The sequence below is a fragment of the Trifolium pratense genome, linkage group LG6 (assembly GCF_020283565.1).
Source record: "Trifolium pratense cultivar HEN17-A07 linkage group LG6, ARS_RC_1.1, whole genome shotgun sequence".
Taxonomy (NCBI): domain Eukaryota; kingdom Viridiplantae; phylum Streptophyta; class Magnoliopsida; order Fabales; family Fabaceae; genus Trifolium; species Trifolium pratense.
Genome location: NC_060064.1, coordinates 20,072,152 through 20,360,078, shown reverse-complemented (window position 1 = coordinate 20,360,078; position 287,927 = coordinate 20,072,152). Strand labels below are relative to the sequence as shown.

At 32.2% G+C, this 287,927-nt stretch overlaps 29 protein-coding genes, 2 long non-coding RNA genes, 2 other non-coding genes and 1 pseudogene across 55 annotated transcripts; 19 read left to right on the top strand and 15 right to left on the bottom strand.

Annotated features, from left to right (window-relative positions):
* Window positions 1–10,453: 10,453 nt before the first annotated feature.
* Window positions 10,454–12,340, top strand: LOC123890228. Of its 2 annotated transcripts, none has more exons than XM_045939791.1 (2): window positions 10,454–11,159; window positions 12,118–12,340. In XM_045939791.1, exons 1-2 carry the CDS (start codon window positions 10,619–10,621, stop codon window positions 12,168–12,170), a joined length of 594 nt encoding a protein of 197 aa, XP_045795747.1. In that variant the 5' UTR covers window positions 10,454–10,618; the 3' UTR covers window positions 12,171–12,340. The 2 variants fall into 2 exon arrangements, with proteins under 2 accessions (XP_045795747.1, XP_045795746.1); XM_045939790.1 differs by having other exon boundaries at window positions 12,109–12,340.
* Window positions 12,341–16,240: 3,900 nt separating this feature from the next.
* On the top strand, window positions 16,241–19,469 carry LOC123889459 (40S ribosomal protein S4-3-like). The gene is made up of 5 exons (XM_045938798.1): window positions 16,241–16,425; window positions 18,073–18,150; window positions 18,249–18,429; window positions 18,638–18,735; window positions 18,822–19,469. The coding sequence occupies exons 1-5, from the start codon at window positions 16,423–16,425 to the stop codon at window positions 19,254–19,256; spliced, it is 795 nt and encodes a 264-aa protein (XP_045794754.1). The 5' UTR covers window positions 16,241–16,422; the 3' UTR covers window positions 19,257–19,469.
* Window positions 19,470–21,845: 2,376 nt separating this feature from the next.
* LOC123891315 lies at window positions 21,846–23,022 on the top strand. The gene is made up of 2 exons (XM_045941150.1): window positions 21,846–22,060; window positions 22,709–23,022. Exons 1-2 carry the CDS (start codon window positions 21,892–21,894, stop codon window positions 22,876–22,878), a joined length of 339 nt encoding a protein of 112 aa, XP_045797106.1. The 5' UTR covers window positions 21,846–21,891; the 3' UTR covers window positions 22,879–23,022.
* Window positions 23,023–43,357: 20,335 nt separating this feature from the next.
* On the bottom strand, window positions 43,358–46,713 carry LOC123889705 (ferritin-1, chloroplastic-like). 2 transcript variants are annotated; one of them, XM_045939165.1, is made up of 8 exons: window positions 46,393–46,713; window positions 45,539–45,622; window positions 45,367–45,427; window positions 44,947–45,034; window positions 44,752–44,813; window positions 44,576–44,641; window positions 44,355–44,418; window positions 43,358–43,883 (listed from the first exon to the last, which is right to left on the bottom strand). In XM_045939165.1, exons 1-8 carry the CDS (start codon window positions 46,689–46,691, stop codon window positions 43,834–43,836), a joined length of 774 nt encoding a protein of 257 aa, XP_045795121.1. In that variant the 5' UTR covers window positions 46,692–46,713; the 3' UTR covers window positions 43,358–43,833. The 2 variants fall into 2 exon arrangements, with proteins under 2 accessions (XP_045795121.1, XP_045795122.1); XM_045939166.1 differs by lacking the exon at window positions 45,539–45,622 and having other exon boundaries at window positions 43,520–43,883; window positions 46,393–46,704.
* Window positions 46,714–52,046: 5,333 nt separating this feature from the next.
* On the top strand, window positions 52,047–52,117 carry TRNAG-GCC. Its single transcript has one exon. It is a non-coding gene; the product is annotated as a tRNA-Gly (tRNA).
* A 176-nt stretch (window positions 52,118–52,293) lies between these two features.
* Window positions 52,294–55,793, bottom strand: LOC123892549 (uncharacterized protein At5g01610-like). Its single transcript, XM_045942361.1, has 3 exons — window positions 55,589–55,793; window positions 53,498–53,552; window positions 52,294–52,803 (listed from the first exon to the last, which is right to left on the bottom strand). Exons 1-3 carry the CDS (start codon window positions 55,673–55,675, stop codon window positions 52,433–52,435), a joined length of 513 nt encoding a protein of 170 aa, XP_045798317.1. The 5' UTR covers window positions 55,676–55,793; the 3' UTR covers window positions 52,294–52,432.
* A 13,275-nt stretch (window positions 55,794–69,068) lies between these two features.
* Window positions 69,069–70,097, top strand: LOC123889742 (abscisic acid receptor PYL4-like). Its single transcript, XM_045939226.1, has one exon. It carries the CDS (start codon window positions 69,253–69,255, stop codon window positions 69,814–69,816), a length of 564 nt encoding a protein of 187 aa, XP_045795182.1. The 5' UTR covers window positions 69,069–69,252; the 3' UTR covers window positions 69,817–70,097.
* Window positions 70,098–73,801: 3,704 nt separating this feature from the next.
* Window positions 73,802–76,147, top strand: LOC123891884 (putative uncharacterized transmembrane protein DDB_G0290641). The gene is made up of 4 exons (XM_045941755.1): window positions 73,802–73,857; window positions 75,066–75,126; window positions 75,246–75,800; window positions 75,890–76,147. Exons 1-4 carry the CDS (start codon window positions 73,802–73,804, stop codon window positions 76,145–76,147), a joined length of 930 nt encoding a protein of 309 aa, XP_045797711.1.
* Window positions 76,148–81,971: 5,824 nt separating this feature from the next.
* LOC123891187 (protein trichome birefringence-like 34) lies at window positions 81,972–87,700 on the top strand. The gene is made up of 5 exons (XM_045941031.1): window positions 81,972–82,417; window positions 82,934–83,111; window positions 84,697–84,893; window positions 85,904–86,062; window positions 87,243–87,700. The coding sequence occupies exons 1-5, from the start codon at window positions 82,059–82,061 to the stop codon at window positions 87,589–87,591; spliced, it is 1,242 nt and encodes a 413-aa protein (XP_045796987.1). The 5' UTR covers window positions 81,972–82,058; the 3' UTR covers window positions 87,592–87,700.
* Window positions 87,701–87,916: 216 nt separating this feature from the next.
* LOC123891188 (proteasome subunit alpha type-4-like) lies at window positions 87,917–90,461 on the bottom strand. Its single transcript, XM_045941032.1, has 2 exons — window positions 90,323–90,461; window positions 87,917–88,889 (listed from the first exon to the last, which is right to left on the bottom strand). Exon 2 carries the CDS (start codon window positions 88,881–88,883, stop codon window positions 88,131–88,133), a length of 753 nt encoding a protein of 250 aa, XP_045796988.1. The 5' UTR covers window positions 88,884–88,889; window positions 90,323–90,461; the 3' UTR covers window positions 87,917–88,130.
* A 4,089-nt stretch (window positions 90,462–94,550) lies between these two features.
* LOC123888087 (probable F-box protein At1g44080) lies at window positions 94,551–101,291 on the bottom strand. Its single transcript, XM_045937049.1, has 2 exons — window positions 98,830–101,291; window positions 94,551–95,859 (listed from the first exon to the last, which is right to left on the bottom strand). The coding sequence occupies exons 1-2, from the start codon at window positions 98,936–98,938 to the stop codon at window positions 94,778–94,780; spliced, it is 1,191 nt and encodes a 396-aa protein (XP_045793005.1). The 5' UTR covers window positions 98,939–101,291; the 3' UTR covers window positions 94,551–94,777.
* A 3,274-nt stretch (window positions 101,292–104,565) lies between these two features.
* Window positions 104,566–112,965, bottom strand: LOC123889411. 12 transcript variants are annotated; one of them, XM_045938747.1, is made up of 8 exons: window positions 111,914–112,963; window positions 111,372–111,529; window positions 110,989–111,049; window positions 110,774–110,846; window positions 110,612–110,670; window positions 109,463–109,573; window positions 108,977–109,075; window positions 104,566–105,854 (listed from the first exon to the last, which is right to left on the bottom strand). In XM_045938747.1, exons 6-8 carry the CDS (start codon window positions 109,569–109,571, stop codon window positions 104,788–104,790), a joined length of 1,275 nt encoding a protein of 424 aa, XP_045794703.1. In that variant the 5' UTR covers window positions 109,572–109,573; window positions 110,612–110,670; window positions 110,774–110,846; window positions 110,989–111,049; window positions 111,372–111,529; window positions 111,914–112,963; the 3' UTR covers window positions 104,566–104,787. The 12 variants fall into 12 exon arrangements, with proteins under 12 accessions (XP_045794703.1, XP_045794704.1, XP_045794706.1 ...); XM_045938748.1 differs by having other exon boundaries at window positions 111,460–111,529; XM_045938750.1 differs by having other exon boundaries at window positions 109,463–109,628; window positions 110,989–111,529.
* Window positions 112,966–117,914: 4,949 nt separating this feature from the next.
* LOC123891883 (defensin-like protein 183) lies at window positions 117,915–118,495 on the bottom strand. Its single transcript, XM_045941754.1, has 2 exons — window positions 118,435–118,495; window positions 117,915–118,243 (listed from the first exon to the last, which is right to left on the bottom strand). The coding sequence occupies exons 1-2, from the start codon at window positions 118,493–118,495 to the stop codon at window positions 117,915–117,917; spliced, it is 390 nt and encodes a 129-aa protein (XP_045797710.1).
* A 664-nt stretch (window positions 118,496–119,159) lies between these two features.
* Window positions 119,160–125,057, bottom strand: LOC123892511. 4 transcript variants are annotated; one of them, XM_045942316.1, is made up of 4 exons: window positions 124,757–125,057; window positions 124,426–124,489; window positions 123,266–124,331; window positions 119,160–120,488 (listed from the first exon to the last, which is right to left on the bottom strand). In XM_045942316.1, exons 3-4 carry the CDS (start codon window positions 123,372–123,374, stop codon window positions 119,422–119,424), a joined length of 1,176 nt encoding a protein of 391 aa, XP_045798272.1. In that variant the 5' UTR covers window positions 123,375–124,331; window positions 124,426–124,489; window positions 124,757–125,057; the 3' UTR covers window positions 119,160–119,421. The 4 variants fall into 4 exon arrangements, with proteins under 4 accessions (XP_045798272.1, XP_045798273.1, XP_045798275.1 ...); XM_045942317.1 differs by having other exon boundaries at window positions 119,160–120,485; XM_045942319.1 differs by having other exon boundaries at window positions 119,160–120,485; window positions 123,266–123,376.
* A 4,832-nt stretch (window positions 125,058–129,889) lies between these two features.
* LOC123890638 (receptor protein kinase-like protein ZAR1) lies at window positions 129,890–135,324 on the top strand. The gene is made up of 2 exons (XM_045940277.1): window positions 129,890–132,016; window positions 134,224–135,324. The coding sequence occupies exons 1-2, from the start codon at window positions 130,474–130,476 to the stop codon at window positions 134,850–134,852; spliced, it is 2,172 nt and encodes a 723-aa protein (XP_045796233.1). The 5' UTR covers window positions 129,890–130,473; the 3' UTR covers window positions 134,853–135,324.
* A 2,876-nt stretch (window positions 135,325–138,200) lies between these two features.
* LOC123889939 (protein DETOXIFICATION 44, chloroplastic-like) lies at window positions 138,201–144,934 on the top strand. Of its 4 annotated transcripts, none has more exons than XM_045939463.1 (13): window positions 138,201–138,615; window positions 138,772–138,896; window positions 139,450–139,608; window positions 139,743–139,876; window positions 140,780–140,915; window positions 141,417–141,513; window positions 141,619–141,719; window positions 142,294–142,457; window positions 142,976–143,047; window positions 143,156–143,272; window positions 143,631–143,726; window positions 143,861–143,982; window positions 144,358–144,934. In XM_045939463.1, exons 1-13 carry the CDS (start codon window positions 138,275–138,277, stop codon window positions 144,416–144,418), a joined length of 1,725 nt encoding a protein of 574 aa, XP_045795419.1. In that variant the 5' UTR covers window positions 138,201–138,274; the 3' UTR covers window positions 144,419–144,934. The 4 variants fall into 4 exon arrangements, with proteins under 4 accessions (XP_045795419.1, XP_045795421.1, XP_045795422.1 ...); XM_045939464.1 differs by having other exon boundaries at window positions 138,252–138,615; window positions 143,910–143,982; XM_045939465.1 differs by lacking the exon at window positions 140,780–140,915 and having other exon boundaries at window positions 138,251–138,615; window positions 139,743–139,865.
* A 4,216-nt stretch (window positions 144,935–149,150) lies between these two features.
* On the bottom strand, window positions 149,151–151,927 carry LOC123891882. Its single transcript, XM_045941753.1, has 3 exons — window positions 151,834–151,927; window positions 151,389–151,422; window positions 149,151–150,771 (listed from the first exon to the last, which is right to left on the bottom strand). Exons 1-3 carry the CDS (start codon window positions 151,925–151,927, stop codon window positions 149,268–149,270), a joined length of 1,632 nt encoding a protein of 543 aa, XP_045797709.1. The 3' UTR covers window positions 149,151–149,267.
* Window positions 151,928–157,811: 5,884 nt separating this feature from the next.
* On the top strand, window positions 157,812–168,313 carry LOC123889963 (nucleolar complex protein 3 homolog). The gene is made up of 13 exons (XM_045939496.1): window positions 157,812–158,088; window positions 159,023–159,192; window positions 159,300–159,493; window positions 161,281–161,489; window positions 161,620–161,722; window positions 161,978–162,141; window positions 163,299–163,437; window positions 163,683–163,859; window positions 163,941–164,077; window positions 165,052–165,387; window positions 166,123–166,262; window positions 166,396–166,493; window positions 167,644–168,313. The coding sequence occupies exons 1-13, from the start codon at window positions 157,925–157,927 to the stop codon at window positions 168,115–168,117; spliced, it is 2,505 nt and encodes an 834-aa protein (XP_045795452.1). The 5' UTR covers window positions 157,812–157,924; the 3' UTR covers window positions 168,118–168,313.
* Window positions 168,314–168,725: 412 nt separating this feature from the next.
* Window positions 168,726–171,996, bottom strand: LOC123893275 (macrophage migration inhibitory factor homolog). The gene is made up of 2 exons (XM_045943210.1): window positions 171,784–171,996; window positions 168,726–169,075 (listed from the first exon to the last, which is right to left on the bottom strand). Exons 1-2 carry the CDS (start codon window positions 171,892–171,894, stop codon window positions 168,848–168,850), a joined length of 339 nt encoding a protein of 112 aa, XP_045799166.1. The 5' UTR covers window positions 171,895–171,996; the 3' UTR covers window positions 168,726–168,847.
* A 12,233-nt stretch (window positions 171,997–184,229) lies between these two features.
* Window positions 184,230–193,217, top strand: LOC123891245 (protein SIEL-like). The gene is made up of 8 exons (XM_045941088.1): window positions 184,230–184,926; window positions 185,467–185,544; window positions 189,089–189,322; window positions 189,462–189,653; window positions 190,525–190,665; window positions 191,386–191,475; window positions 191,605–192,107; window positions 192,316–193,217. The coding sequence occupies exons 1-8, from the start codon at window positions 184,318–184,320 to the stop codon at window positions 193,208–193,210; spliced, it is 2,742 nt and encodes a 913-aa protein (XP_045797044.1). The 5' UTR covers window positions 184,230–184,317; the 3' UTR covers window positions 193,211–193,217.
* A 178-nt stretch (window positions 193,218–193,395) lies between these two features.
* LOC123891266 lies at window positions 193,396–195,818 on the bottom strand. Of its 4 annotated transcripts, none has more exons than XR_006803048.1 (3): window positions 195,738–195,818; window positions 195,066–195,182; window positions 193,396–193,674 (listed from the first exon to the last, which is right to left on the bottom strand). It is a non-coding gene; the product is annotated as an uncharacterized LOC123891266 (long non-coding RNA). The 4 variants fall into 4 exon arrangements; XR_006803047.1 differs by having other exon boundaries at window positions 193,396–193,663; XR_006803045.1 differs by having other exon boundaries at window positions 195,083–195,182.
* On the top strand, window positions 194,215–195,181 carry LOC123891268. Its single transcript, XR_006803049.1, has 3 exons — window positions 194,215–194,292; window positions 194,839–194,934; window positions 195,139–195,181. It is a non-coding gene; the product is annotated as an uncharacterized LOC123891268 (long non-coding RNA).
* Window positions 195,819–199,638: 3,820 nt separating the features above from the next.
* Window positions 199,639–201,738, top strand: LOC123891881 (septin and tuftelin-interacting protein 1 homolog 1-like). The gene has a single exon (XM_045941752.1). The coding sequence runs from the start codon at window positions 199,702–199,704 to the stop codon at window positions 201,736–201,738; it is 2,037 nt and encodes a 678-aa protein (XP_045797708.1). The 5' UTR covers window positions 199,639–199,701.
* A 3,268-nt stretch (window positions 201,739–205,006) lies between these two features.
* LOC123890195 (ring canal kelch homolog) lies at window positions 205,007–211,301 on the bottom strand. The gene is made up of 11 exons (XM_045939750.1): window positions 211,188–211,301; window positions 210,290–210,459; window positions 209,647–209,828; window positions 208,823–209,557; window positions 208,648–208,725; window positions 208,205–208,529; window positions 207,920–208,119; window positions 207,385–207,461; window positions 206,751–206,852; window positions 205,504–205,693; window positions 205,007–205,397 (listed from the first exon to the last, which is right to left on the bottom strand). The coding sequence occupies exons 2-11, from the start codon at window positions 210,453–210,455 to the stop codon at window positions 205,302–205,304; spliced, it is 2,151 nt and encodes a 716-aa protein (XP_045795706.1). The 5' UTR covers window positions 210,456–210,459; window positions 211,188–211,301; the 3' UTR covers window positions 205,007–205,301.
* Window positions 211,302–219,067: 7,766 nt separating this feature from the next.
* Window positions 219,068–219,983, top strand: LOC123889953 (dirigent protein 19-like). The gene has a single exon (XM_045939479.1). It carries the CDS (start codon window positions 219,134–219,136, stop codon window positions 219,755–219,757), a length of 624 nt encoding a protein of 207 aa, XP_045795435.1. The 5' UTR covers window positions 219,068–219,133; the 3' UTR covers window positions 219,758–219,983.
* A 1,137-nt stretch (window positions 219,984–221,120) lies between these two features.
* Window positions 221,121–225,857, top strand: LOC123888187 (pentatricopeptide repeat-containing protein At3g18020-like). Its single transcript, XM_045937149.1, has one exon. It carries the CDS (start codon window positions 222,128–222,130, stop codon window positions 224,195–224,197), a length of 2,070 nt encoding a protein of 689 aa, XP_045793105.1. The 5' UTR covers window positions 221,121–222,127; the 3' UTR covers window positions 224,198–225,857.
* A 1,233-nt stretch (window positions 225,858–227,090) lies between these two features.
* LOC123889379 (elongation factor 1-delta-like) lies at window positions 227,091–229,646 on the top strand. The gene is made up of 8 exons (XM_045938680.1): window positions 227,091–227,226; window positions 227,434–227,536; window positions 227,634–227,750; window positions 227,896–227,986; window positions 228,115–228,238; window positions 228,326–228,439; window positions 229,175–229,336; window positions 229,453–229,646. Coding segments are annotated over exons 2-8 (696 nt in total). The 5' UTR covers window positions 227,091–227,226; window positions 227,434–227,450; the 3' UTR covers window positions 229,455–229,646.
* Window positions 229,647–236,923: 7,277 nt separating this feature from the next.
* Window positions 236,924–239,823, top strand: LOC123892716 (patellin-6-like). Its single transcript, XM_045942571.1, has 4 exons — window positions 236,924–237,899; window positions 238,061–238,185; window positions 238,485–238,626; window positions 239,266–239,823. Exons 1-4 carry the CDS (start codon window positions 237,096–237,098, stop codon window positions 239,554–239,556), a joined length of 1,362 nt encoding a protein of 453 aa, XP_045798527.1. The 5' UTR covers window positions 236,924–237,095; the 3' UTR covers window positions 239,557–239,823.
* Window positions 239,824–243,498: 3,675 nt separating this feature from the next.
* On the top strand, window positions 243,499–246,820 carry LOC123892415 (aldose reductase-like). Its single transcript, XM_045942202.1, has 8 exons — window positions 243,499–243,657; window positions 243,759–243,809; window positions 244,633–244,706; window positions 244,937–245,024; window positions 245,133–245,339; window positions 245,471–245,542; window positions 245,943–246,185; window positions 246,562–246,820. The coding sequence occupies exons 1-8, from the start codon at window positions 243,514–243,516 to the stop codon at window positions 246,649–246,651; spliced, it is 969 nt and encodes a 322-aa protein (XP_045798158.1). The 5' UTR covers window positions 243,499–243,513; the 3' UTR covers window positions 246,652–246,820.
* A 1,316-nt stretch (window positions 246,821–248,136) lies between these two features.
* LOC123892414 (probable protein phosphatase 2C 65) lies at window positions 248,137–251,172 on the bottom strand. Its single transcript, XM_045942201.1, has 5 exons — window positions 250,514–251,172; window positions 249,715–250,062; window positions 249,377–249,491; window positions 249,055–249,278; window positions 248,137–248,866 (listed from the first exon to the last, which is right to left on the bottom strand). The coding sequence occupies exons 1-5, from the start codon at window positions 250,724–250,726 to the stop codon at window positions 248,438–248,440; spliced, it is 1,329 nt and encodes a 442-aa protein (XP_045798157.1). The 5' UTR covers window positions 250,727–251,172; the 3' UTR covers window positions 248,137–248,437.
* A 5,001-nt stretch (window positions 251,173–256,173) lies between these two features.
* On the bottom strand, window positions 256,174–256,273 carry LOC123893307. Its single transcript, XR_006803417.1, has one exon. It is a non-coding gene; the product is annotated as a U6 spliceosomal RNA (small nuclear RNA).
* Window positions 256,274–256,634: 361 nt separating this feature from the next.
* On the bottom strand, window positions 256,635–258,204 carry LOC123892871 (annotated as a pseudogene).
* Window positions 258,205–262,711: 4,507 nt separating this feature from the next.
* On the top strand, window positions 262,712–264,183 carry LOC123893194 (chlorophyllase-2-like). The gene is made up of 3 exons (XM_045943124.1): window positions 262,712–262,799; window positions 262,896–263,050; window positions 263,506–264,183. Exons 1-3 carry the CDS (start codon window positions 262,712–262,714, stop codon window positions 264,181–264,183), a joined length of 921 nt encoding a protein of 306 aa, XP_045799080.1.
* Window positions 264,184–269,132: 4,949 nt separating this feature from the next.
* On the bottom strand, window positions 269,133–271,492 carry LOC123891308. The gene has a single exon (XM_045941145.1). It carries the CDS (start codon window positions 271,040–271,042, stop codon window positions 269,468–269,470), a length of 1,575 nt encoding a protein of 524 aa, XP_045797101.1. The 5' UTR covers window positions 271,043–271,492; the 3' UTR covers window positions 269,133–269,467.
* Between the last annotated feature and the right edge of the window lie 16,435 nt (window positions 271,493–287,927).

Here is a 287,927-nt window from a genome sequence, read left to right as displayed (position 1 = left end):
TAGGAGAATTTTGCATTACCCCTGTAAAATAAAAAGTTGTGATTCCCCCCTCGTAATATTAAGATTCTTTGTTTTACCCCCTGAATTGACAACAAGGATTTGGAATCTTAATTTTGCTGACATTGACAACTGTTTTTATTTATTTAATTTTTATTTTGCCACATATTGAGCTATGTCATTTAAAAAAAATAAAAAATAAAAAACAAAAAAGGGGAAAAACAAACAGCAAGAAACATCAACAATCTTCACCACTCTCATGGGAAGAACAAACAACAACAACCCATTCTTTCATTCAATTAAAAAAAAAATCAAAACAACAACAACAAACTTCATCTTCAATCTTAAATTTCATCTCATCAATTCAATCTCAAACCCATAAATCCAAAACCATAAAAAACTCATAAGTTTCTCAAAACATAAAATATCACGGTTCATTCTCCACCACCAGCCACCACCACTGTTGTCGTCCATCTCTCTTTCCCACCAATTGCATCTCTCTTCCTTGCAGCATCACTCTCACTAATTTCCGCCGATTTTCAGATCTGAATTTTGTTGTTTGTTGATTTTCCAAAAAATTAAAATTAAATCAGAATTAATGATGTTTGGAGAACATGTGTTGTTGTTATTTTTCTTGAACTTGTAATTGCTAACCCAACCCATATCCTTCACTAAGATCAAAGGAATGAACACGTGAGAGGTAGAGACCGGGAAGGAGAGGGATGAAGGAGTTGATTATGTTAGGGTTGTTGTTGGTGGTGGTGGTTATGGAGGAGGTGGAGGAAGAGTTTGAATTGGAGGAACTGTGGAGATGATTTTATTTATTTTTTCGATTTAGGGATTTGAGATGAAAGTTGCTTCCTGAGATTTAATATGAAAGTTGTTTTTTGGAAAAAAAAAATTGTGGGATTTGAGATGAAGATTTTTTTAATTTTTATATTATTTTAAATAACAATGATTTGGAATAATTATAATAATAAAAAAAAATAAAAATTCTAAGAAAATCCACATATGCATGCCACATCATAAAAAAAAAGATTCCGTGTCTAGTTGGCGAATTAGGGGGGTAATTGAATGAATCTTTATATTACAGGGGGTAATCACAAAAAAAAATTTTGCAGGGGGTAATGCAAAATTCGCCCATTTTGCAGGGGGTAAAACCCTATTTACGCTTAAATCAATGAATGTTCTTTACAATTAGTTTACATGTATATGATTTGTAATGCATCCTATTGTACCCGCATTACATATCTCGACTTCAGAGATTGAGAGACGTAACTATAAAAAACGAAAAAAGAATTACATACTTTGACACTTCAAAACCTAACAATCATGTGCAGAAGTATAAATGATGAGTATAATTAGGCGAAAGTATAAAACTCTGAACACACACTAAAATAATAAGTAACCAATATGCAAAAAACGAAGAAAACAGAAACTAGAAAATAAATGTAAAAAAATCATATTTAGTTTTTTTCTTTGTTTTTCACGACCAGTTTAATCTGGTTCGGGGGTTAGTTATTCATTGAATAACTAAAGTATATCGTCTATAATATAGACTAGATACATCGGTTATTCAATGAATCTAAAAAGTGAATATTTACTTTTAACCCCTTTATTTGAATTGAATTTGGATTTTAACACCCTATTTTATAAATAAAAAAATACCATAAAATTATATTTAAAAATTTTGAGATCCTATAATATTACTTGAGGAGGGTTATATTGACTCCAAGAGTAATTCTAGAGAGTTACTCCAAATCAAAGCCGTCCAATTTATTTTATCTGACTGCCTTAATTAACCATTAATTTTTTTAGCGTGTGCGTATCATGCCTGATACTTCCCTATCGCATCCATTGTAATTGGCGCAGAACAAAAACACTATACTGGTCTTCTTCCTTCACATATATCTCTGTTTTGTTTGACAAAAGAACATATATCCCTTTTAATTCACGGTAAAGATAAACGAAATGCATATATTTCTTTTGTTAGAACACAAATCACAATAGGCTTTTGTGAAATCCCTAAAAAAATATATCTTTTTTTTTTTTGTTGATTAACCCACAAAATTTTGATTCTATAAAATTCCAATGATGATCCTCTTTTCGGTGCAATTGATTTTTCATTCTTAATTATTTTAGATATCTATGTTCGTTTTCTACTCTTTGGATGAAATTCTTAGGTTTTATTCATTAACCCCAAAAAAAGGCCATTGAAGAGGTGAGGTGATTGGTAACAGAGGAAGCAGATAATGCAATTTATAATTTGCAGAGAAACCAAGTGATATACATTTGAAAACAAAGATCTTTAAAAAATCACTTTTCAATAAAAATTGAAATAACGTAAGAATTGAATCAGTTTGTGGAGGATTGATGCAGATATTCCTTATTCTTCTCATTGAGGAATATGACGATAGAAAGTGAGACAGGAAAGTATCAAGTAAAACACCCGCATGCAAGAAAAATTAATGATCAATTACGACGGTCGGATTAAATAAAATGGATGGCTTTGATTTGGAGTAATTCTAGAGAGTTACTCTTGGAGTCAATATAACCCTCCTCATATTACTTATATGGCTTAAATGCAGTTTTGCCCCCTATTTTGATTAAATCGGAATTTTACCCCCCTTGTTTTAAAACGCGGACTTTTACCCCCCTGTTTTATAATTTGTTGGATTTTGCCCCCCCTAAAATTCTGCTTTTGAGTCACAACTTTAAAGCTTCGCACACAACTCAATTTTGATCAATAATTTACCAAAAGGATACCGAAATGACCGTAATCGAGTTATCTTTCCACATAATCAAACCCCACTGAATTTGGAGTTACAAAGACAGAATAATTACCGTTTTAGTGAAGGTATGTCCTCCAAAATTCTGCAAAAAATCTGCTTTCGAGTCACAACTTCAAAGCTTCGCATACAACTCAATTTGGATCCATAATTCACCAAACGGCTACCGAAATGACCGTAATCGAGTTATCTTTCCACATAATCAAACCCCACTGAATTTGGAGTTACAAAGAGAGATTAATTACCGTTTTAGTGAAGGTATGTCCCCAAAATTCTGCAAAAAATCTGCTTTCGAGTCACAACTTCAAAGCTTCGCATACAACTCAATTTGGATCCATAATTCACAAATGGCTACCGAAATGACCGTAATCAAGTTAGCTTTCCACAGAATCAAACCCCACTAAATTTGGAGTTACAGAGAGAGATTAATTACCGTTTTAGTGAAGGTCTGTCCAATTACTAATTCTGCAGAAATCTACTTGTGATCTTCAAATTCAACATCGTCTACCGAACACATCGTAACTCCAAATTCGACGAAATTGAAATGCCAACAAGGGTAATTTCGTTAGATTTCCATACATGTAAATAGTATTAAAAAATGAGCTACAGGGTGAGAGGAATGACGAGAATACCAGTAGTAGTTTCATACGATAATTAATTTGAACAGACCTTCACTAAAACAGTAATTAATCTCTCTCTGTAACTCCAAATTTAGTGGAGTTTGATTCTGTAGAAAACTAACTCGATTGCGGTCGTTTCGGTACCAGTTTGGTGAATTATTGATCCAAATTGAGTTCTGTGCGTAGCTTTGAACTTGAGGCTCAGAAGCAGATTTTGTGCAAAATTTTGGTGGGGGGGCAAAATCCAACAAATTATAAAATAGGGGGGGTAAAATTCCACATTTTAAAATAGGGGGGGTAAAATTCCGCATTTTTCAAAATAGGGGGGGTAAAACTGCATTTAAGCCTACTTATATATTATTTATACCTATAAAATATCAAATGTATATTAATAGATTAATTTTTGGGCCCTAAAATAATAGTTATATATTGTTAATGTTCATAAAATATCATATGTATCAATAGATTAATTATCTATAATTGTAAATATAGTTCTAATCCATTTTAATCTTTGCATACAATTTGATCTTAGATTAGGATGTTCTTTTTTGACGTTATATACAAAGATAATTATTTTGTATTTCTTGTTCCATTTAATTTAATACAATTGATTTAATATTGGTAATTTATATGTTTATAAGATTGATTTTTTTTTTTATATTATATGCAATTTAAATCAACAATTTTTTTTTTTTATTAAGGGGCCATTTTTATATTTTGCACACTCGGAAACGCCCCTGATAAGAAGATATGTGTAACTTACACTTTTTATTTATTTTGCGGGCTAAAGTAAAAAAAAACGTGGCCTTAATTAGAGAATAGGTGATAGCCACCTATAAGGCTACATCACATTTCATAAACGATGGCCAAACCGTTGCAAAACTTTAAGCCACACTCTTTGGATTTTTGCCATAAACAGCAGCAACTCAATCGTCTAATCCTCGTTTAGTGACGTGGGATAGACCAATGGAAGGAATGATATGCCATAATGTGGACGGGAGCTTGTTGGGTTCTTTAAACTCTGCGGGCTATGGTGGTCTCCTGCGAAATCTTAAGGGTGAATTCATATCAGAATTTCATGCTACAGTGTCAATTAAAAGCATTATTTTCACTAAAATAATGGTTGTGGTGCATGCTTTAACAATTTGTTGGAGAATGGTTACACGAAGATTAATTGTTTATTACATTCACTTCAGGTAGTTAATCTAATCCGCAGTGGGTTCTCTCGTCATCACCGTTTTGCTAATGAGAATTTGAGCAATCGACAGCTTATTACTCGTGATTGGGAGGTGGTTCTCTCTCATATCCTTTGGGAAGAAAATTCGTGTGTGGATGTGCTAGCTAAAATAGGGGTGTAGCGAATATTACATTGGTTATGACTTCAACGCCTCCAAGAACTTTAGCTATAAGCCACTTTTTGAAGATGTTAATGGTGTAATTTACACCCAGGAGTAGTCTCTACTGGTGTTTGTTTTTTCTTTTTCCTTTTCTCTTCATGTAATTAACCAAAAATATATATATTTAAATTTATTTAGGAGAAAGATAAATATTTTTTAGAAGGAGATATTAAGAGTGGTCGAGGAAAAGCGAAAGGAGAAAGATGTATAGTAACCCGTCTTCTTCCTTTGGTTGAACGATCGTTTCGTCGCTAGTCGCTACGGCGGTCTGCCTCTTCCACCCCAACGCGTCTCCTCCTCCCTGTTTCACTCTTGATTTTCAGCTCAGGTGCTCAAATGCGGTCTTTTCAAGGGCGATGAACAGTGAACCGATAAAGGTTTGATTGTTGTATGTAGAACTCTGTTTTGATTGTTGTTGTTTGTTTGTTTGTTTTCATCCGTTTTCAAGCTTCAAGCTTCTGTTTTGATTGTTTGTGTGGGTTGCTGCTTGGTGGTCTTTTTGGGTTCTACTCTAATGGCTTCCACCACCTCACAGTCAACTGTTACCAAAACATTTACTCAACCATTGTCCAATTCGTGCAATATTCATGCATCGCAGTTACCTAAACTTTGTTTGAAAGGTAAGCAAGTCTCAATCAAAATAATTGAAGATGAATATTTGGCAAGTGTCTTAGTCTCAATCCTAAAGGGTCTATCTCTGGTTTCCATGCTAGACTTAAAGGCACAAATTTTAAAGTTTTGGGAAACCAATGCTCCATGGTGTATGGTTTCACTAGGGAATGGTTACTTTGAATTTATTTTTTCATCCATCAATGATCTAAGTGCAATTAGATCCATTGGCTCTTGGAATCTTTCACCAGGTTTCCTTCGGACCTTTGCTTGGACAGCTGACTTCAACCCTCACATTGTGCTGCACACCATCGCTCAAACTTGGATACGCGTTCATGGTCTTGCTCATAAATATTGGCGACCCGCAACATTAATTGTTTGAAATTGCAGGGGCTCTAGGAATTCCTTTAGCGCTTGATGAGGCATAAATGAAGAGAACTTTCGGTCATTTTGACAGAGTTTTAATCGAGGTTGATCTTAATTCTGATCTTCACAAAAGAATTCTTGTTGAAAGGAATGCTTTTGATTTCTGTGTGGATATTAAGAACGAGAAACTTCCCCTTTTCTATAACTCATGTTAGATTATTGTCATTCTGAGCTCATTAGTAATACTTCTTGCATCCTTATTGTGGTGGAAAATTTTAGCTATTTGTTATTATATTGGTTTGTACCTACTGCTATTTGTACTCTTTTTGGGCTGTAATGTAATCCTTGTACGTTTTAGTGTCTATTAATAAAGTTTTGCAGTTGAAAAAAAAAACTCCTAAAGCCGGTAGCGGAACTAGAAAAAATTACATGGGTGGGCTGCAAAAAAAATGAGAAAAAAATTATAATATAGAAATTAGGCTTAAATATCACATTGGTCCCTGTATGTTTCCGTTTTTTTGGTTTTAGTCTCTATATTGTTTTTTTGTTTAAGCAATCTGGATAGCTCGAAACAATGCTAGATTTTTCAGGTGCAGACCAAATTGGATGTCTTCATTATCTTGGATATCTGCTAACATCACTCTTACTGGTAACCAAACAAATCTTACTTCTTCAACTTCTATCAGAGATTTTTCAATTCTCAAAGCTTTCTTGGTTATCATCCACCCACCTAAGCCATCTTTCTTGAAAGAGATTATATGGCAACCTCCTCCATCTCAGTGGATCAAATGCAATATAGATGGTGCTTCTACTCCTCTTGGATCAGCATGTGGTGGGATTTTTAGAAACAACTCTGCAAAATTTATTTGTTGTTTTGCAGTTAATCTTGCTTTGTCCTCGGCGTTTTATGCTGAACTTTGTGGCCTCATGTCAGCTATTGAAATTGCAGACTCTAGAGGATGGAATAACTTATGGATTGAGACAGATTCCATGCTTGTGGTAATGTCCTACAAGTCTCCTAATATGGTGCCTTGGCCTTTAAGAAGTCGTTGGTACAATTGCATGGTGGCTTCTAGGCGCATGAATATCATTGTTTCTCATATTTTTAGTGAGGGGAATCAGTGTGCTGATGGTTTAGCAAATTTGGGTTTATCTTTAAACAGGCTTACTGTATGGTGTGAGCTTCCTCATCAAATTAAGGAAAGTTTTAATTGTGATAGACTTGGTAAACCCTTTTTTAGGGTTATACATGGTTAGGGAGGTTTTTGGCCGAGTCCCCCTCCTTCTTTTTGTATCTCTTTCCTCATCTTATTATATATATATATATTGAGGTAGTAGCCCTTTGCTACTCCTCTTTTTTTTGAAAAAAAAAATGTGATATTTAAGCCTAGAAATTAAATACAAAAATTATAGTCTCAATTGCATATTTGGTCCCTTATGTTTATTTTAGAATTCAATTTGGTCCCTTATGTTTAAAAAGTTTCAAGTTGATCATTTTCGTCAAATTTTTGTTTTAATTGTCAACTTGTCTAATGAATTTGCGTACGTGGATCACTTAGGAAAGTACTATGTGAAAGTTTTAGAATAAATTAACTCAAAATTTAACAAAAAGTTAGAAAAAAGTAATTCAAAATTTAACGAAAAGGATCAACATATGTTGAGATCAATAACATAAGGTACCAACTTGAAACTTTTTAAACATAAGGGACCAAATTGAAATCGAAAATAAACATAAGGGACTAAATATGTAATTAAGCCAAAATTATATTGAAGAAAACCTGTAGCTAATAGCTTATAAGGTCATATTGAAGAAAAAAAATCTATTTGATCACATTTTTGTATGAACGTATAGCTTATTTATACTAGCTCAATTGCTAATTTTACCTAATATTATAAATTCAATCAGCTATTCATTATTTTTTTGTCAAATAAAATCAAATTAAAATTAAATTGTATCTTAAAATAATACTCAACATATACCGATTGACTTGAAATAATTATTAATAGATTATAAACTAATATTTGTACTAATACTTAAACTACTAATATTTGTACTAATACTTAAACTACTGGCCGACTCAATTTCTTAAAAGTAACAATAGCTATAAAGTTCGTGTAATTAAATATTCTTATTGTCTTTTGCTTAAAAAAATTAAACTTTATTTTGTTGAAACAAAATTATTTATTAAATTATGATAATAATCTTTGTAAAGAAATTGTTGATAAGATAAAAAAAATTACTTACCAAAAAATATAAAATAAAATTTTATTAATTCTAATTTCAATACTATAGATTTATTACTATTTTCTTTAATATTTGAAAAATTATACGTTGTTGCTAATTTTTCTAATTTATTTATTATCAAAGATTTTTATGTTTTCCTTTGAAATATCTTTTTTACTATGAACTTATAATTTATGTTTTCAGTCACTACTTTTATAGTGAGTTTTAATTTTCGTCCCTATAAAATAAAATCATTTGTGTTCATCCCTACAAAAAAATTTCTTTTGTTTTTAGTCTTTAATGGGCAAATTTTGACATTTTTTTACATAATATGGACTTATATAGGTTTAAAATGATATATAGACGTAATATAGATCATTTTGAATATAAAACTATCATAATATTGACATTAACATGTCAAAATTTTGTTGATTAAAGACTAAAATATATATATATATATATATATATATATATATATATATATATATATATATATATATATATATTTTGTAGGGATAAAACAAGTGATTTTATTTTACAGGAACAAAAATCAAAATTCGCTATAAAAGTAGGAACTTAAAACATATTTTATCTTATAATTTATAAAGATTTTTTTTTTCTTGAAATAATTTTTTTCTTTAATGACAATTTGAAATTTTTTCTTTTGAAAGCTTAAATTGTTATTTAGGTCCCCGCTTAAAATTAAAAGGCTTAACTACACATTTGGTCTCTTATGTTTATTTTAGGTTTTAATTTGGTCCCTTACGTTTAAAAAGTATCAATTTGGTCCCTTACGTTTTTTTTAGGTTTCAAGTTAGTCCTTTCCGTTAGTTTTGTCACTAACACCGTTTGAACAGTACACGTGTCAGCATGTCCAAGTGCCACGTGTCAGTCCACATATGCAAATTGACTGCCACATGTGACAAAATTGACGGAAATAACTAACTTGAAACCTAAAATAAACGTAAGGGACCAAATTAATACTTTTTAAACATAAGAGACCAAATTAAAAATCTAAAATAAACGTAAGGGACCAAATGTATAGTACCAATGAGTAGGGTGGCTACAATGCCCAAGAGGCCAAGACGTTCTTTCTTTATCCCACCGACTAGCTTCGTGTCACTGTCAAGTGTCCCCCATAGCGGTGCATCCCCCTCTCTCAACTTTATTGGCTTAAAATTTGTTCAAAAGTAACAAAAGCTTTAAAGTTCGTGTAATTAAATATCCTTCTTGTCTTTTTTTACATAGACAATTAGTTATTCCTTCCTATCCTCAATAAGTAGTTTAATTTCACTATGATTACTATTCACATTTTTTTTAATATTATTTTTTAAAATCAAAACTCGAGATGACTGAAATCCATTTAAGTGATTGACATCTCCCAACAAATATTTCTCCATACACATGCTAGAGATCAAACATTTTAATAATACTTTTTATAAGTAAATAAAAATAAAAATTAGTGAGTATATAAGATATTATACTTGTTTACCAACAATGAATTAGTCTGAATGATAAGAGTCTGGGTACCCTTAAGCATGTAATCATGAGTTCGATTTCTGACTCACGCATATGAAAAAAAATTGGTTGAAAGGGAAGAACACACCTTGTGTGCCCCACAGGTTCCGCGGCGGAGATTAGTTATCGCTAACAACGGTGAAAACTTCGTATCAATATCATACTAACAAATTAGACTTATTTCAATGAAAATTTTCAACGAAGAAAGTTTATAACTCTTAGCTCGAATATAAAAATGATGAAATTGTTGGACCGGACATTGTAATCGGGAATCAAACATCAACTTCTATCCAAAATAAATGACCGATAACGGTATGTAAAGTTTTTTTTTATATCAAAGAGGGCCTAAGCCCAACGGTATGTGAAGTTTGGTTTTCACTAATTTATCAATAATACTTCATTTTATTTAAGGCAAATGGTAACAAGTGCCCCTGACATTTTTTAAGATATTAAAAAAAATTATATAATTTTTGTGGAAACATGTAAATTCAACGTATTGAAAATTATACTCTCTCCGGTCTATATATTTGCCTCTTTTATAAGCAAATATACTAATTTGCACACTTATTAAAAAGTTACTATTTTGTTTTGATTTTATGGAAAAAAATTCTATTAAAATTCCTAAAATGACCTTACAATTGTATTTGAACTCTACAATCATGTGAAAAAGTTGAATAATTAATGGGGGTAAGTTGGGAAGAATAGCATTAAATAAAGTTGATTTTGGCACTTTTACTTATATTTGAGACCAATTTTTTATTGATTTTTGCTTATAAATAAGACCGGAGAAAGTAATATTTAATTTTTTGAATAAAATATTTCTTTAAATGAAATGTTTTAAGAGTGTTCCGCGAGACACCCGTTAACAAGACCAAATATAAAATAATTTTTACATTTTATATTCATTGAATCATATATCATATCTCACAACAATCTAAAACTCATATATCATATCTATATCTATAAATTGGACTAAGACAAAAATTATAATAGAAACAGGACGGCATTAAACTATTATTAATAGTTTTCTATATATGGTGATTATCTCTTTAGTTAGAGAGAAACAAGATTCACAAAGCAAGCCACATAAAAAGAACTATGGAAGACGGTGTTACAGAAGTTCGTAGTTTGTTTCCTCCACCAAATCATAATCCAGAAGAGGGATCCAAAAGAAAATATAATGAAGAAAATGAAGAAGGGTTTGTCTCAACAGAAAAGGCTGAAAAAGTGAAACAGAAAGGTCTTGATATAGAAGAAGCAAAAGACAGTTCAAGTGGAGGTGGAGGTGTAATTAGCAACTTTATCTCGAATTTTATGACTCCTTTGAGTCCAAGAACAGGGAAAGTTACTACTGAAGATGAAAGTGGAAATGAGGTGTTTGAGAAAGAGGAAGAGATTGGTAACAATGGTGGAGAAAAAGGGGTCATAAGTAATCTTGTTTCTAACTTCTTTCATAGAAATGAATCTGAAGAAGGTGTGGTGAAAACTGAGAACAAAGAGAAGGAAGATGATGAGGAAATCAAAGGTGGTGAAAAGATTAAGAGATTGAAGACAGATCAGACTGAAGCTAATGGTGGCAGCAGTGGCGGTGGAGGCCTTATTCATGACATTGTATCTCATTTACCTACTTCTATCCCAGGTAAAATCAACAAAAACTAAAAAATTAAGGGTCACTTTGCAAAGTCTTATACTAGATTAATTACTATAGTAGCATTTTAGTTTCGTTTACTTTGCGAAAATATTTTCTATTTTTATTTTTTAAGATATTTATTAATTAACTCGTGTAAGTATAGTTCAGTTGATATTTGGTAGGATCTTGATAGTTCCACCTAAAAAAAATTTGTTCGTTTTATGTGTTAAGGTATTGAATGCACAACTTCCGAGAAAAAGTTTTCATATTAGGCACTATTTAGCATTTTAATTTCCTTATTTTAAATTTGAATCTTCTAATATTAATTGTTAATTGAGCTATTGAAAACTGATTTGGACCAAAGCTAAACCATTTTTCACTAACTGATTTGGACCAAAGCTTACTACTCCCTCCGGTCCTTTTTATAAGGAACAATTTGAAAAAATCACACAGACCAAGGAATCACATTTAACATAATTATTTTCATTTAATACTCTTATAAATTTAAATTTATTCCATATATACCCTTATTTAATTACTCTTTATTCAACTAATTTACTTATTTTTAAATTCTCTTTCATAATAAATAAGGACATAAGTGAAATTGAACATTTAAAACATTTGAAAATTGGTCAAAGTTTCTTATAAAAAGGACCAAATTTTTTGCCCTAAGTGTTCCTTATAAAAAGGACCGGAGGGAGTAATTAACTATATTTTTTGGATTTTTTTTGTTATCAAGAAGTGCAGTGGCTAGAAAATTCATCTTAATGATGAATAAGTGTTTGGACTCTTTATATTATGTCTACCAAATTTTTTGACTGAAATTGAATAACGTTCCACATTTTTTAATCTTTAGCTCAAATCAGTTAAACTATGACCGCATTTTTTATCGAGGACTTTGATGAGAGTTAATTTATTTTATTTATTTGATTGACGTACACTGCATTTTTTGGGCCAGATGATGCAGCTCCTACAGCAGATGAGGCGACTATTTTGATTAACTCTCTTGTTCGTGACTAAGCAGACACATCAAAATGGGATTCTTTTGCAATGTATCATGTATTTTATTTTTTCAGTCCTTTTCTACAGATGTTATTTTTGGGGTGAACTTTTGTATTATGCCTCAGTTTGTACTCTTTATGTTATGTCTGCCATAATCAAAATTAGTAATCTTTGGACTTTGGTCTAAATCAGTTATTGGTTTTTGAAAAGTGTAACATTAGTGACTCAACCAGTTAAACTAGTTGAAGTAAGGATTAAAGGAATTGGAGGTCAAAAATTTAAATTTGTGTAAAAAAAATTACCATAACAATAACAATTAAGTCATTAAAAAAAATTTATTACTTTTGAAAACTGAACTATTTTCCGGCCAGTCAAGTACCTGATAAAGTTTTTTCATCTTCATTTTGTTGGTAGATACTTTTTAATTTAGCATCTATATTTTCAAAGTTATGTTATTTGTACATACAATTTTCTAAATTGTATCTCAACATCTTTTACCATTGAATGTAGGCAGTAGTCTCCAGGTGAGAGAGCAAACATCTAAGAGAGAGAAAATAAATTAAAACTCAAAACCGTGTTCGCTCACTTGGATAAATATGATATTCATATCCGTGTGAATATCCACTAAGCGGATAGTCCGCGAATTTTAAGGTATCCGCGAATATTTAAAGATATCTATGGATAAAATAAAATTTTAAAAAATATATTTTTTCTAATCACCTAAAAAATTTCTTCAACTTCTTTTAATGAAGTAAAAAAATATTAACTCATAATAATATTCATAATTTTACTTTCAATTTAACAACAAAAGTCACAACGTTCATTTACCTCCTTTTTTCCTAAACTTATTGTTTAGGATATAATCTTTTTACCATAATATCATATATTTCTCTTCAAATAAATAATATACATACATTTCTAACCAAAAAAAGTTCATCACAAAGTTTACCGAATGTAAAAGACTCTTTTATTGTAAAAAAAAAACCTCTTTTATATTGAATAAATAAGAATATTTAAGTAATTTTCTTAATTTATTAACGGATACGAATATCCACGGACGCGGGTACCATTAAATTCGCACTTGTATCCATTAAGTAACGGGTAGTTGAAATATCAATTTATTTTATCCGTGGATATCCATTAAGCTATCCACTTCGTGCCCGTGGCGGATTTTATTCGTGGATACCCGCAGATACAGATAATTTTGTCATCCTTATTCAGGAGTACTACTTGTTACACTAACCAACGGTTAGTGAATTTGTCTGTTCACGTATTCCTAATAACAATTTTTGATAAATCAACATGTTGTAGATCCTATAATTATATACAAAATTGAGCTTATGATCTGAACGGTCCTATTTGAAGTCGATGGATGAGATTCAATACACCATAAAACTGCATGCAATCTCTGCAGTAGGAAATCCTGGTCTGCCAAGTGTGGCCCCTTTCTCAACCTTATGTTAAATGCAACGACGGAGCCAGAATTAAGTTTAGGGGAGACCGAATTTAAAAATATAATCTAATAAAAAAAATTAAATTTTAAAAGCATAACATATGAAAGAAATTGTAAGATAAATTCAAAGTTAATAATGCAAATCTTTGTTTTATGGATTTTTTTTTTTAAGTTGAACTTTTTCCCCCCTCCATTTTTACATTTAGTGTAATTTTTTATCTCAACTCGTGTGTTTTGCCATAAAAAATGCAATTTTTTGTGTAAAAAATGTGAATTTTAGTCTCAAAAGAGATATTTTGTAATTAAATTTAATATTCGGGGGTAATAAATCAAATTTTTTTAGTAAAAAAAAACATTTTTAAGAGAGAAAACATCTGTTGAGATCAAGTTAACAAATGTATAAATAGAGCCTAAACGGTGGACTATTTTCATAAGTTTAATAAAATAAGAGGACTAAAAATGAAATTAAACCAATAATATAATAACATATTAATATAAAAAAAAATTGAAAAAGTTTAGGGGGGACCGTGGCCTCTGCTGGTCCCCCTTCTAGCTCCGTCCCCGGTTAAATGGAGTAAATCAGTAGTTAGAAATCTGTAAGAGTTTGTTATTCTATTAGGCAGAAGTAGTTGTGTTATATAAATAAATAGATAGATAGATATTAAGGAGTTTTCCCTCGTATTAAATTCTAAAAACCTTATGAATTAAATCTTCACCTTTGATCCCTGTGTAGTTTCTAACAACACACAAGAAATATATTAAATGACCAATCGTTAGTTGGTTCGTGGTGATTGGCGCTGAACTTGGTAGGAAGGACCACAGTTCGATCCCCGCAACTACGATCGGGAGGAGCTGGAACCACTTAATGGTAGAACTGACTTCCGAACCAGATTAAACTGGTGGTAAAAGTAAAAAAAAATTGTTAAATCCTTCATATGATTTTCTATAATTTTCTCTATATGCAAAAATTGCAGATAAATCTCTGACCACCCTACTTAAGGAGTGGAAAACTATTCCCAATTAGACCAATTTATTGTTGGTTTTAAAAATGAAGTTTAATTCCTCTTAAATGATGTGACTTATTTATCCAATGGTATTTTCTCTGCCGCTAAACCCTTCTTCTTTCTTCCGCCACTAAAACTTGTTCCTCTTTCTTTAAAATCCTTTGCGATTAGACTAGGGTAGTGATGGCGTGATGAGGTCATCCTCCGTGTCATCGTTTCACCCCATTGGGAAAATTAAGCACTTATTGACTTATTTTGAAAAGAAATCCATGAAAAATTATCCCTTTGGTTGTAAATATTGTTTTTGCTAGAATATGTCAAGTACATTCAAATCCCAATCATTTTGATAGGTTTTGCTGAACAAGAATAAGAAAATTAAGGTTTTGAAGTCTTCGCTCAGCGAGCAGCAGCGAGCTGCAGCGAATCAAGTCAGTGCATAAAGGCTCCATGGCGAGCAGTAGCGAGCAAAATCAAGTAATGGTCGCTCAACGAGCTTCAGCGAGCTGTAGCGAGCAAAGTCAGTAAATTCTGGTATGGTAGAGAGCTTCAGCGAGCAAGTGCTGAGTAAGGCAATTAAAAGGCACGTGTCAGCAAACCCTTCTGTGAAGTAACTCGGTCGCTCAGCGACTACTTTGTTCGCTCAGCGAACATGTAATTGCAGAAAGTCTATAAATAGCCGTCAGATTGTGTTTTAAAGACATCAACCACTTTTTACAAAGCTTACACGAGATATTACACTAGTTCTAGGGTTTCATAGAGGTTTTGAAGGTGGATCCATCACAACTTGAGAAATCAAGTGCTATGTTCTTTCCTCTTTCATTTCTCCACTCTTGTTAGTTGATCATGGCTATGCATAGCTAAATCTTTCTTTGTTGGGATTAGATGTAATTAATTTAAGATCATGTACTCATCTTAACTTTGCTATATATGTTTTATTCATCAATCAATGTTAGTAATATCCTTGTTTACTTGTTTATTTCAAAGATTTGGATGATATAGACATATGTTATTTGAATCAAAGATCTAGGATAATCACTTATTAAACTTCAAAGTTTAGACATAGATTTTGAGTTTAATATTTACTTTTTTTTTTTGACTAAAAAGATAGTTTAATATTTACTTAAAGTATTAAAGCTTAATGCTATTATATCGATTAACGATTCGAGATATCGAAAGTTAATAGGTACGATAGATTTCACGGCCTATTCCGGACACGAATACGTTCGATGAGTGATACGTTATAATATTGATTGGTAAATGAAACATATATATCATTAGTTGAGTGATATATGTGAATGAGTTAATAAAGTTTAATCCCAACAATTTCTTTTCTCTGAATTTCTAACAAATTTTATATCACACTTTTTATGTTCCGAAATCAAAATCATTCAAAAACCCTTACTTAAAATCATGGTTATTGTGGATCGACAGTTAATATCGCACTAATCCCTGTGAATACGATATATTAAAAATACTTACTTTTGAGTTGATCTACACTTTATACCGTTCATTGTGCAAAATAATTTGTTTGTTAGTATTATTTTTATTTTAGTAAAAGAAAAACGCGTGAAAGTTTATTAGTAAATATAAGGTGCAAATAACAACTCCTTCGAGGCCCGGCCCAGAAATCCTCAAACTTGCTACGTCGACAGTGAAATGGAGAAGAATTTCGTATTCGTATTCGTATCGTATATATATTCACTTCAACTAGGGTTTTAAGTTCTCTCTTTCACCATATCACAGAACTCGCACACACGCACGCAGGGAGAAACAGGCGCAGCATCCTTGTCATCACATCTGACAAAACACCAAAATGGTTAGTGTTCAACCTAATTTATTTTATTTCTTACTGCATTTCATTTTGTTATTTCTGGTGCCTAATATTTGAATTTTTATTGTATTTTTTCTAATCGCATTATGTGATTTCATTTCATATGCTTAGGTTATTTGTTCTGCTTGATTTTAATTATCTAATGATCAATATATATGTAATTGTGCGTAATGTTGTATGTGTTAATGCAATTGTAAATTATGCAATAAGATTGATTACTGCTTCACACAATTCCTGCTGAGAATCTCATTCCATTTTCTGACTATAGAGATTAATTGTAGACATTTTGGATTAGAAATTGATTTAATGTTTTTAATTTTGATTCATATTTGCCTTTCATAAACATATTGATTGATTGGATCATGTTTAGTCTGGGCTTAAGGTTTCATGTTAGGATTATTATGCTGTGAATTTTGGTTTGGTTTTTGAATTTTGGATTGGATTAACACCAATCCTGCCGTCCACTTGCGGGGGTGCCCATATAAAGTTAGAGCTTTGGAGGAGCATGAAGTGGCACCAGGAGGATTTGAACCTGAGACCTCGAGAGGAGCAAACTCAAAGGTCTCAAGCCTTCATCTAGGGATGTCAACGGCGCAGGGAATGTGCGGGGAAGCTTCCCCGTTCCCCGCCCCAAAGTGCATGCGGGGGAGATTTTGCCTCCATCCCCGTCCCCACGGGGGAATATTTGTCTCCATCCCCATAGATCCCCACGGTTCCCGCGGAGATCCACGGATATCAAATATTAACAAAAAATTTATATTTTTCGATCAAATTATGAGAGTAGTATGACGTTATTTTTGCCTCCATCCCCATCCCCACAGGGATAAAATCTTTGTTTTCGTAGCTCCGAACGGGGCAATCCCCGCGGGGATCCGCTCCACCGGATGCAAATTGACAACCCTACCTTCACCACTAAGGCAAGTAGGCAACCCATGTGGATTTTGTTTGGTAGTCTTTATGATTCATGTCTAATAGACTCTTTCTTATTCATTTGGAAATGAATTCAGTGTTTCAATGTTCTACACTTCTACTTCTAAGTAAAGCTTGAATCAGTTATTTTTGTTTTTGTCCCGACCATCGATAATGTTTGAAATTTTAATATTCATTTGGAACTGAGTTCAGTTTTTCAATGTTCTTCTAAGTAAAACTTGAATCATCAGTTATTTTTGTTTTTCTCTTGGCCATTGATAATCTTTGAAAAATTAATACCGCGTTTACTAGTTTTAATCCTAAAAATTCGATATCTGCTAACCGGCTCACCCAAGTTTTATTTTAATTTTGTATAATAAAAATGTACAGAGATTCATAATGTAGGATTATTTCCTTTGTAACCTTTGGAATTTTTTTTAGATGTACTAGGTAATTTATATAGTCGTTCTTTGGTTCATTACAATCCCTCAAATCAGTTGTTTAGTTTTCTTGGTTAAAGAGTGTTATGTCTATCACAGACTTGACCTGCCTTTCTGGCTCATACCGGTTTGGTGAATTTGGAGTTGGATTCTTATGTGGCATGCTTTCATTGGCCTGATTTTGGATATCTTCTATTTTGTTTATTTGGCATTTTATATAGGATGTAGAATATCTTGAATTTTTTCATCATAAACTAATTATAGATTTTCTCGTGTATTTCAGGCAAGAGGGTTGAAGAAACATTTGAAGAGGCTCAATGCTCCGAAACATTGGATGCTTGATAAGCTTGGTGGCGCCTTTGTACGAACATCGTTCCTAGGCTTTGTGTTGCTAATAATAATTTATTTTTCATCTTAATTTTCCATTTGAACTCATGCATTAAATTTTTTGTTGTACAGGCACCAAAGCCATCATCTGGACCTCACAAATCAAGGGAGTGCCTGCCTTTGATCCTTATCCTCCGAAACAGACTAAAATATGCTCTGACATATAGAGAAGTAATTGCCATCTTAATGCAACGTCATGTTCTTGTTGATGGCAAAGTTAGGACTGATAAGACATATCCTGCTGGTTTTATGGGTATGATCATTAGACTTAAATGACACATGAAATTTATAATTTTTTATCGTCAACTTTTACTTTGACTAATTGAACAATGAATGCAATTTTCCAGTGTTTTTTCAGTTTGACAATGTTAGTATTTAGACAATATAAGTAACTAGGTATGTGATTCTAAATTATCGTTAGAGATTATCTTGTTCTAATCTAATTCTGTTACCACTTCTAGATGTTGTGTCTATTCCCAAGACAAATGAAAATTTCCGTCTCCTGTATGACACAAAGGGTCGATTCCGTCTTCACTCTGTAAGGGATGATGAGGCAAAGGTCAGTCTAATCCTTCACAATATCTCTAATTTGTACTCAAAGATAAATTGTTTCATAATGTTTTTTTTTTTTTTTTTTTTTTGCAGTTTAAGCTCTGCAAAGTGCGATCTGTTCAGTTTGGACAGAAAGGGATACCTTATTTGAACACCTATGATGGGCGCACCATCCGATATCCTGACCCCCTAATTAAGGCTAATGACACAATCAAACTTGACTTGGAACTTAACAAGATAACTGATTTCATCAAATTTGATGTGGGGAATGTTGTTATGGTGACTGGAGGGAGGAATAGAGGTCGTGTTGGTGTCATCAAGAACAGGGAAAAACACAAAGGAACCTTTGAGACCATTCACGTCCAGGATTCCGCTGGTAATGAGTTTGCAACCCGGTTGAGTAATGTCTTCACCATTGGCAAAGGTACAAAACCATGGGTGTCTCTACCCAAAGGCAAGGGTATTAAATTGACTGTCATTGAGGAGGCTAGGAAGCGGATTGCTTCTCAACAAGTGGCAGCTGCTTAAATTTTAATACTTTATATTGTTTGGTAATTTAGCCATTTAGATTGTTTATGAGACTGTTTCGCGGCTAGATTGTTTGAATCACAATTTTGAACATGACTTGATGTGAGTTCAATTTGTTTGAAAATCTATGTTGGATGACATTTTTTGTTCTCAATTTTGTCTTCCAGTTGTATTAGAATTGAATTACAGTATAAATTTATGATTTGACTATCATATAAGAGAAAGCTTAGTCTCTTCAATTTGTGTTGGTGGGTGTTCTGGTCGCTGTCTTCATACAACTTGAAGGATACTGTGTGTCTTATGAATAGCCTTGAATGTGAAGGGATTGAATCAAATATGTGAACCAGATCAAAAGTAATTCTGAATCAAAATTTTAACTATTGAAGTTTCTGTCCTGGTTGCAAACTGTAACGCCCCAAAGTCCATGCTGATACATTCAATGTCTTAACCGTAAAGGCACAGCACACCGCCTTTGTATGCACTCTCGGAATGGTCAATCATCTGTGTCAGCAAGCTTTTGTGCTTCTCTTGCTAAAATGTTTTGCTTAATCTTTATCAAATAACCACTAATCGAACAGACATTCAACCAATTAGGGTTCATAATAAAATGAATGTCACTTATAGCACTTAAGCACTTGTAAAGGCATACGCGTGAAGACCAATCGTTGGTTCAGTGGTGATTGACATTGAACTTGGTAGGGAGGATCGCGGTTCGATTCCCCACAACTACGATTGGGAGGAGGCTAGAACCACTTGATGCTAGAACTGACCCTCAAACAAGATTCAACTGGTGGTGAAAGTAAAAAAAAAAAAAAAAAAAAAAAGGCATACGCGTGAAGAGAGAAACATTTGGTCAACACTTCTTTCCAACTTTCCATTCTATCTGCATTTCAATCATTCGTCCAAGTTTTTTCCGGCTTCAAAATTATTTATTTTAATTAGTATTTATTTTATATGATTCGCCTAGATACATGAAAACTTATAAAAAATATGGACTCCATATTATGGAGCACTCCTCAACCTCTCTTTAAGGTTTGTTTAGTTTATAAAATAAAAAAAATATTGGTTTCTTAAGATTAGAAAAATATGTTTTCTTTCGTAAAATAATTTTGAAGCTAATTTGTGTTTGTTTATAATATCAAACATCAACTTTTATTCCTCTATTATTTACCACACTTGTTAAAATTATATAATTTCAACTTCTTTTTACAAGAAAGTCATATTATTGCTAAGAAGCTACTAAAGTAGATTTTCATTATAATAAAATTACAAAAATATGAACCGTGATTATTCACCAAAATGTCCCAGTCTAGTCTAGTCTAGCTTTTAAAATGCACTCACATAAACGACATTTTAACCTCAGAAAGTGATTGAAACAGAATCCAAAGCCTTCGTCAAATCAAAACACATTGGCTTTCAATATTAAAAGACTCGATAATAAATTTCTTACATGCCATAATAAATCTTTATTTTAGTGCATTAAACTATACTAGAGAAGTGCTAATACAAACACAAATGCACTGAAAGATAAACCAACCAACCGCTATACAAGGGGTCCACACCACAATACTAACATTATAAATGAATGAATCGTATTGAGAATATTCGTGTGAAGAATATGTAGGAAAAGAAAAATCCAAATAATATTTAACAAAAAAAGAAAAATCCAAATAAATATCCCCTCTTACTCATTATTCCTAAATTGGACTAATACTATGTCATAAATTTAATTTGTATGACGGTATCAAATATAAAAATAAAATTAACATATGAAATTTAAGGATTGAATATATTTTTACTCCTGTTCGGGGAGTTCGGGGGTCAATGCTCCAGGACTATAAGAGAGGGAGACACCACATCTCCACCTAAAACTTTAAGGCATTACCCCACCAAGCAGAACCACGACTCTAATACCACTTGTTGGGAAGTCTAGGGGAGCTCGGAAGAAACAATGGGCCCAATGCTCCAGGACCACAAGAAATAGAGACGCCGCATCTCGACCCAATAAGGCATTAGGTTAATGAGTCACCTATCTTATAAATCCAATATTCTTCCATACATAGTCGATGTGAGACTTAACCACTCAGACTTGAAACCCAACGATTGCTTATATAAATCATTTCAAATTTTTACACTAGCTCCTACCAAAATATCATTCAACTTTTGTTTGAATAAAATAAAAAATTCAAGCAAATATCTTGAATATATCATTTTTTGCAAAATGGGAGCATATAAAAAAGAGAGATGCTCCAGGATCACAAGAAAGAGAGATGTCACATCGCCACTCAAAACCTTAACGCATTAGGTTAATGGGTCACCTCTCTTGTAAATCCAACATTCTTCCATACATAGTCGATGTGAGATTTAACCACTCACACTTGAAACCCAGCACCTCCTTATATAAATCATTTCAAATTTTTACACTAGCTACCTCCTACAATAATATCATTCAACTTTTGTTTGAATAAAATAAAATATTAAAGTAAATATCTTGAATATATATTTTTTTGCAAAATGGGAGGATATAAAAAAAGTACACAAATGGCATTGTCTTCTTCTTTATTGCTTTGTGCAGTGGCAGTATTCATTTTGTTGTTTTGCTATAAGTCATATATTAAATATTTTTTTGAAGGGTATGATTCATTGTTCCTTATATAAAAAGGAGCCACCAAGGAATAGAAAGATATCTGCTCTGAAACAAATGAGAAACTGGAAGGGCTGGAGGTGTTTCAAGAGCCTTACTATCCACCCTTTTAAGAGTATCCTTAGTAAAATGAATTCAAATTTCAGATTCAAATCTCAAGGTAAGTAACAAGCTGCTTATGAAATATGTATGCATAGAGATATATTGGTGTGTTATTACCAAAATTTAACTATATAAGTAAGAATTGTCTCGATTGACTTAAAACACTTGCAAGACTATTTGGAAGAGCTTATAAAAACACCTTATTTCCTATCCATAACAATTATTCCCACGATTCCTCCACTATAGCTTATGAAAACTGCTTAAAGCTTATATAAAAACAATTATTATTATCTTTTGTTATAGAAATAACTTTTATTCCCATTCTAAATCGACGCTAACAACGTTACAGCGTCCGTTTTTTGGCATTTAGAGTCTGCTTTGGGCCAAAGCTCCATAGCAGTCTTTTGTTATAAAAATGACTTTTATATAAAGCACTTACTTAGCTTGGACACTTTTAGCGTCCACCACGACACAGACTCTAAATTGACGCTAATAACCTTGTAGCGTCCTTTTTTTGACATTTAGAGTCTAGTATGTGCCGACGCTCGAGAGCAGTTTTGTTGTAGTCATTTATCTTTTGTTATGGAAATAACTTTTATATAAGCACTTAATTAAGTTGTTTATTCCAACATAGCCTAAATTGATTAACTTGTATATGTTTTGTCATTGATCCATTTTGTTTACTTATGGCCTTGATTAAATACAGGACACAGAAATGGACTTGTTAGTCTTTATAAAGACATGGAGTCTTGTAGAGAATATGCAGATATTCAAGTGATGTGGAAAATGATTGAATCATCATCTCCTCAAATTGCTTGCAAGAAGAAAAAGATCATTAAGCCTTCTTATTGGATGATTTGTTTCAGGCCAACATGATTTTTTTTATCTTCAGCAAAATGGGAACTCAAAATTTGTATCTCAATTCATTCCTTCATACCTCAATTTCTATCATGTCAATAGTTTTGTTACCATAGGAAGTGAAAGTGAATGAGCAGAGTACAAATTTGATTCTCCTTTAAACACAGAATCTGATAGTAATCTATATTTGAGTTTTTTGTTTTGTTTCCATAACTTTCAAGTTTCAAACATCTGAGACCATCATCATGAACTGGAAAAAAATTCATTGCATTTCCACAATACTAAGTGATCAATAAAACTGCATTAAGTATTTTGATCAATAATCCAAATGACATAAATCATGAAATGGATAAAGTTGTGGTTAGTTTGCAATGTTGTCAATTGCATATCGCGTAAAAAAGCAGTTTGTTAAAATTCCGGTATGCAACAATATCGCCGCAATAGTCGTTATTTGGCAACATTTTATATTAAACAGCATATCACGGAAGAATAACAATCTGTTCAAACCAGCATATTATGAGTGTCGTGTTCACAATGTTTTTTTTTAGGGTCATCAAAGCATCCAAACACTTGACACATTTATAGAACAAATCATATCCATAATTCAGTTTGGGTTATCGAGGCATCCCATATTCCATCTTGCAGCGGCAACTCTCAGTCTATATTTGCATTCAGGGTCATTAAATCACAACAAATTCATCCCTTCTATTATGAATGAATAGAATTAAATTCATATCGGGCAACCTTTAAATTATAAGTAAATTGACAATGCTTCCTTTAGTGTCGTCGAAGCATCCAAAAACTTGAAACATTTTTAAAACAAATAATATCCATGAGTCATCGAAGCATCCGAATACTTGAAACATTCTATAATTGCATTTAGGGTCATGATATCTCAACAAATCCATCTTTTATATTATGAATGAATAAAATTCAATTCATATCAGTATCGCATTGAAGAGCAACATACAACTTTTATATTGTGAAGAAAGTTTCATAATGTTTCTTTAAGGTCAACGAGACATCCAAATACTAAAAATTTTTTATGGAATATATAATATATAATACTCATGCTTCATTTCGGGTCATCGAGGCATCCAATAACCCATCTCAAGGCGAAAATTCAAATCCATCCTTATTTTATGAATAAATAAAATTCAATTCATATCAATACCACATCGAAGGCATCAAACAACTTTTACATTATGAAGAAAGTGTTCATAATGTTTCATTAGGGTCAATGAGGTAGCCAAATACTAACAACATTTTATGGAATAAATAATATTCGTGATTCGTTTCAGGTCATTGAGGCATCCAATAATCCTTCCCTTCGGGTCAAATTCAATTCATATCAACATCGCATTGAAGGCAACAAGCAACTTTTAAATTATGAGTGAGGATTTCATAATGTTTCTTTAAGGTCAAAGAGACATCCAACTACTAACAACAATTTATATAACAAATAATATTCATTGATTCCTTTCAGCTCATTGAGGCGGCATCCAATAATCCATCTCATATTTTGAATGAATCAAATTCAATTTATATCAATATCGCAGCGAAGCCATCAAGCAACTTTTACATTATGAGTAAAGAGTTAGTAATGTTTTTTACGGTCACCGAGGCATCCAAATATTAGCAACAGGCAATAATATTCATCGATTCTTTTCGGGTCACCGAGACATCCAATAATGCATCCCTTATATTTTGAATGAATCAAATTCAATTCATATCAATATCGCATTGAAGGCATCAGGCAACTTTTACATTATGATTGAAGAGTTCATAATGATTTTTTCCGGTCAATGAGACATCCAAAATACTAACAACTTTTATTTTATATAACAAACAATATTCATTGATTCCTTTCGGGTTATCAAGGCATCCATTAATCCATTCCTTATATTATCAAGGAATCAAATTCAATTGATATCAATATCCCATCGAAGGCATCAGGCATCTTTTACATTTATGAGTAAAGTTCATAATGTTTTTTTACGGGCAATTTGGCATCCAAATAATAGAAATAATTTATATAACAAATAATGTTCCTTCAACTCTTACTTTCTAACATTAAGGCTTAGATAACAGACAGCTAGCAGAAGAGGGAAGATTTATTAATACTGACCTTCCAATAACCCCTTCACAAAAGACAAAGAAAGAACCATCCTTGCAATTTCAGACTGTCGCTTTCCGAGCAGCTCTAGTAGCCATTTGTAACACTTTCGCATTCCGAGCAGCTCTTTCAGACTAGAAAAATCAAGAAACACATTTCCAATAAAAATAAATAAGTTGCAGAATCACATAAGAATTATATGGATATACAACTTATATACCATACGATGTGATGATTAAAGAATTTGCCTACCTCTAGTACTTGAACTCGGAGTTTCATATCCCCTGCCTCTACTTGTTTTACAAAGTCATCTATTGTTTGAACTTTGTAAGGCATTGGCATGAAATTTGTTCTTACCTATGAATGTTAAAACAGACTTGTCAATTCTAGTTATCAACCATGTTATTTGCACAAAGTTAATTCTCTTCTTAAATTGTTCAAATTATTAGTTTATTGCTTAGTGTAAAGTAAATCAGTGCAGAAAATGGCTCAAATCTTCATCCCTTTTAAACATAATTTAACAACAACTTTTATTTACCTTGAATCATGTCTGACCAGCTATGCCTTTTTCACACCAAGTGAGAAACCAACTTGTTCTAGCACAGGACCCTTGCAGCACCATGTGTAAAGTAAATAAGAAACAGGTTAGTAAATTCCAATGATTGGCTTAATTTTAACATACAGAACTTGGAACATAGTAATTTTGTATATGTAAGGACATAAACAAATAGTCATTCAGTTTTAAAATCCTTAAATTTAAAGAAATAGACTGATAGGTATGTATATGAATTTATGAATAAAGATGAATGGAATGTTATATTAATGGTATTATAACTGCACTTTGTTGGAATTGAATACAAAAGAAAGTTGTAAATGAGGAATGTAAAGGGTAACAGAATGATAGTGACACTATCAAACCCAAAAGAGTACAATGACTCTCCCAAATCACCAGTGATTGATGACCCCACTTTCTCAACAGAAAACTTGGCTAACTTTATTCTTTCCCATACTACTCATTATATAGCGCTACTGTCACGCACTTCTCACACACCTCACTCACCTGATAAGCACATGCTACACCCTTGCACATGCTATTACTCATTTCCCTTCATTTTCTCATTCTTCCATCGTTTTCTCGAATATACCCTCCATTCTTTAGGTCCCACATTATTATTAAGACTCACATCCTTATCAATACCACCTGTCTCAAAAAGAGCCTTGTCCTCAAGGCTAAAATCTGGAAACTGTCCTGCTATAAACGCATCATCTTCCCATGTAACCTCCTCCAAAGATTTATTTTTCCATTGGATCAAACTTTGAGGAACAGCATTGCCACTTTGCAAGGTAATTCTTGAGCCCAAAATCTTCTCAGGGTATATATCCTCTTCTAAAGAAATTTCTAGCTCTTTAGGAATCCTTGAACTGGATAATCACCCACAGCTTTTTTTTAATAATGAGACATGAAAAATCGGATGGATTTTTGAACTAGCAGGTAGTTGAAGTTTATAAGCCACTCACTGCACCCACTCTTTCAACTATCTGAAATGGCCCATAGAATCTTGCAGCCAGTTTTTGATTAATTCTTTTGATCACAGAGTGTTGCCTATGAGGTCGAAGCTTCAAAAACACCCATTCACCAACACTGAAATGTAAATTCCAATCAATATTCAACAAATATAGATAAAAAGTTTATGTTGAACTTGAGTCTTTAATTGATTCAAAGCTTCGTCCCTTTCTGTTAATTCCAAAGCCACAGCAGCAACATTAGTTTCATTGCTTAAGAACCTCAACAAATTAGGAGGAGATCTACCATATACCACTTCAAAAGGAGATTTATCAATTGATATATGATACGTAGTGTTATACCAATATTCTGCCCACGAAATCCAATAAGCCCAAGACTTAGGCTGATCAGAAGCAAAGCATCTCAGATAACTTTTCAAACATCTATTAATTACCTCAGTTTGCCCATCCGTTTCCGGATGATAAGCAGAACTCATCTTAAGTTTTGTACCCTGCAGCTTGAATAACTCACTCCAAAAGTGACTTATGAATAAAGGATCTCTGTCACTAATGATTGTAGAATGAATACAATGCAAACGAACTACCTCTTTGACAAATAATTCAGCCATAGATTTTGCCGTATAAGGGTGCTTTAATAGTATGATAAGTATGACATAGTTTATACACGTAAGCACAATAAGAAAGGAGGAGGGAATCACTCCTAAATGATAGCAACAAACTCAGTGGGTTTTGGATGACTATGTCAGGTGGCAGAGAGAGAAAATAGAATTTAGATGCTATAATTATGGAGTTTACGATGGGGAATAATCATTCAGATATTTTGTCAGTATTGTTACTGCTCTGGGAGATCCAAGGCTTCTCAAATTGCCTTACCTACCTGTTACAGTCTTTATCATTATTTTTCCTTTTCTTTCATCTCTGTAATAGTTGGCTGAATCCCATATGAACTTCAGCTATTTATATTACTAAAATAAATATACCAGTTTTACCTATTTGTATGCTATTTTGTGATTTGTGTTAGCAATACAATATTGATCCTATCAATTTGGTATCAGAGCCTTGGTTGTTGTTGATCTTTATCATCAATAATGGAAGCTGCGAGAGCTGATGCGTTAGAACAGAGGATGGGTAATGTCAAAAATACTTTGGATGAGATTCGATTGTTACTACGTGAGCGAAGTCGACCTCGACAAAGGCAAGGAAGGCCACGTCAGAGACCGTCGCCTACAGAGGATGATGATAGAAGTGACGGTAGCATGGTATCGGGAGAATCGCGTCCTCGTTTTCCCAGGTACCAGGGACACCGACGTAAGCTAGAGATCCCGATATTCAAAGGGGATGATGCTTATGGGTGGTTGGTTCGTATTGAATGGTATTTTCGTTTGAATGAAATACGCGTTCGTGATAAGTTAGAAGCAGCTGTGATCGCCTTAGAGGATAAGGCCTTAAATTGGTTTGTGTGGTGGGAAGAACAAACTACATCAAACTTGGGATGAGTTTAAACTCTCGCTGATTAGAAGATTCCAACCAGGAATTCTTCAAAACCCACTTGGTCCATTGTTGAATCTGAAACAAAAGGGGACAGTTATGGAGTTTAGAGAGCAATTTGAAACGTTGGTAGCTCCAGTAAGAAGAGAAGAGAGAGTGATGTTGGATAACATATTTTTAAATGGGTTAAAAGAAGAAATTCAAGCTGAGTTGAAGCTCTATGATTGTCGAGACTTAGCAGAAATTATGGATTGTTCCCTGTTGTTGGAGGAAAAAAATGATGCTTTGATGAAACGAGGAGCTGGAGGAAAGGAGAAGGGGGAATGGAAGGATAGAGGCAGTGCAGTAAAGTTTAGAGACCCTGGTGATTTTGGAGGAGCCAAGAGAGATAGTGATAAGAGGGGGGCTGTAGGTGGAGATAAATTCAAAGGCAAGTGGTTGAGTTCGGCAGAGTTGGAAGAAAGGCATAAGAAGGGACTGTGTTTCAAGTGTGGAGATAAATGGGGCAGAGATCACACTTGCAAGTTCAAACATATGAGTTTGAGGCTATGTGATTGGAGTAGTGAGGAAGAGAAGGAGTTGATAGCAGAGGAGGAGAGTGGAGAGGAAGAGCCAGTAAGGGAGTTAAAAAACCTACAGTTGTCATTACACAGCAGAGAAGGGTTCACTTCCAACAAGTCCTTCAAAGTGTGGGTGAGAGTAGGGGAAAGACAAGTGAGGACCTTGATTGATTCAGGTGCCACTAGTAATTTCATAACATCTGGATTAGTGAAAAAATTGAAATTGCCAGTAGTTGATACACCCACCTATGTCATCGAAGTGGGGAACGGGGAGAAAGTGAGAAACAATGGTGTGTGTGAAGGTTTACAATTCAACATTCAAGGGGTTGAATTTAAACAACATTTTTTCATTATGGAACTGAGTGGTTCAGAAATGGTGCTTGGTATGGACTGGTTAGCAAGCTTGGGCAACATAGAAGCTAATTTTAGCAATCTTTGTCTGAAGTGTGAATTAGACGGAAAAAAATACACCATTCTAGGAGATCCAACTATGTGCAACAATCAAGCAACTTGGAAAACAATGATTAAAGATTTGTCTGATGAGGGGATGGGATTTTATATACACGGTCAGTGGTGATGCAACAGAAGCAGTAGAAGGTGGAGATATGTCTGAATGGGGAAGGTGATTAATGAATTTGCTACAGTTTTTAACATGCCCTCTGGATTACCACCAATTAGAGAGCATGATCATGCTATACTGCTCAAGCCAGATGCCAACATTCCTAATTTGAGGCCATATAGGTACCCGTATTATCAAAAGAATGAGATAGAGAAGATTGTCGAAGAAATGATGCAAGCTGGTATCATAAGGCACAGTACCAGCCCATTCTCCAGTCCAGTTTTGCTAGTGAAAAAGAAAGATGGAGGGTGGAGATTTTGCACTGACTATCGAGCTTTAAATAAGGTAACTGTCCCAAACAAGTTCCCTATACCAGTTATAGATGAATTATTAGATGAATTAAATGGAGCTGTCATATTTTCCAAGTTGGATCTTAAGTTTGGGTACCACCAAATTAGATTGAAAGAGGAAGATATAGCCAAAACAGCCTTTAGAACCCACGAAGGTCACTATGAGTATTTAGTTATGCCTTTTGGCCTCACCAATGCTCCATCAACCTTCCAAGCCTTGATGAATAAAGTGTTGAGACCTTATTTGAGAAAATTTGTTTTGGTGTTTTTTGATGATATTCTAATATATAGTGCCAACAAAGAGGATCATGTGAGACATTTGAAAGAAATTTTTAAAGTTCTGCACACTCACAAATTGTTTGCCAAAAAAAAGAAGTGTTCTTTTGGTCAAGCAGAAATTGAGTACTTGGGCCATTTAATTTCTGGAAGAGGAGTATCAGCTGATCCCAAGAAGATTGAAGATATGTTGAGATGACCTATCCCTAAGGAACTTAAAAGATTGAGGGGATTCTTAGGCTTAACTGGATATTATAGGAAGTTTGTCAAAAATTATAGCAAGATAGCTTGGCCATTAACTCAGTTACTGAAGAAGGACAACTTTAAATGGGGTGAAGAAGCTCAACTGGCCTTTGACAAGCTGAAGCAGTCCATGACCACTATCCCAGTACTAGCAATGCCAGATTTTAACAAAGAGTTTATAGTGGAGACCAAGGTTGTCAGAACCGGACCGGTCATCGAACCGGCGAGCTCACCGGTTCAAGGTTCAATTGGTCGGACCGGGTTCAATCGGGGTCGAACCGTTTTTAATTAAATATATATTTTAATTAATATATAAATAAATATATATGAATAATTGCTCAATATTTCATAATTTCACACATTAAAAAGATAAAATATCACAAGTCAAAATAAATAAAAAATTATAATTCAAACCAAATGAAAAATAGATGAAAACCAAAAATCTTTCCTATTCCTACGACGTCGTTGTTTTGTTTCAGATTTTTTTTTAAAAAAAAAATTAAAACGACGTTGTTTTGCTCTATTTTTTTAAAAAACAAAAAAAAAACTGCAAAACCGCTTGAACCGCCCGGCCGGTTCGCCGGTCCGACCCCGGTTCACGCGTTTTTTTGCCAGTCGGCTTCCTATCCGTTTTTTGCTCAAAACCGAACCGTTTTCATGACCGGTTCACGGTCCGACCGACCGGTTCGGTCCGGTTTTGATATCCTTGGTGGAGACTGATGCATCTGGGAAGGGAATTGGTGCGGTGTTGATGCAGGAGGGTAGACCAATAGCTTATATGAGTCAGACACTTTCTGACAGAGCACAGGGCAAGTCAGTATATGAAAGAGAACTTATGGCCATAGTGGTAGCTATACTGAAGTGGCGGCCTTATTTGTTAGGCAGACACTTTTAGGTTCACACTGATCAAAAGAGTCTGAAACACATCACTGAACAGAAGACAATGGAGGAGGATCAGCAAAAGTGGATAGCCAAGTTGATTGGGTTTGATTTTGAAGTTAAATACAAACCTGGAAAAGAAAACAGTGTTGCTGATGCATTGTCAAGACAGATGCAGTACTCAACCATTTCTATGGTGCAATGTGAAGCTTGGGAAGGATTAGAAGAAGAAATTCAGAAAGATGATAAGCTTAAAATACTAGTTCAGGATTTAATTGGTGATCCATTAAGTCATCCGGGCTATCAGTTAAGAGGTGGAAAACTATTTCATAAAGGCAGAGTGGCTATTCCTAAGAATTCACCACGAATTGCTTGGATTCTACATGAATTTCATGATACTTCCACCGGAGGACATTCTGGCTATCTCAGGACTTACAAAAAAATTGCTAGTGTGGTGTATTGGGAGGGTATGAGAAAGAGTATTTAGGAATATGTGGATGCTTGTGAGGTGTGCCAGAGAAATAAGTATCAAACTCTGAGTCCTGGGGGTTTGATTCAACCTTTACCGGTACCTAAACAGGTTTGGACCGACATCTATGGACTTCATAGGTGGGCTACCAAGGTACAAGGGGTTGACACCATAATGGTAGTGGTAGATAGGCTAACCAAATATGCTCATTTCTTGCCAGTGAAGCATCCTTACACAGCTAAGGATATTGCATAGCTATTTATCAAAGAAATAGTGAGACTTCATGGATTCCCCAGCTCTATTGTCTCAGACAGAGACAAGGTTTTCCCCAATTCATTTTGGGCAGAAGTTTTCAAACAGGCAGGTACAAGATTGAAGTATAGCAGTGCTTATCACCCTCAGTTGGATGGGCAAATTGAGGTAGTGACTAGTGAATAGATGTCTAGAAACATATTTAAGATGCTTGACTGGTAGACAACCCAAGCAGTGACCTAGATGGTTAGCGTGGGCAGAATATTGGTATCTTACGAATTATCATGCATCTCTGAAATCAACTCACTTTGAGGCTTTGTATGGGAGAGTACCACCAGTGTTAATAAGAGGTGATGTGAGTCTTTCTTCAGTGGAGGAAGTTAACAAGCTTACAGCAGAAAGGAATGTTATGTTGAGAGAAATGCAAGAACAGTTATTGAAGGCGCAAGTCATATGAGGGCGCAAGCCAACAAACATAGAAGAGAGAGGTGGAGTATCAAGTAGGAGATATGGTGTATTTGAAGATCCAACCTTACAAGTTAAAGAAGTTGGCTAATAGATTTAATCAGAAACTAAGCCCAAGATATTATGGGCCTTATGAGATAGAGCAGAAGTTAGGTGTTGTGGCTTATAAACTGAAGTTACCTGATGACAGTAGGGTACATCCAGTTTTTCATGCTTCTTTATTAAAGAAAGCTATCTCTCCTAATGTAGAATCTCAACCTCTACCTGCTTGTATGAATGGGCAGTGGCAGTTAGAGCCAGGGCCAGAAGAAGCAATGGATACTAGGAGGAATGAGCAGGGTGAAGTGGAAGTCTTAGTGAAATGGCAAGGGCTACCAGAATTTGAGAATTCATGGGAGTCAGTTGAGAAAATGAGGAAAGAGTTTCCCGGATTTCTCCTTGAGGTCAAGGAGAGTTTTGAAGGAGGGGGTATTGATAAGTATGACATAGTTTATACACGTAAGCACAATAAGAAAGGAGGAGGGAATCACTCCTAAATGATAGCAACAAACTCAGTGGTTTTTGGATGACTATGCCAAGTGGCAGAGAGAGAAAATAGAATTTAGATGCTATAATTATGGAGTTTATGATGGGGAATAATCATTCAGATATTTTGCCAGTATTGTTACTGCTCTGGGAGATCCAAGGCTTCTCGAATTGCCTTACCTACCTGTTACAGTCTTTATCGTTATTTTTCCTTTTCTTTCATCTCTGTAATAGTTGGCTGAATCCCATATGAACTTCAGCTATTTATATTACTAAAATAAATATACCAGTTTTACCTATTTGTCTGTTGTTTTGTGATTTGTGTTAGCAATACAATATTGATCCTATCATAGTATAAAATGACTATACTTTTATAGTCGATCAACAACAACCAGAACAGCTTCAAACCCCTTTGATTTGGGCAACGCTATGATAAAATCAATAGACAAGTCTTCCCATATAGCATTGGGAATTGGTAGGGGCTGCAGCAAACCGAGAAAGCAATGTCAGGTCTGGTGTGTGACAAATAAATTAGTTTCCCAACCAATCTTTGGTACCTTACAGTATCAACAGGAACACTACCTTCTTCCCAAAGTTTTGCATTAGGATCCATGGGAGTATCTGCTGGTCGACATCCATTCATTCCTGTTTCTTTCAATAAATCTAGAGTGTATTTCTGTTGGGAAACTACAATACCATCCTTTGATCGGGCAACCTCCATACCAATAAAATATCTCATGGATCCCAAGTCCTTGATTTCAAAATCTAATACTAATTTCTCTTTTACTTTTGCCATTTCAACTATATCGTCTCCAGTAAGAACGATATCATCAACATAAACAATCAAGACCGCAACTTTCCCATGTGGGGAGAACTTTGTGAACAAGGTGTGGTCAGCCTGTCCTTGAATGTACATTCTTTGGAATCTCTACACCAGACAATTTGGAGGTGAAGGCAGAAAAAGATGAAGACAAATTTGAATATGATATAAAATTGGACATAGGGTGTATAGTGCAAGATCTAACAGGTTTTCTAACAGCTACAGGATCATCTATATCAGGATACAGACTACGACTTTCAGAAATAGAGATAGACTTACCTTTCCTTTTCTTAGGAGACTGATCATTCCCCGGCTCAGATTTATGGCAATGTTGGGATGTGGACTCATTGCCTTCTTTATGGTTCTTCCTCACAAACACCTTTCCTTTCCAAATTTTATTTTCTACTTCAAGGAGAGGTTGCAGGAATAACCAATCTCCCATGGTAAAACAAAATTCCCTGCTGGACTACATATCCCGGTTTGCTATCAGGATTGTCAGTCAACTAAGAGATCAACTTCTGGATTTGAGCAACTTGTGCCACTTCCTTCAATAGCTTCTGCCCTTCCAGCCATTGAGGACAAGACACCAAGACATTCAAATCCAAGTCAGCATCTTGTGTCAAATTCTGCAATGGCATCTGCCCTCCCAACCTTTGAGAAGATGACAACAAGACTTTCATTTCTTCTTCACCATGGCACCTTGACAAAGCATCAACAGCTTTGTTATCTGGTCCAGGTTTATACAACACTTCAAATTGATATCCCAACAGTTTGGCAAGCCAACATTGTTGGTCAGGAGATGAAACTCTTTGTTGCAAAAAATGTTTCAAACTCTTGTGGTCAGTGAACACCAAGAATTTCTTGCCTAATAAATAATGTCACCAATGTTGAAATGATAAAACAAGAGCCATGAGCTCTTTCTAATAAACTGATTTAGCTAGATTTCCTTCAGCATCACATTCCTATGAAGCTATAGGTTTTTTTGCTGCATCAACACAGCTCCTATGCCTCTCCCTGCAGCATCACATTCCACCTCAAATGGCAGCTCAAAATTTGGCAAAGCCAATACAGGTGCCGTAGTCATGATAAGCTTCAATTTAATGAAAGCATTAGCTGCTTCTGGTCCCCAATTAAAATTGTCTTTTTGTTAGTTCAGTCAAGGGTTTGGCTATCTTGCCATAATCCTTAATGAACTTTCTGTAATAACCAGTCAGCCCCAAAAATCCTCTCACTCCTTTGACATTTTTTGGTACAGGCCACTCACTGACACATTTAACCTTGTCTGGATCAACCACCACTCCTTTACTAGAAATGATGTGGCCCAGATAATCCACATGATGGCCACCAAATTTACATTTCTTCTGATTGGCTACAAAACAGTTTTCTAACAACACAGCCAATACTTGTTCCAAATGTAAAAGATGTTCAGACATAGTTTTGCTATAAACTAGAATGTCATCAAAAAATACCAGCACAAATTTTCTTAAATAGGGCCTAAACAGATCATTCATAGTGGCTTGAAACGTAGCAGGTGCATTCATTAAGCCAAAAGGCATTACTAAGTATTCATAATGCCCGTTATGTGTTCTAAAAGCAGTCTTATGAATGTCTTTCAAGTACCCTAATCTGGTGATATCCAGACTTAAGATCAATTTTAGAAAATATTGTATCCCCAAATAATTCGTCCAACAGTTCATCAACAATGGGTATAGGAATCTTATCTGGCACTGTAGCTTTGTTCAGAGCTCTGTAGTCCACACACATTCTCCAACTATTATCCTTCTTCTTTACCAATATCACAGGGCTAGAGAAAGCACTCATACTTTGCCCGATGACCCCAGCCTTCAACAATTCTCTAATTTGTCTTTCAATCTCTTCTTTCTGATGGTGTGGATATCTGTAAGGTCTCACATTAACAGCACCCTGTTCAGGGAAAAGTTTAATTTGATGTGCTTGAGATCTCATTGGTGGTAACTTAATAGTATCTTGAAATACTGCAGCAAATTTTTCCAATAATAACTTCAGATCTTCATTTATTCTCTCCTCATTGCTCTTCTCTTGATGAAGTGATTTCATCCACCAATCTCCATCATGAAATCTGTTAGCAAGGAAAGAATTTAGGTAGCTCTGCCTCTTTTGATTTTCTCCTTGGCCTTGCAGAGTTACTGACTTTCCTTGATGCCAAAATTGCATCGTGAGAGTCTTCCAATCCATCAACACCTTCCCCAAAGTACACAGCCAAGACCACCCCTAAAACAACATCCAATCCTCCTAAATCCAAAATCAAAGCATCTACCACCACCTTCATATTTCCCAGTAATAATGATATACCTTCACACACTCCTTTGCTCACTACTTTATGACCATCTCCAAGTTTAATTCTCCGTTCAGTAACAGGCTTCACAGTCAAGCCCAACGCAGTAGCCAAGTTTGGTGATATAAAATTATGGCTAGCACCACTATCTATTAACACCACCACATCAATGTTTTCAAGCTTTCCTCCAATTTTCATAGTTCTGTACTCCCCCATACTACCAAGAACACCCATCAACTTACATCCTTATCATAGACATTCAGTTTTAGAATCCCTAATCAATAATAAGTCAAAGCTCTCAACAGTCAACACACATGCTGCAACATATGATTCCACATACCAGAAACTAATTCATCACCTCTAATTCAGAAGTTTTTCATTTACTAATTTCCTCAAAGACAAAACTTAATTCCATGGTAGAATCCAACCAAAAAAGGAAAATATTAGATTTGCAAAACCTCACTATAAGAAACTATCACAAGGAATTATAACATCACCAACTACAAATAGATAACTATAGGACCATTCATATGTGCAAGCCAATTAAATACTGGATAACTAAATAGGTAACATATGATAATTTACAATTCCACTTACAAGTTGAACATCATCTTCCATAAGCTCTGGAATTTCCAACTGAATCATTTCAGTACCTATCTAGTAGTCTTTCATTGAATCCTACATATAAGTTTTAGTTGTGATCAAAACCACAGAGAGAGAGAGAGAGAGAGAGAGAGAGAGAGAGAGAGAGAAATTTCAAAGCAGGTAATAAGAAGTTACCAGCGCTGATCAGACACTCTGCTTCATTTAAAACACATTTCCTTATGCAAAGATGTCTTACATTTGATCTGTCCATTAAGATAATTAAGATAATTGAGGTAAGACACAATCTATATGAGTGATGCTATCTCCATTAGTTGATTCACCTACAGACCTACTTGATACATGAGTGATGCTATCTCCATTAGTCAATTGATATTTCAAACATACAATCTACCTGAACAAGGCAAAAATCCATGCAAAAGACGATTATATCAATTTCAAAGCATGAAATATGTGAAATTTGAGCAAAAATCTGAATATTTGGTACTCGATCTACAAAATTCAAAAGCACTTATTTATATCATACATTCAACAATTTGGACAGCGCAGTGTGTAAGTAAACATGTCCATATCAACATTATTAAAAAAATAATACTTTCAAGTATTGAATATAAATAGAAAAGCAAATGAAGTATAACAAGGACAATATTATCAAATCAAATATCAAGGGAAACATGACATATTCAACAGTAAACAACATGCTTAGTTACAAAGATTTAAGCAATTACATAGCAATATCAACCTCTCTAAAAGCAGAATTGAATACCCGACATTGAAAGTGAAAGCATGATATTTTCTTACCTACAAATTCATATTTTGTTACTTTGGGGCAGAAATGCTAGCAACCTTTTTCAGTGTTATCCACCTTATGTCCTCATTTTCCCGGGACAATTATATTATATTCGTAGTAGTAGACATCCTCAACCTCTAATCCATTATAGTTATGAGAATTTCCTCCATTGATTTCCAACATGCAGATTTAAAAAATTTGCCTACCTCTAGTACACGAACTCGGAGTTTCAGATCCCCTGCTTCTACTTGTTTTACAAAGTCCTCTATTGTTTGAACTTTGTAAGGCATTGACATGAAATTTGTTCTTACCTATGAATGTGTTACAACAGACTTGTCAATTCTAGTTTTTATACAATGCCATCATTAAAACAATGCTTCAAAACATAATTAATTTTTTCAAAGAAACAATATCTGGAATGAAAAGCTAAAATGGAAGTTCCAGGTAAAGTGTGGTACATTTTTTACATGCTTTGTTTTCTGCTCGGTGCCTGTCTTATATCCAGAAGTTCCTGTAAAAGCAAGTAACCTATGTCTGCCATAACTATTAACTAAGATGATCCTTCATCAAACTAAGATGATCCTTCATCAAACTAGGGCAGAATCAAATAGTTTGGTAAATATCATGACATTATGAATCATTCAACGCACCCAGTTCATCATTCTAGAGATATGAAGGGTGAAAAGCAGCAATAGCTATTCAAAACTAGTAGAATTCTAGAAATATGAAGGTTGAAAAGCACCGAATGTGTCTAGTAAATAACAAAGAATATTACAGAGAATAAGTAAAGAAGCATAAGAGAGACACCTTTGAACAAGTTGAAAACAGAAAATGGGTGCAGATCATCTTGAGTTCAAAAGACGGAAAATGAAAAAATGTAAGCAACAAGAAACATATAGTAACAAATCATGCACTGGATTACACTATCAAATCATTTGCTTTCCCATAACAGTGCTAAAAACTTACACTTTAGTAGGAGTTGAAGCATTGAGGCATCCAATAATCCATCCCTTAGGGTCAAATTCAATTCATATCAATATCGCATCAAAGGCATCAGACATCTTTTACATTATGAGTAAAGAGTTCATAATGTTTTTTTACGGTCAACGAGACATCCAAAATACTAGCAACATTTTATTTTATAACAAATTCATTGATTCTTTTCAGGCCATCAAGGCATCCAATCATCCATCCCTTAGGGTCAAATTCAATTCATATAAATATCGCATTGAAGGCATCAGGCATCTTTTACATTATGAGTAAAGAGTTCATAATGTTTTTTTACAGTCAATGAGGCATCCAAACACTAGCAACATTTTATTTTAAAACAAATAATATTCATTGATTCCTTTCGGGTCATTGAGGCATCCAATAATCCATCCCTTAGGGTCAAATTCAGTTCATATCAATATCGCATCGAAGGCATCAGGCATCTTTTACATTATGAGTAAAGAGTTCATAATGTTTTTTTTACAGTCAATGAGGCATCCATATACTAGCAACAATTTATTTTAAAACAAATAATATTCATTGATTCCTTTTGGGTCATTGAGGCATCCAATAATCCATCCCTTAGGGTCAAATTCAGTTCATATCAATATCGCATCGAAGGCATCAGGCATCTTTTACATTATGAGTAAAGAGTTCATAATGTTTTTTTACGGTCAATGAGGCATCCAAATACTAGCAACAATTTATATAACAAATAATATTCATTGATTCCTTTCGGGTCATTGAGGCATCCAATGAGGCATCCAATAATCCATCCCTTATATTATGAACGAATCAAATTCAATTCATATCAATATCGCATCAAAGGCATCAGGCATCTTTTACATTATGAGTAAAGTGTTCATAATGTTTTTTTACTGTCAATGAGCATCCAAATACTAGCAACAATCTATATAACAAATAATATTCATTGATTCCTTTCGGATCATCGAGACATCCAATAATCCATCCCTTATATTATGAACGAATCAAATTCAATTCATATAAATATCACAATGAAGGCATCAGGCAACTTTTACAATGAGTGAAGAGTTCATGATGTTTTTTATAGTCAATGAGGCATCCGAATACTAGCAACATTTTACGTAACAAATAATACTCATTGATTCCTTTCAGGTCATCAAGGCATCCAATAATCCATCCCTTGTATTATGAACGAATCAAATTCAATTCATATCAATATCGCGTCAAAGGCATCAGGCAACTTTTACATTATGAGTAAAAGTGTTTATAATGTTTTTTACGGTCAATGAGCCTTCTAAATACTAGCAAGTAGCAACAGTTTTTATAACAAATAATATTCATCGATTCCTTTTGGGTCATCAAAGAAGCCAATAGTCTGTCTCAAAATTTCGGCTCATAGTTTATCTGGCACTATAGAATTGCATTCAAGTCATAAAAGCTCAATAGATACCAACCTTATATTGTGAATACAAATTCACATTCATAATGCATTTAAAGCATTGTAAATTTGTACATTATAAATAAAGTGTGCATCATCTACTTTTCTTTAAAATCGCTTAAGCATCCCGACAATTATAAAATTTTGGAGCAAAAAATATATTCATTGATTCCTACCATCAAACTTCAGGGTTATATCATCCTTTTTCAAATTACAAAAAGAGATTTCAAATCACATGGACAATTCACAGTAAAGAATTCCATTCGGTCCATAAAAAATATCATCCAACTTGTACATTATGAATATAGTTTCCATGATATTTCCTTCCAACTGTTTTAAAATTTAGGGTCATATAGTGCAGAAAAATATTTCATTTTATCGTGTTTCACGATATTATAGGATTTTCCAGCAAAAACAAAAAATCTCATAGATTTGTATTCCCCAGTTAAATTTTTCACTCACAAAATGGAAGCATCTTGAAGCAAGAATGAAAAAATTGGTATTCCAACAGCAGAAGATTGAAACATGTACCAACTATAAACCGAAGGGGCAAAACTTTTGTAACGAAATTCCCAATTTACAATCAAAAGATCGAAATTCTATTACCTGAGCAAATGAATCAATCGCTTTTCGAAACTCAGTGGACGTTTGAACCCTATCTTGAAGAAAACAAGATTCCATCAAATTAATCAATCGCTGCAATCTTCGAAGTGGAACGCAAATTTGTGACACTGCCCGAATTTGAAGATGCAACCTTCGTAACTCTTGGTCGAGAGATTCGATCAACGATCTTGATTTTTAGGGTTTATTCCATCAAATGAATCAATCGCTGCAATCTTCGAAGTGGAACGCAAATTTGTGACACTGCGCGAATTTGAAGATGCGACCTTCGTAACTCTTGGTCGAGAGATTCGATCAACGATCTTGATTTTTAGGGTTTATTCCATCAAATGAATCAATCGCTGCAATCTTCGAAGTGGAACGCAAATTTGTGACACTGCGCGAATTTGAAGATGCAACCTTCGTAACTCTTGATCGAGAGATTCCATCGATGATCTTGATTTTTAGGGTTTCTCTTCAGAACGCGTGTATAAACCTTTTCTTTGAAGAAAAATTGAAAAATGTGGAACGCGTGTATAAGAAGGGGACACGGGAATGAAACTATCCGTTAGGGTTGCATAGAATTTTATATTGGGCTTTTTTATTTCAGCATTGCTATATATCGCGAAACTAAATTCACGAATATTTCACGAGCGTGCTTTTATCACTACCTCAAATACTAATTACTACTAAGTCATGTTTCATTAGATAATTCACTTGTTCAATTTGATTACTTAAAGCAACTATTTAGTTTTATAATTTTAGTTTTTATTTTAAAATAAAAGATGATGACAATTAATGATTGCCAATTGTTACCACACCACTTGCATGCCATTAAACGTGTCCTCATGCATGTCTCCTTTGCTTCCACTTCCAGCCTCACACTAAAAATAAATATTTTCACTACCAAAATTTGGTTTTGAATGTTAATAATTTAATAGAAAATTGGTCTAAGTTAGGGGTGTAGTAGTTTTCAATGTTTATAAGTGATAATTTGGTACATATTTGATATTTATTAAATAAGATATCTAATTTTAATTAATATTTTTTGTCGAGTAACTTAGTAGTTGGATTGTACCCAAAAAAAAATTTAGTAGTTAGAAATTTCACTCATGAGGTGAATAAGTGGGGTGTCCGAAATTTTAACCATGCATATATAATATGATATCCCTACTCAGGACCAGTCCTGACTATTTGAAGGTCATATTTAAATACTAAAAATGGACCCCGAGTATAAAAACACAAAATTTTAGAGATTAATTTAGGACAAAATTGAAATTTTAAGGGGTTAATGTAAGAGATACGTGTATTTCCATGTCACCTTTGATTATAATATTAATACTTTCATCATGAAAGAGACTTTTTTTATAATTAATCAAGTTATATTGAAGGTATTATGTACTTTATGAGTTGCGGTGGTGATTCAAAAACATGTTGATCAGTTTATTTCAAGTGCCGCCTTTCTTCGTGAGGCATTCGTGAAATTTCTTTCGCTATAATAAGCATTTTCCTTTTTATTTTAATGGAATGGTTGGCTTAAATATTGTTTTTTTTTTCTTTCTAAGTTGAAGATTTGCATTTGAACTCGGGTCATGTCGATATTCTACCTTACGATTTATCATTTTTATCGGTTGAGCTAAGGTTTATGGACAAGTCTAAATATCGTTTAATCCTCATATTTCTTTCATGGCTAAATATTTGTGGCATTCATTTATTAGATATTTTTTTACCCAAAAAGAATTGATGCCTAAATGTTTGTGTCCAAAAATTTGAAAGCTTGGGTACCTTAAGTACTTCTCGCGTGCGCTTCTCATTTTCATTTTTACACTTACATTACTTAAGTAGCGAATGTTATAAAAATGAGAGGAAAAATAAAACACCCCTAACATAAAATTTCAAGATTTTACACATCTGCTATTTAAGTAACAGACATTCTAAAAATAAGAAATTTGAAAGAAAACAAAAAAAAACCCATAATCATAGTAGAACTGGACACAAATTCTTTAAGCAAGATATCATATTCGAGCATTTTAGAAAGAAAAATAAAACGTAGTTTTTGGAAGGATGACCCAATAAAATTGGTCATCTTGATTTTTTAGTGGAGATTAGTCATTATTAAAACAAATAGATATTTTTGAAACATTAATAATAATAAAAAATAACAATACTGTTAATTTTTTTTTTTTTTTTTACAACCATAAATTATTAAATTTAAATAGTGATATTTGTTTGAATAAAATAGTCAAGCAAATTACTCCAAAAAAAAAAATATTCAAGCAAATATCTTGAATTTTTATTTTTTTTGCAAAATGAGAGGATAAAAAAGTACACAAATGTCTTCTTTATTTCTTTCTGCAGTGGCATGCCAAAATTTAACTATATAAGTAAGAATCTTTTATCGGCTTGTTTGAACATATTTACTCACATAAATACTTGTAACTAAGACTGTTTGGATTTTGGAATAGCTTATAGAATCATCTTATGTCTTGTCCATTACAATTATTCTGACAATTCCTTCAGGATAGCTTATAAAAGCAGTTTATAGCTTATATAAACACAATTATTCTTAAATATTTTGTTATAGAAATAACTTTCATATAAGCACTTAATTAAATTGTTTATTCCAACATAGACTAAATAGATTAACTTGTATATGTTTGGTCCTTGATCCTTTATGTTTACTTATGGTCTTGACTAAATACAGGACACAGAAATGGACTTGTGAGTCTTTATTAGAGAATATGCATATTCAAGTGATGTGGAAAATGATTGAATCTTCATCTCCTCAACATGCTTGCAAGAAGAAAAAGATCATTAAGTCTTCTTATTGGATGATTTGTTTCAGGCCAACATGAATTTTTGTCATCAGCAAAATGGTCCCAAGTTTAAAGAATGATTCATAGGAGTGTAGAGAAAAGGGAACTCAAAATTTGTATCTCAATTCATTCCTTCATACCTCAATTTCTATCATGTCAACAAATTTGATTCTCCTTTAAAGACAGAATCTGATAGTAATATATATATTTGAGTTTTTTTTGGTTTTGTTTCCATAACTTTCAAACATAAACATGCTGAAACCATCATCATGAACTGGGAAAAAATTCATTGCATTTCCACAATCCTAAGTGATCAATAAAACTGCTATAAAGTATTTTGATCAATAATCCAAGTGACATATATCATGAAGTCGATCAGTAAAGTTGTGGTTAGTTGCAGTGTTGTCAATTGCATATCGCGTGAGGAAGGAGTTTGTTCAAATTCCGCTACACAACAGTACCGTAACAGTTTATTAAAATTCTACTTTGCAACAATGCTATTGCGCCGGCTAAGTGAGCAGTTTGTTCAAATTCCACTACACAACAGTACTATAGCGCCGCAATAGTCTATTTGACAACATTTTATATTAAACAGCATATCACCAAAGAATAAAAATTTGTTCAAATTCAAATTCGGCTATGCGGCTATTTAACAAATCTCAGTAGTTGTGGTACAAACATAGTGAACATGAAAACCTCTTTTTATTGAAGACTTAGATTACTAAAAGTGGTTAACAGATGTTACTACACAAGGCTTGTAACCTTTTGCATGTGACACTAGCAACTAAAATACTCCAAATTTTGCAATCTTGGTACATAGGAAAAATATGATATAACAGAAAACAACCAAGCACTTCATAAAAGATCAAACGTGGTTAACAGATACTACTAGAAAAGAAGCCTAGTCATGATCAAGCTGCATGTTCCTCATGAAGAAGTCTTTGATCAAAGTGCCAAACACCTGCAAGTCACAAAACATCAATTTCATTAGAACCTAAGAGAGTTCACCTTACTCCTAGTCATCCATTTCCCTCCATTTCCTTTCTTATCCATAGGAGGAAATATCATACTCTATGAACTATGAAGCACTGACACAGAAACAAACATCAGATACAGTACCGACATTGACACATAGGCACCGATAGTAATTTTACTCCCTCTAGTCCTTATTATAAGAAAAAGTTTACTTTTTGGATTCATAACATTTGATTAACCTAAAAAATAAACTTTTTCTTATAATAAGGACCAGAGGGAATAAAAAATAGCAGTGATCAAATGTAACCATGCGGTGTTGGTGTCGGACATTGGCATATGTTGGACATCAAATGCGCCTTTAATTTGAAATATGGGTGCTACATGGATCATACTAGGTGTTATGTGTAAGGCAAAGTTTGAGGACCAATATGAAAAATGATGGTAGTTATATACATACCATGACCCTTTCCAACCCTTCTCAATTGAGACACATACTCTGATATCTTCTTAATTGCTTCAACCTGAAGAAATAAAATGGTATGTTTTGACAAACACATTAGTTATAATGCTACACAAAATATAGCGTCCCTGACATTGTTAAACCAACTTTTTCTCATTTTTTTTCTAAATTTTCAAAAGCTTATATGAATTCCTAACACTGATTTAAATGAGTTTCACCTGTTCAGCCAAAAACTCGCTTTCAATGAAGTGTGTCATTTCAGGATCATTGTTGCGGTCTGCGACCTGTTATTCACAAATCTTTAATTGATTAGCCTTGACAACTACAAATCAAATAATTTATGTGTTCCTAAAAATTTTTGCAACAATAAGCTAAAGGGACAAAGATGCATTACACTATGCACATTCAGAAGTTTCTCATTTGTTAACTTCTCCAAAGACAAAGCTAATTCCATTGCTGAAGGAAACAATAGAGGAAAAAGAAAAGCCAAAGTCAGCATCATAGATTAAAGTGTAAACTACTGAATATGACAAACTATAATGTGTCAAGCTGCAAACATCAAGGTAATGAAATCAGCAAAGAAGCTCACCATGCAATGCATCCCCTTTTTCGACATGCTCAAATTCTGACAGCACATTCTTGATGGGGTGAAGTACAACTCTTCCACCACGAATGTTCTAAACAAGTTAATAAAAGCTAGATATGTCAATACAGTTATTATAAAAGAACCTCTCTTATTGGATAAATAGCTTAAATAATCACTTACTATCATATAAGTGCTTATATATAAGCTATTTGCCTATTTCTATGAACTCCAAATGTTTTCAATATATACACTATAGATCGTTTCCATAAGCTATACTACAGAGCTTATTTATAAGCTGAAAACAACTTAAGGATATCATATGTTATCAGATTCAGAGTCTCACAAGTAATTATGCTTATCTATAAGCTCAAATAAGTCAATTCAAACATATAAGTATGAAGTACAAAGGTAATATAATATAACCTGATATTTCATAAGCTTTTCTGCATGTTCTCTCTCTTCTTCACTAGATTCCTTGAAGAACCTGTTTTCAACAATTAAAAACAGCAATATGAAATTGAAAACCTGTTTAAGAAATGAGAGATTAAAAAAAAAAAAAAAGGATAAGACATATATTGGAGTTTATGATTGATACTTTGCAAATCCCTTGAGAGCCACGTTGTCCCTATCAAAGTATGCAAACATGGAGTGGTACACATATGAAACATTGTATTCCACACTGTGACACAATTGCAAAGGAAAATCACTTAGCAAGTTATCATAGAAACAAGGGAATCTCCAATTAATGCAAAAGGAAAAAAGAAATTATGAAAATTTTGTTAATTATTAGAAGAAAAAAGTATCAAAATATGAGATCCTAGAGTTTTTTTATGAGTTGGAATCCAAAATTTCTCCTATTTTTATTTTTGTGTTAACATCTTGTTCCGTGGTACGGGCCCTTGTAATCCAAAATCCAGGGGAAGTCCGACAAAAAATTGTTCCTGCCTAATCGAACTCGGCCAGATTCATCTGTGGAGCTCACTAAGCCAAAATTTCTCCTATGATAGGCTATATATGTAAATTTTATAGTAAATTCTGATTGGGGCCTTGCATGTATCTCTGATAATCTCTCCATGGAAATGGATTCAGTGCATTGTGACTACATGCAGTCGGCACATCTAAAATATTAAACAGTCCAAATTTTAAGATAAGATTTTAATTATTTGAGCTGAAAATGTAGATCGATTTTAATCAAACGGTTCAATCGACTGCGTTGGTGTCACATCTTTCTGACTGTGACACAATAAATACTAACATGCTCCTATATGAGATTTTTAAAAACAATTAATACTATTTTTAGAGAATCAGAGGTCCAGTGTAATGTTTTTTATCATGGAAAATTTAGCTTTTTTATCTCTTAAGTTAATCAATCAATTTCCAAATGTCATTGCAACACCAAATAGTAATACTAATTCAGATGAACATAATAAGGATCATAGAAATGCTTACTTAATCTGCTCATTAATAACAGATTCACATTCATCAGCAAAATTCTGTCTCGCCAAAGAAACTTGAGGAACAATTGGAACAACAAGATAATCCTTCTTAACCTCTTCAAACGGTTCAAATATAACACCAGTCAAAGGAACCGTTGTTGCTGCACAAACCGTAAACTTTCCACTTCCCCATTTCTTATCAACTCTCAAATTACAAAAAGATGATAAATTTAGCTTTTTAAAGCCATTCTCAGAAATGGGTGAGAGAGAAAATCCATTAAAGGATGAAACTTTAGAAGAAGAAAGAGCCATTAGAGCAAAGAAATGAGTGTTTGTGGATGAATCTGGAGAGGGAAAAAGGGAGTAAATAATGGGAGTGAGGGGTGTTTTGGGGATTTTGTATGGAAGGGATGATGTATGGATCGTTGGATTAGAGACACGTGGAGGGATGGGATAGTTTGATGAGAGAGGCGTGTGGCGAGCTCGTGGTTAGTTAGGTACACGTTGGAAATTTGGTATTATTCGAAAATTTAGGACAAATGTCTCACACGTGTTTAAGAATTGGAATGTGTTGGTACTAGGTACTTATTGCTATTTTCAGGTTTTCAATCTACTTCAAACATTCATGTTTCATGCTGCCTTCATTTTTTAATTGTCTACTTTACCTAACTAAATTTCCTTTGAGAAATTAGGGAATTGAATCTTTCCAACACTTTGTATCTAGCCTTTCTTTTTTTAAAAAAAAAATTAATTTAATGATTACTAATCAATAAAAGAAAAAAGTATAGTGCAGAAAAGACAAAGAGATGAGTGAATTGCTGAGATGATAGTAGGGGAAAAAACATGAGAGAAATGGTTGGAGAAGATCCAGATTCAAAAATTGGTTTGTTTTATATTTTTTTATAGATTTTTTAATTTTATTTTTATTAATAGTTAATTTACCAAAATTTTTACTCCCTCCGTACTAAATTATAAGTCACTTTGAGAAAAAAAAGAAAAAGAAAAATATACTCCCTCTGATCTTTAATATAAGAAAAAGTTCACTTTTTTAGATACATTGAAATATTGATGTATCTAAACAATATTATATACTAGAGCACTTGGGAAATTCACTTTTTATATATATTGAGATATTGATGTATCTAGACAATATTAACCCACTTGGGGTTGGTCTAGTGGTGTTGGCTTGGGTCCTTAGAGTATGCTCATCTCAAGGTCTCGGGTTCGATTCCCCCTTGTGCCAATTTCGGTGGGATAAGTCCATACAAAGCAAAAAAAAATGTGGCTTTAAATGGGACCCCCGCAAGTGGGCGGTGGGATTGGTCCCCTTGGATTAGTCGGTCCTAGGGTCGGATACCAAGTTTTCAAAAAAAAAAATTATATACTAGATACATCAACTTTCCAATGTATCTAAAAAGTAAAGTCTTTCTTATATTATGGACTATAGGGAGTATAAACTTATAAGTTGTTTTACAATATCAATGAAGTATTTAATGTTATTTGTTATAGGATAATGTTAATACTCCCTCCGGTCCTTTTTATAAGGAACACTTTGAAAAAATCACACAGACCAATGAAGCACATTTAACATAGTTATTTTCATTTAATACTCTTATAAATTTAAATTTATTCCATGTATACCCTTATTTAATTACTCTTTATTCAACTAACTTACTTATTTTAAAATTCTCTCTCATTATAAATAAGGGCATAAGTGAAATTGAACATTTAAAACATTTGAAAATTGGTCAAAGTTTCTTATAAAAAAGGACCAAATTTTTTGCCCTAAGTGTTTCTTATAAAAAGGACCGGAGGAAGTATGTGTCTTTAGGGCACATGTTAAAGAAAGTAAATGTAGAAATTATTTCTTGAAACTTGTGAATTTTTACTTGTAAGCATAAACTTTTTTACATTATTAAATGCAGAATTTTCTATAAATTGAAAAATTGTCCTTAGGACACATGTTAACACATAACTCTTTTTTATATTATACTTCCTCCGTCCCAAAATATAAGAACTAGTTGACCACTGCCCGTACACCAATGCATAACTTTGATTATAAATATATTTAATTGTCTATTAGTAAAAAAATATAGAAAATTGATATTTTGAAAATACTCGTCGAAATAAATCAAATAAGATCTTATATGATGATATTTATATTTATATACTTTTAGAAAAATACGGTCAAACAAGATATATGAATAGTGCATTTAGTCAAATGAGGTCTTATAAAATGGGATGGAGGGAGTATCTTTAACTATTTATTGCTCTCTCTTGTTTCAATTATTCAATTTATCTTTCTCATACAATTAATGAAGGACAATTTGGTAAACTATCTCATAATTTTTTTTTCATACAACATTAATTAAATTTCTTAATTTATGTAATATGATTAAAATGACTTATATTTTGTTACGAAGAGAGTAACAATTGTGATTTATTATGCTATGAAAGTAACTGATAAATACTTGACCACTCACAAGTAAAACCTCTAAAAAATTATTTTCTCCATCTTATAAAAAAATTCTTATGGAAAATGTGCACTAGTTAAACACATAAATAAGAAAATTTTGTCTTGAAACTTATGCATTCAATGCATTGAAGGTATAAAAAGTTGTTTTTATCAACATTAACTTTATGTTTTATTTATATTTTTTGTATGCTTAACAAGTGTACCGGGTGCATTGTTTAACTTTAGATTGTGCACGATTTCTAAAAAAAAATATTAATTGTGTTGATTTAAATAGTAGAACTATACGAGCCAAATTGTCATTAACACAACTTTTAGGGTGTGTGATGTCTTGATTCCGACAGGGGATTGAAACCATAACTTAATTTCTTACGGAGAATCTTCCTTTTAGCATTTCTAATCATATCTTAGTTATCCTGGCGCCTACCGATTTGAATGGTCCTGATGCTATTGGGTGGGGAGAAAAAACAACAAGACATTTCACTATGCAAAGTGCATATAAATTGCAGTGTGGCCATTATCAACCTTTTGAAAGAGAGTGGAAGGCTCTCACCGAATTTAAACTTGCATTTGAATGGCCGCTCATGAATGTCTTCTCGCTAATCATTGGAGGAATAAATTGGGCATTGATATTTCTCCTTTATGCAGTTATTACGGAACTGAGGACGAGACTGTCATCCATGTTTTAAGAGATTGCTCGAAGGCAACACATATATGGCTCAGATTAGTGCCTTCAAATCAGATTTTTAATTTTTTTTTCTTGTATCTTGTAGGGATCGGATCTTCAAGAATATAACCAACCACTTTAGTGGCACTTATGAGGTGGATTTTATTACAATTTTCATAGTGGCATGTTGGCGCTTGTGGTCATGGAGAAATAGAGTAATTTTTGAAGAAGACTTTCAACGGTCACCTGACCCAACATTTATTACTCTTAAGACTGTAAAAGAGATAGTTTGTCACACCCATAACCCCGAGATCGGACGCCAGAGTGATATAATCTTCATTGACTGGAAAAGATCGCAAGAATGATGGATTAAGTTCAACTGTGATGGAACTCGAAAAGATACGATGAACCTTGTTGGGTTGTGGGGGGCTGCTGAGGGATTCAAATGGTAGATGGATCAAGGGATACTCTCGAAAAATTGGAGAGTGTAATGATTTTCATGCGGAATTAGTGAAGTAAAGTTCTTGTATTAATTGTAGTTAGTGAAATAATTAAGTGAACTAATTTTATTTTTATTTTGGTTTGAAAGTGGAATAAAATTCTTTTAGTGAGATGGTGTTTATTGTGGATGTTATATACTAGAATGTTGGGATATAGAGTAGTGGAGCTTAATGTCGTCTTTATTGTAGTTCACGGTACTCCCTCCGTGATATTTTATAAGCAAAAAATTACTTTTTAGGTTCATTGTATATTTAATGAATCTGGTCTAGAAAGTGAATTTTTGCTTATAAAATATCACAGATTACCGAGAGTGAGGGTCATATGGGATACGACTTGATCAAGAAAATTTATAGGTTGATGAATTTGGAGTGAGATATCAAGGTAGTTCATTCATTTCGAAAAGTAAATCAATGTACAAATGTGTTTGCAAATTTAGGTTGTTCGTTGGATTACAATTTTCATAATTTTTTTAGTCTTTTCCTACTCAAATTTGAGATCTTTTGTTAGCCGTTTAATTTTCGTGTAATTCTTCTCTTCGAACTTTAAACCCTCATTATTATAAAAAACACACACATATTTTTTAAAAAAAATAAAAACAAAAAATATATTTACAAAGGAAACATAACCTTAAAAGTTTTTTTTTTTACTCAAAAACAACAATATTCATTCATTCAAATTTATAGAAGAATACATCAATCTGTAACCAAAAAAAAAAATACATTAATCAAAATTATTACATATTCAATTTCGCTAAAAACTAAAAAGGATGAATCTGCAAATAGATTCACAGCATCCGAGTTAATAGTATAAAACGGCATATTGTCTATGACAAAGCCTATAATTGATATGACAAATTTCAAATGTCCGGAATAATCATGTATTTGGGTCTACAACGTTGAAGATGTTAAAGTCATTGAATCTGCACTGAATTTGGATCGAAAAAAACCCGCAAATCTAAACAAAACAAACATTGTACAAAGACGGGACAAACATCGTACTAAGATGGAAAATCAAAACAAAAACTCCGCATTACGACGGGATTAAAACAACACCAGAAGAAAAAATCTCAAAAGAGAAAACTCGAATAAAAACTAAAAAATATGTGGATATCACTTATTTAAATAAAAAGAAACAAAAAACAAACAAGATGGGAAATTGATTCTAAATCACCCGACTCTAATTGATAAACTAAGAAAAATCAACCAAAAAGCACTATATCACTATATGTGTTGCGGAAGCAGAGAAAGAAGGGAAAGAATTAGGGTTTCCTTATTAATCACTGCTTTTGAATACTGCATTTTAAAAGCCAAACAATTTAATGATTTATAAAAGTTGTCTTATTGGATTGAGATTTTATGAGACAATTTTGGCAAAAAAAAAAATCTTGATGATTTTATGAGATTTTGTTGGACTATATTGATTTTGTGAGATTTTAAAGACTTTTTTTACAAGACTTTTTTACAATCAAGATTTTTAACTCATGATTTGAATGGATTTTGAGAGATTTTTTTCAAAAGACTTTTTACAATCAAGATTTCATAATATTTTATATATTAGGAAACTTTTGTATATTTGGAAAATTTTAAAAGAATCAATAAATTTTAATAAAATAATTTATTTTTTTTTTGAATGCAATAGACATTCCAAAAAAGAATCCATCAAAATCAGTAGACTTTTGAATACCAATAGACATTTTAAAAGTAGTAACAAATCTCAATTGAATACCAACGGATTTTGTTGCCCTGAAAAAAAAAATCATGTTTGTCTTAATTGAATACCACAAGATTTACTGAACTTTTGTAAAAGTCTTGATTGAATACCTCAAGATTTTTATGTCATAAAAAAGTCTTTTAAAATCTCAATCAAATACACCCCCTAATACTCATATTGAGGATTCAGTTTTTAATCCATTATTATTACTGATGATTGTAGATTTCAATTTAATTCTTACTTATTGTTGTTGGGGAATGGCATTTTTGAGTCTTTTCGTTTAAATTGGATTAATAAAAAGAAGTAAACATCAGAAGCACCAGTGGTCTAGTGGTAGAATAGTACCCTGCCACGGTACAGACCCGGGTTCGATTCCCGGCTGGTGCAATTTTTTTTACCAATTTTTCTAAGATTTTCAATGCATATCTGTGCCCCCTGTTCTACTACTAAATAATTTGTGATGGTTTAAAAAAATAGCTTTGTGATATATCAAACGGAAAGCCATAAAGTATAAACAGCAAAAACTGAAACTAGCTTGAACATAAACAAGGACCAAAGAGAGGTTCAATTCCAATTTCCAACCATATTATCACAAACATTCAAATGTAAAAGGATAACAAAATGGTCCACAAGAACAGACATTATAAAAAACTACTAGTATAAACAAAAGGATCTTAATGAATATATTAATACAACATAACTTTAGAATTTATCTATAATTACACCATCTCTAGAAACCTCATAAGCTTCCCTTTTCCTTGTTTTCTTCATACCAGCAGTGAAGTGAAGCTTTGGTCCCTCAGATGAAATGGCGGTGACTTTCACCCACATCAACACTTTGGTCTTTATACCCTCTATGTCTACTAGCTTTCCTTTCTCCAAGTAACCAGAAACACTGGTCGTGAACCGCAAAACTGATGAATCTCTGTACCCTACTTCGCACACTTGAGGAATGTAAACAACAAGCTTTCTTGTTTCTTCATTGAATTCATAGTTTGTTGCATCACGCGGAAAGAGTCCTATTGGTAGATCATACTCCTTCAGCAACTCTGTTAATGGCTTTTGCATCTTTCCTGCAAAGTGATTCTTTACATGTTAGAGGGTAATATTGGAGTATGTTTGGAACTTCGGATTGGCTTATTTGAATCTATCAACTGATATAAGTACTTGTGACATTGTTTGCAAGTGCTTATGGAAACAACTTATGACATGTCTATAAGTTTTTTCAGCCTATTTCTATAAGCTCTCTCTGCTAACTTATCTGAAACCAAATTGACTGCCCGTTTGGATTGGCTTACATTTGAGCCTATGCGAAATAACTTATGCAAATAAATAAGCTTTTATGTATTATTATAAATTTTTCAAGGTAGTTTATGAGAAAACAACTTATAAAGATACAATTTTTGTTTGTGAAAACTTATGAATTAACATAAAAGTTTATTTAATCGCATAAGCTATTTTCATAAGCTAAAAAATAAGCCAAATACAAACGGGCCCTTTATAGCTTACATGAGAAGGTATAGTTTATATATCAGCATTTATAAATAAGATGAGAAGAAATAGTTTATATATGAGCATTTATATGATAAGCACAGAATTAAATTGTTTATACAAACAAGGTAAGTTTATGTTTACAGTAAGAAATGAGTAGAATAAGCCTGATTGAGGTTTAACATGTATTTAATCTGATTTTTTAGTAAGAAGTGATAGAACAAAGTAATCTGATTGAGAAACACAGAAATATAATAGAGAATTAGAGATTCAAACCTTTTAATTTGTTGACCAGCCATTTGGTTCCTCCTTCAATGCTGCTTGACAGTGACTAATAAAAACCAACGGAAATGTGTTCATATAAACATTAATCAAGCAATGAAATCTACTTTTTTTCGACATTTGCCACAGTACAATGGAAATATTTTCTTATACTGTCTGTCAGGCGTTAGCACCAAAACTGATTATAATCATGAAATGAGATAATTACATCTCTCTACTGAACCACATATTGAGCAAAATTTTCTCAAATTGATACTAGAAGATAAACTTAACTTACACAAATGATATCGATCACACAAGTTACATAGTTTCAAGAAACATAATATTACATAAATGGTATCAATCTATAAACAAAAGTTACAGAGCATCTTTATTCTTTACCTTCCTCTGTACATTCCCAACAAAATACTTTTCCTTGCTTAGCCTAATTCTGATTTAATTTTATGTCCTTCCTCACTATAATAGAATTATCTGATTGATTTTCCAATGTTGGGATTAAACCATAATCATGTATCCAATGTTAAAGTCTCACATTTATTCTAGGCTTCCTACTTTTTATTCACCAAAACCACATCTTATGCATTAAAAATTTGTCAATAAAGCACAATCTCAAAGCTGCATATACACTTTTAGTATTTTGTATTTACAATATAATACTCTAATATCCTACAACAGAAGCAAAATATTTTATCAAGTATAGAACACTTCTCACACATTCATAAACGATATCTCTTACAAACCAAATAAAATACAACCAATAAATGGGGAAAAATATTGGATTTATCCATACGATCTTCTCCGAGATTGATGTCTAATACATCTCTCTTATGAGAAAACAAGAGAGCTAGGAAAACTAACTGGTTTTATAAATAAAGAACACAGTGTTCAACAAGCATAAATCAACCATCAGCTACAGGTAAATTCATTTGTGAATGTAAGAAAATAAATATCGTCACTCACAGTAACCAGCATCACTTGATGCATTTTATACGGTTACCAAACTCATGAACAGAATGATCAAGGTAACAGTTTGACTCAAAAGGTTACCCCTCTCTACTGATACATAAACCAAAAGCTACGCAACTTCATGCAACATTATGATAATAGTTTTTTATCACCCATTTTTAATCGATGTACCAATACTCCACATGTTTAAGCCGCTAAATTGGTAGGCTTAAAACACATGGCGTCATGGTACACAACGAAAAATCAGATGCAATGTTAGTTCCATCAAATTCGCATGATGCACAAAACTCCTAACACCACCTATTTACATCTTCCCCCTCCTAAACCCAACCAAAACTACAAAATATCTTAATGATCTGAATTTCACAATCCTCCACCAAAATTTATTTTAAAAAAAAGTTTTCACCTATGAAACTTAATATTCACATGTTTGTACCCTAGGAAAATCCATACATATCCGGATTTAATGATTCACTGTAGTAAAAAACATGCAGTTACAAGTGTTAATTACTTTTGTCTATAGATTTGAGATCAATTGGCTCCCATTACATATTTGCTAAATTATCTTTAAATGAACCAAGTCATTGGGCTTAAGTGGTTAATGAGCTTCACCAAAGGACGGATCATTCAGGAGAACCCAAGTTTGGTTCCGGGGTGGAACAATGTCTTGATTCCAGGAGAACCAGAGAACTCTGGATTACTAGGGCCCACTTCTCCTAGGAACTGTTAACCCTGGTAACCTCAAGGTACCGAGTTCAAATCCCGTCAGGGACAGTTGTAAATTGGCCATTAGTTGAGGTCTTCCTACAGTCACTATTTGACTGAGGGAATCAATTTCTGGACCAAGATCAACAACTGGATCATTAAGTTAATAGTGGAATCCGAATCCCAAAAGGACATGCCTATGTGTGTCTCATTCACATGAATAATCAAATAATTATACTCTTTTTTTTTAGAGAATCAACAATTCTTCTACCCTCTAACAGAAACCAAGAATCTTAAGCAATATATTACATTTGCATAGTATTGAATTACTCAAATAATCAAAAAAGAAAAAATTGAAGTGAACACTTTAACAAACAAAAGGGGTTTTAGGGATTGAAAAAAGGAAGTACATACGTTGATATCATCACCGACAGAATTAAGCTCCTTGTTGGCTTTCTTGCTGAACCAGTAAGATCCGACCTTGTTCAATATCTGATCCATTTCGCCACACCAGATTCACCACCCTTTCTCTCTTCTGATTAAACAATTTTTTTATAAAATAAATAATAATATAATATATAAGTAAATTCTGACTAATCTTTCTGCTGGTGCTGGTTATGGACTCATGTGGCTTCTTTTTAAATATTTTCTTATGAAATTAATTATTTTATTTTTGTTTCATATAATTAATTCAAATTAAATATCTTATGGACACACATAAATAATAAATCTTTAATGTGTTGACTAAAAAAGTACCCTAAAAAACTAAAGGTTTTTTTTTCCCAAAAAAGCTACGGTTGATGTATTGGATTGAAATTTTATGAGATGATTTTGGCAAAAAATTTTTTTGATGATTTTATGATATTTTGTTGGACTATATTGATTTTGTGAGATTTTAAAGATTTTTTTTTACAATACTTTTTTACAATCAAGATTTTTAACACATGATTTGAATGGATTTTGAGAGATTTTTTTCAAAAGACTTCTTACAATCAAGATTTCATAATACTTTATATATTAAGAAACTTTTGTATATTTGGAAAATTTTAAAAGAATCAATAAATTTTAATAACATAAAATATATTTTTTTGGGAATGCAAATATTTAAACAAAAAAATAAAAAACCTTTTTTTTTTACGTGTATGTTTCTAATCACCAATAAAAAGGTTACCACCACCACCACCATTGATGCGAAACAAAAGCAGATGTGAATGTGACGAAAAAAATTCGTTTGTTGTAAAAAGTTTGTAAAAAAGATGCATAATTTGTTAAAATATTTTTTGCAAAAAAACATATTTGATAGAAGAAGAAGAAGAAGAACTGGTACAATGATGATGAAAGTAAAAAGTCTTGGAGAGTTTGAAAAAGTTTCAAGGTTTTTAGTGAGATTGTTGAAAAAGTGAACAAAAAGAAAAGAATAAGAAAACCAGCGATGATGAACCGAGAAAGTAATAAAGAAGAAGAAGAAATTTGATACAGTGATGATGAAAGTAAAAAGTTTTAGAGAGTTCAAAAAAGTTTAAAGGCTTTTGGTGAGATTGTAGAAAAAGTCTATCAAGTGTATTTTCAACTAAAAAGTCTCTCAAAATCCATTCCAAAGAAGAATCCATCAAAATCGGTAGACTTTTGAATACCAATAGACATTTTAAAAGTAGTAACAAATTTCAATTGAATACAACGGATTTTGTTGCCCTGAAATAAAAATCATGTTTGTCTTAATTGAATACCACAAGATTTATTGAAATTTTGTAAAAGTCTTGATTGAATACCTCAAGATTTTTTTGTCATAAAAAAGTCTTTTAGAATCCCATGAAATCTCAATCCATACTGGTTATTCATATGATTTTTTCTTCATCGTTCATACATATATGCCACTTTAAAAAATCTGTAATATAATTTCTGTAACATAATTTTACAACTTTGAAAAATTCTGTAACATAATTTTGTAACTTTTTGCAACAAAAAAAATAAAAAATTATGCAACTATTCACTTTTTTTTATGATTCATGGTTGTTTTTTCATTAAACCTGTTAATTTTTTTTTCAACGGTTATTCATTTTTTTTTATTGATTTTTACATTTTTTTTGTTTAATATCCATTTATTTGATATTCATGATTGTTTGATTTTTTTTAAGGAATGATTCTTTTTCATTGATTGGTTCATTATTATTTTAGAAAACATTTATATTGAATTTATTGAGTCATTTAAGTAATTTGAAATCTCAAAAGTCTGTGCTATAAAGTTTCACAAATTCTTGTGTTAAGAATCTTGATTGTAAAAAGACTTTCAAAAAAGTCTTCTAAAATCTCATAAAATCAATACAATCCCACAAAGTCATTTAAAATCTTCAAAACTTTTTTTGCTAAAATTGTCTTGTAAAATCTTAATCTAATACACCCCCTTAGTTTTTGTACTTTATTATTTTTTTGGAAAAGAGTTTTTGTACTTTATTAAATACTCAATTTATTAAGTCACTAGGTTTGGTCTAGTGGTGAGGGGTTTGGCCCGTTTGGGTAGTATGTTATAATAGGTCTTGGGATCGATCATCAGCTCATTGTAAAGAAAAAAATACTCAATTTATTAAATATTTATTTTAGGACAAAAAATCAAAATAAATTGAGTAAAAAAAAAATGTCAGGACAAAAATTATGATAATGTGAAGAAAAAAGGCAAACAAACTTTTTTTATTTTTGAATTGTGAATGTCTGAATTATATTTCGATTGACTCCAAGAGAGTTAAACTCGACAATAGAGTCCATGAATGGGTATTTGTTGGATATGTAAACAAAACGGATGGATTTTATAATTAGGTTCCTTATAATTTAAACTTATCAAAGGACTTAATTTATATAGTTAAATTTTAAATAAGTTGTTGATGTGAACTCGGCCTCCTGAATAAAAAATAAATAAATTGTTTTGTTCGAATGGGTGGAGCATATTTGTGGCGGCTATTTTCATCCATTACATTTGCCTATAAATAAAAAATAAATAAATAAATAAATAAATAAATAAATAAAAAAGAGAAGAGAAGGAAAAATAAACTTGTATTTAGTGTTGTAAAAGAGAAGAAAAATAATGGAAGAGATAAAGTTTGAGTTTTGCTTATATATATATATTGTCACATAGAGTGTACTAGTGTATTTAGATTAGGGGTGGCAAAGTGGGCATGTCCACCCCGTTTAGGCCCGCCCCGTTTAAGCCCGCCCAAAAGCGGGGCAACTTAGGTGTCCGGGCTCAACAACTCAAGCCCACCCGTTTATTGGCGGGTTGGCGGGCCGGCCCGCCAAATACTTTTTTTTTTTTTTAACTATTTGAATTATAACTTCACAATTCTTACCTCCTAGTTGATGTTAAAAAAAATACTACAAGAAACGTTAATAAGTAATTTCTTACAATTACCGTTAATTAAACTAATAGAAACATCAACTAAGTTAATAAATAATTCATTACAATATAAGATAAAAGGATAAATACTAGCAAGTGATAATTCTCATTTGAAACAAGCAAACGGCCTGTGATGCATCCAGTTCCACCAAAACATGGCTCAAAAAATTACAACTATGTCAATACCAAAGACCACAACATAGTTAAGGAAATTCAGGGACACAAAACATAAAAAACTAGCAGCAATTAATCAATCTCAAAAGCTCTCCATCACAAACACTTCATCAATCATCTTCATCATCATCTATGTCATAAACATATGATGCTTCAGTTGATGTCGTAGTGACAGAAGGGAGAAGGAAGAAGAACAAAACAAAAGCGGTGGCTTGATGGAATAGAACGACGGTGGAGTGGATTGAGTATCACGGGGCGAAGTGGAAGAAGGGAGAAAACGGCGGATGAAATGAATGAAACCTAATTTTGGAAGAAGGGAGCATACGGTGGAAGTGAAGTTTTATATGAGAGAACATTGGATTGAGATTTGGGCTTTCATTCCAAGCCCAATTTTCAATTAAAGCAAAAAATTATAAAAAAATTTAAAAGCCTGCGGGCTAACCCGCCCCGCCCGCCCCGTTTTTTAGGCGAGGGCGGGCCACCTTAAGATAGCGAGCCGAAAACCTCAGCCCGGCCCGCCAAAAATGGCGGGTCAAACGGGTCGGCCCGGCGGGCCTGACCCGTTTTGCCACCCCTAATTTAGATGGAGGTATGACACTTGAAATATGTCCCATAATATAACATCTTTGAGCAACCACAAAAATGAATTTAATACTCCCTCTGATCTTTTGGGAAAAAAAAAATTGATCATTTTTATAAAAAATACTTTTTAAATTTATTCTTTATTAAATAGATAATCTCTTATACATTCTTATTAAATTATATAAAATGCAACATATTTTAATGTTATGCATTAATTACACATACACATTCCCAATGTTAGTTTTGGAATAATACATACTCCCTCTGTTTCAATTTGATTGACACAGTTGACTGTCGTGCACCATTTACACATGTTGCTTTAACCTTATTTTTCTACTAATAAACAAAATTAAATATTAGCATATAAGATGTTGTTTGGTTCGTCTCGATGAGTATTTTTAAAATATCAAATTTTTATAATTTTTACTATTATACAATTAAAAATATTAATAGTCAAAGTTATGTATCAGCATGCGTGAAAGGGTGGCAAAGTGGGCATGCCCGCCCCGTTTAGGCCCGCCCCGTTTAAGCCCGCCCAAAAGCGGGGTGGAGCAACTTAGGTGTCCGGGTTCAACAACTCAAGCCCCGCCCGTTTATTGGCGAGTTGGCGAGCCGGCCCGCCAAATACTCTTTTTTTAATAGTTTGAATTATAACTTCACAATTCTTACCTCCTAGTTGATGTTAAAAAAAAATACTAGCAGATTGCATTGATAGAAAATTGTGAAGTTAAGCAGGTTGAATTATAACTTCACAATTCCTTAAAATTCTTACCTCCTATTTTTAAACTAACAGAAAATAGCGATAATTAAGAGTTGAGAGAAGATTGTAGCAAAGAATAGGGATAATTAAACTAACAGAAACATTAATTAAGTTAATAAGTAATTCCTTACAATTACCCTTAATTAAACTAACACTTACAATTACCCTTAATTAAACTAACAGAAACATCAACTAAGTTAATAAGTAATTCAGTACAATATAAGATAAAAGGATAAATATTAGCATAAAGGGCACGATGACGGATGAAATGAATGAATGAAACAAACAACCCTAATTTTGGCAGAAAAAGAAACGTGAAGTTTTATATGAGAAAAAAATATTACTGGATTGAGATTTGAGCTCCTCATTCCAAACCCAATTTTCAGGAAAAGTAAAAAAATATAAAAAATTTAAAAGCCCGCGGGCTAACCCGCCCCACTCCGCCCCGTTTTTTAGGCAGGTTAGGCGGGGGCGGGCCACCTTAAGGTAGCGAGCCGAAAACCTCAGCCCGGCCCACAAAAAATGGTGGGTCAAACGGGTCAGTCCGGCGGGTCCAACCCGTTTTGCCACCCCTACGTGAAATAATCAACTGTGTCAATCAAATTGGGACGGAGGGAGTAACATTTTAGAATTTTTAATAAAAAAAATAAGCCTCCTTGGTATTTGTATTTTTCTCAATGTGTTCCTTATATATAGGACCGAAGGGAGTACCACATTTTCACCCAAAACTTTAAGACATTATATTTATGTGTCATCTCATTTATATCAATTTTTTCAATCAATGTGTGAGACTTAACTCACATTTAATAGATCTCAACGCATAAGATAATCAGTTTTGTGAATGGGAGATGAAGCACGGATTTGATCACCATATTTTCCATCACTTATGTATTATTACTTCCGCCCCTAATTATAAGACCTTGTTTGACCACTACACGTACGTCAATGGACAATTTTGATCAATGATATCTTTAATTGTAAGTAAGTAAAAATTATAAAAATTAAATATCTTGAAAATACTCATCAAAACAAATTGAACAAGATCTTATATGCTAATATTTACATTTATATATTATTAAAAAAATATGGTCAAAATAAGATAAATGAATAATACATTTTTGTCAAACATAGTCTTATAATTAGGGACAAAGGTAGTATATTGGATCAATTGGATTAATTCAATAAAGAAAAAGAATGAGAACTTTCATTTTCTTAGAAAATGAGGAAATATTGAATAATATAAGGGGCTGCTTTCAATTGACATTAAAAAACAGGCAAGTTGTTTTTATCAAAATTAAAATAAAATGCAAGTTGTCGTCTTTTTAAAAACAAAAAAAGAGGAAAAAATACAGAGAGCATGCGACTAGAAGAATATCTGATTAAGACTTTTACTAAAAATAAAAGGAATATCTTATGATGAATTTGCCAGAAATATGATTACTCCATTCATTTTATATATGAGAAAATATTTGGGTTCCTTATTTTCTTTTATAAATAAAATAAAATAAAATTTGGGTTAGTATGGTTTGATCTAATAGTAAGATATCAGAAATTTTAGATTCTATGAGGTACCAAGTTTAACCCCCACCGGTGTTTTGGAGGAGAAGATAAATATAAATATTTTTTTAAAAGTTCTTTTGAGTTATAAGATTTAGGTACAAGTATTCACAAATAAAGCTAAATTATAGAGCTTTATAAGTAGGTTGATCCGACTATTTTGGATGTCCGAGTTTAAATGTTAAAAATATAATAGACCTTTAATATATAAAAAATATACAATTTTTTTTAAAGAAATCTTTATTCAAATTGTAAATAATGATGTACCCAAATTTTTTTTTGTAAATAATGAAAAAAAATAGTTACTCTCGTAAATAACATACAAAATATTCATATTACATTAATAGATAACAACAAAATACTTTTTAGCCACATAAAAAAAATCTCCCTTATAGCAGAGCTTAATTTCGAAGTAAACTCATCAATCATATCTTCTTATTATAATTTTTTTTGTTGGTCATTTTATGTTCTTTTCCTTTTTTTTTTTTTGTTTACAATGAGTTGGGATTTTTTTTCTAAAGTTTTAGCCACTTTGACTTGAACCTTTTAAATTATTTTTTAACGGCAGATTAAAATAATACTGAGCCTTTTAATTTTATTCTATTTTATTTTTTTATCAACCTTTTTATATTTTATTAATGATCTACTACCATATAATTTTTTTAAAGACTCTAAAAATGAATATAGCATACTTGCTGTTGTTAAGAAATCTCACATTAGATATAAGCTGATATGGACAAGAATTTATAAGTAAGACACAATTCTCACCTTACAAACTGATTTTGTAGGATTGAGTAAGACTCAACTCTAAATTCTAAGATGGTATGAGAGTCTCTCCACGATCTGATGGATCATCTGTTATTAGGTTTCCGATATCAGGTCACCTACCGTTTATATCCATGCACCAAGCCGAATAATGCTGAGCATAAGGGGGATGTTAAGAAGTTTCATATCTGTTGCGAGATGACCTGAATGTTTGTTTATAAGTGAGGGTAATTCTCACCTTATAAGCCGATTTTGTAAGGTTAACGTAGCTTTATTTTGTATTGACATATATCTATAAAAATCAACATTTTATGAAATAGTGTTATTGGTTCAGTGGCTTGAGAAAATGTTTTGGTTTTCAAGTGCGTGAGTTCGACTCTTGGATATTGAACATGATTTTTTTTAAAAGAAAAAGGAATAAAAAATCAAAAGTTGGGGACAAAGGTTTGTAGAACTCGCGACCTCAACATATATAAAAGCGCATTACCTGCTAGGAACCACTATGCTACGCATCACTTTGTGAATTCTTTTGTGCAATATAGTACATATGTTTAATTTTATATAAATACCAAGGATATTAAAGTAATTTATCATTTTTTCGGGAGTGGGCCGCCTCTGCCTATAGTCATATGAATAAAAAAGAACAACATAATTTATTAGAAAAACTAACGTGGCATCAAATATGAATATAGTTCAAAGATGAATTTTACTAGGCTTAATAAATATATTTTAATAAAATAGTACATTTTACTTCAATGTTTATAATTATTTTTATTAAATATAAGAAGCTTTGCATTATTTTCTAGAACACTATATTATTATTAGATGACATAAAAAAACTAACGAGGTGAATTGTTCACGTTAATGGTCCCACTACATTGCATGGTAGCTATATGTTGATATCATTTTCTTCTCACGTGCACAAAAATTTGGGTCAAAGAGTTAAATTGACCAACCCCAATTGGGGCATGGTGATGATCACGCACTAAGAGAGACTTTTGTTTTTTTGGTGGAAGAGAGACTTTAAAGTTATGAACAAAGGAAAAAACCTATGTCAAGATAAAAGAGTTTTTGGCTCTTCTCACATTAAAGTTATCATCTCTTGCAAATTGATAGATGAGGGCAATGGGGCTGCTTTGAACATTGGAAAAAAAATGGTGTGCGACTAATGCATATGGGGGTTGTGGGGGTGGGTATGTCACATGCATATATGTCACATGATATCATAGCTTACGATCTATATCATGCAAGTTGATCATTCATTTTTTCTTTTTATGAAACAAGTTGATTATTCATTGCTATAAGTCTTTCCGATGGCATAGCGTATCATTATATTGGACCCTTCTTGGATACACACAATTTATGATCAATACAATACTTTCTCAAGTTGCAATTAAAAACAAAATTAATAAAATGTTTACACCAAAAAAGTTTAATAAAATGACCTAGACTTATACCACGGGACAAACTAAAATTCCAATTTTAATTGAGAGAGGAGAGAATTTACCAAAAACCAAAATAAATATATTTTTTTTTATAAGTTAACAGTATTATCATGCACATGACTTGACATTTCAACTAAAAAGAAAAAACAAGAACCAGTTAAAACAACACATGTGGATCCATGCTAGTAAATCCACACAAAAGCGTAGGTCAATCTAAAAGGGAAATTACAAACAATTAGAACAACATACACATGTCTTAATTCTAACAAGCACAAATCATAGGTCTACATTCTCGTGAATGAATCGACCGTCAACACAGAACATGTACAAGAAACAACAATTCCATGCAACAACAACAAGCAAAACAACTCTTTCGAGCCAAGCTGGCAAACATCAAACAGATAGAATGACAAGGATATCAAACCAGTCCTAAATCAATCACGAGAACTAATACATATATTAAGTCGACACTGGTTCGGAGGAGGCAAACCTTAAACCTTAGCCAAGTACAAGAAGAAAAGTTCTTCCACTTCTCCTCCTGTTCAGGTCCCATTTTCTCCTCCTCTTTTTAGGTACACAAGTGTCAACCCTTCTATCCTAGTGGTAGATTTTTCTGGAAAGGATCCCCTCATGATTTTGGGGGGAGTTCGACTTTGGGGTTCTCCTCGCAAGAGTCGCCGAGAAGGGAAGGATGTGGTTGGTGAATGTGAGGCAGGACCCAATAATAAGAGTTCTTAGGGCCTTTGTTGGTGGTGCTCTGCTCTCTTCTTTAACTAGTGTAGTTTTCTCTATTCCAATAATTGGGATTTTGGTCAAAATATCAAATTGCTGATTTGGGCATGTGAGTCGTGGAGGCAAAATTTCAATTTGATGTTTTAAAGATAATAAATATATATGTTAATTGTATTTTAAGTGAATTCTGATCATTTTGTGATCTAACAAGTACTCTTGAGTGATTAAATTAGACAGAGACAAAAGCTCATTCATTATATATCACTCTCTTTGAAATTAATGTTAATAACGACAATTTATGAGAATGATCAAAGAACACTTAATTTCATTACAACTGAGCAAGTGACAAAGAAGCATTGTTGCAAGAAATTTATTTCACATAATCTCTAGAGGATATAAGTCATTTAAGACAAGGATAAACACACACGTAGAAAGTGACTCACATGACATGCTGACGTGGAATGTGAGTCACTGTCCACGTGTGCGTTGACTAATTAGTCAAAATTAGCGGGGATCAGTCTTTTGCAAAAAGAGCTAAAGCTATGAGGCCGAATTTGCAAGTTTGTGAAAGTTAGGGGACAAAAATGAAATTTAGCCAATTTTTTTTCCTTGATAAAATTTTCATGTGTTATATATTCCTCAATATTTTTTCTGTTGTTTTCGGGATTCAAAAACAGTTAAAAATAATTTTTACAGCCACTGAAGAGATTACTGAGTTGAGTCGCGGACTAGGTCGCTCTCTTTAAGACGTTTCGTGGCACTGCCCAAAATCATGCAAGCAGACTATCAACCACGCCGTCCCCAGGATAAAACAGCCCAGTTACAACTGTATACCGATATGCTACTGCACGGTAGAAATCGGTCAAAGAATACACCTTCTTGAATGGTACTACAATACCACTCGAATTGATGCTACAACATCAATCTATGATTCATCGGTGATTCAGTGGTACTACAATACCACTCAAATTGATGCTACAACATCAATCTATGAATCAACGGTACTACGATACCACATGTGGTACTACAATACCACATGTATTGATGATACTACAATATCAATCAATATAATGGCACTAAGACCATTCTCAAATCAAAGGGATAATGGTACTAAGACCATTCTTTATTTGAAGGAACTAGTGATTACTTAGATCACTCTCAAACCAATTAACACTAATAATAATATTATTAGTATCTCGTATAATACATAGAATAAACATTGTTTTTCTATAAACAATTAGGAACAAAACATGATGCAAATCTTTCTAATTTTGTATAATCAAATAAAGAAAATAAAGAAACAATTGACATGCCTAATTCTTTATTTCAATAATTACATAAAAACAGGTTTAATCACAAGAAAATAATTTACATTCGGTGATGCAACAACATTGTACCGAACCAAATATATATCCACATAAAAAGTTATACTAACAATTTGACATATAGTTAAACAAGCTATATGTGCTTAAAATGCTATTGATAGATCAATATATATGTATTAATCAACACACCCAACATATATAGAAAAGAGTCTACTAAATTGTCTTAGCAAGAGTAAACAAATTTATCAGTTTAGCTAAAACACCAAATCAACAAAGTTGAAGCAATGAAAATATTAAAGAGTCACATACCAGAGGCAAGTCAAAAAACGTAAAGGCTTCCACTGGTTTTTCTCTTATTAGCAATTAGCCAACCCAATTCAAAACATAGATTAAATTATATCTCTATACTTGGCAGCAACCAATAGACCATATATTCCGTAGCCATGCTTGTATCTCATTTTCTATATAATTCAAGAAATCTACTCCTTCTTCAATGATATATTGGTATCGACTAAAAAAGAACATAGAAAACTACCGTAGGTAGTCTTAGTGTAGCCATAAAATAGAGTTATTCTCCCATCAACTCAACCGTTACAAATTAATGGAAAATAAATCACAATAAATCAAATAAATAATTGTGAGACTTAATAAATTTATTTCCTCAAAATATACACTAGTATGCTACAACACACTAGTATGTTCTAGTACCCGATATGAGACTCAATTTTATTTTCAATTCACACACCAATGTAAACTTTGTTCCAACATTTTCCTAGTTACGTCCCTGGATAAAAATGATGTATTTTAGTTTCACTTCAGGGTCTGTTTGGTAAAAATAAGCTATAAGCTAGCTGATAGCTGATAAGCTAGCTGATAGCTGAAAAGCTAGCTTATAGCTGATAGCTGAAAAGCTAGCTTATTGAAATTAAAGTGTTTGGTAAAATTAGCTTTTAAAGTGGTTATTAAATATAAAATTACATAATTGATAGTGGGTAGTTTATTTTTTAGAGTGGGTAGTTATTAAATTAAAGGGTAAAAATGGAATAAAGTGTAAAAAGCTATAAGCTATAAGCTCAAATGCTACTTGAAATAGCATCTGAAAAAAAGCTATAAGCTAGTACAAAAAGCTTGTTACCAAACACCTCTAATTTTTTGAAACAAGCTTATAAGCTCATATAATAAACTATAAGCTAGCTTATTTGTGTTACCAAACATTGGATATTACTCACTTGATGAAAATTACCGGTGTTTCCATGATCACTAACTTAACACCCCCACTACATCTTATAACCTCCCCACTAACACCACTTAGCGACCTCTCCTTGAATATTGAATCTCTATAAACAACGAGATGGAAGACCATGTGAAGCGTCAATGGGCACACTATTTTTTTTATGGCTTAAATGTAGTTTTGGTCCCCCTATTTTTAATATTTTGAAGTTTTAGTCCCTCTATTTTGAAAACTAACTTTTTGGTCCCCCTATTTCAATTTTTTATTACTTTTTATCCCCCACCATACTTTTGAGTCAATTTTGATGACGTGACCAAGTCACTTATGACATGTCAGATGCCACATGGACATAGGGATGACAATTTGACCCATACCCAGAGGGTACCCGCAAAAATTACCCACAACGGGTAGGGTAAAAACCCGCATTTTGGATACGGGCACGGGTATGGGTAATTACCCGCAAAAATGAACGGGTATGGGTGCGGGTACGGGTACCTTAGTACCCACCCCGCCCCATACCCGCATAATATATATTTATTTATTTTATTTATATTATTATATTATAATATATGTAAATCAATTTAAAACAATACAACTCTACTAAACTATTACATATTTTTAATAAAAATATTTATTTATAACATAATATAAAAATAATGTGAATATTTAACATAAATATGAACTTTAACATAAAGTTAGTAATAATTTTGTTTATAATTTTCATTAGTCAATATTAAAATCTTTGAAATTTTTTTAATTCTATTAAAATTATATGATATTTTATAATTGATCAATTTATTTTTAGTAAAAATGCGGGTAACGGGTACGGGTATGGGTACCTAGGTACCCATAGGGTATGGGGACGGGGGCAAAAGTTGTTACCCACGCGGGTATGAGGATGGATACGAGTATTTTTTTCAATCTGCGGGTATGGGAATGGGTACTATAGTACCCTACCCATACCCTACCCATTACCATCCCTACATGGACACAACAATTATACATGTAATTATTATTTATTTTAATTTTAACAAAACACGTTAAAAAATATTTTTATTGATAAAATAATTAATTCAATTAAATTATACGTTACGTATAAAAATTGAATTCTGCTTCAAAAATAAAATAAAATTGAATCTGTGAATTTCAAATTGAATCCATCTTTCCCAAAACCAATATCTTTCCCTCCATGTTCTCCCTAATCGATCCCTACTTCTCCATCCATCAATTAAGTTTTTCTCCTCCATAAGCATTCACATATAAAAAGCTATCGTAAAAAAAATTTGTGTCTATCATGTTCCTATTGAGGAACAAAAAGATTGTTCTTTACCCAGATTATCATGACAGAACTTGACAAATTTTAATTCAAGTACAATGATCCTCTCAAATAGGAGCAAAATATAAAAAATCCATCTTTATAGAGATATAAACCAAAAACGTATGGAAACAATGGAACAGAGATATAAACTCAATGAGGAAGAATAATATTTTTTTTGCACCAAGAAATTTTTAACAAGGGCAAAATTGGAATATTTGAGGATATAAAAGATACATGAGAGGCCTAGAGAGAAAACATCTATAATTTACATCCCACATGAAAATTGGCTAGGGTAGCGCGGTTGCCTAATGGGCCCAAAGAGACGAAGGAGGGTCTTTGACAAATAGAAAATACAAGCGCGTGATAATATTATGCTATCGGGTTGTTATTCCAGCTTAGAATAAAGATTAAAATAACAAAGAATCAACATGATAAAATTAGTGATAGATTTAAATTATCATTTTTCATTGGTGCACCAAACAAAAGATTTAAGCAGAATATGATAATGTTATCATATATTGTCTTTCTATCATGTGCACCAAACGGAGACTCGAACATTATTGATTCAATCCAACCGTACTTCTCTTCACTATCACAAAATTTTGCTATATATAAAATCCAATAACTACATAACCAACTGAAATACTGAACCTCTTGTCCTGGCCTCTCTTGTCCTTTCAAAACAACCTTCACTTATTTAACTTCTCTCATTTCTCTTCAAAAATCCCAAAACCATTCATTCATTCACACACACAAAAAAAAAAAAAAAATCACATACATTAAATCAAACAATTATTATTACACATGATGTTACCAAACCCAACAACCACCGTCCCCGACGCCGTCGCACGCTACCACACGCACGTCGTTTCCTCAAACCAGTGTTGCTCCGCCGTCATCCAAGAAATCGCCGCTCCTGTATCCACCGTCTGGTCCGTCGTCCGTCGCTTCGACAATCCACAAGCCTACAAACACTTTGTCAAAAGTTGCCACGTCATCCTCGGCGACGGAAACGTAGGCACTCTCCGTGAAGTTCGTGTCATCTCCGGTCTCCCCGCCGCCGTCAGCACCGAACGACTCGAAATCCTCGACGATGAACGCCACGTCATCAGCTTCAGCATGATCGGCGGCGATCACAGGCTCGCGAACTACCGTTCTGTCACCACTCTTCATCCGTGTCCGATCTCCGATTCCGACGGTAACCACCGCTCCGGTACGGTTGTTGTTGAATCTTACGTCGTTGATGTTCCGCCGGGAAACACCACTGATGATACTTGTGTTTTTGTTGATACCATTCTTCGGTGCAATCTTCAATCTCTCGCGAAATTTGCCGAGAATTTGGCCGAAACGAGATCGAACCAACGATAAGTTCATTCATTGATGTTTGTAAATTTTCCCTCTCTTTATTATTTTAACTTCTGATTTTTACTGTTTTCAACAATTTTTTACTTGTAATAATATTATTAGTGATTACTAAGTTGTTAAATATTTTGTTAATTTTATCATTGTTAGGTTAAGCAAGTTGTTGATCGTTTTTATTGTTTCACTTTGTTGAGAGAGTGAAAATTGAAACAAGGATTAATTTCTGTAATGTTTGATGTAATTAATCTTTGTTAATTTTCATTGTAGTAATTTTCAGCTGGACAAAACACATTGTTAGAAAAGGTTTAATTAATTAATGCACCGACTATAGTATATAATTTTATGTGCTAGATAAATTAATTGGATTCACGAGTTTGTGTGAGTTGTTTTGTAACTTGGGTAGTGGTGATGATTGATGTGAATGCTAAGTTTCTATCACATGAAATGGTGAGAGCTTTTGAATTTTGAGATTTCCACAAGTTAAGGCCACGATTTTGATGCAACTTGTGGTATGGGGTGGTGAGGTTATGTTTGTGCCTTTACTTTCCGTCTTCCTTGCTTAAAATCTATCTATGATCATTTTATTTTTACCACATATCTAGTTCTCTTCATCACAAATCTATCTATATATGAAAAGATTTTTTTAACTATATTGTTGGTGCGAAAGTATTTACCGATTTTGTTCATGATTGATCTCTATCGTAAAATTTAGTTAACCATATTTAGTGTGTCTCTTCTATTTACGGGATGAAAAATACTTAAATGGTCAAGTGTTTGGTCAGAATATTTGGTCACACTTACATAAAAATAAATATTATTTAATTATTTAAAAAATACATATTATTTAAATTTATTTCAATTTTGTGAGAGTGACGAAATCAAGTGAACACCAAAAAATTTCTCAATTTTGACTCAGATCAATGGAATGTTGATTTATATGAATAGATATATGCTTGAGTTTAGGTAAATATTTGAAGCATATATAATTGAGTTATATATTAGCTACTTACAAATTATCTTTTCCTTTGGTAAAATAAAATATTTATAATTAACCATCCTATATATTTGACTTGGTAAATATATAGTAGGATTATTATATTGCATTGTAGACTTATCAAAATAATATTACATTATATTGTTGTAATATAAAAAACTGATAAATTTTGGAATAGATGTGGAGAGGAATTCCTTGTATGCAGCAATTCTTTGAAATCTATTACTATTTGACTTAATAAATAAGCAATTGAAGAAAGCTTATCACAAGGAATTTCTTTACTTTCACTCTCCCCCAACATTATTATTGTTCACAACAAGTTGGGCTACTAGCAATACTAGTTATAAATTGACATTAATTAGATTCAGAAAAGTAAAAAATTATTATATTGAATTGAATTAATATGTAGCTAAGCTTAGCTGTATTCGGCTGTAACATATATGACTTTGTTTGGTCTTTTCAAAGAATGTATATTCCCTGAGTTCCAAACCATCCATGACAAAATAAATTATAATTTACGCAAGGACAGAAAAAGACATGCAAGTTGCAGCATAATAATAATAATAGTTGTATAGTACTATATTTTGCTGTTGTTCAGCCACATACATAGGGTTTATTTAATTCAATAATATGTAGAGAGAGAGTGTTGTATAGAATCAAAGGCAATATCAAAGAAAAAAATGTCGTCCAGCATGGGTTTGTTTGAATAAATCAGTGGTACGTCTTCGTCAGTTTATGCAAGTTGATGAGCAAGTTGGAGGGAGAGAGAAAAAAAAAATGAGAAATGCTATTCATGATCCTCGTGCTGTGTAGTTTCTAGTTTCTACCCCACTTTTATTGGAAGTGGATTGAGTGCGATCAATTCATATGCAGTCAAGTTGAGCAGTCAAGTTGAGGTTATCATATTTGCTGAAAATTTAGTCGAATAAAATTAAAATATTTAGATAAATTTAACTGTTATAAAATAACATAAAATTACATGATTAGGGGTAGTTAAAAGTACAAAAGAAATTGTGTAAAAAAAAAAGTACAAAAGAAATAAAGAAATAATAAATGAGAATAATAAGGGTAAACATTAGATTAAATTAAATGTAAAAAATTATAAGCTCATACGCAAGCTACTTAAAATAATATCTCAAAAAATACTACCAAACAGTTCAATTTTTATCAAACAAGCTTAGACCATCTCCAATCGTGTAGTACCTATTAAGTACTTATTAGGTAAAAACTCTCTCTCCTATTGGATCCATCTTATTTTTCATTAAAATATTTTTTTTATGAGACCCACTTTATTTTATATATTCAATTTGAATTAATGGATATTTATACCAAAACACAATATTTTTTTGGTACATCACAAAAACACAATTTTTGAACATGGTCTTGTCGAGCATATTTGGCAACGTTTTGGGCATGATGATCAACAAAGTTAAGAGTTTAATTTGTATGCACTGTCACTGTAATATTTTTTTACACATGCACCCAATGATGTGTTGCCACATCATTTAATGAATGTGACACATCATGTGTTTTTAAACACCATACATGATGTGTTGATATATTATTGGACGCATGTATAAAATAACTTTACACTGACAATGTATATAAATTAAATTCTAAAATTAATTGTTTTTAAAATTATGTAATGTTATTTTAACTTATTTTTTAATTATGTAATTCTTAAAATTTGGCAATATTATTTTAAATTAAATTTCAAATTTTAATTATTTTTTCGAATTATAAAAAAATAGTACATACTAAGTTTTTAATTTTATCATTCAATCAATTCATATTATAAAATAGATAATTAAATAATAAATTATTGTACACAAAAAATTCATTTTCGATTACCATATCGCTCCCAACAATGGTGAATACACAACACCCGTGGAATCGATACGACAAATCAATGGCAAACTATGCTACCATTTACACGAAAACGAAGAAAAATTAAAACAACAAAAAATGTAAAAAAAAATGAAAGAATGAGAGAATGTGTGAACTTTTTTTTCACACAAATGATCCTTTTTTTATAGAATTCACCATGAATTTTGATTGGCTGAAGCTATGTTACAACCACACACGAATGTCTCCACAAATGTCTCGACAATTTGACTGCATGAGAAACTGTTTATTTTATTGCCGACAGGTCCGCTTCCTAAAATGCAAATTCCGGTGTATGCAACAAACACTTTTTTTAATTTATTTATTTTTATCAAATTTTATAATTTTACACACTCGGTGCCTAATCAACGAGGAGGATAAAATTGAAAACTCGAGACTCAAGAGATACGCGAAAAACTCAGGGAGCACAAAAAGAAGAACTCAAGTTGTTAATGTGTATCATTTATGACACTTTATGTGAAAGTTTAGCATGTTGGATCCTCTCGGCCATGGAAGTGGCATTTTGATGTTGGCCTTTTGTTAACTTAAGTTGGATTTCGGATTTGGGCCTATGCTGAGATAATTTTCTCAATGATATTTTCTCTTTAGGCCCTTCATGGTTCTTTTTCACCCTCTGAATTTTACTTTTTTGCCCTTCAATAAAAATTTCGGTTTCTACGAACCGATTTTTTTTTGCCTTGAAAAAAAAATCGGTTTCTGTTAACCGAAATTTTCCTGAATTTGAACTAGAAAAAACTTCGGTTTCTACGAACCGAAGTTTTTATCAAGGGCAAAATTAGAATATTGGGGGGTATAAAAGATATATGGGGGGCCCGGAGAGAAAATATCTTTCTCAATTTGTCCCGAAAAAGTTTATTGGAAACATGCTTACGGTGTATTTTAATAAATTTGAGCATGTATAGACAAGTTTTTTCTCCATAAACTTAACTCAGTTGATAGAGATCATATATTATATGCCGAATCAAAGTTTGAACCTCAAACTTTACTTTTTTTTAATCTCCAGACATTACATTATCGATGGGTGTTAAATATGTTTTTAAGCTTAGACATTAAGGGTCAAATTATAACTATTAGGCTACTCGATAAAAAGAAATGGCTAGTTTACGTGACAAATTGTTGGGTCTTGAATATGTTTCTAAGCCTCAATTGTTGAACTTGACAAAGAAATTATTATTGTTATGATGAAAATATTCTCTCAAGTGAAATATAAAACCATAAGAATATGTACCAAAAAAAAAAACCATAAGAAAAATAAAAGGGGACATGACCAAAAATAAATAAATAAATAAATAAATAAATAAAGGGGGAAATTAAATAATATGTAAAAACAAGATTATGAATTTTTTATTTGAAGTGACAATCATTACTAGAAATTCTCTCATATAAATGTGAAACAATGTTTGCATTTATTGATTGAATTTTACTGACTGAATTGTGGGAATTGATTCTCGATAGAAAAAACATGAGAGATTCACAATAAAAAAATAACTTTGTTTGAGTGGAATTTTTTATTTTTTTCAATCAAGGTAATTTTTTTTTTTTGTCCATAATTAACTAATTTCTTTTAACCAATATCTATGTGTTCCCTCGTTTGATAGTAGTCATTCAAGTAGTATAAACTAATTTATCTTCGGAAAATGTTAAACAATGCCCCATAACACTTTTTTTTTTTGACTTAAAGATGCTTAACATTTCATTCATAATAATAAGGTTGATACATGTCGGTACATCAATGAAAATATTAGAGCTAGCTAAAGATGTGACTATCCTCGCAAGAGCATGAACTGCCTCATTTGTTTGTCTCCTATTAAACTCAACACGAGAGTTTTCAAAATACAAACTAAAAACACGTTTACATTTGTGACACTTGTTAAGCATATTAGTAATATGAAAATTTTGTCTTGAAAATTATGCTTTCAATGTCTTAAGGGTGCGTTTGATTCATAAAACAGCAAGAACTAGACAGAACAATACATGACAGAACAAGATAATACAGGACAGGACAAAACTGTACCGAAGAGATATATGGCGATAATATTTTTATATTCGAAAATAAAATGGGTATTTTTGTATTTTTATAGTTGTACTATGGACAAAAAGTTGTTCTGTGGTTCAGTGAGAGACAAAAAATCTTGTTTTTGTCCTTCCCATGCTGCATAATTTGTCCAGTCCCATCACCGATTTCAAATCAAACAGGGTACAACAAAAGTTATTCAGTCCAGTTCTCTAATTTTTAGCAGATCAAACGCACATCATCATTAATTTAGTCTTGTATTTTCATATTGCTAATCAAAATAATGAAATAGTTATAAATAAAATATTGATGTATATCTTCATGCTATTTTTATCAAAACAGCTCTAATGACTGCTCATTTAATCTGGAGAGTCGTTTCCGGACTATTATTTCCCCTGACGAGGTATTGATTATATGGCAAAATATGTTATTACAGTATATTTTAATTTTAGACATAAAAACAACTCTTATTGAATTGTCATTGTTTATTTTTTTTTTAATATTATATCATATCATATGTAGGAGAGAATTGACATTTGTCCTACTTTTGTAAAAAACTTTGAAAGCATCATCGATTTCTCAAGGCCTGTGTCAATAAGAAACAGTAACCATCGACAAGCAGATGCCTTACTTAAATGTAGGAAAGGAGTATGGTATTTGACCGGTGGCTTCAAAGTTGCTAACATATTTGGATTTAAGAAACCTACAAATGTTTTTCTGGATTTTCAGTTTAAGGACAATCAGTTTGTTATGATCCAAAAAAGAGGTGGCAAAACAAGTCCTGTTGTTAAGTCTGTTGGTGATAAAACACCGGTAATAATTTTATCTTCGGATGAGGATGATGATGATCATGAAGATGACGATGATGATGATGAGGATGACGATCATGATGAGGACGATGATGATGATGATGATAATGAGGATGAGGATGACAATGAGGATGACGATGATGATATGCTACAATTCTTACATGTTAGCAAAAATAATTCAATGTATGCTGATGAGGACGATCTGCTTCGTCACTATAACTTTGATATTAAGATCACAGAGTCAATGGCATATACCAAGCAAGTTTTGGTAAGTTCAATTTATAATTAGCAATGTTTTTAAAGAATTTTTATTTTACTAATTTTAGTTCACTTTTTCTATGTTTAATTTTTTTGTAGCATTTTCCGAACAAAACATCAAAACATGTTCTTCCGGCAAAACAGGACAACATTTTGATGAGGGATGTCAGCTCAGGAAGAGTGATTAGCTGCACAATCATCACTTCAAGTCGCTACAAAAATGAAAGATATCTTGGTGACGGTTGGTATCAATTCAAGGATGAGTTCAAATTGAATCCTGGAGATGTTTTGAAGTGCTCAATTGAGAACCCGCCGCAATACATGAATGTGATGATTATCCGTGCAGCTTCACCATAGCTTAATATATAATGATATGTTGAAAATTTGTTTTAGGCCATTTGGTAATCATGCTTTGTTATATTCAGACTTCTCAAAGACAATTGGTCAATGTTCCTTTGGTTTAAGGTTTTTTAATGGTTTGTATTTTGAACAACTTATGAATTCCTTCCATGTGATGAACTCTAACTATGATCCAACCCTTACATTATAAGTATTAAGTTTTATTTAGTGGTTAACGTGCTTAGTTTATAGTCAGTGCATTACCATCCACTGCTATATATATATGCACCAATGTTACAATTATATATGGATGGATGGTGTGCATAAATTCCCAATCGGAACATTCCACACACGTCTTATACATGCACTATTTTGTATGCATATATTTCTTTTTAGGTCAATGTTTGATATCTTAATATTATGGCTAATTATTTATCATGGTACTAAAAATTAAATTATATTTAGTTTAATTTATAATGATATCGAAATATTCTGTGAAATTATTTATTGGTCATACTAACAAACATAATATAAAATCATATGGTATAAACAAATTCTTGCCCGTGCGTCGCACGGGTGGGAAATCTAGTACTTAACAAATGCTCTTAAAGCACCGTTTACCACAACCCTTTATCTTTATCATGTGAATTTCGTAGGTAAATTACTCTTGTTCAGGGGTCCTCTTTGTATATATAAGTTAGCTTATTATATTAGCGCTTATTTTATTTTTTTTCACAAAAGCTTATTATATTAACTTATAAATTTGTTTGATAAAAAGGTGTTTGGTAACAACTAACAAACTTTTTTCATTATAGTAACTTATAACTTTTCTCATATACTATATTTTAAGGTCCCGTTTGACCCTACTTATTTTCTACTTTTCTATTCTCCTTAAAAGAAATAGAGAAGTAGAAATTTGTATTTGACCTTATTTTTTCTTAAAAGAATTAGAGAAATAAAGTAAAGAAGTAGAAAATAAGGAGAAGTTGGGTCAAACATAATTTTTTATCTCTTTACTACTTTTAAGGAGAAGAAAAAAAAAATAGAAAATAAGTAGAGCAAAACGGACCCTAAATAGCGTTTGAGTTTATAGCTTATAGTTTTTCATAATCCAATTTTAACCTTATTATTTTAAATTCTTTATTATTTTAAATAAAAAACTATCTACTCACCAAAATAACTATCCACTCACATAAAATAAACATCTACTAAGTTAGCTTATAGCTTATTATATTAGGTTATAAGCTTGTTTCATAAAATCAGAGGTGTTTGATAACAAGCTTTTTTCACTTTTTTCAGATGCTATTTTAAATAGCGTTTAAGCTTCATAGTTTTTTACCTTTCATTCTAATTTTAACCTTATTATTTTAATTTCTTCGATTTTTTTAATATAAAAAAACTACTCACTCATAAAATAATTATCGACTCACATAAAATAATAATGTACTTTTATGTCATTTTGTACTTGCTACAACTAAATTTACTAAACACTTTAATTTTACTCTACTAGCTAATTTTTCAGCTATCTGCTAAAAATTAGCTTATCAGCTATCAACTAACTAGCTAGTAGCTTTTCAACTATGATAGTTTCTAATATAAAATTATACACAAAGAAAAACAAAATTCAATTAGCCTTTTAACCCATCCGAAGAGAACAAGTAAATCAACCTAAAATCTAAAAAAAGAAGTAAAATTAGGCAAAATCATTAAAGAAATCTAAACGATGATATCGAATGCGAAAAACCGTGAAATTCAAATGCAATGAACCGTGAAATCCAAATGACGACAAATTGATGAAATCCGAATGCGACAAACCATGAATCTAAAGTAGTGGTTCACGAAATAGCTTAGAGATGGGAGTGAGAGAGAGGTAAAAATCGATTATGCAGGAAATTAAGAGTGAAAGTTTTGGTCGTTGAAGAGTGATGGTTATGGAAATTGAGAGAGCAAAGGTTTTACAAAATTGAGAGTGAAAAGTGAAGGTTTAGGAAAGTGGGAGTATACATAGAACGAAGAGGAAGAATGAAAAAAATAACGGGGAAAATCATATTACTTTAGCCACGGTTAAACCGTGACCATTATCTTTAACCTCTGTTCAATTTAACCGTGGTTAATTAAAATACCGTGTGTGTGTGGCTAAACAGCGAATATTTGTAGTGATGCAACGATCTTTTATATCATTGATAATAATGGAAATTCTAATTTACAAAGCAAAATAATTAATAATATAATTATATAGTCTAAGTTTTATCGCGTCTTTCTAAAAATATTGTTTATATTTAGACTGCAAAATTTTAATAATTGATTTTGAAATTTTATTGAAAATATAAACCTTTTTTATGATAATTTTGAAATTATCATACCTGCCCAAGGTCCACCTCCGATGTATAAATATTTTCTTTTGGAATATCAGAGGTATTGATAATCCTTCTTCTCGGATTACTTTAAAAAGTTTATATTTGCTTCATAAACCTGATTATTTTCTTGCTGAACCTATGATTAGGGCCGGTTCCGAGATTTTGGAGGTCCAAGACAAATAATAAAAATGAATCCCTAATAATAAATACATTTTTTTTTTAAAAAAAAAAACATCATTTATCTGAATTGTAAATAATATTAACAACATCAAAATTGGTATTTCTTATACCATTTTTGAGGATTTGCAATAAAACTTTTGATGTTAAAAAAAAATTTATTCATCTATGTAACTAACATTAAAAAAAAAGTTATATTTCACAACGTTAACGTTAAAATTGAACCGATAAATAAAAAATTGAAAGATAATTAATAAATGAAATTATTATAATATCCATTAGGAAACAATTATAAAACAAATAGGCATATTATGCTAAAATGTAAAAAAAAAAAAAAAAAAAAACTACAGAGTATGGGTAACACGGACCCCATCATCCTAGAAACTTAGCGACAATCCGCGCGCCACTGAGCCAATGAATTTCTATTGTAATATTATCTCCGCAAAACTATATAACCAATACTATGATTTGTTGGGCTGATAAAAAAAATTGAGGCCCTAATTTTTTGGAGGCCCGAGGGCCCTGGGCTCGGGCGCTGCTTGCCCTAGCCCAAAACCGGCTCTGCCTATAATATAAATTTTATTTGAGCATGTTCTATCGTTGGTGGAATACTTTGCCTTAGCTCATATATGATGATTTTCGCTTGTATAGATTTGGTTTGGTTGCATTTAGTTCACCAAAAACAAAAAATAAAAATATAAAAAGTTTTTTGAAAATATTATTTTTAATTCCAAAAAACCTTCTTTAAAAAAATTTCTTAAGCCTTTTTTATGCGTTGGACCTATTCTAGATATTAGTCTCCACAATTATACACACATGATTGATTTATATATACAGAAAAATGTTGACGAAAGATTGACAATTTAAACAATAGATTCTCATTGCTCCTTTTTCATTATCTCTAATATACGAAAAGTTTTACAGCTTGCTTAAATTGCAGTAATTGAGTAAGAAAGTTTTCCTACAGTGTGTGGAAAGTGCAGAAGTAAAGGTAATGTAAAAGAAGTGAATGCCTTACAATACTAAAGTTACTCATAACCAAGTTAAGATAAGTGTTTGCTTATTCTTCAAGGAAAATTATTGAACCCTTAAAGTCATTTTTTAGAAATACTTTTAGCTTTGTATTCCAACTTCATGTATTAATGTGACGTACCATAGCCAGTCTTCTAAGTTTTCCTTTTTTATTTTCTTGTTATTTATGTGTCAAACCGATCTAAATTAAAAAAAAAAAACCAACAATTTTTTTTATATTAACCATCTGGTTTTAGGGGAAAAGGACTCCGATAATCTAGAATTCGACTGCAAGTTAAGTAAAATCTGACAAAAAATTGTTTTCATCATAAATCAAACTCAGATTTTTTCGAACGATTTATCCTATTTACGACATGAGCTTAATGTTTTTGGTTAAAAGCATCAAAATTTAATCTAAAGGGTATCTTATCTGTTTTTCCACTATATCTATCAAGTATATTCATAAGAGCAAAATTATAGTATTTGCTGGAAAGCACAATGAAGCTTCAAGCTTACTTCAAGCAAAGTTATTTGGTTGTGTAAACGTCAACAACATAACCAACTGATATATAGTTAAACAGGGCCTGCACACATAGTCAATATCAAGCCAAATTTGGAGATTAAATATACCTAAATAGTAAAATGTAATATATGTTTAGTTTACTTGTAGTATACAACTTTAACTAATGGGTCCATTAGTACTTTTAATGTCTAACAATGATTTGGCTGCAAATAATACTAAAAATTTCAATATCAAGTGTTGGGGAAAAAAATTTCCAAATGGAGAAATTTACATTTTATTTGGACATGAAAAAGTAAAGTGACTTTAACTATAAAAGAAATTGTAGTAAGAAAGTACACATATATGGATGACTTACATCTTTTACATTATTGTAGTACAATCAACTGCAATAATCCAACAATTTTGAGAAAACACTTTCAAAAGTTGGATTAATCCAACAATTGAGGTAAATTCTAATATGGATCACTTCATCAAGTGGTCTATGGTGGACCAGTCATGAATAACATTATAACGAATTCGAATTTTACAAAATCCACCGTTGGATTGAAAGTTTATATCATATAGATCATCCATAGAAAAATTGAAAATAATTTGATATGTTATTAAGACACATCAAGATTAATGGTTTATTAAATAACGTAAATCTTGATGGGTCTCAATAACATATCAAATGATTTTCAAAAAATTTTAAAAAATTTATGGATGATCTATACAATATAAACTTTCAATCCAACAGTAAATTTCATAAAATTCATATTCGGTAGATCACTTGTCCACGGTGGACCACTTGTGAACGTGGTCCACCGAATCATTAGCCCAACAATTGATATTTGGCTAAAATAGAATGTAGAACTGTATAGATGATTCAAGTTGCCTTAGATATGGAGAAGGAGAACAAATCAAATGACATCATCACGCAAGGACAGGGTTAGAAGGGAGATTAACAGAGGCCACAGTCCCCCTTCATACTAGCATGCATGTTGTCATTGTAGTTTTAATTTCACTTTTGGTCCCCCTACTTTGTTAAACTCATGAAAATTGTTCCCGTTTTTTAATTGAACTTTTTGGACTTTATATTTTCCTCCTAAAAATGGTATATTCTTTGTACCAAAAAAGGTAAAAAAATTTGGTCAAGTAAAAAAGTGATTTATTATCTCAATATTAAATTTAATGACAATATTTCTTACTAGAATTTACCTTTTTGACGTGAAAAGTCGTAATTTCTGTGAGAAAACGAACGGGTTAAGACAAAAAATACAACAAATGTTAAAATAGAGTGGCCAACAATTCCAACTTAAATAAATGGGGCCCCACAAGTGGACGTTGAGATTGGTCCCCTTGGATTAATCGGTCCTAAAGCTGGATACAAAGTTTAAAAAAAAAAAAAAAAAAATTCCAACTTAAAAAAAGTAGCCCTTAAAATACAAATTCACAATACTAACTTTTTATTTATCTTAAATTTGATCCTCCCTAAGCTTAATTCCTGCCTCCGTTCCGGTTGCTCTCAACAGAAGAACTTTAAATATTGTAACAAAAAAAAAAAAAGAAGAACTTTAAATATTAACTTACTTACTTTAGTAGGTATATTTTATTCTAATTAAATACCTTTTTTTAACATTTCTTCATCAAATCATTAGATGGTACCATTTAGTTAGTTTCACTAGGATCATGTCAACAACAAAAACTTCAAAATGCATCATACTCTACCTACTAATTTTAGTGAACAAGTTGGCTAGATAATATAATAATTAATAATATAATAACAAAATTCTTTTTCACCAACCGATTACAGTGAAGCTTAATAAAGGAGGAAGAAATGATGCAAATGTACCTTAGCCCTTAGGAGATCAAACAAAGAAAAATGACAATAGCAAAGGCATACCAAATAATAGTGATAGGAAACACTTGGGGAATCAAAAATATCTTTCATTCTCTTGTAGCAATCTTAACCACTCTTTTAGTTATCACAACCATTTATCAAACACAAGATAGATCAGGAGTAAAACTATCTCAAAAAATAAATGTCTCTATTGACTCATTAAATTCATCAAAGTGTGACTTATTTTCTGGTAAGTGGGTTTTTGATAATGTATCTTATCCATTATATAAAGAGAAGGAATGTTCTTTCATGTCAGATCAATTGGCTTGTGAGAAGTTTGGAAGGAAGGACTTAAGTTACCAAAATTGGAGGTGGAAGCCTCACCAATGTGACTTGCCTAGGTGTTTCTCTCTTTCTCTCATCATACATAACATTTTTAAGGATTAAATTAATTTTTAGTCCCTATAAATTTGTCACTATTCGTTCCGTGAGTGCATCTCAAATAGTAAAAGACTCTGAAAATATTTGATATGATAGGGTGTAGTACGATACTCCTTTTCTACACACTTTAGTGTATGCGAATTTCACAACCAAATAAATTGTCACTATTCAAGCTTAGTCCCTACATCAATTTCTTTTTTAATTTTAATTTTAGTCTCTACTTTTATTAATTTGTACAAAAATAATGCTTTTAGAACTTATAAAAGAAAAACAGGAACTAAAATTGTGAAATTTTTTGTAGGAACTAAACTTAAAAAATCGCGAATTCTACGAGAACTACAAATATATTTAAGTTTTTTTAAGATTGTAATTGTTGTTATGGTTTATATATACCTATATTTATGATATGATTAATCAGGGTTGGCTATGTTTTTGAGCTTTGTGTGGAATGTGGTTATTGTTTCTATGTTAAAAAGGTTCAATGCCACAAAATTGCTTGAAAGGCTAAGGAACAAGAGGCTTGTATTTGTGGGGGATTCACTCAACAGAGGCCAATGGGTTTCTATGGTTTGTCTTGTTGACTCTATAATACCTTCATCTCTCAAATCCATGCAATCCATTGCCAATGGTTCATTAAACATTTTCAAGATCAAAGTAAGTTTCCACTCTCATAATAAGCTTTACAAATATAAACATGCATGGTCTCTTTAATTATATGTTTCTTTTTTTTTTCTTATGTATTTTATATCATATTTTAAGAATAAAAAATTTAGAGGGAAAACCTGATTAGAGATGAATTGGAAATGTTCCAATAGTATAGTAAATAAAACAGGAGTCAGGAGCCTCCCAAACTTCTTTTTCTGGTGACTTTCAAATTTAAATTAAACCAGGAAATAAAGAAAGAACAGAAGTTGCTTCTAAATATATATATATATATATATATATATATATATATATAGGGGAGGGATCAAATTACACCGGTGTACCATTTGAGTAATGTTGCACCGCTCAATAACGCTTTAACGAATACAAATTTTACAAAATCCACCGTTTGATTAAAAGTTTATATTGTATAGATCATCCATATTAATTTTTACAAAAATCTAAAATCGTTTGGTATGTTATTGAGACCAATCAAGATTAATGGTTTATGTATTTTTATTGAATACCGATCATCTTGATCGATCTCAATAACATATCAAACGATTTTAGATTTTTATAAATTCTAACATAGATGATCTATATGATATAAACTTTCAATCAAACGGTGGATTTTGTAAAATTTGTATTCGTTAAAGCGTTATTGAGCGGTGTAACATTACTCAAATGTTACACCGGTGTAATTTGATCCCTCCCCATATATATATATATATATATATATATATATATATATATATATATATATATATATATTTTATAAAAAAAAATGATGTTTGATTTTCTAAGATAATAAAAAATAGGTCAAATTCATCCACGAGTCTTTTTAGTTTCGCATTTGCAATAGTTAGGTCATTTAAATTTTTTAGGTAATAAATAAAAAGTCCCTTAAGTTTTTTAGCTAAGAAATGAGTCCCTTCTTACAATTAACCTCCCTTCTAGTTGGACATTGACCCTCAAATTCATCATGGTTAACATTAAAATTAATGGTTCACGTGAATGTTTTTGAAAACGTAGGATAACTGAAAGAGTAATGATGCAACAAATTAGAAACTTAAAGGTCCTATTTGTTACATGAAAACTTAAAATACATGTTATTAGGCAAAATGATCTAACTGTTACAAACTGTTGCACATTTGACCAAAAAATACATGTTCCTGTTTGATTTTAAACCTTTTTTTGGTACAATGATTTTAAACAAAGTTATTAGGCAAAAGAAAACACAGGATGTATTATTTGACAAAAGTCTTAAAATTTATTCTCAATTAGAAGATAATTGTTTGTCCAAGTATACATAACAGTAACACCAAGATTAAAAAAAAAATGAACACATTTTTATTACACTTGTGGGTCGTTTCCTATTCAATTATTCTCTTCCATCTTTTCCTAATTGTCTCACAAAATTTCGTGTCATCAATTTTTTATGAGTAAGAATTAAACTCGATACCTTGAAATTTACGATACTCACACACACTGCACACTAACCACTTACGCTAGAATCTGGTGGTTAAAGTTATCGTTATCATATTTTTGAACTATTTATGTGTCACTAATAGTTGGTTAATTGACACATTTAATCAAGGAATACAATGCAACCATTGAGAATTATTGGTCACCATTACTAGTAGAATCAAATTCAGATGATCCAGTAAATCATAGGGTACCTGAAAGGACTGTTAGAATCAAGGCCATTGAAAAGCATGCAAAGTATTGGACTGATGCAGACTATATAGTTTTTAACACTTACCTATGGTGGAGAAGGCCTCTTATGAATGCTCTGTAAGTTCAATTAACCCAAACATCACTTTCATTGATCAACTAACCTGTCAACAACTCCCATTTCCAACCACTTATTATATGATACTAGTATGTTACTTTTTCTGTTGTAATATATTAATCACATATACATAGAATCATTATTTTAGTCTATGAAATTGTAGGACAAAGATAATTTAGTCTCTGAAATTAATACTAAAATTTCAAAACATCTCAATCATATATGTTTTAATTGGTATTAGAAATATAAAATTAACTTTCAGAAATGCTAAAATTGTTAGGTCAAACAACATGACCGGATTCGAACCCCGATCCCTTCACTTTGTGTGTGTGAGTTTTAAATCGTTTACCATTTCATCTATGTACCCAAAAAAAATATAAGATTAATTTAATTGGTGAGTTAGTTGCAATTCCTTTAAGAGTTAGTTAGGAGTTGTTAACAAGCACTTAGTAGTTAGTCATTCATTTTAATTAATTCCATATGTTTTTCAATGTGCAATCTCATGAGTATAATTAACCAATTCAATGGACTAATACGACCAAACATGAACAAGGTATTGGACTCAAGTGATTGATAAGTTTTTCTTAAGACGAATCGTTCAGAAGATCTCAAGTTTGATTCCTGATGAAAACAATTCTTGGTCAGACATTATTTACCCGCAGCCGAATTTGGATTATCAAGGCCCCCTTACCCCAAGAATAAAGGGTTAACAAAAGAAAATCAAATATTTACAATTTTAGAGACTAAATTAACAATGTCCTATAATTTGAAATTTTGAATGCTTTAGGTCTCGGACATTTGTTGTATGATGCAGTAGTAACTGTTACATTGAATCTTACATAGAATCCATAGTTTCTACAACTGCTGCATGGTGCAGCAGTAACTGCAGAGAATCCATGTTCCAAAATGAGACACTAAATTGTATGATTGATTCTATATAGTTTCGTATTTTATCCTATTCAACCACTTTACAAATTGATTATGAGTGACAATTTTAGTTGAACACATGCAGGTGGGGATCATTTGGGGACCCAAATGGGATTTATAAAAGAGTTGAAATGTTGAGAGTGTACGAAATGGCTATGAGGACATGGTCTGATTGGTTGGAAGTTCATGTCAATCGTAACAAGACCCAGTTGTTTTTTGTTAGCATGTCACCTACTCATGAAAGGTATATACACATATATTCATAGATGCATGAGTTGAGTAGGACACAATCATGACGAAAATTTAGAGGGATAAAATCATTAAAAAAAAATTATCCATTTATTCTTTTGAACATTTTCTAACAAATGTAATCATCAACTTTGGACTATGACATTGTAGATGATGTACTATTTGACTACTAAAATAAATTAATTTTTAATCCATCGTTGATTTTGTGGCTAATGTTGTCGAAAATTTCTGATTTTAAGAATTATTTTAGAATTTCATTAATTTTAAGTATCAAAATTTAGCCACCACAAAATAAAAGAAAAAGAAGAGGAGAATGAGATTTCCAATTACTCCTCCTAACCATATGGACTTGGTCTTATTCATTCTACATTTTACAGAGCCAATATTTAGGCACAAACAAGCAAATAATGATATCAAACCTTAACCAATTTTCTTCAACTTATTTTCAAAATTAAATTTCACATATTTCTGTGTTTTTTTTTTTTTTTTTGACAGTATATTCCTGTGTTGTTAAACTATGTTTTAGACAAGTAAACATAGTTTATTATATAGAAGAATATTTACATAGACATAAGCTAATCAATTTGTTTGGAAGAACATTTGTACCAATATTTTACAACAGATGTCAAAGATTTCCCATACTTCATACTCTCTTTTTTTGTATTTCTATTGAGCTTTAATCTTTGGCCTAAGTATTTTAGTTCTTGCAGATATTGAGCTTTTAATCTTTTCTATAAGCATATTTCTTATGAGGGTCTTGCTGGGCAACGATTAAGGAAACAAAAGGAAAAGTTTTAACTAGAAAATATTCTCTTATAAAATTTCAAGGCATTGAATGCCCTACTTTCAAGATTATAAGTGTTTCGGAAATTTTAAATATATGCATCAAATCACACCACGCTAGTATTGTGCATATCCAATTATCCATCAACAGCAAAAGATGCATATCGGTGCATCAGTATAAGGCAAAATCTATACTTATAATATATTTAATGGAGATAACATATTAGATTTGTAAACCCACTTGGGTTGGTGCATTGGTATTGGCTTGGGAGTGTGCTCCTTTTAAGGTCTGAGGTTTGATTCTCTCTGATGCCAATTTGGGAGGACTAATTTAGCTTCTTAAAAAAAAAATATATATTAGATTTGTAATATAAAAAATATATAATTTGCAGGGCTGAGGAATGGGGAGCTACTAAGGGTGACAATTGTTACAAAGAAACAGATATGATTGCAAAAGAAGGGTATTGGGGGAAAGGATCTGATCCTAAAATGATGCAAGTGGTGGAGAATGTACTTGATGATTTGAAAACAAGAGGTTTGAATGTTCAAATGCTTAACATCACACAGCTTTCAGAATACAGAAAAGAAGGTCACCCATCTATCTATAGGAAACAGTGGGAACCTCTAACTCGAGAACAGATATCAAATCCAAATGGTTATGCAGATTGCATACATTGGTGCCTACCAGGAGTTCCTGATGTATGGAATGAGCTCCTTTATGCCTATATTTTCGATCAATAACAAAAAAATTCACATGGCAAGCTTGGAAAAAGTGTCGTGTGTAAAAAGATACATTTGTACTCTAAGGCTATTTTATAATTTTATACAACACACCTAATTGTGAAGCACATATATACTTCGCTTTTTTTCTTTAACTAGTAGGCTAAAACCGTGAAAAGGAACGAGACTGATAAAAAATGACAGAAAATGAGGGCTTGATAATACGGCATGTGAAACAAGATGGTCTTTATTTTATAGTAATAGCAGTGAGAGATAATTGTTATAAGTTATAGACACCGCCAATACTAACAAGCATTTCTATCCATAACCTGGTTCATCGTATAGATAACAGAGAAAAGAAAACAAGATAAACAGAAGTAGATATCATAGATCTATGCCCTTAAAAACAAATAAGCATATACGTACAAAATAAAAAAGCCATCAACAATTTCGCATCACCAAGATATGTGAAGTTTACAATTTTAAAACACATAAATTTGGAACAGTTTCACTTGTTAGAAAGGTGCATAAATAAATTACCCGTGACATGGAACAGCAAGCTAAGCAGTGTCTGTTGCTGGTTGGGTCACCCCAGACTTCACCAACAGCTTAGTCAAATTCTCTGGGGAACAAACTTGATACTTGACTTTTCCAGAGGGTGAAAGAAAAACTTCTGCAAGTTCAAGCTTCTCCGAGGTAAGACTAGTACTGTCCATAGTTTTACTCAGTACCTTTAGTGCAAGTTGAACCGCTTCTTCCCTTGTGATATCATCCTTGTAGTCCTGTTTTAGAATTGACTGTGCTGCCTGGTTGTTGGCACCAATAGCACCGGCTTTCCAACCACCATAATTTCCACTAGGATCACTCATGTAAAGTTGAAGGCCGTAATTTTTGTCCCATCCTGCAAATAGGAAAGAGACTCCAAACGGACGGAGACCACCAAATTGTGTGTAACCTTGCTTGGTATCACAAAGAGATTGAACCAACTGCTCAACAGGCATTGGCTCTTGGTAAGCAAATGAGTAACGCTGTGCTTGGATTCTAGCAGTATTGATTAGGATGTTGGCATCAGACATAATCCCGGCAACAGCACATGCAACGTGATCATCGATTTTGTACATTTTCTCAGTTGAAGTTGAGGTTTGCAGCAGCTTGGATGTCACCTTCTTTTCACCAACTAGAACAACCCCATCTTTTGCCAAGATTCCTATTGCAGAGCCGGCATTTCCAATAGCTTCCATTGCATACTCCACTTGGTGAAGACGTCCTTCGGGAGAGAAGATTGTTGTACGGCTATCATATCTTCGAGACATAATGATCTGAGTTTTAAAATCAAAGCAAAGGCAAAAAGAAAGAAGACTGAATAAAGTATTTCTTTGGCAAATGAAAAACATGGAAGAATTTGAATAAAACAGCACTCTTGTAATAGGAAACATAACCACAAGTCAATTTTATATACACTAAATAAATTGATTGCAACTTTGAGTGATACTCTTCCATCATAGAAATTCTGTTTACATATCAAAGGTAACTTCAAATTTCACAATGAATTGTTTAAAAACTTTCCAACCTCTACATATCTGCAATCTCAATTAAAAATAATAAGCTTCAAAATATATATAATTACAAAGTCAGAAACTTCAGTAAAGTAACCCTAGACACTGATCCATATTCCTCCGAATCCTTGCTATGGTGATTTTTGTCTGAATTAGAGATTAAAGAACCACTACGGAAGAGTAAGATATAGGTCTATTATATATGTGGTCAAAGGATATAGTGCTTTAAAAACCAAGCACGAAACTAAAGGAAAGACTGAAGCATATAACAACAACATCAAGACTGGTTTGAATTCACATATGTAACAAGGACAATTATATACATTCTAAAAATAAAACATCTCCTCTCTGTCATTTGTCTCACAATTAAAGATCAAAGAATATAGTGCTTCAATATACAAGCAGAAAACAGAAAGCAATACTGAAGTTTAAAGCTCAAGAAGCATTATAGTCATACAAGCATAAATTTACCAAATAAAACAGGCCCTGTTTGGATAAACAGTTTATTTTAAGCTTATAGCATATAAGCACTTATGAATAACCTAATTCTATAAAACAAGATAACACAAAGTCAAACTGTTTTTGTATAATCTATAAGCTGTCTTCATAAGCTATCCTAGAGATCTTATGGAAATAAGCTGAAAAAGCTTATGAACATGTCATAAGTTATTTTCATAAATTCCCTCACACAATCTCACAAGTTTGTATGTCAATATATAAGGTTAAATAAGTCAAACCAAACAGGCCCAAATTCACTATGACATTCACCTCAGAGACAATATGTGAAATCAATAGCACAAAACAACAAACAGTTGCAACATTCAGAAGCTGCATACAATACAAGATTTTCTAAATTTTGTTATAAACAAGCACATAAACTAGAAAATCTGGTAAAGGAAATCTCCCAGAAAATATGGCAGTAATATTAAACCCATATATTAGAAAACCATAGTGATAAAAGTGAAAAGAAATTTTTTTTTTGAAGAGTTTAAGAGAAAAACCTAAATTCAACAAAATCGCAGTAGTACAATTTCAATTGCAAGCTTAAACCACTTAAGAAATCTAGCAGCACGCATCTTAATGTATGTTTTAAACCCTAAACAGAGAGAGAGAGAGAGAGAGAGAGAGAGAGAGAGAGAGAGAGAGAGAGAGAGAGAGAGAGAGAGAGAGAGAGAGAGAGAGAGAGAGAGAGTTACCAGAAGAGGGGAAGACGGTAGGGGCGATTGAAGAGGCGGAATGCAGAGAGTGTGCGCTTTAAAGTCTGTAGTTTTGAGGTTTTGTAAGACTTGTGAATAATCACTTTCTTTTGGGACAAGTCAAAAAATCAATTAACTCACATCAAATTAAAATATTGATTAATTTCATTTTTTTTGCAATGTTCAAAAAATTTGTCATCTATTTTAATTGTCAAATATATTTAATGTTAGTGTGTTTTTTTTTTTATTTTACGAACATTTAATGTTAGTGTTAGTAATCTATTGCTAAAATTGATTACCACCAAAGTTCCTAAATTATATAGAAAAATGTATATAAAAAAAATAAGATAAATAAAAAAACAAATATAAGATAAATACAAGCTTAAAAATATAAGTTTTATATCCTTATTGATTTTTAAATATTTAATTTTAAATTAATTTTTTACAATAATATAGTGACAAACTCAAATATCGGATAAAAATCAATTGACTCGTGCATTCGCACGGGTCTTTAAACTAGTTATTAATATTATTGTTAGTTTTTGACAATGAAGCACGGACACCTCTATGATTAAGCATGTCGAGGTATCCAACAAGTATCGATGTTTGATACTCATATGACACTCGTACGACACGTGTCAGATAGTTCATACCGGTGTAAAAAAAACTCAATTTTTCTTTTACTTTGACACTCCTTTGATCGGTGTCCGACACTTGTAAGACACTCGTACGACACGTATCCCAAAAAAAATATTTTTTCTTTGCTTGTACTCTTCTAAGGCACGTATCAGACATATCTACAAGCGTTAAAGATGTGTCGAAACAACAATATTTTTTTCGAAACAACAATATTGATCAAAGAGAGATTAAATACATTACATTTTAATTACAATATTTTTAATTTTTTCGATAGTAAATGGATAAATAAAGGTAAAATATTATCGTATCTTGTTTTAAAATTTCTTTTTATGAAATAACTTGCTTAAAACAGATTTACATGTATATATTTTGATTCTCAATTTATATATTTTATAAATATATAGTGGTGTCGGTGTCCTACACTTTTTACATTGTCTGTGTCGTGTCGCGGTGTCTATGTCGAAGTCCCTGCTTCATAGGTTTTTGGTGTGGGTGATATGGTGAGAATTAAACAATTGAAATTACGTGACTCCTTAACTCATCCACCTGAGCTATCAAATCATCCTTATAACTCTCCCTTTGTTTCATTATTATAACAATTTATAGTCGTTTTTGCTAGAAAATAATTGCATTTATGCTTTTTGCTAGAAAATACTATTATAACAATATTTAAAACAACACCCTGGAATTATTAAATGGTTAAAAACAATCATGCAAAACTATTTATACTATTGAAGATAAATATATGAAAGGAAGCAAAACTATGAATATGAACAAACCTACAAGGTGACAAAGGTTTTATTTGGACAAACATATATAAAAGGAAGCAACAATAATATTTTAGAGAATGGTGAATGGTTTCTATTGGATTGAGGATACTAAATAGATTCCAAAGCTATTCCTTCATAGCAACAAAGACATTCAGATGGTTGGACTTCTTAAAAATCTATTGAAGCAAGCTCATGATCCCTATGTTCTTTTCTATCATGAACAATCATGACATTAGCAATATAATTCTCATAAAAAGTAAAAATAGTCTTTCAAAATTTAACTACTAAAATTACAAATAATTTCCTATAGGTTTGCATATGTGTACTTTTTAAGTTTTGGATGTGTACATAGATTATCGAAAATTAGTGATTGTAGTAAGTTAGATACCTTTTCACACTTGCTACAATGATTAAAATGATAGATTAAAAGTGATTCTAAGTGTTAATATATTTTAGAAATAAAAAAAAAACTAGGTGTAAAATGGAGCAATTGGGATTGTTATCATTTTTTACAGAATTTTGCTATGATGATAAATACCACATGAGGCACTAGACAAATTTCCTATGATGATAATTTGTGGCTGGTTGGGTTTCATATGATGGAAATCCACATGACTTTAAATGTGAGCAAATATGAACTCCGCGCTTGAGCATTGTTGGAATCAGTCGGACATGCATGCTTCCTAAGACCTGCTCGCCTCAGGTCGTCCTCGTAAAAATTGATCAAGATAATTTAATTGTGTGATACACCTTTATAGATAGGTCTTTCTCCACGACTACTAACACCCTCGATAACGGTGTAGTAGGAATTCACTGAGACTTATAGTCTCAACTCACTCCCTTTTATTTTTTCCAGGTAAACAGGTATACCGGCGAAGAGTAGGAGATGGCAGTGATGGAATCATTATGAGGCTATAAGTTATCGTTTAATGATTCCTCTATGTAGTGTGTGAACCTATGTATTAGAATCTAGTTCATTACGTATATCTTGCTATGTACTTAATTATGTTCAAACAATACGATTTGTGGATTAGTTGCTTTGAACGAAAAATTCTCTGTAATTTTAATATATATCCGAGTATTATTTATTTGTAATGCTTTTAATATTAGTCTAGATTTATATTTGGGGCATTATAGAATAAAATAAAGATAATTTCTCTTTCCACCCCCAAACTTCTCTTTTCGCACAGAAAACTTTGAAAAACGTTTTTCGAAATTTTTAATTTAAATTGTTTACCAAATTTTACAATAAAAAATAATTCGAAAAACGTTTTTCGAATTTTTCTGCATGTTTGCACGAAAAGAAAAACTTGGGTAGAGCACCATCTAAAATATACTAACATAATGGACCAAAATGTAACTTATCCTTTAGAGTTTATGATTGAAATCATTTATAAAAAAATATGCTCTTTGAATCCAGAGACAACCATAACGAAATAATGAATATAAATTTATTTCAATCAAAATTAAATTATTAAAAGTTTACTAATAAAAAAAGTTATCACAAGTTTAGACCCGTTTTTTTATATCCAGAACAAGTTTAAACCACGATTTATTTATGGGTAAATGCCTATTTACCCCCTTGCAAAATTAGAGATTTTTCGTTTACCCCCTGCGCGAATTTTTTTTCTGTTTACCCCCTGCAATGTCAAGAATTTCCCATTTTGTCCCCTAGATGGACAATTGAGCATCTGACTGTGCATCTTTGCTGACATGGCATGCACACATGGAAAGACATTAAATTTATATATATTTTTAAAAATCCACGTAAGTTAATATTATTTTTTTAAAAAAAATATTTTTTTTTTTTTGAAAAACAAATTCTTAAAACTTTATTATTATTTTTTACTGCAAAAAAAAAATTCAAGAAATAATAAATTTAAAAAAAAACTAAATTCTTAAAAATTTATTTTTCTTTTTTTGAAGAATCTTTAAAAATAATAAAAAATAAATTTAAAAAGAATTTTAACAAATAAATTTAAAAAATAATAAACTTATTTTTAAAAAATTATTTTTTATTATTTTTACAAATTCATAAAAATTTAGTATTATTTTTTTTACAGTAAAAAAAAATTATTAAAGAAAACATAATAATAAAGTTTGAAGAGTTTTTTTTATAAATTTTTTTTTTATAGTAAAAAAAAGTTATTAAGAAAAGCATAATAATTAAGTTTTAAGAGTTTTTTTTATAAAAAAAATTATTACTCTTTTTGACCATAAAAAAAATTATTAAAAAAATAATAATAAACTTTTAAGAATCTTTTTTTAAAAAAATATTTTTTTATAAAAATATTAATTGATGTGGATTTTTAAAAATAAATACAAATTTAATGTATTTCCACGTGTGCATGCCACGTCAGCAAAGATTCCAGTCAGATGCCCACTTGTACATCTAGGGGGCAAAATGAAAAAATATTGACATTGCAAGGGGGTAAACAGAAAAAAAAATTTGCGCACTGGGTAAACGAAAATTCCATAATTTTGCGGGGGGATAAATAGGCATTTACCCTTTATTTATTTTTTGACGGGTGTGAAGTAAAAGTAAATTGTCTTGACCAAAGAAAAAAACTAAAGTAATTTGTTGAAGAAAAATGTTAAATATTCACTTTAGAAATCAGACCAATAAAGTTGGAATTGTACAGTATTGTCAATTGTACAGTATTTTGATAAGAATACCTCTCCGTATCTACGGAGACGATGCAAATCAGACTACGGGTGTGTTTGATTTTGCTAAAGATATTTGAGGCTTCATGTTTAAATACATGTTACATCTCTTCTCAAATGACTTAAACACAAACACAGATATTTCAAATGACATAATAACAAATCAAGAGAATATATAAGATCAACCAAAAACATTACCAGGATCACAAGTTCACAAGTCATTCATCAAAAGTCACATAATCTGAGCAAAGATAATGAAACTAGAAACCATGCCAAGGTTTTCTAGTCTAGATAGTTAAAATATAAGGAGATGAAAAACGGAACATAAGGAACGATCCAAACTAACAGAGAGTAACAAGCTTAATGGTGACAAGTTAACAGGCTACTCAACCAGAGAATAATCAACTTCATCATGTTGATTTCGAAAACACCAATCCAGCCAATAAGGTGTTGATCTACTACGAACTTCACGACTACTACCAGCAAGCATAATGCATTCCACCAGTTCATTATTACTTCCTGAATACACTTCACATTCTGCAGAATCCCGATCAATGGAATCCCAATCAATGGAATACACACGGTTGCTTTCAAATCCCCACTTACCCGGGTTTGCTAGCGCATAGCATTTGTAAGGTGAATGAAATAATGCGCGCTCACCCAAAGTTTGTAACTTAACATAACTCATTGTTTCCCAGTCTATCCTGTAGACATCCAATACTTTATTTGGTACAAAGTCAACCACAAGAAGCTCCCCATCACAACTAAGTAAACTATACGACCAGGAAGGTACATTGGGGGTATTCTTCAGTTTTAGAAATTTCAAACTTTCAGAGTTCAGACTAAGTACCCCTATTTCAGCCTTGTAGGTAAGAACATAAATAGTATTATTAAACAAAACAAAGTCCACAACCTTCCATGGATGTCCCCTTTTGGAATATGTTTTCCAACTAGAATTCCGAGAGTGATATACATACAAACCGAGGAAACGTTTGCATGAAGCCACTAGGACAAATTCATCAGAGTCTCTGGTAAAAGCAAGTAATACACGACAAGCAAAATATGTCAAATCCTTTCTAACTACTGATATATCAATTATCTTCTGTTTTCTTGTAAATGGATTCATTAATTGAAGTATATTGTTGGCACCTGCCATGACCAGATATCCACTAGACGAACCACAATAGGACTTACCCCTAAAGTAACTCAACTTAGAGCTGTAAGCTCGTTTTTCCGGTATACTATAAAACGAGTAAAACCTTTTTGCATTCCTAGTAGTTTGCACAATCAGCGGTGATTGTGATTCTAGGAATTTTCTCCAATAAATTTTATGCACTGCCCTCCACTCCTTGCAAACCGCCGAAAAATTGAAGAGATCGTCAAAACTTACCAGTTTCTTAGATACGATATCAAGCATATCCCCATCAAGTGGACTGATATCCTTGTCTTCTTTCATTTTTTTCCCTGCTACAATGGCAATGTTAGGTGATTTACAAGGTCAATAGGAGGAGTACATATGCTTTTATTCATTTATTTAATGATATCATGGAAGAACGTGAAATAAAGAAATATTTGCAGACACTACAATAATCCAAGAAAGACATTGTCCTAAACAGAATACAACCACTTAACCACATTGAAAAACAATTCAGACATTTCTGAAGCTTCTCATCTAGTAGCAAGGATTCGTGATGATTTTAAATCAAACTTTCTATCATATAATTAGTAACTACAAAGTAAAACCACATTATGCACATAACATACTTGACATTAACTATGTGCACATAACATACTTAACATTAATTCTGATATAGTTCTCATACAGGAGTAAAATAATCCTTCAAAGTATAACTATTACAACTACAAACAACTTGCAGATTGCGAAGATAAGTATAGTTTACCTATTCCGACCAAATATAATGGTAAAGTCATAACACCTACTGCTAATAGCCTTAGATAGACTAAAAGAGAGTCCAAACTTAGTGTTGAAAGTTACCTCTAGTGTTGAAGTTATAGGGTTTCAGATAAGGAAAAACTGAAGTAGAAGATATAACTTCAAATATGATTATGGTTTGATATGATTTGCTTATAGAAGGGTATGCATCAACCCTTATTTACATTAGTACTACACTACTACTAGACTTTTAATTCTAATCAAAGAGGAAGAGAAATTATGATAGAGCAAAAATATATGAAAACTAATCCCAAGAGATAATTTAACATGCTCTATGAAAATATCTGCAGAAGGTTCAGGCTTCTACCATTGATACTGCAGCAGGTTCACGCTGATTTCTATGGAATTGCTGCAAAACAAACTTTCATTTGAGATAGCCGTGAGGCTAGACTGATTTCTTTTGGATAGCCATTAGTCAACCGAGAAACGCATCCAAGTAAGGAGAGAAAGAAAGGCAACTTAGGTGAGGAAAGAAACAACCTGAGATGGTTTCATATGTGCTGTCATGCACCCTTATAGTTCAAACGGTGGGATAATCAAACTGAAGAACAGTGTGTGTGATTTGTCCTTGAGCTTTTTAACAGGTGATAGATCGCCAGGAAATGTTATGGTGGTGGTGGATAATGGAAATGGAAGTGGTAGTGGTTGGAAAACAGTTCTAAACACGTTGGAAGAAAGACATGGCAATGGAGTTTGGAAACCAAAGATAATAAAAAAGAATAAAGGATAATGACATTATATAGTAAAGTTCCAGAGCTTGAAGTCAGTATTTTACATAAGGAATAAAAGGAGAGAAATAAACTTGAATATATTGTGTTTTGACATGATTTGAATCAAGATACAAAAGAATAAGCATTAATCCTTCTTTAACTTATACAAGGACCCCTAATTCTTGTCAAATAGGAACAGACCATGAAATCAACCGAGAAATACAGAAATTAATCCTATGAAATTATGTAAGACATTCCATATCATCTAACAACCAGCAAAAGTTAAAGATGATGGAAAAGGGATGAGGACAAGCATCAATCCCTTTTATTTAACCTTAAAAGTTAAGAAAGAATTAACATCTACATCTCATAGTTTGAGTCCTAACTTAACATCTAGTTCATTTTTGTTTATTTTATTTTCTACAAAAAAATAAATTCAGGCAACTTAATATCTGTCACCCCAAATTTACAAATATTGGCTCTACATCAAACATCTATATGATAATAGGTAGCGCATCAAACACGTACACTAAGAAAAAGAAAATCACTTTCACGATGACAGCGTTATTGACATTACAGGACTGCCAAAAATGTGTGAATCTTTAAAGGCCAATATACTTGGACACTAGTTTGCCACTGTAATAAAATGGGGGAATTTGAAAGCTTGATCCATTTTAAGAATAAACCCCTATTTTTGTTATTCAAAGATATAAACTGTAGTCAGGTTGATGCTTGAAATATTTTTGTCATCAATTTAGTTCTCAATAGTGCAAAACATCAGAACTTAATTTGTTAATCGTCCAAAACATCATCATATGAGTCTTCACATCAGGATTCCATTACACTCGCTCTCTCAATCCGGAAAAAAAAAAAATAGCTAAATGACACTTTAAGTGTATTTCACATTTGCAAGTTCATGGAATTTGAGATTCAGGCCTAACTCAACCCTACAAAACCTGTTTGTAAGGTGAGAAAAGGCTAAGACTTATAAACATTACTTGGGCCTTATTTCTAGGCTGTGTGGGACTAAACAAACCTCGTCACACCTAGCATAATGAAGGGTGATGGACGTTGCAATGAAGGCAACCCAAAGTAGTTGCAATTAAGGCTACTTTCCAACACTCCCCCTCACGTACAGGGCTATGCACCTAGAGGATGGAAGGTTTGGGCAACCCAACAACAGATCTAGGATAAGCTTTTATAGCATCTTAGATATTGGACTTAGAATATAACTGAACCCAACAAAATTGACTTGAAAGGTGAAATTCATAAATGCATTACTTAACCTAAACACGTTGATTTGAGATTCAACACCTCACACCAAGCCCAACACAATGAAGATATGCTGTAGGCTGTAATGCTGGCAACCAAGAGTTGCTGAAATTAATGTGGCTTTCCAACACAAGTAAATTACCAAATACCCAAGAAACATGTAAATATTTGAAAGAACGTCAAAAATTTAACTGAAATTTCAACAAAGGAGAACATTGGGGGAACAATAAGGCTTCTATCTGGTAACCTATCGATCATGGTTCAGCTACTGCCTCAGACTCCACAGTGGCAAAAGTCACACGAGACACAATACATACTTTTTAAAAATTTTAATCAAATAGCGAAAAAACAGTCTCAAAACAATAAATACAGCAAAACTATATGTTAAGAACTTAATGCTTCAATTTAAAAAATATATACGGACAACGATATGACAAGAACGATCATACATCCAAAAAATTAACTAAATTAAAAGATGGAGTATATATGAAACCATACCCGATGATGATAGAGGCAATGCATTGGAACTATTAGATCGGTTAGAATCCTCTTCATTGTTCCCTTGCTCCATTCCTAATTTCGTCGAGGCCATCTTGTCTACTTGCATCTCTGTGTGGTATACTATTGAGCTTAAAACTCTTTTATACAGAGTACATAAAAAGAACTCTCGTAAAATGAAGGGAAAACACGTCAAAGCTCGCCCCCCGTTGGTCACGTCATCGCCAAATAAAGATGCTTTCAAAATTGGAAACAGAAATGCATTTATTTAATTTGTAACATAGAAGTCACTCCCTCCGTCATAAAATTAGTGACCTACTTGTATCAAATCTCACTCAACATTTGTTACTATGTGTTGAACTCTGAATATTAAATTTAAATATTTTAAAAAACTAAGTTGAATAAAGGCAAAAGCCGCAAAAAAGGGAAATCTCATTAAAATAATTATTGCGAATACAGTCAAGGAAATACCGCTAAGAGAACGTATATATCAATAAAGAAAGGAACTACCATTAAACATAAAGGAATAAATAATAATCTATTTTACTATTTTGCATTATTTGTTAACATAAATTAACAAATCAAATAACATTTTATCCAAAAAAATATAATATTTAAATGTCAAATTACATTATGATGCTTTCTGAAATGAATCCGTAACACTGACAAGAATTGTATTTTATAGGCTAACTATGCAAGAAGCACATATATGACACAAAACCTGGATACAATACGAAACCTTCAAGAGGACATGGAAATTCTGAAAACAAAAAGATGCAACATAGTTAAGCATAATAGTAAAATGAAAAATTAATGCTTATAGATTAAAATACATGTGTGGATTAGAATGATAGTTAAATTTTTTAGAAAGATTGTAGTATGTAGATTAGCAGGATTCAATTAATGAATAAGGAGTATCCAACATGGCAAATATCTAACACCAGTAAAGCAACTATTTTGTAATTATCCAATCTTTCCAGTGGACTATTTTCCCCTCTTATGTATCCCTAGTAAAGCAATTATTTTTAAGTATGATTTTGTGTTTTTTTTAAACAGTAACAAATAGAATTAAAGGAGAACCTTACCTAAACCAGAAAGGATTAACTTACATCTTAGAGGTGTGAACCTTCATGAAGCATCTTTGCTTAAGTCAGCAAGAAGCATTCAGGCGGCATTTGACTCATTTAAAATTTTAATTCGATTTAAATGATCTCTAGTCCCTACAATATACACCACTTTTGAATTAAAAGTCCTTAAAACAATTTCTAACTAGTTTTAATCCTTTAAACATAGGAAAAGCTGTTTTTGGTCCTCAATGTTTTGGAACTAGTCACTATATTGTCCATATCAGAATTAATCATTGTAAAATGTGAACTATATCTATTTCTGTCCTTGGAATAAGAACTATATAGACGCTATAGTAAATATTACAAGAACTAAAACAAACAAAAAAGGACCAGAATCAAATTTTCTATGTTTCAAGACAATTTTATTATGGACTAAACTGGAAAAGGTGTATAGTACAGGGATCAAAAATGTATTTAAGCCTTTTGATTTGGCAACATGTAACCTTATTCTAAGTAAAAGTTGATTTACCAAAATTTTGCAACTACCATAAATGAATATTGATCTTAATTATTTCTGGAATCTAACCCAAAGGCACAAATACCTTCACTCCGTTGTGGCTTACAATGACTGAACCAGCAAGGCATGTTTCTAGCTTGGCATTTCTATTGTTTAATTTATGACAGTAGAAAAACACTTGAAAGTAGCATCAAACAAACAATTACGGCGATGAGGGAGAATTAAGAAACAGATTTAGCAATGTTTGGTATCATGTTGGATATATCAGAATCACGGCGACCCACCACGATTTGCCAAAAGTTACACTTAATAGCTTCTGCTAATCATGGTGGATCGCCGTGATTCTAGCATACTCACTGTGATACCAAACATACACTTAAATTGAAACCAAAAAACATAAGCACTCTAGATTTCTGATTTATGAAATGACATGGAAACAAGGGTGCAAAACTGACACTCAAATACGCACTTGATATATCTAATGTTCTTTTTTTTTAAGAAAAACTCGGTATCCGGTCCAAGGACAGACTAAATTTAACAAGGCTATAAATGCAGCTTATAGCAGCAAACCCCTAAACTTGTTTAAGCATATAAAGAATCATGGGTTATTATTATAAGAAAAAGAGTTGTTACTGTTAGAAATAACTGAGATTTTATTCATTGAGGACTTTCTACAAACACATTGATGTATAAACGAAATAGTAGAAAAGTTGAAGCATAGCTTTGTATAAGGAGAAGGAAAATCTCATCTTGGAGTTGAATCGAGAAGCAGTAGAAGTTTGGGGCATGGTGGTGATGGATGCAAAACACAATCAAAGATCGATCAATGATGATGTTAGTGTTCCGTCCTTAGAATTAACAACTTGTCTTACTCTTTTCGGTGGTTTTCTGTTTTTTATTTTGAAATTTTCTACCACTAAAGTGTGTACATTTTTTTTCTTCAGGTAAGTCGGTGATTAGAAAATTTAACTCGTTGAATAAGTTAAATGATCAGAATTCGAACATCGATTATCAAGTGCAATGTCAACTAAGCTATATAATAGGCAAAATTACAATCCTTTATTTTTATTTCTTTTTTTTCTTTCTATGATTTATCTTTTATCACACCCTCATATAGGTTGTTTTTTCTTAATTTTTATTATTAAAAAAATATTTAGATGGCAATCCACATGGGATACTCTTATTTTTAAATTTTTTTTTTATTGACATTAAAACAATACAGAAAAATAACATCAAAATATGGTACAAGTGGTAAATATTTGGGACCCTTAATTATTTGAACTTGGGTTCAATCCCCAACCGGTGCATATAGAGAAACATTGGTTAGGAGAGGTAAAAAAAAATATAGAAAATGAATGAATATTCATTACCGTGTTCATATTTCATCTTCATTTGATTACGTAAATTAGTTTCCTATCTCCCGTCCCATGGAGACTCTGTTCCCGAACACTTTATTAAAATAACATTTATATGCATATATTTAAGTATTTTATATGTTTTATTTATTTCTATTTTCACACATGCATATATTTATTTATATTATGATTAAACTTTTTTTTTTTCATTTAGTTTGATTGAAAATAATAGAAATTTGATAATTTTTTAATGTTGATGGATCTCTACTAAAATTGTGGGGATCCGCAGAGATGTGGATGGAGGAAGAATATTCTCCGAATCGGAAAATGGGGACAGAGATGAAGATCATTTTAAATGGTGGAGAATTGTGTGGTAAATTACTCACCGCTCATTCCCGCCCTGTTAACATCCCTACGCTTAAATATCAACATATATTTTCCTTATAGTGTCTTCCGTACTACTCCCTCATTACTACATGACTGCATTTCTCTTCTTCTTGCATTCTTGCTGTGTATCACAACACATATATCTATCGTCTTCCTCTTGTTTTCTCTTCGGTGATTTGGTATGAAATTGTATTTGCTCTAGAAACAATTATTACTCCCTCCGATCCTTTTTATAAGGAACACTTTAAAAAAAACATTCAGACAAAGGAATCTAATTTTCTCATTAATAATTTTAAAGTTCTATGTTTTATTCCAGAAGTAACCTTGTCTTCACAATCTTTATACTAAAAAAAAATATCTTTTTCAACTGTTATCATGATTTATTATAATGGTAAAACCATTGCTAACTTTAAAAGTTGGTAAAGTACTAACTGATAAACAGTTTGTCATTAATTTCAATTAATATTTTTGAAAGATCATTATTTATTATAATCAAAGATTGCTAAACATTGGAAAGATTATCATGCGTCATAGTTGGATAAAATTCACTTTGACAAAACTTTGCAAATTTAATCAGTTTTTTTTTGTCTTGTTAGAAGTAAAAAACAAGTTAGTTTGACACAAATACGCCATACAAATGAGAAACCAATTATTTATCTCATTAAAACGATTGTTAAGGTTTGGTTGAATTTTTGGTTTAGGGTTAGAGAGATAGTAAAGAGATAAAGAAATCTGAAAATAAATGTTAGAACAGATTTGTCTTTTGTTGGACATGGTGCAAAAACAACTCAAAGGGGTTCAAAATATAGGAAATTTTTTATTTTTTATTTTTTATTTTTTATTTTCAAGTTTAGGAGGTTCTGTTGAAACCATCTCAACTTTATGTCCATCTCAGCTTTATGTACTCTACCGTTTGGTGCCTTGTTTAAGTTTTAAAAAATTTAAATATCAAAACCAAATTCAGTTTTGAGATATGAAATTTTCAAAAACCAAAATTAAATTCAAACATAAAAATCAATTTTCAATAGTATTACTCTTCATGATAAATATATCTTCATACAAATAATTTATCCATTAGGTTTAAAAAAGAATTGAAATATTAAAAGTATAATAAAATGTACTCCCTCCTTTTCATAATGAGTGTTATTTATGATTTTTACACATATATTTGAAAACAAAATACAATGATGTCAAAAAACATGACAACTTTACTAAACTAAGCCATTTTTACTATTGGATGTTTTATAAAAGAAAAAGTATAAATAACATTTATTTTATACTTTTCATAGTAGAATTATTATTTTACTTTCAATTGAGTGTAAGCTACTTCTACTATGGTAAAGTGCCATTTTTACAATTTAAGATCCTTAACTATGATTTTGGAGGCAATCAATAACATTTTCCAAAAAGAAAAAGTTTGGGTGAAATGTAACATTCACTTGATAGTTAGACTTTGAAGCATCTTGTTAAACTGCATCTCGATATTACCAAGTGAGATGTCTAATCATCAAATTATAATACTACAAGAAAATATTTTACAAACTGAAATGAAAAACTAAAAGATTGATCGAAATGTCTAATGTTTGTATATTAAAATACAAAAACAAAATACAAAACACATAATGGAATAAAATAAAACCTAAGAAAACTTGTCCGGTAGAATTTGTTTAAAATCATTTATAAAAGTATGCTCTGTGAACAAGTCCACATACAACCATAACGAAATACGGAATATAACTTTATTTCAAATCAAATTTAAATGATTAGAAGTTTACTAATAAAAAAATTATAACAACTTTAAACCATTTTTTTTACTAAAACAAGTTTTGAACCATGACTATTAACTATAAATACATTCTTCATCCACTTAATTGTTTTCAGGGGTGTAAAAATGAAAGTAAACCTTGTAACAAAAAATAAATAAAAAAATAAAAGTAAACCGTTGCAGAAAAACGTTAAATAATCACTTTAGAAATCAGAAAATATAAAATTAAAATAAGTATTTCAATAAATTGAATCAAAAAAATTATGTTGAAGTGTATTGGTGGCTGCCTTGTATTGTAACTAAGATTGGAGTGGTGAATTTTACACATCTTGTGCATAATTCATTCTAATAAAATTTGCTTTTCCAAAAAAAAATAAAAATTATGATGAAGTAGGGCTGCATCATACTATTTGATCTTACCTCGAGTTTGCTTAGATAAACATAATACCTCGCCATATTTGAGGTGACGGCAAACATCAGACTACGGGTGTGTTTCGTTTTGCTAACGATCGCTATGAGACTAAATGTTTAAGCACATGCGACATCTTTTCACAAATGACTTAAACACAAATATTTCAAGTAAATAACATGATAACAAATAAAGACATTCAAATGAAATTTATAAAAGAAATCATACCACCATTATAAGCCAAAAACCTTCAGAGAATACATAAGATAAACCAAAACATTACAAGGTTCAACAGTAATTCATCAAAAGTAGCATAATCTGACAACAGATAATGAAACTAGAAACTATGACAAAGTTTTCTAGTCTAGCAAGTTAAAATACAAGGAAATAAAAAGCGAATACAAGCAACAAGATCCAAATTAACAGAGTAAGATGCTGCGTGGTGCCAGGCTCGCATGCTACTCAACCAGAGAATAATCAACTTCATCTGGTTGATTGCGAAAACACCAATCCATCCAATAAGGTCTTGATTTAGAAGGAATTTGATGGTTACCAGCAAGCAAAAAGCTTTCGATCAGTTCATTATTACTCCCTGAATACACTTCATATTGTCCCCATTCCCAATTAATATGATACACACGGTTGCTTTCATATCCCCACTTACCCGGGTTCGCCAGCGCATAGCATTTGTATGACGAATGAAATAATGCGATGTCACCCAAAGTATCTAACTTCACATAACTCATTGTTTCCCGATCAATCTTGTAGATATCCAATACTTGATTCGGTTCAAAGCGAACCACTAGAAGCTCACCATCACAACTAAGTAAATGATACAACCGGGAGGAAGGTACATCGGGAGTATTCTTCAGGTTTAGAAATTTCAAGCTCCCAGAGTTCAGGCTAAGTACCCCTACTTCAGCCTTGTCGGTGAGAACATAAATAATATTTTTAAATACAGCAAAGTCCACAATCTTCCATGGATGTCCCATTTTGGAATAAGTTTGCCAACTACAATTTTGGGACTGATAGACATACAGACCGAACAAACGTTTACATGATGCTAATACGAGAAATTCATCGGACCCTTTGGCAAAAGCAATTAAGACACGGCCAGCAAAATAAGTCCAATCCTTAACAATCATTGAGGTATCAATGATCTTCTTGTTTCTTTTAAATGGATTTATAAGGTGAAGTGTCTTGTTGGCACCCGCCATGGTCAGATATCCACTGGACGAACCAGAATAAGATAGACCCCAAATATTACTCAACTTAGAGCTGTAAGCTCGATTTTCAGGTATACTATAAAAAGAGCAAAACTTTTTTGCATACGTAGTAGTATGCACAATCAGAGGTGAATGGGATTCTAGAAATTTTCTCCAATAAGTTTTCTGAACTGCCCTCCACTCCGTGCAAACATCCGAGAAGCTAAATATATCGTCAAAACTTAGTAACTTCTGGGAAATTACTTCAAGTATTTCCGGAGGAAATGGATTGATAACCATAGCTTCTTTCATTTTTTTCTCTGTTACAATGACAATATTAGGTGATTTCCAATGTCAATAGGAGGAGTACATATGCTTTTATTCATTTATCTAATAGGAGGAGTACATAAAGAAATATTTGCAGACAGTACAATAATCCAAGAAAGATATTTTCCTAAACAGAAGACAACCACTTAACCACATTGAAACACAATTCGGGCATTTCTGAAGCTTCTCATTGAGTAATCAAAGTTTCTAACATATAATTGGTAACTATAAAGTAAAGCTACATTATGCACATAACATATTTGACATGAATTATAATATAGTTCTCATATAGGAGTAAAACAATCCTTCAAAATATCACTGTTACAACTACAAAGAACTTGCAGATTGCGAAGATAAATATAGTTTACCTATTCCGACCAAATATAATGGTAACGTAATAACACCTGCTACTAATTAATAGCCCTAGTTAGACTAAAAGAGAGTCCTAACTTTGTGTTGACAGCTACCTGTGTTGAAGTTATAAGGTTTTAGATAAGGAAAAACTGAGGTGGAAGAAATAACTTTGAATATGATTATGATTTGATATGCTTTGCTAATACAGAAGGCTATGCATCAAACAGGTTCAGGCTTTTAATTCTAATCAAATAGGAAGACAAATCATGGTAGAACAAAAATATATGAAATTTAATCCTGAGAGATAATTTAAGATTCTGTACGAAAATATCTGCAGCAGATTCAGTCTGATTTCTCTGGTATAGCTGCAGAACCAGCTTACATCAGAGATAGCCATGAGGCTAGAATGATTTCTTTTGGATAGCCATTAGTCAACTAGAAATGCATCCAAGTAAAAGAGGGAAAGGCAACTTAAGCGAGGAAAGAAATAACCTGAGATGGTTTCTGACGTGCTGTCATGCACCCTTATATAGTTCACACTGTGGCATAATCAAACTGAAGAAAAGTGTATGTGACTTGTCCTTGAGCTTTTTGACAGGAGATGGATCTCCAGGAAATGTTATGGTGGTGGTGGATAATGAAAATGGTAGTGGTTGGAAAACAGTTATAAATACGTCGGAAGAAAGAGTGAAAGACATGGCTATGGAGTTTGCAAACCAAAGATGCAGAAAAATGATGGGACAAGTCATGGAGGATGCTACCAAGTTGAAGTCAGTGTTTTACATAAGGAATAAAAGGAAAGAAATAAACTTGAATTATGTGTGTTTTGACATTATTTCAATCAAGAAACAAAAGAATAAGCATTAACCCTTCTTTAACTAAACTAGGACCCCTAATTCTAGTCAAATAGGAAACAGATCCTGAAATCAACTAAAAAATACGGAAATTCCATATCATCAACAACCAGCAAAACTTAAAGATGATGGAAGCTATTACTTATACAGTTTAGGACAGACATCAATCCCTATTATTTACCCTTAAACGTTGAGGAAGAATTAACATCTAGATCTCATAGTAAACAAGATATTTGCAGCCAGGACACCATAATAACCTAACACCTTTGAGTCCTAACTTAACACCTTCATTTTGATTTATTTAATTTTCTACAAAAAAATTCAGGCAACTTAATATCTGTCACCCCAAATTTGCAAATACTGGCTCTACCTCAAACAACTTTATGATAATATGGTAGCGCATCAAACACGTAAACTAAGAAAAAGAAAATCACTTTGACGATGACAGCATGACATTACAGGACAAGCAAAACAGTGAGAATCTTTCAAGGCCAATATATTTGGACAAAAGTTTCCCACTGACATAAAATGGATGAATCTGAAAGCTTGATATATTTTAAGAATAAACCCCTATTTTTGCCCTTCAAAGATATAATTTGCAGTCAGGTTGATGCTTGAAATATTTTTGTCATCAATTTAGTTCTCAATAGTGCAAAACACTTCAAATGAATCTTTACATCAGGATTCCATTAAACTTACTCTCTCAATCAGACAAAAAGAAACAATTAAATGACACTTTAATTGTATAAATAGAGGATTAAATTGATGTCAAAATTCTTTTGAGTACTAATAAAATGATGACATGAGAGTCATTGGAGAATCAAAATAGGGGCTTACTTAAACTCTAATTAAATATCTAATTAATTCAAGCTAAATTTATCATTCAATTGTTTCTTATTTAAGAGAATAAACAAATGGCAGACAGAACATGTACTGTAAAAATATGCAATATTTCACATTTTCAAGTTCATGGAATGTGTTTGCAAGTTCATGGAATGTGAGATTCAGGGCTAACTCAACTCCACAAAACCAGTTTGTAAGGTGGGAACTGGCCAAGACATATAAACATTACTTGGGCCTTGTTTCAAGGCTATATGGGACTAAACACGCCTAGCATAATGAAGGCATTGGAGGTTGCAATCAAGGCAACCCAAAGTAGTTTGCAATTAAGGCGACTTGGGGCGGGGCGTAATTAAGGGATTATCCAATAATCCAACACTCCCCCTCATGTACAGGGCTATGCACCTAGAGGATGGAAGTTTCGGCCAACCCAACAACAGATCTACGACAAGCCTTTATACCATCTTAGATATTGGTTGGACTTAGAATATAACTCAACCGCACAAAATTGACTTGAAAGGTGAAATCCATATAAGCAATACTTAGGCTATATCTTTAGGCGATTTGAGATTCAATGCCCCACCTCACACTGCCCAACACAATGAAGATGTTGTAGACTGTAATGGTGGCAACCCAAAGTTGCTGAATTAATGTGGCTTTCCAACACAAGTAAATTACCTCATGCCCAAGAAACATGTAAATAGTTGAATGAAACTTCAAAAATTTAAGTGAAATTTCAACAAAGGAGAACATTTGGGGAACAATAAGGCGTCTATCTGGTAACCTATCAGTCGTCATGGTTCAGCAGCAAAAACTGCCTCAGACTCCACAATACATTGGCAGAAGTCACATGACACGACTGAGACGCAATACATATTTCTTTAAAATTTTATTCAAATAGCATAAAAACAGTTTCATAAAACAATAAACATAGGAAAATTATATGTTAAGAATTCTGTGCTTCAATTTAAAAAATATTGAACGACAACGATATGACAAGAACGATCATACATCCAAAAATTAACAAAATTAAAAGATGAAGTATATATAAGAATATGAAACCATACTTGATGATGATCGACGCGTTCGCTTGGAACTATTAGATCGGTTAGAATCATCTTCATTGTTCCCTTGCTCCATTCCTAATTTCTTCGAGGCCATCTTGTCTACATGCATAACCAAGAAACATGTAAATATTTGAATGAAACTTCAAAAAATTAACTGAAATTTCAACAAAGGAAAACATTGGGGGAACAATAAGGCTTCTATTTGGTAACCTTTCAGTCATCATGGTTCAGTAGCAAAAACTGCCTCAGACTCCACAGTGACAGAAGTCACATGGCACGACTGAGACACAATACATATTTCTTTAAAATATTATTCAAATAGCATAAAAACATCCTCATAAAACAATAAACATAGGAATATTATATGTTAAGAATTCTGTGCTTCAATTTAAAAAATATTGACAGACAACAATATGATAAGAACGATCATACATCCAAAAATTAACAAAATTAAAAGATGAAGTATATAAGAATATGAAACCATACTTGATGATGATCGACGTGTTTGATTGGAACTATTAGATCGGTTAGAATCATCTTCATTGTTCCCTTGCTCCGTTCCTAATTTCTTCAAGGCCATCTTGTCTACTTGCATCTCTGTGTGGTATACTATTGAGCTTAAAACCCTTTTATAATGAGGACATACACGGAGCTCGCGTAAAATGAAAGGAAAACATGTCAATGCTCGTTACCCATTGGTCACCTCATCCCCAAATAAAGAAGATTTTGAAATTGGAAAAAGAGATACATTTATTAAAAGTTAATGTTATTGTACCAAATCTAACACAACATTTGTCACTATGTGTTGATCTCTGAATACTAAATTTGAAAACAACTATGTTGATTAAAGCAAAGCCGCAGAAAAGGGACATCTTATTAAATTTTTTTTAATACAGTCAAGGAAAAAAACGCTAAAAACCTACAATATCAATTCTTAGAATTGGGAGTTGGGCCTAACTCATTCTTACAAAACCGGCTTGTAAAGTGAGGATTGTCTCTACTTTATAAACATATATTTAGGCCATCTCACAACTGATGTAGGACTTCTTAACACACCCCCTCGCGCCCAGCACTTTTGGGCTCGGGGCGAGGAAATAAATGGTGAATGGCCCGATCAGAAATCTGATAGGGTGCGGCCCAACAGATTGTGGAGGAGGCTCTGATACCATCTTAGAATTGGAAGTTGGGACTAACTCATCCTTACAAAACCAGCTTGTAAGGTAAGGATTGCCTCTACTTTATAAACATATATTCAGGTCATCACGCAACCGATGTGGGACTTATTAACATCAATAAAGAAAGGAACTGCCATTTAAAAATAAAGGAATAAAATAATAATTTATTTTACTATTTCGTATTATTTGTTGACATGCATTAACAAATTAACAAATCCAATAACATTTTACCGGGAAAATATAATATTTACATGTCAAATTACATTAAGGTGCTTTCTGTGAAGAATCCGTAACACTGACAACTAATTATATTTTAATAGGCTAACTATGGAGGAAGCTCGGATATGACACAAAACCTGGATACATTCCCCTCTTATGCATCACCAGTAAAGCAATTATTTGTAAGTATGATTTTATGTCTTTTAAAACAGTAACATATAGAATTAAAGAAGAGACTTACCTAAACCAGAGAGGTTTGACTTACACGCTAGAGGTGTGCACCTTTGTGAAGCATCTTCGCTTTAGTCATAAAGAGGACATGGCAATTTCAGAAAAGCAAAGGATATAACACAATTAGGTATAATAGTAACAACAAAACACAAAAACATAAAGATTAACATACATGTGTGGCACGCACAGACCCTAACACTTCCACCTGCGTTTGAACATACATTGTTGTGTATCATTGCTCGTTCCTGGCAACAATCTTAAAATTTAGAATGATAGTTCCAAAACAACAGTGAAAAATTTAGCATTCAATTGGTGAATGAAGGAGTATCCAGCATGATTTTGTGTTTTTTGTAAACAGTAATAAATAGAGTTAAAGGAGAGCCTTACCTAAACAAGGAAGGCCTGACTAACATGCTAGCGTGAACCATGTTGATGCAGCATTCAGGCACTGTTTGGCTCATTTAAGATTTTAGCTTGATTTAAATTATTTTTAGTCCGTACAATATACACCAATTTTGAATTTAGTCCTTATAACAATTTTTTACTAGTTTTAATCCTTTAAATATAGGAAATGCTGTTTTTTATCCTCGTTGTTTTGGAATAAGGACTATATAGAGACTTTCAAACATAGATGAATATTACAAAGAACTTAAACAAACAAAAGAGGACCAAAAGCAAATTTCCTATGTTTCAAGTAAATTTTGTTATGGACTAAACTATAAAAGCTGTATGTTATAGGAACCAAAACTTATTTAAGCTATTTTCATTACCTACATGTAACCTTATGCCCATGAAAAGTTGATTTTCCAAAAAAATTGCATAAGTAAATATTGGTCTTAATTATTTCTGGAATCTAACCCAAAAGCACAAGTTCCTCCACTCCCTTGTGGCTGCATGTTTCTAGCTTGGCATTTATATTGTTTAAATTCTGAAAGTAGAAAAAACACTTCAAAGTAGTATTAAACAATTGTGAAAATGTATTGCTGAATTGAAATCTATTACAGTATATCATTTGAAGTTCACTTATAAATCATAATTATGATTAGCCAACACAAAGAGGATTATGTTTCAAGCAATAAATTTCAAGGGCATAAATAAAGAGACTTTCTAAAAGACACACCGGCTCATAACGATTCGAGATATAGATTTCTAAGTCCTAACCTTTGTATCAATGAAATGGCACCATGAGGGTGAATTAGTCACAAATTTAACAGGAAAACATAATATATAATCACATATTTAACAGGAAAACAAAATATATAGCACTTGTTTTCTCTAACCCCAATTGTTAATCTTTTTATTTTTTTATTACCATGATATACCACTGCAGTTAGCAGCGATGAATAATCTCCGTCGGTGAACCTCTGGGACACACAAGGTAGGTTCTCCTCTCCCAACCGAATTCTTTCCATACGTAAGAGCCAAGAATGAACCCCTGACTACTTGTAAATCATAATTATGATTAGTCAACGCAAATAGGATTATGTTCCAAGCAATAAACTTCAAGGGCATAAATAAAGAGATTTTCTAATAGAAACACGGGCTCATAACGATTCGAGATAGAGATTTCTAAGTTCTAACCTTTGTATCAATGAAATGGCACCATTAGGGTGAATTAGTCACAAATTTAACAGGAAAACAAAATATATAATCACATATTTAACAGGAAAACAAAATATATAGCACTTGTTTTCTCTAACCCCAATTTTTAATCTTTTTATTTTTTGATTACCATGATATACCACTGCAGTTAGCAATGAATAATCTCCGTCGTGGAACCTCTGGGACACACAAGGTAGGTTCTCCTCTCCCAACCAAATTATTTCCATATGCAAGAGCCAAGAATGAACCCCTGACCACTTGCTTAAGGGCCCAAGACACTTACCACTTGGACTAATTCATTGTTTGTGTCCCAATTGTTAATCTAAAGCTAGGATATGGAAATTTTATCCCATGAACAACCAATTCACAAATAGTGGAGAATCAACTTAGAAAATAATACACATAAAGAATCATGAGATATTATAACAAAAAGGGTCGTTACTGTTAGTATTAACTGAGATTTAATTCATTGAGGACTTTCCACAAACACATTAAAGTATAAACGAAATAGTAGAGAAGTTGAAGCATGTCTTTGTATAAGGAGAAGGAAAAACTCATCTTGGAGTTGACTTGAGAAGCAGTAGAATTTTGGGGCATGGTGGTGATGATGAATACAAAACACAATCAAAGTTCGATTGACGATGATGTTAGTGTTTTTCCTTCTGTAGAATGCAGAACTTGCCTTTCTTTTCGGTGGTTTCTGTTGTTTATTTTAAGATTTTCAAAAACTAAATTGAGTTTCCTTAAAGAAATTTTTTTTTAAAAAAAAACAACTAAATTGATTGCGTCAAGCTTTCAATTAGCTACCTCTAATGTGAAGATAGTCGGGTCTCTTAATTATTTAATTTTGATTTCGATATTTTACTCGTATTTAGGAAGAAACATTACTTATGAGAGATCAACATTCAACTACATTTTACACGGATTTGTGGATCATTTCATGTCATTTTGACCTCTCTTCTTTTTCTCATCCAAGGGTCATTAGTTTATAAGGAAGAAAAAAATAAGTTTAGAAGAGAGAGAGAGATGAGTGAACGGTTGATATTACAGGGGGTGTTTGTTTCAGGGTTACAAAGTAGATTAATGGGAATATAATATTTTGAAAATACTCATTGAGATGAATCCAACAACATCTTATATGTTAATATTTGTTTTTATTTATTAGTAGAAAAATGTGGTCAAAGAAAAATATGTGAATAATATATATAGTCAAAATGATTCACTCATTTTGGGACGGAGGGAGTATGTTTGGTAAAAGGGATTCAAAAATCAAGCGCCCAAAAATCATTTCCATCTGTTGTGAATTCTTTAATAATCACACCAATAATCTTGATGTGTGGAGCAAATCGAATAAGCAATCAAAACGTGGAAATAGCAATAATAATCACGAACAAAAGATAAGCAATAAAACTGTAAAGAACATGAAGCAATTGTTTACCCAGTTCAGTCAAAACCGACCTACTCTGGGGGAGAGAGTCACTCTCCGTTCCACTATCAATGAAAAGCTTGATTACAACGAGATTCACTACAAAAGATTTGCAAGAATTAGACTTCAACCCTAATTCTACCCTTTTCCCAAATCTCTTCCCGTGACCAAGAGATTTCAATGATAAGTGATTACAAGATGAAAGAATCAACACCCAAAACCTAGAGATGAACCAAGAGTAACCCTCTTAACCCTAGCCGCCGTTTTGGTGAAAGAAACCCTCAAAACTTGTTAAAAAACAGAAAACGTGACCCTTTAAATACCCTGCAACAATTTTCGCCCGAGGCACCACTTTTTTCGCCTGGGGCGAAAATTTTTGCCTGAGGCACCAGTGTTTTCGCCTGGGGCGAAAAGAAAACAGAGAGCTCCCTTTTTCCTGCTTCAAATTTCGCCCGGGGCACAGGTTTTTTCGCCCGGGGCGAAAAAACAGCAGATTAGTGTTTTTTCCACGTTTTCAAGGCAATTCCCAACACCATCAATAAATTACTCCTAGGAAGCTTAGATACTCATGTTAGGGTCTGTTTGGTAAAAATAAGCTATAAGCTAGCTGATAGCTGATAAGCTAGCTGATAGCTGAAAAGCTAGCTTATAGCTGATAGCTGAAAAGCTAGCTTATTGAAATTAAAGTGTTTGGTAAAATTAGCTTTTAAAGTGGTTATTAAATATAAAATTACATAATTGATAGTGGGTAGTTTATTTTTTAGAGTGGGTAGTTATTAAATTAAAGGGTAAAAATGGAATAAAGTGTAAAAAACTATAAGCTATAAGCTCAAATGCTACTTGAAATAGCATCTGAAAAAAAGCTATAAGCTAGTACAAAAAGCTTGTTACCAAACACCTCTAATTTTTTGAAACAAGCTTATAAGCTCATATAATAAGCTATAAGCTAGCTTATTTGTGTTACCAAACAGAGCCTTAATGGGAATTTTATTCCCCAGCAAAGAAGGCTGGAATGTGATATTCTAGGTGGTTATAATGAATTAACATAGTGGTCTTGCAAATTTTCCCCCACCATACCCACGACAGATGTTTTTTTTTAATTATTTAAAAAATACATATAATATATTCCCAACCATTTTAAATGGTTTTTTTTTTTTTGACATAAACCATTTTAAATGGTTAACCAAACACTTTTTTGTCAAATTCCTTGGAATAGAGGGTGGCATTTAAGATGCACAAATGATTTGTAATTTAACACTAGCCATGGATTTGTAATTTAAAATTCTAACGGCAAGGATTTTAGATGGTAACATGGGGTTAGTAGTAGTATCGGAGTTTCCACCACACAATACCGGTAAGGATTTACAAATTGGTTGAAGTGTAATGTTGATGGAGCTATTTCCATGACAGAAGGGAAATTCGATATCAGTGTATGCTTTCATGATAGTTTGGGTTCCTTTGTTCAAGCACATATTATGATCTTTCCTTTTGTAGTTACTGCCACTGAATGTGAGGCTATCGCAATGAAGCATGCTCTCACGCTCGCTTTGTCTAATGGCTTTGAGAGAGTTATCATCGAAAGTGACTGTCAACAGGTTGTGAATGTTTTGTCTAATGATTATTTGTATGCGAACGAGGTTGGCACTTTGCTCTCAATTTGTAGTTCCCTTCTCAATTCTAATGTTAATTACAACATAACTTATGTTATGAGGCAAACCAATAGAGTCGCTCACAATCTTGCTAGAGCGTCTTTATTTCAGTCTAGCTCTAGTGTTCATCATTATTATCCACTCAGTTGTATCTCTTCTATCATAATGAATAAAATGCAATGAGTTCATTTTGCTTAAAAAAAAGGTATCATTTTTGAAGCAATAACAACTAACAAGTACTAGTGGGATAATAATGTAAATCTCTTTTTATAAGTGTTCTTCGAAAAAAAATATTATTTTTGCGTCTTTTTTTTTTTTTACAAAATTTAATCTATACATTTTTTTGTTACAATGAAGCTGATGATACCTCTAGCATACTACCCAAATCTCTCATCATTAGACCAAACCTAGTGGCTTCTATACTTTTATGTATTAGAAAAATTGAGTTACATCATAAAAAAAAATGGTTATTTTTTTTTTGACACAATTAGTTATTATTATATGTTAGAAGTTATATCCTCTCGTTTAACAATGATTGGACAAGATGAGTTATTTTCCAAGTAAATAGCCATCTTTTCAAAATATAAAATGGGATGGAGAGAGTATCTTAATAATTAGGATTAATTATATTTTTGGTCTCTTATCTTTATTTTAGGTTTCATGTTGATTCCTTATTTTTTAAGGGTCCGTTTGGTGCACAGGATAAGAAACAGAATAGGATAACTGTATCATATCCTGTCTTAATCAAGTGTTTGGTGAGGATATGATAAATTAATCTTGGAGCTTATCTTATTCTGTCTCTGTAGTTAAAATTTTTATCCTGAATTTGAGCTGGGTTACCAGCAGGATAGGATAAGAAAAAATTTACTGATTTATTCTATAAAATATATTTTAAAATAAAAAATGAAAATTAACAAAATATAAATAATAAAATAATTTGATAGTAAATTAATAATAAAATAATTAATTTTTAAATATATATATATGTGATTTTCTCACAAGGGTAATTTTGTAATTTACATAATCTAAAAAATCAAAATTCTACTAAAATTACAATATTTTGAAGTAAAATAATTTTTAAAAAATTACAAAATAGGATATTAGTTTAAATTTTATAATAAATTAAATATAATTAATTTACAATGGTAGTTTTATTATTTACGTATGAGATATATCACATATTTATTTAGCTTATCTATCATGTATATATCATTGAGTTATTTATTTGATCATGATTCATATAAAAAATTAAACTTGATTATTTTCTCATGATTTTTATTTAAAATTATATAAATTTATTTGATTACTTACATTTTCAGAAGCTGAAATCCATTGAAAAAAAGCAAGGAAATCCATCAAGAAACGCCTAGTTCGAAGTTCATAGTGGTTAAGAAAAAGCTTGAATCGGTTAGAACGTTTCATAGCTCAAATCAGGTAGGTTTCACTTAATTCATGATCTAAATGATGTTTTAAAGCTTTTCCACTGATTAATTTTGCTTGGTTGTGGCTGAATCGTGTTTTGCCATTTTTTATGTTCTTGAAACTTTTTCTTCGAAATTTAAAATCTAAGCTTACACTAAAAAATCTAAGTTCGGATTCATGATCAGTGCGAAATTTCGAGTAAAATGGCATATTCATTTGTAAATTTTGAGGTTCGAAAGTGAATTCGATGGCGTCGCCACCGCGTCGAAATCACCTCTGGCCAAACTTTTTTTTTTTGCGCGCAGGAGGAAGAAGAAGAGCTGACAGTGCACCCCATGCCTTCTCCACGCGCCCCCTCTTTTATATTTTTAGCTTTTGTTTTATTTTTATTTTAAAATTAAAAGAAATTGATGTGGCACATGACCGGGTAAGTAATCCCATGTGTTTGTCCACGTCGCCACGTGTCCACATCTAACGGTGTTAGTAAAAATTTTACAGGATGGACTAATTTATTGAACGAAAGAAAAGATAAGAGACCAACTTGAAACGTTTAAAAGATAAGTGACCAACTTGAAACCTAAAATAAAAATGGAAAATGCTAATCGGTGCCCCCGGGCACTGATTAAGGTAACTAAAGATAGTAATATTATCTTGAAACCTGTGAATTCAACATCTTAAAAGTTTAAATTTATTTTTTCAATGCAATTTTTTTCTTTTCTTTCCCTTTTTAGTTTCTTAACTAGTGCCCCAGCATGACCCAATAAAAATAAAGGACCAAAAGTATAATTAAGTCTAATAACTAATTATCGTTGTTTGCCGTTGTTGTCGTTGATCCCCGATATTTATGGGTTTAGGGTGTTACACTCACCGCTTCACATCTGGATATAACATATTTATGAATTTATGTATCAAGTGTTGTTGTTCATGATATTGTATTATGTGTCGTATGCACAATGCTTAGAATTTAATTTAAATATTGTGTACGGAGAAACATGTTTTAACGAAAATTAATTAAATGAAATCATATATTAAAAAGGTGAATAAAAATCACAAAGACAAAGAATACTATTCGGGTACGTAACACAAAGATGAATGTAATAAAAAAATAATGCGAAACATATAAAAGATAGTGATACCATGTTAGAGCATGAACAATACTATTCATCCATCGCCTATAACATATTTATTGCATATATTTAAAATTAAGAATAAACTCAACGATTATAGGAACAAAGACAAAGAATCATGTTAAAGGCATCAACACAACTCCCATGACCAGTTTTGGTAAATCTACTAACACACTTGTTGTTGCAACAATCATCTTGACAGTCACGAGTGCAGAGTCCCATCCCAACATCACAGGCAGGTTGTTCTGATCCTGGTGGTGGTCGATCAAAAGTACAAGTACATAAGTTGTTGAATGAGCATGATGATCCTAAAACACGAGCACCTCTTGCATAGGAATTACAATGTGAGGCACAATTTGCTGCACCACAATCACCCACAACTTTTGTGCATTCACCTTCTACCTGTATTAATTGGACTTCGGGAAAAAAAAAGTAAAAATTAGTGAGAATTAACACCTATGAAGCATCGGCACCTACGTATACTAATATGTCGACACCAATAGTAATTTTTAAAATTAAATACTTGGCATGTCTTCAATCAAAGAGGACAAGTAGAACATATTTTAACAGCGATATGTAATAAGACAATGGTGGAGAAGATTATTACCTGCAACAAATAAAACCAAGATGGCAAAGAAACAGAAAGATTTTGACATTTGATTCACCATTAAAACAATAATTTTTTTCAAGTTTATTTTGCTTTGTTATTCCAATGTTAAAGTTGTGTATTTATAGTTAATAGGAGAGACATTAGGATACAATATTTATTTTTTGAGAAAATTTATAAAAATTATTCACTATCTTTTTATTTTTTGGTAAAATCTTTGACTTTATATTTCTACATTAATGACAATGATAATATTTTTCTAAATTATCTTACAGAATTCAAACGGTATTTCTAAAATTTATTCGTTTTGCTTTTAAAAGTTATCAACTTCTATTAAGTTATTAATCAAAGTTAAATTATTACAAGTTTACTAAAAAAATTAATACTAGTTTAAACCATGATATTTTTTCCACCAAAACAAATTTAAACCACGATTATTAACTATAAATACATTCATTTTAATAAATTCTTTTGAGGGGTGTAAAGTGAAAGTAAATCATCGTAGAAAAACGTTTCACTTAAAAAATTTAAAAATCAGACAAATAAAGTTGGAATTGTGATGTATTAAAATAAACTGATTTTGCGGTGACGACGCAAATCGGACAATGGGTCTGTTTGATTTTGCTAAAAATCGCTATGAGAATTCATGTTTAAATACATATCACATCTCTTCTCAAATGACTTAAACACTGATATTTCAAATGACATAATAACAAATCAAGACATTCAAATAAAATTTATAAAAAAAAAAAACCATACAACCATTTTAAGCCAAACATTCAGGGAACAAACCAAAACATTACCAGGTTCATGAAAAGTCACATAATTTAAGCAAAGATAATGAAATAACAGAAACCATGTCTAGAAGTACAAGGAAATATAAAGGGAACAGAAGGAACAACAAAATCCAAACTAAGGAAATAAAACAGAAGGAACAAGATCCAAACTAACATAGAGTTACAAGCTGCATGGTGCCACGTCAGCAGACTACTCAACCAGAGAATAATCAACTTCATCATGTAGATTTCGAAAACACCAATCCAGCCAATAAGGTTTTGATTTATGAAGAACATGACGACTACCAGCAAGCACAATGCTTTCCATCAGTACATTATCACTCCCTGAATACACTTCACATTCTGCAGATTTTGAATTAATATAATACAAACGGTTGCTTTCATATCCCCACTCACCAGGGTTCGCCAGTGCATAGCATTTGAAAGGAGAATAAAATAATGCAAGTTCACCCAAACTTTCCAACTTGACATAACTCATAGTAGCGAAGTCTATCCTGTAGACATCCAATACTCTCTTCGGTACAAAGCGGACCACAAGAAGCTTCCCATCACAATGAAGTAACTTAAACAAACGAGGAGTTGCATCGGGGGTATTTTTCAGTTCCAGCAATTTCAAACTTGTGGAGTTTAGGCTAAGTACACCTATCTCAACCTTGTCGGTGAGAGCATAAATAATATTATCCAAAACTACAAAGTCCACAACCTTCCATGGCTTTCCCCTTTTGGCATAAGGAACCCAACTAGAAAATCTTGACTGGTAAACATTCAAAGCAAACGAAATTCCGCACAAAGCCACTACGACAAACTCATTAGAATCTTTGGCAAAAGCAAGTAAAACACGACAGGTATCATAAAAAAAATCCTCTCGAACTGATGAGATATCAACGATCTTCTCTTTTCTTGTAAAAGGATTCATTAGCTGAAGTTTATAATTGCCGCCTGCCATGACCAGATAACCACTAGAAGAACCACAATAATATAATCCCCAAAAATAGCTCATCTTAGAGTTGTACGCTTGTTTTTCGGGTATGCTATAAAACGAGTAAAGTTTCTTAGCATAAGAAGTAGTCTGTACGACCAATGGTGATTGGGATTCTAGGAATTTTCTCCAATAAACTTTATGCACTGCCCTCCACTCCTTGCAAACCGCCGAAAAATTGAAGAGATCGTCGAAACTTAACAGTTTCTTGGATATGATATCAAGCATATCCAAATCAAGTGGACTGATATCCATATCCTCTTTCATTTTTTTCCCTGCTACAATGGCAATGTTAGGTGATTTCCAAGGTCAATAGGAGGAGTACATATGCTTTTATTCATTTATTTAATAATATCATGGAAGAACGTGAGATAAAGAAATATTTGCAGATAGTACAATAATGCAAGAAAGATAAAACCACATTGAAACACAATTCAGGCATTTCTGAAGCTTCTCATTGAGTAGCAAGTATTTGTGATGATTTTTAATCAAACTTTCTAACATATAATTAGTAGTTACAAAGTAAACCACATTATGCACAGAACATAATCGACATTAATTCTGATATAGTTCTCATATAGAAGTAAATTAATCCTTCAAAATATAACTATTACAACTACAAACAGATTGTGAAGATAAATATAGTTTTTCTATTTGACAAAATAGAATGGTAAAGTCATAACACATGCTGCTAATAGCCTTAGTTAGACTAAAAGAGAGTCCTAACTTTGTGTTGAGAGTTACCTCTAGTGTTGAAGTTATAGGGTTTTAGATACGGAAAAACTGAAGTGGAAGAAATAACTTCAAATATGATTATGGTTTGATATGATTTGCCTATACAGAAGCCTATGCATCAACCCTTATTTACATTAATGCTACTAGACTTTTAATTCTAATCAAATAGGAACACAAATTATGATAGAACACACACACACACACACACACGCGCAACTAATCCCAACAGATACTTTAAGATGCTCTATGAAAATATCTGCAACAGGTTCAGGCTGATTTCTTTGGAATAGCTGCAGAACAAGGTTACATCTGAGATAGTCATGAGACTACACTGATTTCCTTTGGATAGCCATTAGTCAGACGGGAAAAGGCATCCAAGTAAAGGAGGGAAGGGCAAGGATAATGACATTATATAGTATAGTTCCAGAACTTGAAAACAGAACAATGACGAGACAAGTCATGGAGGACGGTACCACTTACATACCCAGTTGAAGTCATGGTGTTTTACATAAGGAATAATAGGAGAGAAATAAACTTGAATTACGTGTTTTTTGACATGATTTCAATCAAGATACAAAAGAATAAGCATTAACCCTTCTTCAACTGAGAAATACGGAAATTAATTCTACGAAATTATGTAAGACATTTTCATATCATCTAACAACCAGCAAAAGTTAAAAATGATGGAAACAGGTTTAGAACAGACATCAATCCCTATTATTTAACCTTAAAAGTTGAGGAAGAATGAACATATACATCTCATAGTAAACAAGAAATTTGCAGCCAGTAGACCAACAGTAACCTAACATCTTTGAGTCCTAACTCAATATCTAGTTCATTTTTGTTTATTATATTTTCTACAAAAAATAAAAATCAGTCAACTGAATATCTGTCACCCCAAATTTACAAATATTGGCTCTACCTCAAACATCTATATGATAATAGGGTAGCGCATCAAACACGTAAACTAAGATAAAGAAAATCACTTTCATGATGACAGCATATCGACATTACATGACTGGCAAAACATTAATATATTTGGACACTAGTTTCCAACTGACATAAAATGGGAGAATCTGAAAGCTTGATATATTTTAAGAATAAACCCCAAATTTTGTCCTTCAAAGATATAATTGCAGCCAGGTTGATGTTTGAAATGTTTTTGTAATCGATTTAGTTCACAATAGTGCAAAATGTCAGAACTTAATTTGTTAATCATGCAAAACATCATTAAAGGAGTCTTCACATTAGGATTCCATTACACACACTCTCTCAATCTGATAAAAAGAAACAATCAAATGACACTTTAATTTTATAATTAGAGGATTAGATTGATGTCAAAAAAATTTTGAGGACTAATTAAATCACGACACGTGAATCTTTGGAGAATCTAAATAGGGGCTTACTTAAACTCTTATTAAATATCTAATTAATTCAAGCTCAATTTATCGTTCAATTGGTTCTTATTTAAGAGAATATACAAATGGCAGGCAGAACATGTACCGTGAAAATATGCAATATTTCACATTTGCAAGTTCACTTAATTTGGGATTAAAGCCTAACTCAACCCCACAAAACCGATTTGTAAGGTGAGAAACGGCAAAGACATATAAGCATACTTGGGCCTTATTTCTTGGCAATGTGGTGCTAAAAACACCTCGTCACACACCTAGCATAGTGAAGTTGTCGGAGTTTGCAAATTAAGGGGACTAGGAGCAGGGCGCAATTAAAGCGATTTTTCAACACTCCCCCTCACGCACAGAGCTCTGCACTTGGAGAATGGAAGGTTTGGGCAACCCAACAACAGATCTAGGATAAACCTTTATACCATCTGAGATATTGGACTTGAAATATAACTCAACCCCACAAAATTGACTTTGAAAGGTGAAATCTATATAAGCATTACTTAGGCTATCTCTTTAGGCGATTTGAGATTCAATGCCCCACCTCACACCCAGCCCAATAATTAGTTCGGCTTTCCAACACAAGTAAATTACCTTCTACCCAAGAAACATGTAAATATTTCAACGAAACTTAAGAAATTTAACTGAAATTTCAACAAACGAGAACATTGGGGGAACAATAAGGCTTCTATCTGGTAACCTATCGGCCATGGTTCAGCAGCCAAAACTGCCTCAGATTCCACATCGGCAGAAGTCACATGACCGAGACGCAATACATATTTCTTTAAAATTTTAACCAAATAGAGAAAAACAATCTCATAAAACAATAAATACGGACAATGATATGACAACAATGATCATACATTCAAAAATTAACAAAATTAAAAGATGGAGTTTATAAGAATATGAAAACATACCCGATGATGGTAGAGGCAATGCATCGGAACTATTAGATTGGTTAGAATCATCTTCATTGTTCCCGTGCTCCATTCCTAATTTCTTCGAGGCCATCTTGTCTACTTGCATCTCTGTGTGGTATACTATTGAGCTTAAAACCCTTTTATACAGAGGACAAAAACGGAACTCGCGTAAAATTAAAGGAAAACACGTCAAAGCTCGTTCCCCATTGGTCACCTCATCCCCAAATAAAGAAGATTCAAAATTGGAAAAAGTGATACATTATTTTAATTTGAAACATAAAAGTTAATGTTATTGTACCAAATCTCACTCAACATTTGTTACTATGCTTTGAACTCTGAATATTAAATTTTAAAATTTTAAAACAACTAAGTTGATTAAGGCAAAGTCGCACAAAACGGACATCTCGTTAATTTTATTTTTTCTGGATGCAGTCAAGGTAGTCAAGGAAATAACGCTAAAACAACGTACAACTCAATAAGGAAAGGAACTGCCATTTATTTAAAAATAAAGGAATAAAATGATAATCTATTTCTACATTGACAAATTAACAAATTCAATAATATTTTTACCCGAAAAATATAATATTTAAATGTAAAATTACATTAAGGTGCTTTCTGCAAAGAATCCGTAACACTAATTATATTTTAATAGGCTAACTATGCAGGATACTCAGAAATGAGACACAACATGGATACAATACAAAACCTTCAAGAGGACATGGAAAATTCTGAACAGGAAAGGATGCTACAGAGTTAAGTATAATAGTAAAATGGAAGAAAAAATCGTAAAAGATTAACACACAAGTGTGGCTCATATAGATCCTAATACTTCCACCTGCATTTGAATATAAATTGATATGCTCTCGTTTTCATTCCTAAGCATAAATATTAAAAGTTAGAATGATAGCTCAAAAAAAAAATTGAAAGATTGTAGTATGTAGAATAGCACGATTCAATTGATGAATAAGAAGTGTCCATAATGGCACATATCTAACACCAGTACAGCAACTACTTTGTAATCATCCAATCTTCTTGTTGGACTATTTTCTCCTCTTATGCATCCCTAGTAAAGCAATTATATGTAAGTATGATTTTGTGTTTTTCTACACATTAACAAATGGAATTAAAGGTACCCAAACCAGAGAGGTTTGACTTACATGCTAGAGGTGTGCACCTTCATGAAGCATCTTTTCTTTAGGCAGCAAGAGGACATGGCAATTTCTGAAAAGGAAAGGATGCAACACAGTTATTTGGTAACACAAAAACACAAAACATAAAGATTAACATACATGTGTTTGAACATACATTGTTGTGTATTCATTGCTTGTTCCTGGCATAAATCTTAAAAGTTGGAATGATAGTTCCAAAACAATGGTGAAAGATTGTAGTATGCAGGCCAGAAGCATTCAATTGGCCAATGAAGAGTATCCAGCACGATTTTGTGCTTTTTTGTAAACAGTAATAAATAGAGTTAAAAAAAAGCCTTACCTAAACAAGAAAGGCCAGACTAACATGCTGGTGTGAACCTTGTTGAAGCAACTTTCCTTTAGTCAGCAACACAGCAAGAAGCAACTTTGCTTTAAATGATTTTTAGTCTGTACAATATACACCAATTTTGAATTTAGCCCTTATAACAATTTCTTACTAGTTTTAATCCTTTAAACATAAGAAAAGCTGTTTTTGGTCCTTGTTGTTTTGGATTTAGTCACTATATTGTCCATATCATATCAGCTTTTAATCATTGTAAAATGTGAACTATATTGATTTATGTCCTTGGAATAAGGACAATATAGAGAGTTACAAACATAGATAAATATTTTCTTTTTTGGTACATAAACATAGATAAATCTTACAAGAGCTAAAACAAACAAAAAAGGACCAAAAGCAAATTTTCAATGTTTCAAGACAATCTTGTTATGGACTAAACTAGAAAAGGTGTATATCACAGGGACCAAAATTTCATTTAAGCCGTTTTCATTTGACAACATGTAACCTTATGCTTACTAAAAGTTGATTTTCACAATCACAAGTGATTTTCCAAAAAATTTGCAACCATCATAAGTGAATATTGGTCTTAATTATTTCTTGAATCTAACCCAAAACACACATTCCTCAACCCCCTCGTATCAAAATTAACAATGCCAGAACTAGCGATGCATGCTTCTAGCTTGGCAATTCTATCCTTTAAATTTATGAATGAAACAAAAAAAAAAATTGAAACCCAAACACACAAAGAACTTTAGATTTCTGATCTGTTTTTTTTTTAACAAGCAGATTTCTGATCTTTAATTACAGGAATGAAATGACATGGAGATGAGGGTGAATAAACAAATGTAAAAAGGACAAAATTTTTTTTTGAAAACTTGGTATCCGGCCTTAGGACCGACTAATCCAAGGGGACCAATCTCACCGCCCACTTGCGAGGGCCCCATTTAAAGCCAGGGTTTTTTTTTGCTCTGTATGGACTTAGCCCACCGAAATTGGCACCAGTGAGAATCGAACCTGAGACCTTGAGAGGAGCATACTCTAAGGGCCCAAGCCAACACCACTCGACCAACCCCAAGTGGGTTAAAAAGGACAAAATTGACACTCAACATAAGCACTTGATACGTCTAATGTTCTTATCAATGAATTAACCACAAATTTAACAAGAAAGCAAAAAATCTAACAAGGCTATAATGCAGCTTATAGCAACAAAACCCTAAAAATTAGGTTTTCTCTATCCCCTAATTGCTAATCTGAAGCTACAATTTGGAAATTTTCTCACTTGAACAACCAACTTACAAAAGTGGAGGATCAACTTAGAAATTTATGCACAGAGAGTAAACTTAATGAAACCATAAAAAATTATCTAACCATTCTTTCTAAGCAATAAACTTTGTTACTATAAAATTTTCGTGCAACCAACCAAGCAACATAGAACTTAATCCAATGTAAAAAAGATTATAACTTTAAGAATCATAGGTTATTATAACAAAAAGGGTTGTTGCTGTTAGTGATAACTGAGTTTTGATTCATTGAGGACTTATCACAAACACATTAATGCATAAACGAAATTCTAGAGAAGTTGAAGTTTAGCTTTGTAAAAGGAGAAGGAAAATCTCATCTTTGAGTTGAATCAAGAACTGGTTGAATCTTGGGACATGGTGGTGGAGACAAAATCACAATGAATGATGATGTTAGTGTTCCGTCCTTGGTATTGCTCTTTTCGGTGGTGTTTTGTTTCCGTTTATTTCCCACGTTAGGAAAAATATACTAACAAAAAAATAAAACAGTTTAAAATGTGGAGTGTGGAGTGTGGAGTGTGGAGTTTAAGAAAAAAGGAAAAAGAAAATTAGTTAAAATTAAAATAAGGATTTACACGTACAAAAAAAAAAAGATTTTACAGCATATTCGTTCTTAATTTTATTTTTATTTTTTAAATTGAAGTGTTAATACAAACTTAACTAGATTTTTTTTTAAGCAAAAGAAGAAGGGGTGAAGAGAAAACTGCAACACCCTCGACATATATAAATAGAATTAAGAAAGTACAAAAAGAGGGGGACATAACCAAAACCCTCAAAAAACACGAAAAGCTGAAAATAAAAGATAAAAACATATGACTAATGGTTTGAAGCACCTACCTTGAACCTTTTACTAACCTCATCTTGTTTTTGCTTGAACTTATTTCCAACTGAATCGACCATCTGTACAGTTTGAGTCATGTTAGCCCAAGAATTATTCAGAAAATCCATAGTTTGTTTAACTAGCTGATTTGTTTATAAATTTCAATTCTTTTGAATATGTATTTTTTATCACTCAATTGATACTCTCCATTTTGCCAGAGAAGTAAATGATACTGTTGATACATTCTCAAGAAAGCGCCGATATATGTTCCTCCCTCTGCTTTTTTTGTTGGCAAAATTTTATCCCTTCAATTACTCTATTCTGAATTTATTTGTGGCATTGTTTACTATAATAATAGGATCAAGAGTTGATGTTTTTAAAGTAATATAAATATTTAAAAAATGTGATGCACTTGGTAATAAAACTAATTTAACATCAAACATTCAATGTCAACCATTGTTCTATTTGCAGATCACAGTAAAGAAATGCAAGTGGTAGATGCACATGGTGTGTTAATTGATCTACCATATGCAGCAAGTGATTCATTGACCCTTATTTTGAAGTCAATTGAGGATATCATTTGATATAAGGGTAGAGTGAAATGAATATGTAGAATAAATACCATTTGCCCACCTCTTCAAAGATTTATTTTCACATACATGACTGAACATTATTTTTATAGACAATCATGGGTCATCAAATACCTAGACCGGAGCACACCGACTTAAAAGAAACGTCAGTTACGTACTGATTTGATTCCTTGCCAGACCAGAGGGGTACGAGATGGGACAAATTCACGAATGCAATAGAGGCTTTCTAGGAAGCGAGATGCGGGAGGTTGATTCAATAGTAAAAGAATAGGAATAGAATGCGCCAAGTGGGGCCTAAGGATTGGTCCCCTTGGATTAGTCGGTCCTAAGGTCGGATACCAAGTTTTCAAAAAAAAAAAAAAGAATGTGTAGAGAGAAGGAGCTCTTTGAAAGGACATTTGCCTATTTGCCTACATTCTCCTTGTGGAATAAAGGCTGGTAGAATAGGCAGGCTACAAATGGGGCTCGTTCAGAGTCACTTTCACTTGAGGGGGAGCATAAAGAATTGAATGACTCACACTTAAGGGGGAGATTGTTATGGCAAGTGCAAGGTGAATTAAGTCTCACATTGCTTAAAAAAGTGGAGGTTGAACACTTTATAAGTCACATGACCCATAAACATAATGCCTTAAAGTTTTGGGTAAAAGTGTGGTGTCCAAGTCACTTGTATAGTTGCTCTAACCCAATAGTTATGTTAGTAGTTTTTTCTCTCATCAAAGTTTGAACTTTAGTCACTTAACTACTTCAACTCCTTTGTTATCCAACCAGTGTGTAAAATTTTAAGCTGGCAAAGTGTGGGACTAATTCATTTTCAATATTTGTGGAAGTTGTTGACAATGACATCAAAATGTGAAACTCTTGGATAAATGGATCTTATACTTCATACATATTCTTACATATTCTATTTAATGAGATTTAGTAAACTGCCAAAGATTTATCAAACAGAACAAACTATTTCCATTTACTAAGGTGTGGGACCTATATTCATGATATAACAGTTAAGTTAATCTTTGTTTTTTAGCTGGTTTTGTGTAGTTGGAAGGAATTCATTGGGTACCAACTATATCCCTTGAATACAAAGCAAAGTGTTTTATTAATTTATTTTCTCACTAATTATTCTTTAGGCGTGAGTGAGTGAATATAAGTTATATTCTTTTGAAAAAAGGGAAGGTATCATTGGGCATGCAGAAAGTGTTTTGATCTTTTGCTGATTAAAATCATTACTGAAATTATACGCACAAGAAAAATTGAATACAATTTGAATCATGGTATAGTTCGTGTGGCTTTGTTAGCTTCTAAGTTTGATTAGCATGATTAATAATTTGTTCAAAGAATAAATAATTACAGTAATAGGTGAGTTAAGGAATGGTAGAGTGTAATTTGAGTGGAAAATGAGGTAGAAACAAAGTGTTTAATTGAGGTGTGACATGTCATTATGGTTGTGAATGTGATAGAGTGGTGTTTGGTTGAAGAAAGGGATCGAATCACTAAATCTTAAATTTTGTGAAATTTTATGGCAAAAAAGTTTTTTTTTTATAATCAAAATTGTATTAACAAGGAGTAAAAGGAGTACTCAAATCCTTACAATCAAAATTCCTTAAATACTAAAAATACATATTAAGGTAACAAAAGTTGATGATGAGTGAATGTGAAACCACAAAGTTTGGTATAGTGGTGAGAGATTTGGATAATATGCATAGATCTAAGTTCGATCCTCATTGCCAACATTATAAAAAAAAATTGATGATGAGCATAAGATTCTCTAAAGTCATCAAGGGTATTTTTTTTTTTTCATCATCAGTCCACTAAACCGTCTAATCTAATTTTGGGTCAGTTCTGACATCAAGTGGTTTCAATCCCCTTCCCGATCGCAGTTGCAGCCGTTCGAACCGTGATCCTCCCTGTCAAGTTCAGTATCAATCATCATTAGATCAACTAACGATTGATAGGTATTTTTTTCTTTGCAACACATAAATACACTTACATATGTAATATTTTTGTTTTCTTGATTAATTTTTACTTGAATATAGATGAATTTAGAGAAATTAAACGTAAAGAATTAAAATCCAAAATTATTAATGTGGCGAAATTTATCCTTCCAATGCATTTTTCTATTGTTATTAACACATGTATTTTTTGGATTTTATGAGAACCCAGATTCCATTTTAGGTGGAATAATTTATTGGTCAGACTTTACTTACCTCGTGGCCGAACTCTAGACTACTAGAAGCCTCTTTCCTCGGAACCGGAGCGTTAAAAAAAAACACACATGTATTTTAATTGATTGATATACTAATCATGATGCATTAATCACCTAGAAAAAAATTTACCAAAATTGTTTCAGAATGAACCTAAGGTTCCAACTTCCAAACACAATTCAACCATTTTAAAATATAAACTTCCCAAACAATGATTTCTCACATACATCACTCAAGCATCATTCATGAACCAACTCTAAAACTGTGTTTATTGACAACAACAACAACATAAAAACATTTGAATAATACAATAATCAAACGAATCCGACCAAACAGTCTTTACTTCCAAATTCCAATCTGAATCATTTCAACGTGGATAATCATAAACCCAACCTCACTCACTAATCACTATACTACACAATCATCAAAAATCATTTCAATCTTAGAAACTTAACACAATCCCAAATACAGAATTCATAAACTCTTTCTTCTTCCATTGCTTCTCTTTCACTTCACTCTTTCCATTAACAAATCTTCTCCTCACTTTCTCTCTCCTCATCTTTTTGGCGCCAAATGGACCCTACCAGATTAAAATCTCACCCTCCCAAAATATTTTTTATTTTTTTTTTCTTCCTGTCATAAATAAATACAACTAACTTACTTCTCTTCTTTCTCAATCCTCTTCTTCATTTCTTCAACACTTTCCTTCTACTAATTTTCTTTCTATATCTAAACTAACTGAACTCAAAGCACCGTACTGTACTTACCGTACTTAAAAACCCAAAAACGGTGTCGTACAGATATATATCAAATGCTTGTTACTATTTTCTTCATCTTTCTGTTCTGTTTCCATCCCGTCGTTTCTCTCACCTCCGACGGCCTCGCTCTTCTAACACTCAAATCCGCCGTCGACGGAGACGCCGAAGCCGCATTCACTGATTGGAACGAAGACGACAATACGCCGTGTCATTGGTCCGGCATTAGCTGTGCTAACATCTCCGGCGAGTCAGACTCTCGTGTCGTAGGTATTGCTCTCGCCGGAAAAGGCCTCCGTGGTTATCTCCCGTCGGAGCTCGGAAAATTAATCTATCTCCGTCGTCTCAGTCTTCATACTAATCTCTTCCACGGTTCCATTCCCGTTCAGCTCTTCAATGCCACCTCTCTCCACAGTATCTTCCTCCACGGTAACAACCTCTCCGGTAACATTTCTCCGTCAATTTGCAACCTTCCACGCCTACAAAACGTTGACCTCTCTGAAAATTCACTCGCCGGAGTTATCCCGGAGTCTCTCGGAAACTGTTCCCAGCTTCAACGACTCATTCTCGCGAGAAATAATTTTTCCGGTGATATTCCGGTGACTCCATGGCCGAAGCTGAAAAACCTCGTTCAGCTCGACCTTTCCGATAATCTTCTAAAAGGTTCGATTCCAGACCAAATCGGCGATCTCAATTCCCTCACCGGAACCCTAAATCTCTCATTCAATCACCTATCAGGTAAAGTCCCGAAATCTCTAGGAAAATTGCCGGTAACGGTTAGCTTCGATCTTCGAAACAACGATCTAAGCGGCGAAATTCCTCAAACCGGGTCGTTTTCAAATCAGGGACCTACCGCTTTTCTCAATAACCCGAAATTATGTGGGTTTCCTCTTCAAAAACAGTGCACCGGTTCAGCACCAAGTGAACCGGGAACTAGTCCCGGTTTAGCTCGACCGCATGTAAACCGGTCTAAGAAAGGGTTGAGTCCCGGTTTAATTATTATTATAACTGTGGCTGATGCTGCTGTTGTGGCTTTGATTGGGCTTGTTGTTGTGTATGTGTATTGGAAGAAGAAAGATAAGTCTAATGGGTGTAGTTGTACTTTGAAGAGGAAATTTGGTGGTAGTGGAAACAATGAGAGATCAAATTTGTGTTGTTTTTGTTGGTCATTAGGGTGTGTGAAAGGGTTTAAGAGTGATGATTCTGAGATGGAAGAGAGTGAGAAAGGAGGAGGAGGAGGTGGTGGTGCTGGTGGTGGTGGGAGAGGGGAAAGTGAAGGTGAAGGTGAATTGGTGGCAATTGATAAAGGTTTTAGCTTTGAACTTGATGAGTTGTTAAGAGCTTCTGCATATGTGTTAGGGAAAAGTGGGTTAGGGATTGTGTATAAGGTTGTGCTTGGGAATGGTGTACCTGTTGCTGTGAGGAGATTAGGGGAAGGTGGTGAACAAAGGTATAAGGAATTTGCTGCTGAAGTTCAAGCAATTGGGAAAGTGAAACATCCTAATATTGTTAAGTTAAGAGCTTATTATTGGGCTCATGATGAAAAGCTTTTGATTAGTGATTTCATCTCCAATGGCAATTTGGCTAATGCTCTTAGAGGTAATTGATTCAATTCCTTCACATTTTATTTATGTTTGTATATGTATAATGTATGTATCCTTTCTCTTTTTGCATTTGGGTCATTGATTTCATTTGTTGCATTCATTCATGAAGAAGCTTTAATCTCCTCACCATCCATATCAGAGTTGCAGGTTTGTGAGAAGATAGATCACTATTTCATTGATAATGAGAGTTGAATGATAGTACTGGTAGCAAAAATAATGAATGAGAGTTAATGATAACATGGTGAAATTGGAATTTTATGTATTGTGGTACTACTACATTAATTTAACTGTTATACTGTTATTCACCATCAATGTAAATTTATTTCTACGCAGGCATTCAATCATATCTTACCAAGTTACCATTATACCAATTTGTTAGATATTGTTTCTACAATGATTTCACACTTAATTATGTGTTTGGATGTGGTGGGGGTGGGTAGCTAAACTGGTTTGAGCTAAGAGTTAGAAGTGTAAAAGCACTAGGGTTCAAGTCCCGATGTAGGAGAAAAATACTAACATTAACAACTGATTACTGACTTTGGCCGTTACAAAAAGAAATTGTGTTTGAATGCATGTCTAATATTTTTATATCATAAAAGTGTACATCAATCAAACTCTAGCAACATTTTAGGTTCAAGAAGTGGTTGTAGAACATTTAATTTTAGAAGAGTGCAGACATGAATTTTATGCTATATGTGTTTGATGATCGTTTGGTCAATTGTTGTCCTTTAATTTCAGCCAAAAGTAAAATAAAATTATTGTCTTCTCTAGTTTGCAGAAATAATTGGTAGCAAGACAAATAATAATAAACTCAACATTTTTATAGAAAAAGGTACTAAAATCTGCTAGATTTTGTTTTCATGGAAGAAAGAAATCGAATTTGGAGTTCTGTCTTTTTCCATTGTCACTTTGTTTTAATAATTGTCGTTTTCTTTATTGTTATGTACAATGGGACCATGATGGTTAGTTAGCTGGTGCAAATGCACAATATTAAATTCTAATTGTCTTGGTAGAAATCAAGATTTATACTACATTATAAAATTTAATTTGAGGTGAGAATATGGGTGTGGGCCGTGTAGCTAGGTGAATACCCTTAATTAGATGCTTATTTATATTGGTAAGGGCATTGGATCGAGAAATTGTTTGGTAGGACAACAGTGTCAGAGTTGTTATTGTAAATGTCAATGAGCTGCCCTTTGGGGATACCCCCAAGAGAAAGAAAGAAAGAAGGACATTCGCCATGTGTTTTGGAAATGAGGGCAGTGGTATTCATGTCTGGGACCATTAACTTCTATCTAGATCTTTATCTCATTCTTAACACATGGGGCCATTAAACTAACCAAAATTTTAGGCGGAAAAGTTGCATTTAAACACCTCAGTAATCCATGTTCATGCAACCATTTGGATTCTCTGCTGTCCACTTCTCTTAGTAAAATCTCAGTCGTTGGATTAATCTAACAGTTAAGATATTAATATTCTCAACAGATTGATTAGTTTAACGACTAAGATGAGATTTGACTCGAGAGACCGGAGAGTATCCAAAGTGTTTGTCTTTTGACTTGAATTTTCTTTTCAGGTGTTTGGATATTTTTTCATACATAATTTTCAGTTTCACACTCCCTTCATGTATCTTTTAAAGTAGCTTTGTATAAAGTGTACATTTAATTGTAGTCTGAAAAAGAACTTGCAAGTTTGTGCCTTTATTTCATTCAGCTAAAGTTTAGCTTTTGGGTTTTTTTTTTTAATTTCTTTTTTTCAGTCGAGTTTCCTAGTTCTTGGACTCTTGGTGAAAGTCTTTGCTTTTCATTGTTTACATTATTAATGCTTTTGCCTAAACTCTTTGCTTTCAAAGGAGACTCTACCAGCTTCACAATCACTTGATTCTATCCGGCCCTACTAGAACTGCTTTCTCACTTCTTTGCTTCTACTACACTTATGTTTAACTATTATAAGGAAAATACTGAACACATAAGACTTAATTTTGACTTTTAGAATAGTCAATAGTGTAATATGTTATGTTGGGTGTAAGATATACCGACCAACCAACCAATTATTCATGATTATTATATTTGAAACTATTTATAAAAAAATGAAATTGTTACATATGACTATCTGAATTTGCATTCTGTAATAGTTTTATAATTTTCAATAATTTGTTTTGCTACAAATAGTTCACATTTAATTTTCCATGTCGTTATGCAGGAAGAAATGGCCAACCATCTCCTAATCTTTCATGGTCAACCAGGCTGAAAATAGCCAAAGGAACAGCCAGGGGTTTAGCTTATCTCCATGAATGCAGTCCGAGAAAATTTGTTCACGGCGACCTCAAACCTTCCAATATCCTCCTTGACACAGACTTCCAACCTCTCATTTCTGATTTTGGTCTTAACCGGCTGATCAGTATCACCGGAAATAATCCCTCCACCGGTGGTTTTATGGGTGGAGCTCTTCCTTACTTGAAATCATCACAAACCGAACGAATCAACAACTATAAAGCACCTGAAGCTAAAGTACCAGGCTGCAGACCTACCCAAAAATGGGATGTGTATTCATTTGGTGTTGTATTACTTGAATTGCTCACTGGTAAGTCCCCGGATTCTTCTCCAGGAGCATCAACTTCTATGGAAGTGCCTGATTTGGTAAGGTGGGTAAAGAAAGGGTTTGAACAAGAAAGCCCTTTATCTGAAATGGTTGATCCATCACTTCTTCAAGAAATCCATGCTAAGAAAGAAGTACTAGCTGTGTTCCATGTAGCACTATCATGCACTGAGGGAGACCCTGAGGTCAGGCCTAGAATGAAAACTGTCTCTGACAATCTTGAAAGAATTTGAACATAATATTCTGATGTTTATCAGCTGAAAGTAGTGAACATGAGACTGGAAAGCGACTCGCGCTTCAGTCCCATGGTGCATTGTTGCTGTAGCATTTAGAAGAATTTTTCTCGTGGGGGCATCAAGATGGGGCTGCAATTGCAAATAGACTTTCTTTCCTATCTGGGTTTTGTCCCATTAGCTTCTGTTTTGAAATCAGAGCAATTTTTTGACAGAGGTCATCATCACAGGTCTCCTCTTATCTTCCAAAGATCAAGAAATTTAATAAGTTATGTTTAAATTTTGTTGTGGTCTCATTCTTTATAGAATCTGATTACTATAGTTTCACATTAGCTAGGGTTATTAATTGTAAAATTCATATGTAATATGTTGTATAAGATTTTTCTTGAGTCTCCCTTATGAGTGACAACTAGGTTTTACATATTTTTCTTCTCTAATTGATGTTATAGTGTTTAAAGATTTAATTCTATTATCACAAAAGTGTTAGTAATCTTTTATATTATAAGCTTGTATACACAAGAAAACTTTAAACCCTAATTTGTTTTCCATGTTTTCCCTCCATTTTATCTTGCAATTTTTATTAAAAAATAATACAATTTTGTCTTGACTAGGACTCGAACCCGCAACCCTTCAATGCAAGGCAATATTTCCAACCATTATGGCAAGTATACCAATTGTGCTTAAAATTATGTGCAATAATTGATAAGCACCATCAATTTTAAAAGTATATCATATCAAAATTATTGTTGACTATATTATTCATCACGAAATATTTTTATGTCTTTCCTGATCAATGATTTTTTTCTACCGGATCATAAATTTAGAGAATAATTATCATGTGAGATTTGGAAAATTATTATCACGTGTAATTTGGAAAGTTATTATCAAACTCAATTCTACTAAATCAATTTTTTTTTTGCAATACAACCAAACACAACCATAGTCATGCCACTAATCACATTCATTATTTTGTTTTTAATATTGCAGATTTAATATTAACCGATTATCAATTGATATAATATGCACTAGCAGACCAATTGTGATTTAAATTATGTTCACAAAGTGTTAAGATCCATCAACTTTCATAGGAAAGATTTCATACGACAATTAAGCACCATCAATTTTCATTGCACAATTTAAACAATTAAAAACCGATAATCTCTTATATTATAAGCTTGCTAACATAAGCTAACCCTAAACCAAATTTTTTCCCCTCATTTTCTCTTTCTTTTTATTGCAGCTTTATATTAAAAATATACAGATTTGTCATCGAACTTGCATCTCTTACTTACAATAAAACCTTTCAACCGCTAAAACATGTGCTTCAATTATGAAAGAATTTAGGAATCCTAATATGTTAACCCTGTTTTCAATAAATTTGAACGGCGAAATTAATCACAATTTTTATTTATTTATGGATGTCTACTTAAGTTTATGTTCTTGATTACGTCTTTAATTTTTTTTGTTAACCTTTAATTATCATCAATTTTTTAACCTTTAGTTATTAGCAATTTTTTTTAATAAGTAAACAAAACGATGGGGTTCAAAAATTATTTAAAAAATATATAAAATATAAAATAAGCACATAAACAAATATAGAATAATTAGTCCATGAAATTCCCTATACTACTCTTATTGAAAATGCTCTTAGAATTTTTGTATTTTATTTTTTATTGTTACATATTACACCTAATTAGACCCATGCACCGCATGGGTCAAAGTTCTAGTAGTTTTTATTTTTATCAGAAGCAAACTCAATTTCTATTGAGATTATATCCTTAATACAATCAGGGGATAAAATCATAAATATAGCAACAAGACATATACAACCTCACTTTTAACAATAACTTCTAAACAACCTTTGCTGTTAAAAAGATGATCCGGATTTGGATTCTCTCATGCATAAAAAATTCATAGAGGATTATGCAGATCATCTCTCACCATTAAATGCATATGGGCCTCACTTATCATTTTATATACTCTAATTTTAGTAACATAATAAATTTAATTACTATCAAATTTACCGAATTACCCTAAATATTTCTAATCAAATTACCTTAAATATTGATAATTTAATGGTCCTATAACAGTATGGGACAAGCGTTAACCCATGATACATAAAAATTACTTTAACAATATATTCACTCATATTTTAACAATATTTTATAAAAAAAAAATTAAATGTTTATTCTTAATTCTAAATAAATTTTCTAACTTATTTTATTTATAGAAGAATTTTTCTAATTTAATATAATAATTTGCACGGGTTTTTAAACTAGTTTTCTTATAAAAAAAAAACAAAAAGGAAATGTTAAATGGTGGTTAAACCATGTGCATTGACTGAAATTATCTTCTTAATTAATATGTCGTCTGGTCTTTTTCATAAGGAACACTTTAGAAGGAAAAAATTTGATTATTTTTACAAGAAACTTTGACCAATTTTCAAATGTTTTAAATGTTTATGAGAGAGAATATTAAAAATAAGTGAAATTAGTTGAATTAAGAATTTAAGAATAATTAAATAAGAGTATATATGAAATAAATTTAAATTTATAAGAATATTAATTGAACTAGTTAAAAGACCCGTGCGAATGCACGGGTCTAATGACTTTTATTCGATATTTAAGTTTGTCATTATATTATGGTAGAAAATTTATTTAGAATAAAATATTTAAATTTTTTTATATAATATTGTTAAAATATAAGTGAAACTATATATTGTGATATTTTTTGCAAAACTTATTAAATGAATAAATTTGATTATAATTATCAGTGATAAATTATCCTTTTTTTTGTATCCGTCACAAATAATAGCGGACAGTGATAAATTTGATTAACTTATTTAAAATGACCGTTTCCTTTTCTAGGCAATGAAATTCAGGTCAAAATCCTATAAATTTTCCTTTCATTTTTTTTTTTTCACATTCTCATTTCTTCTTCCTCTCCCATTTCTTCTCTCATATTTTGTTGTAGTTTTGTCATTTTAGGCGTAAACGGCCTGAAAGTCCGTCGCCGATTAATCATAATGATCTTACGCATGCATGTTCTTTGATGGCGGCGATTGAGATCATTATGTTAATCGGCGAGGGACTTTTTGAGGCATCTTTAGGATCATTATGATTAATCGGAAGGAATTCCTTCAACCCATTTCTTCTCTTTCATTTCTGTTATGAACAATGTTTTGTGTTTTTGTCATTTTTACTACGTCCGCTACTTAAAGTAGCGGTTAAAGTAGCGGACAGCAAAATGCCATTGGATATCTGGTAGGCATGCGCCATCAATTGATAACAAAACTGAAATTTTTACCACATCCGCTACTTAAATCACGGACAATATTCGGATGGTCTTAGTACAGTACTGCTTAGATGTAACAAAAAAATAGTACAGTACTACTAGCATGACGCAAAACAAGAAGTGAAGATATGGTTATGGTTTGTTTGGCCTTTAACTCAGATATTTTATTCATTCATTCATTCTCATGCTACCTCCCTCCCAAACTGAAAATGGCGTCTTCTTCTTCTTCTTCTTCTACGTCTTTTCTTTGCAGCAATCGCAATTCCATTCCCTATTTCAAATTCTCAACAACACTCAAATCTTCAACAACACTAACCACAAACCCTCCTCCTCCTCATTTCTATCCTCGTCTTCGACTTCACAGAGTTTCTCCCAACAACAAAAATCCCACCACCACCACCACTGATGATGATGATTCTCTTGATACTACTTCACCCCTTAAATCCCCTTCTCTCCTTCCTCATTTCAGGTAATACCTTAGTTTCATTTTAATTTTATGCATAATTTAGATTCTGAAATTGATTAATTTAATGATTATACTATTTCAAGTTATGTACTTAATTTAATTATTTACTTATTGGAGCATTCATTCAAGTTTGACTATTTGGCTCAAAACACTCAACAGAAATGATTGGTTTAAATTTGATGAACTTGGAATGGAGATGCTGTCCATTGCTCTGCCTGCTGCTGTGGCCTTGGCAGCTGACCCTATTGCCTCATTGATCGACACAGCGTTCGTTGGACACATAGGTACATTTTTGGAAATTAATTCACTTTATGATTTGAGTTTGTATGTAATTAAAGACTAAAGAGAAATAAAAAGAAATTGTGAGTTACCTGGCTGCAGCATTTTATTCTCAATCTGGAAACTAACTATTCTAATGGCTTATTATGACTCTTTGGCAAAAAATAGCGGATAACTGATAAGCTAACTTATATCAGATGAACTTATATAGAATAGCTTATAAGCTACCTGATTGAATTTGTAGTGTTTGGTAAAATTAGTGGTTGAACTAGTTTAGAAATATGAAATGACATAAAAAATATATTTTAAATAATTAATATTTAAATTTTTTCAAGTAAGATGATTGGGGTAAAATTGAGAGAGAAAAAATGATAAGTTGTAAGCTTTAAGCTATAAGCTCGTGAGAAAAGAATATTATCAAATGAGTTTTTTTGTCATATGAGCTTATAAGTTATAAGCTCAAAATCTAGCATTGTCAAAAAGAGCCTATGCGCTGTTTGTTTTAGAGTTGTTGTTGTAAAAGGAAAATTATTCCTTAATTAGTTTTTCTCTATACAGGGGCGGTTGAATTAGCTGCAGTTGGGGTTTCAGCTTCTGTGTTTAATCTAGTGTCAAAAGTATTCAATGTTCCTTTACTTAATATTACTACATCCTTTGTTGCGGAGGAGCAGGCATTAATTGGAAAGGAGGAAGATTCCGGTCGAACTGAGGAGAATGGTATGATTTTTCAAGAATGGTTTCACTGTTTCAGTAGGATGTGTATTTTCCCTAGTCATGGTTGTAGATTTTCTTGATCAGATTTATATACCGATAGTTTGGGTCTCATGTGAGTGTTATCATAAATTTTGCAGGCAAGTTCCAACGCAAGAAGCTCCTTTCTTCAGTATCAACTTCTTTAGCACTTGCTGCAGCTCTTGGAATTGCTGAAACTGTAGCACTTTCACTTGGCTCTGGCACTCTTATGACTATCATGGGTATAGCTGCTGTATGTCAAAGCTGATTATTGATCCATATATTGCATTGTATTTGTATTTTGTTTCTGAATGTTCTGATTTCTTCCAAGTCTGAAATTTACCTGGAAAAACAACCACTCCAACCTAAACAAAGAAAATAAATAAATTGTTGGTTGCAAACACTTGATGCACAGTTATTTAACCAGTTTAGATTTAACTGTCTATGTACAACTTGTGTGGAGATTGAAGAGGTAGAACTACGACACAAAATCTATCTTAATTGACAGTAATATTTTGAACTAAATTTGATTTTGCTCATAAACTTGTAATTAATGGCTTATAAACTCGTTTTATCGTGTATAATTACCAATGAATTTCTCTCTCTCTCTCTCTCTCTCCCTCTCTCTCTCTCTCTTTCTCTCACACTTTATTATCTGTAGTGGTGCTGTTTTTATGAAGCATGAAATATTGAGAGGACAAAAATGACTTTAGGTATAAAATTGTATTTTATTTTAAACTATCTTTTAATTGGTGTATGAAATGTGTTGGGAATGGTTCTCATGCCTAACTTCAAGTTTTGTAACAATTTGGAAAGTTTTCAAGTCTAATTGCATTCTGTAGTTGTAGTCCGAAAGTTAATTATTTGTGTAATCAATTTGAGAAATGTAAACAATCATTATAAATTTACTGGTTTGCATCACATTAAGTTCTATGCTATGCATCACAAGAAATATATACTGTTTTTTTGTTGGTTTGAGGTTATAAAAAGAAAAGATACTGGTTTTTTGTTGGTTTGAGGTTATAAAAAGAAAAGAAAAAAGTTTTCACTACTCTTCATGGGCATGTGATTTTAAACAACTGGATTTTACTTGTATAATCTTAGACTGAATATAGATCTTGTTTGCATCATTAGTTCCACTTTGTATGCTGTACAGGACTCTCCAATTCGTGGACCTGCTGAGCATTTTCTTACATTGAGGGCCTTTGGTGCTCTACCAATTGTGATTGCATTAGCTGCACAGGGCACTTTTCGTGGATTTAAGGATACAAAGACGCCTCTATATGCTGTTGGCAAGTATTGCAGCAGCTTTCTCCCTCCCTCTCCATTTACTTACTCATAAGTTACATACAGTTGACTCCAGTTACAGTCGTTCATATCCTTTAAATAGTTGTATTTATCCAAGAATCAACACTTAAACACACCTCTCATATATATAAGTATCCTTGGCAAAGATGATCCGTGGTAAATATGAAATGCATATTGCGTAGTTGACTTAATTACTGAAACCATAATATCTTCTATATTATTTCCTCTCCATAGAAACAAGCAGATTCTCTTCCAATTTCTGTGATTGATTGTTTCTTTAGTTTATATCTGTTATTTCCCTGACGGTTTTATATGAATTCTCAATACTATTCTGCTTTATGAGCAGTCAATTTCTTGTTTTTACATGTTTGTACTCCGCAAAATACTCGTGCTGCTCCGCCAGTGCTGATGTAGAGAAATAGGGCATTTCTAGGTAAAGGATTTGCTGGATGTATAATTGACAAAGGCTTCTCTTGAAATTTCAGGTGCTGGAAACTTTCTTAATGTCATATTGGATCCAATATTAATATTTCTTTGTGGTCTTGGCATCAGTGGTGCTGCAATTGCCACAGTGATCTCTGAGTATGTCAGGAATGCGGTAAACTTAGTACTATATGTGCTTTTTGCACATGTCCTTTAATTCATGTGATCTCTGCTTTTAACAGAATTTGTCATTTTGCTCACCAGATTTTTAATAGCTTTCATTCTTCTATGGAATTTGAGTGGCAAAGTGCTCCTAATCCCTTTTGACTTTGATGGGACAAAATTTTTCAGCTATCTGAAATCGGGTACCTGCTTATAGCCTTTAAATAGTTCTATATAAAAATTACAAGAATTAAGTTGCATTTTCTCTCAAAACTACTTTTAGCATGCAATGGCGTTTCTTAGAAATTTATTGCTGGTTACAGATGATTGGCTAACTTGAAAAATAGCTATAATTTTATTAGAAGTCCATTTTCGAAGGATATTATAATCATTACATTGCCTTTCAAAGGTGAATTTTGTGCATTTGTACTTTTTACAGGATTTCTGTTTGTTCAATGTAAAATATGTAAATTTCTGTGTGTCTAAAAGGAAATGATGCTGCAATAATTGCATTCAATGTCTAGGAAGTTGTAATGACTAGGCATACTAACAAATAGCCTTGGATGCTGTAAAAGTCAAGGAATAGTAAAAACGCACTGACTTTTAACAGTTCATGTATGACTTACAACAATGTATACTTTGCATGTTTAACGAAATATGATTTTCATTTGCTTGAAAATGTTTTGTTTGGTTTACAACTATTTCTTGACAGAAGAGATCATGTGAGTTAAAGAGTAATGGGCATTAATTTTTACTTTTTATTTTTGCATTTTTTAGGTGGTCTTCTAATTGCCAGGACTTTGGCTGTGTTTATAACTATGACACTCACAACATCTTTGGCTGCTAATCAGGGCCCTATACCTATGGCAGGCCATCAAATTTGTATGCAAGTTTGGTTGTCTATATCTTTGCTCACTGATGCTCTGGCGCTGGCTGGTCAGGTTGGATCATACTATTGCATTGGCTTATAAAGTGCCACTTAATTAATTCAGTTATATTATATACCAATGGTGCACAAGATTGAATAATCAAAGCATATATCATAGGCAGTTTAGTTCATCCAGTTTCCAAATCACGTGAATCCAGAAGAATAAAATTTCATAATTATGAAGTGCAATCTGTTGAATATTAAAGGGCTTCCTCTGACTTGAAATCAAGCAAATTGGGTATCATCAAGTTTGAAATATTCACTGATAAGAGAATGTTGCTGTAAAAAATTCCAATATTCTATCATATTCTCCAACATGACTAAAAAAGAAAAACAGTTGGCAAATGGCAAGTTTTGAAAGAATCGGTCGTGGATCATACTTTTTCAAATGATAGAGATGCTACAAAGTCTACCAGTAGTGGAATTCCTATTATTTGAAAATCTGACACAAATAAACTGTTTGAAAATTATTAGTGAGTGCAATTCATTTTACTGAAACTTACTGTGTCATGTTATGCATTTATTTTACAGGCTCTTCTTGCCAGTAGTTACTCACTAGGAAATTATGAGCAAGCACGCCTCATTATATATAGAGTGATACAGGTTACTGGTTGTTATCCCCATAATCTTCTTCCCTTTTTTTTTATCAGATTAGGACATACACTGATCCATGTCTCCTTTTTTCTCCTTCTCTCTTCTACAATCTAGCAGATTGGCTTAGGAGCTGGAATTTCTTTGTCAATGATCTTATTTGTTGGTTTTGGACCATTTTCTACTTTGTTTAGCACAGACTCAGAAGTTTTGGATGTTGCTCGGTCAGGTATATTGGTAAGAAATCACAATTGTTTGCTGAGAATTACTTTTGTAATTTCCAGCTTGATTGCTACAGCCTACGAGTCGAAGTGAACTTCATTTGGATGTATTTTTATATTGAGAATACTTTTAGATTCAGACTGTTATTCCCTTTATTATCTGGATGAATCCATACCCTGCCGGCTAGTGTTTTTCTGGCAGTATCAGAAAGAAATATGTAACTGCTATAAGGGTATTTTGGCCATGCCGTTGCCAACCTTTTAGTGGTGATACCTAATGTTTATTATATGTAATTTGATTGTCCATTCTGTCTTTGGAGGCATGTATGTAGTAATGTTGTTTGAAATATCTGAAACTTAGCCCACATGTGCAGTTTGTTGCTGGATCTCAACCAGTGAATGCTTTGGCATTTGTTATTGATGGGATTTATTATGGTGTATCAGACTTTGAATATGCTGCTTACTCGATGGTAATTACATACTTCGATGATTAATAGATACTTAAAATTTCAATTTATTTTTATCCTCTTAACTGATTTCCATTCCTCTCTTTCTTTTTGCCCCGTCTTTCTTACTTCTTTTGTTTGGCTTTTGTCAAGGATAGGTGGTAGTTGGACTAATTTCATCAATTTTCATGCTGGTGGCTACTCCAGTGGTCGGACTCCCTGGAGTCTGGACAGGATTGTTTCTCTTCATGATGTTGCGTGTTCTAGCTGGAGTTTGGAGGTAAAGTATCTAATTTATTTTGACAAATACTCCCTCCGGTCAACAAAAATTGATTTATCTGAACTATATTATGAACCAGATACATCAACTTTTGTAGAGTTAATTGTCTCTTATAAAAAGACCGGAAGTAGTATCAGATACTGTGTTTCACTATTCATATTTGGGTCCTAGAACAAAGAACACTGGAATAATGATACATAACACACTGGTTTAAATGGAATTTGATATGATGTGGTGTCGCCGTCATTAGTTTTTTATTCTCTCTTCATCTATCCTGCTGGGATGGGATGGGAGGGAATCTATTGTGCAGGATACTTTTTTGATTACATGAGAAGATTTTGATTAAGTTAATATTTATATTTTTCTTTTTTTAAGGTTAAGCAGCAAAAGTGGCCCATGGGATATGGTTTGGTATAAAGATGGAGCAGAAGACTAATTCTAAAGAGCTCCAATGAGATACTGAAAGGTTCTGTACCCTCTCCTGCTCCTAACGAGAATCCAGTAGCAGTACAGGACTAAAACAAACTAATAGATTGTTGCAGAAACTGCTGCAAACTAAATGCCAAAATCTTTCTGGTACAAGTAGAGAGAGTTTGAACAGCTAAATGAGCAAGGGATTGAATCAACGGTATGCAGCATAGAAGTCAAATCTCTTAACTTTCTGGCATTGTGCATTCCTTTGCATATTTTCATTGCTGATGGAAGCTGCATCTTAAAGGTAGGTGTCTGGTACTGACATGTGCTCTGTTACTTCTGCTGTATATGTGAGGTTCTATAGATATGAAGTCTCTTTCTAGGAAAAAAATCATTATTATGTAACCTTCACTAACAAATTTGTCAAAGGGTCTTAGATTCTTTTCTTTAGGTAATGTAAATTATGTATAATTTAGTAAATATAAATGTGTTGACTTGGAACCTGAATATCTAAATATGTTAATTTCTTCACAAATCATCCTTTTGTCTTTATAATTTGATTCTTCTGTCAACTATCATCAATCCCTATGCATGTATAAGACTTACATGAACCCCTGTCATGTGACATGACTAAAGAATTGATTTCAGAGATTGAAAGATGGTGACAACTTGCCTACCCATTTCATAAAAATGGGTCAACCAGCCCATCCTAAATGTCTCAAATATAGTGGTGCATTCATTAAAGTGTGGTTATTTTTCAATTATGTCACTACAACTTTTAATAATTGTAAATTCACCCATCTAGTAAAAACAAAATTGAAAATTCATCCATGTTGGAATTCAAGGTTTTCTATCGTTTTCTTCCATCTTCTTCACCTATATTCCCCCTGTTATGGATTTCCAAAAAAACTCTCTTTTTACTTCTTCTTCTCACTAAATGCTTCTTCTTATTCTTATAGAAATTCAATCGGTAACATACTATGGTATCAAATTCAGGCGTTTCTTCAACAAATTTGGGTAGTTCTTGAGCAAATCTGAATATTTATACTTGTTCATATTTTGTTAGATTTTGATTTTAGTATTTGATTTAACACTTCTTTATCGAAATTAAAATCAGAAAATATTAGAAATTTGGGTAGTATTTGATTTGTATGATATTTCTGGGTTGTGGTTTTTTTGTTAAAATTGATCTGAAACTTGCGAGTTTGAATATAAATGTACGGGTCAAAATCCGGGTCACTTTGACACCAGCCGAAGGTTGAAGATGACTCATTTGTTAATGACGCAGCGTATATGGTATATATATTAAGCAACAAAACTTATGAACAAACATATGCTTTGCCGCAGTGGTCACTGAGCGCATCCCGAACTGGGACTAGTAGGTTGTGTGTTCAACCCTTACTAGTGACATTTTTTCTTTAACTTTTTTTTTTTTAATAATTGAAACTTTATTAATTATTACTTTGGTATAATAGTAAATTCCTTTTGAAATTTTGTTAATTTCTATTTTAAAAACTAACTTTTTTTTTTACAAAGATGTTAACTTAACAATCAATTAGAAACTTAAATTTTGAATTGATAAGATTGAATCGTTTGATTGTCAAAATTTAAATGTTTAATTTATTTTTTAGTGTGATTAGGTATATATATTGAATGGTTTGATGGAAAAAAATTGAATTTGTTAATTATGGTAAAGTTAGTTTAGTCCAATCAAAAAAACTACAATTTCAACCATTTATGGCTTATAAAAAAAAACTCAACCATTTTTTCATTTTTTATCTCTTTTCTAAACTATTTTTTCCCTTTCTTTATGAATCATCACCCTTATACGAGGAAAATGAGAGAGAGAAGCATCAAAAGAGCATGAGAGAATCCAAATCCAATTGAGATCACCTCTGAAGCAATTGTTTGCCACTTTGTGAGAGAATCCAAATCCAATTGAGATAAAATAAAGACCGATAATTTAATTTATTTTTTTATAGATGGACAAAATGGCAAACTATTGAAAATTCAACACACACAAAATGGAGAGATCGGGGTTCGAATTCCGATTACGACATCTAATCTAACAAGTTTGACATTTTTATCAGTTAAACTATAATGTAAACGCATAAAAGGATTATGCAACGTTTAGACGGCTAAAATTGTTAACATGTGCTTTCTATTTTAATATATAAAAAATATAAATAAAAGGATTCCACGTTCATTAATATTTTAAACATGCCTCCTAATAATATAGTAAGATATGTATTCTATTTAAATGACAAAATTACTCGTTCAAATAATTTCATATCCATTAACATTTTTTCTAAATTATTTTGTAATAATTTATAATTTTATAAATGATTTTGTTATTAACTAATTAAATAATCATATATAATTTTAAATAAAAAATCACTGGCGGCATTGAATAAACAATATCAAGTTTTTTTATAAAAATCGTGACCAAACAAATAACTCTATTATATATGTTAGATGAGCTAAATAAGAGGTATGGTATATCTTATTTGTAAATAATAAAATTATCATTGTAAAAAAAATGTATTTAGTTTTTTATAGAATTTAAATTAATATTCCTATTTTTGTAAATTTTAATAAATATCATAGTTTTCATTGAATTTTGATTTTTTAGATTATATAAATTATAAAATTACCTTTGTGCCAAAATCATGTATATACTTGAAAATTTATTTAAGGTTTGTTTGTTTTAGAAGAAATATGGGAGAGAGAAAGTGAGAAGAAAGTAGTTACTCCATCCGTCTCAAAATTATTGTCACAATTTGACTGTGTGTATTATTCATACAATTTACTAATTTTGGTAAGTCTGATCCCAATTTACTAGAATAACTCCATCTTTTTCGTGATTTGGGTGCCACTCGCCTAGCTAGCTTTTAGTTGTCGTTGTCGTCGACGTCGTGTCGTACTCACCAAATGCTTATCTAGTTAGGGTCGAGTGTGGTTTAATGGGCTCGCTTGCACGTTGGGCTTTGCCTTATATAATCGAAATAATATCTGATTGAGGTTGAAAATATTATGACGGTAAATATAATTAATTATTTAAAAAGAATTAAGATGTTTTTTTTTTTACAAAAGAATATGTAAGTTTGTTTTTTTTTAAAACAAAGAAGTTAAAGGGTTTGAGAATTTGAGAAGGTCCACACTTTTTACAAAAGAATATGAAAGTTTATTATTATTTATTAAACAAAGAAGTTAAAAGGTTTGAGAATTGCAGAAGCTCGACACACCGTAACACATGAAATAACGAGTCAATTATTGAATTGTTTATCTGTTTTTAGTTCCCTACGTTCGTGTAATTTGATTACTTGATCCCCTAAATTGGTTTCCATGACGCGAAAATAGGCTAAAAAAATTTAATTTTTAGTTTTTGTCTCTTAAATAGAATTTAATCGTATGATTTTGTCAAGAATTTGAAGGTTGTTATAATTAGAGACGGATATAGAACGGGACAAACTACGACTCAATAATTAATCGTACATTGTTATACAATATCTATTAAGGAAAGTGAACATCAACATAAAACTCATAATATATGATATTATATTTCTGATATATTTTTTTAAAATAATACTATTTAATTTGTTTTTAATTAATTAATATAGTTGTTATATTTTATAAAAATAATTTAATGCCTTAAAAAAATTCAAAAAAAATACCAGTAAAATAAATCTCATTAAATAACACGCAACGCAAAAAACGGCGTACAAAACGGATGCTCCTAGCGATCACACTCTCCCTCACTCTCTCTAACTCGCGAGTGGGCTTTACACGCGCATGAACAGTGTCACCTTCAACCTCAGCCGGGTCGACCCATACCAGAACCGGGTCAAACCGCGGGTTGTTGCTCCAGCATCATTATCTTCGGTTTTTCATCTCCATTTCGTCCGATTTTTTATGGGTTTCAACCAGAATTCAATGTATAACACAAAATTATAAGTTTTAAACATCAAAACATGAGATTTAAAGCAAAATTTGTGAACTTTGTGAACCCATAAAAAGAAAAGGTTTTTCTTAGATTACTCCCTCTATGATTGTTGAAAAAACACAAAATTTGTGGCATTAGTTTCGAAAAATCATGATCTACAAGAGCCTTGTAATATTTCACTGCAATTTAAAGTTTCGAAATTTTGAAAAGAAAAAAAAAACGAAAATTATCTTTTTTGACGGTATAAAAACGAAAATTATCTAGAAATTAAGAAAAGAAGAATTAGAGATGAAAAAATAAAATAATTTATTTGCAAACCTGAAGTAGATGAAATCATGAAACAAAAATCATCGGTCTTAATTTTGTGTGGGTGGTTTTGCAATTACAAGATTTTAGCTTACTAGTTTTGCAAAGTTTGTATTTTCATTACATAAATAATAGAAAATAGATTGGATGGTTTAGATTAAGCCAACTTAAATGGGTAACTCAGCCCATCTTAACAGAATGGGTAGATAAGAATTTGCCTTGAAAGATACATTTATAAAGGGAGTTAATTAGGAATCTTATCTTTTCCAGTCAGACATTTTCAAGTTTCAACAACCCAATCAATAAGACTAGTTATTCTTTAGGGATCAAATGGTACATCAACTTCAATTTTTATGGATAGGCATAGCAGAGTATCATGTACAATACAAGTACAACAAGTGTCTCCCAAAAAGTACAAGAAACCATAATAGTTGAACTTGGACAATATAAATTATAATTATATCTCAATGGAAATTCATAGTACAAAGCATCTTTACAGTGATAGAGATGCTAAATAGAAAGCAGAAACATGGCATTATTTGCATCACTAAGGTAGGGAAAAAAGACCTATAAATAACCCCACCAAAGTGAAAAACAAAAACCTTGTAAGCACCAAGGAACTTCAAGATCCTATATGTGAAAAACATATATCTAGTAACTTCTTCTCTTCTAATAAACCAAAATCATAATCAGGTTTTAAGAAACTATAATCATAACCAACTTCAAGATCTGCAAACTGCATATTATTCCAATTTTCAGGCAAGTAACCACCCAATCTTTGCAGCTGCTGAGAAAGATCACTCAGCTTCCTACTTTGCCCTGAACTTAATCCATGCAGTGCACATCCATTATTTCCTCTCTCTTTTAATTTAGTGTTTTTATTAGTATTGTTGTTCAAAGCTTCAACTTGGGATATGCTTTCAATTGCTCCAACAGTGCCACCATCAGACAGATGAATTCCCTGCATGTAAGGTACTATTTGTGCTTCATCACTCTTACAATCAGTAGATTGGCCTCTCAGCTTGAATTCCAATCCCTTAAGCTCACTTTTCATCTCACCAAAACCTCCATTTTTATTTTGCTCATTTTGTGACTGAGCATGGCTTAAGAAATGTCCAATTACTTCCTTCTTATGTTTCTTCGCTAGAGAAGCCTCGGTTTTTATGTTAAAATACTCAGAATCTGGTCTTTGATTGCTATCTGGAAGAATATTGTGCAGGTTTCCAAAGAAATTATTGTTGCAGCTCATCTCAAAGGATTTCAAATCCTCCCCCGATCCTCTTATTGTTTCTCCATTCTTCACCAAAATCCCATTTTCTGCTATATCAGAAGGTCTACAAGCAGCTCCCGAGTTTATGGATGAATCTATAGGCTCCTTCTGCACATGGTAGCACTCACCTATGCCAGAATTTTCCAAAACGTTCTCTGATTTACTCTCTAGTCGTTCGCTTTCCACGGGTTTTTCAGACTTAACATTCTTGTAAGACTCTTGATGAACCATTTTCTTACATTTCTTATTAGCTTGACATTGGGCAGTGCCAACTATCATCACTTCCTCCGATTCCTCTACCGAGTCATCATCAGCAACAAAATTTTTAGAAAGAATCTTATTCTCTTCATCAGACTGATGAAGATTACCCTCCAACTCTTCAACTTTTGCAAGATCCTCCTCGCCGTTCAAAGAATCTGCAGAACCACCACTTGATGATGGTGATGGTGATCCATTAGGAAAATTCAAACGAGCACTAGGTCCATACATAGCCTTAGCTGCTTTATCATAAGCAAGAGCAGCTTCATGTGCTGTAGAGAAAGTACCAAGCCAAAGCCTATGTGCTTTCTCACCAACATGTTTACCATTGATTGGTTCGCGAATCTCAGCAACCCATTTACCCCAAATCCTCTGTCTAACTCCTCTGAAATTGCAATCTGAATTCTGAGGACCACCTTTACCTCTCATGCACCCTTTTCTTGAACCTTTTGCAGGAACTTTGTGAATCTTTTCTGCTCCATTATCTCCACAACCAAGCTTTTGTTGTTGCTGTTTGTTGTAGTTCTTCCACTTCTCAAGAGTGTCTTCCACTGAATCACTTCTTCCACCACTGCGTCTCTTGCGCGATTTCCTTTCTCTGCAGCCATTTCAACAAGCAAATAAACAACATTTTTTGTTAATTTTCTTTGAATTACTTCAACAAAACTCAAGCTAATTCACAAAAGTAAAAATTGTATAAGAATCTAGAAATCAGGCCATGCAACAACAAAATAGATGCAATGAAAATAAAATATATTAACACCAAATAGAATTTGAACCAAATGAAATAAACAAACAAATTAACTAATTGCAAGAAAACCATAATAAACCGAATTCGCAATCAACAGATCTCCATTGTAAGATGAAAATTGAATAATTTGTATTCTACCTTCACCATCGAGTTAAAATACAATTTGAATACATCTTGTCTAATTTTCATTTAAAATTCGAGATACAAGATTCGTTTCATTTTCATCTAACGGTTAAATCTATGATTGTTGGAACTCATACTTCAAAGAAACCATTTTCGAAGTTATCAAATCTGAAAAAGATCGAACGAATCATATTCCAACTACTAAATTTAAATTACAAGTCAGAAATATGATTCATCTAATGAATAAGATTCATGAATGATTTTAACACTAAGATTGCAAGAAATCAACTTTTCTTCTATACATAGCTTATGATAAATGAATTTAGAAGAAAGAAACTGACCCAGTAACGGTATCAATCTTCATACGCTTTTTTGCTACTCAAGGAAGGAATATAGAATTTGGTTCCTTTTTTGTGTATAGTTTTGGAGTTTGTGTTATATTTTGGGGTTTAAGAGAGGTTTTGTGATGTGTATATTGAACTATTGGTGGGTGTAAGCATCATCACATACGTCACTCTTGACTTGGAAACTAAGAAAAATATTGAAGTGATCAAATTTAGTTTTGTGATAGATATTTAATCTTTGTACAAAACAAAACCTTTCTACAAAGGGAAATGTAGATTTTTCTATCATTATCATCATCATCATATAAAAGAAATATATAGATTTATAGATTCAGATAGGCTTGGTAACGTGGCTAATTTTGAGCTTCTGGGGTTATGACACGTGTCAATTGGTTCATTGGTGGCAAGCTGTCAAGAGCTTTCTTCATTGTGAAGAGCTTACTCTCTATTTGGTGTTCTTGTTTGCAGCTAGCTTTTATTGAACAATATGTTTTCTGGCTGATTCTTGTATTTTCCCAATGCACATCTAGATTCATTTGTCTTTGTTTGAATTTTTTTTCTGCTAAGTTTTCATTACACTATGATTGTTAAATGATGATTTTTTTTATGAGATAAATGATGATATATATTGATATGTATTGAATGAATTTCTATTTGAGGTAGTTTTTTAAGAGGAAAAATTATAATTATTTTTATTTTTTAATAGTAAATGGTAAACAAATAATTGCATTTGGAAAAGAAACTAATTGCATTTCAATAATATTTTTTACCCAATATTATAAATAGAAAATATAAGCTATATAAAGCAATTATAAAAAAGAAACTATATAAAGCAGAAAAAAATTCAGTTTGATTTTCAATAATATTTTTTTGCCGAATAATATAAATAGAAAATAGAAACTATATAAAGCAATTATAAAAAATAAACTATATAAAGCAAAACAAAAATATTCGGTTTAATAACCGAATTTTATGGTTCGGATCGAAAATCAAACGAACCAATTAAAAACCGATGTTGTTTGGTTCGGTTATTGGATTCAGTTTTTAAGAACTGATGAACCGAACTAATAGATATATTATTAACCATATATTTCTTTATTTAGTTCAGCCCACACCATGTTATTGAATATTGATGATGAATTTTTCTCTTCCTCCTCCTCCTCTATATTTCTCTTAGCCCCCCCCCCCCCCCCCCCCCTCCCCTCCAAATTCCAATTTTACCCTTCAGTTCGGAAAATGTTTTCCGAAATAAAGTGAAGTGAAAACAGCCCTCCCAATTATGATTTTATTTCGAAAGCGCAAGTTGTTTCGGAAAAGATTTTCTGCTCGCTACTTATTTCGGAAAACATTTTCCGAAACATACCTTTTATGTATGCAGTCTTTACCCACTGTACTTTCAATTCTTCATCCCCACTCAATCTCAACGACTCCAACGAAAATGGTGTTTTATTTTGTTTTGGGAATTACAATCAACATTGAAGCATTGCCAAGAGGTTTCAAAGCATTTTTCATGTCATCTATAAGGTAAGAAGCATTTCAAACTAATTCTTTTGTGATATAAAAGTCTGAAATTTTATAACTCTGACAGGTCTATTTCGGAAAACGTGATCCGAAACCCCTTTTGAAAACATTTTTCGAAAGTTTTTTGGTAAATGTTTTCCTAAAGAAATTGGAACCTGCACAATCGACGGATAAAAATAAATTGGATGTAGCAGTTTCTTCGTTGCCTAACATACCCCAACCGACAGATTTAAAGAAACCAGATGTGACAGATCCTTCTTTGCCTAGCATACCCCAACCGGAGGTGTTCGTTGTAGATACAAGTGCTCAATTTGCAACAGCTAAAACATATATGTAGCAAGATGAATTGATTAAATGGGTATGTGGGGAAGCTGCAAAATTAGGATTTACTATTGTAAACGTGAAAGCCAAATACGGTGCAAATAGAAGAAAACAGTTTTTTGTGTTAGGTTTCGAAAGGGGTGGTGAGTACAAACCAACTGGCAAGAAACAAAAATTTGAAAAAACTGGATCGAGAAAAATAGGGTGTCCACTTAGGCTTCGTGAGTATTATCTTGCATCACGGAATTAGCATCTTCCAGTTGTATCTGGGTTACACAACCATGAGTTGGACAAAGTCTTAGAAGGCCATATCATTGTTGGACGATTGAAACAAGAAAAAAAAGGAGTTGGTTGCCGAGTTGACAAGTGTAACCACCCTAACCCAATATTCAATTTATCTTAATAAAAGAATGATTTTTCTAAACTACGCAGCGGATAAAAATGACTTTAAGACTCGAAGTCAAAATGAATTATAAAATATTGGTTCAAGGTGTTACATTCTTCATTAAAAACACTACTAACAAAATTAATTAGTAATCGTCACTTATACAAAATCCTTTTTATAAAAGATACACCTTTAATTTAAATAAAACAACAAATAAAGACTCTATAAACCCTTCTCTGTGTCACAATCAGAGCGGAGCTTTCACCAACAACTCGAACACCGGCAAAACATACAACCTGAAAACCTGAACCCCAACGGTTCAGCACAAACACAAAACAGAGGGTTAGATAACATAATCATAATCAGTGACTAATATATCGAATATCAGACACTAAATAACATAAAACAGTTGAATAAATTCGATTCAGACAACTCACACGTGTATTAAGTATATTCGGGTATGTAACAGACATACTCAGACATGTATCAGACATATTCATTTATCAATTTGAGGAATATAAACATCCAACAAATAAGGAATACACAAAGACAAGTATCATTTATCAATTGTGAATGCCACATAATTTCCAATGCATTCTAATGTCACATAGATATGATATGTCACCTAGACATATCTATATGCATGTGGTATCAATTCATCATAGTCTTGGGTAACTTAATCCAAGTGTTTTAGATCATCGTCTCTAAAATATTATAGATCATCGTCTCTCGAATAACAGTAAACTGGATTATCGTCTCCAGGATACTCATCAATATACACAACTTATGAATGCATGAAATGTGCATATACCAAACATATGGTTTCATCTCAACTATAACATCAACATAATATGGATAATATAATCCAAATATTCTAAATCATCGTCTTTAGAATAACTCTACTAATGATAAATCATCATTTATCATCATCAATAAATCAACATGACAATTCAACATCATAAATCACATCAATCATTAATTAAAATCAACAATCATCATCATTAATCATCAACATATAATGTATCAATAAGGGTTAACAACATAATCATCATCAACAACTCAAGGAAAAATACATTTATTCCATAGTCAAAAGATACTAAAACTAATCAACAATAATAGTTATTTAATTCAATTAATCAAACTAATTAAGCATATTTTATTACCAAAATATGAGCAAACACCAATAACCAAGCATCATATCAGAAAATAATTCCGGAATCGAAATCTACGCGAACAACTGAATAAAATAGGTTTCGGGTGCAGAAGTCAACAAAAAGTCAAAATTAGTTAACACAAGGGGTTGCGTCGGCTAGTGTTCGACGCAAAACACTGTTCATACTGCAGAATTGCAGAAAAACGCGTTTTTGAGTTCGGCTTACTCAAATAATCACTTATAATTTTTTTATGATCAACATCGTGGAAGTATTAGTTTAAGGTAAATCATTGATAATGTTAAGTCACTTGACACACGTAAAATATGTTTACGATATGCAATTTAATTTTTTTATAATCAAATTTGTGTTTTTTATTACTTAAATTTTTGTATGAAATATAATTATTTGTCTAATTTATATATTATAATTTTTTTAACGGCCCCCTCGAATTTTATTTCCTAGTTCCGCCACTGATCGGATTTGTCTTAATTGTCATAATTTGTTGTTATGTTGTTGTTGTTGTTGTTGTTGTCGTCTATTTAGAACTATTTGTTAAAACTCTAATCATACCCAAATTTGATAACACTTTGAAGTTCTATCAATTCCGTTTGTGTAATAGCGCACCTACTACAATGAACTGTTTTGTGCATTAAGCCAAACACATCACTATTGACGATTACTTGAATGTGACGTTTTCGTAACAAACATAACTATATATTTGTGATGCTTCCTTCTCAGTGCAAAGAGACTTTTTACATAACTCGAAAATCAGAGTAAACACAACAATGTGGGTTGGTTACTTTTACAAATGGTTAACATAGAAGTATCTGAAGGTTGTTCGAGATACGAAAACGATGATGGCTGTTATGGAGTATGATTGTCTCTACGTTGACATGAACTCGATTATACACGAATGCTTCCATCCCGAAGATTCGAAAGTTGTTACTCTCAACTTTAATTTTCGCATTCCAAATTTCTTTCTTTCTTTCTTTAATGTTCTCTTCTGTTTTGTTTTTTCATTTTCTTCCTTACTCTCAACTTCAATTTCGTTTCATTTCTTTCTTTTTTGCGATTAATCACGTTTCTTTCTTTGTTTGTGATATATTCCATTTTGTTTTGCCATTTCCATCCCGATGATTCAACGTTTCTTTACCCTCAACTTCAATTTTTGCTTTCCAATTTCGTTTTTTTTTTCCGATTAATTCTGTTTTGTTATTTCGTTCAGATCTTATCACCCCCAACCTGCGAAGAAGTGTTCAGCAATGTATGTCAGTGCATTAAAAGGCTTGTGAGCACTGTTATGCCACATAACCTCGTATACCTTGCAATTGGTGAGACAAATCACTTTCTTTTTTATATTATAATATCATAAGTACTGGAACATAGTTTATCTGCAGACTCTCTAAGTCCTTAAATAACTACATTTTTTCAAGGATGTTAAGTGATTTTCATTGGAAAGACATTATATGATATGTTATTTAGTTTTTGAAGTGAATTTTTTTTTTGTTTATTTAAATTAAGTATTTTAGACTAGTGCAATGAAATCAAAAGAGCCGATAGACATAATCTATTATTATTTAAACAAATTGTTTAAACGAACAGTAACACTAACATAATATCAAAAGGGCAAAAATATAATAAAACATCAAAAAAATATTTTTATAGATAGTAAATTAATAATCGAAACAACAAATATTATCAAAATAATAATAATTCACTATAAAAACAATAATAAAAATAATGACAATACATTATCTAATCTAAATATAATATAGATATGAAATATGTATATAAATGTATTGCATAATGTGACCTAATTAAGAATTAAGAATTAAGAATGCATAAAAAAAACATATGAAAAATATAGAAATAAAAAAGATGTAAACGAAAGTATCATGAGACAGTAGAGTAAATTAATTGGTTCTAAATGAAAGATTATTATTGGTTAATAGATTAGAGTTTTTAGAGAGACAAACTCCTCTCTAAGTTTTCTTCATCTCATTTCATCCAAAAGGTGGTGATTTTGAGTTTTTTTTTTACCCAAAATCACATATTTTCATCTTTTTCTATTTGCTTTAATCTAAATAAGTGATTTTCACATAGATTAAAATTTTCTTTCGTGCGCTTTTTTTTTGTGATTTCATCGTCTCGTCTTTTCACAATCTCTAAAAACTAATTTGTAAGAAACACACACGAATGTGTGTATATATATAAATATATGAAATAACAAATAGATGTACTAAACTCATACTCATATCGGCTAGTTGAAGTTCCTTATCTGGGAGTTGACTCGAAAGGCGTCCTTTAAATTATTTTATATCAAAATTATTATTTTTTAATCTGTAACAAACGAACCATAAATTAAAAAACTTAAGCATAAAAGCTTCGTATTTTTTTTTAAAAATTGATTTTTTTTATACTAAACAAATAGTACGAAGTATAAAATAACTTTAGTTTTTTTTTTTCCCTAAAAAATCTCTAAATTTTTTGGAAACAAAATCAATTTTTTAAAAATTTAAACAAACTCACCCCGACTAGTAAAAAAAGACACTAAGTTTTGTCATTTATTTATTTTTATCAAAAAATAGGGGTTTAGGCTCTGTTTGGTAACACAAATAAGCTAGCTTATAGCTTATTATATGAACTTATAAGCTTGTTTCAAAAATTTAGAGGTGTTTGGTAACAAGCTTTTTGTACTAGCTTATAGCTTTTTTTCAGATGCTATTTCAAGTAGCATTTGAGCTTATAGCTTATAGCTTTTTACACTTTATTCCATTTTTACCCTTTAATTTAATAACTACCCACTCTAAAAAATAAACTACCCACTATCAATTATGTAATTTTATATTTAATAACCACTTTAAAAGCTAATTTTACCAAACATTTTAATTTCAATAAGCTAGCTTTTCAGCTATCAGCTATAAGCTAGCTTTTCAGCTATCAGCTAGCTTATCAGCTATCAGCTAGCTTATCAGCTTATTTTTACCAAACAGACCCTTAATATAATAAAAAAATATAGGGGTTTTTTTTTATTTTTTTGACAACAGCGCAGAGGATTGTTTGGTTATCATTCTTAGGTGAATGTCAATATGTCATAAACCCTAAACTAAACTAAAACCCTTCTTTCATTCATCCATCTACCAAACTCGACGATGGGCAAGAAACAGAAGTCGCAGCAGATTCTTCTTCCGCCGGACCTCCCACCGGAGATTCCTGACGAAGAAGTTGAGTTTTCCGACGACGACGTTAAATTCGTCAACGAAAATCGCGCCTATGCTTCTTTGCTTTCTAACTTGGACACTCAATCAATCACCAAGTTCGTTATCTCTCTTCCTTCCTTATTGTTATATGTTACTTTAACTTCAATGCTACATTTTTCTTTGTTTTGTGTGTTAATTGTTCGAATTAAAATTAGGGTAAAAATTTTCTCTTTTAGGATTTGGATGTTTTATCTCAACATTTATGTAACTAGGAATTCATTACAATTAGAAATTTTCATAGTTATAAGCTATATAGATTGAAATTGACCTACAAAAGTGTTTATTTTTTAATTGACTATGGATCGGTTTGGATTGACTTATTTTTGAGCTTATGCGAAACAGTTTATTGCAAATAAATAAGCTTTTATGTGTTATTCATAAGCTTGTCTAGGTAGTTTATGTAAAAACAATGTATAAAGATACACTTTTCGTTAGTGAGAACTTATGAATTAGTATAAAAAGCTTATTTATTTGCATTAAGTTATTTTTCATAAGCTAAAAAATAAGCCAATCTAAACAGGCCCTGTGTGTCTGTTTAGATTGAATCATTTGAGCTAATATACTTATATAAGCGCCTGTGAGACTGTTTGAGAGAGCTTATGAAAAAAGCTTATGAACTTCTTAATTTGTTTTCAACTTGGTTTATTAATCTCTCCATGATAACTTACCAAAATAACTTATAGCTTATATGAAAATAGTTTGACTTTATTATGTCTTTTGTTAGAGAAATTGCTTGTATGCTCCTAATTACTAGTTATCTAAACTGGGTATATTACAAAATCTTTCCGAGCCTGCAATTAAATGTTGGAGACATCAACACTTTCTGAGAACTAATGCAATTTTAACCATTGTCGTGTCTTTATTGTCACTTGTAGAGTGTGGAAATTACTTATAAATTGCAACAGTTTAGCTCATGTGATGTGACTAACTACACATTGTAGTTGTGAGTTTAACTGACGTAGGATATACTTTTCTTTTTTGCAACCTAAGGCATGTTACACGGGTTGCTGATGCCAAAGAAGATGCTTTGGAGAAACTATATGAGCAACGCAGGCAAAAGACTGCTCTCAAGAAAGAAAAAGAAGAAACAGGTTTGCAGGTTGATCGAGTAGATGCTCTTCCAGTCAAGACATTAGATGGAAAAGTCTATTATCGAACAGGTGTCTAGTGTTCTCTTATAAATAATTTGTGCATTGTTGTTGTTTATTATTCTTTTCTTTCTTTTATTAATTGATTTGGTAACATATGTTGTTATCACATTCTGCAGCTACGAAGACGGCACCAGTAAATGCTCCAAGTGAAGAGGAAACTGGAGAGGATGGCAACGAAGACATGGGTTTAGTGAAGCTAACTAAGGCTGAAAAGAGAGCCAAACTTAAGAAAATTAGAAAAGAGGGAAAAAAACAAGGGAAAGAGGTGGCTAAAGAGGAACTGGAAGAAGTACCACAGGCAGCAGTTTTGGTATTTTCCTAATGTGTTTAACAATACTGATTTAACATATTTTGAAGGTCCATTAATTTGTTAAAGAGGGATTGGATAAGACAATAATATTTGTTTCTCGTTTGATTTTTAATATAGATAGGACAAAACAGAGTTTTTTGTTCCACTTTAGATTTTTAAAATTGTCACAGAACAAAACATTTCAAATTGAAATGCTAAGTATTTTCCCTCCTTAAACCCATATTAGTTCTAACTCTCTTTACACATTTGGAACCTACCACTACTTACTCTCTTTACACATTTGGAACCTATCATAGTTACTTCCTTGGCTGGCCCTAAGTGGCTGGCAGCGATGCAGTGTGAGAATGATGCATTGATTAATAACAATACTTGTCGCTCTTCCTGGACATAGGCAGGGAATTGGCTGTAAATGAGTATTTTGGGTAAAGGGTAATCCATATGGAAATATTAATAAATATAAAGCACAACATTTGGCAAAAGGATTTCACTAACAACTTGATTAGGAACGTTTTCTGCTGCAGTGGAACAAGTGACTACTAGAATAGTCCTTACCTTAGCACTAACTCATTATTGGCATATCCAGCTACTAGATGTAAGCATACTCCTAAATAGAGTCCTAGATGAACTGATGAAGTACATGCAACAGTCTCAAGGGATTGAATCATCTAATCAATCATTAGTTCACAAGGTTTACAAACACTACATGGGCTCAAAGAGGCATTCAATGGATGGTCTGTGAGGCTTCTTATGCACTATTGGGTTTGGTTTCAAGACCATCGGGCGTGATTCATCCGTTTTCACTCTTCATGGTTCCTTGCACTGTCTCTATGTGGATGGTATTATAGTAATTGTCATAGACTCATAGGCATCTCCTTTTCTTTTACACAACTAAATCAAACTCCACTTTTCTATCAAATGGGCATTGAAATAAAATACGAGGCGATGGTTGGCTATTCCTATCACAGGCTGAATACATGCAGGATTTACTTGACAATGCTCATATGATTGAAGCAAAAGGGTATCCACTCTAAGGATAGAGCTTTCAAGCTCTCTAGGTATGTGGCAGAGGAACATCGAAAGCTAGTTAGAGGGTCCTTAGGTATTTAGAAGGGTGTGACATTATGGTTTTCTTCTCAAACCAACATTATATTCTCGGTGCCTCTCACTAATATTGTATTGTGAACTTGTGATGCGGACTGGTCATCTGACCCAATTGATCGAAGGTCAATCTCTAGCTTACTGTCTGTGTTGTTGTTGGTGGAAGGCCGAAAATCCGCCATATAAACATGTCATTGCGGCTTATGGTGCCTCCATGGTGTGCATCCTGTCACTAATTGCTTATGGCGCCTTTAATAACACTGCCTACTGTACAGTTTAGGTACCTGTCAAGCAATGTTGTCCCTGGTGGATGTCCAAAATTCTGCCATATATGTGGGATGGTGACCTATGGCGCTGCCATAGTGGCCATCAGTTAACAAACTGTCTGGCGGCTGACACAACATCGACACCATCATTACACCATGATGACGTCACCATTGTGCTGCTATTGCTGCTCTTTAACGACCTCGCTTTCAAAGCAGATAACTAATTCTGTTATAAAGTTGTTATGTATTTTCTGCACCTCTCATGTAATATGAAGTCTCTCAGAGACTCGTATATTGTCTTCCTTTCTCTTATTTTCTGACGTTACAAATTCTAGTAATTCTCTTGAAATGCTACCTTTTTGACAGAAGTATAAGTCGTTGAGATCAATATTTTACATGATTTGTCATCATTTCATTGTTTAGGCTGCGGTTAAAGAAGATCTTAAAGTTGAAGAGGATTTTGAAAGTAAAAAGTGTAAACTTGCAGAGTTCGGAAATGCCTTGCTAACAGATCCAGAGTCCAATATTAAATTTCTGAAGGAAATGGTACAGATATCTAAAGACAATGATGACACCATTGTTAAACTTGGACTTCTATCCCTCTTGGCTGTTTTCAGAGATATTATACCTGGGTATGCCTGACTGTCATATATGATAATGCTCATTCCATATGCAATGATATTATAGCCTGCATTTGGTTTTCTTTCTCACTAATTCTATTTTTGATGTTTCAACTCTGCAATCAATGTATGCAATGTCCAGCTATCGAATCAGGCTTCCTACTGAAAAGGAACAAGAAATGAAGGTTTCAAAGACTGTTAAAAAGATGCGTTTTTATGAATCAACTCTCCTCTCTGCATACAAGGTTCATATTCATGTTTGATTTCTATGTAAATTATTCTAGTTACCGGTTTTCGCTGAAATAAATTTTCACTGTTAGATATGACTTCCTGTTCCTGTGCTTCAAATTGGTGCCCTTTGTCTTCTCTTTGAACCTACTTCCCAATTGGTCGAAATTTTTATGATAGCTTGTTTTAATATTTACAGTATTAATTTTATTTGATATTTGTTTTACTAACATGTTTTTTTTCCCTTTGCTTCTATTTGTGCATGTCATCAGACTTACTTGCAAAGGTTGATAGCCTTAGAAAAGAAGCCTTTATTTCAGCTTGTCGCAGTTCGTTGTATTTGTTCTTTGCTTGATTCAAATCCCCATTTCAACTTTCGTGAAACCTTGTTGGATGCGACTATCAGAAACATAAGCTCCAGTAATGAGACCATAAGGTGCAGTCTTATCCTTGCCACTGGCCATTATTATATTAAGGTGTCTGTATTTTATGGAATTATCTATGAAACAACATAAATATTAGTTTCATAAATGTTGTTCAAATTTTCGGTTGAATAATCCATCATCAGAAAAGGAGACTATGTTACCATTTGGGGTATAAGGGAAAAGTCTAGGGTAGTTGGATTTTTGCTGGACTAAAATGCTAAACTGCCTTTTGTAGTTCAAGTCTAGATAAAAGCTGTCTATACTCCCATCTTGGTTGTCAATAATAGTGTGAAATAGCGTCACATCACATTTGTATCCATTCGATTTTATATAGGCAAAATTGCATTCATGCCATTGATGGGGGTTCATATAGGCAAAATTACTCTATTTGTCCCTTAACTTAATTTCGGGTACAGTTTAATCCTTTATATTTTTTTCGCGGATATTTTAGTCCTTTTCCCATGTTTGGATATGGATTTCAAGTTTTAAATCTATGATTTTCTTGTTATGCCCCAAAAGAAAACCATAGATTCGACGCTTAAAAAACATAAGAAAACATGGATGAAGGGCCAAAAAGGACAAAAATGATGAGAAACAACAGACAAGGGACTAAATTGTTACCTGAAATTAAGTTAAGGGACTAGAAGTGCAATTTTGCCTAATATATATTATGTACATATTGGCTCCATGCAGTTGAATTGGTGTTGGTAAGTAAATGAAAAATGTTTCAAAGTTTGCAAAACACATATCTTATTAAAAAGAATGCTGATCCTTAAGGCTTAAGGAAGTGAATATTACTGTTGATGTTGCACTAGGTGTAGAATTTTACATCACCGTGCTTGTGTCAACTCAACTGTCAATTGAAAAACTATAAACTTTTCCTCTTTATAGTTATGACATGTTTTACAGGTGTGTACCTTAAACATCTTGTTTCAATAATTGCAAGTTATACCTTATTTCGCCTGGCTCAACTCAGATCAGTCAGTATCCAATGTGGCTTCCATATATTGAGCTTGAGGGTCTATAACAAAAAAATATATCTTCTGCAGTTTTCCAGTTTTTGTTTGTTCATATAACACATGAATAATGACATTTTCTGTTTCTATATTTCTATGCGCTTATACTTACTATTGTGTATCTGACGAAATTTCTTGTTTTTGTTCAACAGGCAACTTTGCTGTTCAACAATTAAGTCACTGTTTACAAATGAGGGTAAACATGGTGGTGAAGCTACTGTGGAGGCTGTGCGGTTGATTTCTTATAAGGTTAAAGATCATAATTGCCAGTTGCACCCTGATTCCATTGAGGTATTATACAAGTTCCATGCTGATTATAAAAAAAAAGTTACATGCTGCCCTATACTTTTTTAAAATGTTTTATTGGAAGTCTATGCTGTCAATCTTCTGTTTTTTGAGTTAGGTTGCTATTGCACATTTTTTAGTGTGATCAAATCATAATAGCTATTTGAGTGAAATTCATTTTATTTGATGTGGAATATTTCACTGCACATAAAGCTGTTAAGTGATGTTTGTTCTTTTCGATGCTTATTCAGGTCTTCTTGTCTCTTTCATTTGATGAGGATCTTGCAAAGGCTGAAAAGATGGATAAGGATCAGAAATTTAAAAACAAGAAAGGTAAGAAAAGAAAAAACGCGGAGGCATCAAATCAGTTGCCGGAAAATGACAGAAAGAAAAGTAGGCAAGACTCGATTTCTAAGACAAGAGAGGAGGTGAATATTTTTCCCATAAGAATCACTGTTCTGGATGTTTGGTTGATGGTAGAAATGAGATTCTACTGATGTTTGTTGTAGGTTGAAGCTGAATACAAGGCTGCTTCCTTTACCAAGGATGCTATGGAGAAGAGACAGATGCAAACACAAACACTCTCTGCTGTGTTTGAGACGTACTTTCGCATTTTGAAGCATACAATGCAGTCCATAGTTGCCAGGTGTGTTTTAATTTATATCATGTATATTACTATATTACTACGAGACATGGATGTTAAAGGTTTTGTGAATCCAGTGGCCCATTGAATAAGATAATTAGTTCTTCGATATATGGACAATTGGCTTAAATTAAAATGAAGCTACCATAATTAAATTAATATAATGGCATTCAGCTAAAATACATGTTCTTGAATCTTGATTGAAAATTCCAATCAATATACCGACAATGCATTGATTTGATAGCGTGCATTTTACCTTTTCGCCCAGTAGCATTCCCAGTTGTTGGTTTGTTCTTTATGACCACCTGTGAACAATACTCATAATTTTACTCGTGTAACCAACTTATCGTACATGCCTATAAGTTGGTCACACGAGTAAAATTCGCTGACAAAAACTTTATCGAGAGATTGTGTGTATAAGTAGCTCCCACTTTGTTTTTTTTTTTGGGGGCTGTTTACGCTTCCAAAGTTTTTCTTTTTGCAACCCTCGTAAATTTATTTATTTTCCTTCCTGAAAACAATTCAATGCATGCACTGATACTCAGATCCACAATAATTTTATATTTGCTTATGAATTCTTATGATGAAATTATTTGCATCTTTATTGGTTTTTTTTTGGACCTTTCAAATAGTAATTTTTGAGCTCTACCTATCTTTCTTTTATATGAACTTCATTCTGAAGTTTGTGTGGCTGCGGCTATGAGCACATGTGCATGTGTGAATTTTATTTATTGTTCTGGGTTGCTTGGATATGTGAAAGGATAATGGAGATTAATGAGAAATCTGCCGGTTTAAAGATTAATGGATATCTTCATTGTTTTCATATTCTACTTTTTTTTTCTTTTAATTTTCTTTTCGTTTGCTTTAATTTTTCTCACATGCAGTTTTTATTTGTGTTTATCTTTCAATAAATTTTGGATGAAGATTAATCAATTCTATTGTCACGGTTGCTAATTTTCTCTCACTTTCTCAATCAGGCCTGAAGCAAACCCTGGGGTACTTTCAGCTACAGTTGGAGTGGAACCCCACCCATTGCTAGATCCATGTCTTAAGGGATTGGCGAAATTTTCGCACCTGATTGACCTTGATTTCTTGGGTGATCTAATGAACCATTTGAAAATACTTGCTTCTGGAGGTAGCAAATCAGGCAACACATCTGAGATTTTTCCTAAAAGTCTGACCGTATCTGAACGCCTCCAATGTTGCATCGTTGCTTTTAAAGTGATGCGAACCAATCTTGATGCCTTGAATGTTGATTTACAAGACTTCACTGTCCATCTTTACAATCTTGTACTTGAATACAGGCCTGGAAGGTTTGCATTAGAATACGTTACCCCTTAGTCCTTTCTTTTCCCAATTGACCAATATGTTATAAATATAGTTGTTTGGTGTGGTCTTGCATGTTTGTTTACTTGCACAAGTATTAATACATAGTATGTATGGTATTGATAATCAAAATAACAAAACTGCACTATTAGAGATTAATAATCATAAATTATAAATACAATACATTCATGAGTCTTTGTGTAGCATCTTAAGATTTTAGAATAAGTAGGTATCAAAATCTTATGGGTATTCAAAGGGAAAAAGTAAGAGAATACAAGAGGCATGTGGTGAAAACCGTGTGTCAAGAGTCGAGAGCATTACAGAGATTCTATTATATAGCCAATTCTACAATTAAGAGCATTAATTACAAAAGGAATATCTACTATGGAATATGCTATGCTAAGAATAATCTAGGATACTCTAGAGTATATTTACAAATTTATTCATATATTAAATAATATTAAATATCAACAGTTATTAATTATGAGTCCAGTCTTTTCTTGCCTTGCTTTGCAGTTAAATATGATTTTAGCACTAGAGTAGTATTTGTTGAAAGTTGGAATATGAAGAATAGAACATATGAATTCACTTGATTGTGAATGTTTGAGTTATCTGGTACATATATTTGTATTAAAGCGCTGCTGTTTCTTTTTCTTCTTTTATTATTACTTTGATTTAATGCTTAACTTATTCTTAATTTATGTTCCATTTTTATGCAACAGGGATCAAGGAGAGGTGTTAGCAGAAGCTTTGAAGATCATGTTGTGTGACGATAGGCAGCATGACATGCAAAAAGCGGCTGCTTTTATAAAACGTTTGGCTACATTGTCACTGTGCGTTGGATCTGCAGATACCATGGCTGGTATGCTTTAATATTCTAATGTCAACTTCCATATCTTCGCATGTAACCTTTTGTAAATTATGCATAGAGGAAAAGAAATAAAAAGAAAATAGGAACAAGCTTAATATGTAATTTTTCTTTGTACCTGTTTCAGCCTTGGTCACAGTAAAGCATCTCCTTCTGAAGAATCTCAAGTGCAGAAATCTGTTGGAAAATGACACTGGAGGGGGTTCTGTTTCTGGCACAATTCCGGTAAGATTGTTTTTTTCGTGGTATTTTTTAATTTTACATTAAAAGGAGCATTCATCTCCACTAGGGATTTTCTTATTTTCTCCCTCTTTAATTTATGCCTAGAAGAAATTTAACTAAATACGGAAAAAATGGGTGTACAGCAAGAGTACAGATGTTAAGGTATCCTCTTAGTCCTGACCTGAGGACTGAGGAGTCATTATAATAAAGATAAAAGAAATAAGGAAATGAATGGGGATGGGGTATGCCAAAACATGTATGCTAGCATTCCTTGTTTTTTGTGAATGACCATAAGTGAAAATTTCTTTGTGAACTCCATTACTCTCTTGCAATGCGAAAATGGCCCCTTTTGGATTAGCTTATTTTTGAGCTTATGCAAATAGCTTATGCAATTTTTATGAATTATTATAAGTTTGTCAAGGTAGTTTATGATAAAATAGCTTATAAAAATACAATTTTCACTAGTGTGAACTTGTAAAATAGCATAAAACCTAATTTATATTGCATAAGTTGTTTGCATAAGCTCAAAAATAAGCTAATCCAAACGGAGTGAATGTAAAGCTGAAGATGATGATTATCTCTCTTGAAGTTGAAACAAGACTGATATGTGCCACTGGATTTTTGTTTACCTAGTGTATTTGGTAATCGTAGTTTTATTTATATTTATATAATGCTATTTATAAATCAAGCAACAATATAAGATATGAAGACCTTAAACACATTTTTGTGTCCATTTGTGTATCTCGTCTATTTAATGTGGAATCAAATTATCATGCTCTTATTACCAAAAATTAAATTAAATTATTATACGTTGGTGTTTCCTCGAAGCATGCTATTGTTGTTTTTCTAGGTTGTGTAATAGCTAATAATGCAACAGAATTATGCATAGCTCAAAAATCTGATTTACGAAGCATGAAACATCTTGTTTAGAGAACAAGTGAATATGATAAGTAAGAACTTGATACAAGGGAACGGGAAAAGGGGAGAATAACTTTGTGAACAGAAATTTTTAGGACAGAGGGTTTATGTCAAATCTCAAATATGGCAAACTGTTGAATTTGATTATTTAAGATTTTTAGTGGCACCATTCTTTTCTGTCAGCTTTTATGGACTATATAACCATCTGTTTGTCTCTCCTTTCTCAAATATGCAGAAATATCTACCATATTCGACAGATCCTAATTTAAGTGGCGCCCTTGCCTCAGTGCTTTGGGAAGTTTGTCTTTTGTCCAAACACTATCATCCAACCATATCAGCAATGGCAACAGGCATTTCAAGCATGAGCACTGAAAACCAAGTCTTCCTCTCCAAGTCGTCTCCTCAACAAGCTTTCAAGGACATGTCTATTGACCAAGAACTATGTTTTGAACAAAGTGGTAGTATTAAATTAAATAACAAGAAGAGACGATTGACCAATGCTACATCAAATTCCATTGGTTCCACAACAGTAACGAGTTCATTCAATGAAGATGACTTGCGAAAGAAATTTAGTTCCCATTTTATGGTTCTTCATGATATCAAGGAGAACGAAAAGTTGAGAAGTAAGTTGGATAAGACTGCAAAATCACTTCAGCTATTTGAACAATATAAGGAACAAAAGAAGAAACGATCAAAACCTAGTAGTTGATCACCCATTGTTTGTTGACAATATCTTATCTATATTTCCAGTTTTTATTGTTACAGTTCCATTTTCAGTGGAGATACTTCTCAACCAGTCGTGTATTACCATAGTTTAGTACATGAATACGTTGGATACACAATTTATATGTATTTTTTTGACAGATGACACAATTTCAATTAAAAATACCGAGACAATGCAAAAAGAATGTGGCTATCCTTCTTGTGAGTTGGGTGTTGTATTTTTATCTATTTTGTTATTAATTATTTTCTTTTATTTTGATGATAAATAGTATGAAATTAATATTTTTGACATAATATATGAATTTAATTGAGAGTTTAATGAATGGTGTGTTGACTATTATCCTTTCAATAAAGGTGTATTGTTCGGTTGAAGAGTGTGGATGCTGTTTATAAACTAATCTTATTTTCGATTACCAATTAATGCGAGACTATTTTGATGTACCATCTTTTAATAGTATCTTGAGGAAGTAAATCATCTTGTATTGAAATTTATTTAAAGAGATTGACATTACTTAATAGCTGTTTTATCAAACGCTTCAAATATAACTTTGTATTGACATGATGATAATTTATTTTTGCAGTGCAAAAATCATGTAAAAAGAGAACATATCATAATATTTATTATTAAATTATTATTAATACATAACAATACAATATAAAAAGAAATTGTGATGATTAGAGCACAATCTTGTAGCTATTGTACTAATATTTAAGCATTAAATTTTGGATTGAGTAGGAAATGCAGTAGTATCAAAGACTTTAACAAAAAAACGTGTTCTTGGGATAGCTAGCTTGGACTGCAATATGGTGCCAATGGTAGCAATGAGTTTCCTCTTGACTTCTTTATTTATGCCACCCATTGATATTATCTCAGCATAAGCAGCTGGTTCTTTGTTTCCTTCAAACGATATTGGCACTGATGATTTCAATAGCACCATCACAAACTGCAAAATTATCATTTTCACAATACAAATTAGAAAATAAAATATCACAATAATGACCATACAATTCGGTAAGAGATTTTTTTAATGCAAGAGAAAGAAAAGAAAACATGAGAGAAAAAAATTAAGACGCAGAAATATGACGAAAGATATTACGGCACAACATGAGAAATATGATTGAACACAATTAATGCGTCCACTGCAATGGATTTCAACCGTTCGATCTTTAAATCAATGACATAGATTGTTTTGTACTGATTTAATGAAAAATATAATATAAACCGTCTAATTTTAAATAGAAGACTGAAATTTGTTAATGTGAGAAATTGTGTACTTTCTGGACAACAATGAATTCTAGCCCCACAAGATGTATATGGACATAGTGTAAAGGAGGTTCACAATTAGATTGTATAAATTTATACCTAATTTCTTGTCACAATTAATATTTTGTTTTGTATAATAATTTATATTATTTTGACATAATTTTCTTTTTAAAAACAACAAATAATTTTAAAATTATGAATTAATAAAATATCATTATTTAATTTATTTTATTTTGGTACATATTATTATTTTAATTTTGTTAAGTGTAAGAGAGGTGCATAGAGGTAAAAAGCCAAGTTAATATATCGACTTTTATTTATTAGTAAAAAGTGTTTTTTATCTTCTACATTCATTGTCTGATCTATAATGGAGTAAAATCAATTTAAAAAAAAGTTTTCATCTGATCCAAAAAGTCTAATATGCTTGTGTTGTGTTGAAAATTGAGTGAGTAGTACAAACTACAAAATTTGTGTTGAAAATATTGTTCTTGAACAGAAATGATGGTGTTGATTTTATGTACCAATATACCATAAATAAACAAATAATAATGGTCTTTTGTTACAAAAGGGTCCCCACACGATCCATCGTGTCCGTTCATATTAAGATAAAGATGAGTGGCTTCAAGGCTACAATAAAGCCTCCACAAATGCAATATGTACAAATATCTTCTTTTCTACCTTAACTAAAAATTTCGCGATAAGCAAGATGATCGAAGTTCAAACTCCGATCCATACATGTATAACGTAATATTTCTGTCAACTGAACTAAGTCTACGAGACATTTTCTTAATAAAAGAATATAAACTATATATTTTTTTTTCTTTCATGTCATACTAACTTGAGTTTTTGGAGCATTAAATAAAAAATTATATTAAAAATAATATTTTTATATTTTAAAAATATTAATTACATATTTAAGATTATAATATACTTTATTTTGTATGAGATATATTTAGAATTTTCCAAAAATAAAAAAGTGATGTCAACGTATTAACTTATTAACTGATATAGACGGAACGCGCCCCCACTTTTTGTCCCCCACACTACTTTTGCATATGCATCATCATGAATCATGTGATGGGATGTGGAAGATACAAAATTAAATGTGAATGGATCTCTCAATTCTTTCAATTTTTACCTCTCAATTTTTAATTATTTTTATTTTTTTTTTCAAATTTCAATCATATATCCTCTTTTATTAATTTTAATAGTTTAAGATTCCACATCACTCTCAATTTTATTTTTTTACAATTGAGAGGGGTCTATTGGTACTTCTAAAGTTATGATTTTAGTTTTTTCCTAATTAATTAAGGTTATACCAATAGTCATTCTATTACATGGAAAACAAACTATATTCTACTAACAATTGTCAGAATGTTTCTAACATTAATTTTTTTGTGTAAATTGAATAGTATTTTTTTTAATGGAGATTCAAGTCTTACGAAATATAAATAGAGGGACCGGTTAAGATCATTGAAAGTAGAATTTTTTTTGTTAGAAAAAACAATTTTTAAACTTCAAATAAGATGAATACACATTTTCAAAGCATTTTCATTATTTTAGCATTAAGATATGATTTTAAAGTCAACAATAATAAAGAACACTGAAAGACAAACTAAAATTACTACACTTCCCCAAACCAAAACACCCAACTTTCCCTTGGATTTGACCAAGTTGCATGGGAATGATTAACAAATTCAAAAGAAACCAGACATGTTTGTTTTTATTTGCTGCCATAATAATGAAATCACACAATACACCCAAAAACACTTAGACGAGATAACGCACGTCTTTTCTAATTTAACCAGGGTCCTGGGTTCAACTCCTGACTTTGGTATGTAACAGTGTTAAAATTGTTACGAAGAGTTTGTCACTCATTTATGTCATATAAGACTTGAGAGATTAGTTTATGCAGTCTGTGCGCAAATGACACTCAATTTACATAAAAAAAATATTTAGAAAGAAATCAAAATGTCATGTAAAATAACTCAGTTGATAGTTATTGCCACATCATTGATAATCTATATATTTGGTGAAAGAAAACGCATTCCTTCCTGAGTACTCACTACCTACTTCATAGCCCAAATAAAAATATTTTCTAAAACTGTGTTTTTAATTTTATATTATATGGTAAGTATGTAATCAAAACAAACTTACCAAAAGCAAGACAATCAACAAAGAACATGAATCATTCTATCAAAATCAACCAAAAAAAGAAAGAAAAGAAAGATAGAAATTAAGAAGAAAAGAAAAAGAATTGATCCCATAATTTGTGTCAAGCCAACAAAGGATTCAGACAAATGAAAAAGAAAAAAAACTCATAAACAATCATATAAGTTTTGTATGAAAAACACAGAAAGTGAAAAAAGTGAGGGAAATGAATATAACCTTTTCAGGTCTTCCAATAATTGTTGAGATAGCAGTGGTGACTTCAGAAAAGATTGGATCAGTGTCAATTCCATCTAAGTTAAGATTTGTGCTGATGTAAATGCAAGGCATCTTCTTTTGATTCCTCTTTTTGAAGTATGTTGATGGATCTAATGTTCTAAGATTTGGAACCCAAGTTGACCCAGTTAGTTCAACCTTTTTTACAACTTATAATTTGGGCCAAGTGTGTATAAATAGTACTCTATGACCTGTCATTTTCATGTACTAATGTTTTCTTTGAAATTGTAATATTTTTTTAAGTTTTAAATTATTTGTCATTTTATAATATTAATAGTGTCATGCTAAACACCGATCTATGGGGCACTTCTTAAGTATAAGCATGACAATAAAATTCATATTCACAAATATACGTCCGTTCAGTATTCCTTTTTCAAATATATCCCTCATTAATATTATCAATTTGTATTGGAATATGAAACATCAACATTTTATTATTTAACAAAAGAGTAATTTAGTGGTAATTTAATTGACCAAAGATATTCGAATCAGGTGTAGTGGTAATTTGGAATTTAGTTTAATTGTTGCTGATATTTCCCAAATTATTTCATCGTGTGTAAACTTTGAGGTGAAATTTATTATGAAACAAATAAATATGTTACTCATACTCTTGATCGGCGATCAATTTTTGAGTTAGTTTTCGTAGATTTATTACTCCATCTGGTCCTTTTTATAAGGAACACTTTGAAAAAATCACACTGACCAATGAATCACATTTAACATAGTTATTTTCATTTAATACTCTTAGAGCATCTCCAATAAGTTTATCTAAAAGAGTTTCATAGGCTAATGATACGGTACCTTATTTTTTTTATGATTGGAGTTCCATGACGTAACATAGAGGGTATCAAAATTGATGATACCGGTACCTTAAATAAGGTAACGTATCATCAATTTAATGTTATTAATTTTTTTTTTTTTTTTTTTGTATATAAATCCAATTTAATAGTTTTTATATATGTCAAAATATTACCGTTTGATATTCAATGGCCTCTTGATCTTCATTTTTTTTACTAACATTAATTTGATGATATTTCATATTATTCTATATATTACACGATTTCTATTTGTTTTCTTCTCAAGTCGTATTTTATTTGTTTTCTACGTATTTTCTTCTCAACTTATATTTGATGATATTTCATTTTTTGACAAAGTTTGGTGATATTTCCTATTATTCTATATATTACATAATTTCTATTTTATTTATCTACAAATTTATTCAATTAAATAAATTTTTATAAAAAAAATGAAATAAAATTTTATTTTTATTTAGACAAAATTAAAAAAATAAATATAGAAGTGATCACTTGTTATTAATGTATGATACTCAGAAAGTCATATCTCCATTGGAGCAAAAAAATGTATGAGTTACATAAATATTACTCCATTGGAGTATACTCTTATAAATTTATTCCATGTATACCCTTATTTAATTACTCTTTATTCAACTAACTTACTTAATTTTACATTTTCTCTCATAATAAATAAGGGCATAAGTGAAATTGAACATTTAAAACATTTGAAAATTGGTCAAAGTTTCTTATAAAAAGACCAAATTTTTTTCCAAAAGTGTTCCTTATAAAAAAGATCGGAGGGAATATTATTTCTTTATGTATTGAACATTTACTAATTAATAAAATTCACTAAATTTTTTTGTTTAAATAAAAAACAAAAGAGTAATTCAAGAATAATATCACACACAATTAAAAAAAAAAATAGTATTACTTTAACAATTTTTTTAATACTTGTATTTTTTTTTTGTAGAAATTATTATATTTTAGGGACAGAGAATATTTATTTATTGAAGTAGTTGTATATACTAGTTGATAAGAGAAAAAAAAGAGAAAAGTATGTACCAAAAAAAAATAAGAGAAAAGGAATAATGATTGGCAAGAAAAATATATTAGAAAGAGTCAAGAGTCGTATGTAATATTTGGCAAAAACGTCTGCCATACTTGATTGACTTCAGAATAAATATGAGATAATGAATAATGATTGAGTTGACACCAGATACAACAAACAAATAATCTAACTAACTAACAAATGGAAAATGTGTTGTTACCGATAGTTAGTTCAATTGTAATTGATGTTAGAAATCACTCTCTCGGAACTAGATTGATGTTAGTGGGCCGAATATTCTTGTGGTGAAAAAAAAATGTGTTGTTAAGAGTGTCAACTAAATTTATAAGTAGAAACAATCTCAATCTTAAACTTAAACTTAAATTTATATTCAAACTTAAATATGAGAGGTGTATTGAATTGAGATTTTGAGAGGTTGTTTTGATAAAAAAAAAAACTTAAACTTTTAAAAAAATTTGTGAGATTATATTGATTTTGTAAGATTTTATCGAACTTTTTTGAAAGATATTTAGCACAAGATTTTTATGGATTTATAACATAAAATTTTAGGATTTCAAATAACTTTTTTTTTTGAAGACTTGATATTCAGTCCATAGACCAACTAATTGAAAGAATATCAATTCCGCAGTTCATTATGTGAGAGTGTCCATTTGAATTAGTCCAATACAATACAAGAAGTGACACCGAACATAAAATCTTGAGCCCCATAAGATTTCACCACGAGGTCAATCCTCATTGAATTTTAAGAAGATTTTTTTTTAAAAGGTAAATAAAAAAATTAAAAGATTATTAAATTCTAACGTTTCTTGAATTTTAGATCATTAGATTTTTCGCTAAGAATCAAAGGATTAACACAAGGGGTGAGATGAGTAGTTCAGCTGGTTAAGCTAATTGAGCTAAGGGATAAGGAGCAGGAGGTCAGCAGGAGGTCCAAGTCCTGGCAAAGGAGAAAAAACTAACATATTGCTTATAAAAAAAAAAAAGATTAACACAAATAAAAATAATAATAATAATAATAAAAGCAATAATGTTTTTTTAACCTTTTAATAACAAAATCATTATGTTTTTTAAAAAATAATAATAAAATGATTCTATTTTGGGTTTTCATAATAATAAATTGATTACGTTAAAGAATTATTGAAAAATAATTATTTCAATATGTATGACAACTATTTTTTTTAAAGAATTATATGAAAAGTGATTAATTATTTAAAATTCTAAGGTTTGAAGCACATAAAATTGGATGAAGTCTTACATATAGCACAAACATTTAGACACACACAAAAATCAGAATAATTGAATAAAAAATAAATTGTTACACCAGTTAATTTACTTTTTTTCTTTTAATTTTTTCCACATGTTAATTATGAGTATACCAAAAAACAATTATTTGGGTTATTTCCATATAAGTATTTCTCCATAAAATTGATCATATGTGAACAATAATAGTTGTATAGTGCATGAACACGTTTTTACTCAAAACAAAAATAGTACATGAAAACGTGATGTATGAAAGTGGTACCATTTAATTTAATAGTACATGAACACATGATTCCTGCATATGTAATAGCGATAGTATACTACTACTTGGAAGTTGAAAGGATAAGAAGAAAACAATATATAGTATATGAACACAAGAATTCTATTGTCAATAGGCTAGTATATAAGTTTTGGTGAAAAGAAAAGTGACGGCAAAATAGTCTTTGGATATGGTTGTAAAAGTCTCGAAATGTTTTAGTGTGATTGATTGTTGACAAGCCAGTGTAGTATATTTTAATTTAGTCGTAACTAAAAAAATCTTTGGTCTAGTCTACCTGGCAAAAAAATGAGTGTACTTTAATTTTAATTCACAAAAAATGAAAAGAGTGCAGTGTTTCTTTACTTCAAAAGATATAAAGATAGCGTGCCTTATGTAAAAATATTAATAAAATTGTTAAATGTGTTGCTGCCGGGTTTCGAAAGCAGTACCAGGAAAAAATCAAGCGTATAAGTCACTACAAAGTTGCTATTTATGACTTTTTTTCAAACTCCTTATATGTTGATTTTCTTCATTAAAATAAGGAACTTATTTTTAGTAGAGCTTCTATTAATTTTGTGTTTGACCAAGCTTCTCCTTAAATAAAAAAAATAAGTTATAGAAAAGTCAGGCCAAACGGTCCCTATATGTTATACTATTGATTGATTTTATGAGATTTTAACAGAATTTTTTTAAAAGATTTTTTGCATACGCGTCAGCCCTCATTGAATTTTAAGAAGAATTTTACTTATCTTTTGGATTTCAGATCATCAGATTATTCGATAAAAATCAGAGAGTTAACACAAATAAAAAATAATAATAAAAGCAACATAAATTAAATGATTCCATTTTGAGTTTTCATAATAATAATAATAATAATAATAATAATGTAATAATAATAATAATAATAATAATAAATTGTTGCGTTAAAGAATTATTGAAAAGTAATTATTTCAATATGTATGAAAACTATTTTCTTTAAAAATTATTTAAAGAATTACTATGAAAAGTGATTACGTTAAAGAAATTCTAAGTATTGAAAGGACAAAGAAAATTGATCATATGTGAACAATAATAGTACATGCATGAACACATGATTCCTGCATATGTATGAAAATGGTAAGCATGATAGTACTTGAAATATAGTTTTTGGAGGGTTGAGAAATTATTGAGAGCTTGGGAATCAGATTTTCTCCAGTTTCCTACAGTTTTCACACAATTTTAGTTTTAGACCGTCCGATCTGAGATGTATGACTGACATTGTTTTGAACGATTTTATAATCTATTAATCTGAATCGTCTGATCAGTAATCTGTTGGAGATTTTCCAAAATATATTTGAAAGGTTACAATGGTTAATTTAAAATTCAAATTTACATTTTTGAAAATCTTTCAAAGGTCGTGTCCTTTCATCATTTGACATAAGTTTCTCTATAAATAGAGACACTTAGGAGACAGAAAATACAACAGAAATCATGAATTTCATAGTCAGAATTCTGTCAAAAATATTTCTAAATCATTTCTTCATTTCTCTAGTGCACGAGAGTATTTGAGGGAACTTTATTCCATAAAATATCATTGATTGATATGCTTGATATGTATGTGCAATCCATATCATGGTTTCCAAAGTATCATGAAGGAGATTCCCCGGTTAACCCTTTTACATCCGGTTTACATAAATTGGTGGGGATGAATCGAACCTAAAGCTCAGTGTGATACACACGCTTTGTAATTTATGTGCACCATCATCATGTCCGTCTTCATCATCTTCTTGTTCGAGTATTTGCAGCAGTCCCCCAACAAATGTTCTAACATAATCAATGGCCAAGATTAAAACTGTATTAAAACTGTGTGTTATTTCACTGTAGAGAATCTTGATCCGAGAGTTTGAGTGAGATTGTTGAATTAATATAGTATTCTTAATTTTCGGTTTGAAATATAAGTAACAAATCATTTTTTAGATTTATCGAATAGTCTATGAATTTGATCTATATTATAGAGCAGATTCATAAATTATTCAATGAATGTGAAAATTTGTTTTTTTGTTTATATTTGAAACCAAAGAAAGTATATGTATTTTCAACTAAAAAACTCACAAAAATCCTCCGAAAGAATCTATTGAAAATTATATACGATTTTTGAAGAGAAATCTCTATCATAGATTTCCTTACTCTGAAAAAATCTTAGTTTAATATACCACAAAATTTATTTAGATTTGATAAAAATGTTGATTTCCATATCATAAAATAAAATTATCATAAAAATATTTTAAAATCCCTTAAAACCATAACCAATACATAAATATCTATAGTAGGAATCCAACAGATAAGATGAGGCACACTATCACAATGATGACCATTAACAAAAACAATTAAATCATAAGAACAATCATTTGGTGTTTTCTCAAATGGTTTGTAGAATTTGTCACTTTATAACTAACTCCAAAGTCCAAACCATAAGAATGGAGCTAAGAGTTGCATTTTGAGTGTGAACTCCTGCCATGTTATTCAAGTTTGGTAGAAGTAATTGTCTAGCAATTAATGTTATTTGAACGATTTTTTAGAGTAGTTTTTTGACATTTTCTCTCGTATATTCACATTGTATTCTTATTTTCTCTCTTTTTATTGTTTTTGCCCAATAAAAAAAGAGTAAAAAAATTGTTCAAATAATATTGCTCTTTATATCATCGTATCTCTTTAGAATTGAGAGTAGATCTAACTCATTCCTATAAAATCCATATTGCAAGATAAAAATTGTTTTTAAGTAAGTAACGCCCATTAACTTAATATATAGCGGGCGGTACAATAAATTTTCAAAAAAAATCTAACACCACTCTAAAATTAATTACTTATAAATATATGTTCAAATCATTTCACATCGGATATGAGACATTAACAATGAAGTTAATCGGCTATGTATATTAGATTAATATTAATAAAATGAAGTGAAGTGAGTGACATTGACCCTAAATTCCCAAGCGACAACATAATTAATAGCAACAAACAAGGTTGGGAGTGATGGTTTGCCAACTCCTTTTGCTGTAAAGCCTGTAAGCATGTAAATTGGTGGTTGCTAGAATTCCAATATGAACACACCAACGCCTCTTTGTGGATCTATATACTATTATATAAAACGTTTTTTCTTCTTACCCATTTTAGAATTATGAGAATAAAATAATCTATATACTTTTTTGGCTTAAATGCACTTTTGGTCCCCCTATTTTTAAAAAAATGAAGTTTTGGTCCCCCAATTTTAAAAACCAGTTTTTTAGTCCCCCTATTTTCATTTTTTTTTTGAGTTTTGATCCCCCATCCTATTTTGAGGTTAATTTTGTTGATGTGACCTTGTAACTAATGATGTGGCAACATTCATGTGGACAAATTTAATATCCATATCATTATTATATATTTTTAAATTCAATAAAACTTTATTTATAAAATATTTTAATTATTAGAATTATATATTCACTGAAATAATAATTGTTAAATCTTATAAAATATGAAATCTGAAACCCTAATTATCAAACCTTCAACTACTAGAATTTTATTCATCGTCGGAGAGAATCCTTCCTTATGGATTTCACCAATCCTATGGTTTCCCTTCAAACTCAACAATTTTTGGATTTTTTAAAAACGAATAGAAATTAGAGATGATTTTGTGTTTCAATAGAAATTACTCATACTTTTTAAACTATCTATGACTTTGGATGAATTTGAATGAAAACCCGGAAATTGTTTTAAGTTTGAAGTTTAATTCTAGATTGGTTTTATATAAAGTTGGATGATGATGAAAGTTGGAGGTTCTTGATACACAAAACTTGCTTTCAATATGCAATTGTTTGATTTGAATCAAAGAGGATCATGTCCATGTTGTGATTGTTTGTTTTTTGTTAGGTTTAATAAATTAGAGGTTGTGAATTTTGGGATTTTTTATTTTAATGAGTTTACGATGATGATATGATGATGAAACGTGATTATTTTGTTTTCTGGGTTGGTAAGAAGAGTAAGGATAACTGGATAAGTGGATGATGATAATGGGAGCTATGGATTGTTTGGTGTGATTTTTGATGTTTTTGAATGATTTTTTGATTGATTTCTTTTTAAAAAATATTATAATTTTAATAATTAAATTATTTTATAAAATAAGTTTTATTGAATTAAAAACAAATAATGACATGGAATTTAAATTTGTCCACGTGGACGTTGATATGCATTAGTGGCTTTGCCACATCAACAAAATTAGCCTTAAAATAGAATGGGGGATCAAAACTCAAAAAAAATTAAAATTGGGGGACTAAAAAGTTGGTTTTTAAAATAGGGGACCAAAACTTCATTTTTTTAAAAATAGGGGATCAAAAGTGCATTTAAGCCTACTTTTTTATATAATATAAAACGTTTTTATTCTTACCCATTTTAGAATTATGAGAATAAAATAAGAGTTTAAAATTTAAAAATATTATCTCTATTTCATGATTAATTATTATAACACAGTATGTTCTGTTTATGACCACCTTTTACAGATTATAAGTTATAACAAGTACTATTTCGCATTCAATATTATCATAATATAAAATTGAAGATATTTATGAGTAGAGTGCTGCAACGAACTTAAAAAACTATGAATTTAATTTATATGCACCGTCAGTGTAAAATTGTTTTACACATGCATCCAATCATATACTGACACATCATGTATGATATTTAAAAATACATGATGTGTCACATTCATGTAATGATGTGGCAACGCATCGTTGAATGTATGTGTAAAGAATCTTTACACCGACAGTGCACAACAATTAAACTCAAAAACTATTACTTCCATTGTCTTCGGCGGAAGTACAGTTATATCGTCACAAAATATAAGATCGAGTTGACTACTATACGTATTCTAATACAGAATTTTGATCACTAATATTTTTAATTGTCTGCTTGTAAAAATTATAAAAATTTGATATTTTGAAAATATTCATCAAAACAAATCAAACAAGATCTCATATGCTAATATTTACATATATATGCTATTCAACAAACACGACCAAAACAAGATAAATGAATAGTACATTTAGTCAAGGTATGTCTTATATATTGGGAGTAGGGAGTATGTTATATGTAAGAGTTATAATTTAAATCTGAGATTTTTGGTTTATTTATTCTATGTGGTGAATTTCTAACTATTAGGGTTCGTTTGGTGTGCCGGATAAGATAGCAACATGATAGGATAATAAGTTGGAGAACAATAGGATATGATAATGACATGATAACCACTATCCTATCATGTGTTTGGTGCACACAGGACAAGAAAGCGGATAACATTATTTTATTTTTGAAAAAAATAAGTAATTAAATAATTTCATATAATTGTAAAAAATAAAAATATCATTGACACTGCCAAAAAAACACAAACTTTTCAATTACATTGCAAAATCAGGCAAAAAAAAAAAAAAAAAAAAAATCGAAGTCGATGTGTTGTTGTATTGCCTTCCCTTTTCAATCACAACCATAGCAGTAATCTTCATGGGAGAAAAAACAAAACGATTTTGAATATGAATACAATTGTTAATTGCAACAATTGTAGTTGGAACAAAGATGGATTGTAGTTAGTAGTTACGTCAAAATAAAATAAAAATAGAGACACTATGTATAAGTAGCGATGAATAGTAGCGATTGGGAATATGGACAGTATAAATCGATTTGAAATTAGAATTAAAGAAAACGACATACTCCCTTCGTCCCAAAATATAAGAAAAAATTGGTCAAATAAAATTGATGTATCTAGTCCAAATTTTTAACCAAATATATCAATTTTTTTTGACCAATTTTCCCTTATATTTTGGGACGAAGGGAGTAGGTTGTGTTGAGCGGGAGTCGAACAGGGGTTTCTAAGGAGTGCAACACGCATATATGTTATCCGGTTGGTAACCCAGCCTAAAACAAGGATTAAAATAACAAAGACACAATATAATAGGATTAGTTTCTTCAAAAAAAAAATAATAGGATTAGAAATAGGTTAAGTTTATTTTTTCCTATTGGTGCACCAAACAAAGAATTTAAATAGAATAGGTTAATTTTATACTATTCTATTTATGTATCCGGCGCATCAAACGAGCCCTAGACTATTTAAAAAAAAATTAGTACATTAATAATTGAAAGATAAATTACTTTATCAAATGTCATTCAATTGTCCTAATGACACATGTTAAACTACTTAATAATAGAAATTAAACATTTAAAGATACATAATATTTAATGTTTAAAGAATTGAATATACAAATTTTAATAAAATTTTACCACATTTATCTTCTTAATATATGTGTCTAAGAATACATGTTAACATTCTCTTTTATATATACACACTCTCCCATTATATAATTTCCCACTATCAATAAAGAAAAATTATTTTAAACTCTAATCATTAATTACTTTTTTTTTTATCAAATAATCTAGTGACTATAAATTTCACCTTTAAGGTTGATGACAGTCAATTATATGATGTTTTTAGTAGTAATTTATGTAGTTTTAATAGCAGTTAAAGCCCAAAAGCAAGCAAATACCTGGAAAAGTGAAGTTGGTTGGCCCAGAAGCAAGAAAAGTGGGAAAAATAGCAAAAAAGAGCAAAAACGTAATAAAACAGCGCAACCATCGTACCCACGATGAATCCCAGCGTGGCATGATGAGAAGACGGTTAAATTGAAGAAAATCTGCAACAAATATTTTCCATCGTACCACGATAACTTGTCATCGTGGCACGATGATGACTTGAAAAGAACGCAGAAAATCCTGAGAAGATCTTCCATCGTACCACGATATGATCCATCGTGGCCACGATGAGGCGAAAATACACGCCATCGTGGCCACGATGGGTGCGATGGACACACAGAAAAGCCCATAACCCAACTGAAAAACTATAAATAGAGCCTTCATCCTCCCCTATTATTCATCCTAAGAAATTCCAAAATATTCAGTACTTTGAATATTAACTCAGAGTTGGGAGAACTCTAAGGAGGAGGCCAAGGAACTCCAAGGTCAATAAGGTTCTTTTCTTTCTGTCTTTGTAATTTATTTTTCCTGGGTTAGGTGGAGTCGAGGAACTTCCTTACGAATGCTTGGTTTTGTATAATTTGGGTATATATATTCAATTGTTTCTACTTTCAAACTCTTTTATCGTCTGGTTTTATATTTATTTTAATATTGATCACATTAGAATAAAACCTAAGGACCTAGTGAGAATCGCATAGGAAACGAAACTAGTAATCCCAAACGAAGGACGGTGTGCTATGGCCAAGATGAGACCATTAAATTCAGTATCTGAGGTCTTAGTATAAGGTTAGAACGAACGATAATTTCTACCTGAAGCAGAGTTAGGACTAGTTAGAGGCACACGTGACAACTTATGACACATGGAGCCACTAAGGTAATGATACCCACGTTTTTAACAAAAAAGTGGAACCTGGGGTGATGATACTTAAATAGATTAAGGGTAACCACTAACTGGGCTCCAAACAGTTTGTAATAGAAATAGGGAACAATTATTTCTGAACCTATTTTTAATAGTCTAATTTCTGATAGAGGGAAACAAGAGAATAACCACCAAGCAGAAGTAAGGGAGGGATCTGACCACACTTGACCACCCCGCGTAGACACACACATCATTTATTTTTCTATCATTTAATTTTTGTCTTTAATTTCCTGTCATTTACTATTACCCGCAAATATACCTTTCAAACAAACAAAGCGAATACAACTACCCATATTCATAAGCGAAACTAGTAATTTTGGCACAATCCCCGTGGAGAACGATAAACTTATCACTTTATTACTTGGTAGCGATTCTGCGCACTTGCAGAACCACCTTCAAATGTCGATAAATGAGATGACAAAATCACACATGTACTAAGCCTTGGTGGAGTAAATAAATATTTAAAATATAATTTTGAGATATATTCTCATTGTGGAGTATAGTGGAATTTAAGTGTGTGTTTGAATGGAAGAATATTTTGAGGCAAAGTAATGTTTTTGAGGGATTCAAATTGTTCTATCCAAATTCTATTCTTTGGATGATTAATTTGGAGAATTTTCAAAATTATAAAAACTTATGAAGTATTAATTTTGTCCAAACTAGATTCAAGGAATTTCAAATGATTTAAAATTATTTTCTCTCTTATGTTTCAAAATTTACAAATTGACCCATATTTTATTTTTTTAAAATTACAAATTGATCCCTAAAAATTTTCAAGTTGGTCCTTTAATTTTTTTTGAAAATAATTGCAAATTGATCCCTATTTTTTAAATTTTAAATTTGACCCAAAAAAAATTCACACCGGAATTTTCTTTTACTCTATTCAAACATACTTCTGATAACTCAAATAGAATGATTTAAATTGCTTAGAAATCTAAATGCTCTAAAATTAATGCTTAAAAAACATGATCCAAACCTACAAAAGACTTTAATCACTTTTGGATTGCCCTAGATATTAACATATCCAACAATCTAGTAGGACATAAAGTGTCTCAACTAATTGATGAGAATGAAAGTTGGAATCGGAGGCTTTTGGATGATTGGTTAGCAGAGAATTTGAGTATTTGGTTGATGGTTATTCAACCACCTTTTGATGATCAGAGTGACAATCCTCGTCTTTGACCAAATGGTAAAAATAGAGGTGTTAGTCCTTTATTTTGTTTCAAGTTAGTCCTTTATGTTTTAAAAAGTTTTAAGTTGGTTTCTCAAATTTCTAAAATTTGAATTTGTTAATTTTTATTTAATCATATTTATAGAAACATAAGAAACTTGAAGGACTAACTAATTTAAATTTTAGAAATTTGAGGGACCAACTTAAAATTTGTAAACATAAGAGATTAACTTGAAACAAAATAAATATAAGAAACAAACTTGAAACTTAAAATAAACATAAAAAATCAGATGTATAGCCTAAATTAAATTATTTAATTTTTGTTTTTGAATGAATTATTTAAAATTTCAAATCCTATCAATTTCTAATTCTCCCATCTAAAAATATTGTTTAAAAAAAAACCGGGAATTTTTTTATTAAAAATTGAACCAATTTCACCACCATCATCACCTTCTCCACCGCCGTTCACCCACGGCAATGGACGATACTCCCCAACTCCAATCCAATTCCGAACAACCTCTCACTCTTCACACACTATCTTCCATAAGGTCCCTTCTCATAAACCCTTCAACTCCAAAACCCACCCTTTCCTCAATCCTCCAAACCCTAACTCGTTCCTCACAACTCACTCACCACACTCTCAACCTCCTAACCGACCTCGCAATTCACCATCCTTCCTTTTCTCAACTCGCTCTCGACTCACTCCTCACCGCCACCGAATCCCCTACTCGCCTCGCCGTCGATTCACTCGCGTCAATTTCAGAACTGAGTTTCCCTGACTCGTTCGAACTCGATGATGGACGCTTTGTTTCTCTGTGTTTTGGACCTTCCATTCCCGGTCGGATATGGATGCTGAAGAATGCGGGTTATTTGTTCAAGGTCCGACCCGCATTGTTGTTTACGGTGTTGTTAGGGTTTACGAAGGATCCTTATCCTTATGTGAGAGCTGCTTCGTTGGAAGGGCTTGTTGGTTTGAGCGAACGTGGAGATTTCAATGATGTTAGTATGGTGAAAGGTTGTTATCAACGTGCTCTTCAGCTTCTTACTGATATGGAAGATTGTGTTAGAATCTCTGCTGTTCGTGTTGTAAGATCATCTCTCTCTCTCTCTCTCTCTCTCTCTCTCACACACACACACACACACACACACACACACACACTTTTCTGGATTCAATCTTTAACATTACGTGCGAGATTCTTTGACAAAGCTTATGGAAACAAGTTATGACATGTCAATTATTCGTTTTCAGCTTATTCCCATAAGCTCTTCAAGATAGCTTAGAACAGTTTGTTCTTAATTCTTATTATTTTGTTATAGAAATAACTTATACATTAGTACTTATAGGGTGAACGTTTAATTGAGTTTTTATTTTTATTTTTTATTGAAATAGTTTATATAGTTTCAGACTCTAATGTGTGTGGTAATAAAAAAGACTCCAATGTGTGTACGTAATAGTTTATATAGTTTCACACGTTCGTATTTTTCTCATTATATGTTGTATACTTTTTGAGTTAAGTCAATGCTGAATGATTAATATTCTGCTTTTTGAGCTACTTGTGCAAGCAGAACAGTATTTGAAGAGTTGATGGTAGAGTAGTTGTTTGAATGACGTGAGTTGTATTTCAGGTAGCTTCTTGGGGTCTGATGTTATCAGCTTCTAATGCAGACATGAAGGCATATTGGTGCAATGAAGTATTTGCTAAGGTATATTTGTTATATTGTGGGCTGCACATGGTTTCGTGGAATTCATGTCAATACTTTTCGGTGCTGAGTATCTATCTGAGTTTTCAGGCATTTCTAACAGTTGTTTACTTACTGGTCCTCTTAATATCACATATGGCATAACATATTCACTTCATGTGCATGTAGCTTTGTTCTATGGTGAGAGACATGAGCATGAAGGTGTAACAGGAAATAAGTATTAGGAATTAAGTAGTTTATTTTAAATAATTTACTTTATGTTATTTTACATTTTTATCCCTGAGAGTTGTATTTAAAGGTCTTGTGCCTCGTTTGAAAGAAATCAATGAATGAATGAAACATTATCTTCTTCTCTTAAAAACAACTCTCAATTTATCTTTGCATAATCTCACTTGTACCGAATTCTATTCAATTCATTAGAATTCCTACTTTGAGACTTGATTCTATCGGTTTCGTCCCTAGAATCTATTTATCCGTTAAAATTGGTATCTTGAGCCTTCGATTCATCGGACATTATGGGTCCAAAATACAAATTGGTGAAAATTTTGAATGCACTTGATGCGGAAGACAAGATGGAAATGGGTTTATGCTTCATATGTGATAAACCTCTTAACTTTGAACATCAATTGTGGCATCATAAAAATATTCAGGTAGTAATGAAAGATGAAGAAGAAGAATCTGAATCGGAATATGAAGCTCTCTGGAAGCAGGTGGATGGCCTTGTAGCAAACAACACCGAAGAACCACACAAAGAACAACACGAGGAAGTGAAACCAGAAAGTGAAGTTGTCACGCAGAATTTAAGTAGAATTGATGGGTCAAGGGTTTACACAGGGCCACATGAAGAGGAAGCTATGCAACTTAATAGTGGCACCCTAGCCTTAACCACAGTTTCGCAAAAATCTCAACCCCTCGCCGATTCTGTTCTTTTTCTCTCATATTCTCCATTCGATGACAATGCAGAGAAATCGCAGGGTCAAGCAAAAATGGTCGCAGATGCTGGATTGGAAACCAACACGAAGATGGAGCATCTCGACACCAACTCTTCTATCCTAGGCAATCGTCATGACACCCACTGTGTTCTCCCTATTTCGATTCCGGCAATAATTCCGCCACCGGAACCACCCGATAGGGTTGTCATTCCAATGCTATCACTCAATTTGTTTTTGCCGGTTACCACCACAAAGCATTTTGTATCAATCGCACCTGCATGTGTGTATTCATTTTCATTGTTTCAAAATTCCTGCCAACTGTTTGATGAAAAGCCACAGTGGCACAACTCTGAATATTCACAATGGCTATCTAGTCTTCCACCGCCGGAACTACCAAAGACAAGCCACCGAGATTCGACGACGTGTGAAAGTCCATTGCAGTCTTCGGCAAGCCTCGCACCAACATGTACGATGAAACTGCCATGGTTTTGGGTAAAGGAGTTGAGAATTGCAGACCCAATATTGGACTGGGAAAAGCTTAAACATGCCATATTTGAAAGGTTGCTGTTTCACACACCACCGAACGACAATTCTAATGCCACGGAGACTCTGACATTACCGCCGCCAATGACACCAGATCAAGATTTTCAGAGGACAAAAGCCATAGTCAAGGTTTTTCACTACTATTTCCTTATTGAAGGTTATGCTTCTAATTTTGTTTGGGGGTATTATGATGAAATCGTAAAGAGGCTTTTCAGGACAATGTGGATTAATCTACTTAATTGTTGGGGAACAAATTTGTTTTTAAATTGTGTTTATCATAATTCAGTTGATGAAATTGATGGTTCCTTCCAAATGTTGGATGAAATGCTAGAGTGTCACATATGTGTTGGGAATGCCGTCTTTAGCATGTGCACAAATTATCAGTCTGAAGGTGTTTCTCTTGATTTTTCCAAAGGCCTACATTTGATATGGATGGCGCCTGATTGTTACACCTTATGCAACATGTTGCTTTTGTGTTCTTTGGAGTTTTTAAATTTTGGAAGGCAAACTCCTTTTGTGGTAAAGTTTCCGATGACTATATCCTTATTGATGAATGGTAGGTGGGCTGAAAGAGAATTACAAAACAATTTATTGGAGGAGGATTGGTTGTTCATTAAGATCACTTCATTCTCTTGTTTTTGGCCTAAACTGTTCTTTGTTTGGGGAATGAGAAAATCCTTTAGAGAAATTTGTTCATATTTTTCATGTGATGGAAACATCACCTTAACAGAGCTAGTAGAGGAACCCCATGCAATTGTCTTACTCTTTCTATTATTATTGCAAAAATTTGGAACACTCAATGGCAGTTTCTTTATTCCCCCAATAAGGAATGTTTGGTTCCTAAGCAGCACACTAGTAAAACTTTGTTGCATCACACAATACCCTGCTGGGGATATTCTTAGTACTCAAATATATAGCATGATGAAGGACTATGCTATAACAATTGATGGTTGGTCAAAAGCCTATGAAGATGTCACTTTGTCATACCATTTTCTGTTGAATAATCACTTTGAGTTACACAATTTGAAGGGTACTGTACTTGAAAATATGTTGAAAGAAGCTTGGGTAAAAGCACTTGGAGAATATAAGTCCTTTAGGGGTTTTGGAGAAATTGTTTCTGTGTCACATCTAGCCTTTTTAAACACTGTGAGATGGCCAAAATTTGGTGCACTAGTCCAAGCTGTCTATATTGCAACCATTTCAGATTACAGACATGCAAATTTAGTTGAAGATGTTGCTCTGATTGTTAATATGATGGTGCAAAGTTATGCAGTAGCAAACTTTTGGAAAGAGGATAAGTTGGATAATGAGAAAAACATGTTGACTCATGTCTACAATTCTCTTGCTTGGAAATTATGTGTAGCACCACTTTATGCTTCTTTCTACAATTTAACTAAGGATTTTTTGCTAATATTTCAACACACAATGTTGGTAATTGTTTTACATAGGAAGATGATCTGCAAGGGTAATTTTCGTGCTCCTAAAGTTTTATCCAAGTTGAAGGATTGACTTCCAAAGCATGGATGTCAGAAGTTTGTTGCTAATTTTGATCTTGTTGTGGCTATTCTACATAGGAAAATGATTCAAAGGGGAAGTGTTCATGTTTCTTTAGTTCTACTCAAATGGAAGTTTTTACCTCCTAAGCATGGTACTTGGAAATTATCATCCTTGAGGACAAGGATGTTTGAAGGGGAGGGTATTGTAACAGGAAATAAGTATTAGGAATTAAGTAGTTTATTTTAAATAATTTACTTTATGTTATTTTACATTTTTATCCCTGAGAGTTGTATTTAAAGGTCTTGTGCCTCGTTTGAAAGAAATCAATGAATGAATGAAACATTATCTTCTTCTCTTAAAAACAACTCTCAATTTATCTTTGCATAATCTCACTTGTACCGAATTCTATTCAATTCATTAGAATTCCTACTTTGAGACTTGATTCTATCGGTTTCGTCCCTAGAATCTATTTGCTGAGTATCTATCTGAGTTTTCAGGCATTTCTAACAGTTGTTTACTTACTGGTCCTCTTAATATCACATATGGCATAACATATTCACTTCATGTGCATGTAGCTTTGTTCTATGGTGAGAGACATGAGCATGAAGGTCAGAGTTGAAGCCTTTAACGGCCTTGCAAAGATGGAAATAGTATCTAAGGATTTTCTTTTGCAAAGCTTATCAAAGAGAGTTTTAAGAAATGAAAAGCAAATGGAAGCTATGGATCAGAGCACCTCTGAACAATTTGTGACGTTGGCAACTAGTGTTGCTGGTGCACTAGTTCATGGGCTTGAGGAGGAGTTTTTTGAGGTAATTTTTGCAATATATCATAGCAATATATTGCTCTTTCTATACACTATAAGTTGACTGTAACTAACTGCCTTAATTTCAAGACTAATTCCTTGTTTGATTATATGAAAATTACAATGTGTCTCTGCTTTACCTGTAGGTGCGGAAGTCTGCATGCCAGTCTTTACACACACTGACAATCCTCTCTGTTGAGTTTGCTCGTGAAGCCTTAGACTTGTTAATGGATATGTTGAATGATGATTCTGTGGTAGTTCGGTTACAAGCTTTAGAAACCATGCATCATATGGCAATTAATGGCTGTCTAAAGCTTCAGGAAAAGCACTTGCACATGGTACCTTTCTGATCCTTCATTAGTCAGTTTTCTCCATGTCCAGAATATAATTAGTGTCAGTAATTTTTCTTCTGTTTGAATCTGCAAGATCCTCCTTATTGTTATCAGTTACATTTGTCCTTCCCGTCTATGTTTGGAGATTTAATGATCACACTCTTATGTTTCTTTTTGTTTTCTTAATTAGAAGGTTTTTGGGACCGAAATGGGGTTGGAAGGTTCACGTGGTTAATGAGTTCTGCTTGTGGTGTGGTTGTATTCCTGGAAGATGAATATATTATTTACAGTTGTTTGGGTTTCAATATGGTGAATAAGTCATCTTACTAGATTTGAGAATGCTTGATCACTAGGGTTGAAAAAATTGCTTTTGGAAAGTAAAGAATGACTACTGGGGTGCACAGAAATTTTTCTTGATGAAAATCAAAAAGTTACTAGTATCATGTTTGAGATCGATGGGAAATTGAAGCATGATAAACATAAATAAATGTGTTTTAGCATCTGAGAAGCTCAAATTAGACAGAAAAAACATATTTTATTACTGGTAATCAAATGTAATACCAGGGACTGTTGTGTCTATTCCAAAAACAATAGATATTAAATTTCACTTAGTTGCAGACTTTATTCTTCAACTTAAAAATATCTTGGATGTCCCTAAAGTTAAGATAAAACTTTTCATAAATAGAACCAGGTGAACAGAATGAAATGGATGATCAGATTTTATTGAGACGAGTTATGGTAATTGAGTGGGCTTTTCTAAGTGGAATACTTAATCTATTTTAATATATATTTGTTTCCCATAACGCCGTTACTTTTTCCTTGTCTAAGTGGCAATTTGTTACTCATATATTCTGCTAATGTTTAATTCATTTTGCAGTTTCTCGGTGCTCTAGTGGACAACTGTAGGGAAGTAAGATGTGCTGAAAGGAAAATACTTAAAATAGTGAAGCTAAATGATCTGGCTATGTTCAAATCATCTATTGACAGACTTATGGAAAATTTAGACAGTTATCTGCAGGTATGCTTTGCACTATGCTATGAAACACTAGCACTGTTAGGAACCTTTCTTTCGGTAATTGGAATGAATTCCTAAAACTGGGCAGAAATGAATTAAAAAGAGAATGATTCTAACTAGAATAAATATATTAATGAACAAAATTGAGAAAAGAAGAATTCTTTGAATATATTTCTGTACTATCAATTGAATGGGATAATAGGATTCAAAGAGAAGAAACAATTCCAAAAGGTTTATAATGAATATGATAACCTTGCACTGACTCAAATAGCAATTGAAACAGAAATTGTAACAACCTTAACAACTAACTAAGACCTAATTAACTTCTTAACTCCAATCCTAACAAACTCCCCTTTAGTCTAACTGCTAACAGACACGGGCACCAGGCACTGCTCTACCACGTTGGCACTGGTAATAATTTGTCAAAATGAATTAATTAAATGTAATCATATGTGTCAGTGTCATGTCGGTGTCAGATACAGCCGACACGCGTCGGACACTGGACACACCTTTGAACAAAAGTCATAGGGAAGTTATTGGTCATATCCCTATCTTCCTCATTTCAAGCAACATATAGTTTTTTGCTTTATCAATTACATGCTTCCTAATCTTACTTTCTTTTGAAATGACAGAGCCATGATACTAAATACAACTTTCTAGCAATTCGTAACTGTTATTTGTCACCTGTGTTTAACTATAAGTCTATAACTACTATGCTTACAGGATGAAGCTGATGTATTTTCTGCGTTCTCTCATCTTGGTCGAAATCACAAGAAATTTGTAGGCTATATTGTCAAGGAAACTTTTGAAGAGGTGCGCTTGTGCAGTGTATATAGTATAATCACATGTAACATGCTGAATGTTTTGCATGCCAATGAAACAAATATAGCTAGAGTCTTTAGAAGGAGTGACACTAATTAATTTTGGCGTTGCTCTTAACAGGTAGAAGCAGCTTTTGAAGGAAATGATGAATTTAAGAGTGCAAGGATAGCTGCACTTTTAATCATTTCTATATCTGCCCCGCTATTTAATGAATATTTAGGCGTTATACCACCAGTGTTGTTTTCTTATGCAGTTACATTGCTAGACAGAATTTATTATGCTTTTAGTGATATCATGGATAAGGATGCCCTTTTGGCATACCTCTGTGAGAAAAGCAGACCTCCAAGCTATTCTGCCCCAAATATTAGCCACGGTGAAGGGGAGCAACAATTGCCTTTAATTGAAGGTGATACTCCAAATTGTGCTAGCAATGGGGTCATTGATTCAGAAGTTGGATCACAAATCATGAAGGAACAAAAAGAGCTACCCAGCTATCAGGTAGAACAACATCAATCAGAGTATAGTGAAGTTACAAAGTTCGTAAACTTCATTCTTGCAAAGTGCCCTGATATGTGGCAAACGATAGAGACAGGTCTTACAAATGAAGTGTTAAGGTCTTTGAGGTAATAAATTGTAGTATTTGCTTCATTAACATTTGTGCCTTGGCATTTAGTTCAATTTGCTTCATCCAATATTAATTATTTTTGTATATGTTGCATATAAGTTATACCAGATGTCCGGAATTTGCTTACAAAACACAATTTTGGCATTATATATATTATATTAGCATCTAATATTGGCTCTCTTTTTTTTAATCATTTAATGATGCAGGTGTTTGAAGGAGGAATTATCAACTATGAAATTTGACTCTTTAGGGTCTCATGATGCTTTGGCATTTGCATTACTGTATATCCGGATAATAATATTGCTTGTAGAAGTGTGGGAGCACTTGTTGCCAGCAAAAGGTTCCCGTTCTCATGGAATGGGAGAATTGGAATTCAAATTGGGAAAGCTTGATAGGAGGATTAAAGAATTGATGAGTACGTTTGTAGGTTTTTCTGCGGAAGAAGAATTGAATATGTTGGAGCTTATATTAGTGACTTATGCCCTCAGGTTATGTAAATTGGAAACCATTTGTGTCAATCTTACATTCAAGAGATTGACTTCTATATATTCATGCGTTGAATCTGTCCTTAAGGAAAGATCGGTTTTGCCATCCAATTTTGTAGTTGAACTTGGTAAGTTATTACATGAATGTTCACTTCAGTTTGATAGATGTCTCAAGCTCTTCTCCTTGAAGAAGTTTGTGTTTCATGGAACAGTCAAACATCTAAAGGCGGAACTAAGCATTTCCAATAATGACTCTCTACATCCTTTCCCCTTTGTTTCAGGACTACCGGTTAGTATACCATGTAAAATCAAACTCCATAATATTATAAGTAATTGTAAGTTGTGGTTGAGGATCAGTTTGGATGATGGCTTAGTACAATATGTCTTTCTTGATTTGGACAATTTTATAGGCACCGGAGATGTAAAAATTTTTGATTTTGTTGCCCCATTTTACAGAACACCAAAATCTAATTCTCTTACATTGAAAGTTTGTATTAGCTTAGAATGTTTGTTTGAAAATGTTAGTCCAATCCAAAGGTATGGAGGACCAAAATATGAACTAGTACCTCTTTGTAAAGAAAAACAAGTATATTATTTCAATGTTAATAAAGATTAATTATTTATCCTTTACTAGTCAAAACTAGCACTTACAAGTGGTCTACATTGTAAGTTATGCATTAGGCTGAAATAAATTGCTGTTTAGATATTTTTCATGAAATGTTAGATTTGTTTTGTTACTACATTATATATATATATATATATATATATATATATATATATATATATATATATATATATATATATATGGAGCATTTTAACATGCACCTTAAGAAAAAATAACTATGATAATACATGTCAAGCTACATATTATCATCTTACATCTTTGCTCTTTGTCTCTGATTTTCATCTCTGCTTTGTGTTTGCCATCTCTGATTGTTATCCCCATTTGATTTTGCATTGTTAACCTTCTGCCATCCATGGTCGGTGTTGTGGGCTTGTGGCCTATGTAAGAAATGTCAAACGTCGTTCGACTCCCCATGATTGATGTGGATTCTGCCTCATGTTTCATCTGTCATGATTCTGATAAGTTTTCTATCAATTACTTCATTCAAAAGCCTAAATATTTGTTTTGTTGAATAATTGAAGCCTACTAACGTAATGTTGATATTGACATTGGGGGTGAGGGGTAGAGTTTTGAAGGAAAAAAAGAGGAAGAAATATGTGGAAGGAATAGAGGAGTGTTTGATAGGGGGAGTTTGGAGGGTTTAGTTTTCTTCATAACTCTTAATTTGGTGGAACTTAAAACCTGTATTGGAGAGGGGTTTTGGAGTGTTTTTATGCATTTATTTAAATTATGTTGTTATAATATTCATAAAATTCAAAATATATTAATCATAAGCATTTATTTATCATTCTCTATAAAAGTACTCTCTCAAAAAAATTGTGAAAAATTTCTCTATTTTTTCCTCTGTTTCTCTCCCTCCAAAGTCCTCTCTTCCCCTACCGTGCAAACACGCAAACAAAGCCAAAGAGTGGCTTCTGAATGTACGAGTCTTTGTTCTAAGGTGATTGGTTTCTTCTTTATCATTTGCATGTTTTTGTTGTCAGTTATGTAACCATCGTCTATCTAATTTTGGTTCTCTTGATGAAAATTGATTGCAGACATGGATTGATCACCCTCCCCAACACTAGTTAAAGGTTAGTGGATCATGAACTTTTTTGTGTGTTCTGCGTTTTTTTTTTTTTTTTTTTAAATTATGTTTCAAGCTAATCACACCACATTGCCGATATTTCTTTTGCCTCCTTACCTGCTTCTCCGCGCGCCCTACGTGTTTCCATTTTTACTCTTCCACTACTTAAGAGTAGCGAACCTTATAAAAAACAAATTTGGTAGGGTATTCTTGGGGTGTATCTGCTACCTGCTTCTCGCGCGCCCTACGTGTTTCCATTTTTACCGTTCCACTACTTAAGTAGTGAACGTTATAAAAAGCAAATTTGGTAGGGTATTTTTGGGGTGTATCTGCTACCTGAATAGCGGACAAGGGTATTTTTGTAAATTCGTAAGGCACGTGGGAAAATGAGTAGGATTGCAAAAGAAGATCTCATCATTGCCTACAAATTGGTTCGAATTGTAGTTTTGGTCAGTCAAATGCTATTAATTTTATGGTTTAGAATTTAGATTACCCTTACAAATCGTTGGTTTTGACCTCTCTACTAACAAGAATATTCCGAGCAATGCTCTAGAGTTCTGAAATTTAGGAGCCTTGAAGTTGAATTGCTCTGTTGTCCGAGTTTGTAGCCGAGAGGAAAAAGTCATGGACACGCTAGTGTTCTGGACAGGTAAGATTTTGTTATGAATGTCAATGCTAAACAAGTTTATTATCCATCCTATGTTATTAGAGAGATTATGTTTCAACAATTTCAATAGGTTAGTCTGCATAACTCAGAAAAGTTTTGTGATGCTAGAATACCTTAAATTATAACATACATGTATAATAATGCCTTCTTTATATTTTTCTCCTGATTGTTACACTTTTGTTGCAGTTGTTGATGTCATTGGAATCTCTCTAACCATACCTTCTTTACATCTATAATAATAATGGTACAGGAATTTAGAATTGAAGAATATGTGATGGAAAACATAATATACGAATATTTCAATGCAAATTTGTAGGTGAAAATATATCAAAGATGCTGCACACAAAAATAATATCCTTGCCATTATATAATTTGAACAGAAGAGAAATTAAAGTTGAATGAATTAGATAATTTGGATCAGTAGCTTTTTGATGAGTTTTGTAGCATGTCTATTGATATCTATTTAAATAAACCAAATGGGACTAATACATGATTCATGAAGAGAGAATAAACAGATATATTTAATATATGAAATCCAAGTGAAACTCTTTAAGCAATAAATATTTAATGACATAACAATGAAGTTTCCAGTGAAGTTAGTATTTAGTAGAGTTCTGTGTGACTATGAAAATATTAGGAACCACAAATTTAAAATCATTGCACCCTATGCCTGTTAGATCTCCTAAGACTAAAACATTATTTTGGAAGAATTAAAAAGATTGCAAAGTACAATGATAACATCAAATTTATCACAAAATAAAACTAATCAATGGCACGTAATGTACCTTACTCTTCTCTCTTCTTGAATGACATCTTTCCTTTCAAACCGACATTAAGATATAGAACCTAAAAATGCCACATAAAATATAGAAGTGTTAATATGAAGCTACTTGTTTTTTAAGAAAGAAATAATACAAGGCTAATTTCTTGTTTGGCAAGAAATATGGATGACAAAGATATTTCTTGAAGTACAAGATAAGATCGGCATCTTGCGCTACGGGTTATTTTTTAGTGCTTTTAGGATATTTTCGAGTTGGAAAACACATTATAAACATCTTGGGAAATGTAATTCGTTGGATCTCTTGGTCACGCGTAAATTTTTTGGAAAATGGTAGAATTAGTATTGAATGCTAATGCTTATAATTTCTTTTGTAATATATTTGTATTGAAACTTTTTGATTAGTGAAACGAAGAATTGCTGCCTCACCAAATGTATGTCATTAAATATTAGAGCGAATTGGATAAACAAATATCATTGTCTTCTTCTCCTTTATCTTATGAGTTTAATGGACATGCTACGTTAGTGTAAAATATTTTTACACGAACGTTCAATATGAATCAATTATTAATGACAGTGTAAAATAATTATGTTGTCGGTGCATGTCTCATTTTCTCTTATCTTATTTATCGTTTGTGATTCGCTAACTTGGTTTTTGGTTCATTAAAAAATTTGCTCCTTGTTATGGATGGTTGGAAACTAAAACCGAAGGCCTGTTGTCATGCTGAACTAAGGAATTATTCGCAATATTGCGCAACTCCCTTAAAGTACAATTGGTTCTTCTCAATGATAAATATATCGAGGTTATTTTAACAAATTTCTGGTTTTCGATCCATTCGTAAAAGAAAGCTATATGTTCCCCTCATGATCTATTTGCAGCACTATTTCCACATACATATGTACATGTCTCATGCTCTAAAATAAAGTGACCAAGTCATAAAAACTGTGGCACCGCAATAGCTATTAATTAGGATTACTAAATTGTAGTATGAGAAAGTCTTAAGTGGACACAAATATTCAATAAATAGCAACATAAAATTTTGACTTAAGATAGGAAAAAAAGAAGAAAAACGTGTAACTCAAGCCAAATTAATATATAAATAAAATTGATTCTCAAACAAGAAATATCTTTGCTATCCATATTTCTTGCCCAATAAGAAATTAGCCTTGTATTATTTCTTTCTTAAAAAACAAGTAGTAGCTTCGTATTAAAATAAGAAAAACGCTAACTAGTGTTTTAAGAAACTAAGGGTTCGTTTGACCTAGCTTTATTTAAAACTTATGCAATCAGCTTATGCAATATAAATTAGGTTTTATGTTATTTTATAAGTTCACACTAGTGAAAATTGTAATTTTATAAGCTATTTTATCATAAACTACCTTGACAAACTTATAATAATATATAAAAATTGCATAAGCTCTAAAAAAAGCTAGGTGATGGTGGTTCTGCAAGTGCACAGAATCGCAACAAAGTAATAAAGTGATAAGTTATCGTTCTCCACAGGGATTGTGCCAAAATTATTAGTTTCGTTTAGGAATTTAGATAGTTTTGCATTCGCTTTGTTGTTTAGAGATAGTTGTGTGGGTAAAAGTAAATTGGAGAAAAATAAATGACTATAAAAGTAAAATGGTGCGTGTGTGTCCACGCAGGGTGGTTAAGTGTTTTTGAATATCTCCCTTACTCCTTCTTGGTGGTTAATTTCCTTTGTTCCCCTCTATCGGGATTAGTCTTATAAATTAGGTTCAGAAACACTCGTTCCCTATTTCTATTACAAACTGGTTAGAGCCTAGTTCAGGTTATCTCCACTGCTTATATGTATCATCGTCCCAGTTGGTTCCACTTTTTCGTTTAGACTTAGGTATCCTTACCCTTAAGGCTCAATTTCTTCGCAAGTTGTCACGTGTGCCTAAACTAGTCATAATTCTAACTTCAGATAGAATTTATCGTTTTTGACTTAACTTTTCTAATCCCACACTAAAAGCTCAGATACTGAATTTAATGGTCTCATTGAGAGTTTTAGCGCACCGTCCTTCGTTCGGGATAATTAGCTTCGTTTCCTATCCGATATCCACTAATTTCCTTAGGGTTTATTCTAATGTGATCAGTATTAAAATAAAGAATAAAAATCGGACAATAAAAGAGTTTCAATAGGAACAATTGAATTTAAACCCAAATTATACAAAACCAAGCATTCGTAAGGGAGTTCATCGACTTCACCTAACCTAGGAAAAATAAATTACAAAGACAATAAAGAAAAGACCTTATTGGCCTTGGAGTTCCTTGGCCCTCCTTGCCTCCTCCTTAGAGTTCTCCTAACTCTAGAGTGAATATTGAATATGTTCCAATATTTTTGAATGTTTCTGAATGAATAATAGACAATAGTGAATGAGGAAGACTCTATTTATAGTTTTTCAGCTGGTTTTGGGCTTTTTCTGCGCGTCCATCGCACCCATCGTGGCCATGATGGCGTGTAATTTGCCTTATCGTGGCCACGACGGATCATATCGTGGTACGATGGAAGATCTTCTCCAGATTTTCTGTTTTCTTCAACCGCCTTCATTGTGTCACGGTGACAAGTCATCGTGGTACAATGGAAAAGATTTGTTGCGGATTTTCTTCAATTTAAATCGCATTCTCATCACGCCACGCTGGATCTCATCGTAGGTACGATGGTTGCGCTGTTTATTACGTTTTTGCCCTTTTGCTGCTTTTTCCACTTTTCTTGCTTCTGGGCCAAATAACTCCACTTTTCCAAATATTTGCTTGCTTTTGGACTTCAATTACTATTAGAACTACCCTAAATTACTACTAAAAACATCATATAATTGACTGTCATCACTGGGCCAAACGAGCCCTAAATATAGTAAACGAGTCTTGAAACTTATGTAATTTATTTTTGAAAATATTAAATATGCTTTTTCCAATATAAAAATTAAAATGCTGATTTTTTTTTCCGAACAAATTAAATAACTGATTTATCCCAACAAATATAATATAAATTATAAAAACTAGTGCATTCACTATTTAAGTTTGTCATTATAAAGTAGAAAATTTATAAGCCACTAGGTTTGATCTAGTGGTGAGGGATTTGGGTAGTACGCTATAGGTCATGAGTTCGATTCCCAACTCATTGTAAACAAAAAAAAAAGTATAAAATTTATTTAGAATAACTTATAAAAAAATATTTAGAATAAATTAAACTATTGTGTTATTTCTAGTAAAACTATTGTAAATGAATAAATTTGGTTATAATTATCAATGACAAATATTTATCAAATTTTTTATGTATGACAAATAATGGTCCCGTGGATATTTTTAATAAAAAATTAGAAATTTAATTAGAAATATTTAGGATAATTTAGTAAATTTGATAGTAATTAATTTTATTTTTATGCATATTCATTTTATTTTGTCTATCTTCTTTCTATAATTATTTTTTTATTGACTTAATTTTCTATAAAAAGAAATTTGGTAAAGAATCTTTTTATTTTTTTGTTTTCGTTTTTGATAATTTTTTTCTTCTTATTTTTATGCATAGATTCATTTATATTCTTTTTTTTGGGTAAGGTGGTGATTCATATATATTATTTTTGTTGTACCCCATCTTATTATTTCTATAATTTTTTTATTGACTAACTTTCTATAATTTTTTTATGTTTTGTTCCTATTTTTATGGGTAGATTATGCATAACCTTTTTGTTGTATTTATCTTATTTTTTTTCTATAATTTTATTAGTAAATTTAGATTGAAATATAATATAATAGACAGTATATAGTATAACTTAATAAAGAAAAGATAGTATAACTAAAAGTCCCACATCGATGGTTTGTTAAAAATAGAGAGGCAGAGCATTATAAATATCAATTGTGTAACCCTAACATAATAAGTATTTTAGGTTTATCTCAGTTTCAGCGCCACCGTCAACCATCTACGTTCAGACACCGTTCTCACTTTTCCTTTACCCTTTCCATGTCTATGTACATCTCAATGTACACTTTCAATGATGATTCTGATTCTGAAGATCATCATTACTGCTCTAATACAAAGCGAAGAAAACTTGGCGATTTCGAGAGGCATACGAAGGGATGCGGAATGAAGTTGATGGAGAAGATGGGTTATAAAGGAGGTGGTCTTGGCAAGAATGAGCAAGGTATGCTGAATCATATTGAGGTCATATTGAGGCCTAAGTTTTCTGGTCTTGGATCTTACGAATCGAAGGAAACTCCGATTTTGCAGACGGAGAAAAAGTGCGAACCGGGAGGAGGCTTTCAACCTATAGTTGGAAGGAAGAGAGAACGTGCATTGTTAAACCACAAGAAGAAGAAAGAAGAGGATGTGTATGTAACTGCTGAGGATTTCTTGGCGAACAAGCAAGAACAAGTCATTCAGAAGATTTATGATATGAGGGGGCCAGAGGTAAGAGTGTATACAAATTTGTGTGATTTGAATGCTGAGGAGAAAGCAAAGGAAAGAGATTTCCCAATGCCTGAACTTCAGTATTACATAGGACTAATAGTTCTGTCGGCCGAGGTTGACTTCCAAGAGATTGATAGAGATTTGAGGAATGAGAGGGATATAGCATTTAGCTTGAAAAGTGAAAAAGAGAATTTGGAAGATGAGGTAGTATTTCAAAATAAGCAGCTGGATAATTATGAGAAGATAAAAAGTGTTCTGGACCGTGTCGAAGAAGAAAAGACCTTAGGAACATTAACATTGGATTCCCTTGCTCAATGTTTGAGGGACATTCACAAAAGATATGCTGATGAGGACTATAAGTTGGTTAACTTGTCATGTATTGTTTGCTCATATGCCTTGCCTTTGTTTATCAGAGTGTTCCAAGGATGGGATCCTCTTCGAAATCCATCTCATGGTTTGGAATTGGTTTCACAATGGAAGACATTGCTTCAAGAAGATGATTGTTGTGATATATGGGACATTAACATATCATCACCTTATGCTGATTTGGTTTCTGATGCTGTATTGCCGGCTGTTAGAATATCTTGTGTCAATACATGGCAAGCACGCGATCCTGAGCCGATGCTACGGTTTTTGGAGTCTTGGGAAAAATTGCTTCCTTCTTCGGTTCTTGCTTTTATATTAGACAACATAGTCATGCCAAAATTATCAAGTGCCGTAGATGCTTGGGAGCCACGTCGCGAGACGATTCCTATCCACACATGGGTGCATCCATGGCTACCTCTGCTAGGGAACAAGTTGAAGGATATCCACCAGACGATTCGTTCCAAACTGAGTATTGTTCTTGATTCATGGCACCCGAGTGATGGTTCCGTATATGCTATATTGTCCCCTTGGAAGACTGTATTTGATGCTGATAGGTGGCAGCAATTAATGCACCGTTTTATTGTACCGAAGCTGAAGGCTGTCTTGAAAGACGACAAATTCCAAGTGAACCCGGCAAGTCAGAATCTTGATCAATTTTATTGGGTAATGAACTGGGCTTCGGCTATTCCAATTGATCTGATGGTTGACATGATGGAGATCTTCTTTGAGAAGTGGCTTAAAGTTTTATATCATTGGTTGTGCTCAAATCCTAACTTTGGTGAAGTTACAAACTGGTATTTGGGCTGGAAAGAACTTATTCCAAAAGAACTTTTGGCAAATCAAAGTATTCTATACAAGCTCAAATGTGGTCTTGATATGATGAATCAGGCTATTGAAGGTATGGAGGTGGTGCAACCTGTTCTGAAGGAGAAGACAGCAGCAGCCTCTTCTCAACAACAGGCAGCTGCAAGCTTGGTCGATGCTGTCAAAGTCGATGGTGCGAATGAAATGAGCATGAAAGAACTCATTGAGGCCTATGCTCAAGATCATGGTTTACTTTTCAAACTTAAACCTGGTAGAATGCACAACGGTCATCAAATATATAGGTTTGGCAATATCAGTATAATAATCGACTCTCGGAATCAAAAGGTCTATGCCCAAAATGACGAAACATGGTCTTTAGAAACTCTCGAACGATTGCTTGAGTTACATAAAAGACGCTGAGTGATTGCTTAGTTCTCAGGTACTCTATTTCTTTAGGGGTTTTGTATGAGTTATTTTCTCTTGATTTGTTGGCTAAGGATATTGTAATTTTCTTATGTTTTGTTTCAATATCCAAAATTGTGCAATTCTGATGTAATTTTACTTGCTGTTGCAGTTATAATCTTTGTTTTTCAATAAATAAAGTAAGACAAATTTCACAAGATATTAAATGTTTCTAAAGATGAATGAAATGTGATTGAATTGTTATATGATCATATATCATAATATGCTTTCAATTCTTTTAAAAAGAGTCATTATACTAAATGCAATCAACCACTTTTTAGCAATTCTTATCCGTTAATTCTAACGTGTGTTTTAACTCCTATATGCTTCCAAGATGAAGCTGATGAATTTTCTGCTTTCTCTCGTCTTGGTTGAAATTCGTAGGCTTGATTGTCAAAGAAACTTTTGAAGAGGTGCGCTTGTTCAGAGTATAATATGATCCAACCACATGAAATCTTGAATATTTTTCATGCTAACGAAACATATATAGCTAGAGTCTTTATGTTACTGGAGCGGAACAGGCTGGAAGTTGATCGAATTGAAACAGATAGGACCTGAGCATTGTTGTGGCAAGTGTGAGGTGAGTTAAGCCCCACATTGCTCGGAAAAGTGGAGGTTGAGTATTTTATAAGTGAGAGGACCCATAAACCTAATGACTTAAGGTTATGTGGTGTCCAACTCACTTGTATGATTGCTCCGAGCCTAACATGGATAATCCCCCAGCTGTCCTTTCGTGACCCAACAGGTTTGTTCAAGGTCCAAAAGATGTCGTGAATTGCTCTTCTTTCCCGTATTGCTCAATCATACAAAATAACACTAGTAAAAGATATTTTTCAGTAGAAAATACATTACTGAAAAATATATCTTTCGGTAGAATATATACCACAGGAAAATTAGTTCACACTTGTGTTTATTTCTTTACCAACTTCCCTCACATTTGAAACTTGGTCCAACATGTTGCATACAAGTTATACCAGAAGTCCTGAATTTGCTTACAGTAACACAATTTCGGCGTTATAGATGTATATTTGTGTGCTGAGCTTACATTGCATATATTGTTACAGGGATTCAGGTTATTTGGTGTCTAAATTTGGTCATTTAATTTTAGTAAGTATAATGTGTATTCATCTAGTATTGTCTCTCACTTTTGTTCTAATACTTTTTCCTCTTGTGGTGATGATCTTAATGATGCAGGTGCATATAAAAGAGGAATTAGCAACTCTGAAATTTGACTCTTTTGGGTCTCATGATGCTTTGGCATTTAACATCACTGTATCTCGGCATAATATACATAACTACTATTTAGATATTTTTGTTGAATTGTTAAATTTTTAGTGACTACATAGAAACAAGGAAAACCAACTTATATGTATGCAAAAATTGCTAATTTTGCATTCACATATCTCTTGCTTTTCACTCTCATTGTCTTATAATATTGATTTTCACTCTCATGCGACTATGTTTTCTCTCATCAGGAAGCTCTGATCTCTTGCTTGGACGGATTTCCTTCTCCATATACTAAGGGAAGGTAATGAATGTGTTGATTGGTCAGCTAAGTTTGCGAGTTGGGACTTAGAATGTCGATGCTCTAAAGATATGGACTTAGAGATTTTGACTATATATTGTTATCATATTACAATTCTAGTTTATAATAATACACACATATATATATATATATATATATATATATATATATATATATATATATATATAGACACACACATAGGGGCGGCTTGCACACATGTGCAAGGTGTGCGACGACATCGGGCCTCAAAATTTTGAGGGTCTCAGCTCAAAATTTTGAGGTCCTATAATATTACTTATATATTATTTATACCTATAAAATATCAGATATTTATTAATAAATTAATTTTTAGGCCCTAAACTAATAGTTATATATTGTTAATGTTCATATAATATCATATGAGTATCAATAGATTAATTATCTATACTCGTAAATATAGTTTTAGTCCATTTTAATCTTTCCATAAAATTTAAACTTAGATTATGAGGTTCCTTTTTGACGTTATATACAAAGATAATTATTTTGTATTTCTTATCCCATTTGATTTGATGCAATTGGTTTAATATTGATAATCTATATGTTTACAAGAATAAAAATGATTTTTTTATATTATACGCAATTTAAATCGACAGCTTTTTTTTAAAAAAAATAAATAAATTTTTTATATTAAAGGGCCACTTAAATATTTTGCACAGGACCTCATAAAACCCGGAGATATATATATATATATATATGTGAGAAACTAATGTAGATTAATAAGCTTAAACTACTAAAAAAGTTAATAAATTTATAATTTAATCAAAGTAAAATTTTTAATATATAAATAATAATAGTAATAAAAATATTATTCATATTAACTTAAATAGGCCGGCCTAGTAGGCTAAAAGACTTTTTTAATAGCCTGCAGTCTGGCCTATTTAACTAAATAGGCTTATAAAAAAATATTGGCCTGTTCTATTTAAAGAAATAGGCCGACCTAGCCTGAGCCTATGTAGGCTGGGCCTTAAGGCCATGTAGGTCGGTCTGGCGTATTCTCACCTCTATTTGGAACTTTTTGGAACTTGTACATTATTACTTTTGAAACAAATAAAAAAATTTATATCATTAAATGTAAATTTCTAATTTTAGATAACTTAACATATACCTTTAGGGCACATGTTAACATGACCCTTTAACAAATATAAACTTTATATCTTTATCGTTGAATTAAAAATTTATATCATATATATTATTTTAATAAAATTTTAATAAAATCTAAAACGATCAGATATCTACTCAACCAATATTAACAATATTTCATGAAAAAGCATAAGACATTTAATAAAAACACAAGACATTAATTTTTGATGAATTTCAATAAGATATCAAATTATTTTAAATTTTATAAAAGTCATTAAAAGAAATTCTAGTTAAGTGGAGTGTCCAGGGTTCAAGTCCCGGACCCCTACGTATATAACGCAATGTTTTTACCAACTAAGTTATGGTCACGGAGATAAGTCATTAGTAATTGTTTTAATACAACCTCAAGTGAAAGATGTGCAGAAGTTTTAAAATATCGTACCTGCATTATGCAAGGAATAAGAAATTTTAGGAGTTCAATAGATAAGAAAATTCAGAACTCAGGGTGAAAAAAAAATGTGAATTTGTATTACTTGGAAACTTCATAATCATAAAAAAAATAAATGGAATACTCAACTCATATGCAAAAAAATTAGGTCCATAATCATTTCAATATTGGCTCAAGCTTGATATAGATAATCAATATTTTTTCTAATTTCTAACAGAATAAAGTAATTAATCAGACTGATGTTTTATATAACTAGGCCTGTTAATTATACATGGCCCCTGAGAGTGAGTAGCAGTTGTGCTATCCTACACAAAACCTTAAAAAAAAAAATAGCCATTGATCTATCAAAAGCGCATTCAGACAAATGTATCTCGATCCTACATTTTACAAAAACAATAGCACGGCTGCGATCATGGAACAACATTGTCATTAATGACTGCATGGAATAGCTGACATGAAACACCTCTTCGTGTTTGGCGATGTATAAACTTCCTTCCATCCTTTACCTTCCTCGTAATTCTCGACCTGTGTGCATATATAAAATATGAAGGTGAGAGTCTGTGAGAGTGAGACTAATACTATGTGTATCCTCAAAGGCAAAAGACTAATGTTAATTAATAGATTTACTCACAGTATCAACCATAGTCTGACAACCATTAACACCTCCAATCACATAGATGGAATCTTTCACAACTGCAGCAGCAAAATACCCCCTAGCATGATTCATTGTTGTTTTCTCCACCATCCATTTCTCGAGACGAGGATCAAAGACTTCAACACTTGAAACCATTGTTTCTCCATCAAATCCGCCTAATGTATACCTATAAGCGGAATGAAGAAGTTTAAGTAAAGCATGCTTCAGATTTCAATCAAGAACAGAACATTACAGAATAAGAAAGGTAAGTCTCTAACTAGAAATAACGATAGTTTTATCTATATACAAGTTTACCATGTTAATACCTATTGTTGAGAGTCTAACATTGAATATGACCCGAAATGTGTTTATAAGTGGGAGGCATCTCTCACCTTACAAGCTGATTTCATAGCGTATCCAAGATCAGATAGGAGACCCTCTATCAAACCACTCAAGTAATGCACAATATATTGAGTCTTGTGCATGATGGAGTGTGTTGAGAGTCTCACATTGTATAAGTGAGAGACATATGTCACCTTTACAAGTCGATTCTAACTCAACTCAAATTCAAAGATTTACCAAATGAACCTTACTGCATATATAGATTTTCAGACTAATAATACAAAGATATAAGTAGAGTTAAGTGTTACACACAGGGGCAGTCCGAAGGGTGTACAGGAGGAGACCGCAAAGGGCTCCAAATTTTTATGGACACAAATTATTTATTTTCTTAGTAAGTGTGTGTGTATTAAAATTAAAAAAAATAAAAGGTCAGACTTAGAGAAACAAAACCCTATCAAATTTGATAAATTGTCCCAGCTATGCATATATCTAATAAAAAGTCATAACCTAAATTTGATTCACTATAAATTATCCCAACCTAAATTTGATTCACTATAAAATAGAAACCCTTGAACAGATAAATTTAAGTCACCGTCATTTCAAAAGGTTATAAAAAAAGGGTCATGCTCAAAAGTAGTTAAGGAACTCAAAAGTAGTCAATTTTACATTACATTTTAAAAAAGTTTAGTACACAAATTTCAAGACAACTTTACTACTTTTGGTTTCTTAACGATTGCCTTAGGGACGGTTAGTATTTTCCTTAGAAAAAATAGGGCACCAAAAATCTTAGGGACGGCTTTGACAACATATTGCAAAACATCCCAAGGACACTTGTGCAATTCCTCGTTGCTACTATGTCAATATTAAAGGCAATCAAGAAGAAGCAACGATGTCGAACTCACAATTTTTCATTTAGAACAACCATTGCATGACAGCCCCGGTTTGTATTCATGTTTGCTATTTTGGACCAAGCATGTTCCCTAGGATCAAATCTTTCCGCAGACCTGCATTTATGTAGAAGAGTCACTCATATTAGTACAAATGTACAAATATAAATAAATAAAATACGGCTTTGTCTAATAAGCACAAGTAAATAAGTCTTGTACCATACAAGAATTTGTTTTCCACCATTGGATCAATGTAACATCACACCTCATTTGATCCAATGGTGAGACTTATTGATCCAATGGTGAAAACAAATTTGTGCACGGTGCAAGACGTGTCTCACTTGTGTACCATAAGCTTGGCCATTAATACCTATGAAGCATGAATACAGACACCAGACACGAACACTAACACGTCGACAACGATAATACTTTGAGAAAATAACATAATTCAATGTAATCTTATGTGTCGGTGACGCGTGTCCGACACTGAGACACGCCTAATCCGAAGAGTGTTTGTGCTTCGTAGTAAAATACATCCAATTATATAAAAGTAAAACATAAAATCATTTTTAGATTAACCATGTTTACAGAATATTTTTTTTTAACAATATACGAATCAATTGAACAGAAATCAAGTTATAAAGCTCACTTTAAATAGTAATTTCCATCATATCCACCGGTAGCGTAAATTGCACCATTGAGTTCCACTGCCGCAAGAGCAAATCTCTGGAAATATGAAGAGCATTCAAGCATTAACTTCAACAATTTTGTATGCTTTTCAAAGAAATTATCCAAATGATTATTTTATTTATTCTATAATGTGACTGAGAAGAACAGACATCAGTTAGGCAGAGCTGTTAGTTCACATCCTAGAAGTGATTCACTCACACAGAAGTACTAAAGGCAATAAGCTTGATTGTGTTACTTGATGCAAGCATATATAAAATTTCCCATAACATCCTAGACCTTAGCTACATGTCTTGTGAAAAATATAAAAATAAAAACAGATGAAGTAAAATGTAAATGAAAAGCAGCATGTAATACAATTAATCCAGTTTTCATGGTAAGAAGCTTACACCTAAAACAATCACATAAACTCTCCCTTTGTTTTTGGTTATCCGTAATTATACCGCCCAGATCTCAATCAAGCAATGAATATTTACCATTTGAAAGACTCACTTTACCTTGTCTAGCATTGAACGTGTGGGGATCCACCGCCCAATGTCAAAATCAAGCATCTCGACTTCTGAGAAGGACTCAACACCATTGCCACCTCCAACAGCAAATATTTTATCGTTCAAAGCAGCACCAGACAAGCTCCCTTTCTTTCGGTTCATAGACGGACACAAGGTCCAGTTATCAGAAATTGGGTTGTATGATTCAACTACAAACATAAGCCAAAAATGGTTAACAGAAACTTTATCTCATTGTAAAATTAACAAATTCAAAACCATAGTAAGATCTCATACCTGAGTCAAACCAAACACGGTCATCTCCACCACCAAAAACATAAATCTGACCATTGAACTCTACAACTGAAGCATATGATCGGAGACAGTTCATAGGCTTGAGAGATTTGATTACATTCTGAGAAGTACAAAACATATCCATGTCTGCTATAGACGATTCTCCATATGAGCCGCCTATTAAAAAAAATGAATCTTTGGCATCTAAATGCAGCTCAGCAGTTGGACTGGTTACTTTCTCCTCAACATTTGTCGGATGAGTATCAAGTGTAGATTCCAACAGCGCACATCGGTCTTTCAGAAGCTTAATTTGCAATTCTGCTTCTATCTGAATGGAAAACAAAAACAAGCCAATAGTGATATGAGAAAAGGCATATTCACAACAAGTGCGATTAAATTCACAAAGTGCACTTCAATAACCAGACAATTCTGCCTCTTGATATTACCAGCTTTTGCTCCAGGTAATTATTTTTTTCAGCTTGCGTTGTTTTGAAATCTGTCAGCGCTTTTATCTCTTGCACCAACTATAGAATATAAATACATCACAAGTTAGTTGCTTGTAAAAAAAATAAAAAAATATTAGTTTACATATAATGACAGTTAATGAACATTCTCAACCACCTGAGCTATGTCGAATTGATGCTCAAATGGAGAGCTAGAATTCTCCTCCTTCTCAGATGGATAACTGGAACTCTCCTTCTGTAATGGAGAACTAGGATTCTCCTCTTTTTCCTCTGAATTCTTTCCTTCAGACCAATTCTCATCCGCATAAGGAGTATCAGTTACATTGTTATCCCAACTTAGATTCTGATTTTCATCCGGATAAGGAGTATCAGTTACATTGGTATCCCAACTTAGATTCTGATTTTCACGAGCAACAGCCAATTCCTTTAGTTTCATCCATACGAGGTCCTTCTCATTTGGTGCTGCTTCCTCCTTATCAGTCGAACGGGTATCCAATGGCTTAAAGCATTCATCTAATAAATCACTGTCATTGGAACCTGATATCATACTTGAGCGGGTAGAATGATGCTCCTCTAACTCTGATTCAGGCATTTTAAAGGTTTTAGATTTCCAAGAAGGATCATGCCATGGAAGAGGTAGGGATACAGTTGCTTGATTTGTATTCTGCGGAACAAAATTAGCAGGCCCAGAATTAGCAGGGGCGAATGCCAAGGGTTTGGCAGACCTAGCAGGGGCGATTGCCAAGGGTTTCAGCAAGGCAATCAGCCGGCTTGTTTGTCCATGGTCGAGTTCAAACCAGAAATGGTTATGCATGTAGTAGTTCTCGGCAATTATATGCTTAAACTTTTCTTCAGTTAGTGGCCGGCAGTGTAATTGCAGTCGAACACGCACCTTGAAAATTAAAAACAAAAGCATATACACATAAGTTCCTTTTCATGAGTAATGAATAATAATCCATAGTTCCAACAAGAAAGTTTTACCTGAGCCGGAAATTGTGTTACATCTGAACCGTCATTGGTCCATGCATAGCGGTCAATATACATTCTTCCATCACCCGCCGCCTCAAAAATTCCATGAAGCGTCCTGTCACTATAGTTAAACAGGAAGAGAGGCAACCCAGGATGAATGTTCTTCACATAAGAGTAGTGTACAGCAGGTAAGCCTGTTGAAACAAATAAAAGTTCCATAAGTTAGAGTTCACGACCCTAACCAAAATGCCTAAAAAGTGAAAAACTGCGTAACCAATACCAATAACCTTGTGGCATAAAAAACAAAATGCAAGCATCATGTAATCATGTTCAGGTAAAGATCTAAGTATCTAACTTTATAAGTGTTTCCATGTTATTTAGAGTGAATAACACAATCAATTTCAAAATGCTTTGTAATGTAAGTGATCTTTTTATTTTCTTGAAATGGCCAAAGGTAGTAATTAGTTGTTAATCTTAATATTTTTCACCTTCACAGGGACTTAAACCTGAGAGAGACCTTTAACTCCTTAACTCCTTTAACCCTTAACTCAAACAGTTGAGCTACACAACCCCCTAAGTGTTCTTAGATTCATACTAACGAAAACCACACATGCTATTAATCAAAAGAAAAACAATCACATGAAAAATGACTTACCAAATAATTGTTTGTTCAAACATTCGTTAATCGTCATATTCTTGCACCCAAATACGACACCACCAAGTTCATTCTTTGTCAAATTCCTTCCAAAGGATAGATTTGGACTAGGAGAATAAAGCTGATTCCCAGTCAGAGAAGAAATTGGTGTTTTCTTCCTATTCATGATCCTATCATAAGAACAACAAAACTGTTAGTACTTCATTGACAATCTATGGCAAAAACTGAAATCACAAACAAACCTAACTTGTTAATATTCCGATTACGCTTCATCGAAATCAAAAAGTAAAAATCTGGGTTTGGTTTGGTTTGGCTAACAAAACATAAATTTTCTTCCTATTTTTCTTCTTTTCAAATGAAAAGACAAATTTCTTTCTTCACACAAATGTTTTTGTGAAAAAGATGAATACAAAATACTCTACTTAAGCACTTGTTCTAAAATCGCGTTGAGTACATTATCTTATCTTAAAGAGCTATTAAATGAAAAACAATTTTTTTTACCTAAAATAGCAATGCTACTTTAAAAACCTACAAGGAATCATTTTCCAAGAACAGAAAAAAATTGACCATTGATTGGACCACATTTCAAAGAGAAGAAAGAAACAAGAAAGAAGAAACAGTAAAACACAAACCCTTACAAACTTAGAATCAAAATCAAAAGATCATAACTGGCAAGCACTAAATGATGATCAGTATTCAGTAACATGAAGATAAAAAAGTAATAATAAACATCAAAGTTTTAAACTTTATTCAAAAGGGTTTAGGTTAAAAGCCTAAAATCTATGAAATGACATGAAAATTTCAAAACTTGACTTAAAAAGTTCATGTTTTTCTTATGATCATGAACAGTGATTTGGTGAAAACAGAAGAAAATGATAGAGAGAGAGAGAGAACTTACCAGAAGAGGGGAAAATGTGTGTGTGTGTGTGAGAGAGAGAGAGAGAGAGAGAGAGTTTGAACGGAGAATGAAAGGGTGAGTGACCAACACAACACTGAAGACGAAGCAACAGAGAGTAGTACAGAGAAAAGGAGGGAGCGGTTTTATTTTTATAATTTTTTTTTTGCCACGATTTTTTTTTATTTTTTAATTACTCGTTATAAACTCAAACGCTACTTGAAATAAGATAGAAAAAAAAGTTATAAGCTAGTAGTAAAAAAACTTGTTATTAAACACCTTTAATTTTATGAAACAAACTTATAAGCTATTATAATAAGCTATAAGCTAGCTTATTTGTGTTACCAAACACCCTTAATTTAGTTTTTGCAATCATAAAATGACATAAAAATACATGATTATTTTACGTGAGTGCGTAATTTTTTTATTAAAAAAAATAAAGAAATTAAAATAATAAAGTTAAAATTAGAATAAAAGGTAAAAAATTATAAGCTATAAAAAAAAATTATAAACTAGTAAATTAAGTTTGTTACCGAACAAAACAAACTTATAAGCTGGTACTATAGTAACGTAAAGACACCTTATTCTATGAAAAATGTTTATGGGCATTGGGCATATACACAGCTATTTAGAGGTTAATAATCTCTATTGAAAAACAAAATTGAAGTCTCAAAGATGAATTCTTTCTTTTTAAATAAATTTTTCCTAAAATTGTTTCATATGTAAACGTGAATGATTAGGATGACAATTTGACTCATACTTAGTGGGGACCCGCAAAAAATACTCATAACAGGTATGGTAAAACCTGCATTTTGGGTATGAGGACGGGTATGAGTAGTTACCCGCAAAAATGAACGGGTATGGGTGCGGGTACGGGTACCTTAGTACCCACCCCACCCCATACCCACATAATTTAGTTATTTTATATATATTATTATATAATAACATATGTTTATCAATTTAAAAAAATATAACACTATTAAACTATTACACATTTTTAATAAAATGTTTAATTATAACATAATACAAACATAATGTGAATATATCAACAAAGAAATGAACTTTAACATGATGTTAATCAAAATTTTGTTTATAATTTTCATGAGTTGACATTAAAATCTTAAAAAAAAATTAATTATATTAAAATGATATGATATTTTATAATTGATCAATTTATTTTTAGTAAAAATGCGGGTAACGGGTACGGGTATGAGCACTTAAGTACCCATAGGGTATGGGGACGGATACAAAAGTTGTTACCCCGCGGGTATGGGGATGAGTACTATTGTACAACTAATAGTATATTATATATAATTAAATTATTAAATTTACCTTCTTTACGAGCTAAATAAGAAGAAAAAAAATGTTGACGTAAAGTTGATGAGATGCAAGAGGAGTGTTATCGAGGTAGAACTGATGAGAAGTAAAATGGCGTAGCGAGGAGAATCATAGTGTAGTATGAGTGAAACAAGTATGAGAACTAACCGGTAACCTTTACAAATTAGTTATATAGGACAAAACAGCCGACGATCTGGTGGTAGGCATTTTTCAAACTCGTACCTATAAAGTTCGGGTATCCCATAATTCGTCTCAATTCTTAACGGGGGTGAAAAGTAAAACCTCAAACTCATATTCAACATGGTTCGGATATCTTCATTCTACCCCACTTCTATATGAATTTTGGTTGAGTTTTGGTACTTTCTTTTATTGAAAAAGGGGCAAAAGTCGAAAACTAATTTATTTCAACAATATGATTTTTTTAAACAAAGAATGTATATAGGAAAAACAACGTTGTTTAATACTCAACTTAATATAGAGCAAAATAGTCCACGTTCTGGAGGTGTATAGTGGAGGAGGGGAGAATCAATCACACCCAAATTCAAAAGCTTTAAGCATCTTCTTCAAGTGATAATTGATTTCAATATTGAGTAAATGTTTTTTTGTTGACATCTAAATGAACATCAGATAGGTTAAAGTAACATATATGCGATTGAAATTGCCAGACGCAAGTCAACAATTTCTCAACGTTACCAAGTATACACTTAATGTGTGTGTATTTAACAAAATATGACATTGATAGCAGTAGGAGGGAGACTGTGATAATATTTAATAAAACAATATCAATTTCATCAACAACAAAAAATAGATATATTTACGATCTAGCTCAGCTTAACATTGGATTGGAGCTAGAAAGTACGTAAACCTAGTTAGCAATTTGCATTACTAATAAAATATATCATTAAATATTTATCTATTTACCTTCTTTGCGATCCAAACATCTTCAATCGAGGTGTTATCGAGGTAGAACTGATGAGAAGTAAAGTGACGGAGCGAGGAGAATCAATAACCTTTTCAAATTAGATATATAAGGCAAAATAATCGACGGCCAGATGGTGTAGGGCAGAATGATAGTTAATATGGGTGAAGGAAATATGAGAAGCAGCCAATAATGTTTACCAGCTAGTTACGGAGGGCAAATCAGTCCTTGATCTGGTGGTGTATGGTGGAGTTGGGGAGAATCAACCTCCGCCCAATTAAAAATCTTGAAATTGAGTAAATGTTTTTTTTATCGAGATCTAAATGGACACCAAATAGGTTAAAGTAACGTGTGATTGAAATTGTGAGACGCAAGTCAATTATTTTCTGACGTTACCAATCATTCGCTTAATGTGTATATTTTAACAAAATAGGAGGGAGACTATAGTGTTTAATTAAACAATACCAATTTTCATCAAAAAGAAAATAGATCTATTTATGATCTAGCTCAGATTAGCATTAGAGTTAGAAAATAAACCTATTTGGCAATTTGCACTACTAATAACATATACCATTAAATATTTATTTACCTTCTTTGTGATCCAAACATCTTCATCCGAGGAGTTAAGGTAGTGTTTTGAGAAATAAAGTGATGGAGCAAGGAGATTCACAATTAGTATGAGTGAAGAAAATATGGGAAACAACAAATAATCTTACCAACCAATTTTGGAGGGAAAAACCACTCGACAATCTTATGGTGTATGGTGGAAGTAGGGAGAATCGATTCCTATATTGAATAAATGTTTTTTTGGCTGAGATCTAAATGGTCACCAAATAGGTTAAAGTAACGTTTGATCGGAATCGTGAAATGCAAATCGACGATGCACTTAATGTATGTATGCTTAAACAAAATTAATTAAAAAAATTATGTTTTAAAAGTTGTCAATTAAAGTCAAAGTTAGAGAGTCCATGTGAGCTTAGCTCAGTTGGTAGGGACATCACACTATATGTGCAGAAGCTTGGGTTTGAACTCGGGACACTTCACTTATTCACATTTAAGGTGGATTTTCTAGCTACTAGGTTACTTGACAAAAAAAAAAATAAAGTCAAAGTTAATCATAAAATTACCCGTCTAGTGTATAACGAAAATAATTTGTTGTAATAATGTGGAGTGTAAGCGGAGATGTGGATTGGATGCGGTCAGTGACAGAGCCAGAAATTTTTAATAGTGGAGACATCAAATTTATCATATTTTTTTATGGGGATGTATATGATTTTATACTTTCACATTCATCAAGTACATGAGGATTAAAAAGTTGATGAGTGTTGCGAACTTAATTTTCTTTTGAAATTTTTTTCCATTGCTTATTGTTAAAAAATAAATTACCAACTTTATTCATATTAGTTTCTTAGAGCATCTTTTTAAAATATTAATAATCTCTAGGAGCTTCTACAATATTATGAACTAATTTGATGATTTATTGGAATATAAGACCTATTTTTACTTAGAATTTAGAAAGTAAATGAATTTGTTGAATTATATGTTTTAATATGCGACATGTGTGTTGTGTGATGGGTTGAATTGAGATTACTTTCCATTGATAAAAAATGAATGTGAAAGACTATTCAAAATATCAACATTCAAAATATACAAATATACATGTACTAATATATATATATATAAAATAAAATAAAAAATTCATGAGTTTAGCCCAGTTGGCAGGAACATTGTATTATATATGCAGAAAACTTGTGTTCGAATCCCTATCATCTCACTTATCCATTTTAAGGGTGAAATTTTTAGTCACTAATCTACTTGACAAAAAAAATATAAAAATAAAAAACTTCAAAACATTTGTGCAGATAGGTGCCCACACAACACATTACCTACCTCCGTCCCTCGATGCAGTCACCAAATATGATTGCATATAGTTGGAACGACCACAACCATCCATTCGATCTTGATAAAACGATCTAAATTTTAAAGCTAAAATATTTATGTTTTAAAAAACCAAAATTGCAAATTAAAACCGAGCCATATGGATAACAACTTTATTTTAATCCGAGCCATCAAAATATTTGGTTACAGAGTGTGGTTAAATTTTTTGTACTTATAATTTGTTCTTTTCCCTATATATGGATAATAGTTTTTTTTATTTTATAAAGCTATTATATAATAGTAATTTTTTAAAAATAGCTATTATATACTATATATTTAAAAATTATGGAATATTTAATTTATATCAATATCTATATACTATATATTTTAAGATTATTTTCTAAGCTTTATTTATTGCTCATGTACACAGTACACATGACACTCACCATATGCACCATACATTTAATTGGCCTATTTAAAAATAATAATTCAAACTCAAATATTAATTTTCATATTTGAAATATTATCATTTCAAATAATTTGTAAATTAAAATTAATATATTATTCTAGTGCATGACTTTTTGATGAAGTTCATAGAGATGAAGATGAGGAAGAAGGTAGGAAAGAAGATGAAGAAACAGTATAAAATTAGTTGGTGATGATGTATTGTTAAGGTCCGGTAGACCTCCAAAATCTAATGGTCTTTCTCTTGAAAGAAGATCAAATGGTTAAAAAAAATTTAAAAAAAATCACTGAGTTTGGTCTAGTGGTGGGAAGTTTGGGTAGTATGCATGAGATCATAAATTTGACTATCTGCTCCATTGTAAAAAAAAAACTTTTATAAAAAAAATTAAAAAAAATTATTGAGGTCTATGATGGACCACCAAAATATAGTTAAGAGACATAAGAGAAACAAAAATTAGTTAAGGAATCAAAATCAAACCAACAATTTAGTTAATGAACAAAAGAATAATTTAGATTATTAATAAGGATTTCTTCTTATTTTTTGTTTGACACGGTAAGGATTTTTTTTTAAGTAATTCTTACGGGGTACTATTTATAGGGTCATGCTAAACGGTGCCCCCGGGACACTTGTTAAGCATACTTAAAAAGGAAATAAAAAATAAAATTTATATTGAAAAGACAACTTTTTGTACTTTTGAGGCATTGAATGCACACATTTCGAGACAAAATTTCCATTTTAACATGCTTAACCAATGCCCCGGAGGCACTGTTTAGCATTTTCCCTATTTATATAGTATTTTTATTTTGACAACATATATAGTGTGTTCTTATATTGTTTTTACAATAAGCCTTGAAACATATAAAATTATGTGACTTTCCTACCCTTTTTTCATATTAAATATTATTTAAATTTAACACAGTTACGATCTACTCCCTCTAATTTTTTAGAAATTATTCAGATCGATTATCCATTCAATCGATACAGGTCCAATTTTTAAAATAGTAGATATTACTTCCAGATTATCTTTAGTTGGAATCTTAATATTCGAAAAGAGACTCCTTCAAATCAACATAGCTACTTTATGTCAAAATGGTCATCAAACTCCACCTGAGCCCTTTAACTGAATATCCTTTCATCGGGGTCCAATTTCCAATCTTATTTTTCCACCATAAATTCCTACAGAAAAATGTTAGTATACAATAAAGAATATGATTTTTGTTCCAAATTAGAGTAATCCTCTTATATTATTTGTTTTATCTTTCTTTCTTTGATTAATATATTCAGTTTATCATTCCTTACGAGTCAAATGATAGTTACTTACTAAAAACATTATTGAAAGGATTAAAGTACAAACTTCATATTCTTCACATACTTAGAATATGAGTCAAGTCTAGCAACATGCATCTACTACCAACATGCAACATAAATGATAAATATTTTATGTCATTCAACTATTTGGTTCATAGTTCGATACACATTTGGGGCGTAAAGAAAAAAAAAATCAGAAAAAATTAACCTCTTAAATTGATTTCAATAAATTAGTCTCTATAAATTACGAAAAAATGATGCTTTAATTTTAAGAAAATCAAATAAATTACTTAACCATTTTTTTTTTAGCAATTTAATTTAAAACACACACAAAAACAAAAAAGAGCTAGTTTGAGTATGATGCCAAGTGGTCTTTCCTTCCTTGTGTTCCTGTTTCCTTGTATATGGTCTATTTTCCATTTCTTCCCACACAACACAACATATATGTGATCTCGAGCCACTACATCTCTGCACATACCAACAACTCTCCCTTTTTTTGTCTCATCCACTGCACCACGCCACACCTCATCAACCAACATGCAAAAGAACACACACACACGCACTATTTTTCATTGTACCTTCATTTCACACACTTGATATATGATAAGACTCCTTTCTCTCTTTTTATGTAAAGAGGCCTAACACATAAGTTTAGGGTATGTATATCTAATCATTTATTTAATACTCTAAAGGCGATAATTATTTTGGGACGGAGGGAGGAGTATGAAGTTTAAAGGTCCGTTTGGTTCTATGGAAGAAAAATAGAAGGAAAGAAAATTACGCAGATCAATGCATGAATTTAAATTATTTTTTGTCCAAGTTTATGCGTCGGTTTGCGTAATTTTGTTTTCTCCCACTTTCTTTTCATAGAACAAACAGACCATAAGTGTTGCATGATGCACAAGTCATGAATAATATTATAACCAGGCTTTGTCTAACATGCACCACTTGATTAAGTGGTGCATGATGCATAAGTTTTTGATATTTTCATAACGAATACGAATTTTACAAAATTCATCGTTGGATGAAAAGTTTATATCGTTTAGATCATCCATAATTTTTTTTGAAAATCATTTGATATGTTATTGAGATCCATCAAAATTAACGGTATTCAATAAAATCCATAAACCGTTAATTTTGATGGGTCTCAATAACATATCGAGTTATTTTCAAATTTTTTTTTAAAAAAATTATGGATAATCTGTACGATATAAATTTTCAATCAAACGGTAGATTTTATAAAATTCGTATTTGTTATCGATGACTTATGCATGATGCACAACTTGAGAGACTTGTGGACCATAGACTTTGCTTACTTATGTATATTTATAAAGTTTATTTTGATCTTTCATATTTTAAAATACCCTATGGAGTATTGAAATTTTCAAGAGAACAATTATGACATATTTGTGTGTGTGTTGAGTTTGAAATAAAATTTATCTTAACTATCGCAATTTAAAAAAGAACTACACTAGTTACCAGGTAAATTTTAATATGACCACTTCATCAAGTGATCCATGGTGGACCAGTCACGAATAACATTATAACGAATACGAATTTTACAAAATTCACCATTGGATTGAAAGTTTAGATCATATAGATCATCCATAGAAAAATTAAAAACCATTTGATATGTTATTGAGACACATCAAGATTAACAGTTTATTAAATAACGTAAATTTTGATGGGTCTCAATAACACATAAAATGATTTTCAAAAAAATTTAAAAAATTTATGGATGATCTATACGATATAAACTTTCAATCCAATAATGAATTTTGTAAAATTTATATTCGGTAGATCACTTGTCCACGGTGAACTACTTGTGAAGGTAGTCCACCGTAGCATTAGCCCTAGTTACCATTGATGAGATAGGATTCCTTTGTCCAATTTGATAAGAGTGGACATTTTACCTAAAAAAGGTGCAAAAGTCTATGTCAGATACAAATTCTTTCTAACCTATGAATGATTACACCACACCCACACTACTCATGATTTTATTTTATTTGGTTCCTTCCATTCATCATAGATCAATCATCAATGTTAAAATACATCACAAAAGAATCACATTCCTCCACAACCAACATGTTCATCCAATTCTCCATCCTCTTTCTCCTCTTCACTACTCCCTTTACATCTTTAATCAAAGCAAAACAAGACAACAACAATTTCGTGCATTCATTAGACCTCAAAGAATTAAATTTAGAAAATAAACAAGAGAAGCTAAGCCATTTAAAGTTCTATTGGCATGACATAGTTAGTGGAAACAACCCTTCTTCAATGGTAATTGTTCCACCACCTTTGAAAAACTCAACCACTGCCTTTGGTTTAGTTAACATGATTGAGAACCCTTTAACCTTAGGACCTCAATTAAGCTCTAAATTGGTTGGAAAAGCACAAGGATTCTATGCATCAACATCACAAAGTGAGGTAGACCTTATCATGGCTATGAATTTTGCTATCATTGAAGGGAAGTACAATGGTAGCACCATCACTATTTTGGGGAGGAACCCTGTTTATGACAAGGTTAGGGAAATGCCTATAATTGGTGGAAGTGGTCTTTTCAGATTTGCTAGAGGATATGCTCAGCTTAGAACTCATTGGTTTTCATCCAAGACAAATGATGCTATAGTTGAGTACAATATTTATGTGTTACATTATTAATTAATCATGCTATGCTATATATGCTACTATGCATTTGAGATAAGTATTATTTTGCTGTCTTAATTATGTACTTTGGTTTTTCTTCTTTTGAGGTCTTAATAAGCATGAAGCATCTACTTACATAAAATTAAGGATGCTATAGAATTAGAAAGAGATGGAGTTGTGTTTTTTCTGCTCAACCCATCTATATATGTTTTTATATATGATATGGTGTATTTGTCGTTGACATGGATTATACCAAAAATATTTATTATATTTTTTTTTTACCATGTTATTAGGACGAATTTTTCATCGTTGTTAGTGATGACTAATCTCCGTCGGGAAACTTATGGGACACACAGGGACGAATCCTGAAACTAACCAAACGGGGGGCTGACCATTTTTTTAATAAATATTACATAAAATTTAATTGTAATTTATATAAATAGGGATCAAATTATACCGATATAAAATTATTTTACATTGATTTATTTATCAGAATTAATTTACACTATAATTATACATAAAAATTATAGTCTATTAATAATAATTATGTGTAAAATAACAACTTTAAATATATAGTATATACAACATTAGCAGTGGGAGGGAGGGGCCAAAGTTCATCCTTTCCACCCCTTGACAAATTTAGGACAAGTCACTATAATTTGAAGGGTAAAAAAAATAAAAAATTATGATGATTTGCTGTCATCTTACAATTTATTCCAAACACTACTCATACATCACAACGGGTAATAGATAGAAGTCCATTAACTCAACCAGGAGAGTCTGACTCTGAGCCTCTTGAATTGAAATTATAGGGTGCATCTTATTTTTCTTGATTTTTTTTTTAATTAAAAACATAGATATCCATCTTTTTTGTCCATAATTAAATTTGTAAAAAAAAATTTGTCCCCAATTAATTGGTTATTTTTCATTGTTCGTGGGGCACACAAGATGAATGTTCTCTCCTTTCCGCCGAATTTTTTTTCATATGCATGATTCATAAATCGAACTCTTGACCACATATTTAAGGGAACCAAAACTCTTACCAGATTGATCACTCTTCACTTTATTTTTACATATACATTCACTTTATATTTATTATTACAGTAAAAATATACCAATAATTAATATGGTAAGAATAGGTAAAATCACCATTTCATTTCTTTTATTTACTCTATTTGATTTTAATATAAGAGAGAAAAATCATTTTTTTAATATATCTAAAAAATAAAAATTTCTCTTATATTCCATCTTGTCTTTCTTATAAAAAATAATTCACTATTTTTTTCCGACTAAATAGCTGATATACGGATTTATAATATAAACTAAATATATTAGTTATTTAATAGATGTTATGGTGTCGCGTTTCAAAGGGAAATTTTTTGGGATCCTCATCATCCTTAGGACATAATTCTAGTTATGTATGGTGTAAACTCTAGTCTCCCTTAATAGTGTTGAAAGAAGGTTATCGGTGGACACTTTGTGATGAATCTTTAGTACCAATTTGGAATAGTATGTGGCTTAGAGATGAGAGAAATCCATATATAACAACTCCTAGTAATCACCAACCAGCATGATACATGGTTAGTGGAGGACTCAATTGGTTAATAGCGAGAGAGATACGCAGGAAATTCATCAAAGACTTTAAGGACTTTTTTTGTCAAGCTTTGGAGCAATCTTGTTGGAGAAAGATAAATTTGCGAAATAAGCTTGGAAATATTATGAAGCAAGTGGCAGACTTTAAGGACTTTTTTTGTCAAGCTTTGGAGCAATCTTGATCAATGCCAACGAGTGAGTTTTGCTATGACAACATGGAGTATGTGGTATAAACGGAATTTGCAACTTTGGGAAGGCAAGAACCAGACATTAGACCAGGTCATTGCTCGAGCACAAGGAGTGCTCGTGCGTGGCAACACACACAAGATGGTTACAGTAGGACACCGACAGCTACAGCTCAAGTGCAACATGCTATTTGATATTCACTGCCAGTAGATTATGTGAGATGTAACATTGATGCTGCAATTTTTTTTGCCGGAAAAGAAAACTAGCATGAGAGCTTGTATGCACAACGAAGGACAGTTCATCACAACAATGTCAGCTCATATCATGACACCAGCAGAGGCTTGGTCGCTACAACAAGGCATCATGTGGATGCTTGACTATCAAAATGTGATTTTTGAACCGGATTGCAAGACAATGGTGAACGACATCAATAGTTCCAAAGACAAACCATTCGGAGTATGGTAACGCTCATGCTTTAGCAAGAACAGTTTTATCTCATACTTGTCGCATTAGGTTTAATTATATTCCCAATTGTATTGCTACTTTAATTATGAATGAGTAAAATGTCTATTTACCCCACTAACAACCTTCAAATGAAACATAGTAATGCAAGTGACAGAGGTGTCTTCGCTTTGTATTCCCACCATGCAAACAACAACCTTAACAAGATGTTATCAATGGAAGAAAAAATTACTCACTTTTCTCATTCTTCCCCACAAACCCTTCATTCTACTCACTCTCCCATTTTCAACCATTCCTTCATCTCTCTCATTTCAACCCACACAACACACCATTGCCACCATCATCCACACTCTCTGTGACTCCAACCGTTTCACCGAAGCCCATCAACGTTTCACCCTTTTCCTCTCCTCCGGTTCAATTCCCGATCACCGAACATGTAACCTCCTCCTTGCTCGTTTACTCCGTTCCAAAACCCCACTTCAAACATGGACTCTAGTCAAATCCTTGATCCAAACCAAACCTGGTTTTGTTCCTTCTTTGGTTAACTACAACCGTTTGATGGACCAGTTTTGTTTGATTCATCGACCGTTTGATGCTCATAGATTGTTTTCCGACATGAAGAATCGTGGGCATTGTCCCAATGTTGTTACTTATACCACTTTGATTAATGGGTATTGTTCAGTTGGTGGAATAAGGGATGCAGTTAAGGTGTTTGATGAAATGCTTGAAAGTGGTTTAGTGCCGAATTCGATGACTTATAGTGTATTGATTCGCGGATTTCTTCGGGAAAGGGATTTGGAAAGTGGGAGAGAGTTGATGTGCAAGTTGTGGGAGAGGATGAATTTGGAAGTTGAGTTGGGTGTGAAGGTTGCTGCTTTTGCAAATTTGATTGATTCTTTGTGTAAAGAAGGGTTTTTTAATGAAGTTTTTGAGTTTGCAGAAGAGATGCCGTGTGGTAGTAGTTTGTCGGGGGAGGTGGTTTATGGGCAGATGATTGATTCATTCTGCAAAGTTGGAAGGTATCATGGAGCAGCTAGGATTGTTTATTTGATGAGGAAGAGAGGGTTTATTCCAAGTGATGTGTCATATAATTTTATCATACATGGACTAAGCAAAGATGGTGATTGTATGAGAGGTTATCAGTTGTTAGAGGAAGGAGCTGAATTTGGATTCTCGCTGTGCGAGCATACTTACAAGGTATTGGTGGAAGCTCTGTGTCGTGTATTAGATGTGGACAAGGCAAGGGAAGTTCTTAAACTCATGTTGTCTAAGAAAGGTGTTGACAAGACTAGGATTTACAACATTTATTTGAGAGCTCTCTGTCTTGTGAACAATCCAACAGAGCTTTTAAATGTGCTTGTGTTTATGCTTGAGAGCCAGTGTGAGACCGATGTGATTACCCTCAACACAGTTATCAATGGTTTTTGCAAGATGGGGAGGGTTGATGAAGCTTTAAAAGTAATGGATGACATGTTATTGGGTAAATTTTGTGCACCTGATGTTGTGACCTTCACTACATTGATTTCAGGTCTATTGGATGCTGAAAAAGTCGATGAAGCTTTTGATCTGTTCAATAAAGTGATGCCTGAAAATGGTTTGAAGCCTGGTGTTGTAACATATAATGTTCTTATCAGATGCCTATACAAACTTAAAAGACCGAATGATGCATTCAGGATTTTTAATAACATGGCTGGTGACGGCATTACTCCAGATAGTACCACTTATACAGTTATGGTAGAAGGCCTATGTGAATGTGATCAAATAGAAGAGGCAAAGAATTTTTGGCAGAGTGTTATATGGCCTTCAGGGATCCATGATAATTTTGTTTATGCAGCCATTCTGAAAGGGCTATGTGGTTCTGGCAAATTTAACGAGGCTTGTCATTTCTTGTATGAATTAGTAGATTTTGGGGTCTTTCCAAATATATATAGCTATAATATTCTGATCAACTGTGCTTGCAATTTAGGTTTGAAAAGAGAAGCTTACCAAATTGTTAGAGAGATGAATAGGAATGGAGTGATCCCTGATTGTGTGACATGGAGGGTTCTTCACAAGTTACAAAGCAATGTGAGGAAGCACACCTCATCTGAACATCTATCCTTGTCAACAGTTGATGAGGGTGATGACATGGATGATAAAGCAAGTCAGGATAGAAGGAAATGGATTTCTGCTTGTACTTCAAGTGGTGGTAAACCATTGGATTTTACAAGATAACAATGAAGCTTGGTCATTAATCCCTATCCATGGCTGATAATGCATGTTATGATAAAATGTGACATTAGGAATAGAGTTGAAAGAGAGTAAGTTTGAGATAAATTTTGTTAAAGATTATGAAGTTACTCGGAGCGATGTCACTGTGCTGAATGAAAACATGCATTGTGGTTTTTATACAGAATGTGCTGTGCATGTATCAACAACTAGTTTCTGACAAAAAGTCCATTGACTCTTTAACTGTGAAGCCAAGAGATGAACTTTTCTACACCAAGTTCAATCCGTCAATCACTTTGTGATAACTAGCCACAATTGTCATGTCTGATTGGAACTTCGGCGAGGTGCCAATTTCTTGTGTCTCAATGCATTGCCGCCACAGAAGCCATCTCTACTTTTAATATTAGTCATAGTTTGAAATTGTGTTCAATCACTTCCACCACATGATTTGAGTTCTTTCACTGTGAAGTGTAAGAAGGTACAAACTGTAGTTTGAATTGTACGTGCATCTACCACTACTCGTCCGTGAATAAACACGTACTTAGGCTCGTGGTGACGGTGGAAAATTACACATTAAACCATCACTACAGCGTGGAAAGGAAACAAAAGGAAAAAGAAACAGAACATCGTATACTCGCATGAATTGCATCTCTCTAGCATCAGCTTGAAAATGACAGCTTAGTCCATGAGGAGGAGTCTCAAAACTCTTCAAACAATCATGTTATCTTTTTCCGACCAAAAAGTTTCACAAGCATTGCCCTCCCTAAGTGTACGAACCAACTTACAGTTCAATCTCAATCTGACATGTTGCAGATGCTTTGGTTTATTGCAGCATAACATTACATAGTCTGATCAGGATCTGAACGGATAAAAAGCACATTTGTCTTATCGGATGAGAGAATAAATTGAGTTTAGTACGGTAACTGGTGATTTTCAGTTGTAGGTAGGAGTTCTTAAAAATGAAGAAACTCTGATCAGATTTTCTGTTGTGAACATTGCACTCAGCTTTGAAACCAAAATTTTGTGAACAGGCACATGCATAATTTTCCTTCCTGTTTTTTAATTGTGAACATTTTTCACTTCAACATTTTTCACTCAGTTTCATTAGTTTGCCTCTAAACCTTTTAAGCCTTTTAACCTTCAATGCTATCTATACTATCACAATTACATGTTCTTTCATCAGTTGCTTGCTTTGTTTATTGATACAAGAAAAGGAAAACAAGAAGCCTTGCCCTCTCTCTCCCACTTGAGAAAACATAACCAGAAAACAGCAGAAAATACAGTTCGTCGATTTGTCAAATGAGTTAAAAGTTTCACATTAGATGAAAAAGTAGGTGTTGAGCAACATATAAGTGAGATGGTATGTGTAGCTATTGTCTTAAAGTTTTGGGTGATGATGTGGTGTTCAAACCACTTATAACCTAATGTGATGATCATTAGACTCCTCTTCCCCTCGCAACTCAACACAGTTTTAACACAATTTTAAACGGAAATCAATTGACTAACATAAGTATTTGTACATCTATCAGTGTCAAGTAACATAACAAAGGAGATGTAGAATAAAAAATATTGCAAGAAAAGTCAGCAACGTAATCAGCACACATTAGCATTCACCTCAAAGAAAATATTTCCAATGTTACACTGTACGAGCGAGTGATTAAAAAAAAAAAAATCAATTTATATAATTATATGGTGTGTGTCTGTGATTGATCGATACTGTCATAACCCCTCAAGTGACCAATTAAAATATGGTATTGGACAGTGGGTAAATTTTTATAAGGGGGCGCAGACATTGGGTTTGAGTAAAAAATATTGTCACTCGCTACTTAGGGTCCGTTTGACCTAGCTTTTTTTTCCTCTTCTATTTACTTAAAAGTAAGAAGCTAGGCCAAACAACAATTTCTAAAAGCTATAGTAAAAAAAAAAACAGTTTCTAGGCTCAAGTGGTTAATTAGCTTCACCAAAAAGGACGAATTTCGGGAGAACCCGGGTTCGATTCCTGGGTGGAACAATTTCTTGGCCAGACTTTACTTACCTCGCGGCCGAACTCTGGACTACTAGGGCTCTTTTCCCCTAGGAACCAGAGGGTTATAAACCAAAAAAATAAAAATATAATAATATATTATAAAATATATCTTTTAACCCTATTAATATTATAACAACTTTTAATTTTTTTTTTACAAAAAAAATCAAGATTTACCAAACAATTTTAACTTTAGTTAAAAAGTTATTATTTCTAGCTTTATGATTAAAAGAGCTTTTACACCTAAAAAAAGCTAGGGCAAACGGGCCCTTAGGGTCGGTTTGGTTCAAAGTAGATAGAGGGGAGGTGAGATAATATTTTTAATAAAGAATAATTTTGGTAGAAACCTTATCTCAATTTTTTTTTTGTAGAAACTCTCTTAAATATTATATATACTCTTTTTTTTAAACTCTCAAATATTTTTTTTTTAGAAACTCTCAAATATCTCAAATAATTTTATTTTTTTGTAGATCCTTAGGGTTTACAAAAAAAATAATATAATATTAAAAATTTGAGAGTTTCTACCAAAATTACCCTTTATTAAAAATATTCCCTCACCTCCCCTCCATCTAATTCGAGTTAGGATCCTCTCCATTTCCAATTCTTTCCATTTCCTCCATTATTATATAGTTTTGGGAATATAAATGCAAAAATGTGACATCAAGTGGGTCCAAATGTCATTTATACACCCCAAAATATTTAAAAACTTTGGTAATGGAAGAAATGGAAAACATAAGAAATGGAGAGGATCTCAACTCATCTAATTCAAACCAAACAGAGTGCGAATGGAGTCCACTTCCTAAAAGGTGAGGGGTTAGTTTGGTAATTTCAGGGGTGTGTAGGGATTTGTAGGGGGTGCAAAAAGTAAAACTAAAAAAAAAAACCAAAGCCCATTAACCAAAAAAGAAGCAATTAATTAATACGTCTCTCTAAAAAATCTCAACTTTCGAACCCTATTTTCTGTTTCTCGTCTCTGCCGCTGCAACTCCATCTCATTGTCTTTCCTAACAAGGTCTCTTATTCTTCTTCTTACTCACTTTCTTTGTTGTTTTTTTTGTGTACTGTGTTCTGTTAACGTGTAAGTATTGTCTTTTAGTTTTAAGTGCATGTGTAGGGTTTTATTTGAATGTTGAAAAAATTGAATTTTTTGGTTATTCATGTTGTTGGGTTATTAGTATTGTAAGTAATTGTTATTGTTATTGTTATGATTGTTTTGTAGAAGTTCAATAAACAAAAATGGCAGTCACATTCTATAACCTTAAATCTGAATCTGGTTTGAAGAAGCTCAATGAGTACCTTCTTACACGCAGTTACATCACTGGGTATGTTATGTTACTTTTTACAATTTTTTATTTTTTTTATTTTTTATTTTATTTTATTTTTGTTTCTTATGAAATTGTTTTTTGATTTGATTTCCAGTTACCAAGCTTCAAAGGATGATATCACTGTCTATTCAGCTTTGCCATCTGTTCCATCAGTTGAATTTGTTAATGTGGCTAGGTGGTACAAGCACATTGATGCTTTGTTGAGAATTTCGTAAGTCAATTATTATTATATATTGAAAAATTATAATATGTTTGGTGTTTTATGATGATTTAGTAATTCAAATTATGTGTATTCTTTATGCATTCATTTTTGTTTATATCTTTCTAATTTTAAGTGAATTTTGTGTCTTTGTTAGCGGTGTTTCTGGTGAGGGATCTGGTGTCACCGTTGAATCTTCTCTTGTTGCTGAAGAGGCTGTTGCCACTCCTCCAGCTGCCGACACAAAGGCAAGTATTTTATAAACGAATGAGACTTGATCAGTTGTCGTTGATGTTATGTTTTTGTCTTAAGAGAGTTTTAAATCTAGTTGTTGGTTGATTTATGACTGATTGTAAAATTGTATAATGTTGATTAGGCCACCGAAGCCGAGGATGATGATGATGACGATGTTGATTTGTTTGGTGAAGAGACTGAGGAAGAGAAGAAGGCAGCCGAGGAACGGGCAGCCGCCGTGAAAGCATCTGGCAAAAAGAAAGAGAGTAAGTTTCTGTCGTATCATGTAGTCAATCATTTGAAATCTGGTCGGATATCAATTTATGGTATTGGTTTTCTGTTGACAATCTCAGGTGGAAAATCATCTGTTTTGTTGGATGTGAAGCCATGGGATGATGAAACCGACATGAAAAAGCTTGAAGAAGCAGTGAGATCTGTTAAGTTGGAAGGGTTGTTTTGGGGTGCATGTATGTTATTTTTCTCTTTAGGTTTTTTTTCCTGTCTATTTATATTTATATTTGAACATTGTTGATTGATTTCATTCTGATATATTTTGTATAATATATGATATGATTCGGAATGACTAGTTTCAGTTTGTTGTATATTCCCTCCCTCGTCCCATATTAGATGATCTGTTTGACCGTTTTACACAGTTTAAGAAAAGTGTAATAATTAAATAGAGATGTGGACTTTTGCTTAAATGGCCTTATAAAGTATCGTGAAAGTAGTAATGATTTAGAGAATATAGTTGTAAAATACTCGTATTGCATTGAAAGTAGTATTGATTAGAGAGTATAGTTGTATAATACTTGTATTGTATTGGCAGTTGAGTAGGTCAAGTGTTTTGGGACATGTTTTTATTCCATCCGGGTCGTCTATTTTGGGACAGAGGGAGTAAGGTGCACAACTAATATAGTGTTATACCATTCACACATTTGTTTTCCACCGATGTGGGATTTAGTGATCCAATTTTGGAAACAAACTTGTGTATAAGACAACACTCATCTCACTTGTGCACCATAGAACTGTCCATTTTCAATAGTACAATAAAAGCTCTTTTCAAATGTGTAATAATATATAACACTAGTCCTGGTTTTGTAGAGAAGTTATTGTCATCTTTACTGTTAATTTTATTTGTTTGTTTTTATTTATCTATACTAGCTATCTTCTGTGGTTCTGATATTAGTTTATTCCTGTCATAGCCAAACTTGTTCCTGTTGGATACGGTATCAAGAAACTGCAAATCATGCTTACTATTGTTGATGATTTGGTTTCTGTTGACAATATGGTTGAGGATTATCTTACCGTTGAGCCCATCAATGAGTATGTTCAGAGTTGTGACATTGTTGCCTTCAATAAAATATGTAAGTAATTTTCATGTTTTTTTTTTCGTTTGCTTTGTTTTGGTCGTAAGATGCGATGTTAATGATGTATTGGTGCAAAATCCTGTGCTAATGATATTTCACAATCTTTGTTGCAGAATGTGCAATTCATGTGACATGGAGAATCATAGTAGTGAAAGAAATGTGATGATTTTTGTTTTTTGAAACCTACTTGTCATTTTGTCTGCGATTCCATCATCATTATATGTATTGTTATAATAATTCAAGCTTTAAGAATTCAAGGTGCAACATGTTTTCCAAATTTTGATTCTTGGTTGTGATTTTGCTGATACCTAAGTGTGGAAATAGGCCGAGCCGAACTACCGGGGCTATGGAGATAACTATCAAAAGACAAAATGGTTTTGGTGTGAGAAAAGTTCAACCCTTGATATAATTTCAGGTCATCGTGAAATATGAAAGACTGTAATTATGCAGATATATACGTGCAAAACTCATTGACATGCCCATTATTATGCTTAATAATGAATTGAGCTTAAAATAATATATTTATGTAAAAGAGCTTAGACCATCCACAATGGAGCACTCTAACTTTGAGTACTTAAATGAGTCTCACATTGACACATCACTAATTTATTATTTTTTAATAATAGTACCTAATAGGTACTCAACCTCTCCAATGGAGCACTTCTTAAAAAGTTCTAAAATGGGTCTCATCAATAATTTCACATCATTACAATAACTTATTATTTAATTATATATTTTATAATATAAATTGATTGAATGATAAAATTACAAAATTAGTATGTACTATTTTTTTTTATAATTCAAAAAATAATTAAAATTCAAAATTTAATTTAAAATAATATTGCCAAATTTTAAGAATTAGATAATTAAAAAAATAATTTAAAATAACATTACGTAATTTTAAAAACAATTAATTTTGTTGATCATCATGCCCAAAATGTTGCCAAATATGCTCGACAAGATCATGTTGAAGTTGAAGATGAGTTCGCCTATCTTGAATTTGTGCTCTTCTTTACAAGTGTAGCCCATTATGGATAAATATCATCGGCTAAATAATACCCCATATTATATTAGGTTCTATTTACCGAATATTGCACCAACGTCTATATGGTTGACATTAAATTTTTTTAGAGGCATGCCAATTCAAAAATTATGCTTTTGTGATGTACAAAAATAAAATTGTGTTTTTGTACCATTAATTCAAATTGAATATAGAAAATAAAGTGGCTCATGAAAATAATATTTTAATGAAAAATAAGGTGGGTCCAAGAGGAGAGAGAGGGTTCTTATTTTAGAAATAGTACCTAATAGGTACTCAAATGGGTGGTACTCCAATGGTAGTACCTAATAAGTACCATAAGTACCTAATAGGTACTACACCATTGGAGATGATCTTAATAATGAATTGAGGTTAAAACTTAAAGGGCCCGTTTGGTGCGCAGGATAGCATAGTGACAGGATAAGATATAAAACAGGATAAGGATAAGATATGATAACAGCAGGATAACAGTTATACTCAGTTATCATATCCTGTGTTTGGTGCACACAGGATAACAAACATGATAACTATTATATTTTGTTTTTAATAGCTCATAATAATATGATAAGATATATAACAGATTTAAATGATAATGACAAAATTACTATTGTAAAACAATTGTTATTTTTTTAAAATTATTTTGTAATACTTTTAATTTTATAAATAAAAAATATGAATAGGTAATCAAATAACTTTATATAATTTCAAATAAAAATTATGAGAAAATAATCAAGTTTAATTTTTTATATAAATCATGATCAAATAAATAACTCAATAATATATACATGTTAGATAAGCCAAATAAATATATGATATATCTCATACGTAAATAATTAAACTACTATTGCAAAAGAATTATATTTAATTTTTTATAAAATTTAAATTAATATTCCTATTTGTCAATTTTTTAATAATCATTTTACTTTAAAATATTGTAATTTTAGTAAAATTTTGATTTTTTAGAATATATAAATTACAAAATTACCCCTGTGAGAAAATCACATATATATTTAAAAATTAATTATTTATATTTTATTAATTTTATTTTATGTATTTTAAAATATATTTTATAAAATAAATCAGTTTTTTTTTTCTTATCCTATCTTGTTGGTAACCCAGCTCAAATTCAGGATAAGAATTATAACTAGAGAGACAGGATAGGATAAGCTTCAGGATTAACTTATCATATCCTGCTGTATCACCAAACACTGGATTGCGGCAAGATATGATACAGTTATCCTATCCTGTCTCTTATCCTGTGCACCAAACGGGCCCAAAATAATATATATATATATTTTTGAACAAAAATAATGTATTTATGTAAAAGAAAGTTGTCCAATATATATTTTTGGCTAAATATTAAAATTTGTTTTACCTTTCAGTAGTGAATTCAAACATGTGACGGTAAATTATACTCCCTCTGTTATTTTTTAAGTGTTGTTTTTAACCAATGCACATATGCTAATGTATAATTTTAATTACTAATATTCTTAATTATTTATTATAAAAATTTATGAAAATTTTATACTTTAAAAATATTTGTTGAGACAAATTAAACTATATCTTATTAACTTACTCCCTCCGGTAAGCATGACCTACTATTATTAGATAGTCTCCTGCGTGTAGAATTTGACATTTGAGTTTACCCCCATTTAGGCCTATGGCCTTTGATCCTTGAAGGGCTAGACTAGATCCTACTGAAAAAATTCTCTTCCCCTCTCCCTCAACACTATTTTATCCTCATGGATTTATATTTTTGCCCTTGCGAATAAAATTTGGAACGAATTTTTCCTACTATTTTTGACATAAAAAATGATATTTAAACTAGGAAAATTTGGGAAAATATATTCCGAACTTTATTTACAAGGGAAAAATTTTAAATTTAGGAGGATAAAAGAGTGTTGGAAAGAAGGGAAAGAGAATTTTTCGATCCAACTGCTACTATAGCTGTTAGAAGTCCCACATTGGCTAGAGATATGACATAGATAGCCTTTATAAGTGTAGTGCAAACCTCAACTCTCAAGCTAGCTTTTGTGGTTGAGTATAGACATCTAAATTCTAATATGGTATCAGAACCTATCCTAGATCCATTTGTTGTTTGTTGTGGAGACCTCCCATATTTGGGTCACCTGTTGTTGTTGATTCCACGTTCCAGCTTGTTCAGTTCTAGACGTGAGGGAGTGTGTTAGAAGTCCCACATTGGCTAGAGATATGGCATAGATAGCCTTTATAAGTGTAGTGCAAACCTCAACTCTCAAGCTAGCTTTTGTGGTTAAGTATAGGCCTCTCAAATTCTAATAATAGCAGACAACTATTTTCTATTATGCAAAATCTTGATAAACCACAAGAATTATTTAGTGTCATGCTATGGAGTATTTGGAAGCGACAAAACAATATAGTTTGGAAACATACTGCTTAACGAAGTGGAAATTGGTATTTTTATAAGAGATTATCAAGGTCGGTTTGTGTTAGCAAAGACAAACTGAATACACCTATTCTAGGTGTTGAAGTCTGCGAAGCTACCAGACAATTGATTGACTTAATTTGGTTAATGATTTACATTACAACTGTTGAATATGGATTGTAAACATGTGGTGGATAGGTTTTACGTTAAAAAAAAACTTATGTCTCAGATCTCGGAGCCATCATTAACGATTGTATACATTTGTTAACTACTAATCTTATGAACTTTTATGTTAAGTTTATTAGAGATAAACCATAAAGTTGCTCATAGTTTTATTAGGATCATTCCATCTTTTAACTAGTTTCGACATTTTTATCGATACTCAAATATGTATCAATATTGTTATATTGAATAAATGAAATAAGCTCTTTGCCTTTAAATTTTTTTATTATTAATATAAAAGTCATCTTTTGTTATAGTTTGTGGATCAATCCATTTAACTACCTACTATCTAGACCATATTCAGATTAACATATCAAACCCATTATTTTTCTTGAACAGGACCATATACCAAACTTCGACATTTAAAATCTAAACACCAATCCATGATATAATAATTCTCTTAGAAAGTGACATGTGCATCAACTGCAATTCAACTCCATGATAAAGAAATTATGCATAACCATGCCATATAATGCCAACCAAATTATGGGACGAAATTGCTCCCTCAAAATACGACAACTATAGGTTGTGTTCCCTTCCTTTAATTAATTTTGGAACGACAAAATTTGCAAAAGTTTTGTGGCGGTGTGGCAATATCATGTGATACTGTATTTTATTTAGATTTTTCTTTTAGACATAATTTATTTAGATTTTATATTTTGGAAATTGGATATTTTTGTTAAATTACATTTTATATTTTCGTTAAAATTTTATCACACTTTCAAAATAAAAATGGAAATTTTTAAAATAAAAGTAATGAGTTCCCCGAGCATTTGGGGGAAAGGGTGCCCACATAATTAAATGCCATCCTGTAGAGGGCATGGTCCCCTTGATGGTAAGTCAATTATTGTATACTATCTTTTAATAAATGTAAATAAAATTCTCTGTAAAAAATAAATAAATAAAAATTGAGTAAAAATAAATAAATATATAATCGTAAATAAAATCAAAATAACTTCGTCCTCGTGAACTTAATTAAGTTAGTAGGGACATCACATTATATTTATAGAGGTCGTGGTTCGAATCTCAGACACCTCATTTATTCATCTTAAGAGTCGATTTTTTAGTTATTAGATTACTTGACAAAAAAAATTCAAATAACTTCATCTCGTATAGTTCACTTGGAGGTTATCAAAGACATATGTAAGGTACGCGAGTCTAACTATATCTTGTTCTCAAGACCTAGCTCAGCTGATAAGGCAATTTTTTTTTTTTTTACGAAGCCAAAAATATTACTCCATCCATTTCTTTTTAAGTGTCATTTGACTGCAAATTTAGCGTGTTTATAAATAATAGTTCAGTCAATGTATAAAATGTTAGAAATTTACATTTTGTCTGTCAAAAAAATAAATTTACAATTTGACAAAGCTATTGTTTGTTTGCACGTAAAAATGCTCCGACGCACAATGAATTTGAAGATCAACATTGTAGCTTTTGTGTTGATGTGCATTGGGACACAAGATTGTAGAAAGGAGACACAATTCCAAACATGGTAAGGATCGCAATGAATTTGCCACAATTTTGACAAAATTTCGATTCGAACTTAATTTTGATAATGTTACCCCTAATCTAAACAGGATTGGATTCTCTTTCGTGAAATCTAGGCTTTGATTGAAAGATAAAAAATTAAAGGCTTAACTAGAGATTTGGTCCCTTACGTTTATTTTAGGTTTTAATTTGGTCCCTTACGTTTAAAAAGTATCAATTTGGTCCCTTACGTTTATTTTAGGTTTCAAGTTAGTCATTTCCGTCAATTTTGTCACATGTGACAGCCAATTTGCATATGTGAACTGACACGTGGCACTTGGGCACACTGACACGTGTACTGTTCAAACGGTGTTAGCGACAAAATTGACGGAAAGGACTAACTTGAAACCTAAAATAAACGTAAGGGATCAAATTGATACTTTTTAAACGTAAGGGACCAAATTAAAATCTAAAATAAACATATGCGATCAAATATGTAGTTAAGCCAAATTTAAAACACGGGGATGATGAAGTTCAAAGGTGGTGATTTTCATTGTACATGAATTTCACACTCGTGGGAAACATTTCCCAATCTAAACATATACTAATTAATTAATTAATTCAATCTGTCTACTTGATCATGGATCTCTTCATTTTTGCATACACATATACATATGATTTATTTACAATTTTTAACAGTATTCCTCCGTTTTCGTATAAGTTTCCAGTTATAATGATAACACAAAATTAAGAAAATGAATTTTTGCACCTCATCTTTCTATTATACCCTCATCTAAATATTCATTGAACATTATTATAGGTAACAAATTCTGTTTAAATCTGAATATAATAAGGAAGCAACAAACTTTCCTATCATAAAAAAAAGAACAAACTTTCTTTTTTTAAAAAAAAACTTTAGTTTTTCAAATATATATAAAAAATATATTGAAAAAGATAACAATAATTGACAAAGGATATAATTAACAAATCATATCCTTAAAACACACACATGAAGAGTCTTTATAAATTATTTTTTTTTTTATTTTTTTTTCCTGACAATAGTGTTTGAAACACTTGGTTATTGTATTATTTGGGTAACAACATTGTTAATGTATGTATGGAAAAATATTATAATAATAACACTATGCTATTTATATATTGAAATATTTTTCACATTTAAGCCGAGAAAGATTTTGGATTTAAGTGATTGTGTTAAATGTTTGTTTGTAAATTCTACATTTACTAATTTGAATTTTATATATACGACGTAATAAAAAACCCATGCATCGCACGAGTCAAAGTCTAGTTAGAAATGAAAGGAGTAATTGATGATAAATATAAAGCAAAAAAACTTGCATATGAGATTTGTTTGATTCACGATATTTATGAAAAAAAATCAGTAGAGGGCAGTGAAGAGAGTTTTCGATGGTAAAAAAGAAAGACAGGAATAAAAAACGTTGAAAATAAATTAAAGAGGGCAGTTAAAAGAAAGACAAGAGTATTGATGTTGATGAAATAAAAAACGTTGAAAATAAATTAAAGAGGACAATTAAGAAAATAATAGAGGAATTTGTATGTCATAAATGTAGAATTCATTCTCCCCATCATAAAAGCTAGTAATTGTGGCTTCAACGAGAATTGATTCTACTAACCATAAATTTTAAAAAATAGCAAAACACATTTTTTTTTTCATTTTCAAGATTAAAATAAAACTCATTCTAAGACGTGTAGAATTGAAACCAAACACATAGTATTATCTTTTTTGGTCTTTCTCATTTACAAACTAGAGATATCATAAAGAAAAAAATTAGAGAGGATTTAAATCCTATAAAAACATGCTGTCACTTTCTCTCACCTGTTTCAAATCTGCTTTCACACCTTGAGCTTGACTTGAACTTGAACTGCAAAAGACAACACGCCAACTTTTTCAAACCATTGCATTATTACATCAATAATATAAAATTAATACTAGTACTACCAGTAATAATTTAGATAATAATTTAATAATAACAACGATAAATTGGTCCAAGGGATAAGTGTTTTGGTCGCCTTAAACATACGGTGAGAAATTCAATTTTTGGTTGATGCATACCGAGAAAATTCGGTTGGGACACAAATTCCCCGACAGAGAAAAAAATAAGGCTTAATTAGTAAAATGGTCCCTTAAAGATATTTTTGGTTTCACATTGGTCCCTTAAAGAAAAAAAAGGTCCGAATAGGTCTCTCAAAGAAAAAAAGGTCCGAATATGTCCCTTAAAAATATCTTCGTTAATCAGTTTGGTCATATTCAGATATCCTTTTAGGGACCAAACTGATTAACAGAGATATTTTTAAGGGACCTATTCAAACATTTTTTTCTTTAAAAAATCTATTCGTATATTTTTTTTTTAAGGGACCCATCTAAAAGCAAAAATATCGTTAAGTACCATTTTACTAAATAATCCAAAAAAATAACAATAATAGTTTTCATGTGTGTCTTGTCTTTTCTTCCCTTCCTCTATTCTTTTCTTTGTCTCTTTACTCTTTCTCTCTCCTAACCACACTCTTCACTTCAACTGTATCACACAAACAGAGAAAAAAAGCTCTGCACTTTCTCTGATTATCAACAACCCCATTTCCAAATCATGCCAAAATTTCATCTGGGTCTCTCTCAAATCCCTCATTCACCATCAATGGAAGATGAAAATCACTCTTCATCTTCCATGTCATACCTCAGCACACCCTTAATACAAACTCCAAAATATCAACCTTCCCCTAAACCACAACACAAAAGAACCATAGTCACAACATTAATGGAAGCTGCAACTTTCACATCCTCTTCTTTCAAAGAAGACACTTATTACATTTCCCATCTCAAATCTTCAGAGAAAAAAGCATTGCAAGAGTTCAAGAAAAAGCTTTTATCTTCAGATCAAACCAACCAAAATGCTTCCATGTGGGGTGTTTCTTTGCTTAATGGTGATGATATTGCTGATGTGTTACTTTTGAAGTTCCTTAGAGCTAGAGACTTTAAAGTCAATGATGCATTCAACATGCTTGTGAAATGTCTTGTGTGGAGAAAAGAATTTGGTGCTGAAAATCTTGTGGATGAAGATTTGGGATTTAAAGAGCTTGAAGGTGTTGTAGCTTTTACTCATGGCTTTGATAGAGAGGGACACCCTGTGTGTTACAATCATTATGGTATGTTCAAAGATAAGGATATGTATGAGAGGATTTTTGGTGATGAAGAGAAGTTGAACAAGTTTTTGAGGTGGAGGGTTCAAGTTCTTGAGAAAGGAATCAAGCTTTTACATTTTAAGCCTGGTGGTGTTAATTCTTTGATTCAAATCACTGATCTTAAGGACATGCCTAAGAGAGAGTTAAGGGCTGCCTCAAATCAAATCCTTTCATTGTTTCAAGATAATTATCCTGAAATGGTTGCTCGGAAGGTATCATTGAATAACTAATGTATCTGGTTTATATCGTTATGTAATAATTTTTGTTGTGTGCTTATGTTGTCTTTACTATTTGGAAAAAAGTAATTACATTGGATTCTTTTGTATTTTGGTGTTGTTTATTTGCTTATGTTATTATATTTTGTTGGTTTCAGATTTTCATCAATGTGCCATGGTATTTCAGCATGGTATATTCAATGTTCAGTCCATTTCTGACTCAAAGAACTAAGAGCAAGTTTGTGATCTCTAAAGAAGGAAATTCTGCAGAAACACTCTATAAGTAAGTTTAATAAACCAATGATATTCATGTTCTTCTATATGTAAAGATAAAGATACAAGTTTAGAAAATTTAAGTTAACTTTTATCTAAAAAAGGAATTCAAAATGGTTCTGAGATTCTGAACTTACTCTTTTGTGGTTTTGTCATTAACTTTATTTGTAATTAAAGTTCAAGTTGTCCTTTCTAGGCTTTAGTTTTGCTAAAATGTATCAAAGAAAATGACTCTTCACCTCAAATTTTTTCTTTTATTATTGTTGTGTTTTTATGTTTGAATTGAGGTTGTTGTCTTTTTTTGTTCAGATTTATAAGGCCTGAGAATATTCCTGTTCAATATGGAGGATTGAGTCGACCTAATGATTTTCAAAATGGTCCCCCAAAAACAGCTTCTGAGTTCACTGTTAAAGGAGGAGAAAAAGTAAACATACAAATAGAAGGAATTGAGGTAACAATGAATTACCAAAATTTAAGGTTTATAGTGTCTACTTATAGTGTCTAATGAGAGATTATAGTGTCTACTTATAGTTTAAGGTTTTGAGTTTGAACTTTGGGATACCAAAATTTGATAACATTTTAAATGGTTAGTGTGTGAACTACGATTATACTATTAACTAACTAACCACATTTGAATGTGATTAACCATGATATTAGGTGTTTCAATCTATATGAAGTTCGAACACATGAAATTGTAGTTAAAAACGTTGAAATTTCTAGTTAATAAAATCCATTAGGTGATTAATGAGTTATTCAATTTTGATATGATCATACTCATTAACCACTCATTAGACGGGTCAAGTAATTAATAGATAGTTTTCAATCTCAGTCATCGATCTTAGATTGGACGGTTTAAATTGAAAACTGTGTTTTTTAGTGAAAATAATCTCAACATACGACAGTTCAGATTTATTACTACGTCCTGCTGTTACAGTGGGAAATCCTTTTCCCTCATTAGACTATGTTAACGACATATGTGAACTGCGCCATTAACCATTTAAAATATTGTGTCGAGATTTTTTGAAGTTATAAAGCAATTTGCTAGATGAGTTATATATTTTTTGTTAATTAGTTGGTATTTGTTGATTAGAGTGGTGCAATAATAAAGTGGGAGATTGTAGTTGGAGGCTGGGATTTGGAATACAGTGCTGAATTTGTACCAAATGCAGAAAGTAGCTACACTATTGAAGTTGAAAAAGCAAGAAAAGTTGATGCATCAGAAGAAGCAATTCAGAATTCATTCACATCAAAAGAAGCAGGCATAATAGTACTCTCAGTTGATAATTCTGCTTCTAGGAAGAAAAAAGTTGCTGCTTATCGCTATTCTGTCCGCAAATACAACAACAATACACCATCTGATATGCAATTAAGCCTCAAATAGTGGTCACAACAACAACACTATTATGTTTGTTGTTTTTTTTGCTTGTTTGTGATGTTAACTTTTGATTTAATCTAGTTTTAAAAGGTATTTAGTGGTGTATTAGTAAAGAAGTGAGAAATGGTGCATGATCAATTCAATGAAGAAGAAAAAGCAATTAGTTTGAGTGTTGTGACTTGTGATGAGTTTTGTGAGATATTATTGAATTTGTGTGATAAAATGATCATGTGAAAATATAAAGTGCAGGATTTTGTTTCCTGGTTTGGAGTGGTAGTGTGTTGAGTTCACTTTATTTTCCCATGTAACAGACAACATCATCTGCCAAGGACGATTGTACAATGTGCAATGTCTGTTCTCATATTCATACTATCATTAATATCTGTGTAGAAATTTGTGTCTGAAAAAAAAATTCTCTTACAAAGTTTAAGCATTTTGAATTGCATATTCACTATGCCTGGATAATCTTATAAGTTTGTTGGAAATGTTGCCAGATGAGATATGAGCAAGTATTACAGGACAGGTCATCGTGATTCTGACATATGTAGTTGGTCCATATTATAATTTTCTGCCAATGTTTATATATACATCGGATTAAGTAGATTGGATTAATCTTTATAATTCCTTTTCAATTAGCAGCTTATTCAAAAGTGAGAAGATGATGATAAGCTCATTGCAACACTGTTATCAAACAATAAGAAAATATGAAAGTAATTTTAATTTGAAAGAATGATTGATTTCAAGTCATATAATTTCTCTGATGATGGCGTTTATGGTAAATGACTTAAGTTTGATGAATGCAAAACACTCCAATTGATTGGCCTTGAAGTGGGTGACTTGAATATGTTGTTGGTTAGATTGTCACTTGGCTGAAGCATGTCGATCAAAGTGTATTTCATAAAAATAAGAGAGAGGCGTTTGCGTTATACAACATAAGTTTATGTACCGATACACAAATGGTTGATTTACGTTGTCATCACCATTGCCGCAATACCACGTTATAACACTCTTCTCCTATTTCGGTTAATCTCTCCCCTGATTTTCCGAAACTCACTCTAATCGTCATGCTTTCCAACCGACAAACAAATCGGCAACAAGTCATATTCAGGTCTTCAGATTTTCGCCCCAAGCACATATTCTTCCGTTTGGGGAAAAATTTCAAGATTTTTTATCCAAAAATTTACCTTCTTACTTCCTTTTCAAGTAACTTCAATACTCATGTAATTTTCTCCTTTTCTAAGGGTCAAACCTCTAAAAATCCACCTTAAACGCTTAAATTTAGTTACTTTTAGTGTGAAATAACGGAGTTATCACTCTCCCAGTTCATAATAATCTCAATGTCAGAGGTATAAACTATAGCCCTTTTGGCCCTAGATGTAAAAAACAAATCGAAGACATCAGTCATGTTTTTCAAGGATGCACCTTGGCTAAACAAGTGTGGTTTGCATCTCAGCTCAGTGTCAAATTTGAAGAATCTCAGAACCAAACTCTTAGTGACTGGCTACAAGGCATTATCTTGCACGCGCATATGGAAAGCTTGGAGCTAATATGTGCGCTTTGTTATCACATATGGAAAGCAAGAAACATGTATTGTACTACACTAGAAAATAGTCGGGCCGTCTTTCCTCCATTGTGTAGCTACGCGTTCTTTCCTACACTAGAAAATAAACAAGTTTGACTCACGCTTTTGACTCCAGTCATCAAATTGTACGGACTCAGGATGTCTCGACTCTGATTATCATTCATTAGCTTTGAGACTTTCTTCAACTTAGTCCAGTGGTCTGTCTTAACTCCTTTTGTCAATAGAACTACTCTCTTTTCATAGAGGATTACATAAAAGCCTAAGTACATCACTAGACTCAAAAACATAATAAGAACATCCACAATGGAAATACTCATTTTTAGTACTTAACTGGACCCCACGTGTACACATCACTTATTTATAATTTTTTAATATTAGTATCTAATAAGTATTCAATCCCTCCAACCCAAATATCTTAAAAAGTTTTAAATAGGTCCCACCAATAACACATTCCACCAATAACTATGCATCATTATAAATGAGACCCACAAAAATAAAATAGGTATCACTTCTTATTGTAGAACCGGTACCTATTAGGTACTCTTTATGTTTTGCTCCAATAGGATTCTTCAAGCAAGCAAGGAATAGTTTGATCGATTTTGGACACTCAAACCTGTTCCAAGTGGAAGGATATTTTACTAAAAAGATCTCAAGAATGGAGGAATAAATGTCATGAAACTCACTGAAAAGCGGGGTTGGACTCACTTCTTTAGGATAAGAGAAACTGTGTATCATAGGCTAGTCCAAGCTTTTTACTTCAATGCCAAGGTTGATAATGAAAAGAACCTCATAGTGTCGAACCTCAAAGGAGTTGAAGTAAAAGTAACTCAAAAAATTATTGGAAAAATCATAAGACTACCTACAGATGGGTTCATGTTGTATGAAGAATTCACCAAGCTCTCTCTAGAAAGATGTTCCCAAAAATTCTAAAGATCGATCTCTAATTTTTGCAAAGTGTTATTTATAGGCAAATGTAAAATGAAGTGACACGTAGACAAAATTTTGATCTAACATAGCAATGCACCGGTTCACACTAATAGTATGCACCAATTCATCCAAACAAAAAGGCAAACAAAAACAAGTATCTAATAGTTTTTTACCGGTTCATCTGAGTAGATGCACCGGTTCAAAGATTCCAGGATTATCTTGTATCGATATAAAATGATTATGTACCGGTACAAAATTCCTTCAAATTTTTGACAAAGAGTTTTGCACCGGCTTATGCAGGTTTGTGCACCGGTTTAAGATTCTCAGGAGAACCTTGTACCGGTTCAACATTGTATTGGTACAAAATAACAAACCTAATTATATTGAATCAACAATGCTAGCTCCGGCCTCCAAACAAGGATTAAAGGTGACCGTTCAAGGTTACCTAAGCTCCGGCAAGTAGCCTCCAGTGTTAGTGTGTTTTACCCTTTTTTTTTCTCTTTGCTTCTTGTTTTCTTTTCATTCTTCCTCTGACCCACAATTCCGCTTCTTTTTTTTTTGGATAGGTAACAAAACTATATAGAGATTAGAAAAGAAGAGTTAGATAACAATTTAGATTCTTATTGAGAGATTATATTATTTTTGAGAAAATTGGAGTTAGTGTTTTATCGAAAGAGAGAGGGGGGAGGAGATTGGATCATCTCCTTTACTATATCCTCTCTATTTCTCTGTTAATCTTACTCTCTCTCTCTCTCATTATTATTTTAAAACTTTTTATTGAAGAGAGATTGATATTAAGAGAGACATAGAGAGGAAAGAGAGAGATGCAAAGGAGAGTGAAGGAGATGATCCAAATCCGAGAGGGAGAGGTGGGGGAATAATAGTGGTGTTTGCGAGGCCTACTTTTGTTCTTAAAAAAAAATAGGTTTTGTCTAACATGGAATACTTCACCAAGTCTTCAATGGTGCATAAGTTGACAATATTATTATAACGAATACGAATTTTATAAAATTTATCGTTGGATTGAAAATTTATATCATATAGATCATCCCTAATAATTTTAAAGAAATTGAAAATCATTTGATATATTATTGGGACCGATCAAGATTAATGATATTCAATAAAAACCCATAAACTGTTAATTTTAATAGGTCTTAATAACATAACAACTTGTATACCATAGAAAGACTTCTGAAATGTTTCATGACTTGGTGAAATTGATGTGTGTACAATTTTATATATTAGACAAAAATAATTAGGAAGAGAACACGTAGCCAAAAATGGGAATGAACGTGTCTAATGTCTATCTCTAGATGTAAAGTATCTCAATAAACTCCTACATGTCCGCATATTCTAGAATAAGTCTTTAGTTATAATTATATCATAATATGAATCACAAGAAACAAATGAATTAACAAAATTTCAGTTGAAAGAAATCATTGAATTAATTAAAGATGGCGCAAAAAGTTATGTTGCCACATGAACCAAAGACACAGTCATTTGATCTGTTGAGTGGACATAGTATACCAGCTATTGGATTAGGGACATGGAAATCTGGTTCACAAGCCATTGATTCTGTGAAAACAGCCATTATTGATGTAACTAATTTTCATTATATTATAATAATTATTATTCATGTATCAATGACTATTATATAGCTTTTGTAGAAAATGAAATTTCTGATGAATTTTTGATGCAGAATGGCTACAGACACATTGACACTGCTGCTCAGTATGGAGTTCAAGAAGAGGTATGTTATATATGATGATCTCTCTCTGTTTGCTATAAGTTTTTAATTTGTTGAGTCTAGATATAAATTTAAATTAATCTGAATTAATGCATTAACTGCATCTCGCTTGATTGAAAGGATCAGACACTTTTCCCTACGTTTGACAGTAGAACGAATTATATTAGTAAGGTAAACTTGCTTTAACCGATTGCACTCGGTTAGCGGCCTGGGCCGTCCTGTAATGGCAAAAAAATAAATTAGATGGACTGGACTTGAGCTTTGTTTGGAAAGCCAGGAAAAGGTGGCATTTCCGGGCCGGTACAAGATTATAACGAATATGTTTCAAGTTAGTTTACAATTTGTATCGAATAAGTTAGTTATATGAATTTGTGGTATTTGGTAAAATTAATGATTGAATTAGTTTAAAAATATAAAATAACATTTTTTTTTAATTAACATTGCAATATACAGGGTCAATAGGAGCCAATATTCGAACTCAGAATTTTCTACTTATTCACCTCTTGAGGTGAAATTCTGGTCACCGGACTACTTCACCAAAAAAAATAAAGGATAAAAGATGATGGGTTAAAATTGAGAGAAAAGTGATAGGTATTGAATTAACTTATCAAAATAAGCTATAAGCTCGTGAGAGAAATGTGTTATTTAACGAGTCTTTTTTTCATATGAAATTATAAGCTATAAGATAAAAATCTGGCATTGCCAACAGAACCTACCTCTTTACAAACTACTCTCTATTAATGCATATAAATAACAATCTATATAATCAATTGATTAAATAACTAATAACTAATGTAACACTTCTTACATGTACACAACTGAATAGGTTGGACATGCACTTCAATCAGCCATGCAAGCAGGAGTTGAAAGGAAGGATCTATTTATCACCTCCAAGATATGGTAATAATGTAACATAATATATAGATACATGTTAATACCTATACTCTATGTTGATTGGTGTAATGACCCATTAGTTTGTCTTCAGAGCAACTAATGGCGGTCTCTTTAACGGTAAGGGTTGAGTATCCCGACACTCCTTATAATTCAATTTTTTATTATCATAAAAAAAAAACCTATACTCAATGTTGATTCAATTGACTTTGTTTGGTGTGAAATTTTATGTCTTCTAGGTGCACTGACTTGACCCCTGAAAGGGTAAGACCTGCCCTCAACAAAACCCTTCAAGAACTCCAACTTGACTACCTTGATCTTTACTTGGTAATTAATAAACTTTCTTTTTCCACTTCTCTCATTCATGATGCATGTGATGTGATGGTTTGATGTGGGAACAAAAAAATTGGGGCTAATAATAGATATATAATGTAGGTTCACTGGCCATTTCAACTGAAAGATGGGGCAAGCCGGCCTCCTAAAGCAGGAGAAGTTTTGGAGCTTGACATGGAAGGAGTTTGGAGAGAAATGGAGAAGCTTGTTCAGGAAAATCTTGTCAAAGACATTGGAATATGCAACTTCACTCTTACTAAACTTAACAAGCTACTCAAAATTGCTCAAATTAAGCCTTCTGTATGCCAGGTCAAATTATATTTCAGACGGAAGGCGTGTCTGGTGTCTGACACGTGTTCGTACCTCAGTACTAATTAGTTACATTAATGATTAATCTTGTTTAATTCTGCTTAACTTGTGTATATGATGTTTTGTGATAGATGGAGATGCATCCTGGATGGAGAAATGACAAGATGCTTGAGGCTTGCAAGAATAATGGCATCCATATTACGGTAATTAACATCAAGGTTTTAAATAACAACCGCGGCAATGGTTGTGGTGTGATCTTTGATAAGATCACGGCCAAATGCGGCTTGATGCGCGTGTTGTGGATTTAGCAACATGCTATTTTAATTTTCTTCGTTAGTCATTATTTATTTTATTTTTTATTTTGTTTTCACCACCAGTATCCGGTTCATTGGACCGTCTAATCTGGTTCGAATGTATCAAGTGGTTTCAGCCCCTCCCGATCGCAGTTACGGGGGATCGAACTGTGGTTCTCTTTCCTAAGTTCAGCGTCAATCACCACTGAACCGACTAACGATTGTTTCTTCATTAGTCTTTATTGTTTTGTCACATTGTGATAGAGGATATATTGATTGGAATTAATGTTAAAGTTGCTGCTATATCTAGGCCTATTCACCACTGGGATCAGCAGAGGGTGGGAGAGATTTGATCCATGATCAAACGGTTGATAGGATAGCCAAGAAATTGAACAAGAGTCCAGGGCAGGTGTTGGTGAAATGGGCCATTCAGAGAGGGACAAGTGTCATCCCTAAATCAACCAATCCAAATAGGATCAGAGAGAATGTTGCTGTTTTCAATTGGGAAGTTCCACAACAAGATTTCAAAAACCTTAGTAACATACCAGATCAGGTATGCCATAGCAACATCAATTACGTATTCATGAATCATGACAATCGGAACACATTAGTTTTGTAGAAAAAATTCAGGTCCTCTCAAAAGACAAATTTGTCGGTATTTACATTTATGTTGGTCCAGGGATTAATTACCGACAAATTAGTCCATAAGAGACCTAAATTTCATAGGCACGTTAGTTTATAGTGTAATCACATTAATGCGTGTTCAATATGAAGTATCATATATTCAGTGCAACATCGTAAAAAGTTTAGTGAAGGACTATTTTGACTCTGGATAAAATTTCGAGACCAATTTGCGATTGTAGAAAAATACTAATCGGAACACATTATTCGAGTGAATCACCACTTTCATTGGTTATTGATACATGCAGAGAAGAGTTCTTGATGGTGAAGAACTGTTTGTGAACCAGAGTGAAGGGCCATTCAAGAGTGTAGAAGATATCTGGGATCATGAAGATTAGACAACATTTACATCAAGCTACATTGTTTATTTTGTTTGTTTTTTCAAGCCACTTAGTAGTATTAGATTAATGTACTAGCAGTTTATTAAAAGAGTTAAATTAGCTTGTATACATCAAGGTGCAAGGGAAACGGATTATACGCGGTTACTGCATTAACGCAGTAATAGTTATAGACCGTTCGATAAAAAAAAACAGTTATGATCAAAACTGTGTGAAACTGTATTGAATAAATTGTAGCTGTCTGATCACTTTTTAATGATCGAAATTGGCTACTACGTAAAATTGCTCGTACAGCAGGCAACCCCGGTAACTAGTAACTCTCTGTAACCACATATCTGTAATGCATAAATTGTTGTAGTTGCTTCATTACTTTTTTTTTTTTGAAGCAACTTGCTTCATTACTTGTCCGTTGCATATTAGCATTAAAAATGATTATTATTTGAAAGAGTGATTAAAGTTGATTCATTACGGGTGGCAAAGTGGGCCACTCCGCCCCTTTAAGCCCGTCCAAAAGTGGGGCGGGATGGGCTAACTTAGGTGTCCGAGCTCAAAATTTAAGTGTGTCCCGTTTATTGGTGAGTTGGCGTGCCGGCCCATCAAACACTTTTTTTTTTACAGTTTGATTTATTACATATTTATAAAATTATTAATCAATACTAAAGAGGCCTGCTAAAGAATTTTTTTTGGTACAAGCTAAAGATATTTTTTAACAACGCATAATAGAACTTCACGTAAACAAAAAAAACATTAACTATAATACCAAAAACTGAAAACAAATACACACTAAAACACTAAACTAATCCACTTGATTTAGAGGTAAGAAAATCTAGTTTTAGAAGTATATGGAATACATGTATTTATATACTGAAAAATGATATTTGAACAATCATTTTAGACAACTTTTGTGACAACTCTCTCTCTCATACTCTCATTCTAATTTTATTCTATCTCCACCTTTTTTTTTCTCTCTCTATTGTTATTGTCCAATAAGAAGAGAGGAAACAAAAGTTGTCCCTAAAGTTGTTTAAGAGCACGCACATCCATTAAACTCATCTGAGTTCTTTAAATGGGCCCCACTTAATATTTTATATCACTCTTCTTATACTAAGGAAGAGGGAAAGATAAATTTTTTATTAATAAAGAGAAGAAAAAAAAAATAGTGGATTGGACTCCTCAATGTATTACCTAATTTTCATTTTAAGTAAAAAAAAAACAGCTGTGCTATTTCTAGCGAATTTTAATTTCGCGAAGCATCACGACAGTGTTACTTAAAATTCAGAAATTGCATTACCATACACATGTGGTGTAGGTTTGAAAAGTCAAGCCAATGAAATTACAACATATATTGTTCGTGATGGTTTCGAGACAAAATCTTTCGCTTTAAGTAGCATTTCTCAAAAAAAAAAATTCCGCGGGCAAAACACGTCCTGCCAATGCCCGTTTTTTAAGCAGGTTTTTTAATCATCAATCAATCTATATAAAAGATAAGTCATAAATATTGCTATTTGATAAATAATTAGTTAATGGCAGCCCTTTTCATAGTCTTATAGTTATAAGAAGGCATGCACAACAATTACATCATTTGAGCTATAAGCAAATATATTTGGTATCCCCTAAAAGTTTGAGTGTAAAACTAGATTAGTTCTAAATATTTTCACTCCACTTTTTAAGGCAACACTAATAATAAGTTCTAAATTCTTCAGCCTCCTTTTTTTTTTCCTTTCACCTAATACAAATTTTTAGCTCAAAAAATATTACCACTTATTAGAGCTTATAACAAAAGGCCTTAACTTCCATTAAGGCGTTTAGATGATTGTCTTTTACTCATATTTCTAGCAAGTCTTGGAAGTTTTGATATTGAATTTGCTCTAGCTAACCCTCCAAGTGCTTTCCATTCTTCATCCAATTGAACTCCAACTTTTCCAGCCACAGTTTCATTATCTTCACTTTTTCTACGTGATCTTGAGTGCTTGCTTCCTGAGTGTTTGCTGCGATGATTTCGACTTCTTCTCATATTCATGGATTGAGAATGTGACAGAACGGGTTGATCGTCAAGAAATAAGCATATAGCTGCACAATCGTCGATCTTTGAGCCGGGATACTTGTATCTCCAGGCTCTAACCGCGCGCTTTACTAATAATTTTGCTGCTGTTGACTTTTTTGGCGCTGATGCAACTATGTTTACTACTTCATCGTTTGTCAGCACATCCCATATCTGTCAAGAAAATGACACAGGTTGGTGAGATAAGTAACATCGATTCGAATGTGTTTTAAAAAAGAGGTTGCATTGCAAGGGCTTAAATCCTGAAAACTAACATAACTACGAACTTACTAATATTGTTAAACTTCAACCTTAGAAATATAGATCAAGGATACAAATGTAGAGATTCTAATAATGCTTACCCCATCAGTTGCCAAAACAACAAATTCATCTTGTTCGGTAATTTTTCGATAAAACACATCTGGAGATGCAATGAGGCCATAATCTTTTAGGCAAAAGTCTCCAAAGGCTCTTGACATAGCTAGTCCAGGACAATCATCATCAGGCATCCATATTCTGTATACATCCGGTTCTTCTTCTGCAGCGAAAACTCTACCTTCACAGTTAAAGATTCTTGACGCTTCACCTAAAAAACATTGAAGATGAAAACCAATTTACACTTAGATTTATTATAGGCTTATAAGACTTGAGAACTCATGCTAATACCAATATACCAATACTTACTTGGAATATCCGGTTTCAAGTCTACGGTAAGCTGAACAGAAATAAGGTGATCTCTATCCTTCATGCAAAGAACTGCACGAGAATCGCCCAAATTTCCGACTATCAACTGGTCCCCCTGAAATTTATAGAGTAAAAGCGATTAGTCTAGTTATAAAAAATGTTTGTGAGCGCGATTTGGGTCGCGACATCAATGTTTTTGATGCGTCTAATCGTCTATGACTGCGATCGAGGCTAGATAGGCTGCATTTAACTATGATTCTCCCTAATATCAAAATCATGATGTGATCATAATTACGAAACTTATGTAATTGTGAATATCTATAGTTACATGGTTATACCTGTTTAATTAGAGTTACAGCTGTGCAACCACTGCAATAGCTATCAGTGTTAACTTCCTGAGCAAGATGATCATCCATTTCATCGAAGGATTTCAGAAAACATCCTTCCCATGAAGCAAGGGATATGTTGTTATGGCGGTTACTATCATTGTAGGCATCGTGGAAAGTTTCGGTATCTGCATCATTGGCATCATAGTATTTCATGGACGACTTCTGTTGTGCCATTTTGATTGCTTCAGATAGTTTTGAGGGTAGATTGTCACGGATAAATTGCGAAACTTTGTGTCCTAGAGGACCATGACCATCGAACACACCGCAAAAGATTACGCCTTGTTCTCCGGTATAGTCCTGAGAAGAATATAGCATATCAAACATTAATAATCATAGCCACATGTTTCATTTCATCAATTAACAAAATTCATCATGCTATAATATTAAAATAAAGGCCAATATTGCCAATTTGCCATAGAACATTTTCTAAAATTACAAAATAAATAATAAAGCTATGATGAACAAATGTGAAAAGAAGGATCTAATTCATAAATTCTTCAAATCCTTATCTGAAAAGCAAATAAATATTAAAGATATGATGAACAAATCATAATTGCATGAACTAATAATAATTAAATAAAAATTCAATGCTCTAATAAAAATATTATCCTATAAATTCAACATTAATGAAATTGAAATAGAAATAGAACAAAAATCCCAAATAATTAAATAAAAAATAATGAAAAAATTACTGGAAATAATTAAATCATAAAAAGTAAAAAAAATGAAGATTAAGAATATTAATTACCTCCCAAACAGTCATTGAATCTTGGTTAACACCTTTCTTACCCTGTTGAGTATACATTGATACAGACTTAGAAAATCCTCTTAACCTAACAATTGCTCCATCATTTTCATACATGACATCATTAATATCCTCATAATCCTCATAATCTCCAGAATCAACCTCACTTTCCACTCTGCCTCGAACAGAAACATCGTGGCTGCAACAGCCACCCATGTTTTTTTTATAAGTCAAAAACAACAACAAACAATCTAAGATAAACAAACAAGAAAACAAGGGCACCCCAGAAAATTCTAAAGGTGACCCAGATAATATTTTAAAGAGAAAACGCTAGAAAAAGAAGAAAAATGAAATCTTTGTGGAGGAAACAATAATGGGTTGGAATTCAAGAGGATGAAGCAGAGGGAATGAGAGGCTAGAGAGAAAATGGAAATGATGGGAGAAAGATATAAGGAGTTGGAACAAACAGGAAAATGGAAGAAGGGAATGGAAAAGTTGGTTTCATGTTGAGACAATTAAGGTTGAAATTTTGCATTTGTTTCTTGTCTGTATCTTGGTTGGTTTCGTTTGTTTTCTGTTTTTTCTCGGTTGGCAAATGTCAATGTTCAAAAAGAAACCAACTTTAGAGATGTAATTAATTAATTAACAGTTACATTATGGTTGTAATAATATACTTTTCCTTTTTGACTTTACACCATGGTTATAGTAAATACTATTTCAAGGAATATAATATTACTAATAATAAATCCGTCTAATTAAATACTTCCTCCCTAGACCCCAAAAAAAAAAACTTCCATATAATATTAATAAAGGACCATTTTGTCTAATTTATATATATATATATATATATATATATATATATATATATATATATATATATTATTCGTTCTAAAATATCCCTAACATTATTAACTAGAGATAGTAGGCATTTTTCATAAACATTTAAGGTCCGTTTGGTACGCAAGATAGGATAATGATATGATATGATAAGAAGCCGAATAAGAATAGGATATGATAGTGGTAGGATAGGGACAATATCGTTCTTTCTATAACTAACCTCATAACGACATGTATTTTGTCCTGTATCCCTAACATTAAATATAAAAGTTTAGTTGTTCTTTCTATAGAATGACTAACCTATTTTGTTGTATATGGAAAATTGTTCTCCTAATTATCCTTCTTCCGTTCTAAATTGAGTGACACAATTGATTTTTTCACGCATGTCGATGCATAATTTTGACGATTAATATTTTTAATTATATTATAATAAAAATTATAAAAATTTGATATTTTGAAAATACGAATCCAACAACATTTATATACTAATATTTATTTTTATTTATTAGTAGAAAAATATGATTAAAACAATATGTATGAATAATGCAATATAGTCAACTGTGTCACTCAATTTGGAATGGAGGTAGTATAATGCAAATGTTGGAACATTGTTGATAGATCCTTTATGTTTATTTTTTACTTTACTTTTGTCACTTTGTCCAATATGTTACAAATATTTTGACAATATTAATGTTTCTCTTCTAAGGTGTCGAGGCTCTTGCTAGTATGCTTCTATCATAAATTGCCATCTTTTACCAATTTTTTCTATTTTTTTATAATAGAGCTGATGATCGAACTCAAGAGATCTAGCATATTACTCAAATTTCTCATCATTAGATCAAATTCAATGACTTTATCTTTTTTGTTTTATATAGTCTAATGATGAAACTCATACATATTAAATATCGTGAATAGAGGTTTTGGGGGTTTAATTATCCCTAAAGCAATTTTTTGGCTTTTGGCTTACTCCAACAATTATAAAACGGAATGTGTTACAAGTACATATTGTTTAAGAGAGTGCTAAAATTTGGTCTTTGTATGGATTTGCATCACATATTTTTAAAAATATCTTCATTGGCTTTCTAGTCTCTAGAGCAAACCCAACATGCATGTTTAGAGGCATACTTTTTTTCAATGGTAAAACTTCTTAAAATAAAATAACGCAAGACTTATAAAATAATTTATTTTTTTAAGAAACTAAATTAGCTCAGACCTTAAGGAGTGGTATACTTTCAGGTCTCAAGCCAATACCACTAAACCAACCCAAATAAGTTTATAAAATAAAAAATCTTCGTTAACCTTCTTCATTGTTTGACTAAAAATAAGATGTTCATTCATTCCAATAATTGATAGAATACATCAGATGCAAATACAAATTCAATTTCGCTAAAAACGAAAAGAATGAATCTGCGAACAAACTCACATCATCCAAGTTAATAGCATACAACGGCAAAATGCATACAAGTAATATGATAAAATTAAAGTCACCGGAGTGTCCATGCTTCCGGATCTGCAACGTTGACGTCCAAATCATTGATTGAATCTGCAATTGATTGAAGTTGATCTTTCAATATGAACTAAACAAACACCGTAACATGACGGATAATCCAAAACGCCGCACCAATCGGACGACGACCAACACACTGCTGGACTTAGACGACTAAAATCACAACAAAAGAAAAACTCAAAAACTTGATTATGTGAAAATCATTTATTTAGATTAAACGAGATGAAAATAAAATGCAGAGGGGTGATTTTAGGCCAAAAAAAACCTAAAACCACCCCCTCACCACTCAAGAAAGAAGAAGGAGACTTGAAGAAAAGAAAATTAAGGTCGACCGAGAGAGGGGAAAATAAAAAAAATGCACGTTGAAACCTGATAACACAATATTGAATTTTAAAACCTTAGTTTAGTTGCTTGGCCGTCCCGTGATAATTTGACTTAACAAGCTTACACTTGAACTCTTTCAACTTTTTAGAATAGGGACCTTTTTGAAAGAAATATTAATATTACATATACTAAAATGAAACATCACATAGAGATACAAAAAATAGTTGATCATTTTCCAGGTAGAAGAACAATTTGCAAATTTGGATAAAATACACACCGTTACAAGGTTAATTAAGGGAAAAATTACATAAAAGACCAAATTAAAATCTACAATATAAAATTATTTTTCGTTAGTTTAACTCAGTTGGTAGGTTGGAACGTCGCAAAAATTGAGATTCAAACCTCAAACACTACACTTATTCGGCTTAAAAAGGTGGACCAATCTATCGTCGAATAATAATTCACACTCTAGTGTTTAGAATGAGTTCGCATCCACAAGAATCGTGTCAAAACTACTAGTTTCGCTTAGAAATTTAGACAATTAAATAAGTAATTAAAAGTGTGTTGCATTCGCTTTGTTTGTTTGAAAATGTTTTGACAATCAAAAGTAAATAACAATTAAATAAAAGATGTGCGAATAAATGAGAACGGGTGGTTAATTCCTTTCGAATTCCTCCCTTATTCCTGCTTGGTAACAGACGTTATACATGCTTACTATTCCTTTATTATCTGGCGGATGAATTTCTATAATTAGATAAGTTGAGAGTTATTATTCCTTACCCTATTGCAAGTGAGGAAGCTATGGTCAATCCCCGGTAAGGTAACCCTTGTTTGTCACGTTTTCTACCTTTAACAAGTCGTCATGTATTATCCTTACCTTGTTTGCCTAACTGTAATCATGCAAAATTTAACTATGTGTGATTCTTAATCCTAATAACCCCTAACCTCAGGTACTAAATTTAATGGTCCTAAATCTTGGTTAGTTATATTATCCTTATTGTCGGGATCTAGTATGTTGTCACGAGATCAACTAATTCTTATGAGTTCATTCTATAATGTGATCAATATTAAGAACAAAGCATTAAAACAAGATAATAATAGATAATAACCGAATAATAATTGAATATGATCTTTTTCGAACCAAATTACATGGACTCAAACATTCATAAGGGAATTCATTTACTTGACCTAACCTAGAAGTATTTAACTACTAAAGACAACAAGAAGGAGAATAACCTTATGCCTTTGGAGTTCCTTAGCCCTCATTGCCTCCTCCTTAGAGTTCTCATAACTCTTGCTTGTTGCTCTGAATGTTTTGGAATGAATAATTATGAATGAGGATGACTCTATTTATAGTTTTCTTATCAGGCTTGAGCTTTTATCGCGCCTCATCCTATCCATCGTTGCCACGATGGAACAGCCACATCGTGGTCAGTGGTCACCATGGGTCTTATCGTGGTACGATGGCTTGATTTGTTGCAGATTTTCTTCAAAAATAAAACAAATGCATCGTGCTGCGATGACTTCCATTGTGGGTACGATATGTACACGCTTTTCTTCCTTTTTTGCCCTTTTTTTTTTGCATTTTCCATTTTTTTTTCTTCTTGGTCAAATAAATTCGTAACTCTAAGTATTTGCTTGCATTTGATCTTCAATTGCTACTAAAACTACTAAAAACTATACTAAAATACTACTAATAACATCATATAAATTTATTTCATCATTCCAAAAATAAAACCTTATCCCACTTGAATCTGTCCCCTTTCTTGAAAGAATAATAAATACACCAAAATAAGCAGATATAAGCATTAATGTAGAGTGCATGCAGGAAGCACCACTTGCAAGTAAAGTCTTCGGATCCATGCACACATGAGTTCATACCTCAAATTGCAGAGCTTGCATCACATCACATTACATCTTTTTTGGGCCATACCTTTAATATGGATTGGATATTTTCAAACTAAGAAAATCAACCAAGACTTGTGTCGATCTGTGGATAAACTTGAAAGGAGGTCATAACTTTATTTTGGTAAATGGTTAGTGGCATTGAAAACTTTAGTTTCAAATATAGATTTTTTTTTTTAATAATTAAAACAACACCTTGAAGAATCGTGTTTTAAAGTATCATCAGTAATATGGTAGGCTTAGGGGTGGAAATAGGCTGGGTCAAGGTAGAATTAGCAAGGTCTGAGTCTAATATGTCAAAAAAATTTAAGGACTAAGTCTGACTTGTAGAATGTCATAAGATTATTTTTTAGGTTTGAGTCTGACATTTTAAGGAACCTAATAACGATTGTTAGCATGATTAAAAGTTTATTTTATATGAATATATTTAAATAAGTTGTCACGACCCAACTCAAATTGTGACCGGCGCACAAACTAATATTAATCAGACAAGCTTAATGACCGAATTTAACAAATAATGAATATAATATTTCCAAATTTACCCTTCACTTCATCTAATTAAACTTCTCTATTCTTTGGGTCATATTTTCATTCATATATTTATGTAGCCCCTTTGGTAGTGGAAATGGGCAACAAACGCTCATAACTTTTTGGGTTTCAGGTTCAAATCCCATTGAGGTCTTTCTTTTTTTTTTTTTTTTGAATTTCTTAACTATTATTTTCATTTTATTTTTCTTAAGACTTTTATTTTTTTTATTTTAATCATTGTTTTTATACAAAGTAGCCAACAACTTCTAGTGATGAGGGGTTTAGGTAGTACGCTATAGGTCATGAGTTCAATCTCCAGCTCATTGTAAACAAAAAAAAAAGCAGCCAACAACAAAAAATATGCAAATGGCTTGAAAATTCACCTTAAAGGTGAATTAGTGGGGTGTCCGGAGTTCGAACTCCGACTCATGTACATAAAGTGCAATGTCCCTGCTGTCAACTGAGTTAAGCTCACAATGACTTATTATTATAATTATTATTACTATTTTTATGGTTTTTTTTATTATTATTAAATAAAAACAGAGATAAAAGATGAAATAGCAGTAACTACTTCTCTTTCTCGATTTGTGTGTGTCATCCTTGCGCATGAGTGATGCTAATCTTCTCTGTATCGTTTCCACTATAATTTATGGGTTCTTCTCTTACTAATATATTTGAGACTGACAATTACACTACTCAGTTGCTAATGACAGATTCATTTTCACATACACAATATGGTACAATTTTGGTCTATTCTATTATAACTAGAACATCGACTCGTACGGTGCACGGGTCTGATTAGTTGTAAGATATATAATGATTAAATAAGATATGATAATTTCGATAATGTAAGGTATATGAAAAAAGTTGAGTAACATTAAACGATAGTTCAACAATAATTTTGGATAAATATTCATACAAAGAAAATTATGTTATATTACGGAAGACTTCCTTATAGACCACATTCGAATTCTTAGTCGTATCTTCACCGTTATCATCGATGATCAATATTTTTAATCCTTTTCAAGAAGTAACTCTTGAAATTGCAACATACAACTGACCATGTGAAAACACTGGCGACAAAAGATATATCCCAACATGCTTTAAAGATTGTCCCTGACTCTTATTAATAGTCATCACAAAAGAAATCATTATAGGGAATTGTCTCCGTTGAAATTTAAAAGGAATTCTCACGTTAGATGGTGTTAGAGAAAATCTAGGTATGAAAACCTGATCACCAATATTACTTCCTGAAATAATTTTTCCTTCAAGAACACATTTTCCCAATTTCGTAATAATAAGTCTTGTTCCATTGCATAATTCTAATTTTTGATTCAAATTCCTTAATAGCATAACTGGAACTCCAACTTTAAGTCTCAACTTGAGATTTGGAAGTCCCGACGTAGAAATCGTGTTCAAAAAATCAGGAGTATGAACATCATCTACTGTTTGACCGTCTACATTTTGTGTGAGTGGAGTATCATAACTCAAATATGTTTTTTCTTCACCAGAAATTAAATCCAACATATAATCATTTATTGTGTCAAATATTGAATTTTTAGGAGCTAGTATAGCTCTATTTTGGAAATACGTTATATCGTTCATGTTTTGTAAAAGTTTGGGATATGTGCTTTCAACGATAGAAGCAAGAGGATCACCTGAATTTGGAATCAATAAATCTGATGGAATGTCAAGTTCTAAATCATCGTCGTTGTCATCTCCAATTTCTCCATCGCCAACACCCAAAACCCATTCATAAAACAATCTTCGTTGTTCAACGCCTGCACTCGAAGCACCACCGAGAAGCCTCATGTTTTTACTAAATGTTAAAACTTCACAAAAATTCAAAAGAACCGAAGAATTAATAGTAGCATGAACAACTTATGACCTTGTACCTTTGGGTATTACTGGTAGAATTTGTCTAAAATCTCCACCAAAAACAACAATTTTTCCACCGAATGGAATGTGTTTATTTTTTCATCAACAGACTTGAGAATATCTTTTAAAGTTCGATCAACAGTTTCGAAATAGTGTTTGTTCATCATTGGTGCTTCATCCCATATGATGAGCTTTGCTTTTTGTATTAATAGCGTCAAAGGGCGCTTTTAGAAACTATGGTACATGTTGAAAACTCGTCAACATTTATAGGAATACAAAACCTTGAATGTGTTGTTCTACCGCCAGGTATAAGCAATGCAACGATCCCACTTGAGGCAACTGTTAAAACTATCTCACCTTTTGAGCGTAATGCGGCTGACATGGCCCTCCAGATAAATGTCTTCCCTGTACCGCCATAACCATAAATAAAAAATACACCAGGTTTGTTTTCGTTAACTCTTGCCATGATTGTGTCATATAGTTTACGTTGCTCTGAAGTCATAGTTGACATCAATCTAACATGTTCCTCAACTAATGATTGTCTGTTATAATTCAATTCATCGTGTATTAAACTATTTTGTATATCAGGAACTAATGATGTGTCTGCTCTAGGCATTGGAGGATAATCTTTTAAACTCTTCCCACAACTACGTAACATCATCTTAATATTTGCTAGTGCATATTGTATCAATTGATCATCAGTTAATATTAAATTTGCAATGTTAAAATCAAAATAATGAATGTGATTAGTGACATGACTATGGTTGTGTTTGGTTGTATTGCAAAAAAAAATTGATTTAGCAGAATTGAATTTGATAATAACTTTCTAAATCACACGTGATAATAACTTTCCAAATCTCACATGATAATTATTCTCTAAATTTATGATCCAGTAGAAAAAAATCATTGATCAGGAAAGGCATAAAAATATTTCGTGATGAATAATATAGTCAACAATAATTTTGATATGATATACTTTTAAAATTTATGGTGCTTATCAATTATTGCACATAATTTTAATTACAATTAGTTTGGTTGTGTATACAAGCTTATAATATAAAAGATATCTCCTTAATTTAATTATAACTTTCTTTTTGTAGAAGACATTATTAATTTATATTAGAATTGAAAAGTAGAAAATAGTTGAAAATGTTATAATTGAAAAAAATGTAGTGAACAGGCCACAAGCAACAGGATAACATAACAAGAAGACAAATTTTTATGTGTTTCAGTATTTACATACTATTCTTTAATAATGGTAATTGCAGATCTAAAATATCGATGAACAAACAATAGCTTCCAATATACCGACACTAATAATAATAATAATAATAATAATAATAATAATAAAAAAAAAATAAAAGTATATAGCAACATGCAACATGCAAAGAGCAACGATAACAATTATAGTAATAGCAATATTGAGAGTAATAGTAACAGCAACAACATTAGTAATAATAATAATAATAATAACACCAACGACGAAACTTATTGCAACAAATACGGACTTGTTTTTATTTACAACTGCGGCAATTTTCCTCGCTTTTCTCCACACACCGACATGCACCACCTCATTCTCTCGCTGTTTTTTCGTTTCGTCTAGCCATATTTGTGTAGTCGAACAAATTACTCATTATGAGAGAGAGAGAGAGAGCAAATAAATTTGCATGTTATCAATTGAATCAAATCTCATCAATAGTATTAAGAGAAATGCTACTTAAAGCGAAAGATTTTGTCCCGAAACCATCACGAACAATACATGTTGTAATTTCATTGGCTTGACTTTTCAAACCTACCCCACATGTGTATGGTAAAGCAGTTTCTGAATTTTAAGTAACACTGTCGTGATGCTTCGCGAAATTAAAATTCGCTAGAAATAGCAGCTGTAGTATTAATTGTCAAATCCACACAAGGAAAATTCTACTGTACTCACGTCAAAAATTAATGTATTTGGTATTATAAAAGATTTAACCAATAGGAAAGTAAGTTTTGTCCATGTCATCGTTTATATATTATATTTTAAAAGTTGATCAAAATAATAGTACCGGTACATTACTCTACACAATTTAACCCGCATAAATCATAAATCTTATTTGAAACTGTGTCAAACCCAACATCCCCCATCCACCCAAATCACTTTTATACAATTTAAGTTCTATTTCTATTAACATTATTTGTCTTTGCTGTTCAAGACCAAATCATTGACCATTTTAGGTTCCAATTTACACTTGTAAAAATAAGGTCGGCATATTTATATAATTTTGTTACTACATTTATATTTTATGTTTAGTTAATCATTTCATGCCTCCAAAATATTTTTATTAGGCTCTTTAGTTACTCTTTTTGTCAACGTGTTATTTTATAAGTATGAAGTTTTCACTATCGACACTGGTGACTAATCTTTGTCGTGGAATATGTGAGTTAATCTCTCAGAACCGAACTTTTTCATACATATGAGCAGTTAAGAATCAAACTTCAAATAACATGCATAAGTAATTGTAATAATAAAATAATAAAAATAACAACAACATGAAGCCTGCTACAACAAACACGGGCTTGTTTTTCTTTACAACGACGGAGGTTTTCCTCTCTTCTTCTCCATACACCGCCACACACCACCTCATTGTCAAATTGTGTCGCCGTTTCATTGTCTCGCCATCTTTGTCATAGCAGGCTTCTTTGCATAAGTTTTTAAAATGATTGCACCAGTTCTTATTATTATCATAAGGGAAATGCTTCTTCTAGCGAAAATTTTCTCACGGAAATTATAGCGAATGATCTGTCAATGATGTGTCACCACTTCTCACCCCCACTTGGCCACTTGCATTTATTAATTAATTTTTTTTAATTAATTCTATATTTTCCTCTCACCACATTCATCTTCCATACCGTATTTACCAAAAAAATTCATCTTCCACCTTACACCACAACAACAACAACATCCCTTTTTACAGGAAGACATCATTTTATATGCTTCAATTTACCATTATAACATAACAGGAAGACATCACTTTATATGCTTCAATTTACTGACATTAACATGCAACACAGTACACACTATTCTTTAATAATAGTAGTTGCAGGTCTAAAATTTTAACAGTAGCTTTCTTTTGTAGATGTATAAGAAAATATTTGCTGCAAAGTTAAAACTAATGTATTGACTTGAAATTGATTAAATACAAAAGCAATCAAATAGAATACTAGAAAATAGGAAACCACTAATCCCACTTTTACAACTTCTAATAACATGGGATACTCCTAAGAATACTCCTAAGAAAAATAACAAAAGCAATAGGCAACCTGAGCCAAGCAATAATAACAATAACAATAATAGTAATAGCAACATTAAGAGTAATAGTAACAACAACAGTATTGGTAGTAATAATAATAATACTAATAACAACAATAACAAAACCAACGGCGAAGCTTGTTGCAACAAACAAAAACTTGTTTTTATTTACAACGGTCTCCACACACCGACATACAACACCTCATTGTAAAGTCGAACAAATTACTCATTGTGAGGGAGAGGGAGCAAATAAATTTGCATGTTATCAATTGAATTAAATCACATCAATAGTATTAATCGTCAAATCCATGCAACTGACTTTTATACAATTTAATTTCTATTTACATTACTTGTCTGTGTTGTTCAATACCAAATCATCGACCACTTTAGGTTCCAATTTGCACTTGTAAAATAAAGTCAACATATTTATAAAATTTTGTTACTAAATATGTATTTTATGTCTAGTCAATTATTTCATTCCTCCAAAATCTTTTTATAGGGCCGTTTAGTTACTCTCTTTTTTGTCATCATCAATACAATATAAGAAAATTAGTTGTTGGTTAAAGATCATAACTGCCCTCACTTAATAAGCTGCCATGTGTCCCATTTGAGGGTATTTAATGTCCAAAAATTTGCTAACTGAATTGAAAGTACACAAATTGATGGATATTAACTGAGCCATATAAGCCATTTTAATTTTTGTGAGTGAAAAGGAAAGGTGTAGTTCAAATTGAACTAAGCCGTATAAGCCATCATCCATAAAGTTACAAAGGATACACATAAGGATTGGATTTTGTCTTATCCGAAAAAGTTATATTATTACTTTACCATCTTTTTCAACTCAATTCCCTTATTCCCAACACTCACTTTCTCTCTCTCACGTTTTCTATTCTCTCTTTCTCTCCTTCTCACTTCACTTTCACCAAAGAAAAAGCTAAAAGCTTCATTCAAGAGAAAATGGATCAACCTCAAACAAGAACAACAATGAAACAAGTTCCTCAAACAAGGTAAAAACTTCATCCATGCTTTATAACACACAAGTATTTCAGATTCTTATAACAAAATGTCTGATTTCAAACTTCATTTTTTTTTTCCAAAAATGAAGATCAAAGGTAACAACTTCATCAAAGAATCAACTTGCTCAACAAAGGTAACATTTTTCATCACGTTCCTTCGAAAAACAACACTAGAATCATAGTTTTAGATCCTCTTATTTCGTGGTTTATAATCATTTTTCATTGTGGTTTATAATCATTTATAAAATTTTGTTACTACATTTGTATTTTATGTTTATAGTCAATCATTTCATGCCTCCAAAATCTTTTTATTGGCTCTTCAGTTACTTTCTTTTTGTCACCGTTATGTTATAAGTACGAAGTTTCCACTACGATAGAGTTGACTAATCTTTGTCGTAGAACATATGAGACACACAAGGTGAGTTAATCGATCTCTCTCAACCAAACTTTTCCGTGCATATATGAGCAGTTATGAATCAATCTTCAAACATCATGTATAATAATAATAATTACAACAACAACAATAACGACCGCGAAACATGTTGCAACAATCACAGACTTATTTTTCTTTACAAGGATGGAATTTTCCTCCTTTCTCTATACACAGCCACACACCTCCTCATTGTCTCGTTGTTTCGTCATTTCATCGTCTCTCCATCTGTGTCATAGCAGATTTTTTTGCATCAGTGTTTAAGATAACTTCTGACCACATGCGTAAATGACTCAAAATCCTTACACTTAGACCAATTTATTGTTGGTGGATCTGTCAGCTACTTTAAGCCCAACAAAACCATCTATTTAATAAATTACCAACATCTTTTGATAAAAAATAAATGTCACCAAGATCTTTTACCAAAATATCCAATTAAACAAGACTATATAAAAGCCAAATCATAGACTTATATTATCATCAAATTATGGGTTCTTCTCTTACTAATGTATTTGAGACTGGCAATTACACTACTCAGTTGCTAATGGTAGATTCATTTTCACATACACAATATGGTACAATTTTGGTCTTTTCTATTATAATATCTCCTTAATTTAATTATAACTTTCTTTTTGTAGTTATGTATCTAATTATTGACATGTGTTGATCAGTTCCACCACCAAAATCTCTTTTGATAGCAACTCCTATTGAAGGTGGAGAATTTCCACTTCTACTTTTCTTGCATGGTTATCTTATGTACAACTCCTTTTATTCTCAACTTATTCAACATGTGGCTTCTCATGGTTTCATCGTGGTTGCTCCTCAGGTTAGTTCCTGTTTGACATTTAAATATGTAGGTAATATCTTATCTTGTTTGCAAGAAGCACTTCTAGAACATAAAATGGTCATAACCTTTAAATTAATATGAACATAAATTGGTCATTATTGACCAATAACTTTTTTTTTGGGGGACTTAAATCACATTTATTTATATTCTTAAAGACAAAAAACTTATTTAAGCCATATTTAAACAATGTGTCTTCTTGTTAAATATATAAATTTAGAACACTTAATATACACGATAAGGAAGTGTATATATCTTAGAAATGACATGTCTCATAGTTAATAATTTCTTGTAATATTATTACAATGGTATATTAGTACTGTTTATAAATTATAAAGTTTAAATATGATTTTACTCTTATATTTTCTTACAGCACATTTTTTTTCAATATAGTTACATTTTGGTGAAATAAAAGTTATTTTTTTTTTCAATCTCAGTTGTATGAAGTGGATTTACCAAATATAAATGGTGAGATTTACTCGGTAGTTGCAATAACAAATTGGTTATTTAAAGGACTTAGCAAGATTCTTCCATCAAACATAATACCAAATCTTGATAAGTTAGCACTTGGTGGACATAGTCGCGGCGGTAAAACATCATTTGCTATTGCTCTAAGAAAATTAAACATCACAACTGATTTAAAATTTTCAGCCATAATAGGAGTTGATCCAATTGATGGACCAGAAACAGGAATACATACATCACCACAAATTCTCACTTATGTTCCTCATTCATTTAACTTTGATATGGCAACACTAGTTATTGGTTCTGGTTTAGGTGATTTAAAAAAGAACCTTTTGTTCCCTCCTTGTTCACCTATAGGTGTCAATCACGAGAATTTTTTTAATGGATGTAACAAACCATCTTGGCATTTTGTGGCTGAGCATTATGGTCATAATGATATGATGGATGATGATACTAAGGGAGGTAAAGGGAAATTGAGTTATTGTTTTTGTAAGAATGGACAATCAAGGAAACCTATGAGGAAATTTGTTGGAGGAGTTATGGTTGCATTCTTGAAAGCTTATATAGTTGGTGATAATGTGGACTTATTGGCTATAAGAGACAAGAATGTGAGTGTACCTTTGGAGATGAAATTTGATTATATTGTATGAAATTAAGAAAAGATATAAAATAAAGTATATGTTTTCGTTGGGCATTCATGCCAACTAATGAGACAATAACTATCTCTATGCATTTTACATGAACATCATGTTTTGAGATATATAAAAAGTCATGTTGGAGTTAATTTCAAATTCAAATATTGAAATTTTTTAATAATTAAAACAACACTCTGATGAATCGTGTTTCAAAGTATCATCAGTAATATGGTAGACTTAGGGGTGGAAATAGGCTGGGTCAAGTTAGAATTTGCAAGGTCTAAGTCTAATATGTCAAAAAAAATTAAGGACTAAGTCTGACTTGTAGCATGTCATAAGATTATTTTCTAGTTATGAGTCTGACATTTTGAGAGCCTAATAACGATTGTTAGCATGATTAAAAGTTTATTTTATATGAACATATTTAAATAAGTTGTCGCGACCCAACTCAAATCATGACCAGCACACAAACTAATATTGGTCCAGCAAGCCTAATGATCGAATTTAACAAACAATAAATATAATATTTTATGCTAACTCTCATGATTTGAGTAGAAGTAAATTGCATAATATCAATTGAAGTGAACGCTAATTCTCACGAACGTCTCCTCGCGAGGAGAGCAAAATAAAGCTCCAACGAGCTCCTCCTCGTGGGTGTCTCGCAAAGCCCTTTACGAGCACGCTAGAATATCTCATCTTCGTAAGCCCTTAAACGCTCATGAACATCACTTCGTATCCGCGAGCAGAGTTACAACAAACTTATAAGTGATTCTCCTCGATGCGCGAGCTAATCCTAAAGTCATTATTCTTATGTCTAGGAGCAACGACTTGGGGGCTCCTATTTTGGATTGGGCCTAAAGACTAGCCCAAATCCACTCCTGTTAGGACGTCAAGGACGACCCAACAAGGACGTGACCTTATTGCCCATGTCATCGCGCATATTTCCCACGTACTCCTCATGATGAGGACACGTGCTCTTCCGAGTCTACTATAATATAGACCATATTCACTAAATATACAATGAACCTAAAATGTACATTTTTGCTTATAAAGTGTTACGAATTGGAGGGAGTACATTTTACCCTAAAAAAGAAAAACTCTTAATATGTGATTAAGATTTACTTGTGTCACCCTATCGGTTACTCGCGCGCCCTACGCCTTTCCCATTTTACCCTTCCCCTACTTAAGTAGCGGACGTAAAATGAGAAATCTTGAGGAAAAACACCCTACATGAAAATTCAAGATTTTTACAAGTTCTCTACTTAAATAGCGGATTAATTCTCTACTTAAGTAGCGGACGTTAACAAAATTTGAGAAAAAAACACTCCCCTAACATGAAAATTTCTCATTTAAGTAGCGGATGTTATAAAATGAGTTTTTTGAGAGAGAAAAAAAAACCCTCCTACCATGAAATTTTCAAGATTTTAAATGTAGAATCCGCTACTTAAGTAGCGGATGGGGGTATTTTAATAATCTTGTAGAACGCGTCTCAAATCTAGTAGGGTGACAAAAGTAAATCTCACATGATTTATCATTGGAATTTGGAAGGTATATCTAGAAGACAATACACTATTAAACTTGATGTACTTCTAAACTATTTACCAATATTACATTGGAAAGAAAGAATTCTGAAATATGAACCACAAAATATATTACATTGGCAAGAAGGAACTCGGAAATCTGAACCACAAAATTTAATGGAGGATGATTTTGACACCTGATCTTTGCCACTACAGACCTTCTAAAAGTTTATCTTCCAATGTGTATAAGCTTAATTATATTCTTATTCTGGAAACTAATTTACAGACAATTTTTTTTGGGATTGGTTATTATACATAAGCTATCCTTATGCACCATGCATAAGTTACTTAGTGCACCCCCCAAATTACTTGTGCACCCCCCAAATTACTAGCACACCCCCAAATTTCTCATGCACCCCCCAAATTACTTGTGCACCCCCAAATTTCTCATGCACCCCCAAAATTTCTCGCACACCCCCAATATGACTTTTGCCCCCCAATTTTATTTTTTTGGTCCCCTCCACATTTCTAGCCTAAACCATTTTGTTGTGGGAATGGTTTCAGAGATATGCACTCCAAAACCATTAAGTGTATAAGATGGTTTTAGAGTACAACCCTATAATTAGAATACAAACAATAATTGTGATTTGAAACCATTTAACCAACATAATGGTTTCCAGAATTTTTAAAACCATATAAACACACATAAAACCATTTTACAATACAAATGGTTTCAGTGTATAACTATCTGAAACCATTTAACCAACATAATGGTTTCCAGAATTTTTAAAACCATAAAAACACACATAAAACCATTTTACAATACAAATGGTTTCAGTGTATAACTATCTGAAACCATTTAACCAGCATAATGGTTTCCAGAATTTTTGAAACCATAAAAACACACATAAAACCATTTTACAATACAAATGGTTTTAGTGTATAACTATCTGAAACCATTTAACTGGTTTTAAATAATGATTATAATTGTACCAAAAAAAAAACAATTATGATTCTAATTATAGGTTGTACTTCAAAACCATCTTATGCACTTAATGGTTTTGGAGTGTATATTTTTGAAACCATTCCCACAGCAAAATGGTTTAGGCTTGAAATATGGGGGGTTAAAAAAAAATTGGGCGCACAAGTCATCTGGGGGTGCGTGAAAAATTTTGGGGGGTGCACTAGAAATTTGGGGGTGCGTGAGAAATTGGGGGGTGCATGAGAAATTTGGGGGGTGCACGAGAAATTTGGGGGGTACGTGAGAAATTTGGGGGGTGTGAGATTAGGTGTAAGTGTGTGAGTTGAGATTGGCTAGGATTATTACATGTGAATGCTCAATCTAATGGATGTTATTGACTTATGTACCATGCATAAGGATTACACTTATGTATAATAAGTTCTCCTATTTTTTTTGTTTGAAAATAAATTTTTAATAAATGTAGTTGCAAAAATGAGGTGTCAATATCAACTCCTAAAATTACCAAGGCCCCTCTTTGGACCTTGTTAAAAGATGATCTTATTAAGATGTTCCCTTAGAATATTTGTTAAAGAATTTAAAAAATAATTTATTTTTTTTTTTGGTTGAAAAAGACATTTTGGTAATTTATTGCAACGAGAACCTTACCACTTCTTTCACCATCACCATCTATCTCTCCCATAAAATGATTACTAGTAAGAAAATACCAAGATATTTATTTCCATCGTTGTTTTTCCCTTTTCATTTGCTACCATGTGATGTGTTTCATATCAATGTGGAATCTTATTTGCTCCAGCTAAGTTGCAACTCATAATTAACTTATTTTGGTTGCTGCTGTCACCAAACAATAATAGAAGCCACACATTATGATATTTTTCTAGTGCTTAGTATTGTTCTTTCTTTCTTTAGTTAGCATATTATATGCATAGATATGAAATTTTTACCGTTATTTGACAGTCACTAATATTCATCAGAAAATTTGTAGAACATACAAAATGAATTCTTTCATTTGTTGAAGAAATCTAAATTTCTTACTACTTAAATTAATCAATTATCGGTTTTTTTAGTCTTTCTTTAATTAACACCTTTGTGGCAACCCCACAGAGTTGAAAGTCACCCGCTAGGGATAGTGAACCCAATAAAGGGAAAAAGCACAAAAAAAAAGCTACAAAGAAAGAAGCATTCCAAAATATAGCATCTCACCACAACTAGCAACATCAAAGTCCCTCTTGCATCTTATTAACTGTACAGCCACTAAAAAAACCACTAAAAACATTAAATAAAAATAGTACAAAACACTTCAAAATATAAGCTTACAATTTAAACATTTTTAAATAATAAAAAAAAAATAAGATCAAGAGAAATACAGCATCATACAAAGTCTAAGAGAGATACACCATCATATAATTATAACCTACAAATTGAAAAAAAAAATCTAAATTTGAACTCAAATTACTACAGTGTGAACAGAAGGTCCAATCATGTGTATCAATCTTAATGTTTACAATTTAACCTTTTATAGTGCCAAAAATAGCATAACACTATACCCGTGGAAATCATGTCAATGCTTACTAGCTTTTAATAAAAGAAAATGACATTTCAACAATCATGCAACACTACTACTGGAATACATCTTATTTAAACAAAACTGGTAAAGTCTCACACTGATGTTACTTAAATGACATCTAATATCTTCCTTTCCCTTTTCTAAATACCAACTAAATTCAAAGAAAAGAGAGATGCTGATAATCCTTTTTCTTTCCAACACTCTTTTCAAAACAGTATTATTGAGTGAAATCCATTTGGACCCAATCTCAATTTGAAAATTGATAGCAGGAAATACAAAACGGTTTTTGCCTTCTATTTCACACACCCTCTCTCCTCTTTACGTGTTAAGTTACCTAAAGGTAGAGAACTTGGCTATCCCTCTATTTCTCACACCCTCTCTGCTCTTTATACCTAAAGGCAGAGAACTCGGCTAGAGGGTTCAGGGAAACAATTATTATAACAGTGATTGGTTCTTTTAACATCTCTCCAATCAAAATTGTACATGTATCATTGGCGTGTTTCGTTAGCTAGCAGTTTCCATCGTACTAAATAACATTGCTGTTAGGATTATTCATTGAAAAAGAGAGCCTATCCCTGCAATTAGCAGTTTAGCATCAAAGTTGGATGCAATAACAATGTCAATGATTTAGCTTTCTATCCTCCTACCCTACTTAGGAGTTATTTTTAGGTGCTTGCTTCCCGTTCAAGTAAGTATGATTTGACTATTTATGAATTTGTCTCAAAATTAACAATTTTAGGAAATTAACAAAGGAATACTTGACTTCAAGTCTCACAAATCAACACTGTTTCCCATTTATGGCAATGAACGTAAAGAAAACTGTCACACACTTTCAAGTGAAAAGCCTCTGACCTTAAAATCCCGTAACAGTTTTAATGTACATATAATAAAACCAAACTGACAAAATAGAACAATCAAATTTATTCCAAAAAAATATAAAAATAGAACAATCAAATTCTCTTCAGAGTATAAGCAAATAAGAGATGACAGAATCTAGTTATCAATTTCCATATCTATACAAGGTAAATCAAAGATGACATTTGAGCAGAGAATACAGTTAATTTCAAGAAATGCATTGATTTTCAATTCCAATGTTTGCATGGAAAGAAATTTGAAACAAGGTAATCTTCTCTAATTTCTATTGTGTGGGGTAAAAAGGGAGGATGGGAAGTGATATATTTGAAAACAATAGTGTTACGGAACAAGTATAGAAGAATTTCACCTATCATGCAATTAAAACCATTGATGAACAAGAATTCCACTTTGTCGAAGAGAATTGAAGAGCTCCAAGCATTGATCATATGTTTTCTCATACTTTGAACTCCTCTGCCCAGGACAACATCTCTGCCACCTATTGTAATGGCATTCAAGGAAAATCTCATCTATCAAACATATGGCCCCAGTTTCAAACAACCTCGGAATGAGATCAAATTCAGTACCCTCCACATCCATTTTCATCACAACAAAATCATTCTTTGAAACCGTGTTCTTCATCCAATTAGCAAAATCAAATCCCTGTATCTTCTCCACCTCCCCATCAAACTCCTTCCCTGTCATCTGCAAAGGTTGAATCCTACCCATTCCTCTTCCTTTAACTGACACATGCTCCCCCGGATCACGATGAATCTCAAAAGCCAAAGTCTCATTCTTCACCCAAGCAGCATAAGGAATCAAAGTAAGCCCTTTCTTCATCCCATACTCCTTATGGAAAGTCTTATCAGCTTCAATAGCATACACATGAAATGTCTTGTTCTGTTTAGGATACTGTTTCCTAAACCAAGATCCTATACTAGAACCATAGCTTCTAGCTCCAACATCAACATACAAATACCTATTTTTGAAACTTATATCAACCATTGAAGAAAGATACTTTATGTTCATTATATTCCTTTTCAATGTAATCCATGGTTTCAACGGTTCCATTTCAATCAAAGGCTCAGCAATCCTAATCAAATCTTTCTTATAACCAGGAACATAACAATTTCCATTTGAATGTGAATAATAATCACTATCAAATTTACCAGAACCATAATCAACACACTCATTTTTTAATACAGTTTCATGTATATAAGGCATTGAAGAATCAAACCCTTCTAAAACATGCAATTTCACTACTTTGAAACAATGAAACAAATCAAGGAATGAATTGAAACTATAAGTATCTTTAGGGTTTGTGAAATGAAATACCGCAAATCCTTCCGGTTTCAGCGTCCGAGCAATCTCTGCTGCGAAAACAGCCGGCTTCGCCGACCTCGCGAACGAGCCTTCACCGGAAAACACAAAATCAAAGTAACCGTCACCGAACGGAATCCGCTCACCGGTTCCTGATTTCACAAGCGGCTTTACTGATTTCTTCGAGATTCCGATGGCGTTTTTGACGCCGATTTCCCTCAGAGCGAAAACATCCCGTCCGGTCGGCGTTTCAACGCAGAGAGACTTCCACTCCGGCGAAAGGTAACCGCCGCCGATCAAATCATGAAAAACCGACGAGTAGAAACTCACACTGTCAAGCCACTCCTTACTAGAATAAAGCTCCGATAACGATGAATTACCACGGCCGGCGCCGGGACCTGAGTCAACGGAGATAGGATCATTACCGGAAATAGCGAGACTGAATGACTCCGGAAGTGAGAAGAAGCAGAAATCGGCGACGTTACATGACTCGCCGGCGATGGAGATGACGTAAGCAAAACGAATAGCGATGATGAATACGCCGGAGAGAAGTAACCGTATTAGAAGGTTCCGGACAGAGCTAGGTTTCGCTGCGGTATGTTCCATGGTAGCCACTGTGCACTTCTTTTTCATCATAGAAAAATTTAAACTATAATAAAAAAAAATTAGAGTTTATTTTATCGGGAGCAGAATCTTGATGAAGTATGGTTTGCTCCGATTAAGGGTTTTGGTTCGGTGGTATAGATAGGGAAATAGAGAAAAAAGCGAGGGGTAAAACGGGAACAGCGCATGGTTTTTGAGAAAGAACGAGGTTTTAAGGTTTGTGTTTGTTTTTTTGTTTGTTTGAGAAAGGGAAGAGTGAGTCCGTGAGTGACTCGGGAGTGTGTGACTCAGTGACGATGGTAGAAGAATAAAAGAGGGAAAGTGTGAGTAAAGTGAAGCGGTTTGTGATGCGTGGATGGAGGAGTCTAGTCTTTTTCGGATTTCTATATTGGACAAAGTTTACTTATCAAAAAAAAAAAAAAAAAATATTGGACAAAGTTTCCTAATTTACGAGGATCAATCTCTTGTAATTTTATAAGAGAGTCAATTGGATTTTTTGCTTTTTTTGACACATAAATCTATTGGATTTGAAATTTTAAGAGAGTGTTTTGACAAAAGAAAAAGAGCAAGCGATGTCTCACGGTGTTTGACATATGTCGGTGTCTGATACTCGTATAACACTTGTACGATATATGTTGGATAGCTCAAACTGAAGTCCAAAAAAAATAATTTTTTTTTTATTTACTTTGACACTCATTTGATTCGTGTCTGACACCTGTAAGACACTTATACGACACGTGCCGGACAAGTGTTCCAATTTTTTTTTCTTTTCTTATACACTTCTTAAGCGTATATTAAACATATCTACAAGAGTTAAAGATGTGTCGAAATAACAATATTGATCGATGAAAGATTGAAGACATTACATTTTGATTACAACATTTTTAGTTTTTTCGATAGTAGATGAATAAATAAAGGTAAAATATTATTATATCCTGTTTTAATTTTTTTTCAAGAAATAACTTATTCAACTTAATATATATATATATATATATATATATATATATATATATATATATATAAAGAGAGCAATATGCGGAAAAATAAAACATAATAGTAATAAAAGTATTGCATGAAGAAAATAAAGGTAAAAGATTAATAAATACTGTTAAATCATCAATAATAAATATAATGAATTTAATAACGTAAAGGAAAAAATAAAAATTATTCGATAAAAACATTTTATTCATAAATTCTTACAGTAGTAGAGGCAAAACAAGCTTCTGAGGTTTTGATTCTCAAAATTTTGCATGCCTTACATAATGAACGAAACATCCTTTTATAGGAGAAGGATGAGTTCGGATTCCAAAATTTAATAAATTACAATCAATAATTCTATAACAGCTGTAAAGTAAATAGTAATAAACGACAAAAGTAATAATATGTGGCCGACAGGAATGGCAGACAATTTCCCACCAGGCACCGAAAGCAGATTCCTTTAATAATTTCAACAATAATTTCCTTCAATAATATCAACAATAATTGCAGAGTCTTTAGAGATCTAGCATCCCATAACAGTCATCTTCATTTTGATTATCGGTAGCACTTGTGATGCTAGTACTGTCGTTGTCAGACAATACTGACATAGCTTCCTTTAACTTTTCCATAAACTCGCGAGGATTAGTAACCTTTTGTAATGATTCCAAAAGCTGGGGCTGTAATGTCGAGAATTCATTAAGAGCTGGTAATGTTGCCTGAGATTCTTTACAAAGGCCAGGATTGGCCGCAAACCAAGCATTTAATCTGGTAGGGGAGATCAGGTCGGGGTTGAACTTGCTCCACCATTTTACCGAATACTTTTTTATTAATTGTTGAGGCAAGGCTTCCTCCCATAAAGGGGCGGTGGACATAGTCCAGGAAGAAATCCAAGTAATTCCAAAAACCGCGCAAAAACAAAGTAGAGCCTTATGAGGCGGGCAAGTAGTAATTTCTTTAAAAACATTAAAAGCTTCTTGAGCATAATCTGGTAAAATCTCTAAAATTGGTCCAACGGTGTAAAACCATTCTAAAAACCAATTTGGGAAGTTAATTGATATACCTTCATTAAACCAAATAAACCAAGTATGGTTGAAAGGCTCAATATCTAGAAAGTGATACCATGCCTTCATATAATCAAAGTAGTTGTAGCATTGTGGAACAAATGTTCTGCTTAATGTTTTCTCTTTATAAGGGGGTTGGTTCCAGTCGACTGGAGAAAGGACTTTATTAATCTTAAATTTGGAAAAGGTAATTTTATTTGAATCCTTTTGATCATAATGATGGGTTAACGTAATAGAATCAGTATCTATCAAAATGAATTCGTAAAATTTTCTAGTTTTAAAAAGATTCGAGTCTTCTGGTAGGTAAAAGAAGCCCGAAGGTAATATCTTGGATACTATCTGGAGTAATGAGGAATTAGCTGGACAGTATGACGATTCTAATGGTAAGATTGGTACAATTTGACTTTTAGTAATAAAGGTTGATTTGGGAGTTGATTCTGGGGGTGAATAATAGGCTAATTTTGATGGACGAGATTTTTGAGATGCTGGGCTAGCCAGTTGTGATGAAAAATGTAAAGGGGATATTAGACAAGGTCTAATTCCTGATTGTGGTCTAATTTTTGATGTAATTGATTGGGGACTGGACATAATTTTATTTAAATAAGAAGGTGAACCTAATGCTAATGTTTTGTCTGATGAGGAAGATCCCAAAGCTAATTCTTTGTTTGATATTTTTGGTGGACCATAATTATCCCGAGGATCTGATGTTGCTTTGCTACTCATGTTTACCCTGTAGAAATTCTCTGGTTAGAAAGTCTGGCAAGGAATTCTTAATTCCTTGTATATGCTCAATCTCGAAATCAAAACAGGAGAGTAATGATTGCCATCTAGCAAAAATATGTTTTGAAACTAAATTTTTTACATCTTTTTGTAAAACGCTGGTTGCAGCTTTGCAATCAGTTTTTAATAAAAATTTCTTAGAAAATAAATCATCTTGAAATTTTGTAATGCATAAAACAATTGATAAAATTTCTTTTTTAATAGTACTATATTTTAATTGGGCTGGGTTCCAAGCTCCAGAATAATATCTGACCACTTGTTCCTTATCCATACCCGGCAATATTTGCTTTAAGATTCCTCCAAAACCAAGATCAGAGGCATCAGTTTCCACTATTAATTTGGCTGTAGGATCTGGTATTCCTAGACAGGGTAATTTTTTCACTATAGTCTTAAGTTGTAATATACTCTGGGTCATGGTATCATCCCAAGGAGGTGGATTTTTCCTAAGTCTTTTAAACAAAGGGATACATATGGTTCTTAAATTAGGAATAAAATCTGACACATAATTAACACAACCTAAAAACCTTTGTAATTGGGTCTTATCTTTTAGTTCATTAGGAAATTTACTAACAAATTCTAATGACCTACTAATTGGAGTGTACATTCCTTGTGTTATATCAAAGCCTAAAAATCTAATTTTTGACTGATATATCTTTAATTTTCTTTCAGATAGTACCAATCCATTATTTTTAATGATTTGATAAAATAATTCCATATGGTGAAAATGTTGGTTAATCGAATCCGAAAAAACTAATATGTCGTCTAAGTATATTATGGTGAAATCTGAATAATTATTAAATATGGTGTTCATAATATTCTGAAATTCAGAAGGGGCATTTTTTAATCCTAAAGGCATAACGTTCCATTCGTAATGACCAAATGGTACCACAAATGCTGTTTTATATTTATCTTTTTCTTCTAATTGAATTTGATAATATCCTGATTTTAAATCAAATTTTGAGTAAATACTTTTATTATGTAATCTATTTATTAAATCTTTTTTATTAGGTATAGGATACCTAATCCATTTTAATGCTTTGTTTAATGGTTTATAATTTATTACTAATCGTGGACTTCCTCGTTCTAATTCTGAAGCATTGATTACATAAAACGCCGAGCAACTCCAGGGAGATTTGCTTGGCCTAATTAACCCTTTATCTAAATATTCTTGTATTTCTTTTTTACAGTATTCTAGGTGTTGTTGATTCATTTGTATGGGTCGAGCTTTAGTTGGTATATCAACTTCTTTAAAATCTTGTTCGTAAGGTAAAGAGATAGTGTGTACTTTTCTTTTCCAGAACGCATTGGGCTGTTCTGAACAAAGGTCCTTTTTAAATTTTTCTAAAACATTATCAATTCTTTCTTTAATAATTGGTGATCCTATCTGTTCTTCTATTCTCTTAAATCGTATTTCTTTATTAATAAAATTAATTTGCCTTTTCTTTTTACTTATTAAGTTAATTCGAGATATGGCTCTTTCTCGAACAGAGTTTAAATCTCTAACTTTTGGTTTATCTAAGAACTCAAAATTAATTTCCCTACCTAAGACTGTAGTGGTTATACCATTTTCATCTACTTTAAGGGGGTAAAGTAAGGTTAAAAAGGGTGTTCCTAGAATAATTTCTTCTGTAATATTTTTTACTAACAAAAAGGAAGTTATGTAACAAACTTTTTCTTTACAAACTTTAGCGTTAGATAATTTATAAGAGACTTGTAATCTAGTTCCATTAGCTCCTCTTAATGATTCCTTAGTCTTTTCGTAAAACTGGGTAGGTATTAATCCTTCTTGTATGCAATTTAAATCTGCTCCAGAGTCTACTAAAGCAGTAAATTCATAAGCTGTATCTTTGATTATTAATTTTATCTTAGTATACCATTTATGGGATATCATTTTTTCTATTTTATTAATGTAGGTTTCTTCTTCGTGTTCTTTATTAGAACTAGTAGCTCGTAACCTATTTTGTTCTTGGATAATCATGGTTCCTTGTATTTCTAGAAGTTTTACCTCTAGCTCATCATCTCTAGTTTTTAATGATCTAATCTCATTTTTGAGAATCGTAATTTCTTCCTTTAGATCTTTTATTGTTATAGTTCCTGGCGAGGGTTTTTTAAATAGATCCATAACATCTTTAAATTCCACTTTATGTAATTCTTTTTTAGTTATTTCATTATCATCTATAATATCTTTAATTTGTCTCATAAAGGCTTGCTTACTTTCAGATTCTTCCATCTTATCTAGTATTCCTATTAAAGTATTAGCCTGATGATTAGTTAAAACATTAATGCTTTTAATGCAGTTGTTACAATTACAAAAATCTATACCTAAACACTCATCTGATTCTTCTTCGCTAGAATCACTAGATTCAACTAATTGATTAATATCCTCAAATTCATTAGACGAAGAGGATTCTTCTTCTGATAATAGCATTATATTTTCTAATGTATGAATTAGATTTTGTTTTAATTCTTCTGAAATATCTAATTTACTTATTTGTTGAATTTTTTCTCTGACTTTACAGTCATTAGCATAATGTCCAAATCGTCCACACTTGTAACATTTAATGTCTTTATTTTTGTTACTAGTTTTCTGATAAGGTTTTTTACTATTCTTATGTTTTGGTTTTTTATAAAATCTTTTATCTTCTTGATAATTTTCTTTTTGGTTTTTGCTTTTCTTGTAATAATTGGAAATGTTTTTCTTATTCTTATTAAAGGATTTTTTCTTGCTTTTAGGGTTGCTAGGAGCTCGAATAGGGGTAGCACCATACTGCTCACAAAACGAACCCATTTCTTTTCTATTATTTGCTTTTTCACTTTTAATCTTATTTTGTAATTTATAATCTGTACAAATTTGCAAACCAGTTTCTACAATATAATTTGATATTTCTCCTAAAGTTAATGAATTAAAAGGGATCTCTCCACTATAATTTTGTCTAATGTTACTTTTAACTTTTTCTGCAAATAATCTAGGTAAACCACTAATAAATCTTTCTTTCCAATAAATGGCTGCCCCATCAGGACGCAAACATAACTTAGAAAGAAACATATCTTTATACCAGCGATAATCCGACATAGTTGGGCAATAAAGATTTAATAGTTGATCGGACGCTCTTTGTTGTAATTTTAAAGGTTCTCCTATAAAGAACTTGGTTATCGCATATAATAGGGTTGTAACACAAATTTCTTCGTTTGTTTCTATTTTAACTGCCGAATCAATTTTTAATTTATCTTCCTCACTGAGGATATTATCCCACCAACCTTTTAATTGACCAGTAAATCCCATTACTAGCATATCTTTTGTTTTTCTATCTGAATTCTTTTTAATTTTAAAGGCAGTGGCTGCCATGGTCATATTTTGAATAATATTTAATATATGATGTTCAGATGCACCATCTATGTTCCACTCTATAATACAGTCTCCGGAGTAACTATCTCCGATGAAACTATTTCTTTCCTCAAACTGAACATCAGCAAAGGAAGGTCTAGGGTAATAATTTCTAGTTTTAGGCCGGGGGGCCTTATCCAAACGAGAGAGAATATTCTCTTCGTTATCTTCAAATGATAATGTGTTAATTTTTACTTCTGATGTGGATCCTATGTTTAAGATTTTTAATCTATCAACTAATTCATCTAATTTTTGTTCTGGATTAAATCCTAAGGTTAAATTTTTAATTTCTTTATCTGAGGGTATATTGTAATGATAGATTGGTCTAGTTGGGTCAGATGTTTTAACATCTAATGTTTCTGGTAATAATTGTTCAACTCGGTCTAATTGTTGAGCCATGGTGTGTAATATTTGGTTTGTGTAGTTTAATTGACTATGAATATTATTTATTTCTTTCTTTGATTCAGTAGGATTAGTTATAATTTTAAAAGGCGAGGCTTCTATTTCAATATTTTCTTTAGGTGGGGTAATTTTGATAGCTTCTAAAGGGGGATGAATAGCTTCAACTATTTCCCTCCGAGCAGTCTTCCACTTAATACTCATTCTGGTTTTAGTGTTTAAAAATAATTTTTTAGCATAAAGATTTGGAATATTGTTATCTAAGCAGTATAATTCGAACCATGTAAAGAAGTAAATATTTACTTCGTGATGTTCTAAGAATTGATAAAATAATTTTAGATATAGATTTCTTTTATCTTCAGAAAAGGTATTAAAATACCATTTACGTTTCTCTTTGTTATAATCAGCTAGAAAGTCTTCTCTAATCCAGGTTTTATCAATTTCGAAGGGCTCCTCACTTTTAATCATTCCTAATATTTGAGATTCAGTAGGTGAAGGAGATCTACTGATTCTTTCTTGGTAAATAGGTTGTGGTATGGTTGGAGCGAAATTTACTCCTGCTAAATTTAATCTAATTGTGGAGTCTACAGAATGTCTAGCAGAGGAAGATCCTATGCTGGGCGACTGATTATATCTAAAAGATTGACTCCTGTTCATTCTAATCCTAATGTTTCCATCACGGTCCGTAATGATATCCCTAATGGATCTAGCTTCTAGCTTCTCAGGCTGAGAGGCATGTTCTATTATCCATTCTTCGGGTATTTTATCTTGTAATTCAGATATTGTTAGAATCTTTGGAGTAATAACATTAGATTTTTTAAGATTTGCTTCAATAATACAGGTTTCATTTTTTGGGGTTGATCTTAATGATTTATAATTATAATTAACATTAGTTATTTTATATGTTATCCTGGTTATAATATCTACGTTAGAAATTCCTTCGGTAAAATTATCGTTTTGATGTTGGACACAAATAACTAATGAACTACTAGTTACTTCATCTCCTAAGCTCATAGAATAATTTGGATAACAGTTAAAGTAAACTGGTCCATCATTAAGATTAGATTCCAGCATAGCTATAACTGAATCATGAAAATCACGTATTCTTGAATCTCGTAAAATTAGTAATATTGGTGAGTTTAATCCTAATTTATGAAGTGGTTTAACAGCCACTTGAACTAACCCTAGATGAATATATCTAAAACCATCTCTGTAATGTTGATCTAATAGCTTTTTATCTAGTAAGGTAAATATTTCTTGTTTATTTTTTACGTTTCTAGCTTGTTCTAGAGTATGTATAATCTTTTGACTTTTAAAATCAAAGGTACTAATTTTATAGATTTCATTTAACTTAACTTCTGGCATATTCCAATTAATTAATTTATTTTCTAATTCTTGAACTTCTAATTCTTGATTTTGAAAAGTATCTTGGTTTAATGTGGGTTAAGTACTTGAGGAAGTAGGTGGAACTAAAGTTCTGTTAGACCTACTGCTTCTACCACTAACTCTGCTCCAAGCCCTATCCAGTAACCGAGACATCTTTGAATTAATTTCACTTTAAATTTTCAACTGTTTCGCTTTAAAATAAAACTCTTTATATATATATATATATATATAGGGGTTTTCTAACTTAGACCCTAGTTAGGTCTAAGTTAGCAAGGTGCACCTTTTCAATTGGACCAAAATACACATTCTTTTAATTTTTGAAAGAATAGAGCAACAGGGGCATTTCTGTTATTTTACCCCAACAGTACACGCGCCCCACCTTCGGAAACCATTAATAGACGCGGATCCAGTGTCGCGCGCGTACCGAAGGACCATGGTTACAGACCGTTGATTTCAATCAGACAGCCAAGATCTGATCTCATCAAGACTGTCTGATCAATCAGACAGCCCAGATCATCCTGATCCATCAGATTCCAGATCCTGCGCCACACTGGATTACAACCTGGAGAGAGAAAAATTTGCTTTTTAAAAGTAGGACACGTGTCACACAATGGTTGGCTGGGCGTGATTTTTGTTCATTTAATACTTTGAACTCAATTATTTCGTTGTAAATTAATTTTTTATTTTTTTATTTTTATACCAAAATTCATAATTTTTTTTTGTCTACAAATAGAGACTTGGTTCGTTTGATTTGGACACCGAAAAAAAACGCAATTTTTCACTACCTTAATCTCATTTTTTGTCTAGTAAATACGTTACTTGTGTGTTGTAATTTAACACGCACCACTCAACCAACTCACTGAAACCATTATACCAGGAAAATAGTAGATAATATTCTGGAACTTTTGGTGTATTTTATGAAATTTTTGGAGACCTGAAACTATTTTTAGTTAATTAAATGAGATAAAACGGTAATTAAAAACTAATGTTTGCTTCTGAAACCATTTTACTGGTAGAATGGTTGCACATAGTTGTATTCTGAAACCATTTTACTGGTAGAATGGTTTCAATGAGTAATTTTATTAATTGTGTTTGCTTCTGAAACCATTTATCTGGTACAATGGTTTCAGAGAGTTGTAATCTGAAACCATTTTGCTGGTAGAATGGTTTCAGTAAGTTGATTATTAGTCATTTGCTTCTGAAACCATTTAGCTTGTAGAATGGTTGCACATAGTTGTATTCTGAAACCATTTTACTGGTAGAATGGTTTCAGTGAGTAATTTATTAATTGTGTTTGCTTCTGAAACCATTTATCTGGTACAATGGTTTCAGAGAGTTGTAATCTGAAACCATTTTGCTGGTAGAATGGTTTCAGTAAGTTGATTATTAGTCATTTGCTTCTGAAACCATTTAGCTTGTAGAATGATTGCACATAGTTGTATTCTGAAACCATTTTACTGGTAGAATGGTTTCACTGAGTAATTTATTAATTGTTTTTGCTTCTGAAACCATTTATCTGGTACAATGGTTTCAGAGAGTTGTAATCTGAAACCATTTTGCTGGTAGAATGGTTTCAGTAAGTTGATTATTAGTCATTTGCTTCTGAAACCATTTAGCATGTAGAATGGTTTCAGAGATTTGTACTCTGAAACCATTTTCCTAGTAGAATGGTTTAAGTGAGTTGATGTAAGGTAGTGAAAAATGAGATTTAGGTAGTGAAAAATAGGGTTTTTTTTTCTGTGTCCAAATCAAACGAACCAACCAAGTCTCTATTTGTAGACAAAAAAAATATATGAATTTTGGTATAAAAATAAAAAAATAAAAAATTAATTTACAATGAAATAATTGAGTTTAAAGTATTAAATGAAAAAAAAATTAACGCAGCCAATCATATGCTGACACGTGGCCTTTCTTTTTTAAAAAGTTTCTCTCTCCGCGTGTGGGCTGCAGCCACGCGCGCCTGTCGGCGCGTGTGATGCACGCGCGTGGATTTTGTGCAATCACACGCTGCCACGTGTCCTGGGGGTGGGAAAAGAAGGTGGGGGCGCGTGTACTGTTGGATAAATTACAGAAATGCCCCTGTTGCTCTATTCTTTCAAAAATTAAAAAAATGGGTATTTTGTTCAACTGAAAAGGTGCACCTTGCTAACTTAGACCCAACTGGGTCTAAGTTAGCAGCCCCCATATATATATAGGATGTATATTATGAGAATACTAAAGATATATGACAATAGGAGAATGAAATAATAGTCATTAGATTAAAATGGATGGTTGAGATTATAGTAATTATTGTGAGTGATGTCACATTCAACCAAACATTTCCTTCTTCCGTATCTTACTTCTCTCTTACCATTCCCGACCGGTTCTTCCCTTTCCTTCCACCACTAGTAGTTCCGGCCAGTCGCCTTCTTCCATCATCGTCGGTTGTCGGCTTGAGAGCCTGGTTGCCGTTTTCTGATTGTTGAGGGATTGTAAAAAATTAGATCTAATTCACACCACTTTAGAAGATGTGATTGTTGAGCATGGTTGCCTTCTTCCGATGTGAAACTTTCAGCGGCCAGTTGAGAAAACTATGAATTTATAAATTGAAACAACTTTAGAAGAGGAATTTATTAAATGGTTTGTGAAGGATTACGCTAACGGTGGACATGATGATGGTGGATCTGTGTCTCGTCCCTTTTGTTCTTCAGTTACCAACAAGAAATTTCTGAAGGGATACTTTCAAATGGTTGAATTGCTTATATATAGCTATTACAAATTGAATTTAATATTGTTCTTCTTTTGATTTGGTAGCAACGAGACCTTGACATTGTCTTATGTTATAATAACCTTGTGATTGATTTATATTAACCGGTGTAATTGAATGGTTACAGCAACAATGTCGTAAGATTTACTTGTGTGCAAGACAGCGGTCGAAACTGAGACGGCGTTCGGAAGTTTATGGGTCAGTGGAGGTTGGCCAGAACTAAGATGGTGAATTCATTGGTGTATTGCTGTATCCATCGGCGGCTGCGAGGGTAAGGCGTGAGAGAGAAAGATTCTTCGAAGGAATGAACAGTGAAGAGAGAAGTTGAAGGGTTTGTGATTGAGTGGAAAAGACTCATTAAAAAGTGTTTTAATCTCAACCATTCATTTTAATCTAATGGCTATAAATTTATATGTATATATTATGATTGTCAATTTATATGTTTTATAAATATGTAGCGGTATCAGTCTCCTATATATATATATATGTGTCAAATGTTACACCGGTGTAATTTGATCCCTCCCCTATATATATATATATTATTTTTGTTGATAGATGAAATAATAAAGTCATTGAAAACTCACACACATAAAGTGGAGTGATCGGGGTTCGAACCTCGGTCCTGACGTCCAACACTAACAATTTCGACATTTCTACCAATTGAGCTAAGATTTGTGGTCAACTCTTAAATTTTTATTAATAATTATAATTATAATATATATTTCAAAAAATTACAATATATATAATCAACTTTGTTAAACACCCTTTTTTTCAATATAAGTCATAAAACAATCATTCATAAATTCATCATGCATTTGATTAGCAATTTAGTATTTACAATCTTCAAAATAGAAAAGGACCATTTTGCGGTTGCTGGCAACCTGCAAAATCATTACTAACTTCAAAAATTGATAAACTAACGGATAAACTAGGGTCAGACCCACACTCAGCCCAGAGTGTGCAAGTGCATCCACTCAAATTTTGATAATTGCATCTGTTATCAAACTTTATTTATATTTGCACCCCTCAAATTTTTAAGTTGCACCTTGCACTAGACCCTTCCTCGTTAGATCACCACCACCATTCATTCATACATTGATAAGTGGCAAACCTATACTATGCCCAAGTGCAAATTTACTTAAGTAAGGGTATCTTATTGCTAAACATCCGGCTACCCATAGTTTGAAGGGAAGAAGCCCAAGTAGCTATGCCACCGTAGAATCATTAATATTCGCGGAGACGATCATTTTAATATTTTTAACAGTATTTTATTACAGTTTAATGGATATACTCTGTCAGTGTAAATTAATTTTACACTGACATCCAATAAGAATCAAATATTTCTCCACATATACATTTTTCTCTTTTATTATTTTGTTGCAGTTATTTCTAAAGAATTCTTATTTAAATTGACAAAACACAGCCATGCAGGATCAACCCCATTCTCCTCCAGTTAATAGACAAATACCCTAACCAATTAGCTACAGTGATTGATGATTATGCATATTGCATGCACAATTGACCGTTATAATTTTTTTTATAAGCAAAATATTATTATAAGGGAGTACCAAGGGGTACTCAAACCCTTACAACTGTCATCAAAAAGCAAGAACTTTGAATACAAGACACCGGGTCTAAACACCAACTAGAAAATGGAATACAAGCATTACGGCCATAACGACGAGAAAACCATAGCCAAGAAAAAGCTTAATATCCTCTAATAACGACGACCGTCCTGGATGGGTCATTTGAAGATAGCATTATTCATGTATTTCCATATATTCCAAGTGGTTACCAACCAAACTAAGTGACGAACCCGCCCATTATCTTTTGCTTTAAACAGATCACCAAATAACAAAAAATGTTTTGTACCTTCGACCCTCGGTTGAAAAGAATGTCGAAGCCAAAGGAGAACATTGCGCCATACTTCCTTACTGAATCGGCACGAAAAGAAAAGATGTGTGCCGTCCTCAATTTGCTGAAAACAAAAAACACAGGGCATATCATGAGGATTTGTTAAAATACCTCTACGATTAAAAGCAGCTCTTGTTGGAAGTCTATTTAACAGTAACCGCCACCCGAAAATTTTAATCTTAGATGGAATATCCGTTCTCCACAACCTTTGAATGACATCCAATACTTTAGCATCCAAGCTGTCAACCTGTTTTAAAGATAATAAACAAGAATAACAAGATTTAACTGAAAACAGTTTATTATACATATGAACTCGCTACAATTTAAATATTTATATTTTGTTTTTTTTTACTAAGTTTATGTTTTAATTTAGCATAAATATCTTTTTCGTCTCGATAAAATTAACAAATTTTGATTTTCGTTCCTATAAAAACAACACATATTTTCATTCCCCCAAAAAAAAAAATGGTCATGACATAGATTTGATATAGGTTTAACATAATATATATACATTTTGAACGTAAAAAGATCATAAAATTAACATTAAAAAGAACAAAAATTGGTCATTATGGACTAAAAATTTAACAGAAACTTTTTAGAAATGAAAACATGAAATTCTTTTTATAGGAACGGAAATGTTAAAAAAGTTTGCACCCCTAACTCAGGGTCATGAATCCGCCACCGGGATAAACAATATGATTTTTAGTTTCAAGTTTCAACCTTTTTTTTTTGAAAGATCACTTAATTATTTCCTTTAAAAATGAAATTCAACACTCCTAATTTTTGTGTATATATATATATATATATATATATATATATATATATATATATATATATATATATATATATATATATATATATATATATATATATATATATATATATATAATAAGGAGATATAAACAAAGGATAGAGGTGAATCATATTTTGTCCTTTGATGTATAGATAATCTTCGTTTAGAAAAAAAGAGTTCAATATTTGAAAAGAATAAATAACAAAATCAAAAAAAAGAAAAAAGAAACTAAAACAAGCAATCGATAAGAATGAAAATTATATTTAAGCCAACATTGTGCTTTGCGATTAAGAAAGAACTTACAAATACAGAGTGTGGAATTGGAATGAAGAGGAAAAAACAAAGAGTGGGGACACGGGTAGTTTTGCTTTTGGTAGCATTCAATTGAAGGATTTTTTTTCATTAGCCGGACCGTTGAATCTGATTCGGGGACAATTATGTCATTAAATGATTTTAAGGAAATTGAACTCCGGTCGTCACTACCAAATTTAGTGTCAATCATCATTGGATAAACTAACGATTGGTTCATTCAATTGAAAAGATTCCTCATAACAAGACTTTTGTCTTGGATTAGAAGGAGAACCATCTAGATTTTCTCATTAAGTCATGAACGCGAGTTTTTGTTAATAGTTAGTTAGTTTAATGGTAATTGACGCTGAACTTGGTAGGGAGGATTATAGTTCGATTCCTCGCAACTGCGATCGGAGGGGATTGGAACCACTTGATGTCAAAAATGACCCCGAACCAAATTAAACTTGTGTTGAAAGAAAAAGAAGTATTAGATCAAGTGTATATTGATCTAATAATGTAAGACGTGTCTCACTATATTACTTGTTCATTACCCCTCCGTACCAAATTATAAGTCACTTTGATGAAAAAAATTTGTACCAAATTATAAGTCGCTTTACATTACCAATGAAATATTTAATGTTATTTTTCCTATTATACCTATAACTATTTATTACTCTCTTCTACTATTTCAATTCTTCAATTTATTTTTTCCTTATCATAAATGAAGGATAATTTTGTACATCGGCTCATAATTTCTCTTTTCCATACATCATTAATTACATTTCTTAATACGGCTACATCAATGTTTTGTTCACGCAAGTATTTATGATATCTTTAACAAATAAACATGTCGTAGATAATAGTTTATGCGCGTGCTCATATGTTTATTTTGCTTCCGGCTAAAGTATTATTATTGGTTATAATCTTCTATTGAGCATGTGTCGTATTGATTAATTGTTAAATTAATTTTAACAATCGATCAATTTTCACTTAATTCAAAACAAATAATATGAAATCCAAATAAAATCATTATTTCGTCAAAAATAAAATAAAATAAAAACATTATATTTTATTATTATTTATTTTATTTCACACTATAAAAATAGTCTTATATTAAAATATGTCGTATATTCATGTATTTTTTTAACCATTATATATTAATTATATCACTTTAATTTATATAATTATTTTAGAACTATAAAATTTCGTTTGGATATTTTAAAATAAATTTCTTAAATTTACAAAAATGGCAATCTAATTAAATTGAACTAAACCAAATTGTTATTCATCGGTGTTTGATTGCTCTAAATTTTATAAAAAGATATATTGCAAAACACAAACCAAACCAATCCAATTATTTTTTATTGATTCGAATTTTCTCCCTCCAAAAAAACTGAACCAAAGTAACTCGTTACATCTTAATTGTACGAGGCCAAAGTAACAAGTTTAGAAATATGGTAAATAAGGTTTTACCCCCCTGCAAAATAGGTCATTTTTGCATTATCCCCCTGCAAAAAAAATTTAGGCTTACCCCCCTGTAATATGAAGATTCCTTATTTTTGCCCCCTAAAAGTACAACAAGGCAGCTGATGGAGATAGAATTTCGACATGGCACACATATGTGGATTTTTTATATTTTTTATTTAATTTTTATGCCACATCAGTTAACACTTAACAGTTACTATAACTTTTTTAAACCAAAAAAAAATAAAATAAAAGGAAAAACAACAACAATGTCATTGCTTATATAAAAAACAAAACAGCAACATCATCATCATCTTCAAACTATGATCTTCTCAAACCAAAAATTACAACAAGAACACAAAATCTTTACACTAAGCTCTCTCTCTCTCTCTCTCTCTCTCTCTCTCTCTCTCTCTCTCTCTCTCTCTCTCTCTCTCCCTCCCTCCCTCCATGACCGGCGAAACTCCGCCACTGCCGCTATCTTCACCATCGTCGCCGAGTTGAACAACAAGAACAACACCAAGAAGAACAACAACATCAAGAACAAAGCATTACCCAAAATCCAAGATTTGAAAAACGCATTACCCAAAATCCATAAATAGTTTGTAAAACCACAGTTGAAAAACTCATATCTCCTTCAATTTTCATCAACAAAATTGTTTGTAAAATCCAAAAATAAAAAATCACATAAATAAGAACATGGTTCTTCTTCTTCTTCTGTCTTGATTTTTGAATCCTTCGACAAACCCAGATGTGTTCTTCGCAAATAATGAAACGAATGGGTGTTAAGAGATCTGAGTTTTTCAATTTTGGGGTTTGAATTTTGATTTTTGGTAAGAAGAGGAAAAGTTACGTTTGCAGGTTCATGGGAAAGGTAGAATTTAGAAGAGGAATAATTTGGAAGCATGTTCTGGATTTAATTTCTTTTTCTTTTAAAAAAAAAATTATGTGGCATTATTTAACTATGTGGCATAAATATTTTAATAAAAAATAATGAAAAACCACGTAGGCATGCCACATCATCGATTTTGCCCAGTCACTATACATGTTGTCGACTAAGGGGTAAATGAGGGAATCTTCATATTGCAGGGGGTAAGCCTAAAAAAATTTTTTGCAGGGGATAACGCAAAAATGACCTATTTTACAGGGGTGTAAAACCCTATTTACCCTTCATTTTATGATTCTTATTCTGTCCTCTTTCAAGACTCATCCCCGTGTACCCCGTGCCACCGTTTTATAACACTCCTGCGTGATAAACAAGGTTAAGCATCTTTGACCACAAAAAAAGAGTAAAGTGGTGGTTCATTCATTTGTTTACTTTTTAAAAGATATTACAAGATTGGTGGTCATTATCAATTTAGTGAAAATTTAACTGGAATAATATAATCTCTCCGTCATTTTTATAAGAAACACTTTAAAAAAATTACACAGATTAAGGAAACACATTGTAAATGGTTATTTCATTTAATACTCTTAAGAATTTAAATTTATTCCATATATACCCTTATTTAATTATTCTTAATTCAACCAACTTACTTATTTTTAAATTCTCTCTCATAATAAATAAGGGCATAAGTGAAATTAAACATTTAAAACATTTGAAAATTGGTCAAAGTTTCTTATAAAAATGACCAAATTTTTTTCCCAAAATTTTTCTTATAGAAAAGACCGGAGGGAGTAGAAATTTTATCTTGGAACTTGTGCGGGTAACATATTAAAAA

What these genes read in the sequence shown, in the direction of transcription:
- LOC123889379 (XM_045938680.1), top strand. Translation starts at nt 227,451, where the DNA reads ATGGCAGTCACATTCTATAACCTTAAATCTGAATCTGGTTTGAAGAAG. An exon ending in GATGCTTTGTTGAGAATTTC is followed by an intron (nt 227,751 to 227,895) that starts GTAAGTCAATTA and finishes TGTCTTTGTTAG; the next exon opens with CGGTGTTTCTGGTGAGGGAT. An exon ending in ATCTGGCAAAAAGAAAGAGA is followed by an intron (nt 228,239 to 228,325) that starts GTAAGTTTCTGT and finishes TGACAATCTCAG; the next exon opens with GTGGAAAATCATCTGTTTTG.
- LOC123892414 (XM_045942201.1), bottom strand. Translation starts at nt 250,726, where the DNA reads ATGGGTGGCTGTTGCAGCCACGATGTTTCTGTTCGAGGCAGAGTGGAA. An exon ending in CTTGAAACCGGATATTCCAA is followed by an intron (nt 249,279 to 249,376) that starts GTAAGTATTGGT and finishes AATGTTTTTTAG; the next exon opens with GTGAAGCGTCAAGAATCTTT. An exon ending in TTGTTTTGGCAACTGATGGG is followed by an intron (nt 248,867 to 249,054) that starts GTAAGCATTATT and finishes TTTTCTTGACAG; the next exon opens with ATATGGGATGTGCTGACAAA.
- LOC123888187 (XM_045937149.1), top strand. Translation starts at nt 222,128, where the DNA reads ATGCAAGTGACAGAGGTGTCTTCGCTTTGTATTCCCACCATGCAAACA.
- LOC123891315 (XM_045941150.1), top strand. Translation starts at nt 21,892, where the DNA reads ATGATTCATTGTTCCTTATATAAAAAGGAGCCACCAAGGAATAGAAAG. An exon ending in TTTCAGATTCAAATCTCAAG is followed by an intron (nt 22,061 to 22,708) that starts GTAAGTAACAAG and finishes GATTAAATACAG; the next exon opens with GACACAGAAATGGACTTGTT.
- LOC123892511 (XM_045942316.1), bottom strand. Translation starts at nt 123,374, where the DNA reads ATGCAAGTAGACAAGATGGCCTCGAAGAAATTAGGAATGGAGCACGGG. An exon ending in ATTGCCTCTACCATCATCGG is followed by an intron (nt 120,489 to 123,265) that starts GTATGTTTTCAT and finishes TTGCCATTGTAG; the next exon opens with CAGGGAAAAAAATGAAAGAG.
- LOC123891245 (XM_045941088.1), top strand. Translation starts at nt 184,318, where the DNA reads ATGGACGATACTCCCCAACTCCAATCCAATTCCGAACAACCTCTCACT. An exon ending in GAATCTCTGCTGTTCGTGTT is followed by an intron (nt 184,927 to 185,466) that starts GTAAGATCATCT and finishes GTTGTATTTCAG; the next exon opens with GTAGCTTCTTGGGGTCTGAT. An exon ending in TTGAGGAGGAGTTTTTTGAG is followed by an intron (nt 189,323 to 189,461) that starts GTAATTTTTGCA and finishes CTTTACCTGTAG; the next exon opens with GTGCGGAAGTCTGCATGCCA.
- LOC123889705 (XM_045939165.1), bottom strand. Translation starts at nt 46,691, where the DNA reads ATGGCTCTTTCTTCTTCTAAAGTTTCATCCTTTAATGGATTTTCTCTC. An exon ending in AAAAGGGGATGCATTGCATG is followed by an intron (nt 44,814 to 44,946) that starts GTGAGCTTCTTT and finishes TGTTTCCTTCAG; the next exon opens with CAATGGAATTAGCTTTGTCT. An exon ending in GCGAGTTTTTGGCTGAACAG is followed by an intron (nt 44,419 to 44,575) that starts GTGAAACTCATT and finishes TTATTTCTTCAG; the next exon opens with GTTGAAGCAATTAAGAAGAT.
- LOC123891187 (XM_045941031.1), top strand. Translation starts at nt 82,059, where the DNA reads ATGACAATAGCAAAGGCATACCAAATAATAGTGATAGGAAACACTTGG. An exon ending in TAAACATTTTCAAGATCAAA is followed by an intron (nt 83,112 to 84,696) that starts GTAAGTTTCCAC and finishes CATTTAATCAAG; the next exon opens with GAATACAATGCAACCATTGA. An exon ending in ATGTCACCTACTCATGAAAG is followed by an intron (nt 86,063 to 87,242) that starts GTATATACACAT and finishes TATAATTTGCAG; the next exon opens with GGCTGAGGAATGGGGAGCTA.
- LOC123891882 (XM_045941753.1), bottom strand. Translation starts at nt 151,927, where the DNA reads ATGAATCTAGATGTGCATTGGGAAAATACAAGAATCAGCCAGAAAACA. An exon ending in ACAAGAACACCAAATAGAGA is followed by an intron (nt 151,423 to 151,833) that starts GTAAGCTCTTCA and finishes TTCCTTGAGTAG; the next exon opens with CAAAAAAGCGTATGAAGATT. An exon ending in AAGATTGATACCGTTACTGG is followed by an intron (nt 150,772 to 151,388) that starts GTCAGTTTCTTT and finishes AAATGGCTGCAG; the next exon opens with AGAAAGGAAATCGCGCAAGA.
- LOC123889411 (XM_045938746.1), bottom strand. Translation starts at nt 109,571, where the DNA reads ATGCAAGTAGACAAGATGGCCTTGAAGAAATTAGGAACGGAGCAAGGG. An exon ending in AACACGTCGATCATCATCAA is followed by an intron (nt 109,076 to 109,462) that starts GTATGGTTTCAT and finishes TTATGCATGTAG; the next exon opens with ACAAGATGGCCTCGAAGAAA. An exon ending in AACGCGTCGATCATCATCAA is followed by an intron (nt 105,855 to 108,976) that starts GTATGGTTTCAT and finishes TCATTGTAACAG; the next exon opens with AGAAAAAAATGAAAGAAGCT.
- LOC123893194 (XM_045943124.1), top strand. Translation starts at nt 262,712, where the DNA reads ATGGGTTCTTCTCTTACTAATGTATTTGAGACTGGCAATTACACTACT. An exon ending in ATTTTCACATACACAATATG is followed by an intron (nt 262,800 to 262,895) that starts GTACAATTTTGG and finishes TGTGTTGATCAG; the next exon opens with TTCCACCACCAAAATCTCTT. An exon ending in TCATCGTGGTTGCTCCTCAG is followed by an intron (nt 263,051 to 263,505) that starts GTTAGTTCCTGT and finishes TTTCAATCTCAG; the next exon opens with TTGTATGAAGTGGATTTACC.
- LOC123889939 (XM_045939463.1), top strand. Translation starts at nt 138,275, where the DNA reads ATGGTTATGGTTTGTTTGGCCTTTAACTCAGATATTTTATTCATTCAT. An exon ending in CTCTGGCGCTGGCTGGTCAG is followed by an intron (nt 142,458 to 142,975) that starts GTTGGATCATAC and finishes TTTATTTTACAG; the next exon opens with GCTCTTCTTGCCAGTAGTTA. An exon ending in TTGCTCGGTCAGGTATATTG is followed by an intron (nt 143,273 to 143,630) that starts GTAAGAAATCAC and finishes CCACATGTGCAG; the next exon opens with TTTGTTGCTGGATCTCAACC.
- LOC123889963 (XM_045939496.1), top strand. Translation starts at nt 157,925, where the DNA reads ATGGGCAAGAAACAGAAGTCGCAGCAGATTCTTCTTCCGCCGGACCTC. An exon ending in GACACTCAATCAATCACCAA is followed by an intron (nt 158,089 to 159,022) that starts GTTCGTTATCTC and finishes TTGCAACCTAAG; the next exon opens with GCATGTTACACGGGTTGCTG. An exon ending in ATCTGCAGATACCATGGCTG is followed by an intron (nt 166,263 to 166,395) that starts GTATGCTTTAAT and finishes TACCTGTTTCAG; the next exon opens with CCTTGGTCACAGTAAAGCAT.
- LOC123889742 (XM_045939226.1), top strand. Translation starts at nt 69,253, where the DNA reads ATGATGTTACCAAACCCAACAACCACCGTCCCCGACGCCGTCGCACGC.
- LOC123891308 (XM_045941145.1), bottom strand. Translation starts at nt 271,042, where the DNA reads ATGATGAAAAAGAAGTGCACAGTGGCTACCATGGAACATACCGCAGCG.
- LOC123888087 (XM_045937049.1), bottom strand. Translation starts at nt 98,938, where the DNA reads ATGCAAGTAGACAAGATGGCCTCGACGAAATTAGGAATGGAGCAAGGG. An exon ending in ATTGCCTCTATCATCATCGG is followed by an intron (nt 95,860 to 98,829) that starts GTATGGTTTCAT and finishes CCATTGTAGCAG; the next exon opens with GGAAAAAAATGAAAGAAGAC.
- LOC123890638 (XM_045940277.1), top strand. Translation starts at nt 130,474, where the DNA reads ATGCTTGTTACTATTTTCTTCATCTTTCTGTTCTGTTTCCATCCCGTC. An exon ending in TTTGGCTAATGCTCTTAGAG is followed by an intron (nt 132,017 to 134,223) that starts GTAATTGATTCA and finishes GTCGTTATGCAG; the next exon opens with GAAGAAATGGCCAACCATCT.
- LOC123891188 (XM_045941032.1), bottom strand. Translation starts at nt 88,883, where the DNA reads ATGTCTCGAAGATATGATAGCCGTACAACAATCTTCTCTCCCGAAGGA.
- LOC123889953 (XM_045939479.1), top strand. Translation starts at nt 219,134, where the DNA reads ATGTTAAAATACATCACAAAAGAATCACATTCCTCCACAACCAACATG.
- LOC123889459 (XM_045938798.1), top strand. An exon ending in ATATCCTGCTGGTTTTATGG is followed by an intron (nt 18,430 to 18,637) that starts GTATGATCATTA and finishes TACCACTTCTAG; the next exon opens with ATGTTGTGTCTATTCCCAAG. An exon ending in TAAGGGATGATGAGGCAAAG is followed by an intron (nt 18,736 to 18,821) that starts GTCAGTCTAATC and finishes TTTTTTTTGCAG; the next exon opens with TTTAAGCTCTGCAAAGTGCG.
- LOC123892415 (XM_045942202.1), top strand. Translation starts at nt 243,514, where the DNA reads ATGGCGCAAAAAGTTATGTTGCCACATGAACCAAAGACACAGTCATTT. An exon ending in AGTATGGAGTTCAAGAAGAG is followed by an intron (nt 243,810 to 244,632) that starts GTATGTTATATA and finishes ACAACTGAATAG; the next exon opens with GTTGGACATGCACTTCAATC. An exon ending in TTAAGCCTTCTGTATGCCAG is followed by an intron (nt 245,340 to 245,470) that starts GTCAAATTATAT and finishes GTTTTGTGATAG; the next exon opens with ATGGAGATGCATCCTGGATG.
- LOC123891883 (XM_045941754.1), bottom strand. Translation starts at nt 118,495, where the DNA reads ATGGTGAATCAAATGTCAAAATCTTTCTGTTTCTTTGCCATCTTGGTT. An exon ending in CTTGGTTTTATTTGTTGCAG is followed by an intron (nt 118,244 to 118,434) that starts GTAATAATCTTC and finishes TTTTTCCCGAAG; the next exon opens with TCCAATTAATACAGGTAGAA.
- LOC123891884 (XM_045941755.1), top strand. Translation starts at nt 73,802, where the DNA reads ATGGCTAGTTTACGTGACAAATTGTTGGGTCTTGAATATGTTTCTAAG. An exon ending in CTATTATTTCCCCTGACGAG is followed by an intron (nt 75,127 to 75,245) that starts GTATTGATTATA and finishes TATCATATGTAG; the next exon opens with GAGAGAATTGACATTTGTCC. An exon ending in CATATACCAAGCAAGTTTTG is followed by an intron (nt 75,801 to 75,889) that starts GTAAGTTCAATT and finishes ATTTTTTTGTAG; the next exon opens with CATTTTCCGAACAAAACATC.
- LOC123892549 (XM_045942361.1), bottom strand. Translation starts at nt 55,675, where the DNA reads ATGGATCAGATATTGAACAAGGTCGGATCTTACTGGTTCAGCAAGAAA. An exon ending in CTGTCGGTGATGATATCAAC is followed by an intron (nt 53,553 to 55,588) that starts GTATGTACTTCC and finishes GGTTTTTATTAG; the next exon opens with TCACTGTCAAGCAGCATTGA. An exon ending in GCTGGTCAACAAATTAAAAG is followed by an intron (nt 52,804 to 53,497) that starts GTTTGAATCTCT and finishes ATCACTTTGCAG; the next exon opens with GAAAGATGCAAAAGCCATTA.
- LOC123891881 (XM_045941752.1), top strand. Translation starts at nt 199,702, where the DNA reads ATGTCTATGTACATCTCAATGTACACTTTCAATGATGATTCTGATTCT.
- LOC123892716 (XM_045942571.1), top strand. Translation starts at nt 237,096, where the DNA reads ATGCCAAAATTTCATCTGGGTCTCTCTCAAATCCCTCATTCACCATCA. An exon ending in CTGAAATGGTTGCTCGGAAG is followed by an intron (nt 237,900 to 238,060) that starts GTATCATTGAAT and finishes TGTTGGTTTCAG; the next exon opens with ATTTTCATCAATGTGCCATG. An exon ending in TACAAATAGAAGGAATTGAG is followed by an intron (nt 238,627 to 239,265) that starts GTAACAATGAAT and finishes TTTGTTGATTAG; the next exon opens with AGTGGTGCAATAATAAAGTG.
- LOC123890195 (XM_045939750.1), bottom strand. Translation starts at nt 210,455, where the DNA reads ATGAATAGGAAGAAAACACCAATTTCTTCTCTGACTGGGAATCAGCTT. An exon ending in GATGGAAATTACTATTTAAA is followed by an intron (nt 206,853 to 207,384) that starts GTGAGCTTTATA and finishes ACATAAATGCAG; the next exon opens with GTCTGCGGAAAGATTTGATC. An exon ending in GTTGTTCTAAATGAAAAATT is followed by an intron (nt 205,694 to 206,750) that starts GTGAGTTCGACA and finishes TTCCGCTTATAG; the next exon opens with GTATACATTAGGCGGATTTG.
- LOC123893275 (XM_045943210.1), bottom strand. Translation starts at nt 171,894, where the DNA reads ATGCCTTGCATTTACATCAGCACAAATCTTAACTTAGATGGAATTGAC. An exon ending in TTATTGGAAGACCTGAAAAG is followed by an intron (nt 169,076 to 171,783) that starts GTTATATTCATT and finishes ATAATTTTGCAG; the next exon opens with TTTGTGATGGTGCTATTGAA.
- LOC123890228 (XM_045939790.1), top strand. Translation starts at nt 10,619, where the DNA reads ATGGAAGACGGTGTTACAGAAGTTCGTAGTTTGTTTCCTCCACCAAAT. An exon ending in TTTACCTACTTCTATCCCAG is followed by an intron (nt 11,160 to 12,108) that starts GTAAAATCAACA and finishes TTTTTGGGCCAG; the next exon opens with ATGATGCAGCTCCTACAGCA.